This window comes from Petromyzon marinus, chromosome 6 (assembly GCF_048934315.1).
Source record: "Petromyzon marinus isolate PM22_M1 ecotype Great Lakes invasive population chromosome 6, UKy_Petmar_22M1.pri1.0, whole genome shotgun sequence".
NCBI classification, from domain to species: domain Eukaryota; kingdom Metazoa; phylum Chordata; class Hyperoartia; order Petromyzontiformes; family Petromyzontidae; genus Petromyzon; species Petromyzon marinus.
The window spans coordinates 8,654,112-8,942,469 of record NC_133672.1 but is presented as its reverse complement, the minus strand read 5'-3'; the positions used below and the strand labels follow the sequence as shown (position 1 = coordinate 8,942,469).

The 288,358-nt window shown below is 40.3% G+C and overlaps 1 protein-coding gene and 1 long non-coding RNA gene across 2 annotated transcripts; both read right to left on the bottom strand.

Moving 5' to 3' along the window:
- Positions 1–142,837: 142,837 nt before the first annotated feature.
- On the bottom strand, positions 142,838–171,747 carry LOC116939554 (leucine-rich repeat and fibronectin type-III domain-containing protein 5). Its single transcript, XM_032948094.2, has 3 exons — positions 171,014–171,747; positions 153,399–154,812; positions 142,838–145,156 (listed from the first exon to the last, which is right to left on the bottom strand). The coding sequence occupies exons 2-3, from the start codon at positions 154,790–154,792 to the stop codon at positions 144,271–144,273; spliced, it is 2,280 nt and encodes a 759-aa protein (XP_032803985.1). The 5' UTR covers positions 154,793–154,812; positions 171,014–171,747; the 3' UTR covers positions 142,838–144,270.
- Positions 171,748–186,153: 14,406 nt separating this feature from the next.
- On the bottom strand, positions 186,154–261,703 carry LOC116939555 (uncharacterized). The gene is made up of 6 exons (XR_012941088.1): positions 261,170–261,703; positions 259,540–259,724; positions 255,204–255,764; positions 253,018–253,088; positions 248,130–250,630; positions 186,154–192,728 (listed from the first exon to the last, which is right to left on the bottom strand). It is a non-coding gene; the product is annotated as an uncharacterized LOC116939555 (long non-coding RNA).
- Positions 261,704–288,358: the final 26,655 nt, after the last annotated feature.

The following is a 288,358-nucleotide window of genomic DNA, read 5'->3' as shown; positions in this document are numbered from 1 at the left end:
TTATTGGAATATCCTCTGCAGTGCCACAACATACATAATTTAGAAAGGTATAGAAATATAAGAACATATGAGAATAGGTTTTCCCCTTTTTTTCTGGCGTCCTCTGGTATAACACCGTTTTGAGACGAGGCTCTAAAGAAAGCTGTCTATGGTGTGGACCAATCAGTTTCAAAGACAATGCATATACTACCAGAGCATGTTTTTTGTTTGTATTCTGACCACAAGTATTGTAGTTAATGCAGACATGGTTCCTTGTAAATGGTTTCAGTTTGGTGTTTTAACATCTTGACAACCTATTCTCATATTTTGGTACTGGCAAAGGAGGTCCCATAATGTAAATACGAACATAGTAAACATAGTAAATACGATGTAAATGTCCTTCTTTCTATTATATGCACTTACGAAAATGTCACATATTGATCAGATTTACGCAAAAAGTGCTACAATTAATTATTTAGAATTTATGAGTGAAATATTGATTTGCAATAATGTAAAAAGGTAAAAGCGTAGCCCTGCAATGTCTTGCTCATGTCACTGTTGGCAGAAGGGCCTCCACGAGAGGGAGCTCTGAAGACCCCCTCTACTGGGTTTTTGGCCTACTCTTCCATGCTAGCCAGATATCTTGGAAGAGGTTAGAGTAATAATAATCTTGATTTGAAGCTTTCGTGACTGCAGGAATCCATACTCTTTGGTTCTTTCGGTAAAGTCACGTAGTAGGTATAAAATAAAATAAATCACGACGTTTTGATCGCAACACAAGCGGTCGTCCTCAGGCAGAAAATATATAATCCAGCAGTGGAACTGCTGAACCAGCGAGAGCTGTTACAACAAGAGGTTATATACGTGGCGATGGGCAAGCAAGCGGGGTCTGAGCTGGAAAGGAATTCCATCCACGGACGCAAGCACGTCAGTTGTGTTAATTGGGGAGATTAGGGAGAGAGGGATTAGGGAGGGATATTAGCATGATTGAGCTAATATATGCGGGCAAGAATATCATGCCCGCATATGCGCACAACAGCGGTGTTAATGAGAGATTAGCACCATGAGAGTGCAATCCAAAGGACGTGAACATGAGAGTGCAATCCAAAGGGCATGTGAGCATGAGAGGTGCAATCCAAAGGACATGTGAGCTCTGTATATAGCAAGTTATGCTGTCACATTTGAGTCAATTTATAAAATAATTTTGTCATTCTATCGCATCTTAAAATGGATGTACAATTGTTTCCTCACGCACTCATACATTTCATGTATATTTTCTGGTTAATCACAACACGGTCATGCCACTGCTGGGTGAAGACATTCCCAAGCTGACACCACCTCTCAGGATCCTGCGACATACAAGTCTCCTGGCACACACTGTACACTAATTTAATCACTCCACCTCCAAGATTACTTCTCTTCTCATTTCGCATGGCATGTAAGCAACAGTTGAGAACTATGTCATAAATTTTGATTTAAAGTTTTTGTGACTGCAGTAATTCATATTCTTAGCTCTTTCGGTAAAGTCACGTTGAAGGGAAACAATAAAATAATAAAATATATATGAAACAATACAAATTCTCACGACGCTTCGACCATAAAACAAACGGTCATCATCAGGTGTGAAAACCAACGTCGTGAGAATTTTTATTGTTTTTTTATATATTTTATTATTTTATTCTTTCCCTTCAAGGTGACTTTACCGAAAGAGCTAAGAATATAAATATGTCATAGTTTAATGTTAAGGTCCTTCAACCAATCCAAGGCGGCAGTAGACGCTGTATGGATTACAGCGATGCCGCCAGGGTGTGTATGGATAGCACACTCGACGGTGATGGAACAGACGAGTTCCATTGTCACGTAACTGTTAAATGTGAAACGTGTAAGGAACGCATTGAATCCATAATGTGATTCTAATAATTGACCTTTTTCAAAAGATCCGTGGTAATGTGATGCAAACGGGGAAATAATATAAAATCCTACAAACATAACTAGAACAACACATTGGACTCTTTCTGACTGAAGCTATTCTCGTTGTGATGGAATTTCTTGAGTGTTTATACCAGTCACTTCACGCAGATCATCTTGTCAGGTATAACATATTACTGAATGTAATCCGTGTATACCCTGTATGCATGGCCACAGACTGAATACAGGTTATTTAATATAAAACAAATTGAGTTCAGAACAGGCTCACCTTGGCACAGATGTATGACAAGCACGTAGTCTGCTGGCAATGAAGCTTTATCTTCTCCACACTAGCAACTAATATTGTATATTGCAGAGCTCTAAAGTTCAGAATATTTTTAATAATTTAGTTGCACACAATATATCGACGTCTGCTACTTTCTTTCAGTCGTTCAATTTTTTTCACAAAATGGCAGGAAATCATATCTCCTTTTGGAAAGTATACATACATATTTAAACATTCGTGATGGCAAACATGAATGAGTGGACATTGACATGGAAACCTACTTATTTCCTATTATGTTGGATAAACTCGAGATGTATTTTCCTGTACCACACTCTGAAGCCCTTTGATGGGTCTACTATGCCTTATTCAAACGTTAAATAAATAATACAGTGTTGCGGCCTATTATGAGAGTCTCTAAATAACACGCATTAGGGACACGTCAATACATTCTTTAGCATATTATGATGGGGGAGAAGCGGTGGTTCAGTTGTTCATGCATTGTGCTATGAACAGTGTTTCCCGAGTTCGATCCCACGCCATGGCTAATGTCAGTGATGTCTGGATCTTTCTTTGCCCCCACCCCTTTCACCAAATTGCACGTGACCAAGATAAGGTAGATCAAACGAACGTTCACCACTGCGATATGGCGGAGAGGCTTTCATGCAGCTGTGCATTGAAAATTGCTGAAAAATTACCGTTCAAATTAAATAATATCCCCTCTCTTGATATGTCTAACTTTGTACAATATAATTATACTACTTTTGAGAAGATGGCAAGCTACCCTTTTTGGATGTCCTAATTAAAAGGAGACCTGATGGTTCAATGAGCCACTCTGTCTACAGGAAAGCTACCCATACGGATGCTTACTTGAAACCGGATTCCCACCACCATCCATCCCAGAAGAACTCCCTCATCAAGACTCTATACCATAGAGCCCAATGCATTTCCGACCAGGAACACATTGCCAGTGAACTCAAGCATGTACACCAAGCTCTCAAGGCTAATGGTTACTCCAACTACACAATCTGCAAAGCCATCACTCCAGTCATGAAGAAGGACCCTCTTGAGGAGCCATTCAAAACCATCACCTTACCCTACATTGCGGGGGTCACAAAAAAGATTTCCAAAATCCTGAATAAACACAAGATCCAGGCCCGATTCAACACAGTACATAAATCCATGATCTGGTTCCGTCTGTAAAAGATGTGGTTCCAGACATACTGTACCCGGGCGTTTACAAACTAAGTTGCCTCTGTGGTAGCAGCTACATTGGAGAAACAAACGACATATCTTGGACCACATCCGTGAACATAAAGCAGACTTTAAACACGGTAGGACGAACTCCTCAGCCGTGGCAGATCACTGTTATAATTCAGTGGGCTCACATGACATTGACTTCTCCAAGACGGAGGTTCTCTGCAAGCCATCCAGCTACCATGAGAGATTTGTTCATGAGGCCATCCACATATACAAACACAGAGACAATTTCAACCGAGATGGATTCTGGCTTAGCAACCATTGGAAAGATGTTATAAACCATTTCGGTTCTTAATTGCATTTTACGGTGACCTTTAGACCGCAGTCCACTCGCTGGCTCTGCCCCTCAATACCTTTCACACCACGGTCAATGATATGGCTTATAACACGTAGTATAATAAATAGTATAACATTGTAATGTTTAACATAATTCATAAGGCAATATATAATATCGTAATTGTGTAGTGAATATAGAGCAGTGTGGTATACAGTAGGGTTGATAGAATAAGACATAGTGTAATATTACAAGTCTCATATTTTATAGTCTAAAGTATAGGGTAGTGTACAGTAACACATTGTATAATTCAAAGGTGGAATTTATCCATAGATATATTATACCATGTAGTTTATATTGGAAGGTATAATATTGTGTTGTATAGTAGTCCAGCTTATAGCATAGGACAGAGCAACTCACCGTTGCTTTATGTCACCCAGCACCCCGCCTCCTCCGTTGCGCTCTCATATTAACATGCTAATTAATATGTTAATTAATATGTTAATTCCTCCCACGCAGCTTAAAAGACGCCCCCCTTGCTTGGCAGTGTTCACTCGAGCGCTGTCTTCTAGACAGTCCTGTCTCTTCACCTGAAGAAGGCTACTTGTGTTGTGACCGAAACGTTCGTGAGAATTTTTTTTTTATGTTTTATTTTTATTTGTTATTATTTTATTCTCATTCTACGTGGCTTTACCGAAAGAACCAAGAAGTTGAATGTTATCTTTACTTAAACTTGAGTTTTTACACGGAGCAAATTGTACATGTGACAAAGAAAACACATCTTAATCTGTATTTTTGAATAATTATGATACCACAATAATGCCACTGCCTTTTATTTAACAATTTGGGGGGGGGGGGGGGATAAAATCACTGATTACATTAAGACAATTATTGAATTCTACCCGGGCTGGTGTATCCTGTGTAACGCCACAACATTCCCTTCACATGTGTATAATTACTCGGTTTACATTTTCATATGTGTATAATTAGCAATCACAAAGAAAGGCATGCGCGTGACAATTATTCATGAGTGAGTATTACTAGTGCATATCAGCACAAGTCTCAAACAATTTTCAGTACAGAATCACACCGAAGTGCACAGGAATCCTTTAATAAATAAAATGCAATACATGTTTACTTCACATAAGGTTCCTGCATTTTGGCTGTGCATTAGGAAAAAAACCCTTCAAAACCGTCCTTTTGAACTGCACATGGAGGCACTGCTAATGAGCTTAAACATAGATGTATAACACGAATGTTAATCAGTTTAACACGTAGGCGATCAATATCATACATAATAGAGGTTTTTGGGTTAGATCGCGTAAATATATAAATGTGTCATTAAAAGCCGCCACCACCCGACACAGCCAACTAGTAAGGGTTGTCACTTAAAGAGAACGTGGCAATTCGTCACTAGTGCAGCACATTGGTGTGTTGGAAAGCCAAGCCACAACATTTACAATCTGAGTACGACGTTAACTGCACGTGTGGTAAATGTTATGTTGGGCAAACAAGACGAATGATCAGCACGAGACTAAAAAACATCAGATAAATATTACATTCTCCCAAATACAACTGTCAGCAGGAGCAGAACACGCGTGCCAACAAGGACACTCAATTGATTTTGATAATATTGAAGTTCTGTGCAAAACTATCTCCTACTGGCCATGACTAATTTGAGAATCTATCGAAATTGAAAGAAATAAAAATAACTTTCACCGTTCGGATAGCTACTGCCTTAGTGCTGCGTGGAAGGGAATCATCAAATAATACATTATTTAAATGCATGCCTACAAACGGCAGCATACTTCAATAGGGATTACCGTTGGTACGGCTATTTTAATAGACACAATAGACCAGAAGGACAAGTTCAAAGGGCTCGCTTAATGCACATGCTTAATGTACGTTGCCTCAGTAACCCCCCCCCACCCCCACGTGGCGCAAGAGCACAGAGGCGTGGTCACCACATCTACGCCTCTATATAAGGAGCGAAACAGTTGGACTTCTCCACAAATCTGGCTCTCGCCTGATGAAGCTGGTTGTAATTCTGGCGAAACGTCATACTCAGATTGTAAATGTTGTGGCTTGGCTCACCAGTGTGCTGTACTAGTGACGAATTGGCATGTTCTGTTTTCGTGACAACCCTTACTAGTGGGTTGTGTCCGGTGGTGGCGGGTTATAACGACACATTTATATATTTGCACGATCTAACCAAAAAACCCTTTATTATGGACGAATGTTAATTTTCAGAGGGTCCATGTGCAACAGACTGCTCACTCCGTGGTGGAGTTGGCATCACCTATGCTGAGAAGGTAACAAATGAACAGCTGAGAACAAAAAAAAAACCTGCAGCCTACAAAGTGGCGAAAAATTTAAAATTAGCGACATGTAATGAAGCATTTAGCGAAGACGCTATTTTAATTTTCAAATAAAACACAAGGGCCGCAGGCCCAGCAGCTTCAAATAATTGCAACGTAATTTTCCATTTTATTTAATTTCTGAATGCATGAATGATGTTCACAAACAATGGAAATGAAATATTAATTAATTATACATTAAAGTAAATTGAATTGGAAACAGTAAAAAAGTGAAATTGACTTCAACTTATTTTTTGCCAGTGTATATACATCAGGAACAAAAATATTGTGGGTATGTCACATAAAATAAATCCCTGCCTTGGCAGGATGTAAAATTTGTTGTATTCATTTCTGTAATCACACAAAAAAAACTCTAAGTTTATTTAAATAGAGGTTGAATGTAAATAATGCAATCCACCACCAGCAGTATTTTCATTCGCAACATGATTTCATGAGCAAAAACGTTCGATACACACTTGAATTTCTAACACGTGTCAATACAACCACATCTGAAGATGCTACAACAAACAGTTGTGACTTGATCATCACGGGGGGGGGGGGGGGGGCATTCGGAAGAGAAGAGGGTTCTTCACTTTTTCTTCAAAGGGAAGGGATTAGAGGTTGTAGGGCACTGTAGGGCAGAGAGAGGGAGAGGGAAGATTACGGTTTGGTAAGATACATTGGTATAAGTCAGTGCATTCCACTGTTAACCTGGTGACATTAATTTTATTTCCAAACACTGCAAACTTCATTTGTAATAACTGAACTGGTTCTGGGCTTCCACTTTACCCAATCGCACCAACCAGCTTGGTGAAAGTGTGATCAAACAATCCCATGACTGACATGGAATGGGGAGGCCTTCATCCAGCAGTACATTGACCAAATAAGTTTTAAATATATATAATAAAATATGTGAATGAAGACCCCTACAGGTTAAGGATCAGGGTCTTGAACTTGACCAGGGGGAGTATCTCTTTAGTGCAGTAAGGGAGAATGCATTACAGGCAATAGGGGCAGCTACAGAGAGGGAGTGACCTCCCGTTTAGTGGCAGTTAGTTAGACATTTTGAAATGAGACGTTGGTAATTGGGAGGAGTAGAGCCAGACGAGATTGGAGGAGGTGGGGATGCATTATTTATTGAAAAAACACATTAAATGTTTTTTTTATATGTAGGACTATTTAAATGCTTGCCATTTCAGGACTGCCCTTGGGACGGGTCTTTATCTGCCTCTGTGAGTTTGAGTCCATGGATGAGGTGTAAAACGTAAAGCCTAAGCCCGTAGTTACTGTGGGACTGAGGCAGTGAAGGGACTGCATTACTGAGGTGATATGATCTCATTTACAAGTGGTTTTAAGATTGTCTTAAATTCTACATCATAACATGAGAGTGCATTTGTATGAATCAAGCAATATTCAAATTACAGTACAGGGGAAATGCTATGAAATGCCAGACACTACCTAATTAAAATGTAACCTTTAAATCAATTTCCAAAATACAGACCAGTTGAAATATGAGCAAAAATTAGAATAAATAAATAACACATTTACTTCCATAAAAAAACACTTGAATACAAATGTAGAAATTGCCATGATTGTGACAACAAAAATAAAAAAATCGTAAAATGTCGCCAATATTGGTTGAGACTAATTTTATTTGGAATGCATGCTCCCTCCAAGAATGAAGTGTATCCCTGTAACACTTTCTCAGTGTGAGGCAACAGGCCCTCAAGAGGCAATATGGCCACCCGCTGCCAGTGTGCGGAGACATCTCCAGCTCAGTTCACTTTGCCCCAGGGAGACCGTGACCTTGCAAACATACCCGAGACTCAGCACGAGATTTGCAACCACTGTAGTTTCATGTGAACTTTCTAGAGGTTTATAAACAAAACAAATCCAGAAGACATTATTAAATCAGACATTTGATCCTTTTATCTATTTCACTACAAATATAAATTCAAAGGTTAAAGGTTAAAACTCTAAATTATAAACAAACCATGCGCCACGCACACATACATGCAATACATACAAATGATTCATTGAGCCAATGGGTTATGGAACATTGGAAAGTACATGACTTAGTACTTGGTGGCAAAACCCTTGTTGGCAATCACAGAGGTCAGACGTTTCTTGTAGTTGGCCACCAGGTTTGCACACATCTCAGGAGGGATTTTGTCCCACTCCTCTTTGCAGATCTCCAAGTCATTAAGGTTTCGAGGCTGACGTTTGGCAACTCGAACCTTCAGCTCCCTCCACAGATTTTCTATGGGATTAAGGTCTGGAGACTGGCTAGGTCACTCCAGGACCTTAATGTGCTTCTTCTTGAGCCACTCCTTTGTTGCCTTGGCCATGTGTTTTGGGTCATTGTCATGCTGGAATACCCATCCACGACCCATTTTCAATGCCCTGGCTGAGGGAAGGAGGTTCTCACCCAAGATTTGACGGTACATGGCCCCGTCCATCGTCCCTTTGATGCGGTGAAATTGTCCTGTCCCCTTAGCAGAAAAACACCCCCAAAGCATACTGTTTCCATGTTTGACGGTGGGGATGGTGTTCTTGGGGTCATAGGCAGCATTCCTCGTCCTCCAAACACGGCGAGTTGAGTTCGTGCCAAAGAGCTCCATTTTGGTCTCATCTGACCACAACACTTTCACCCAGTTGTCCTCTGAATCATTCAGATGTTCATTGACAAACTTCAGACGGGCATGTAGATGTGCTTTCTTGAGCAGGGGGACCTTGCGGGCGCTGCAGGATTTCAGTCCTTCACGGCGTAGTGTGTGACCAATTGTTTTCTTGGTGACTATGGTCCCAGCTGCCTTGAGATCATTGACAAGATCCTCCCGTGTAATTCTGGGCTGATTCCTCACCGTTCTCATGATCATTGCAACTCCACGAGGTGAGATCTTGCATGGAGCCCCAGGCCGAGGGAGATTGACAGTTCTTTTGTGTTTCTTCCATTTGCGAATAATCACACCAACCGTTGTCACCTTCTCACCAAGCTGCTTGGCTATGGTCGTGTAGCCCATTCCAGCCTTGTGTAGGTCTACAATCTTGTCCCTGACATCCTTGTAGAGCTCTTTGGTCTTGGCCATGGTGGAGAGTTTGGAATCTGATTGATTGATTGTTTCTGTGGACAGGTGCCTTTTATACAGGTAACAAGCTGAGATTAGGAGCACTCCCTTTAAGAGTGTGCTCCTAATCTCAGCTCGTTACCTGTGTAAAATACACCTGGGAGCCAGAAATATTTCTGATTGAGAGGGGGTCAAATACTTATTTCCCTCATTAAAATGCAAATCAATTTATAACATTTTTGACATGCGTTTTTCTGGATTTTTTTGTTGTTATTCTGCCTCTCACTGTTCAAATAAACCTACCATTAAAATTATAGAACTGATCATTTCTTCGTCAGTGGGCAAACGTACAAACTCAGCAGGGGATCAAATACTTTTTTCCCTCACTGTATCTGATTATATTTTGTGGTAAACAATATGCTGTTACAAGTAAAGTATAGATTGAATATACTTTACGTTTTTTTGTTCATACATTGGGGAGAGTGGTGGAGCAGTAGTTAGCACCCTGCACTAGCAGTTTGATTTCCAGCCATGGCTAACATCAGTGGCGAGTGTGATGTCTGTACCAGTCCTGGATGCAAACGTACCTTTACTGACAAAGGACTGAAATGTATTACTATTATTTTAATTACATGTACAATGTTTTTTCTACAAAAACTGAAAAGCGTGGAAAAGAATGGTGAAAAGCAAGCTTGGAAATACAATAAAATTATTAAAACAAAAAAACAATCACGACGTTTCGATCACAACGCAAGCGATCTTCATCAGGTGTCAAGAAGAAATCACGGAGGTAAACACAACAAAAAGATGAGAGACGAGAATTCAACAAACCTGAAAAAACATTATGTGAAGCACATTCAGTCAGGCCAACAACACAGTTAGACACTTCCTGGCGGACCACGAATTTCAGAAGAGTGTTAAATTTCGTGTTCAACCTTTGGATTGCACATACCAGCATAGATAGAATGAAAAATACGAGGTATACGGTCAGTAGAAATACATATACAAGTCCACCAAGAGGTAAGGAGGGAGGAAAGACGGACAGGGAGGCAGATAGAGAGGGGGGGGGGGGATGAACAGAAGCTTAAATATTTAAGCTTAATATTTAAGCTTCTGCTTCTGTTCATCCCCCCCCCCCCTCTCTCTCTGCCTCCCTGTCCGTCTTTCCTCCCTCCTTACCTCTTGATGGACTTGTATATGTATTTCTACTGACCGTGTACCTCGTATTTTTCATTCTATGCTGGTATGTGCAATCCAAAGGTTGAACACGAAATTTAACACTCTTCTGAAATTCGTGGTCCGCCAGGAAGTGTCTGTGTTGTTGGCCTGACTGGATGTGCTTCACATAATGTTTTTTCAGGTTTGTTGAATTCTCGTCTCTCATCTTTTTGTTGTATTTACCTCCGTGATTTGTTCTTGACACCTGATGAAGATCGCTTGCGTTGTGATCGAAACGTCGTGATTGTTTTTGTTTTAATATAATTTTATTGTATTTCTACATACGTGACTTTACCGAAAAAACCAATGAGTAATTTTATGCAGTCATGAAAGCTTTAATACTTTATTAGCAAGCTTGGAATTACATTGAGAGAGAGAAAAAGAGGAACACTTGCATGAGCGAACGTTCGCAAGTTAATGATATCAATCAATCTGTTAAGAAAAGAAAAGCGGACTTTGACAAGCCACGTCAACAGAAGGGACGTTCTCCGGTGATGAAATTCGTTCTGTGGCAGGTGCTAGGTGAATTATTTACATCGCATGAGAGATGGTGAAAGCTTGGGGAAGCCTTCATCTGGTAGTGGATTGATCATGGCTGCTGATGATGGTACAACGTATATTAGTTACCAATAAGGTCACCATTACTACAGAATACAGTCCCATTGCACCTGGTTTCCACATTAACAATGCTCTGCCTAAAATATAAACGCAACAAAGGCTTCGTTTTAACAAACCCTTTGGTTTATTGTGCAATTGTACACATTTTGCTTTTGAACGTATATTTATAAGGTGTTGAATTATTTTTGTTTGTATACATGTAACATCTATATATAAAACAATAATTACATTTAAAATCCACTATGTCAGGCATTTAAAATATGTAATACTCAATGTTTCTCATACAAACGAGTCGCATCTTTTGCTAAATTCTGAGTTGATAATTTTATGAAGAACCTCACATAGTTTTACACTTCTACTTCTAATGGCCATGGTTTCACAATTACAGTATCCACGATACTGTTTTGCAATGATAATTCAATTCTAAATGTGTAATACAAATAAAAAAGGTAATTGACTAAATAATAATTATAGAATCATTATAATTTTGCTGAACTTAAATTACTTTCTTTGCAGACAACCCTATTGTAATACCTCATAAGATAATAACAGAATATTCTTTGCAATGTCCTTTACTGTCTACCACGTAATAATAATAATACATCTTCTTGGTTCTTTTGGTAAAGTCACGTAGAAGGGAAACAATAAAGATAATAAAAATAAAACATAATAAAATAAAATTCTCACGACGTTTCGGCCACAACACAAGTAGCCTTCCTCAGGTGAAGAAACAGAACAGTTATTATGTTTTATTTTTATTATTTTATTATTTCCCTTCTACATGACTTTACCGAAAGAATCAAGAAGATGAATCCCTGCAGTCACGAAAGCTTTAAATCGAAACAATACATATTAAAATTTTAAGCTGTTTGTCATTCCACTGCTGGATAAAGGCTTCCTCACTCTGTGTCTGTCATGGGGGTTGTTTGACTATATTTCACAATGCTGCTCAGTATGGGTTAGTGAAGAGGGGGCCCAGGAACGGTTCAGATATCCATCGCCATAGATGTCAGCTGTGACCAGAAATAAAAAAAACGCTCATGGCTCAGTGCACCAAACCACTATGCCACCAAATTCACTAAATCTATGACCAAAACATGACTAACTTTGACTTTTGAAAAATGTTAATGATGCTTTTCTTTAGATTTATATATTTTAATCGTTTGTATAATTAAGCCATTGTTGTTTTGTAAAGCTGCCATCTGTTCAGTATTTGATACAATGTGCTGTTTCATGGACTATTTTTTATTTATATGTAAAAACCGAACGGTTCGAGAACTCCCGAGCCACGTTTTTGATTACCCTAATGCCTAAGTCACACTGGTGTTTATTTCGTAATGCAGCATTAATGAAACTGGGAATGAACACGGCACTTCAGTAATATAAACAATGTCCATAGTGAGAGAGTGCAATAAATAATAGGCAGTGATAGTGATAGGAATACAATACAAACAATCCACAATAACACAATGCCTGGTTGTTTAACGCAATACATTATATGTATGGTATTATTTTTTATTTAATACATTTTAGAAATTGTGAAAGGTATCAGTATAAATTGGATTTATGTGAAAACATTACTCAGGTAGTAGTGCAGTGATTAGCACGCGATGTTATGAACCCGGCCACCCGAGTTAAATTCCCGATCACGACTAACATTGCGTGGCAAGTGACACGTCAATCAAGTAGCAGATTCAAATCACGAAAAAGATTCAACATTATAATAAGGGACAATGCACTGAAAGTGAAGGCAAAGTAAACAAACCAAAAGCGAACAAGCTATATCTGAACCATAAAACTTATTTTCGATAGAAGGAGAGATATGCAAAGGGCTGAAATGCGTAAAAATATGAATACAGATTAAATATGTAAAATATGTTATAGCTGTTGTTTTAAATGAATTTGCATTATATAGCTATGTACAGCATATAATGGTGAATTCTGAAAAAAATGGCTATTATACTTTTTTAAGGATTAATAATAATGTTATTTATAAAGCACCTTTTATCAGATATAAAAGCACTGTGCAAGACAGAGCAGCAGACACTCACGAGGCTCAAAGCAAACAAACATAACAGATAAATACTGAAATAGAATAAATGCTCAAAGCCATTTGACGAATTAGCTAAAAGTGTATATTTAAGTTTTGAGACGATTTTTTAATGTTTACGGAACCCAGTGATCCTGCTACCTCATGGAAGAGCATTGCAGAGTGTTGGGGCTACACGAGATTGACACAACGAATGAACACCGCTGGCAAGAGTGGGCAGTTAAGAAGCTGCATTATGCACAGCACCAGCAGAAACTCCAGCTGTGCAGCTGATGCATTCCTTTAAACAAGTGCCTGGCCTGTCTTACAGACTGTTCTTTGCATTACCATAGCAATCATAACCACATTTACTTGCTTACTCATCATAAATATTTATGAAGCTACTTGATCCCAACAGATTTGTATCAAGTGAACCCCAGTAGTTGAAAATTCTGCTGCAGCTAGACTCATTTTACTTTTTATCATTAGGGCCTGTTGCAAATGTCCCATAGTAAGCCTGCTGAAATATAAAATTCTGTACAAATTGCATGATAGAGCGAGTCATTTCTTTTTGCAGAGCTCAACGACTAATTTATGCGAAAATCGAGATGGTAAAAGCTGAATAATGGTGGGATTTTATAATACGGTGGATTTACAGTTTATATTTTACACAAATATAGATAACAAGCATTCATGAGGGTTTTATTGAGACCTTTATGACCATCTAAGATAATCATTGCAATCTGCCAAAGTAAGCTTTTCTGCATGTTTATTCTACTCAACAACACAGTAATTTAAATCAAGGTGGCTGTGTGTGAATGCCTATCCATTAGAAAAAAATATTCGAACCTTTTCAGTATCGCTCATATGAGTATAATCAGCATCATCATTATCTAATTTTTAGCCATCATCCGTATACTGTGGGATGAAGGTCTGCCCCAGGCCACCGTCATCTATCGCAGGCCTGCGATGCAACAATCCGTCCAGGAACTACACACGAGCTGATTTCATCGCTCCATCTTTGCGGTGGACATCCCCCCTCCCCTCCCCCCCGGGGGTATCCCCTGCTTTGCCATCCACTCCGTCATTGGTCTTGACCACTGAAGATCATCCTTTCTGGCGATGTGCCCTGGTGGTGTCTCTAACGTGGTGTCTCTAACGTGGTGTCTCTAGTGTGGTGTCTCTAACGTGGTGTCTCTAACGTGGTGTCTCTAGTGTGGTGTCTCTAGTGTGGTGTCTCTAACGTGGTGTCTCTAACGTGGTGTCTCTAGTGTGGTGTCTTTAACGTGGTGACTCTAGTGTGGTGTCTCTAACGTGGTGTCTCTAGTGTGGTGTCTCTAGTGTGGTGTCTCTAACGTGGTGTCTCTAGTGTGGTGTCTCTAACGTGGTGTCTCTAGTGTGGTGTCTCTAACGTGGTGTCTCTAGCGTGGTGTCTCTAGTGTGGTGTCTCTAGTGTGGTGTCTCTAACGTGGTGTCTCTAACGTGGTGTCTCTAACGTGGTGTCTCTAGTGTGGTGTCTCTAACGTGGTGTCTCTAGCGTGGTGTCTCTAACGTGGTGTCTCTAACGTGGTGTCTCTAGTGTGGTGTCTCTAGTGTGGTGTCTCTAACGTGGTGTCTCTAATGTGGTGTCTCTAACGTGGTGTCTCTAGTGTGGTGTCTCTAACGTGGTGTCTCTAACGTGCATATATGATCTGATCCATGTGTTCCTCTCCCCGTGTCTCAGTGGAATTCCAAAAACGTGCATCTCTTCATGCTTTGCTGTACAACTTTAAGATTGTCCAGTGCCCAACGTTTTGGAACCATAAATCATAGCAGGTAATATACAACCATTGAACCTTCTTCATGCACAATGTTGTCTTGCTTTTCTATATTGAGTTCAGTTTTCCAAAAGCACTCCAAACCCACTTGTCTCTGCCTCTTCATTTTATCATTTAGATCTTATTCGTGCTTCTTCAATACGTGCCCAAGGTGTACATACTCCGGTCTGCTCTCCAGCAGTACATCGCTTCAACAGATATCTTCAGTAATTGGGAAGACGCGTTGTACATCACTTTTATATTGCTCATGTGTATCTTGAGCCCCACTCTGCAGGCTTCTTTCAATAATTGTCCGTGTTTATTTCCATTGTTTGTTACATTTACTGGTTTATGAGCAAATCTGAGATGGTAAGATGTTTGTGCACTAATGCTCATTACTTTGTTTCTCCAATGCCCACTTTTTCCAAAACACATCCTCATGTTACAATTAATAACTTTAAAACAATCTAGGCCCGAAGGTAAACGATTTACACCATCTTAAAACATTTAAAGGCCAAAGCAGCAATTATATTCAAGGAATGTTACCACTTTAAATAATGTAATAACTATCAAACAACATTTTAGAGCATTTAAAGTGGGGGTAATGGTGAAAAAACAAAACAAAGAGCAAATTGCCTCAACAAGTACTGCATACACAGAACTCTGTAAAACTATTTGGAAACAGATGAAAACATAAATCAGATAACATACCACATAAATGATCTAAGATGTCATAGCAAGCAATGAAAACATGAAAGCAGCAAAATTAGTTTAATTATTGCTGGAAATTAACAAGGTAGTATCCAATAGGCAGAGCGGTTGAACCATAATGCATGCTGGAAATCAATATATATTTGGATTGTATATGCTAATACGTACAGCAGAAAAACCTGATTATATGAGGAATAAAACCATTCTTCTGATGACTTCATCATACAGTTGCATTTTCCTTTGCATTGATACATTGACACAATATAATTCTTGACTTAAAGCTTTCGTGACTGCAGGAATTCATATTATTTGGGTCTTTCGGTAAAGTCACGTAGATAGGTTCAAAGAAAATAACAATAATAATTTGTTATTTTTGTTATTTTCTTTGAACCTATCTACGTGAATTTACCGAAAGACCCAAAGAATATGACACAATATGAATACTAAAAGTCCATTTATTATACTTCACCAAAACCATAAAATTACTGTGATTGCATTAAGATGCGTTCTGCTCATAATTGTCACCACTAAGCTTTATAAATGTGTATACTAAATGTTTTGAAAGTTAATGTTCCATTCAGCTTACATATTAAGTGGCCAATGTTTGAACACTTTGTTTAACATATTCTTGGTTCTTTCGGTTTAACGTTGTACGATGGTGAAAAAAAATACGTAAAAAAGTGCTCGTTTCCATTACGACATTATTAAACATTACGAATATAACTTGGGTAGCTGGTCTCCATTTTGGTCGTCCAACGCGGCAGTTGAGACACTGAGACAAGTTTTAATGAATCCCTTCACCTGCCTCGGCCCACCAGGCGGTATGGATGGATACGTCACAGTTTGTTGATCGGTAGGTCACGTGTGGTGGGAGGAATTGTGGTTACTCCCCACCTCTCTTCCACGGTAGTTTTCCCGTACAGTTTTTTAAAACATTTGACAAAAATGGAATATCGCCATACGCACTACAAAATGGATGCAGCAAAAACATAAATTGCAGCACACTTTTAAAAAAATAAATCTACTTTCTGTAACCTAATAAAAATAGAGCACCAAAGAAAACAATCATCAGGAATATATCAACAATTTATTATTTAGGTCTAGGTTTATAGATTATAATATGGTAGAAATGTGTTCTGCCGAATTTACCTAGAATGCCACTGTCACGTGTTTTGTGGATATCCATTTTATTGGATTTAGCACGACAAGCAAATTAAATCTGTAAGTCAATTTGACAGCTTTGTATAACGTCTAACCATTTTATACAGCCATACAATAATTTCTGCACGCTCAAATAGCTACATTGTCTACCACAGAGATCTTCATTTTTTTTAGATCGTGTTGACCGTCCGATACATTTGATGTGAAGCACTGAGCACTGAATGAACGTGACATGACAAAATTGCACGGTAACTGAAAGTCCGATTTTGAATCTTGCGATATTCCGTTATTAGTTATTAATGTTCATTTCATCGAATGGATACATTCGAGATGTAAGGCCTCATTGGCATAGTGATGATCTTTGTGCCACTAAATAAGGATTGGTAACAATTTAATTGACCGATTCCAAGTTTAAGCTCAAGTGAACACGAGAAACTACGTAAAAAATCAATTACGACTTTAACTTTAAAGCAGTGCGTGACGTATCCACTTCTTCTGTCACATGTACATTCCATAACATCAATTCAACTAAAAAAATGTATATATAGCCGATTCATTCTTTGGGGTTAATTTGTGTAACAGCTGGAGTCCTGCAATGAGACAGCTACGATCATTATCAGTCCAAATCATGATTTGTAAATAGTTACAGTTTATAAAACAATATCAAAATGCTTCAAACATACAAATGAATGTAGATAAATGTGAAATGTATCTGAGTTGGAAGGGGATGCATTTTACTAGCTACTCACGGATTCGACGGATTGCAGGTGACAGGGTAAACCTGAAATCTCAATTTGGGTTAGTCAGTTTAACACCTAGTAGGCTTTCGCGACAAATATCATCCATAATACAGGTTTTTTTGGGTTACAGCGTGTAAATTTAAATGTGTCCGTTAAACCCGCCACCATCCGACACTGCCAATTAGTAAGGTTTGCCACGTAAAACAGAACATGCCAATTTGTTACTAGTACAACACACGGGTGTGTTGGATAGCAAAGCTACAACATTTACAATCTTTGTACGACATTTTGCTTGTAATTGCAACTAGCTTCATCAGGCGACAGCCAGATTTGTAGAGAAAACCTTCTATTTCGTTCCTTAAAATAGTTTATTTTACCTACGTGACTTTACCGAAAAAAACAAAGAGTAAGAGGGGTAGATGTGGTGACAACACGTGGTGGCGGGTTTAACGACATATTTAAGCGATCTAACCCAAAAAAACCTGTATTATGGAATCTCAATTTGGTTGGCTATTGAATGATACTTTAGAATCAACGACAGCCAAAACGACTACACATTTTTGGCATACACAAACGAGCAGGTTGTGACAAAATAAAAATTGCTCTAAGAGAAGTTTGACATGCTAGCTGACAGAAATCTTCAGAGGCCATAATAATTTTTGGGTTTGACAGGGTTAAACCAATCAGAGAGCCCTGATGTGCGGCTCAATTGTACAGCAACCATTTAACAAACCAATTGATGCTTGATGACAAGGGGAAGAAACCCGTTGAGAATGGAATACAGTACGCATAATTGTAGATTATGCTTGTGCCTTTCTATCATTTAGATTTGAATTAAACAGCAACATCTAGCTAAAGGGATAATATAAAAATAGAATAAACAATAAACGCTAACACAGTAAAGCATAATTTAAATACTGTATGCATTATTAGAAGTGCCAGTTTCGCAGAGCTTCCAGCTCATCAAAAGTTTGTGAGTTAAAATTGCAATCGGGGGCGAAGTTGACCCATTATCCTTCAGAGGTCAATTACCCACTGTCCACATAATAGGAATGTAGCTTTTCCACCACTGACTCAGGAAAAATGCTCGTTTGAGCTTTAAGTCACTCTAACCTTTAAAAAAAATCTCATGTTTTCATAATCAGTTTTAGGTAGGGAGTTACAGATGAGAAATAGGAATAATATTTCTTGATGAATGGAATCTGAATGAGCTCAGAATATGTTGAAAATGTGGAAGATTAACTTTAACAGAAGTAATTTTATCGTGGCTTCCAGAAAATTAACATGGCAGAGGGTCCACATGCTAGCATGAAACACTATTCAAATATAAGCTCATTAATCATTTTCAATTTCCATATCGAATATTTAAGTCTATATGATTACACACAGCAGTGGAAAAGTACAGTATGTTAATACATGTTGACTCAAAGCTAAACTGTGGTGTTTTAAATCCAAATATTTAATCACACAGTCCAACACATACATTATCCTCTCTCCAGCTGATCGTAAATTTCGCTTTTTTTCATGCTCACGAATGAAGCACTTATGTAGGAATAGCATGGTGAAGAGCCTCGATTTTAATATGCTTGCCTGCGCTACACGCAAAAGGGCTTTGCCGGTGTGCGGGAAAAAAAACTAAGGCAAAGATTGCGTTGCAGTTGTGAAATTTATACGGAATGCATACAATCCACAGAGCTTTTACTGCGAACTTCGGGGGGGGGGGGGCGGGGGGGAGGCTAAAACCTTAGTCAGGCAGAGGCATTTTGAGTAAATACAAACCGTCAGCTCATTGCATCATTGGCAATGTTTACTGTTTTTTCAGTGACAGCACTAAAATTCCGGATAGGCTGTGCGGCAATCAAGACAAAATAAGTGAAAACAGGAGTCGGGTGGGGGGGGGGGTTACACAAAGCTGGACCAGGGCCTTATCTTTCCTTGCGAATAATGACCTTAAATATAAATGAACCTGCTGCTCTTATAAATTGCACCTTTCGCGATAGCAATTCCAAAAATATAAATGTTCTGTAATGTTGTATTGTTCTTTAAACATAGATATACTGTCGTTCTAAAAGAAAAAAAAATCCATCGGATAAACTTTAACAAAAAATCCATTGGATACATTTTGATTTAAAGCTTTCGTGACTGCAGGGATTCATATTCATGGTTCTTTCGGTAAAGTCACGTAGAAGGGAAACAATTAAATAATACAATATTGCGTTATATTTGTATTATTTTATTGTTTCCCTTCTACGTGACTTTACCAAAATAAACAAGAATATAAAAACTATTTACAGAACTGTACTGTAGATGTATTCATATCGCTAAAATGTGTAATGTTTGTTTTTAAATGTGTGCATATACCATAAGAATTTATATCTAACAGCTTTTTGTGAGTCCACTATTGAATCAAGGATACCCACACTGCGTTCATGCAGTTTGTTTGACCAAACTTCATCATTTTCACCCACGTGACTTTACCCAATAGAACCAAAGAGTATGGATCCTAGCAGTCACGAGAGCTTTAAATCTAGAATTCATCACACTTGTCAGTGCTAGTTGGTGAAGGTGGTCCAGAACAGGTTTACACATTATTAACCACTGTCGTTAGTTATGATCGGGAATCAAACTTGGAATTATGGGTCACACAGCGTGTTGTACAAAACCACACCGCTCCACCCCATACTGTACTGTACGTGATTAAAATTGGTATTAGATTATGGGTATGTTGAATCGGGCCCAGTTACAGCTCTTCGTGGACGGAGAGGGCCTTCAAAGCTGTCGTGTGGACCACCATAACAGCGATATTCCACGAAGGAGTGTTAATGTGAATGGGGCTAAAGGGACAATTGATGGTGCAGGGCCAACTCTTGCTCCACATTAGTGCTGGCCCTGGGTGGAATATAATTTAACTTCATGGGAAGAAAAAATGTCACCAACATTTCGTTCAACAAAACTCTTGACTACAGTAGCCTATGCATACAGTGCTCCACGTATTGAGTAAATATTGGTATTAATAAAATATCATCAACATTTTGCTGTGAATGTAATGTAAATGAACGGCAAGTGCACAGCATGCAATGCAATCTTATTTATTGAATTTAACATGAAGATTGACTGAGGAAACAGCATCTGCTGTTCTTTCCATGTTTTCCATGTATCTATGTATGTTGAACTTCTTTCGCACCGTACGTAGCCAACCAACAATGAAAATACCATTGGGTTGGAGGCGCTTTAAATTTTCATTTTCCTTACTTTTTAAGTCTTAGAGAAGATACTTTTCAATCTGCCATCCCTGTGATTCCCCGAAGCCCCTGTTTCTGACTTTTTTTTTCAAAGCAAATCAGGCAGGCCACCTATTCAGGTGCTTAATGTATTTTTATTTCACAAATCCAGTGCATAAATTGTATATACCGTTACGCTCGCCAGCTATTTATACATATACTGTATGTTTGTTTTTTGGAGAGAATAAAAAAACGTCGCAATGTAAGTTAAAGAAAGGGCAAGATCACCTGCCAAATTAGTCGTGTTTGCAATTTAACAAATATCAAATGTCATGGTCAGGATTAAAGTCGTCATCAGCAGCATCGTCATCACTCAAATGAATTACCAATAATGCAATTACTATACTATAACGCACCTTTGGCCTTGAACAAATCTCAGTATACCACCATCAAAGCAGGTGAGAGGGTCAGAGAGCCATTACACGAATGTGTACAAACCACTTTAAAGTGATTGGAAAAAAAAGATCTTCAATGCAATTGCCAGGCTAAGTTGAAATTTGGACCGTTACTCTGGCACACAATGTTCCTTGTGCCCTTGCAAAACATGTGCTATGGTGTTTAGCATTCTCCATGCAGCAGATGGTGTAATAACTTGCATAAATTATAAGGTGGGATTCGAACTTTCTACTAATTAATTCTCGCTGTGCGCAAACATGATGACCTACAGAAGGTTATACCTATATTTTACTTTTTTACATCAAGATCAATCTCCAAAGTGCCCAAAACTAAAGTTGGCATGTCATTCAAAGCCATTTTACCCTCGAGAAAAAAAAATACTGTGAACGTGGGCTAAATTATATATATATTTTTAAGGTCAATAAAAAGTATAGTATTGAAATAAAATGACGTATGAAATTAAGACATTTTTATTGGCGTGTAACAGCATATCAACCCACATGTCTGGCAAAAAAGATTACTAATATACCAATTACCCAGACTTCTGCTTTACTACCCATGTTTTAACACGATATTGTAGATTGTTTGAGGCCTTTCATTTGATAAGACACTAATGGGGGCACGATTACAAATTCCTGGTGCATAATATAAAGGATTCCGTGAGGAGGAGAGTGAAAAATGCTGTCGGACTGTGGTAAATATACCAGACCTTGAGTAACAGTGCTGAATGTAAATCCTGGTCTTAGCAGCCACTGCAGGCATCAGTCATGTCAATGTAGGTGACAATGAGTTACCAAAAACCTTAAATGAGTTCTTAAGCGTATGCTTGCAATTTTCTTCAGTGTTTTTGCTATGAATATACAGTGTATATAATAAATAGCAGTGTACAGCCACCCACTTCAATGAGATGGAGTGCATGAGAGCATTTAGCACACTGGCAAAATATCACGTGGTGCAACCAACAGGTACACACGATTATTTATGGACGTCAAATTGTATGTTTATTATAACATCCCTAATAATAAGGTAATTGTATCAATCAATTGCAATCACCTCAAGTGTTGAGATCTCTTGAGGCTTCACGTGAGATTGTTCGGCATTATTAACTGTGGCAATGTTGCTTCAATGACTCTCTGGAATTGCCCATTCACCTCCTACAAACATTAATAACTATTCGTCACATGTGCAATAACCAAACCTACCCAACATTTGGTTCTTTATTTCAGTGGATGATAAGCACTTATTGAATCGCTCTCGTAATTACATCAAAGGCTCTGGGACATGTGGCCATATCTCACATTCCAGAGACTTTGTGAATGCAGCCACTGCTATAGAAATGCCTTTTAAAAATGCTTATAATGATTTAGAAACACCATAGTTTAAGACATTGGTCAATGCAAGTAATGAGGTTATGTTTGTGTGCAGCAGTATGCTCCCTCTTGCATGTGCAACCGATTGATGCTAGAAAGCATCTCACCCACTGCCAACAACATCCTGAACGTCGACCACGCTGGCTGCAATTGACGTGTAGTCTTCTTGAACCTCACAGCAGAATATGATGACGCGGTCTGACATGCTGGACTTCTACTGAAGCTGTCACCAGTCCTGCCGCGCTCAGAAGTGAACATCGTCGAAATCGCCGCTTCGGAGTGAACGTGAAAAACAAGGTGAGCTCCTTGGAGATGCGACAGCATGGACTGCCTCAGGAGGGGTGGGGGTGGGGGGGGGGGTCTGTTCTTGCCCCAACACTCTTCAACATTTACATCACCGAGCTGCTGACGACAAGGTCGAGACGATGACATCTGCATAGCAACCCTCGCCTGTCACTTCGGCAGCCTGGAAAACACCCTTAACAGTGACCAGGCCATGGAAGCGGATTTCTGCAGCAGACGGTGACTCCAGACAAGTACGAGCAAGATTGTTCGCGGTGTGTTTCATCTGCGCAATGCCAGAGCCACCTCCAGGCTCAAAGTGCGCCGGAATGGTCAGCTGTTAAAACATGACCCAGAGCCGGGGTTCCTTGGAGTGACGTTGGACAGGAGCCTGACGCCGCACCGTCCACACCTTGAAAAGACAGCTGGCAAGTTGTGCTCGCGGAACTGTTTACTAGCTCGGCTGGCTGGCTCCACGTGGGGCGATGGTACCCGCTCACGATGTACGGCGGGCCTCTCCCTGTGCTACTGCGCAGCAGAATGCTGTGCACCCGTATGGACTCGATCAGCTCACACCAAATTGGTGAGCAATCAGCTGAATGTCACCATGAGAACCATCTCCGGTGAAATCAGGACAACCCCACTACCAATACTTACTCTGTAACATCCCCCCCCCCCCCGCCAAAAATGTTCCGCCAAGGGGCCGTCCATAAATGACGTCACGCGATTTTTGACCCCCCCCCCCCGTCGTCACACGGCGGCACAAAAAGTCAGACCCCCCCTCAAATATGACGTCACAAAGCTCTACCCCCCCCCCCCAAAAAAAAAAACATGCTTCAAATCGCGTTAAACTATTGTCATTGTAGTGCGTATTTAATGTGGCGCTGCACTCTGATGTAGGAGAAAACATTAAAAAGTTGATGTGACGTCACATTTCTCACCCCCCCCCCCTCCCCATCGTCACAAATGTCTGACCCCCCCCCCACCCCAGCTAGGTGCGTGACGTCATTTATGGACGGCCCCAAACTGCAGTGGCCAAGATGTTAGACAGGCTACACCTTCAAGCCTCCACCCGCGCGTCTGAAGTCCCGACACCCAGTGTGGGTATGGCCACCGTCTTAAAAAACTCGAGTATGTGGGATACCCACACTGCCTGGGGTGAGGAATTGAGATGTGTGGATGTTGCTTCACAAGGAGCTTATCAGTGATCTGTCTGTTCAGATGCCTGGCTTGGACCTCACAAGGCGCCAGTGGGTTCAGTTGAACCTATCCCAGTGTGACCAGGGGATGTGTGCCGCTTTCGAATATCCAGGGGGCACACTACACAATAGCCCGGTGTGTGAATGCGGGAAGCGCGAGACCACGGCGCACATCGTATCAGGCTTTGAAGTGCGTCAGGTTTTTTGCCCTGCACGTGGTGGAGGAGGCTGTCACATGGCTCATTGGCTACGTGGGCTCACGTCCACTCACAAATAATATTGACAAGCGTGTGTATTAATTAATGTATTTATTTTTCGAGCCTATCTGGCGCTCTAACTGTATGACAGTCGTGTGTAAGAAACATTCACAAAATAAATACAACTCCAAAGCAACAAAATATGAATGTTCTACAGCACTTCCGGATAAACTTTAATTGTAAATAATTCGCAAAAACAGTCATATTCAGATTCCTATATCACCGCATGTAAAATTTGTAAGATTAATTATTCAGACTGACACATTCTCAGTAGTATTGTATCTCGCTTGCTTAATTTTCCAGCACTGAGAATGTCAGCCATTCACACTTGCCAGTGTAATTTTGGAAAAGTGTTCAGTCGAATACACAAGAATACTGTTGGGCAATCATCACACAAAACTACGCTCTTTTCAATTATATCAATGATCAAACCTAGAAGTTCCTACTGCATTTCATGTTATAACTAATCCGTGTTGTGAGCAAGCAGGTTTTTGCAAGTGACAGTTAACATATCTCTCTCAACACACGCATCAAAATTCATTCCAACAGTTTCCCGTGTTACAAAACAAACAATTGCATTAAAGCAAAGATTTGCTATACAGTACGCTACTCTGCCTGTTGAGACATGAAATACAATGAGAGTGGACACTTTTCTGGTCTCATGAGATCCTTGGGCAAAACAAGGTTTTAAAATAACTCCTCTTGGAGCGCCTAAATGAAACAAATTACACATTCTAGTCTATCCACAGCAATTGAGGTCAACATAGTTAATCCGAATTGAATTCTAAAATATATCAATCATTTAAATTGAGCCATAGAGCATAACTTTTAATGAAAAACCAGGAGAGCCATTTTGGCAGCATTGCAAAGTAAAGCGAAGTGGCCGATAGTAAAAAAACAGGCTCTAGTGATATATCATAACTCTACAATTGTCTTATAGATTGTGGTATATAAAAATCGAATGATCTGATAATAAAACATCTCAGGGGATTTATTCAGCATAGAGGATTGGCGGTATCCATAAGAGATCCAGACTATATATAGAGGTACACAAAACGCAAATGTTTGAAAATCGGTTAAGAAGAACAGAGAATGGAACATTGATATGTTTGACGCCAAGTGAAGGTGACGATTTCAAGGAACTTATTGTCTCATGACAACGTTCATATAGCGTGATAGGATTCATATTCTTGGTTCTTTCGGTAAAGTCACGTAGAAGGGAAATAATAAAATAATAGTAATAAAACATAATACAATAAAATTCTCACGACGTTTCGGCCGCAACGCAAGCAGCCGTCCTCAGGTGAAGAACAGAGCTGTCGGAAAGACAGCGTCCTAATGAACACTGCGAAGCTTGACAGCGTATTTTAAGCTGGGTGGGAGGAGGAGAGTGCCTTGACAAAGGAGTTTACATATCAACAGAGGAATTTAGCATATTGATGACACTTGAATTTGGAGCTTTCGTGACTGCAGGAATTCTTCTTTGTTTTTTTTTCGGTAAAGTCACGTAGAAATAACAAAATAACATAATAGTGTACGACGTTTCGATTTCAACACAAGCAATCATCATCAGGTACAGAAGAGCTAAATTTACGAGAGAGAGGAGACACATAACCACAGATATATATACAGACACAGATACAACAGGGGATACAGAGAGAGAGAGAGAGAAACGTGGGAGCACACGAAATCAAACAGGTTTTAGCAAGATTTGGAAACCATATAACGCAACACAGTCGGTCAAAACACAATTAACGCAAGGTCAGGTTGATTACGTTATTTCAAAGATTGCTAAACCAAAACCTTGACACAGAGATGATGCTTCACTGTGTGCCTGTCTCTCTCCATGTGCCTCTGTGCTAACTCGTTCTGCTTGGATGTCTATATATGTGTATGCGGTCTGTATATTTTTTAGATTTTAAATTTCACACTTAACTTACAATTTAGCAATCTTTGAAATAACGTAATCAACCTGACCTTGCGTTAATTGTGTTTTGACCGACCGTCTGTGTTGCGTTATATGGTTTCCAAATCTTGCTAAAACCTGTTTGATTTCGTGTGCTCCCACGTTTCTCTCTCTCTCTGTATCCCCTGTTGTATCTGTGTCTGTATATATCTCTGCGGTTATGTGTCTCCTCTCTCTCGTAAATTTAGCTCTTCTGTACCTGATGATGATTGCTTGTGTTGCAATCGAAACGTCGTACACTATCATGTTATTTTATTATTTCTACGTGACTTTACCGAAAAAAACAAAGAATATTGATGACAATGCAGATATGGGGTTAGTCACTCCTTGTAGAGTGTGTCGGCGGTGGGGGGGGTCGCAAAGTCATATTATGCTACTGTATTATGTAGGATTAGCAGTAATAAGGGGAGGGAAATTTTAATAATAACGAACTGCATATCAAGCTAGTGCATTATGTGGAGAACAAAAAAGAGTTTCTAAAGAACTGCAAATACCCTACTACCATACAATAAGCCGATGTGAAAAGAAACTAAATATAAATATGAACTACATCAATTTATTATTTTATTATTTCCCTTTTACGTGACTTTACCGAAAGAACCAAGAATAGGATAATCATAGAGTACACTGACTTGTGTGTACGTAATCGTTGATGTCAGATATTGTTTTACTAATTATATGCATGAAACAGTGAAGCTAATAGAGTGAATAAAACTGTAAAGACTTGACAGACAGAATGAGAAACAGTACAAACGAAACAAAAGATAATAAAATCATGACACTGAATCGTGGTGATTCGTGGAATATATTGTTAAGGGGCTACCAATACAATGGAGGAGTGTACAGTGAGGGAAAAAAGTATTTGATCCCCTGCTGATTTTGTTCATTTGCCCACTGACAAAGAAATGATCAGTTTTAATTTTAATGGTAGGTTTATTTGAACAGTGAGAGACGGCATAACAACAACAAAATTCAGAAAAACGCATGTCAAAAATGTTATAAATTGATTTGCATTTTAATGAGGGAAATAAGTATTTGACCCCCTCTCAATCAGAAAGATTTCTGGCTCCCAGGTGTCTTTTATACAGGTAACAGTAGTCTAGTTTATAACATAGTTGTAACGCAACACAGGACAGAGCAGCGCATTGTGGCTGTTTCTCCCCCCTCCTCCGTTCCGAGCATAGATGGACTCGTCCGTCTGAACAAAGCTCGTCGCTTTCCGTGGTACTAACATTGATAAGAAAAAACCGCCACCCCTTTTTTTCGACATAGAATTGTAATGTATAACGACTTATTGTTAGTAGCTCAGCTGTTGGAGAGTACATTGAGTTTATTGATAACATTGATGTAGTTTATATTTTAGTTTTTATCAGTTTAATATATGGTATTCATTATATAGTGTAGTGTATACCCAGTTACTTTATGTTAATAGCTCAACTTATTGAAGAATATATTGAGTACATTTATTATATTGATGTAGTTTATACTTAGTTTTTTCACATCGGTTTATTGTATGATAGTTGGGTAGTCGCAGTCCTTTAGCATCAATATACTAAATGCCTCTGTTGATATGTAAACTCTGACTTTAACATAGCTATTTCCGTGACCAGTTACATGCTAATCCCTCACATTAACATCATGCTGATCTCTCAGTTACATGCTAATTTCTGACTTTAACACCCTGCTAATCCAACACTTTAACATAGCTATTTCAATGCTAAATTCTCCTGTTGATAAGTAAACTCCTTTGTCAAGGCGCTCTGCTCCTCCCACCGAGCTTAAAAGACGCTGCGAAGCTTAGCAGCGTTTATTGAAGCGCTGTCGTCCCGACAGTTCTGTTCCTTCACCTGAAGAAGGCTACTTGTGTTGTGGCCGAAACGTCGTGAGAATTTTATTTTATTATGTTTTATTTTTATTATTTTATTTCCATTCTACGTGACTTTACCGAAAGAACCAAGAAGAAGGTGACAACAGTTGGTGCGATTATTCGCAAATGGAAGAAACACATAGCATATAATCACTAACACACATTACAACTAATTACTAATCTACAACTCATTACTAATCATAACCATTGACTGATTACTAATCGATTATATAATTACAATACCCCCCCTCCGCCTCTAATCACTGCACCTGATATGAGTTAAATGATGACGTCACCCTGCTGCTCTATTTAAGACCGGGAGCAAGCGAGGGCTTTACCATTCTGGCGAATTGCCCGATGATGCTGGATGTATTTACCAGCGAAACGTCGTTCTCAAACTGTAAATGTTGTGGATTCACTCTTCAACACAACGGTGGGCAAAAGTAGTGAATTATTTGTCTTTTGTCAACGTGACACTTTTTTTGCTGATTGGCCGTGTCAGGTGGTGGAGGGTTACGACACATTTATAAATAACGCGATCTAACCCAAAAACCTTTATTATGGAGAAAAGAACTGTCAATCTCCCTCGGCCTGGGGCTCCATGCAAGATCTCACCTCGTAAAGTTGCAATGATCATGAGAACGGTGAGGAATCAGCCCAGAACTACACGGGAGGATCTTGTCAATGATCTCAAGGCAGCTAGGACCATAGTCACCAAGAAAACAATTGGTAACACACTACGCCGTGAAGGAATGCAGCGCCCACAAGGTCCCCCTACTCAAGAAAGCACATATACATGCCCGTCTGAAGTTTGCCAATGAACATCTGAATGATTCAGAGACAACTGGGTGAAAGTGTTGTGGTCAGATGAGACCAAAATGGAGCTCTTTGGCATCAACTCAACTCGCTGTGTTTGGAGGAGGAGGAATGCTGCCTATGACCCCAAGAACACCATCCCCACCGTCAAACATGGAGGTGGAAACATTATGCTTTGGGGGTGTTTTTCTGCTAAGGGGACAGGACAATTTCACCGCATCAAAGGGACGATGGACGGGGCCATGTACCATCAAATATTGGGTGAGAACCTCCTTCCCTCAGCCAGGGCATTGAAAATGGGTCGTGGATGGGCATTCCAGCATGACAAATGACCCAAACACACGGCCAAGGCAACAAAGGAGTGGCTCAAGAAGAAGCACATTAAGGTCCTGGAGTGGCATAGCCAGTCTCCAGACCTTAATCCCATAGAAAATCTGTGGAGGGAGCTGAAGGTTCGAGTTGCCAAACGTCAGCCTCAAAACCTTAATGACTTGGAGAAGATCTGCAAAGAGGAGTGGGACAAAATCCCTCCTGAGATGTGTGCAAACCTGGTAGCCAACTACAAAAAAACGTCTGACCTCTGTGATTGCCAACAAGGGTTTTATTTTTCGATTTAAAGGCTACTTGTGTTGTGGCTGAAACGTCGTGAGAATCTTATTTGATTATGTTTTATTTTTATTATTTTATTTGCATTCTACGTGACTTTACCGAAAGAACCAAAAAGATGAACAAGGGTTTTGCCACCAAGTACTAAGTCATGTTTTGCAGAGGGGTCAAATACTTATTTCCCTCATTAAAATGCAAATCAATTTATAACATTTTTGACGTGCGTTTTTGTGAATTTTGTTGTTGTTATTCTGTCTTTCACTGTTCAAATAAACCTACCATTAAAATGATAGACTGATCATTTCTTTGTCAGTGGGTAAACGTACAAAATCAGCAGGGGATCAAATACTTTTTCCCTCACTGTAATGTATTATTCTGCTGTCAAATATAAATGGTAGTGCTATATAAATGGTAGTGCTATATAAATGTTAGTGCTATATAAATGGTAGTGCTATATAAATGGTAGTGCTATATAAATGGTAGTGCTATATAAATGGTAGTGCTATATAAATGGTAGTGCTATATAAATTGTAGTTCTATATATCTAGTGTTGATATACCTCTAGTTGAATAATTGCCGTTATATATTGATGCCATTTGGCATTAAGATGAGTGTTCTTGAGTCTATGTTAAATCTCAATCAGGCGTCAATTAATCTAATCACCACTGGCTAATAAAATAATTGATGCTTTGTCTGAAGTTAACTGTGGTTATAAAATGAGCTCCAGCCATAGAATGTCCATGAATGTCTTAACTTTACTATGAACACAAGTATGGATAAAATGTATATTTATATATATGCTGTGCTTTGAAATAGATCATTATGTGAATAAACAAAATGGAATTTCATTGCATGAATTATGCACTAATACAGTTTACCTGGTATCCTGTGAAACTCCTCGACGTAAGAGCAATTTGTAAATTATATCTACATTGTATAAGCCATTCTTCAAAACCACATAAACAAAACACATTTGAAACTACACAAACTTTCTGAAGATTTAAATTTGAGTATCAAAGATATTGCAAATATTAATACATTATTTCAAAGAACATCCTTAAAATCGTTTTAAGGTCGGAACTGTACAAGTTGATTGATATTTGTTTAAAGTATGTAATAAAATAACCCTGTAAAAGGTCAAGATTCATCAATCTAATTCCATATCCCTAAATTATTGATTTTTTTCAATGGTTAGTCTAATATTACAATTCCCTGGATCTATAGCAGCACCGTTTCTATTATTGTGTACAACAATATGTTCTGGAGCAAAATGCCATTGTCGAGGCCTGCTCACTATAAGAGGGCATCAAGAGAAAAAGTTTGCGTAGCTTTTCTATCCCTCCATTGAAGGAGCGCATACTACAGTGGTTTAATCTCTGGTCCATAGCTTGGCATGCATGGCCAGAATTGCACTACTGCGGCTTGTCTTTAATTCTACATTCATAAACAAAATGTTCATAGCAGCATGTTGATGTTCTGATGTGGTTGATGGTTACACCCAGGGCCGGATTAAGGCACGGGGAGCTTTAGGGGCCTCTGCCAGCTGGAGGGCCTCTAGAAATTAAGTGAAAAGTTATTTGATTTGTGAATGCTGAATTTCATTTGTTGTTAGCCTTGTAAAACTAAATTTTATTTTTCTTTAACTTTGTTTTCCTTTTGAAAATATGACTGGGGGCCTCACAGTACCTGTAGCCCAGGGGCCTACAAAATCTTAATCCGGCTCTGGTTACACCAGTGTCTTTGAGGAATGTCAGAGCCAAGATGTGCATTGTTTGGGTCTCGAATGAGATGTTTAGTCTGGATGTCTGCGTTATTTTACTCTGTTCACCAGCGTTCTGGCCGATCAGGAATTGAGTCGGTAGCGAGGTGACATTGTTTTTTACGTTTATTGTGGTAATTATGCAAGCCCGTTACAATGCGCCAGTAGTTTCAGGGCAGGTGGACAGAAAATCCACAGGGGGGAGGTCTTTCAGTGCTTCAGAACCATCCGTAGGTGGGGGGTGGAAGGCTCGACGCCTCAACATAGTCTTTCCAGCCATGATGGTTTTCCTGGCTATGATATTAAAGGCTTGGAGTAGGGCGTGTTGGTGTTTTGAAAGGGTATCTGGTTTTAGGCTCCACAAGGTAGTTTCAATTTATGGGGAGAGATTATCTCATTGAAAAAGGTGGATATCTTTTGGTATAGCTTGGCGATGTCTGGGCATGACCAGAAGGCATGTAGGTAGGATTTGTGGTGTGCCTGGAATGCATTTAGGACAGTCAGGGGGAGTCGACATGGACTTTTCTCTTCTTTTGTTTGTGATATAGGTGCCATGCATGAATTTGAACTATATGAGTCTAAGTGGTATTGACCTCGGACTGGATCTCGGGGCTTCCCAGATTTGAGGCCATTTCTACCGTGGGATCTCTTGGGAAAGCTTTTGTCTAAAGTTTCCTGGTCACTGGTGGTATAGCTGCAGCGATATCAATAGAGATCCTACCAACCACTTGGTTACGAAAACCAACAATATAATCACTGATTCGACATCTTTAATCAAACCAACCAAGCGTCTCTCTCTAAAACCCTCTACTGCTAGACCACCCAGATTGAATGGCTTACCAAAAATCCATAAAGAAGGTACACCGCCTCCATCCTATCGTCTCCACCATTGACTCACCCACCTACAAACTGGCCCAATTTCTGTCTGAGACCTTGCTTCCATTCACTGGCAAGACCACCTCAGTTGTACTTAATTCAGCTGATTTGGTTTCTCTGATTAAAGACATCTCACTATCTCCAGGTGATTTGCTTGTCAGTTTCGATGTGGTGTCTCTTTTCACCAAAGTTCCTGTGCCTGACACAATTGCAATCATTGAAAATATGGTCCAACAAGGACTGAATGCGGATGTACCAACCCTGGTGAGACACTGTCTGACCAACACTTACTTCACCAAAAAGATTTCCAAAATCATGAACAAACACAAGATCCAGGTTCGATTCAACACAGTACATAAAGTAAAATAACACAATAATATTCTCACGACGTTTCGGCGGCCTTCATCAGGTGAAGGGACGAGACTGTCTGGTAGGACAGACAGTCTCGTCCCTTCACCTGATGAAGGCCGCTTGTGTTGTGGCCGAAACGTCGTGAGAATATTATTGTGTTATTTTATTTTATCAATTTATTATTTTATTCTCATTCTACGTGACTTTACCGAAAGAACCAAAGAAGATGAATCATTGCAGTCACGAAAGCTTTAAATCGAAACAGTACATAAAATTCGTGATCTGATCCCATCTGTCAAGGATGTGATCCCTGACATGCAATACCCCGGTGTCTACAAACTAAGTTGTGTCTGTGGCAGTAGTTACATTGGGGAAACTAAACGACATGTCTCGGACCATGTTTGTGAACACAAGGCGGATCTGAAACACGGCAGGACCAATACCTCAGCCATGGCTGATCATTATTTTAATGCTGTGGGCTCACACGATATTGATTTTTCCAAGACGTAGGTACTCTGCAAACCCACTGGCTATCATAAAAGATTTGTTCATGAAGCCATCCAGATATATATAAACATAGACACAACTTCAACTGAGAAGATGAGTACAAATTGAGCAATAATTGGAAGGACGTGATTAACCAGATAAAGTCTTAACTTGCTATGATCTTTCCATCCTTTCTACCGATGTTAACTGACTCTCTGAGTTTCATTACTAGGTTGGATGTCTTTGTATTGACAGGCTGGGTGTCCACTGCCCCAACCTCTGTGGCTGGACCATCTCTAGCTCCACCCTCCTACCTTGATGCACCCTTCTCAGGACAGGATAATCTCTCACAATACAAAGGCCACTGCCTCAGCCTCCGTTGGTTGGACCATCTCTAGCTTCACCCTCCTACCTTGATGCACCCATCTCAGGGCTATCTAAGACCTTGTCTCAGCAGCTTTCTCTCTCTCTCTCACCTGAAGACGATTGCTTGTGTTGCGATCGAAACGTCGTGATCTATTATTTTTTTTATTTACGTGACTTGACCGAAAGACCCAAAGAGTACAAATTAGTAATCCTGTGCTACATTATCCGGGAGAAAAAAAACCTGCATTTTTATAGAAAGATTATATCAACAAAATGTGCATTTGTGTCTTCAAAGTGTGGCCAAATGCTTGTACTTTCACTGGAAATAGCGACAGGCAGTTATTGCCATTTTAGTTGAATGCGTCACAAATGGCTTTTATTAACTGCCCTTAAACATGCCAATTTCTAAAATAGAGTACTGTATCTGTGTTTTTACACTGTTGAAAAGCATTTACGACTATGGCATTGAACTTCCATGTGTCAGCTAGTATAGACCAGTGGTTTCTCGAAAGATTGGACTGAATTTTATATACAAGGTGAATAAAAAAAACCACAGAGAAATCACTTACAAATTGAAAATTAAGCGAAGCCTGATTAAATTATTTAATTAGAGAGTCGACAGTTTCTGCCCATTGGTATACCACAGTGAACTACATTTACTGCACGTATATTTCACTATATATCAATATTCTTGGCTCTTTCGGAAAAGTCACGTTGAAGGGAAACAATAAAATAATAAAATATATATATAAAACAATAAAATAGTGTTTCCCTTCAACGTGACTTTACCGAAAGAACCAAGAATATGAATTACTGCAGTCACGAAAGCTTTAAATCAAAATTTATATATCAATAGTCCATTTTATCATCCTTCATTGATAATACCACAATTGATATGAACTTCCAGCTACAAGTGCTTCAAAACAGTAAGATACATTTGTAATTCCATATAAAGCAATGAAATTAATTGTAAGACTGGTCATATATGTAGATTTTTAGCAATGTTTTTTTAAGTCAAGTAAATTCATAACATAGACACTATAAACTAAACTATCGGGTGTCTTAAATAACCCTAAATTATTCTGCCATTTATTTCAGTATCTGTATTGAAATATATATAGCGGGCATCTCAATTAAAACATAATTCCTGAAAGAAGCGGTCACCCGTTTCATTCAAACAACCGTTTAATGTCCTTAATATGACCAGGCAAGAACTCGTTGAGATTCATTATCCCACAATCAAAGAAGAATTACATAAGCATAGCTATTTTAGGGGTAACTTATAGTGTGTTTCAGCTTACTTGGCTCTATCAGTGTTGTTTACGATGTGACATTCGTATTATTCATGCAGAAAAATCTAAAGCGTTTTTTTTTTACAACTCGAACTAATTTTTAATTAATTAGTGCATAGTTACTTGTACAACCTTAACCGGCTGGAACTCCATTGATCTCAATGCTTTAGAACTTTACTTTTTCAAATCTCATGCCATCACACAGAATTCTGCTTCGTATTGCATGAGACACGTTTTTTTAATGATAATTATTTAAACACAATTCTCGTTGTGCTTTAGTCCCAAAATCCTCCGAGGGGTGATTCTCATAAATCAGCTCAAGGCTGAATATTTATTTCTCGCGTCAACAAATTAAATCAATCAATTATGCGCACATTGACACGAAGTGGCAACCATACATCATTGGTCACAATAAAGAGGACTTTAGAACTCGACTTTCATGACTCATAGTGCGATAAATCTGGTCAAGTAAAGAATCATGTGCACGATAATGCATTCACACATTAATTTACTGAAAAATAATAATCCACAGCCCCTTATCATTCCACTGCTGAATAAAGGCCTCCCTACACTGTCAGCCATGGGATTGGTTGGTCATACTTCCCCACCCAGGCCAGTGCATTTTGGTGAAGGGTGAGGTGGGTCATATGTTGATTTCACTCACCCGTGATGGTAGCCATGGGCAGGAATCAAACTCAGGTGCCCAAGTCTAAGCACAGTGTGTAAATTATTGCACCACCACTCCACCCTACACCAAAGTTAGTGTCCATCAGTGCTCTAATCCACCATATAAAATAATTAAATGTAATTATAGAGTGCATCATTCCAAAAGCGTGATTAATAGTTTTATACATTATATAGTATTCTAGGGAAATAATGAAGACAAGTAACATTTTCGTGTATTATTGGTTTATCAAAACAAATTACCAAGAATAAAATTGCTGTAGTGTGCAGCTTTTATTAAGAGCTAGTATGCATTAAAATTACTTTGTAATTGTGCCTGTTATTTGTGTACACTTACAAGGCTGCATGTATGAGACAGTATCCCCGCTGAAAAGTACAATTAGAAATGAAACCTAATTACTACCACCCATGATATACCATCTGGGCAGAAGCTACAGGGTTTTTTTTTTAAACTAAACAAATCCCAAGGCAACTCACCGTGATCATGCAGATGGCCCCATTTTCTCACATCATGCAATAATAATGATGATCACATTTACTGTGATTGACAATCAACTCCTTGATGTCGGCTCCCGCACATCGTCTCAATCATGGAGGTTGTTTGATCATTCTTCATCACGCTTGTCAGTGTGGGCTGGTGAAGGTGGGGCTCGTGACCAGTTCAAATATCACTTGCCACTGATGTTAGCCGTAGCCAGAAATTTTATTTATTTTGCCAGGTTCATGCAATAAAGAGCACTTACCGTGTTATTTATTCAAAGCAGTAAAATAGGCACACTATAATATTAAAACAGATTAAAGCCAATTATAGTGAATATATTCGTGTTTTATTTTACTTTGGGCCTTTTTGTACACCATTCACTTCTTACTATTTTTCCATGATGACCAATTTGATCCTGACTGCTTCTAAATTTGATCGTGACATATAACGAATCTAAATGGCTCTTATTAAAGCAATGCGTTACCTGCAATATAAAAGTGATTGACACGTCCATTTGTCTTGCCTCTGCCTCATTAATGATATCAACACAATGTTGACAGAGATACGTTCACTACAGGGATATTTTTGGAGCAGTCAGACGCTGTAACTGATGGAAAGATCAATAATCCATGATGATGTAAGACTGCAATATTATAACCTTGCAGGGCAATATTTTATACAAAATATTAATCAACTATATGTCCAGGATTATAGTTTCCTCATTCATCTATAAACAACCAAGTTCCATAAAACATTTAAAGTCTGTATGCAAAAAATATGCATGAAGGCAATAAATATGCGCACTAATGACATACCAATCATAAAGGGCAATTCTTTCGTCAGCAACCCTCCTCACCCACCACAATGGACTATTCCACTTCCCTACAACGCCCCATAAGCATAAGATTACATCCAGATAAGATGGACAGTGGTCATTCTGAAGGTAATCCAAAGTGAAAAACGTTTAAAGATATGATTTTGGACCTTCCCATTAACCCCGAATATGAATATTTAGTAATTAAATACACCTAATGGAGAGAGATGGGATATCTGCAGTCCCATTCAGAGATGAGTCATTGATAGATATAGGAAGGTACCATTATTGTTCATTTGGCAGAGAGTGAATGGAAGCCTGTTTTGATGAAATTTACACAGTTGTGGAGCATTGCATTGTGGAGGTTGGAAGGCATTGAGTCAGAAGAACTCGTCAGTAGTCATTAACACGTTGTTATTTTTTTCTCGCATGAATATTGTGATAACATCTTTAAACGAGGTTATTTCAATGAGTACTTTGTGAGACTTTTAATAACTCCGTAATATGTGAATTGTGATTTCATCAAAATTAAATGCAAGTGAATGGGGTGCGACGCTGATGGCAGATGTATCGTTTTATAAATGTTGACAACACCTTGCACAGCCGCACGTTAGAAGAGCAGTTATTTTTGTTTGTTTTTGCTTCGCTTCAAGTATAATGCTGCAACGTATTAACAACTGTATGAACCGTGCCAATATATTAAAAAAAAAATTGGTCACAAGGGTTGCAATCAGAATGTGCACGTATTTGTGATGACAGTAGAAGTAGGAGGCACCACGGTGGCAAGACGTTCACGACCTTGCCTGGAATGCAAGAGGTTGTGCGTTTAATCCCCACTCTGAAGCCTTTATATTTTAAGTTTGCATGTTCTCCCTGTGGTCGTGTGGATTTTTTTTCCTGCGTCCTCCGGTTTTTCCCTCCACATTTAGAAACATGCGGTTATAGTATTTGGATGCTATAAATGAATGCATGATAATTCATAATGAATAATATTGGTCGCGAAAGCCTACGTGTTAAACTGAATGCATGATAAGCCACTTCGTTGAGATAACATTTGTGTCCAGGTTGATTCTGAAACAGAGCTATATATCTTAATGGGCCTTACCTAGAAAAAATAGTTTGGTTGACTTTTTAGTTTAGATTATAGTTTAGTAGGCGAGTTGATGGTTCAACTCCCAAGAGGTGAATTTTGGATGACAGATAAGGACGGGTGTATGGATGAGCGTGCGGACATTTAATTTACGTGTATACCAAAAAATGTAGCACAGACACAGCTCTTCAAATAGAATACACCTCTGAAATTATGTCTGCAACTGCACATAGAAGCTGGTTCGCTCGTGGCTATGAAAGCAGTGGTGTGGTATGGCTCAAAGAGCAAGCAAATCAGATATGTGCTGCTGGCGTTTGGGAATTTAAGATTCACTGGGACAAGTGCATTCAGTATAGGCAGACTTTGTGAAGAAACAGTCTCTCGTGCTGATGCCAAGAAATGTTCTCTCAACGACGACATTTCTCTTGTAACTGTACTTATTAAAACTCACTCATATTATAGTGTTAATGTAATGTATGCAATTAATAAATGCATCAATTTAAGTTTTAATTTGTGTAGTTACAAAATGTTGAAAAAAACTATCTCTGTCACGCAAAATTAATGGAACATAAGGCAGCATTGCCTACACTATGCTGCATTTATGTTTTATGGCTGGGTACATTTGAAACGAATCAATATACTTCCTTAATTTCTGAAAATTTGCAGAGGCGCCATTAAACAACATAAGCTTCTTGGTTTTAATAGACGGATATAATTGATTAGCAGACACGAGCCATTACATTCTTAGTATGCAAGGCTAACAGTCCACATGACTAAATATTGGTAACAAAATACACAACTGTATTCAAATGTACATTGTATAAAATGTGACATACATTTTCTAAAAGTGTAAAAATTATATTCTTGGTTCTTTCGGTAAAGTCACGTAGAAGGGAAACAATAAAATAATAAAATCTTTTTTTATCCTTTTATTGTTTCCCATCTACGTGACTTTACCCAAAGAACCAAGAATATGAATCCATGCAGTCACGAAAGCTTTAAATCAAAAGTGTAAAAATTGTCATATAAATTATTTACATCCTTATCCACGACTGAATGAGACCTCTCTCTCTCTGCTGTGTTAGTCATGGGGGTTGTTTGACTATACTTCACCATGCTAGTCAGTATGGGTTGGGAGAGCGCAGGATCGGTTCGGGTATCGCTTGCTACTTATGTCGGTCGTGGGCAGTAAATGAACTCGGGTCACCGGACTTACAGTGCGGTGTACTAACCCCCGAATAGTAAACAGTAATTTCAGACAAATTTGGAGGAATGCCTTTTACAAAGCACCTTGATAATATAGAAAACTTAAAATGTACTCCATTTAAAACAAGCTAAACAAAATCTCTAATTCGTAAATTCCCATGCACTGGTCATGAAATTCTTCATCAGATACTGCTACTTGGCCGCACATTGCTTTTGGATCGATAGCAATAGTTTAATTGTTTGGTGTAAACGATAAATATCGACATTGATTTCTTTTCTCTTTTGCACCAGAATTTCATTATCAAACATACAAAAAATGTCTTCAACAGTCACCACTCAGCAAGTGTCAACAGCTCACAGTATTTATGAGTCAATTCTCTTGTGCAGGAATTGCAGTCATGAGAAGACTCCATAAACTCTGATTTATTTAGTATTATTATGGCTTGGATAATGTTATATTAATGTCAATGTAGGCAATGAAATACATCTGGTAAAAAAAAATCTAAAGTGTGTGTTAACTCTCTTTGCAAGTCAGTAATGTGACACTCAGTAGAGGCCTAAGCCCTTACAAAACGGTGATGATGAATTTTCCGCATGATTATGAACACTTTTCTTCTGCTGTAGCAGAAAAAGTATAGATTTTGCGAGAATAATAGGATGGGTTATAATCCCATGAATGTAATGTCTTATTACAGTATTGCATTTATCTTGACTTAAAGCTTTCGTGACAGCAGGAATTCATACTCTTTGGGTCACGTAGATATGGGAAAATAAAAAATATAATTAATTAGATTTTATATCTACGTGACTTTACCGAAAGACCCAAAGAGTAAGTATTGTATTTGTGATTTGAACGCATATACCTTTGCATAAAAATCAAAGTGATCACATTCAGCAGTGCTCTTCCACTACTGAGCGACCTGGGGTCAATGATGTGCACCTCTGGCGTGTTCTAGAACACAAACACTGCTGAATTCTCACAAAGTGATGGATGGCAGTGGTACCCACTTACTAATCCTGAATAAGTAATGGCTGGACTGAGTAGATCCTGACCAGCAACGCAACTCAGGCCCATGAGATAAGGATTAAGCGTTTCGCTCTGCTTATTGAGGTATCCAAATACAGTATGTGTATTTAGACACATGCACAAATTGAACCCACTCACAGCAATGTCTATTTGCTTTAAAGAATGCGCACTGACTGTTGCAAGATAGCATTCGAATTGTTTGTTTTATTAGGATGAGTGATACATTGAAATATGCATTTTTAATTTGGCTACAAGTTAATCAGGAGATGTTACCAGTGTGGAGCTTTGAGCGTTATCCCCTCAGATATGTTGGTTTTCTCTAGGTGCGATACTCCAGTGTCCTCGCAAATGAATCCAGTGAACAAAACTGAACACCAACATGAGAGGATCGCAATAAAACTGTACCTTCGTTCAGCACGGTTGACTACGTATGGTGTGAAAGAAGTTCAACATACATACGTACAAAGAAGATAGCGTGGGAGCCCGGGGAGAATATTCAATGTAGGATATAAAACAATATTATTAACCATATGATGTGGATATAAGCCAACCAGGCTGCAGCCATGCTACATGTCTTCTCAATATCCTCCTTTCCACCAACCCTGTCCCTTGGTCTATTTTTCCATCTATTTCCCCTCCCCAGCCCACTGTCTCCCTAGCCGTCGTTGATAAATGACTAGCTCAACTACCCGGCTTCGCCCGGGACTTGGGATTCACCACGCCCGGCCGCCTTTGGCTCCCCAGTGGCGATGTTCACACACAAAACACCAGTTACGCGTTTGAGGCTGAGTCGACCTAGGGGAGGCCCAGAATCGGTTGAAATAATCGTCACCGGTGGTGGCCGTGAGCGGGAATCCAACTCGGGACACGGGGTTCGTAGTGCAGCGCGCTAACCACTACACTACAATGCGTTACGCTTCCACACACACAGACAGACACACACAGACAGCGCGCTAACCACTACACTACAATGCGTTAGGCTTCCACATGCGCGAGTCACGTGACAGATTTGACGTCACAACTCACTTGCCGTGCAATAAAAATAAATCCATTATTGAGCTCCCCCGCCCCACAAAAAAAAATGTATTTTTATAATTTTTGCATGGTGTACAGTCTGGAAAATACCCACATGGCAAATTTCCAGTTTGTTGCATGTCGGGAAGTACGCTAAACATTTTGAACAGACACACATACTCACAACTTTGCCTTTTATATATATGGAGATTTACTTATTATGTTTTTACGTGACCCATACGCTACTTTAAAGTGTACTTACACGACCGTTACACAAGCATAGATTGGTTGTTTATTGTTTGTGCCATCACACTAATAAATGGAATTGGCCAAACATCACAATGCAGGAGCCTCCATACGACCACGCGAAGGATGTTCATTGCATGACAAGCTTCAACCCATGTTATGTGCGTTATGGTTGCAGTGGTCGTGTTGCTGCTGCCATTCAGCCCTCCTATTAAATAGTGAAATACGGCAAAATATAACAAGTAAGTTCTTATCGTGATATGAGCATGACGCTAATAATTTGTACTTGTTCTGACTTGACAAACAAACGTTAAGTGTAACTGTACAGACGACGAATTCACACAGTCAAGGGCAACCACAACCATTAAATTATATTCCGCACAAGGAGAAAAAAACCTAAGACAGAAATCTGTTTATATAATTATAACTCTATTTCGAGATGGTCACATACCAAACAAAGATTGGTTTATTTTATTTTCATGCAGTATTGTAACTGTAACAAACTTCTCATGCCCTCTATATAAACAACATTATTGAAACAACTGACGTGGGTGAAAAGGTTAACATTTTTCCTTTAATACATCTGTGACCAATTCAAACTACACTTCCTATGCCATTACTTTCGTGCTGTACTGTAATTACTATCTCATCTATAATGCATCCAGTACCTCTGCTGTCTACTGGAGATAGATTTTACCATTTTGGCCGCCTGCTCTACCAGAAGTTTTATCACTAGTGCAGTAATTTACCATTGTCACTTGTGCTGCATTGCATAATATTAAACCATGCAGGATTGGTTAAACTCTGCATTGCTACATTGCGATGCAGCGCATGCATTCCTTTTTATTAAAAAATGACTTGGGTAAATAAAAAAAAGCATTGAATACTTGATTTGAAGCTTTCGTGACTGCAGGAATCCATACTCTTTGGTTCTTTCGGTAAAGTCACGCAGGTAGAAATACTATTTTATTTGAATACTTGTATCCTTATATGTTTTCTCACTTTGGGGCATCAGTATCTCCTTTCCATAATTCAGTGCTAAAACCTATTAAGAACAATATTAAAAAACAGAATCAGTTGGAGGACATAGGCTATGTACAGAGTTCGATGACTTGGACATTTTTTTCTTCAGTAATATTTCATTATCATTGACTATCAATGTCAAAGTGGTAAGTTTTTATTCTTCAACTTACAATTTAAATCTTACAGACTTGTTTTGCGTAGTGATTAGTGAAGATTTCATGAACGCATTAATTGATTTCCCCTGAAAAAATATTTCAGTTAATGCCAATATTAGTCATACAATGAAAGACAGATTTTCAAACTATTAAGAATATATATTTTTGGAAAAAAAAATATTCCTGGCAAAAATAGATTCTTGTCATTTCAACTTTTTATATATTTACTTTTATTGAACCCATTACAACAATGATAACAGGTAACGTGATTTAAAAATTTAAGTGGCACATATCATCTCAATTATTCAGTGCAATTGTTGTAGACCAGTTTTGGGGAGATGTATGATATAATGGTGAGCACACTGGACTTGGAATCCAGAGGTCGCCGGTTCAAATTTACCTTTTGAAGCAGCGTTTGAAACAATGGTCCTATTTTGCAATATCTCCACACCCTGTGGGCGCAAAGCAGTGCAAATCAGTTCACCACAGTTATTAAATTGGGATGTTGTGTGTGCTGGGGTAAAGTGTAGGTATGCCCACCTCCTCCAACATGTCTGGTAAATGTGGAACATGAGACCAAATATCCTTGAAAAATTTGCTCTGGTGCAGCAAGCCATTTCAGGGCTGCACCTTTACTGTTTATTTATGTAAAAGGCCTGGTGTTTTATAGTTATGCTATCCAGATGGCAGCATGTAAGCATTGTTGGGTAAGGTAGCAAACAATCACCCAGGGTGCGCAATTTTTGGCCAGCTGGTCTAACAACAAGGGTCCTCGCCATTTAAATGAGTTCACTGACAGTCTGCCTTGACAACTCATTGCTAATATGCCTTGTACAAATACATATTGGCCCACTTTGGACAGCTGCTACTTTCACATGGGAACCAAGTAGTCTCCAGGTCCCATCAGTCATATCGCAGTTCAAGGGCTAATTTTGTTAAATACAACACTGCGACTAGTAGGGGTGGTGTACAGTTCAGGTTATTTTCAATTGAATGTGTGAATGTGTAGATTTAAAAAAACATCCACATGGATGCCGCTTGTTGCAGAGGATCACGGTTCGAGCCCCATGGCCACCATGCTCAATATGAATCAGAATCTTGATTTGAAGCTTTCATGACTGAAGGAATCCATACTCTTTAAAGGACGCTGGTGTTGCGCCCGAAACGTCGTGATTTATTTTATTTTATACCTACGTGACTTTACCGAAAGAACCAAAGAGTATGAATCAGAATAATTTATATTTATTTGTAAGGCTCATTTCATCCGAATAACCCAATGTAGATTAACAAAAAAAATCACACCCTCTATTTTATAGTGAATGTTATTTTTGAGTCACCTGGAAGACCGAAGGGAGAGGAGAGGAGAGCAACACTTTCTTGGTATTACCAATAAATGTTTGTTAACCACTAAGCGGTTTGTTTTAACACTAGGGGCGCTTATATTCTTGGTTCTTTCGGTAAAGTCACGTAGAAGGGAAACAATAAAATAATAAAAACATAAAACAATAAAATTATCACGACGTTTCGACTGCAACACAAGCAATCATCATCAGGTGTGAAAACCACAGCAAGAATTTTTTTTTACTGAAAGAACCAAGAATATGAATCCCTGCAGTCACGAAAGCTTTAAATCAAAACTAAGGGCGCTGTTTGATTAAAATACCAATTCAAATTAGCCAATTTTTTCCAAACATATTGAAGCTGTTAAGGCATGGTTTAAAAAGTATTTTCGGTCAAATATGCTATTGAAATTCAGAAATTAACGTAAAAACGGTAAAACTGTAATTTCCAACCACAAGAGGGTGCTGCGTTGCTGGAATTTCGCATTAAACTAATTTTTAATGACAAAAACGATGAAAACAAAATTCAACTTAAAACATGATTCTTCTCACAAAAAACACTGTGAAATATTACTAGACCCAGCTGTTTAAATCTTTTAAAACCCAGAAAACAGTAACAAGGTGAAGCATGGTCAAATAACCCGCACCATCGATGACAAACTGTGAAGGCCCCGATCTAGCAGTGGATTGAAAAAACTACAGTGCACATGTACAACCAGCAACCACCACTAAATTGGTTAAAACTGACTGAAACATAACCAAACTAACCTATCCAATTTATAAACCTTGAAACCCATGAGAAGTTACCAGCAACGTTTTTCTGCAACAAAATACAACAAATAACATAATTTGCATCAAAAAGGTGTTTTACAATGCGACAAGTGAATTCAAATGTGAAACATCATTAGGAAATATCACAGCTGAAAAAAAAAAACACTTGAGCAAACGTTAATAAACCATTCTCTCCCATTCTCATCTTCCCTCCCCCCATACTCTCTGCTTCAGCAGCCCAAGAGGTTTCCTGTCCAAACCCCAAACGCTCTGCTTAATTGGATGTCGCTTCTTCTCTGCTGCCCTCCGTGTCTGCATCTTCCTCTCCTCGATTGTGTGCACTGCAAAACCTCGTTTGCCTTTTCCAAGTCCAGGCTCAAGCCCTGCCTCTCATCTGGCTGTGGTCACCTGTTTCTCGCCGAGTTCAAAATAAAAAAATGTTCACCCGTGCAGCGACTTCATCACCAAAGCACGGGGTTACGTTGCTGTCAAGGAGATGTTAAAGACCCTGGGACAAAGTCACTGACAAATCCTGGCAAAAATCTGTATATAATTACTGTAACACCTACGAAAAAAATTGCATGGGCTCATTAGGTCTCAAAGCGAAGCAGGGTTGAGTCTTGTATAGTGCTTGGATGGTCGATCACTATGCATAACAGGTGTTGTAGGCTAGTTGGCTGTGACGGGTAGCAGAGGGCAGTATAGTAAAATCAAATGTGCATTAATTGCACTGTGTATCTATGCTTTCTGCCTTCACCAACCCGCACTGCTCAGCGTGGGGAAGTATGGTGAAACAACATCGATAACCGACAAGAATACCAGAATTCTTAACTGGTACAAATTATGAACTACCCAAACTAACAATAGGAGTTTACCTGATTATGTATTGCACCTACAGAAAATTATGTGTTGGCCTGATGGGACGAACGATTATATCAAACCTTTAAGTATGTATTAATGTTAAACTTATTTCGCACTGTACATAGCCAACCGTGCTAATCGGAGGTATGGGGTAAGGACAACAAACCAAACACAAAGAGTATCACTTTCTGCCACTCCCTGCTCCCTTGTGGATGCACAATGATAACATCTCACCAGCTATTTAAGGCCCAAGACTGGAGGACATTTTCACAATTGTGGCTACTGCCTGATGCTCCTGTTTGTAACTGTCAGCGAAACGGCAAATCTATTTAAACGTGAGATTGCTTTCCAACAGAGCAGTGTACTGAAGCAGTAATACATCGGCACATTTGTTTGTGGCAACGCTGCCCGTGTCGGGTGGAGGAGGCTTTATGAGAAACATTTTACTGGTAGGAACGAAGTTGTAAACTGAGTGTACCAGCCTGCAATAGATTAATGTCTCCGTCCATCCGTCCCCTTTCAATACTTTAACGAAGTGAAATCTCGTGCTGTTGGGTGTAAAATCAGCAATAGACAGCGCAGAGACTTGTCCTACCAGCCCACCCTGCAGGGACCTGTTATTTACGTGATTTAATGCAAAAAAATCGATTATTAATCATGATGTTCCATTCTTGCGTGTGGCAGCAATATGTTCAGGTGCTAGATGCTAATGTCAAGGTCTGCTGGCCACGACGAGAAGACTACAGGCGAGAGTTCGTGTCATTTTGCTGTTCCTCATCCTCCATAAAAGGGGTACAGACTACAGTGGTTTTACTCTCTGGTCCATAGTTTGGGTTACATGGCCACAATCGCACTACTCTGGATTGTCTTTAACTTTCCACCTATGAAGGAGATGTGCGCATCAGCCTTTTAAAGTTCTGATGTGGGCGATGATAACACCGGTGTCTTTGAGGAATGTCAAAGCCAGGAGATGCGATGTTTTGGGTTTCGACTTAGGTGTTTGTTCTGGACGTCCACGTTATTCCACTCTGTCCGCAAGTGTTCTTAGATAGCTGCTAATCCTAAACATCGATAAGAAACTGATAAAAATGTGAGAATAGGCCCAGATAAACGAATCTCGCCATGGGTTAGTGAATATTAACAGCCCTCCTTTGCGGTACAGGGAATTTCCCACAACTTACGTAAACCTCTCACCCCAGTTTGGGATTGAACCAAGACATCGATATTTGTATTTGAATCTGCTCAGAATAATCACTACAAATAGAGTGGTGTGGGTTTTCACTGAGGGGGGGTGGGCTCTAATTGGTCAATTCAAGCCCCACCACCAGCCACCATTGCTCATGAGTGATGGTCTTAGTGGAGTCACAGGTGACTGCACACAGATATTTTTTTTCTCAAGGCAATGTTTGCAATTGTCTATGCTCTAAAGTATCAATTATGAACTGTACTCTCTGGTTCTTTCGGTAAAGTGACGTAGATAGAAAAAAAATAAAAGAAACACGACATTTCAGTCGCAACACAAGCGTCCGTCATCAGGTGACGATCCTGATGACGGATGCTTGTGTTGAACTTATTTTGCACTGTGACTTTACCGAAAGAACCAGAGAGTATGGATTCCTGCAGTCACGAAAGCTTCAAATCAATTATGAACTGGTTCCTACACACACTGATCAACAACCTGCAGCATGAATGGTTTCCCACTTCATGTCAATCATGGGTTTTTTTTACAACACTTCACCACAATGGTCAGCCTGGATGGGTGAAGGGGTGGACACAGAACTAGTTCAGGTATCGCTTGCTATGCTACTGATGTTTAGCTGTGGCCAAGAATCAAACTTTAAGTCGCCGAGTTCATAGCACAGCATGCAAGCCACTGAATCACCACTCCCCCATACGTGTGCAGTGTAATAGCGCCAACTGGTGGACAGCAGCGGAAACTGTAGTAGGCAGACAGTACACACGCCGGTGAGGGTGTGTTGGCAAAGCGGAGGAACTAGGGCAAGGGTCACAGAGGACCCCATCTGGAGGCTCCTGGAACATGCTAGTGGGTTCGAGAAGGGAGGTGCGGTCAAGGCGGAGCATAAAAGGAGCCGAGAATGGGGAGCTCGAGGCTGCCGGTTCTGGGGGTAGACTCGTCTCGTCGTTGCTGTCGTCTCATCGCCGTCGTCGCTAAACGTCTCCGCTAGATATTGTGGTACGAAGGATAGTAGTTGGCTATCTCGGTCAGCGCCGTCAGTGTTAGATGGTTAGTGTTGTGTACAGGCTAGGCTAAGCTACTGTGGAGAGTGTGTGGACAAGACTCTCGAAGTTGCCTCCTATAAGCTCTGTCTCTGAATTGTTGACACTACACATGGATACATAGCCATCATTTTCTATACACTCAAATGTCAAAGCAATTAGAAATGCAGTTATGATGATCTGCAATGTTCACCAGTCCTTCGTGAATACAAAAATAAACAACACGTTGAAGTAGATTCCTGCAACAGCTGTGATGAAACAAGCTAAAGTAGAACTTTAAATGTTAGTACTGTATGTGTCTACGTGAATACATTTGTAATAAAACACTTCGACGACGAACGTTGACTGGCGTCTTTCTTTCTTTCTATCTTGGCTGTACAGCTCCGCGCTCCTTCCCGGGTGGTCACCACTCTCTCTCCCTCTCTCTTCTGCGCGGGCGCGTGTTGACTCCGTCCTGCGCACGGCTCTCTCACTCTCTCCGTTTCTGCGCACCGCTGGCTGGCGGCGCGCAAGGAGACGACCCTCGAGCCGCCACGTGGCCGCTGGCGTGCCGAGAGGACGAGACGCAGTCCTGCTTCCAGGCTTCCCACACTGACCCCGAGCCTCTTCCTGCTTCCCCTTATAGCCCTCTCACGCGGAGCCAGGCCCCGCCTCTAGCCACGCCCCCTCTAGAACCTTCCCGATAGTTCCCACGAGCACCCTTGAGCTCCGCCCATGAACTTTGGCCCAGATGAACCCACTTATCCTGATTGGCTTATGACTGATGCAGCGGAGCCTATCCAGCCGGTCGGCGTCCGTCGGTGTACTCTCTCATTACACATTTACACTACTCTAGTTTGATTATTTTAGTACATGTGCCAACTGGAACATGCTTTCATATCACCTCACCAAGAGACCACCTTGTTTTTTTACTGAAGGTGATAATTAAATAAGAGTTCAGGGATGTTCTTTGGATAAAATAAGATAAAATATGTAAAAAATTAAGTTCATTAGCAAAAAACAGGTCCCTGCAGGGTGGGCTGGTAGGACAAGTCTCTGTGCTGTCTATTGCTGATTTTACACCCAACAGCACGAGATTTCACTTCGTTAAAGTATTGAAAGGGGACAGACGGACGGACGGACACATTAATCTATTGCAGGCTGGTACACTCAGTTTGCAACTTCGTTCCTACCAGTAAAACCCCACTATTTTATCCTGTATTACTGAAATCAGTACTGCGAGATTGTTTTTGGTTTCAGAAATCATGTGGGATGTTAGACATATCCTGAAAGTACCTTGCAGAAAATGGCATAATGAATACATTTCCAAAAATGTGAGAAAGGAGAAAAAATATAACTTTACTTGAAAATAAGTGCTAATTATTGTGTCTTCACCATATCCATGTTGCATCTCCATTCTTTACTAAGGGCCAAATTAGGGATTCTTCCAAGGTACAGCAGTGTAAAATGTTGATATCACTACAACTGAAAGATTAGGGAAAATGCATGGATGCATGAAATACTATTCACATCTGTTGTGGAATATTTTGTATTTGATATTTAGAATTTGTTATTTTAGCATGAGTTTTATTAATGTGAAACGAAATACTCAGTAACTATATATAATTAAATACATTCTAACATGCTTTAGGAAATCATTAATAAATTATCAATATCACTTAGTAAGAGGATTGGGCTATATTAAAATATGGAAATGTTAATATATTTTACATCATTTTTATACAAATGTAAGAAACATTGCAAATATACACATTTGAGAATCACATTAATTATCATGAACATCGAATGCAAAAAAGGATCATGTAAAAAACACTGTATTTTCAAATGATGCAATTCAAAACACGTGAATCATTAAAGAATAATATATAAATCTGCCCATGTTATATTTGATGTATGTAAATATAACTAGCTATTGAAACAAAAGTGTTAATAAACTGAGTATTATTTGAAATAAAATTGTTAGAATATAGGCACCTGCAAACAACAATATAAATGTTCCACTTGAAAATAAAAATAAAAAGGATTTGTTTTCCAAACAGAGGAAATCCCCCAAATTCTCCAATTCTATGCAACGCTGCACTATGTTCTGACCTTTGCCACTGCAGGCAACCCACAGTAAATTATTTCAGCTGAGAAAATGGCACCAGTGGCCTGCTTTGCTATTCACACAGCTCAAATCAGTAACCATTTGATTGCCATGTTGAATGAATCCAAGACACTTGCTTACAAAGTGAATACATGTGCATCAAAATTAATAGCCCAACATTATAACGGACACAACTCTTATTCTTGGTTCTTTCGGTAAAGTCACGTAGAAGGGAACCAATAAAATAATAAAAATATAAAACAATAAAATTCTCACGACGTTTCGACTGCAACACAAGCAATCATCATCAGGTGTGAAAACCACAGCAAGAAAATTTGAAAAAAGTGGCGGTTTATTTAACATTAGCACCACGGAGAACGATTTGGCAGTAATTCAGATGGACGAGTCTATCTATGTTTGGAAAAGAGGAGGGGGGAGACGAAAATAATGGATGCGGTCTGAAAGCCAACGTAAGCGTGAACAATCAATTAAGACCCGAAATGGTTTATCGAATCCTTCCAATGATTGATAGGCCAGAATCCATCATCTCTCATGGTAGCCAGATGGCTTGCAAAGAACCTCTGTCTTGGAGAAGTCAATGTCATGTGCGCCTACTGAATTATAACAGTGATCTGCCACGGCCGAGGTGTTGGTCCTACCGTGTTTTAGGTCTGCTATGTGTTCACGGATGCGGTCCGAGACATGTCGTTTGGTTTCTCCAATGTAACTACTACCACAGAGGAAACTTAGTTTGTAGACGCCAGGGTACTGTATGTCCGGAATTACATCTTTTACTGACGGAACCAGATCACGGATTTTGCGTAATGTGTTGAATCGGACGTGGATCTTGTGTTTATTCAAGATTTTGGAGATCTTTTTTGTGATCCCCGCAATGTAGGGTAAAGTGATAGTTTTGAATGGCTCCTCAAGAGGGTCCTTCTTCATGATTGGAGTGATAGCTTTGCGGATTGTGTAGTCGGAGTAACCATTACCCTTAAGAGCTTGGTGTACGTGCTTGAGTTCACTGGCTATGTGTTCCTGGTCGGATTTACATTGGGCTCTATGGTGCAGAGTCTTGATGAGGGAATTCTTCTGGGATGGATGGTGGTGGGAATCCGGTTTCAGGTAAGCATCCATATGGGTAGCTTTCCTGTAGACAGAGTGGCTCATTGAACCATCAGGTCTCTTTTTTATTAGGACATTCAAAAAAAGGTAGCTTGCCATCTTTTTCGACTTCCATGGTAAATCTGATGGCTGGGTGTATGGAATTGATGTGGTCGAGGAATTGGTCTAGAGCAGGCCGGCCATGTGGCTAGATGACAAAAGTGTCATCCACGTACCTCTTCCATAAGGTTGGGCGCAGTGTGGCAGTCTGGATGGCGTCAGTCTCAAATTTCTCCATGAAAATGTTGGCTACAACCGGAGATAGGGGGGAGCCCATTGGGGTGCCCTCAGTTTGTTTGTAGAAAGTTCCATTCCAAGTGAAGTATGTATTGGTTAAGCAGTGTCTCACCAGGGGGGTACCTTAGTGTTTAGTCCTTGATGAACCAAGTCTTCAATGATTGCGATAGTGTCAGGTACAGGAACTTTGGTGAATAAGGAAACTACATCAAAACTGACAAGCAGGTCGTCTAGGGACAGGGAAATACCCTTGATTGTCGTTACCAGGTGAGTAGAATTTTGTACCGCAGAGGTGTTTTTTTCCAGTGAAAGGCCGCAGGATTTCAGACAGAAAACGAGCCAGTTTGTAGGTGGGGGAGTTGATAGTAGAGACGATGGGACGAAGGGGTGTATCTACTTTATGTATTTTTGGTAAGCCATATAATCTTGGTGGCCTGGCAGCAGAAGGTTTCAACAAGAACTGTTTGGCTTGATCAATTAATGCGGTTGAATCAGAAATGATTTTGTTGGTTTGTATGACGAGGCTGTTGGTGGGATATCTCTTTATTTTTGTATAGCTGCCATCGTTGAGAAATTCTTGAATTTTGTTGTTATATTCTATTTTATCCATGATGACAGTGGCATTGCCCTTGTCGGCTGAGAGGATGACAATGTTATCCCTCTTTTTTAATTTATATAATACAAAACGCTCATCTTTGCTGAGGTTGCTAGCTGGCATCTTAGCGTTTTTGAGGGTTGCAGCGATTTCAGATCTTGCTACGTCTGCAGCAATGTGACCCAGGCCCTTGAGAGCCACGTCTACTTAGGCAATGATATCATTAACTTTTTATTATTTTATTGTTTCCCTTCTACGTGACTTTACCGAAAGAACCAAGAATATGAATCCCTGCAGTCACGAAAGCTTTAAATCAAAAAGGACACAACTCTGTTGGAAAGATATACGTGATGGTCAGGCAAATTAAATATAGTGGGCTTTTTAACAGTATGAATAGATTCAATTATGTACATTTTTTTGAAAAGAGTAATCCTCATAATTACCCCTATTACATAATTGTCTCAAAGGCATGTGACTCACATAATCACGGAAATTAGGTATTGAAACTTACTATAAATACACGTGCTGCACTCCACTAGCTTCAGCGAACTGTAGGGATCGAGCTAAATTGTGTTAAATTTCTCATATGGATTTTCCAGAGATTCAAACACATTTTGCAATACACGGAGATGAGTGCAAAGGTGGTGAATTAGAATTGTAGACGAAACAAATCATCTGGCTGGTTAAAAGTTTTAAAGGTTGACAACAGTCCAGTCAACACCGACAAGGAGACAATCGTTGATGTAAATTGATTAAATATCTGATGTAGAGGTTTCTTAATCATTAATGAATGCTACATTTGCAAAGGATGACTGGGAGGGGTGAGTGTGGGAATTAAATGCATAACATGATTTGTTTTAGTGGGTAGGCATCTGGCGAGTTTTGTGGAAGGAAGATGGAGAGTTTGGGTCAGAGCATGTAGAGAGGTGGCTGTGGTGAATGGATATTTAACCTCGGTTGCTGTGCACAGGTCCAACGGCCCAAAATGCCCAATTGCCTACAACAAAGAGCACGACTGAAGGTGCATTAGACGAGGATTGAGTAAAGTTATGAGAATTTGAGAAAAGAGACAACGGCCGGAAATTGCAAAGTCAATCAGTGCGAGGGTAGAAGCAGAAAGAAGAGTTGTGACCTGCAGTACACAGTGATTGAACACGGCATCTATAATTACAAATACGGCTAGAAGACTGAGTTCTCAACGTAGATGGAGGAATCAATGAGTGAATGTGGTGGTGCAGAGTTGTGTGAGAACAGTGGGAAGATGAAGCTTCGAACACTCTTCCTTCAGATATGAGAAAGCCACTGGACTTATGCACTGTTAAAACTAGATTCAAACCTTATTTCTTTAGAACTGTCTGTAGTATCTAGTTTGTTGTCCTTCTCCCACACCTCGAATTAGCAGGGTTGGCTACGTACAGTGAGGAAGATGTTCAATCCTGAATGGATACAAGCTGTGGGGGTCATTGAAAGAGCTTTCACTCAGTATTAATAAGTATACAGCTCAAATGTATCCACTGTTGTGAACAATGTTTTGTAGGGTCTGTTGAGATTCAAATTTTACAATATTGTAATTTAATAGAGCCCATAGGCCAAAATGTTTACATGATACTGTTAAATGAATAAAACATGTCAGTTTATTTTTGCATGGTCTGCTACTGTAAGGCTTTCAATTCTGCAAAAAACTGTCGGTGGCAAGAAATATTTGAACTGGTGCCGGGTCTCCCACCATCACCAATCCACACTGACCAGCGATCGACGAACTGTGCTGTACTGCAGGCTGGACAGAGGCCGGGAGATTTAAGAAACTTGCCCCCCATTGAATGAGAATCAGAAGAGTTTCGATTTAAAGCTTTCGTGACTGCAGGGATTCATATTCTTGTTTCTTTCGGTAAAGTCCCTTCTACGTGACTTTACCGAAAGAACCAAGAATATGAATGGGAAGAGTATTTCCCGAGTAATGCCCATTGAGCTAAGCAGCTCCTTCTCAAGTGGTGACTTGGCCAGCAGACAGACATCAACTGGCGTCCTGTAGACTGCAAGATGCCTGCGCTAAACATCACACCACGGTAGCATCCCTCTGTCATATGTGGCAATAAGCATATCCAGATGGACTTCAGCTGCATGAGGTGCATTATATAACAGCCAAGACATTAATATGCATGTTGTAGTAGTGGCACTGTGGCAGGTATAATAACAAGCCTCTGACCAGAAATGTGCATAACTTATACATATCATTTAAAACATCGCTTTAGCTCAATCTATTTTGATAATCAGGCATCTCTCTATTGTTGCTCATTTAAATTAACCATGATGAAGTGAAATGTATCCGAGTAGGTGCTACCAAAGCACTGTGCCCTTTCGGTCACTTTCAATGATGATATAATTGAGTTATTTTCATTATTTGATTTTTAATTGCAGACTTTTTTTCGTTTGCATGACCTGTTATGAATGCATTACAATTGGGAAAAGTGTATCTATTGACCTCAGTGCAGTTGAATGCACAAACAGTTCTTATTTATTCCTTAATCTATACGTGAGCACATCTACATTCTTAAGTAAAGGAATTGTATGCAGCAGCATTCAGCAACGAACGGCCCTTTTAATGGCATCACAGTTCTCTGCAAAGCCAAGTACATTGTCTACTGATATAATTTATGCAGTCCTGCCAATTAAATACTTGGCACTGCTGAGCTTGGCTTGCTGATTAATACATGAACCAGTGGTTTTCTCGCTTTATTTGCCTCTATGAGGCATGTTAACCCATACATTCACGATTCGCAGCGTTAAAGTAATAGGGGCAAGGTTTCATGGTTTATAAAAGTATACATACAGCCCTTTGTCAATCCACTGCTGGATGAGGACCTCGTCATGCTGTGTGGGTTTGTGGGGGTTATTTGACCACACTGTCCCATGCTCGTCAATGCAAGTTAGTGAAGAAGGAAGAGGACTAGACCGGTTCATATATCACTTGTAACTAATGATAGCTGTGGCTGGGAATTAAACGTGGACAGCCAGGTTCATAGCATAGCACGTTAACCATTGCTCCACCCTGCGTGCAAAACTGAATCCTTATTATATTATCAAACAAGTACTCTTAAATATTTCAATACTGTACAATATATGAAATCCAAGCTGTGGGTGAATGGGTAGAGAAATGTGCTTGCTGGAGGACATGACAAACGGCCTGTGCTCCCCAGAGTTCTTGGGATAAACAGATCCTCTCACCCCTTGGACTCTGCGCTATTACTGTACTAGGACATAACCTGCAGGTGCCTTGGTGCGTGCATGAACAGTCCAATGTATACTTCCACACATATCTCTTGCTGCTGTTACATTTTATGGGAAACATCCTTGTAAAAGAAAAATGGGTCTCATGCACACACGGTTTAAAGGTTGCACACTTTTAAAGGCCTGTCATGAATCTCCCATGAATTAAATAAATGTGTATACACATGGAGAACAGAATTTTGCTGCCATCAAATGCATTTATTTGATAATTCAAAGTTTTCATGGCCAAATCAATGCAAAAGCCATATTTATAGAAATCACAATTATATATTTTTATTAAGCCAGTAAGCATGAACACATTAGCAGGCTTCATAGTTGTCCTTGGCAGTGGAATTAATTTTTGACCAAAACTGATACTATCAGTATAAAGTAAAAAAAAGTAGATTTCATGAACAAATCTTGAGACATATACAATAATGACAATAATTTATTCAGAAAAGCCTGACTGGGTAGTAAGGTTTTTTTTTCAGGAAAGGCTTTGAATTGCGATGTTTGGCCATATCACTCATAAGTGTTTGGCTTGATGCAAAACCAAATAATCTGGGGAAAACCCACCATACATACGAGGGGTAAACACTAAACATTGCCATATGCTGGCCACCTCACTCCTCTAATAGTTACCAATCTAAATACTAACCAGGCTCACCATTGCACATTTTTTTTAGATCAGATGCATTTTTTGGTAATTTTGGTCACAGACAGATAGTACTTAGTAAACTTGTATGTAAAGGTATTTTAACAATTAATTATATATACTTTTATTGTATTTTCTTAAAACTGAAGTATATAAGAAAATTAGTCTTGGGGACATATGCAATTGTATAACAGTGTCAACTAATCAATTATTATCCATGATCAGTAATAATACCACATTTTAAAAGTAGTCAACTGAAAACTTGAATTTATCCCTGCATATGTGTATAATTGCTTATCTTTTCATTACAAACAAACCTATATATCATATCATTGTCTGCTGCATGACTGTAACTGTCTCTAATTACACGTGATATTCTGCACAAAAAGAGATCCAAGGAAATTTAAGATTCCAGTTAACACACCCTCATAGTGTTACATAAAATCACCCTAAGGTTTATTAAATGCTTGCATAGCTTTTTACTACTGTACGGTAATGCCATCGGAATCTCGGCAGGAAACCAAGTGTTTGGCCATTAAGCTTTGCTACGCTGCTGTTGCTACAAATGGAGCAACCATCATTCTCGGACCTCCAGCATTAAAGCCTAAATATTTGATAAGGCCACCACCAGAGCCTGGATGCCACCATAGCTACCATTTACATGAAGCACGATATATATTTGAATGCTGGCGTCCAAATATATATTTTTAATTACTAGTAGAAAAAATGCATGTGCATATCAACAAAAAGATTCCGTTATGCTCTCCTCCGTTTAAAGTGGGTGTTGGAAATTGCAAGGAATTTGTAAGGAGACAATGTGATCTGCATGTTTTTTTTAATTAGGAGGTATGGCTTAACCCTGCCAATCATCAACATCAAGAACCATAATAAATCCACCGCTGAACTAATGACTCCCCTAGCCATCTTCATCTCCCACAATCCCACAACGCAACAGTCAATCCAGCATCTGCACATGGGCCAATCTCACCTCTTCATCTCCCAGGCCTTCGCGATATTTGCCATTCCTTAGCTTCCACTCCATTCATTTTCTTGACCATCGTCCATCATCCCTTACAGCCATGGCATGTCCTGCCCAAGCCCACTTGCTTTTCTTAATAGTTTGGATTATTTCATTAGCATGCATATGTTTCTTGATCCGTGTGTTCCTATTTCTACAATGAGGGAAAAAAGTATTTGATCCCTTGCTGATTTTGTACATTTGCCCACTGACAAAGAAATGATCAGTCTATAATTTTAATGGTAGGTTTATTTGAACAATGAGAGACAGAATAACAACAAAAAATCCAGAAAAACGCATGTCAAAAATGTTATAAATTGATTTGCATTTTAATGAGGGAAATAAGTATTTGACCCCCTCTCAATCAGAAATATTTCTGGCTCCCAGGTGTATTTTTATACAGGTAACGAGCTGAGATTAGGAGCACACTCTTAAAGGGAGTGTTCCTAATCTCAGCTTGTTACCTGTATAAAAGGCACCTGTCCACAGAAGCAATCAATCAGATTCCAAACTCTCCACCATGGCCAAGACCAAAGAGCTCTACAAGGATGTCAGGGACAAGATTGTAGACCTACACAAGGCTGGAATGGGCTACAAGACTATTGCCAAGCAGCTTGGTGAGAAGGTGACAACAGTTGGTGCGATTATTCGCAAATGGAAGAAACACAAAAGAACTGTCAATCTCCCTCGGCCTGGGGCTCCATGCAAGATCTCACCTCGTGGAGTTGCAATGATCATGAGAACGGTGAGGAATCAGCCCAGAACTACACGGGAGGATCTTGTCAATGATCTCAAGGCAGCTGGGACCACAGTCACCAAGAAAACAATTGGTAACACACTATGCCATGAAGGACTGAAATCCTGCAGTGCCTGCAAGGTCCCCCTGCTCAAGAAAGCACATATACATGCCCGTCTGAAGTTTGCCAATGAACATCTGAATTATTCAGAGGACAACTGGGTGAAAGTGTGGTGTCAGATGAGACCAAAATGGAGCTCTTTGGCATCAATTCAACTCGCCGTGTTTGGAGGAGGAGGAATGCTGCCTATGACCCCAAGAACACCATCCCCACCGGCAAACATGGAGGTGGAAACATTATGCTTTGGGAGTGTTTTTCTGCTAAGGGGACAGGACAACTTCACCGCATCAGAGGGACGATGGACGGGGCCATGTACCATCAAATCTTGGGTGAGAACCTCCTTCCCTCAGCCAGGGCATTGAAAATGGGTCGTGGATGGGTATTCCAGCATGACAATGACCCAAAACATACGGCCAAAGCAACAAAGGAGTGGCTCAAGAAGAAGCACATTAAGGTCCTGGAGTGGCCTAGCCAGTCTCCAGACCTTAATCCCATAGAAAATCTGTGGAGGGAGCTGAAGGTTCGAGTTGCCAAACGTCAGCCTCGAAACATTAATGACTTGGAGAAGATCTGCAAAGAGGAGTGGGACAAAATCCCTCCTGAAATGTGTGCACACCTGGTGGCCAACTACAAGAAACGTCTGACCTCTGTGATTGCCACCAAGGGTTTTGCCACCAAGTACTAAGTCATATTTTGCAGAGGGGTCAAATACTTATTTCCCTCATTAAAATGCAAATCAATTCATAAAATTTTTGACATACGTTTTCTGGATTTTTGTTGTTGTTATTTTGTCTCTCACTGTTCAAATAAACCTACCATTAAAATTATAGACTGATCATTTCTTTGTCAGTGGGCAAACGTACAAAATCAGCAAGGGATCAAATACTTGTTTCCCTCACTGTATCTATCAATGTTATTCCAAGCTTGTATCCATGGTTCTGTGTGCACTTTCAGCTGTTTAGCTTTTTGTATTGATTCAGAATCATAATTTGTATTTATCCTGGATAAATCCGATGAGCTAAAAAGCTCTTTTCCTCAAATGTCCAGTCGGGGTAGGTCAGAACATGACAACAAACAATACACAAAATGATAGGGGTGCAAAGTATAGGAAAGGTGAGCAAATAAAAATAAATACACACGTAAAATAGATCAAGTATATAAGTTCATACTCTTTGGTCTTAAGTTCAATCTCGATTTGAAGCTTTCGTGACTGCAGAAATCCATACTCTTTGGTTCTTTCGGTAAAGTCACGTAGGTAGAAAAATAATAATAGATCACGACGTTTCAATCTCAACACAAGCAATCGTCATCAGGTGGGACAACAGCAAGAAAAAAACGCTGAAGTAGGCGAAAGATCTGCCGTGGCACGAGGTTATATAGTAGGCCTCGGCAGTAGGGGGGGAGAGAGAAGTGGGGGGGGGGAAGGAGGCGGGGCAAAAATTGGACCCTGCAGCAGCACCCAGGTCACTGGAGTAAAGTGGGCCACCGCGGCAGCACTGGAGAGGTCGGCTGCAGGGGGGAGAGAGGGGGGGCAGGGCAGCACAGAGAGAGAAAGAGAGACACACAGAGAGTCGGAAATAACAGCTGACATGGGCAGGTAGGATGGAGACATCACAGTCAGTTAAGACTTCACCTGGTTAATAACGTCCTTCCAATGATTGCTCAGTTTGTACCCATCTTCTCGGTTGCAGTTGTGTCTGTGTTTATATATCTGGATGGCTTCATGAATAATAGCCGGTGGGTTTGCAGAGTAGCTTCGTCTTGGAAAAGTCAATTTCGTGTGAGCCCACTGCGTTAAAACAATGATCAGCAACGGCAGAGGTATTGGTCCTACCGTGTTTCAGATCTGCCTTGTAACTGCTGCCACTTTTTGCCCCCCCCCCCCTTCTCTTTCCCTCCCTGCAGCCGACCTGTGCAGTGCTGCCACGGTGGCCCACTTTACTCCAGTGACCTGGGTGCTGCTCCGGGGTCTACTGTAGGGTCCACTTTCTGCCCTTATCCCCCCCCCTTCTCTCTCCCCCCACTACTGCCGAGGCCTACTATATAACCTCGTGCCACGGCAGATCTCTCGCCTACTTCAGCAGTTTTTTTTATTGCTGTTGTTGTCCCACCTGATGACGATTGCTTGTGTTGAGATCGAAACGTCGTGATCTATTATTTTTCTACCTATGTGACTTTACCGAAAGAACCAAAGAGTATGTAAGTTCAAATTGCATTCCCAAGCTTGGGAAAGGCAGCAAAGCAATAGCAAACATAGCCCCAGATCACAACAAGAAAACACACAGTCCCTCAATCAAATTGCACGTTAAAATGTACTCTCAATACATGGATAAGGATGAAAAGTACAAATCACATTTGCAAATACAGTTGTGTCCAGCACGAATCTTCTGCTTCAGGACATTTTTTTTAAGATTTGCAATGTTAAGAGAGGAAACTAGGTTTTTCCAAAACGTCAGTGCTGCAACAGCAAAGGCATTGTCACCTATTCCTATTCTTGTTCATGATGCATATTCCATAGGAGTGTTAATTTTAACAACAACATTCATTTGCGTAAAAAATCCCAATGCTCATATTCTCCAAATATTTATAAATCATATGTCAATCCATACTTCACCACACTGCCACATCGGTTATGCAGGTTATTTAACAATACTTCACCAAAATGGTCAGTGAGGTTTAGTCTAGGACAAGTTCGGATATCACTTGCCATTGATATTATCCGTGGCTGGAAGTGAAAGTCAGATGGATGACTTCAGAGTGCAATGGCATGAACCGCTGTGCCAACCATTCCACCAAATATGCTATTTTAGATATGACAAAAACTATAGAAGTCAATCGCCATTTTGGGCAGGATTGGGGAGTGTGCAGACATGCTGTTCCTTGGATTCCGCCTAATGCGCTCTCTGGGGATTTGAGGGTTGACTTCAGTGATCTATGGGTCAAAGCGAGAGGACAGCAAGTGGTTGACCTTCATTGCAATCAATAGCGGTTTGAAGTGGCCGTATGAGGCCTCCTGGACAATCAAAGGTAAATGGTTTGTTCAATGACTTAAATGAAGTTTTCATCTTCTCAAAGTGTAATCCATATTATTGTAAGTGCAGTTGTGGGTCATATTTAGATAAATGGACAGTTACTGAACCTGAAACTTCCCTAAAAGCACACACGTGAAAAAGAACAGCTAAAGTGGCTTCCCTCTCCATCCAGCATGGGGCAGTACTCTTTCCCATTTGTAGCCCCGAGCCAGTGGTGGAAGTTCCTCACTCCCAAAGCAGGGCTGAGTCTTTCCATCAGACAGCCACTGTTGACTACCCCCCCCCCCCCCCCAGGGAGAGCTGAATTAAACCCCAACCAAGATGTGAACTTGGCAACATATTGATTGCGAGCTGCTCGCTCTACCACTGGTGATGATGATTGTGGGAATTAAGGCAAAGTATCAGCATTGTCTCTATACCCTAATTTAATCAATGTTTAACAATAAAAGATCATTTACAGTCATTTATCTATCCACTGCTAGAGAATGGGGTTTGACCATACCTAATCTCTCTGGTCAGTGCAGGTTGGTGGAGGGCAGGCCCCTGACTGTGTGTATCGGATCCAGTACATCCCCGACTGGGAATCGAACTCGCAACCTTCTGATCGCGAGTGCACCCTTCTTCTGCGCCACCCGGCGGGATACCATCAATTCCTGTTTGTGTTTTGCCCACACTAACGTTGTCACTACCAGAGCATGGTAATTATTTTGTTCCAACAGTACATGAGCAGTTATGGTCTAAAGGTTTACCATCACCCCATATAGCCTTATTATTTTTGGCTCGAGTCCTATTTTAAAATCAATGCCATTTCATAATTGCGAGGGTCATCACTTTAATTACCCATAATTTAGAATACAATGTATTGTGAAAATACTTTATACGAAGCTCCGTACGTAGGTGGCTGAATGGTCGAGTGGTCAGTGAGCACGCCACAAGGCCAGTTTACCTGCGGTTAGCTAATCAATTTCTCCAGGCGCTCAGTCATTTCTTCTGACAATTTTACGAAAGCATTTTGGTCTCGTATAAAGTGGATGTTAAAGATTTGGAAAAGGAGATAACCCAGAAATGTCCCACAAAAGATGTAGCAAAGATGACTAAATCCATTTAACTGTGTTTTGTTCCTTATCAGGCCTCCCTTGCAGTGAATCACAGGTTCGAACTTGGTATAATTAAAGTATAAAAATAAAATGCACAATAAAGTATTAAACTATTCCAAAAGTATCAGATATGCAAGCACATTATGAAGAAAAAAGTGAAAGATCAATGGATGTGTTAATAATGTATTTAACATTTAAGAAATTTATATATAATTGAATAGGCTTAAATGCTATGTGTTGCATATCCAAGTTGCCTTTTTGTGCACTTAAGTCAAAATGTAATTAAGTGTAATCAAAAGAACGTGTATCATTGAACATTTTTTTCTGGCCTCAGCCAATAGTACTATCGTGTACTTGGCCCTATGTTAAATTACATAGCCCATCAAAAGTAGGCCAACTGCTGTTTGAAACGTTTTTAATTACTAAAATGACAATCTCTGTTATTGGTTTTGTATACGATTAAAATACCCACTGCGTGTGTTGCGGGCCATTGCTATGAATAACGCAGTGTAATGAACATTTAAGTTCCTCATTGTATTTCATCTCAATGGACAATGTTGATTGTTTACTGCAGAAACCTGCTGCGTTGTAGAAGCTTCAGCATTATTTTATGGAACCTCGTGTTATTTGGCTTCACAGTTACGAAAAACCTCATTACTTCATGAAATCTGTCTGCAAAAAAGCTTAACGGCAAAACATATATCCGATATTTTTCCAGTGGGTTAATTAATTAATTTAAGCAATTTACCTTACCAGCAACACGTATGAATAGGATCGAAAGCACTATCTCCAAAAAACACTCCATCCTGCTCTTATTCGACACTTTAACAAAAAAAAATTGTATTCCAATATATCATCAATAATTGGCCTCGGGAAATACATATACATTCTCTTTGGTTCTTTCGGTAAAGTCACGTAGGTATAAAATAAGGAACATTGTTTTGTTTTACAGCAGTGTTCCCAAATATGTATTTTATTTTGTTTAGCAAAACATTTTGTACTTGACTTTTATTTTGCTCATATTTATTTGAAGTCAACTTTATCATCCCTCGTTGTGCAGTTCATTAACCATGTTCTGCAGTTATTTTTTATATTAGTTATTATAATGACTTTGTTACGAATTTAATTTAAGCTGGTTAACCCTTACTCCGTTCGTGTTCACGCCTTTATTTCTCCAATTCCGTTCCCTGAAAAAAACACATTTTTTTAAACTCGTGAATTAGCCTTCGTGAACCACGTAACTCTCGGTGGAACGCCTGATTGTTATTTACGACTTTGATCAAGAAAAAGCAACATATCAATCAGTTGCATATTTACTCACTACGAAACGGCACAGAGACGTTGACACTTACAAAGGAAATGGAACAAAATATTAAAAGTAGACAAAGAAGCGTGGAGATATGCACGCAAGGAATTCTCCTAATGCTACAGTATTTAAGAGAAGTGCATTGGGGTGGCACAAATAACAAGGGAGGATGGCCGACGGGCAAGACTTGTAATTTATAACAGCCAATAGTAATTTGCACAGGTGAGATGGATTGTGGCATCCTGGGACAATGTGGAACGGTTAAGGCCTTCATCCAGCAGTAGATTGATCATTGGCTGATGATGATGGTATCATGACTTTTATATCATCATCATCAGCATTTATGAATAGTTTCAGAATCAACAGTGAAACGAACTTACCTCACATCGCCCACAAAGGGTCTTATTGTTAAATAACAAATCTCAAATGATAGTACCTCCCCTCAACTGCAAATTACCAACACGAAATTGGAAGAGCATTTCACTACAAAAGGAAGATGCTAAACCAAATGAATTACATATCACTTGTTATCCATTCTCAAATGATTGTTCAATCTAATTATGATCATTTATTTTCAAGAGTTCATTGGTGATATCAGAATTACCATCTGCTTCTTTTATGTTTTTATATGTGTACCACATTTGTGTGTATGTCTATTTCAATTTATATAATACTTTGTATATTCATATCTATATATTTTTGTTCATATTTTTAAAATCCGGTGAATTTCATTATATAAAACCAAACTTTACCACGCAATAACAAATACAGTGCAATTTTTCTAATGTTATTCAACGTGAATTGTTTGCATAATTTGAAATGAATTCAACATTTCCACCACAGCCAACATTTCAATCACTGCCTGAATCAACCACCCATGGGAATAGTTGTTGGCAGGTGAGTAGATTCGCTAGAGAAGTCCTCCACATGTAAATCACTGGCTACAGTTGGGCTGATTGATGAATCGGTGCTGCCTGTTGGCTGACCTTGTCCAGAATTCCAATTGTATCTGGTAGTCTCACCAGAGGCATCGTGCAAGGCAAAATGAGAGCTACACCTTTGTTCAATACCCCTTGGGGTTGGTTTGCTTCGATTTACCTCGGCTTGCAGAATCACAGCTCTGCAGGTTGGGCCGTCCATATCAAATAGATTCCACATATTGTGCCTCAACAGCATGAGAACCAGCCCAAGCATTATGCAGCGTAGTTCCATAATTCATCCAAGATTTCACTGTTATGAAATAATGTCAGAAGTTGTCATATCACTAAGTGCTGTCAACAATATGATGATGGTTTCATGATGATGATGCCCATTTTTTTTATGAATCAGTTAATATAACTTTGGCACGAAGTTGAAAAAATATAGTAAAAGAAAACTGTTTTATTTCCCACTTTGCCTCAATTATAGTAAACTGTAATTATACATTTAAAGCACTTGGTAGAATTAAACGAGCATACATTAACACATAAATCATTTGACATGAATGTGTATTTGTTATTTAAGTTCGCTACTCTGATCACACTAAAATCATATTGAGTTGGTGTTGTGGAAGTGGTGTGGAAGATGTGGTAAAGCATATGGGCATGAATTATCTGCTTTTAATTCAGGAGGATTTTACTTCTAGTTCGTGCAAATAGTGGAGAGGCTGCTGATAAACGTGTTAACGCCTCATAAATTCCAACACTCAGCCAAGAAGATTCCCGAATGTGCACTTCACACATTCCATTAATCACCATAAACCATAGCAAAGTAATCTGTAATGCAGAAACCCAATATGCCCAAATTGCTGATATAAAACGAACCGTGATGCTCCACGCCATCTAAAATAATTGAGAAGCACACCACAGTCACCTTCAGGACAACTGCAAATTCTGTAAAAGGCGTCTCTCTGATATTCCTGATTAATTTTGTTCTCTCTTCATTGCAGTACCACTTCCTTACAATCAAAAATGAAACCTTCCACGGCTCATTTAAAAAAAAGGGTTAAATAAACATTAGCTGTGAACATTAGCTGTAAAGATTAACTGTAAATCCATAATATACCTTTTTTGGGTTAGATCGTGTAAATATAAATGTGTCGTTAAACCCGCCACCACCTGACACAGCCGATTAGTAAGGTTTGTCAAAGAAAAACGGAACATACATATTCGTTAATAATACAGTACACTGGTGTGTTGGAGAGAAAATCCACAACATTTACAATTTGATTACGTTTCACCAGTAATTACAACTAGCTTCATCAGGCAACAGCCAGATTTGTGGAGAAATCCTCGTTTCGTTCCTTATTTAACATGAGCTGTAACGTCTCTGCAAGGAAATACAGTACAGCGTTCGTGAACGACGTAGAGGATTTGATCACCATCATATACCGTCGAAGTACAGTGGAAGCTGGACAAAATCACACGACTTTGATTTGGGAAGAAGGCCAGATGTGCATTGTGCATTTCCACTGCGAGTGTAATATAAGTATGTGTTGCTCATTTCAGAACGGTGCTTATATACGGTATACTTATATCCAGCTTCCACTGTACTCTGTAATGTTTGTTCGATATTAATTTTTTCAATAAAGCAAACATTTAGATTGATGTATTTTGATGTTCACGATACAATCCATGGTATGTTACAAACGTTGGGAAATGTGGATTGTTTCATCTTACATAACTCTACCAATCTTACATAACTGTACCAATATAGTGATGGCTTGTGATCAGGGCAGGCTACCCAGTTGGAATATACGGCTACCCATGGTGGAGTAAAGGGCGGAGAGGGGACAAAACATTGGATTTCAGATCTCCTCCCTCTCACATTTATAGAGGGTGCCACTGGAAATGCCACTCATGGCCTTGGGTGCTTGTAAGCCTAGCGCCTATACAAGAAATGTGCCACTCGCCGTATTTGTGAAACATCTCCGAATTATGCGGCAACTTGCCGTTGCCCTCTGGGTGATTTGCCAATTAGAATGCCACTGAGCAGCCCCTGCGCTAACACAAGGCATGGCCATTAAATCCGTGCTTCCCACGTGACAAACTTACACAGTTCAGCAGCAAAATGCCACACACCTAAGCCATTCAAAATGTAAAGGTCGGCACCGCTGATCATAAGTGCAGGATTTTTTTTCTTTCATTTGGAGAGTTCCACGTTGTTCATGGGTGACATGAACTACGCACACGTATTCTCCTCATAACACTATCAATATGCCACACTGCATAATGTAATTTTACTGTGAAAGCAGCAGACTTGGGACAAATAATGCACTTGACCTGTTATCTCCGCGGCAAGCATATAACCTTAAGCGTTTCTTTAAATAACACAATGCTCCATCAAAAAGAAAAATCTAATTTTATTTATCACCACATGCTGCTTAACGCAGGCTGCGGGAGAGCCATCTACAGCTACAGGCAGCCAATTATTTGGAGGACTTACAGAGATGCTGATTGCACTGTCAGCCTTGTGCTGTTGCTTTGTTAAAACGTGCATCTCATCGATTATAATCTACACTAACAATCCTCAGTCTGCATTACAAAATAAGGGGACACAGCATTGAAAAAAGTAAAAAAAATGCCACGTTCGTGACGTTACACATTGCTGCTACCAATGCACGTGTCGTTCACCAAATATTAAACATTTCTTTAATATTTAGCGTTTGAACATGAACGTTCCATTTGTAACATCTACATGCCGGACTCATTGAACAATAGTTTTCGGGCGGGATCTACGTGAGGAGAATTGGTTAATGGTGTGGTCCTCTTGTGTAGTTTCAGCAAATCAGTTTCTACAGTTGGGTTGGAGAAGTGGTTTAAGTGGCTCTATTACTGCACTACGAACCCAGTCGGCTGAGTTTCATTCCCAGCCACAGTGAACGTCAGTGACGGGTGACATCGGAACTGGTCTAGACGACCAACGATCCTTTTACCAACTCACATTGGCCAGCTTGGTGAAGCATGACAAGCAGTCGGGAGGCCTTCAAACAGAAGTTGATTGGCAAAGAGATGTACATATATTGTAAAATTTCTATGGTCGTGAATGTGATTATATCCATCAGGTTTAAATTTCCATTGAGAATCCCTGTTGTAATAAACGTTTTAAGTGCACAATAACCCACACCATCCCTTGTGTATGGCTTCAAATTGTACTTGCTAAGCATTAAAGTAAATAAAAGACAGACGTCACGCAATTCATAACCTGAACCTCAAACTGCGGGACTTTGCAAATCATTATAAACTGAAACCAATTAAATGGTTACTTTGACACGTAGGCTTTCACGAGCAATACCATCCATAATACAGGTTTTTTTTGGGTTAGATAATCCCAAATACAGTTTTTTTTTGGGTTAGATCATCCATAATACAGATTTTTTGGTTAGATCATCCATAATACAGGTTTTTTTTGGGTTATAACCGGTGGTGGCGGGTTGTTGTGGCTTGGTTCTCCAACACACCGGTGTGCTGTACTAGTGACGAACTGGCATGTTCTGTTTACGTGGCAACCCTTACTAATTGGCTGTGTCGGGTGGTGGCGGGTTTCACTATACATTTATATATTTACGCGATCTAACCCACAAAACCTGCATTATGGAAATGGTTACTGTTAAATGAAAAAGTGAATGAATGTATTTTTTTGGCTGACAAACTAAATAATTCGTGACGAAGTTTTACTTTCAGAAATTGAAGCATTACACATTTAGTTTTTATTTTCTACGTAACACGAAAAGTTCTCGTGTTGGATAAACAAAATACATATTTAAAACAAATTCGACTTGTTTCTTTTTCACATAACTGTTATTTTCCAACTATTTTGTTGAAATGCATATTTTTGAAATGCGGTTCATCTGTGTGTGAATTTGATCACATTCTTAAACAATCAAAAGCAAAAATTGTACAGTGGATATTAATTTTTCTTTTCTACTATTCTCCTGGTTTTGTAAAATCATAGCCAAGGTGAAAATTTGCCTATATATTACGTGAGGTTTTTTGGGAGAATGTTGGGAGTCATGACAGTGATTTGCTACATCAATATACCCATATCTGTAGGTCTGCCAGACCTTGAGGAGCAAGGTTCAGGCTGTAACATGAATATCCCTGCGTCTCTTAAATCAGACCATGCACTTAAGTGTATATCCAGAGACCGAATCCACGCAGAATGCAGTTTGGCTTATGTTCGTTACATGAGGACTAATCTATAGAATCTGTGCATTCCTAAATTTGGAGGAAACTAATCTAGATGCATTCCTCAGTGTCGGTTTGTTGTGCTATACAACTCTCTGATGTGTTTTGGAAAACACATCAGAGATCAAGAGATTCATACTTCATAATCTTTTTTTGCTCACAGCTGTATGAGATTTATTTCTGGGAAAAGGAGATGTGAAATTCCAGGAGGATTAGCATGGCAAGGTGAAGAAAAGAGCTGAGAGACTCTTTCCCATCAATTATTTTAGGAAATGAGAGCAATTTCCTCTTCAAAATATAGTATGACAACTTTACATTCGATACATATTTAAGTGTTTCAGTGTTATGAACCTAGCAACCGAGCAAACCTGAGTTAAATTTCCTTCCATTGCTGCCATCAGCAGTGGGTGATTAATCAACTAGCTCTGGATAGAGCAAGCAGCTTGCATTCGGAAGAGTTGAGGTTGAGTCAGCCTATAATCCCTCTGGGGATGATAAAATAAATATTCACTTTGTGGAGAAGTTAACATTGATTGTCCTATTCTTGGTTCTTTCGCTAAAGTCACGTACAAGGGAAACAACAATCTCCAAGACAGAGGTTCTTTGCAAGCCATCTGGCTGCAATGAGAGATTCGTTCATGAGGCTATCCACATATACAAACACAGAGACAATTTCAACCGAGAATATGGATTCTGGCTTAGCAATCAAGGATTTGAGAAACCATTTCGGGTCTTAATTGATTGTTCACGCTTACAGTGGCTTTCAGACCGCATCAATTATTTTCGTCTCCCCCCTCCTCTTTTCCGAACATAGATGGACTCGTCCATCTGAATAACTGCCAAATCGCTCTCCGTGGTGCTAACGTTAAAAAAACCGCCACTTTTTTTCGAAATTTCTTGCTGTGGTTTTCACACCTGATGATGATTGCTTGTGTTGCAGTCGAAACGTCGCGAGAATTTTATTGTTTTATATTTTTACTATTTTATTGTTTTCCTTCTACGTGTTGTGACTTTACCGAAAGAACCAAGAATATGAATCCCTGCAGTCACGAAAGCTTTAAATCAAAATTGATTGTCCTATTGAGAGAATCACTCTGGCCATAGAAAGATTAAATTTCCACCACTGGCTCAGTGCTGCAAACAGGAGAGCGTCATCTCAATGCTCATTTGAGCAGGACCAAAATGGCTACTTTTAAATAAAGCCGCAAGACCTATTTATATAATTTATCTTTCTGATTGTATTCTGGTGTGTTTTCATTATTTCGGTGTTTTATTCATGTTTCCTTCTTTAACGTGTTATATTTATTTTACGTGTTTTTTACAGCCTTTTTTTCGTAAACATTTATTTTAACCTTAATTTGTATGCAGTGTCTTGAACTTTGTTGTATAAAAGGCACAGTATAAATAAAGACAATTGTAGTGTTACCATCACAATCATCATCACTATCATTATTATCACCATGACCATAATTTAGAAGGGGGGTTTTAACCTTCGGGGTGGGGTGGGGGGGGGGGGCTCAGCCCCCTTACCCATTTCTTTAGTGAGCTCATTAAATAAATCGAAACTGTGGAACTGGAGCTGAACAAATTTGTCCTTCGGTTTTTTACCAGGTACAGTGCTCATTACACACTAAAGTGTATTTCAGTACAACTCTCATCGGGTGTGTTGGCCACTCAAATTGCCCTGAATTACCCCAATGCACAAAGAAAGGCAGCAACACCAAGATTATTTGCTGCCGTAGGTATCTCTGGGCACTGTTCCCTAGGCGAATGAAAAAAAGTTTTACTTTCTCAAACTGCAATTTGTAGTTTTGGCACTCTCGTCGAGATTGCACAAGAGAAGTGGCTGACATTCCACCCCCTTCCAATCTGTGGCGTGAGCGGGTCTGCCCATGTCGCACCTGATCGACACAAAGCCAACTGCGGTGGACTGCCATCTCACGTTGGCTGCACAGTAGTTGAACATTAGTCAATCTCAGCGAAGTAATGCAAAAAAAAATCGATATTTCCAACGCATGCAATTACCCTGGTTAAAATATACGCAGGCTTTTTTTTACACGTTTTAATTTTCAAAGCAACCTGCTTTGATGACAAAAAAAATGTCTATTGCATGATATATTTTATGGTACATTGGATACAAATGTAACATGGTGGAAACATGTTCAGGACCTATATGCCAATGTCAAGGTCTGCTAACCATGAGAGGGCTTCAGGAGAGTTCGTGTAGTTTTGCTATTCCTCCTCTGCTGTTGAAGGACCGCAGACTACAGTGGTCTACTACATGGTGCATAACTTGGGTTGCATAGCCACAATCACACCATGGCTTGTCTTTAATGTTCTATTTATGAAGGAGGTGTGCACATCAGCCGTTTAATGTTCTGATGTGGTTGATGGTACACCAGTATATTCGAGGAATATCAAAGCCAAGAGGTGCGATGTTTGGATCTCGAATGAGGTGTTTATACTGGACATCAGCGTTGTTCCACTCTGTTCTCCGGCATTCTTCAGCATCTGGGTGAGATTCTAGACGGTGAAAGCGCGATCACAGAGAGGGGGATCGGGAATTGAGTTGGCAGCGAGGTACATCGAGGTGGAAATTTCCTCTTTCTATGGCCAGAGTGATTCTCTCAATAGGACAATCAATTTTGATTTAAAGCTTTCGTGACTGCAGGGATTCATATTCTTGGTTCTTTCGGTAAAGTCACCGCGTAGAAGGGAAACAATAAAATAATAAAAATATAAAACAATAAAATTCTCACGACGTTTCGACTGCAACACAAGCAATCATCATCAGGTGTGAAAACCACAGCAAGAAAATTTGAAAAAAAGTGGCGGGTTTTTTTTAACGTTAGCACCAAGGAGAGCGATTTGGCAGTTTGTTCAGATGGACGAGTCCATCTATGTTCGGAAGGTAAGTGGTCTTTAGAAAGTAAACGTGTTAACTCCTTTAGTTTGCAAGCAAGTAAGGTTCACCAAAATGCTCAAAGCTGACCCTGCTTATAACGCTCCAACATTGATTTTGAACCTGGTTCTGTCATCATCGTCATTATCATTAGCCCAGATCAATCCACAGCTCGATGAAGCCCTCCCCAGAGTCGTTGCTATCCCTGACAGCTCTGTGATATAACAATCCGCCTAGCACCAGCACACGAGCTGATTGGGTCAAGTGTTAGCTATGCAAATGACATTGGCAAAAACTCAAATGTACCGACTCAGCTGAGTGCACTTGGAATACACTTGGTTTGGTTGGCATGTTTAGATGTGCAGAACACAAACGGCCCATTTGGCCATGGTGAACATATTGCGGTGCACTGATTGTACAGACAACACTTGTTTCTCAGTAAACTGTATGCTTCGATTACATTGCCAATGCTCTCGTTTTGTGTAACGTATTGGCTAAAAAAAAAGGAGTTTGTCGCCAACATGTGTTTAACCACCATTGCGCTTGCTTCACAAGGGTCATTTACTTGTTGGCCAATGTTGCAAATGCATGTTTACCACCGCATTCCTCTTCCCATATATTAATTGTGTTTTACGTTGATTTATATGTTTGTCGCTCACTCTGCTACCCTATATTGCAAGGTGAATGCACTAGTTTGGGCCAGGCATACATTGTATTTTTCCTCACTGTATTTTTGTGGGATGCTCAGCAGAGCAGACAATTTCATTATAATGCCTCAGGCACAATGTATCCGTGAGAAGGGAAAAGAAGGTTTTACGTGGCAATGCTTTTGTACGTGGGTGGAGGGCTGAGGCTTCCACCGTAGAAGTGAGACTTCAATGCCACAGGGCCCAGAGCAGGAGGTAACCGGTCTGATAATTCCTACTGCTCCATCTTTGTTATATTAGAGTGGTGGTTCTCAAAGTGCGGGGTCCCCAGACCAGCAGTGGTCTGCGACGCTCCTCCAGGTGGTCCGCGGGGCTGTGATGTAAATGCGGCTTGATCCGGACAATAATGACAATGTTTATATCTTTTGTTTGAGACATTAATTCATATTTAACTTACGATATTTTATTTAAAATTAAGTTAGGTAAACTACCCTGATTAAAATAGCCTAACCCTAAGATCTAAATGCCACATATGCATCTAAAAATATATATTTGTTCCGATAATATGAATCACTTTGTATAACTTGCACAGGTCTGTCTCGCTTAACGAGAGAGATACGTTCCGCGAAAATTGCTCGGTACGCGAACACTCGTTTAAACGATCGTCGTTTTCCTATTGACTCCCATGTTAAAAGCTTAGTTACATTTCAGCCCCAAAATGTTCCACTCTTGAACTACTTTTTTACATGAGAAATACAAATGACTGTTTATATATTTTTAAATAAAGTAACGTAACACTTACCACACATGAAGAACCACAGTGCAAGATCTCCTGTATAAATTTCGATTTAAAGCTTTCGTGACTGCAGGGATTCATATTATTGGTTCTTTCGGTAAAGTCACGTAAAGACAGCGTCTTTCCGACAGCTATGTTCTTCACCTGAGGACGGCTGCTTGCGTTGTGGTCGAAACGTCGTGAGAATTGTATTATGTTTTATTTTTATTATTTCCCTTCTACGTGACTTTACCGAAAGAACCAAGACTATCTCCTTTGTAGCCTATGATACCCCCTCCTCTCTCGTCACTTAATCGCACTGCCTTGTCACGCTCTCTCCACGTCTCTCATACACCCACCCCCCACCCCCAAGACAAAGATCCCCTGTATAGCCTTAACAGACTGTTTGGCCAAGTGCTCTTAGCGAGCACCTATGAAGGCTTGTACAGTACACGAGGGGGTGGATGGCCAGCACCACGCCTGGCTGCCTTCGTCTCACACCACAGCAGGTACTCATTTGAGTCTGAATCGTCCTAGGGGGATCCACAGGACCTGTTCAGATAATCGTGAACTGTGTTAGCCGTGAGCAGGACTCTAACTCGGGTCGCCGGTGTTCATAACGCCACGTGATAACTGTTGTGCCACTGCTCCTCACACCCGCCACCCATCCAGATGGTGCCACCATGATGCCGCCACCAGCCACCCACCTCCTCCCCCGGACCCAACCAAAACACGGCACAACTGCTAAGCAAACAGCTGCGGGTCGTGGTGGACTTCCGTGTCGCTACGGCACGCATTTGATCGATCGGTCTCCACTCGTTCCGCGAAACATTTTGCTCATTTTGTAAACACATTGGGCTCAATTCGAATTGCTCGTGAGAGCGAATTCTCGTAAAAAGAACGCTCGTTGAGCGAGACACGCCTGTGTTTAGAGAGAGAAGCGAATGGGTTTTGTCACCAGGGGTAGGGGCTGGGTGGTCGGCGGAAATGTTTGCATCGGTTGAGTGGTCCGCGGGCCAAAAAAGTTTGAGAAACACTGCTCTCGAGCTATTGAGCACTACCTATTTAAATGAAGTATGACTAATGCAATACGTACAGCAATAAGTTCAAAACATTACAAGACAATAACACAGGACAGACACAATGTCAGAGTTGGTATGAATTCATGTTCTCGTTTGTTTCATACCACATTAATCAAGGTGGTAATTCCATTATTGCCCTTTTCCCAAGAAGAGATATGCAACACTGCAAAACTCTGTAATTTTCCCCAAGTTAAAAAAAAAACCTATTGAGGGACTCCCTAGAGCTCCTTCGAGTGAAGGCCCTTCTGCCAGCAGTATCACGTGCTAGCAATTGCAAGGCTACACCTTTACCTCATTCTCAATGACAACCATTGCACCGTAGTTTGCTGTGCACAGTCAATTACACAGGTACATTTAAAAAGCCATAGTCATAAAAACTAAAGTATACATATATTAAACTTGATTTGAAGCTTTGTATACATGTATTGTATGTTCAATTGTTGGCACTTTGTCATGGTATGGGTTGCATACAAAACAATCACAGGATATTTTTCTTATGAAGGATTTTCATAAAAAGGTTCGAAATAATTAATTAAGCTAATATATTTATACACTATAGATAGGGTGGCAGCAGTCATTGGCTAGTGCACAATGAACCCGGCAACCTAAAAGAGATTCCCAGCCATGGCGAGCAATACGTGGGTGAGTGACAAATGAACCGTGGCTTGGCCGACCCTGAAACCAATCTGTGCTGACCAATGTGGTCAGTTATGATCATCTAACAGTGGATTACATCATTTTTATTACAACATTGATGAACTAGCATAAATATAGACATATTCCTAACATCTTTAAGCAGTTTTTAAACATACCCTGCTTCATCCACACTCCATGACCGACAGGACACGGGGAGGCCTTCACCTATCATTGAACTGACAAATGCTGTAAATGATTGCTTGTATTAGTCTACAGAATACGTGGCATAATTTTTTTTAATCTGAATAACATCTTCAATATGCTTAATTGTTTGCTTGTAGAGTCCTAGAAAACTGACAAGGCTGTATGCAGGTGGTGTCTCTTGATACAGAATAATTTATATTTATTCTCTTCGTGACACGTGTTGCTAGAGTTTTGGCTGGAGCGAAATCCAATCAGGGTGTAACAATACCAAATTTTTAAAGCTACATGCACACACGCACCTGCTTATCACGACGCATTATAAAATAGCAACCGTGTGATTTTTTGTTATTACATTTTAAAGCAAACATTAAAATGCCATGATTAATTAAATATCGTGAATCTATGCCCTGAAATTGTAGGTTTTTACTACGACATTAGGGACTACTTTAACCGTATCTGCGGCACAGGGTTGAGCTCCTCAGTGGACTCAACTCTGTGGGGCTTAAAACCAAAAGGAGTAACACTATGTAACACGATTTTTGCTCCTAGGTTGTAAGTGTTATTTTCTAATTGCTTATAGCTCAAACGTATAGAAAATGGCTATTAGTCCCCACAAACTTTGCTTTTGTGACCAGGACTTTACGTGAAGGAATGACACAAATGCACACGTTTTCTAATTGAAAATAGGTAAATTTAAAAATATCACTGTCATGATCACAAAAGTAAAGTTTGTGGGGAATAATAGCCATTTTCTGTACTTTTGAGGCATAAGCAATTAGGAAATAACACTTACTACCCACGAACATTTTGTTTTGTTACAACAGTAATTATCAAAACACCAGCACGCTTTGCTCCAAACCTATAAAAATGGCAAGGTAAACCATTCTGGCCAACTTGAAAGGCCAAGAACCTCCCACTTCGGAACTGCGGCATAGAACTCTGCTCTCCCTGGCGGGAATGGGACATCTGAATCACAAGCTAAAATGGAAGGAGAGGGAACACGAGTCCATATGGTCTTGTGGAACCCAGCGTGAATAGCCGGTAATATGCGGCTGGGGAGAAAGGGAGATGGGATGGAGTATGACTACTACATCCACATGGTAACCGCTGCTCCTGGGAGACAACAAGAATGACAAACTTGGACAACGAGTTTAAGTTATTTTATGTTGGATTCTGTTTTCGTAACATTATTCCTCCCACCTCCACATTTTACCCCCCATCCCGTTATACAGGGGATCCCCAGTATAAGTCGGGGTTAGGGACTGGAAAGTTGCTACTTATAACGAAACGATGTATAACGGGGAATTTCCCACCATAAGAATAATAGGAAATGGGGGGGGGGGGCGATAGGGACGTTAAGAGCATAACATTTCCAATTTCTCCTATAATAAATTATGGAATATGGTAGGGATAGGGATTGTAACTTACGAGAAATGTTGTTTCTTACCTAGCAAACCAAAATACGAAGTGTACATGTAGAGTAACTAAACTGTACAATACATAATGTACATCTATTGGTAACTAATTATGAGATCAAAGACCTTTAAAAACATTTATACTTACCAAACACATTGTTGAAAATCATTTTTATGAAGATTTCCAAGCAGCTCTGCACACTTGTTATTACATTTTAAAGTAACGTATGTTACATTTTCAAGCAATGACTGAAATAAAATAAAAATCAGTGTAAAAAAGCACAGAATCTTAAACAGCATTCTTAAAAGATTTTACCTTAACCTATCATTTGTGTGATCTTACCTTCAGGAGTGGATGAGTTGTGCTTGATTGGCTTGATTGGAGAGAGAAAACACGATTGGGCTGAGAAGCAGCAGGCAGGATGCTGGGGATAAATGCCAAGACGGCGGCGCATGTGCGAAATACGAGTTGTACATTGCCTATACTGAGTTGAACCGAGTCGAAAACGACGTGATCGCCGGGACATTGTACATTGGGTTTCTCAAAAAGCCAGCGACGTGAGTGTGCGAAACAACGTATATAGTGGGGGCGCATATCGTGGACCCCCTGTACACACTGCTTCCGATCGTTACCCCTACCTCGGTAGGGCAGTTAGCGCGGATGCCCTCATTTGTTCCCTAATTTGGAGAGGGCATTACGCCTGGCTTGCTAACCGTTATCCGTTGTTTTTCTCTCCTTTTGAGACTCCCATCGTACTGTGGGTTCTTTAACGGTAACAAAAAATGCTTACAAAAAATATTGCGCATTTATTGCTGCCTGTGTTGCATTCTGGTAAACATACGAGAGTATGGCGCAGGTGGACAACAGCCAGTGGTCTACAATTCGGCAGATGGGTTTGTATCCATCAATGACAAGCACATGCCAAGCTACGGCATTAAGTTCCAAGTATCTTTTTCCATACAGGGCAAATGCCAGTTGGCAATTCATGTATACAAATGGGCCTTTTGCTAAGACAAAATAAATGTTATTGGCAAGAACCAGTATCTGGATAAAACATTATAAATGAATAGATGATATGACTTTCCACGTCTTAAAAATCTACAAATAATTTTATAAAGTCATACTGCTCCCTTTCAGTTCAGAAGCATTAATAAGGACATGGCTGGCTATGTTCAATAAAAAAAAGTTGCGTGATTTTTTTTATATTTACAAATGAAATATATCAAGCAGAAAAAAAATGTCAACGAAATGAAATATTTCAGTGGTGCTAGATGTAAACACTATCAGGAAATAACATGAGTAACTATAGGTCATTAAATTATATATGTAAATAATGCCAATTCCCTAGGATTTCTGAGAATCATGAGTGTAATTTACTAATTTGGTATATTTAGTATATGTGGAATTCTTATATGCAAAGCTATCACGAAGAAAGTTGTTTCACATACATAGTGTGCAGTAGATTAAAAGGGGTGGTGATTGCTACGTGTAATTCCTATTGAGTAATTGGCCTTCAAGCAGCAGTGGATAACACCTGGCTGATGATGTATAATCATACTGATTACATAACAGAGATAACACCCACCCACACAGATTCCTACTTGAAACCTGATTCCCACCACCACCCAGCTCAAAATAATTCTCTCATCAAAACTTTATACCATAGGGCTCATTGCATTTCGGACCAACACCACCTGACCAGTGAATTAAAACATGTACACCTGGCCCTCAAAAGGAATGGATACTCTGACCATACCATCCGCCAAGCTGTCTCTCCCTCCATACAGAAACAACCACTTGATACTCCGGTCAAAACCATCACACTACCATATATAGCAGGCGTCACTAAAAAGATTTCCAAAATTCTAAACAAACACAAGATCCAGGTCCGGTTCAATACAGTACACAAAATTCGTGATCTGATCCGTGAAGGATGTCATTCCTGACTTACAGTACCCCGGGGTTTACAAATTGAGTTGTACCTGCGGTGATTGCTATATCGGGGAGACGAAGCGACATGTCTCTGACCGAATTTCGCGAGCACAAATCAGATTTGAAACACGGCAGAACGAATTCTTCTGCAGTAGCTGATCACTGTTACAACGCTGTGGGTGATCACGATATAATTTTCTCTGATACCAAGGTTCTTTGCAAACCCACGGGTGTTTATCAGAGATTTGTTCACGAGGCAATTCAGATTTACAAACACAGACACAATTTCAACCGAGAAGATGGTTTCAAATTAAGCAACCACTGGAAAGATGTTCTAAATCGAACCAAACATTAGACTAATTTTCAATGGTACAGTATATTTTTTCAAGTAGTGGTACCCCAAACTTTCGTGCTTCCATTTTCTTCCCTTTCACACCTCCCCCCCTCGCCGACCTGCACATGTTCATCTTTCATCATGCTAAGTCCGCCAATTAAATGCTATTTTTTTAATGCTAATTCCTTTGTCAAGGCACATTGATTCCCCTCACACAGCTTAAAGGTCGCGGTCTGAGCTTAGCTGTGTTCACTCCAGCGCTGTCCTCGAGACAGTCTGGTCCCTTCACCTGAAGAAGGCCACTTGTGTTGTGGCCGAAACGTCGTGATTTTTGTTGTTTTATTTTTTACCTACGTGACTTTACCGAATAGAACCAAAGAGTATGGGTCCTTGCAGTCACGAGAGCTTCAAATCTAGAAAAGATTTATGAATGCAGAAGATCACAAGAGAGTTTTTGTTTTTGAAAAAATCAGAAGAGAGTTTTTTAAAGAAATGTCATACAGTATATGTAACCTTTGTCACTTAAAAGCATTAACTTCTAACAGATGCTTCCAGATGCGAAACAATAGATAGCAGATCAAAATTACCTCATTCCACCTCTGTTAAGAGCGTTTAAGCAACACACTGGAAAGTACTTTGAGTTACTGAATGTACTTCTTTTACAATGTATTTCCAGCAGTGTAAATAATTGAATAGTAAAACTGGAACTCTTTGTACGATTAAGCAGTAGACCTTTTTTTTTACTTGCCAATTATATTGACAAAAAAAATATTGCAGGCTTACATTATTAACATTGTTCACTGCAGGGGGAAAACATTCTGCCGGGTCGTTCACATACTCTTTTTGTCTTGCCGATTTACATTCAGCTGGCCACTGCGTCATAGCAGCTGTAGGAGTGTGTGTAGAGTTGTCGAAGTCAGTTCCATAATGTATACGGATGCCACGGTGTAATGAAGGGGTGTCAAACTCAGTCGGACAGCGGGCTGGTTTGGATTCAAATGCACCTACCGCGGGCCACACAGTTGGGCCTATGAAAACGAAAATCATAATAAGACGGTATTCATTCAGCGAACATGAGCGGTATAAAAACGGTAACCAGTGCTGCGGCTGCTTGCTTCCTGTTGACCGACACCTCTTTGTTTAGAACACTGCATCGAAGTTCGCAAGTAGACTGGGCCCTTTCTACCTTTTGACGTAAAACTTTCGTGACTGCAGGAATTCATATTCTTGGTTCTTTCGGTAAAGTCACGTAGATAGAACGTAAAAATAATCAAATATAAAATAATAAAAGCAAAAAAACCCACGACGTTTCGATCGCAACACAAGCGGTCTTCATCAGGCGGAGAGAAAAGAGGGGGCAAGCCTCCAAATGCAACTCCTTATAAGGGCTTCCAAAGTGAGTGGGCCGGGGGACGAGAGCTGGAAGGATTAAAGGAGGGCAGCGTGGCGCAAACAGCATGGGCGGGGCAGCCAATCAGCCAGTGGTAACGTAGGAGTAGACTGTGGGGGAGCTGGGACGAGAAGAGATGCACAGCGTAACTCAGCCAGTGCTAATGTAAGAGTAGACAGTGGGGGGAGGAAGGGGGTAGAGATCGGGGGAGAGATGGGGGGTAGAGATGGGAGGGGGGCATTGCACCTCGCTCCACACACACACACACTGCTGACGGTAGAGGTTGACAAGAAAATACAAATCAAGTCATGACCCAAAGTGGTTAATGACATCTTTCCAATGATTGCTGAGTTTAAAAACATCGTCTCGGTTGAAAGTGTGTCTGTGTCTGTATATATGGATGGCTTCGTGAACGAATATTTGTTGACAGCCAGTAGGCTTGCAAAGTACCATCGTCTTAGAGAAATCAATTTCATGTGACCCAGCCGCATTAAAGTAATGATCAGCCACGGCGGAAGTATTGGTCCTGCCGTGTTTCTAAACGAAATGACATGTCCAATACATGTCATTTAGTTTCCCTGAAACGACATGTCTCGGTCCGTGTTCGTGAACATAAGGCAGATCTGAAACACTACCGTCAGCAGTGTGGATGTGTGTAGCGAGGTGAAATGCCCCCCCCCCCATCTACCCCCCTCTCTCCCCCTCTCTCCTCCTCCCCCCCCCTCTCCCCATCTCTCCCCCCCCTCTCTCCCCCATCTCTACCCCCCCCCTCTCTCCCCCCATCTCTACCCCCCCTCTCTCCCCCATCTCTACCCCTCCTCTCTCCCCCATCTCTACCCCCCCTCTCTCCCCCCATCTCTACCCCCCCTCTCTCCCCCCATCTCTACCCCCTCTCTCCCCCCATCTCTACCCCCCCTTCTCTCCCCCCATCTCTACCCCCCCTCTCCCCCTCTCTACCCCCTCTCTCCCACTCTACCCCCCTCTCTCCCCCCATCTCTACCCCCTCTCTCCCCCCATCTCTACCCCCCTCTCTCCTCCCATCTCTACCCCCCCTCTCTCCCCCCATCTCTACCCCCCTCTCTCCCCCCATCTCTACCCCCCTCTCTCCCCCCATCTCTACCCCCTCTCTCCCCCCATCTCTACCCCCCCCTCTCTCCCCCATCTCTACACCCCTCTCTCCCCCATCTCTACCCCCTCTCTCCCCCCATCTCTACCCCCCTCTCTCCCCCCATCTCTACCCCCCCTCTCTCCCCCCATCTCTACCCCCCTCTCTCCCCCCATCTCTACCCCCCCTCTCCCATCTCTACCCCCCTCTCTCCCCCCATCTCTACCCCCCCTTTCTCCCCCTATCTTTAACCTCTCGTCTCTCTCCCCCTTTCTCCACCCCCTTCCACCTCCCATTGTGAGGAAGCAATTTTAAGGCAGCACCTTTGCCTTTCATTGCTTTTATGCAATATTTGGAGGAATTTAGCTCTGCTACAATTCATGTACTGTATTGCATTGTTAGTACACACCGCCACTGAACAATCTATACTTCATAAATTACGTCCTGAACTAAATTGGTAAAAGTTTTCTGTCCTCAAGATTATGAATTTAAATCCTGCTTTTTATTAACTGCGGGTATGTTCCTTGTGCAGCAACTTAATTTTTAGTTAAATCATATCAAGTTGAAGATAATGTATCGCTTAATTAGATACCAGTGTACAATTACATTTTCCTTTTTATATGGGATAACTAAATGCCTTATCATACCTTTTCTAACGAAGCCTATCATATCATGCATTGCTTATGAAAGACTGATGCACAATTCATTAATCATACGATAAATGCCTCGTCAACGAAGAATAATAAGTGATTTATCATTTGAGCCCGAAAATAACTGCTCGTTACCTTGCAACCCACCCCTAGCTGACGATTTGATCACGCCTGATGATCTGCAAGCTCAGCTCTAGAAAACTTTTCTTGAGGTTATGGTGTGATGCCTGAACCTGCCAGAGTTTGTGAGAATTATTCTGGGAATTTCAAAACAAATATATTCCAGATGGTCAACAGAAAAGAGATGCATGGGAGGCAAAAGTGGCATAACTCACCCAGAAAAAAAACAAGCTTGTCCTGGGAGCCATTCTTTCCAATACTCATAATTCAATGTACAATAGAACTTGAGATAACATGGCAACATCATTATGCAGGCATCAAACAACAGCCTTAAAAATAATCTATGGAGAGTCATCGACTTACGAACATAACTAGTTCCTGAGACCGTTCGTAAGTCGAGCCAATCATACGTCGGAATACGAGAATGTACCTATTTAAATGTCCATACGGTCAGTGTTATGAGAAGTGTTACGGTTCAACAAAAAAAGTAAGCATTGTTAAACTCATAAAAAAATAAACATTGTGGATTTTCATGTAATGCTGTAATAAACACTATAGTAAATAACACAAAATAAATTACGTAAATAAAAGCTTTATTTTCACATACCGTCGGTCCTGTTGCTGGCTTGCTTATCGCAATCAGTCACCACAATTGCGCACGCACACACCAACGACAATGATCCCCCGTGTAGCCTTCACAGACTGTTGGGGCAAGTGCTGTTCAGCGAGCAGCGCCAATGAAGGCCGGCACGGCACACGACGGGATGAGTGGGAAGCTCCAAGCCCGGCCACTTTTGACTGGCGCGCTAACCAGTGCACCACCGCTCCCCACACACGCGCACGCGGAGGCACGCAACAACAACCGCAATTCGCCACTCAGTGGCGGTGACATCACCACGGCGCGTGTGCCAGGCTGTATGCACGTTGAGGCCACCACGTGAAGTGTCGAACGCCCGCTGACTGGAGGTCACGGGACAGACCCAGCAGGTGCCACGGGTCGACTGACTGAGATGACTGGCCGATGCACCACCTGTGCCCCCTACTGTGCCAACTTGCTGTGTTTTAGCCGAACGGCGCTCCGCTCGTTGTTGTGAGCGTCGCTCCTCTGCCCTCCGTTGTTGTTGGAGGGCGACTACCTCCAACTGCCCAGTAGCGCCAGTAGCGTCCTTCACGAGCCTCCTCCACAGACTTTTGACTTTGAAACAACTTTTATTGCCACCAGCAGCAACAGCACTGGAGGCGATTTCGATATGAAATACACAAAGTCACCAGCAAAAAAATGAAAACAAACGCTACAAATCCACGCGCTGTGGCGCTCAAAGCACCGCGCACAACACGAAAGAAAAGTCACGTGGCTGTGGTGGTCATCGCGCACGCCACAGTGACGCTCGCACAGAGGGCGATCTTGACACCGCTGGTACCAGTCATCAGCAAGTCCACTCAGCTACACGTCCTCCTGTACCACATCACTCCATCTCTTCTCTAGCCCGTGCCGCGGCCCGTTTAACCCCCTCGATCCGGCCAAACAAAAGCTGTTTAGGCGTGCGGTGGCTGGGCATGCGGGCTACATGACCCAGCCATCGCAGCCTTGCGTGCCGGAGGAGTTCACCGATGGGACCTTGCCCAGATCTTTCACGCACGCACGCACACGCACACACTCGCTTTCACAAAGGTAACGACCCCTGTAAAGCCTTAACAGACTGTTCGGACAAGTGCTTTTAGCCGCCTTTGTCTCCCCAGTGGCGATGTTTACACACAACACCAGGTACTTATTTGAGGCTGAGTCGACCTAGGGAAGGCGCATGGCCAGTGCAGATAATCGTCACTGGTGCTGATCGTGAGCAGAAATCGAACTAGGGTCACCGGATTCGTAGCGCAACACATTAACTGCTAGACTAACGTTCTCACACACACAAAGACAGATTCCTCGTATAGCCTTTAACAGACTGTTGGGGCAAGTGCTGTTAGCGAGCACCTATGGAGACCGGCACAGCACACGAGGGGGTGGGTGACCAGCACCACGCCCGGCCGCTTTTGTCTCCCCAGTGGCGCCAGGTACTAATTTGAGGCTGAGTCGACCTAGGGGAGGCCCAAATAATTGTCACTGGTGATGGCCGTGAACGGGAATCGACTAACTTGCACACACACTTCCGCGCGTACACAAACACTCACTCCCAGCCTGAGGCTGACTCATAACATCTCTCTGAGGATGACGATAGTTCGACGCTTCAGTTTGCAAGTGCGAATTCGCGTTTTACGTCAATATAAACAAGATATATTTCATGGAAGTTGGCTCGGAAGTGTGGGTATTCGCAAGTCGGGTGTTGATAAGTCGAGAACTGCCCCATTAAAATTGTACTGCTCTTGTATGATAAATGAAGAGTATTAGAAAGCATGTTGAAGACACAGCCGCCATCAGCATTAAATATTTATACACAGGAGTACTGCGCCAAGCTCGTGTGCAACATTTACTCTTCTGCAGGAAAATTGCCTCTCTTTACATCCACACTGTATATGCCTTTATTTTCCCCATCTAGGTCATATAGTCGAAAGGCATTTGAGAACCCACACTCTTCTCTACCGGAGGAATTCTGTCAATGTAATGCAGTGGACCCATCATAATCTCTGGGTAGACAATGTTAGATATAAAATAAAACCTTCCCTTTGAGTTCCAGCTGCCTCTAAGACCATGGCAGCTATATGCTCTACGAGTTGCGAGATGTTTTCCTTGGCTTTTGTGGAATGCTCTAGTTTCCACCTTCACAACACCTTGTGCTGTACTCCGTTATCACTGCCACGTTTTTAATCCTACATAAAAATACTGCGATCATGTTTTTTTGGCATTTTTTTGTAATGTTTTATTCATGCTATTCACAACAGTAAAGAACGAAAGTTGAAATACAATGGACGATCAGTAATACAATTAAACTGAGCACTCATTGTAAGGACGTTATTAACCAGGTTAAATCATAACTGGCTGTGATGTTTCCGCACCCTCGTAGTGGAGATGGCCCTCCGATCTTACATTGACATGCTAATTTCCCACATTTACATCTCTAGCCCCGCCCACTTCGTTTATGACGCTTGGGCTACACCCATTTCAAACCTTTAAAACAGTCTGCCTCAGCAGCTTTCCTCTTTTCTCCTCCTGATGACGATCGCTTGTGTTGTGATCGAAACGTCGTAGTCTTTTGTTATTTTCTTTCAACATATCTACGTGACTTTACCGAAAGACCCAAATAATACACATAAATGCAATCAACTGTCATTCCCCAGGAGGCTCGTATTGATGTATGTGGTGGATGAGGGAAGTAGGATGGGAGACAATAGGATAAGAGGAGAGGAGGAAGGGGAGTCCGGATATATTCATATCATGGGGTGGAGGAGCAGGTCAATAGCTAATAGAACAGCAGCAGGAGCGTGTTTGCCACTTTATGCAGAGGTTCACGGTTCGAATGCAGCGGCCGCACTGGTTATTACCTCGGGTGTGCTAACTGTAAACAATATATGCTGCAGTATGCTTCAAAGTGGATGTTAAATATCCAATGACGTTATGCACAAGAACAGGCCATCGTGTGCCGGTGTCATGTTACAAATTTTCCAAAAAATGTAAATGACTCGCAAATTACTCAATTGAAATACACACAGCAATCATTGCCGTCTACTGTGAACATTTGGCAGAATCGTCCTGCAAAAGCATAGTGACACTTAGTGAGGGTTTCCTGGGTAAAAAAACAACTAGAGTACAGAAATAAAACATATCTTCATATACACCGCCGGTGTTGTTATGCCATTTTAAGCACATGAGTAAAATGGTCACGGTTGGATTGCTTTGTAGTCAATAGATGTCCTATTGAGCCAGCTTGTAGAGATTACTTCTTTGAAATCATCGCAGCATATGGTATAGGCATTACCAAAATAAAGAGGACAATTTCGAACACGATCCTTAACTAAATTGTACATAAAATGCATCTTTGAATTGAATCAAGCAGCCTTTTTTTTGCCGAGATAAGAAGATGCCATCAAACTGCCACGAGGCAATTAATTGGTAAACACACGAGTAGATTGGTTATTTACCCTTTTCTCCTCATAACAACGTTTAGTTGTCTGCAGAATGTATCACTTGCCTGCATGCCATCTCCCCTTTGTCTTTTAAGACAACCCTACCCAAGACATACTGAATATAAAATATACATTTTCACAACTTTTAAACATTTAACCGTAACCATCGATTCGGCCAGGTGGCTCAGCGGTAAAGCGAGCGGCTCGTGATTGCAAGGTTGTGGGTTGACTCACCCCATCATCTCTCCGAGGTTTATAAAAGGAGTACCACCTTGTGGGGAATTCAACAGTGGTTAACCGATGCTGGAGCACTGCGTCAATGCTCATTTGAACAGTGAATCACTTTGATTTGACTCAGAAATGTTGATTATGCAGAAAAGTATTGGCGAACAACTAAGTATTTAATGATAAACTAGGTACACATTGATTCATCAATTAAAATTGATTTGTAGCTGACAGCATACACTTAAAATAGTGTGAGATTAAAAGTATGCAAAATATGCAAATTATATTGAAAATAACAAAACTGTATAAACGAGGCAGAAATAAATAATTAAAATTGCAAACAACACAATATAAAGGTGACAAAAGCTACATTTTTTTAAATTGAATACTGAATCGAGACAATGTGTGAAATATTATCTTATTTTAATTTAGATAGCGCTTTGACCAAGGCGTTAAACAAATAATAAGCCATACTCTTTGGTTCTTTCGGTAAAATCACGTAGGTATAAAGTAAAATAAATTAAATCACGACGTTTCGGGCGCAACACAAGCGTCCGTCATCAGGTGGGACAACCACAGCAAGAAACAATTGCTGAAGTGGGCAAAAGGGCTGCTGTAACAAGAGGCCATATAGGTAAGAGAGGGGGGAGGAGCCAGGGAGGAGAGATAGAGAGGGGGGAGGAGCCAGGGAGGCTCGAGGGATTAAAGGGCGAGCCTCCCAGGCTCCTCCCCCCTCTCTTACCCATAAAGCCTCTTGTTACAGCAGCCATTTTGCCCACTTCAGCAATTTGTTTCTTGCTGTGGTTGTCCCACCTGATGACGGACGCTTGTGTTGCACCCGAAACGTCGTGATTTAATTTATTTTATACCTACTACGTGACTTTACCGAAAGAACCAAAGAGTATGGATCCCTGCAGTCACGAAAACTTCAAATCTGAATAATAAACTAGTTGTACAGCATAAGTGTGATTAGCGTGTTTGGCTACATCCAGTTCAACATACAGTCGACCCTTGATTATCCGTGCTAATGATGGGAAGGACAGCCGCAAAAGTGTCGAGAAATGGGTTTTCAAGGAGAGGAATGATGAGCGCAGCTTTGAAATACACAGGGAAGGCACCAGAGAAAAGGGAAGAATTGAAAGAGGGAAACGAGATAGCGGAGGATCAGAGGGAGGAAAATGGGGTATGAGGCTAGCAAGTCGGGTGGGCTTTAGAAATGAGAGTTCAGAAATAGATGTTGGAGCAAAGGATGAGAAAGTAGAGTCGGTTTGAGGTGCATGCGAGAAAAAAGATTCAAGGAATCATGGCGGAAGGGACAGAACATCGGGGAGATGGAACTGGAGAAGAGTGGTGGAGAAGATTGTCGAGAGTTGAACATAGTTGACGGGGATGTGGAGCGAGAGAGGAGATGAAGTCTAGAAAATAATATTGTTTTGCTTTTATTCAACTCAGATAAGAAGTGGCATAGGAGAGACTAATGTGAAGCCAGGTTGTCGGTTGAGGGAGACGCTTTCTGAAGCATTTCTGCTTTGCGCAAGAGGCGCCGCTTTGACTGCAGGAGGGGATCGATCCAGGGTTGAGGAGGCTTGCTTGAAAGAGACCGAGGGGTGAAGGGGAGCCAAGAAATTGAGGGAGGAAGAAAGTGCATTGGAGAGGGTAGAGGATGTTGAGTCGAGATGAAGGGAGCTGAAATCGGTTATAAGAAATGCTAGAGATTAAAGAACTTGTTGATCGGGGTTGGGGTTATGTGAATCATTAAAAGCTTACGGTGCTTTATTACCTAGTTCCATATCGCGAACAACTGCATCCTTCACCCGCTCTCCGGCGGACTGATCAGTATTAGTCGCGCAACTCCCTGAAGATATCGCGTTCCTCATAGACTTAAACTTGGACGCGTGATTTGCGCATACTTGCCATACGATAGAGATAGCAACCAAAATTCCTATAGTGTATTGAATGATGCCAAAAGGCCTTTTTGCGTCATCTGGTCGAGCACCAATTGGGTCGAGGCTCAAAAGAAAGCCGTCCCTTGGTGTGGACCAATCAGTTTCAAGGACAATGCATATATTATCATAGTATGTTTTTGACTGCAGGTATTGTGGTTATGCAGACGTGAATCTTTGTAAAAAGGTTTCAGTTTTGTTGCCAGAAAAAAAGGGAAAAAACCCTATTATTACATTTTCGTACTGGCAAAGGAGGTCTAATGATGATGATGAGAGAGGTTGAGGATTCTTGAGTGGAGAATGTAGTGAGGTGAAGAAAAGTGCTGTTAAAAATTGAGACAAACTGGAGAAATACTATATTCTTGATTCTTTCGGTAAAGTCACGTAGAAGGGAAACAATAAAATAATAAAAAATATAAAACAATAAAATTATCACGACGTTTCGACTGCAACGCAAGCAATCATCATCAGGTGTGAAAACCACAGCAAGAAATTTTGAAAGAAGTGGCGTTTTTTTTTTACGTTAGCACCACAGAGAGCGATTTGGCAGTTATTCAGATGGACGAGTCCATCTATGTTCGGAAAAGAGGAGGGGGGAGACGAAAATAATGGATGCGGTCTGAAAGCCACCCTAAGCATGAACAAGCAATTAAGACCCGAAATGGTTTATCAAATCCTTCCAATGATTGCTAAGCCAGAATCCATCTTCTCGGTTGAAATTGTCTCTGTGTTTGTATATGTGGATAGCCTCATGAACGAATCTCTCATGATAGCCAGATGGCTTGCAGAGAACCTCTGTCTTGGAGAAGTCAATGTCATGTGAGCCTACTGAATTATAACAATGATCTGCCACGGTCGAGGTGTTGGTCCTACCGTGTTTTAGGTCTGCTTTGTGTTCACGAATGCGGTCTGAGACATGTCGTTTGGTTTCTCCAATGTAACTAATACCACAGAGGCAACTTAGTTTGTAGACGCCAGAAGATGGATTCTGGCTTAGCAATCATTGGAAGGATTTGATTAACCAGTTCGGGTCTTAATTTATTGCTTATGCTTACAGTGGCTTTCAGACCGCATCCATTATTTTCGTCTCCCCCCTCCTCTTTTCCGAACATAGATGGACTCGGCCATCTGAATAACTGCCAAATCGCTCTCCGTGGTGCTAATGTTAAAAAACGCCACTTTTTTCAAAATTTCTTGCTATGGTTTTCACACCTGATGATGATTGCTTGTGTTGCAGTCAAAACGTCGTGAGAATTTTATTGTTTATATTTTCATTATTTTATTGTTTCCCTTCTACGTGACTTTACCGAAAGAACCAAGAATATGGAGAAATTCTATTAATATATTCAATAAGGGCATCTAGTACCACAAACATGTATCATAGATGTTATAGTCTGAGGCTAAAATGTGAATATAAAAGTCCTTAATGTGACCTAAACAGCATTGATGAGTAAAATAGCAATGATTGATAAATAACATAATTAAATATTACTTGTACTTGAAGAAATGTTTTGGAGCCACAGTTCAAATGAAACTATTTTCATGATTTAAAATCTCGTGGAAATTAAGTTAATGTCATAATATTTTGCAGCTTTGGTGGAATAAATCAAACTCAAAAGGAACTTTTTCAACGTACATTTTAGCTTTTACTAAAGCATGCCTACTCTGAAAGGTGACATTACATAACACATTTCAAGGGTAAATTCAAGAGGATTTACAGTCTCCAACTGCAATAATGCATATACATGTTTTGTTCTACATGCCAGTGAATTTTAAATTTGCAACAAAGTTGATCTTATTTGGGACGGAGAGGAAGTTATTACATTGCATGTGACAGCAGAGATTTACATCGCTGAGCAACCTCCAGAGATCTGACGTGTTACCAAGTCGTCTAGTGGCTATAACCTCGTCGGATCACTGCAGCTCTTTGTTATTCAAAAGTCAAACATTTTAAGCTCATTTTCAGAAAAATGTACAACAGATGGTGGCTCCACAGTATTGATTTCATCATGATAAATTTGGAGAAACATCAAAACAACACAGAAGACCCAGCATCTGCTTATTAGTATGCGAGAGCTCTGTGCATTAATGCCAATGATTAATCTCGGCATACTTCATGTCGCCAGGATGCTCCATGTGCATACTGCATGAAGAAACGTGGCCGCTGTGAAAAGCCCAGATTCCATCGAGCCAAGTGAAATGAGCTGATTCACACACCCCAGCGATCCCTGCTATTATATCGCATTGACGGGAATGGAAAAGGGAATGCGAGTTTCCACACAAATGCACCGACCACCACAAATCCAAGCGTGCCAAAGAAGAAATATCCCATTAGCTCATTGATTGTCTACGTTTTCTTAACAATGAGTTGGCTCCTACGCAATCTCCTCCTATTCTGGAACACCTACAATCACATTCGTTATTTGCAAACATGTTTCCAAAAGTGCAGTCGTTCATTGTAATCCTAGTTTAACTAAATTTTGATTTAAAGCTTTCGTGACTGCAGGGATTCATATTCTTGGTGCTTTCGGTAAAGTCACGTAGAAGGGAAACAATAAAATAATAAAAATAATAAAAATATAAAACAATAGTTTAACTAGTTGAGAAATGGCCTTTCTTTTCAGACGTTGAGCTTACTCATACTGCAATGCTCTATCAAGCTTGGCACAAGGTAGGTAACCACGGGCATTACTTCATTAAACATATCCTTTGGGTCTTTCGGTAAAGTCACATAGATAGGTTGAAAGAAAATAACAAAAAACTACTTAGTTTATTTCAACTTATCTACGTGACTTTACCGAAAGACCCAAAGAAAATTAATTCCTGCAGTCACGAAAGCTTTAAGTCAAAATTCATTAAACATTCTTTTTTTTATATGGGTGTCAAACTGGAAGCACTGTGGTGAGCATTTTAGAAATATTTTTAGACATTGTGGTCTCTAACACAAAGGTGCAGCCCTGCAATTGCTTTTTCACGGCACTCTAGAGGGTAATTTTGGCCTACTCTTTCACTCTAGCCAAACGTATTGGGAGACGTGGGAACACCCACACTTTATCTCACTATTTGCGACCTGGAAAAGGACTCACTGTGGTGTATCCATGTATACACTGTTGTGTGGACATAGGCTGTCTGTTGGTTCAACTACCTTTACTGAAACACTGAACCCGAGACCTCTGGATTGCAAGTCCAGTTTACTGAGCATCACACCATGGCAGCATCCCTCTAGAATAGTGCTTTGTAACAAGACATGGAGACACCACACACAGACATGCAAAGACACGGAGACACACACACAGGCATGCAGACACACAATGACACGCAGGGACACTGACAGAGACACAGCCACACTCACACAGTTGGGCACATTCTTGTGATGGACGTTGCCAGCACCACTTGAGCCCCTTGTTCTCGGTGAGATCAGTTTTTGAAGATCGTGAATTCTCTCTCGGCTACAATGCACACCCACCCACTCAGGCCCACAGTGGGTTTTGGGTTCGGTGTGGATGTGGAGATTGAGCAAGCTCGAAAGTGAGTGTCATGAAGTGAGAGAGGTTGTATCTGGATTTTTGAAGGTAATACATTAACCGACTGAGCTTTGGTTAAAAAAAAAGTGGTATCACAGTGTTGGTGCTGCATGTTTCATGAATTATGGTTATTGTATTCAGAAAGTTCTTGTGAACAACGCATACAAATGATGTTGTAATTTTAAGGTAAATTCCATTACAATTTAGTTCTCAAAAGAAAAAGCATAGACATTGTTTGAAATTGTAAACTTGGGGGATATAATGGGAAAATACAGGTATGAATTAATAATGACACCTTTAGTCAATGTGTTATTTTTAGAGTATACAAACATTTTGATTTAAAGCTTTCGTGACTGCAGCAATTCATATTCTTAGCTCTTTCGGTAAAGTCACGTTGAAGGGAAACAATAAAATATGATGACCCTTTGTGTTATGGTCGAAACGTCGTGAGAATTTTTTATTGTTTTATATATATTTTATTGTTTCCCTTCAACTTGACTTTACCGAAAGAGCTAAGAATATACAAAAATTGTTAACCTTATACTTATTACTTGTTTTACATTTCAGATAGAAAATTTGTACCATACCGCTATTCAATATGATACAGAATCTAAAACAGTTGTATTCCTAGTATACTGCTGTGTATGCCACAAATACAAATGTATTATATTCCGTGCCATATAGTGGTATACTGCTGTGTATAGCACTATTATCTGAGACAGTATTTCCAACATCTTTAAAATGTGACATGGTAAAAAAAAAACGTGAACAATATGCTTCCACAAATATGAGGCAGATGCTCCCCGCATTATCTCAGATACAGACATTAATGGAGAATGCATGAAAGTAAAATTGATAATGTGAAGATTTTTAAATTGGCTGATTGAACTTTTGGGTGAATGTTCATCTTCACACATTTACCGCGCCCCTTACTAAATGAAGCATGCTAACGCATCAGTCAATATTCTATGCAAGCGCAACATAGCATGACCATTTTAAACATATCTGTGATGAAACACAAATGCAGAGCATGAAAGAATCACTTTTTTCGACTTGATTGCTTCATGGCATGAAATTGTTTTTTTTTACTTCAGATAGAGTATACCTTCATGAATTAATGATTACCACTGGCACCATAACAATTTCTAAATGTATAAATCCCAACAGCCATTGTGGTTACTGAACTGTTAAAGTTGACAAAGTTTAAATCTTCAGGTCTGCCCCCAAAATTCATCAATATTTGTTGAAATATGTACAAGTGCTGGTCACCAAGTCAGTAATTTTCACGCATGCCATCAACAATTTATATTTTACAATGCGATTCACTAAGATATCTAAGTTAACATTTCAGGTACACTAACATTTTAGATGCTATCTTCCTCGCTCGGTACGCGAGAGTGCGTGGGTTCATCTCCAGACTCTGATGATGATTGTTGTAGATTTGGAATACGTGTGTTCTCTCTCTCCCCCGGTGGTCACGTGATTTTTCTCTGGGCCCTCCGGTTGTGTCCTTCACATTTAGAAACAACGTGCATTTAGATTATTTGGCTGCTCCTATAAATTCCCATTTCTTATTAACCACTTTTAATGAGCTATCATGTAGGACCAGGTCGCCTCTGAAAAATAGTTCAGTGGCCTTTACCTGGTAAAATAAAATAGTTCAGTTTAGGTAATTCATAAACAGGTTAAGGGTCAATGTTTAATAGTATATTGTTACACGTTAACAGTTTAGTTTGCTTATTTTAAGCATTCGAGGTCAAGGTCAAAAGGTTATCATGGCCAATACTGTACTGCTGATGCCACTGCACCATATCATTGTTCCCTTCTCCTAGATACCATAATTTGTTGTAGTCAAGGTCGGCTATTGCAGTATCCCACATGTGACCTTTGGTCTTCCCCCTCGTCGCTGACCTCTGGGTGCTCACTCCACTGCCTGCCTCAGTAAGCGGCCCTCCTCCATCCTACACGTGCCCTTTCCATCCATTACAATTGCATCTACAACACCGTCTTGACACATTCTATGCATTATAAAACTTCAAGTTGCTAACCCTACATTTTACAAAAGACAAAAATTGCTCACCTTGTAAAATGACATGAAGACCGAAAGTTTAGTTTCTGTGGGATATTATGTTCAGCATTAGACTAAAAGCATCATTTACAACGGCAAAACTGCTATCGTGCCGTGAATTAAATATATTTATTTTAACTTGACAAAAAACTATTGCAATTATAAAAGCGTAATTATGTAACATAAGTATCATCAACTTCGTCATGCAAACATGGTTAACAAATTTTAGCGGTAATTTGGCATTATGCTACGTGACCTACTATTGTGCAGCTGATTAAAGCAGCTCACATTAAACAACCCAAGGACTATATCTTAATTGGCATGTGTTAGTGTACCAAAAATACAGCCTAATTAGTGATCCATTGTTTTTACTTCTACATACGACGTGAAGAAGAGACGAATATGCTTAATAACTGCATGCAGCATGGTGACTGAAGTGCAAGATTTATGTCCCGTTGCGTAGTGCCAGAGGCTTCAATTTGCTCCTGAAAGAAATAATGGTGGGCTTTCCATTAGCGTGGAAGTTGGTTTTATTTAACAATTTTTTTTTTATGATTTAGTTGATGTTTTTATATATATTTACTTTTTTTATCTGAAGGTCGAAAGGATGTGCAGTGAGGATACTAGAATCATTGAGACCCAAACTCAAAATCTATTGCAATACAGGTTTATTCATAACTATGATGATATGTATGATGTTGGAAAACAAGATAATGTATTTAAAAGTAGAAATGTTAACATTGGACATTAAAGAGATAATTAATAAAAATTGCATCATACACATGCAAAAAAAAGATCAATGCAATAAACCTACATCAAACAAATTAACAATAACTTTGCCATATTTATCAATATAATTTACATTGGTAAAGAACACTTGATGATGCATGCCAACACCAGAAGAGATGATTGACTTGGCAGAGTTAAATGAAAAAAAAAATTCCCTCCTCACTTTGAGGCACCGACAAGGTTGAATGTGACCCAAGCGACTGACCGAAGGATAATTAGAATCCACGTGCCGTGAAAATGGCTGGGATTTGTAATTCCCTACCGACACCTCAGATGGCCAATGAACCATGGAGAGGAGCCACTTTTGAAGGCCGATGTGGATGACAGATACAAATGAGCATTATTTATTACAGACTTTTTTTGTTGAAGCTCTGGCTACAATACAAAGGCAGAGGAGACAAGAACCTACAGATACACATAAGTACTGGCAGAGTAATGTACGGTTTTAAATAGAATACCGTGTATATTTAATGATTGAGCCCTAATTTTCGAGCCATCTGTACTCTTGATTTTATGACATTAAAACCGTTTGGGTAAATGTATAACGCAGTAACATTTAAAACTAAGTTTTATATTACTTCTGTATGTAATTTACTGGAATTTACAGCCCTTTGTCAATCCACTGCTGTGGATAAAGGCCTCCTCACACTGGTTATCAAGGGGATTGATTGACCATACTTCAACACCCTGGTTAGTGTGTATTAGTGAAAAGAGACCCAGGATCAGTTCGGATATCACTCACGACTGATAGCTGTGGCCAGGAATCAAACTTACGTCACCAAGTTCGCAGCATAGTGTGCAAACCACTGTACGTTAATATTTGCCAAATACCAACTTTATATCAGGGTTTGGTGCAGAGTTTGTTTACAACGCAATAACCACGTAAGATAAGGTAAGAGTCCACAGGCCATGCACCATACTAATAGCGACATGCTACAAATACCAAGTGGAGTGGGTTTCTACGTATATAGTCGTTAATGTATAATGTTCAATTTCATGATGCATGAAAACAGCAAAATGGGACTCAATGATATAAAATGTTGATAGATCACTATCTCTTCCTATTACATTTGCCATTCATGCATTATCTGTGTACATAATGGTCAGATATGGATATATACTGATTACTGTTAATTCACCACTGCTAGATATATTCCATGAATATATTTAGTAAAACTATTTATATAGCTCAGATTATGGTATCATGTATTATGATAAAATATATACTGTCACATGCTTTAAATACAATTGTACAGAACAATTTTTCACATTTCATATATGATACTTACCAATGATTATTTACAGGTTTAATTTTTTTGTTAAATGTTTCGCGATCCATTGAAAGGATGTTAATAATTATTACCCTGAGACGAAGGTACATTATTAAGGCTATTTAAGTGCAGTAGGTGTACTGAGTTAACACACCTGACATGGCAGATATATGCAGATAATAATTTTTTAAGCTATTCCCTCACATTTGAATATCTAATTAGACCGTGATGATTTTATCTCATGGAAACAAGACAGAATCAATACAGTTGCAAATACATTGCAGGGGTGGACAATGATTAATTGCAGTGTCTCAGGAACACATATTTATATATTAATATAAAATCACAAGAGCCATTCCCTTCATTGCCATTGTCACGAATCTCCTTCCAAGATATATATCCACTCTTTACCCTTCCAGAGGCATCTAGGCACTTCCATGTAACACACTGCTGTCTGAGACCACACGGATATCAAATCTGACCTCGTTCTACTCGCACTTCCCAAAGACCTTTGGATGATGTGCATCAGCTGGAAGAATTCATTTTTAAAAATCTACCCGAATCAATGACATCAAAAAACAACTGCAGTACTTCTTTATTCAATGTTAGCTTTCTACAATATAATGTACAACGAGCCTGATTATTGTTGAAATTGCTGAATATGGTCATTATCATTTGAAGTTATATTTTTTGCATCGTTTAAATATATTTTTTTATGGTCGCCAGCATCATCACCATTGTAAAAAGTAGGTATTCATTCTTCCTGCACTGCATACCTACTTCAAAGTTCAGTCCATTGATGTTTCAAGACTCGCTCAAAAACACAATGTTACTGGTGGATTTTGACTTTCCAGGTCAAGAGGCAAAAGTTGAGTGTCTCTTAAATAATTGCCAGTGAGAAAGGGGTCACAACAATTAGGGATGCTCAGGGCAGTTATAATTCCTTTCATGAACGTCTCTTAATTTTTTAAAATAAAATCTAATGTAACAAAGGATAATTATCTGAAGATATTTTAATAGAATATGAGGTTATCATATAATCAGATAATACAAGTCACTTTAAAAGTGGAATGTTGCAAGGAGAGGGTCAAAATACATGCATTTTTTTCACAACAGAGGCCCACTGCATAACTACTTTTCAAAAATTAAGGATGGCCTATCACCTGAAGAAGGTGTTAATACATGCACCTGAATTTCACGTTTGTTTCTACTAGTGGCTGGTACTATAACCTGCCTTGAGAACTCAATATGCCAGACGTGGGTAGCATGACATGCATCACCACCATTGCACCAGGCATTCTTTCAGCTCGACATGTACACCCTAGACATTCACTGTGAAAAACCATCAATGTTGAAAGATACAGAAGAGTATATACACACACACATCACGTCCAGTTGGACATTTTTCAAAACAATCTGGCAGCTTGTATGACCTATGTTGCTAACTCCAATGACGTATGGTTTATCCTCGGGAAGCAGAGAGCAAGAAAATGTTAACACCAATACAATTCATTATTGATTTCTGGGTCAGATCGCATAATAAAAACTGTGTGTTATACACCCTCCTCCACCCAACACAGCCAATTAATAAAGTTGTCATGTGAACAGACACGCCAATTTATTACTGCTTCAGCACACGGCGTGTTGTTACACAGCAATGCACAACATTTAACAATTGTACCCATGCCATTTTTAAAGGTCGAACCCAATTGTGAAATTTTGTGGATCACTCTACAATGCACCGGTGTACTGAAGCAGTCATAAATCGGCATGTTTGTTCACATGACAGCTTCATTAATTGAATGTGGCAGGTGGAGAAGGGCATACAACACACTTTTTAATGATAAAGTTTGACCCAAAATTCAATTATGAGTCATTGTGTCCGTAAATAATTAAATATAAGGACATGTTTGTTACAGATAACTAAATTAAGGTTGCTTACATTATTGTTATTATACTCATGCAAAGCTTATTTACAAGGTGAACCTATTTGTGTTGGGAAAATCTAATATACTTGCGGATTTTACATTTCCATGGGACACGGTGATATTTTTTTATTAATTTACTTTTTGCAGGGATATCACATTTTTCTTATCATGATTTTCCATGTTGGTCTTGAAACATTAAGATACACCTTGCATGACCATGAAAAAAAACATTACCCATTTCGAAAGTGTAATGGTTTCTTTAATAATGGGGAGCAGATGGCAAACAAGACATGATTTCTTCTGTATTTTGGGTGCCACATGCTATGACATGAGTACAGTTAAAGCAGTGCTAGAGCAGCTACTGAACCATGAATCTAGAGGTGCTCATGTTTAAGCCTTTTTGTCCTAATGTTCTTACATTTAATACCTTTAATGGCTAGTAATTTGTATCTCGTCTTTTTAGGCATGTATAATACCACATACCACGAATAAGCATAATTGGCATCATTATAAAAATCGTGTTGTATTTTAAGGAACAATGCACTGTATTTACAAAATAATATTAACATATGTAGGATTTTGTGGAAAACCACAGTCTTCCGCAAACCCCGACTACTGGAGGAAGGGTAATTGAACCGTGTATTAAAAATTCTCGATAGGCTTTACTGCGTTATCATTTAAATGCAAGTGTGAGGTTTGGCTCGGGAAAACGTTACAGTTATCAGGCCTGATGTTTTGATGGGGGGAGAAGTGGTGCAGTATGTATGTTAAACTTATTTCGCATCGTACGTAGCAAACCGCACTATTTGAGGTGCGGCAGTTAGCGGTGCGCGATGCACCCAGCAACCTAAGTTTCGGTCGTTTCTTGTTGCAGGAAGGGGTGCAGGTCCAGCTCAGATATCATTCACCACCGACGTGGTTGGTAACAGTATGTAACCACAATTTTTGTTCCTGGGTAGTAAGTGTTATTTCGTAATTGCTTATGTCTAAAAAGTATATAAAATGGCCATTATTCCCCACAAACTTTGCTTTTGTGACCAGGACAGTGATGTTTCGAAATTTTACAATTTCAAATGAGAAAACGGGCGAATTTGTGTCTTTTCGTTCACATAAAGTCATAAAAAAACAACATATGAATAAAAATAAAACATGTATTTATACTAAAGTAATACAAAAATGACTGCAAAAGATTTAAAATGTAGTCTCTCATCATGTTCTCGTTATACTGTCCTTGGTAGCGGCGTTCAAAGTCCAGTATATCCTGGTGGAAGTGCTTGCCTTGCTCCTCCGAGTACGCTCCCATGTTCTCCTTGAATTTATCAAGATGAGCATCAAGGATATGGACTTTGAGGGACATCCTACATCACATTGTGCCGTAGTTCTTCACCAGAGTCTCAACCAGCTCCACATAGTTTGCGACTTGTGATTGCCCAGGAAGTCACGAACCACTGTGACAAAGCTATTCCAAGCCACTTTCTCCTTACTAGTGAGCTTCTTGGGGAATTCATTACACTCCAGGATCTTCTTTATCTGTGGTCCGACGAAGACACCGGTTTTGACCTTTGTCTCAGACAGCTTAGGGAAGAAGTCTTGAAGGTACGTAAAGGCTGCCGACTCCTTATCTACAGCACTGACAAATTGTTTCATAAGGCCCAATTTGATGTGCAGTAGTGGCATCAGCACCTTCCATAGAGAACTTCGGACCGCTGTGGCCAGTCCCGCCTGTGGTAGTGCGCCTTGGTGTCCCTGTTGTCCCAAAGGCAAAGACAGCAGGGAAACTTGGTAAAACCGCCTTGGAGATCCATCAGGAATGCCACCATTTTGAAGTCTCCGATGACCTCCCAGCCATACTCATCATACTTCAAGGCGCCAAGCAAGGTATTGATGCTGTTGTAATCCTCTTTGAGTTGGACCGAGTGAGCCAGGGGAAGAGACGGGTACTTGTTACCATTATGGAGCAGCACGGCTTTGAGGCTCCTGGATTAGCTGGCAATGAAGAGACGCCATTCATTGTGATTACAGGCAATTCCGATTGCCTCGAACAGACTGGTCACATTGTGGCAGAAGCAGAGCCCATCTTGACAGGTGAAGAAGCTGCAAAAAGGCTGGTGACGCTTCCTCTGACCTGCTACTTGCACACTGTCATCCAACAAGTTACACTGCTTGAGTCTCGACGTCAAAAGCTCGACATTGGACTTGGTGAGACCAAGATCTCTGATCAAGTCGTTGAGGTCTTTTTGGTTGGAGTAGTATCGGTTTCTCTCCTCAACTCCACCTCTGAAATTGTCATCTGGATCTACAACGTCTTTCTCGCTCTCTCACTTGCTGCTCTCTTCTAAAGACGGCTGCTCTCTCTCCGGAGGAGTGGGTACGGGGAGCTCATGGCAGTGTGGCACCGGGGCGATGGATGAAGGAAGGTCCGGATACGTGATAGCAGGTGCATTCATGCCAGTCCGATGTTTGGAAGGGTCCACCATGCAGAAGTAGCAGTTGCTTGAGTGGTCAGTGGGTTCCCGCCAAAATCTTGGGATAGCGAACTTCATGGCTCTCTTTTCCCCTCTGTACCATCCTACAACAATACATTTATTTCACCCATAACTAATGTGTAAGAGATTCTCCCAACATGTTTCACTACATGATATATTTTTTCAATAACATTGAAAATTATAATACATTTCAAAGTTGAAAACTTTTACAATTTACATTTTTTAAACAAATTTTATAACATTAAATTCCGAGCAACAATTGTACATCTTACCTTCCAGAGTTTTTTTGCATTGTTCGCAGGTGAAATGAGGTGCCCAGGGTTTATCTTGATCCCCGACAGGTATGCTGAAATATGTCTTGTAGGCCTCACACATTTTAGCAGATGCTTCCACAGTACTTTTTCACTATTGTCTTGATAAATTGGTCGCAGACATAGCAAAATGCGTCTACCAGATGCTTGCAGCCTCTTGATGCCATCCCAGAAAAATGCAGATATGTATCCACTTAGGCAGCTGGAACTACATTTAACTGGTGGGCTTAAGGCCCCTGTATTTATACTGCTATTTACATTACTGGAAAGTTCTAGAATGTTCTAGAAGTTACTCCAAGTTTACTCAGCATTGAATCTATATGTAATGTTCTGGAAAATAGGTAAATTTCTAAATATCATTGTCCTGGTCACAAAAGCAAAGTTTATGAGAAATAATAGCCATTTTATGTTCTTTTGAGGCATATGCTATTAGGAAATAACACTTACTACCCAGGAACAAAAAAAAATTGTTACACTGATCAGCCTGAGTGTGATTATAATCACACTCAGGCTGCTCAGTTCATAGCACAGTGTGCAAACCACAGCATCACAGTGAATTGGCAAACCTGGGAACTGAAGTAAGTCCACTGGTGGTGAGAGGGATGGGGTTAATGGACGACTAATAAATGTCTCGCCTTAATATCAGTAGCGGCAGCAGTGTCGTGTGCACTAATGGCCGTCCGTTCCGTGCCCATGTTCAGCCGCCACTCGAGATCTTCCATTCCCATCTTCACATTCCTCACTTCTGTGCTCTTTCTCATCGTGATTCTTTGCGTCCTGGGGGACACCTCATCTTTTTATTTTTTTACTCACCATCTTCAGCATCCTTCATGGACTCACCTTCTGCTCACTACTCCTCATCCCTCCCCCTCATCTCATTATTCCCCTCCAGGCACTCTCTGCTCCAGCAACAAAGACCTTCTGTTGAAGCCCGCTGTAAATCTTTGCTCAGTGAGCGGTAGTTCATTCTCCCATGCTATCCTGTTTGCAGCTCCCTTCCCCCAGACATCCGTGCTGTCGACCCACTGCCCCTGTTCAAGTCCAGATTAAACAGTGACTTTTTTCATCTGCTTATGACTTATTGCTTCTCTATTGAATCACACTTTATGTTCAACCTCTAAAGATGTGGCCTCATTCAGATGTTATAGAAATCGGATTTGCATTGTATTGATTCACAGCCACAGCTAACATCCGTGCAAATGATATCTGAACAAGTCCTGCCTCCCCTTGCTTCAATTAATTTATCCTCTCTGACCAGTGTGGTGAAATATGATGAAACAACCCCATGACCAACAGTAACAGAAGGCTTATATCCAGCAGTGGATTGACATGGCTTTAAAAATATTATTTGGTAGAACTTTGGGGTAGAAAATATATACTAGAATAACTTTACATATGGAAACAGTGAAATGGGTAAGAAGGTGTATCATAAATACATTGGTGGCATTGTCATACAAAACCCTACACCGGCCAGTATTGCCTTAACTCTGGCTGGATATGCCTGACATTGTAGGCAGCACTAAGGAGTAACATTTCTAGATTTAGAGTCCCTCATCTTGTTACCGTCATGTTACTTACATAGCTAAAACAGCAAAGGAATGTGAAAATAAAATGTACAACACATTAACATTTCGACAATAGCTGATGTACAAGAATGACTGCTTGGCTTTAAGAGCCTATTCAGTCAGCTACACAATTTTAAAGCATCAATGTTAAAAATATCTAGAACATTGGGTTTTTTTATGTTTTAAAATTGTGTTCCATTAGCTGAATGGATGAAAGTGTCATTTTTAACTAGAGCATTCAACACGCACGCTGCCTTCTATTTATTGTGTTCTATATGTCTTTTGAGGTCCAATATCACACGCGAAAATTAGGCCAAGGGAAGATGTTTGCCCACATGAATTATTTAACGCCTGCTGATATTTTGAACGCAAGCTGAGACACCTTCGCTTGGCCATAGGAGATTACATTTATCCTATGATGTAGCCAGGGTGCATTCGACCTTTGCCATTTTAAGAAAGAACTTTCATATGGGGAAGGGTTCATCGGCGGTACAAACTTAAATTGTAGTGCACCTCAAATGGTATTGATGACCATCACTCACATTTAACCATCGACAAACGATGTAACAAACAACGTGCAACTGAAATGCTTAATTGCAATACACGTATTGAACAAATATGACATCGGTTTGATCTTTCTGAGAATGTAATATGCTGAAAAAAATGCATTTCACAACCTAAAGAACACCACTTTAATCATTAGTTTAATTTTGTCAACTCACTCATGAACGTGTTTTATTATTAATTTGTTATAACATAGTAATGTAAGCTGTCGTATAGGGCATATAAATAGCTCCGAATGACATTGATGAATGTAAGGCTGCGAAGGAAAATGTACAGGGATACTCAATGGAGGCCTAATTTCCCACATGCTAGCCAATTAAAATGTTGTCAGCTCATGCACTGCATATTCTTTTAAAATACAAGTCGAATAGAGTATTTGTCACTGTCCAGACAATAGTTAGAGCATTTTTGTGTGTAAATTATCCAGACCAAGTTAAAAACAGGAAATAACATTTTATGTCACCAAAAGGGAATAATGCGATTTGAAAAAAAAAATTGGGTAAAATGGATAAAGCGACAGTGTATACTCTTTGGTTCTTACGGTAAAGTCACGTAGGTAGAAAAAAGTAATAATAGAGAGGAGAGGGAGTGAAGACGATTGCTTGTATGGCGATCGAAACGTCGTAATCTATTTTTTCTACCTACGTGACTTTACCGAAAGAACCAAAGAGTATGGATTCCTGCAGTCACGAATGCTTCAAATCTAGATTCGACAGTGCATGTGTAAGAAAACAGTCAGTGATTTCCGGCTCAACTGAACAATGAGGCAGCGCTCATCTCCTGTTTATAGTTCTTACCCAGTGGTGGAAATTCCACTTTTCAATGGTGAGAGCAAGTCTATGTATAGGACAAGTGGCCGTGCTTGTGTATGATGATATAAATGTCTTCCACAAGATGCTTGCAAAGTACTCGACCATGAAAAAAGTGTCAATGATGATAATTAATGCATGAAAATTCGATCAAAGCGTGGCATTTATCTTCATTGTCCATGAATTATGGCAATGGTAATATATGTGGGCACACGGGTGGGAGACAGTATCTTCTCATTGTTCGCCTTTTATTATGTTACCTTAAACACAATTAACACCATCATCTATCTGAAATAGACTTCGTTCATTCGAATCCAGACGTGATCAGTAGAGCTAAATGCTTAAAAAAATGCCCTTTCAAAGACCAGAAACCAATTGGACGAGGCATCTGAGTGAACCAACGAAACATTGAAGGACTTTCAAGACCTTGGTGTGATTTCCTGGCCAGACAAAAACATTGACGTTTTTGCCTTATCAGTAAAACTACACAAACTCTCTCCTGAAGATCTCTCGTGACTAGCAGACCTCAATATTGGCATCCTGGAAATATTACTTTCTATAAACATTAATACAATAACGGTCATATGGTAATTCTGGATCACGAAAAAAATGTGCCTTCATCTAGCAGTGGATAGATCAAGGCTATTGATGATACTGTTATTGTGATTCTGTGTGACTGAAAAAAAGCAGAAGACCTGATTATAAAAAGCAGTGTTAGAAGAATTCATTCAGCTGAAACCCACATCATAAACTATTATAATTTTTTAAAAAATCTCAGAACCCATGTGAGAAGTTACTTCTGGTAATGAAAAAATACAAAGATTCACCTTTGAAAATTAAATACTGATATATAATTTTAATGCCTTTTACTGCCTTTTTATTGACATTTTTTGTATGTCTATTTAATTGAGGACTTCGTATGCATGGGCAATGAGAAATAAGCCTAATCAATTGTAAATAAATTCATATTAAACAGTGCAGACACTCCAGCTCATGCTATTAAATTTGCAGTTAGTGACAGTACTAAGACACGCTATGATTTAAAGAAGTTGTTTAAAAAAGGTATTTATTTCGATTGCAATCAATTGGAAGATGATCATGCAGAAGCAGTTTTACCCCACATCTGAGCATTGTCTTGTGAATTGAAAGAAAAGTATGAAATGCAATTCGAGTTAAAAAGGCACATTTTGAATCGTTTAACTAAATTTAGAATTGCAATACAGGGAAATGTACAAGGAAATGTACAAGGAGAGAGCATTAAAACAAAACTATGTTCAAGGGCACCGTGAAGGAGATGGTTTTGGAATCAAGGGAAACTGTGCAAAGAGATCTAAAGAAGAATGTTTTCAATCAGTGCATATTACCCATTACATCAAATGAATCAGACACACGGTCATTGATAAATACAATTAAACCAAAGCTGAAGAGTATTCTTGGATGGATGCATGCACGGATAAATATACTGACAGACAGACAGAGGAGCAATGAATCAGAGAACAAACACAATTAAGTTAGAAACATCATATTCATCATATTGACTGTAAAAAAAAGTAAGTGGACTTGGGTCAATGGACCAGACCGGTGACAGAATAGCAGCCAAAGGCATTCCGGGACCATGTGAGATGGTGACAGCATTGGAAGGCATTCATCCTACAGCAGATTAACCATGGCTGCTGCTGATGATGATGACGACTATGACTTGAGGGAGATAACCAAGACAGATGCATAACCACATCGTACAAATGCCAGTGTTTGATGTGGTGTTCGAGAAGGATAGCGGTGAATTTATAGTGTCAAAAACAGACGGTGAGGTCATAGAAAGCAAGGTGAGAACTGTTTAGAGAGAGAGAGAGAGGCTCAAAAATAAACCGGATCTTACAGGGTCGTGGAGGACACCGGGAGAGGTGATTGTAAAGGTGAAGGACATGCCCTTTCTGGGAATCTATTGAACAAGAGAAGGTTGCAGTTCTGGCAGAAATTTGCAGGCGAGTTAGAGACGTGGGTAAATGTTTGTGGGAAGCTGCTTACAACAATAGTTGTGAGTGAGACGGTATCAGCGGTGGGGGGGGGGGGGGCGGGGGGGGGATGTGTTAACAGTGGAGGATGACTGCAGAAGCACGTAGCAAGAAACCAAAGCACTGATCCATATGATTGCAAAGAAATTCTGGTAATGAGGCTCTGTGTTCCAGGTGGGGATTATATGCTTCAGCACATGGATTCCTGACGGAATGCAAAATGACGAATGAGTTCTTATTAATGGCAATCTCGTTAAAGGAGCCATTCTTTCACCAAGTCTCTCAAGCGTGGCGGCAATAATCTGACTGTGGTGTCTCCACTACTCTCTGAAATAAGTATGCAGACGATCCCTAAGTCAATGTGCGCATTTTCTAAATGGCATTTTAGGCATATTTTGCATATTCATGGGGAATTGAATTTTGCCATATATATGTTTTGGTAATGTGTACGTGTCACACATGGACGTGGGATACTACCGTGGTTTAACAGGTAAGCAACGACAGACTTGCAAGTCGGACTTCGCCGGTTGAATCCGATCCACCAGCCTGGCAATTGAAACAAACGGAACCTCGCCCTGTCCAACAAGCAGCTTAAATGGACAACACCACAGTCGATCGGTAGGTCACATGTAGCGGCGTAAAGTAGGGCACTCTCACATCTCCCTATACGCCGGGCCAGTGTGGAAGAAGAGGTAAAATAGCCTTTATTCGGGCTCCCTAGAGCTCCCTCTAGTGGACGCCTTTTTCTGCAGTTCCCTGAGTAAGCAATTGCAAGGCTGCATCTTTAGCTTTACGTGAACATATTAATACATGTAAAATATATACATTTACAGAACTATCAATACTGTGTGATTATTTGAAAATAATATAAATAATCCTCAATAAATGCTTGATTACAATCTATATCTTTCGACTTTATTTTATCGTAATCCATGGTATAAGTATCTAAAAAATTGTGGCTTATGTTAATGTATTATACCAATGACTGATGAACACAACATTGTTATCGAACGATACTTCCTCTTCAATGGTGCGGAACACACGTAACAGTCGATCAATGTGTAGTGACAAAGAATTGGTCACTACGTAGCATAGCGCTGCTTGCTGACAGAGAAGGGGATTGCAGTTGCAGCGGCCCTGTCTGACAGCAGATCACGTGATAAACCAGAGAGAGAGGGATGTAGGGGAAAGGTCACAGAGGTGGCACGTGAGGGAAGCCCCGGAACCCACTAGTAGGTTCTAGAAAGGGGGCGTGGCTGGGGCAGAGCGAGGCCACGCTGGGAGGATAAGAGGGGACCCCGCTGTTGCCTGGAGTGGGATCCCCTCGTCGTGCTGCTGGAGTATTCGCTGCCGTCTTCGGCTTCGTCAGTCAGGCAGTCTGCCAGCTGTCCTGACTGAGAGCCGTAGTTACTCTGTGTGGACTGTGAAGGCTCTTAATAAATAGAGTGCCTCCTACTCTTAGTGTCTCTGAGTCAGTCACTACAAATGTATGAAATGTGTCTTTCACTTGATGTGGAATCCTTTGATGCAGATGTTTCTTTCGTAAATGAGAATTCACGAAAGAATATAATCAGTTTGCCAAAAGATAATTATTCTTATCTCTATGACACGACCTGTAAAGAAAGTATATAATTAAACTACACTTAATAAAAACTTTAATTACATATTAGATTTTTGCAATCATGTAGCAATTAAAGCATACGATAGATACAGTTAATGTTCTGAAATGTTAAAATTGTATAGTTTAAATCCTATAAAACAAATAGGCTGCTCAAGTGTAAGAGCACATTTTACATTACAGTACTGTGCTAAGACCAGCAACAAAAAGTTTTACGATTCCACAGGGAGTCGGAGATGAAAAGCAGCTGGCCTTGAAACACTACTGAAATATTAATGTGCGTTTCAGTCAAGCAATGCAATGTTCTATGAGAAACACTGGCTCTAGATCGCATTACAAAAATAAATGGGTGAGCTTTGCATATCATTAATGTACACTAATTTGCATTTAATATTATCATACTGCGATGATTGAGCCAGATCTATGAGAGGCGGTGTTTTTCTTTTTAAATAATGAAGTGTACAATTGCTTAAAATTCTTCCAACTTTAAGTATTATTAATACATTTAAAATAAAATATCAGAACATTAAATTAGCAAGGAAAATAATGTAAATAAATTCCAGTTTACTTTACTGTAATAAGTGTAAAAAACTTATTTTTTTGTAATAAAAATATGCTTTTTATTCGTTCACATATCTTTTAATAGGGATTTTTCAACTTAAGTAAAAATAAAGCCTCGAACTTCTGAGCATAAATTATTTATTTAACGGTAAATAAAACTACGTAAAGTACTTATCAAAACCAGTCACTTATTTAAATTAATGAACGTATATATTCTCACAATACAAAAGGAATCATGAATAACATACTAAAGATCAATATTAAATATACTGTATCATATTACTTTTAGTGTTGGTATTTGTGTAGCGTGGTACTCACACGGACACTCTTAACTGTCCACCTGTGTCACTGTATTTACCTTTCATCCAGTGTGGATGCTCCTCACTTTACACTAAACACACTCACACCCTTTGTTCTGAACTTCCCGACTTCCCCTTACTCACCTCCACGCAACCCAGCTATACTCTGCTATCTTCTCTCACTATCCTAACTCCCCTCACCTGTCCTGCTTCCCTCACACCTCCGCCCCGTCCCTGCCCCAGCAGGGGATCAGCCAACACTGCTGGGGAGGGCGAGGTGAGGAGGGTGAGGTCCCAGGTGTCTTATCCCCAACTCTTGTCTTATTCATCTCGGGATCACCAACCACGTGTAGCTCCGCACACTCCCTTATATATCCCTGTTCATTTGGAATCCTCACTTACCCTCTATTAAGCTACCGCCTCCACGGTGACTTCGGCATGCATTATCCCCCAATTATCGCCTCCATCTCCCGCCTCCCCGGCGCCTACCCCGTGCCCCAACGCCCACACCTGCTCATCCCCAAATGCACCCACTCAATCTATGCTTCTCCCCCTAATTGCTGCCACCTCTCCGGCACCTAATCCATGTCCCCATGCTTACACCTGCACGGCCTCAATTGCACTCTCTCCATCCATGCCTCACCCCCTAATTGCTGCCACGCCACATCACCCCTCACTAACCCCGCATGTTACGCCACTACATTACCCCCCCCCCCCCCCCGTGAATAAAAACCCAGCCGTCCCACCTGTCCTCACATACAACTTTAGAAACGCGCGAACCCGTAACACAGGTAACAACAAGAACCATGAATAAAAAACACAACAGTAGAACAATAATATCAATTTGCGTGGGTGTAACAGTGTAGTCTGTTCCGCCGAGGATAGCACGGTGCAGTGGTCCGTGGCGCCGTCGATCCCACATTTCTCAGCAGAAGGTAGCTCTCCAGGAGCGGGTTCCTGCGGCCGGCCCGTCCCCACGAACCGGGTCCAGCATGGCCGGAGGAGGAGAAGGGCCAGAACTGGACGAACGGTGTGCTGATGGTGGGTCATGTGGGAAGGTAACTGTCATAACTCTCGGGTTGAACATACCCCTCCGGGAGCGGGTTCCCGCGGCCGGACCGTCCCCGCGAATTACTCTTTAATGACGAATCGCGTATACGTGGCGGGTCCCGCGGCCCGGACTCAGGCAGTGGCCCAGTTGGCTTGTCCTGGGGCTACAGTCGTTGCGATCTTGTGGGCGGAAGAGGACATTACTCCCGATGCGTTTTCCCCTGGGGGGGGGGGGGGGGTGGGGGGTGTACAGCTCGTCCGACGCATCCAACACAGACATGACGCATCGAGACATAGCAGTACAAATCTTTTGAGGCGTAATGGGTCTACTAACCAATGACATCGCCCGACTTGAATGCGAACACACTGGGGTCGTCGAACATCTACGACCTCAATGGGACCCTGCCACAGGCAATGTAGCTTGGGCGACGTGCCCACGGGCAGTTGAGGGCAATGAAGCCATGCCCTGTCTCCTACCCGCCATGGGTCACGTGATGGTTGTGTACCTCGCAGCCGCTTGTTTGCCGCCTGTCGCTGGGCTGAATTATCTATGGCGGCATCTAGAGCCTCTCTCAGCCGGTTAAAGGTCACCTGCATGGGAACTGGCACAGTGGATGCCTTGCCCGGTTGATGCACGCCCAATTGTACCTGCATGTGGGGTTCTGGTTCCCTACCATACATTAAATAAAAAGGGTGAAAACCCCGCCGAGGCATGGGGGGCCAGCCTATAGGTGGCAAGGACATCCGGGATGTGAAAATCCCAATCGCACTGAGCCGAGTTTACCTGCTGACACAACATGGATGTCAAGGTCCGGTGCAATCACTCAACCATTCCGTCTGTTTGTGGGTGGTAGAGGGAAGTCTGAATTTTTTAAGTGCCCAGGAGTCACACACCTCCTTCAGTAGCTTGGATGAATCTTTTTTACCCTGGTCAGTGAGCAGATTTTCTGGGGCACCTTTATCAAGCACAATCCCCTGCAGAAAGTCCTCAGTTATGGACATAGCCAACGGGTAAGATACTCATCTCCGACCAGCAAATATTTGTTACCCCTCTGGGTAATGAGAAAAGGTCCCTAAATGTCGAATGCCACCAATTCATTCACACGAGACATCGTTATGGACTGCAGTGGCACTCTGTGCGGTTGTGCAGGTGACTTCTGATGCACACACTCTGGACAAGCCTTAACGAACAGATACACATCATTGTCCATCCCTGGCCAATAGAAATACATTTTTAAGGTTGAAAAGCGTTTTCTTTACACCCAAATGTATCAATTTTTTGTGCGCCGCGTGCATAAGTCTGCCTCGTAGGCTCGTGGGCACCACTAAACAAAAACATTGGAGCTCTACATCCCATCGTAGGAGGAGCCCCTCACTGAGCTGCAGAAAAGGGTGCCCCGTAGCACTCGGTTGTCAGGAGGCACAGCGTCGCAATTTCAGCAGGGAGGCATCCTCAACCTTGAGCCATCCCCACTCGCTGTGGTTCAGGCCTAATATGCGGTCGGCCGGTAGTGACCCCTGATGCACTGATGACATGGCCCAAATACTTCACTGAAGCTTGCAACAAATGTCATTTTTGTGGCTTAAATTTCAGGTTTGCATCATGCACTCGAGAGGAAACAGAGCGCAGCCGCTGCAAGTGCTCATCAAAAATGCAATGTAAGACAATGATGTCATCTAGATAAAGCACGATCCACATTGCAATCCAGATAGAACCAATTCCATGAGGCGCTGAAAAGTGGCCTGCGCAGAGTGAAGCCCCATCGGGAGACAATTGAAATGAAACAATCCCTGTGGTGTTCGGAACGCCGTTTTAGGTCTAGATTCTGCGTCCAAGGGCAGTTGCCAAAATCCTGACAGCAAATCGAGGGTTGAGAAGAACCGTGCACCAGACAGAGCATCCAAGGAATCGTCTATGCGAGGAAGCGGGTATGCATCTGCTACGGAAATTTTGTTGGGTTTATGGAAATCAACGCAAAATCGCAGAGCCGTCACGTTTTTTGACCAATACAATGGGTGCCCCCCAAGGGCTTGTGGAGGGAGTGCAATGTTTGCAGCCAACATCTAATCCAGAGCCTGATGAACACATTCCTTGGGGCTCATTCTGTGAGAATTTAATGGAATGGGAGGCGAGTTTCCCATATCAATATGGTGCTGCAACAGGGTGGTCCAGCCTATGTCGTATTTTCCATTGCTAAAAACGTCCCAGAATTCGTGCAAAAGTCGCCGAAGGCACACTCGCTGCTCTGTTGATACATCTCTGTTTTCCACACACAACCTCTGCATTTACGCAGGTTCGACATTACTAGCAGGTGAGACATTCTCCACAACCCCTCACATGCACGCCATTCGCTCCGTGCATTGAGCTGCCGTCGCATGTGCCAACACGGTGCCTGCCTGGATAACTACCGGTGTACGGCCCGCATTAACCACTTGGGGGAAGGGATCGCGGTTTGCCGGCACGACAGTCAGTGCCCCCACTAAGGAGGGTGTTCAAGATACCAACTCGCACTGACCAGCATGGTGAAGTATGGTCAACCTCTGCAACCCCCCGTCCCCCCCTCCATGGTATGGGGAGGCCTTGCGTGTGCAATCGGCAGAAAAGATACCCAGAGCACACAGAATACACATTTTTGACAGCTCACTTTCACTGGTAAGATCGCTCCCTACCTCCAAATGGCAGTGAGAGAATGATGAAGACCTCATAAAGGTTGGCACACAACAGTCCAGAATGTAAAGAGACACAGCGCCAAAGGTCATTTCACCGAGTAAAATAGGGAATAAAAGACATGAATCCTTTGAAAGTGCGTGCTTATTTATAAATAATGTATATTGTACCGAGCTCTACGAAGAGTGAACCTTACAAGATAAATAACACAATTCGACTATGACTTATCCACCTGTACCTGCACAAACTTGAGATGTCACAACTATTGATACTATATAAATCTAAACTCTATTGTATTACAAAAGTGATAAAAACAGTAAAAAAAAACCCTTCCCAAATGGTTATCCGGTAATTAAGTGAAATGTATTTCAGATGTACTCGGTTAAGGTCAAGGTGCAACCCTGAAATATGCTTGCTCATGTCACTGCTAGCAGAAGGGCCTCCACGAAATGAAGCTCAAAAGAGCCCCTGTAGAGGGTGGTTGGCCTACTCTTCCATGCAGGCCAGACGTCTGGTAGAGGTGGGTGTTCCCACACTTAACCCCGCCAAATGTGACCTAACGACACCGACTTAACTGTGGTGTGCCCATTCGAGCTGCTGGTGGACTGAGGTGGGGGAGATTTAAGAAACTTTTCCCATTATTTCAACTGCCATACCGGTGGATCAGGGAGACCATGAGAATGACTTGAAAGACGAGGATGCAGCCATTGCCACAATGCGGTTTTTATCCTTGGTAAATGCTATGGGTGCAATGACGCATCGATGCATTGATTAATATGAATTCGTAGGCTCATGATACATGCATGAAATTGCACGTGAAAAAAATCCACTTGGGTTCTCTGCATTCACTACGTAAAAATATCTACTTTTGATAAAGTTGCAAACCTTGTTACAGCTATTGTAAATACTACTTACACTTAAACTTATTCACTAATATCTAACAAATTGAGAATCTTATAGGTAACTTTGATGATCCGACCAATAAATGTACGACGCTGCATTAGAGACTGACACCACCAATACTTAGTTTCGATGTAGTTTCTCTGTTCACCAAAGTTCCTGTGCCTGATACCATTGCAATAAGTGAAGATTTGGTCCAACAAGAACTGAATGCTGATGTACCAGCCCTGGTGAGACACTGCCTCACCAATACATACTTCACTTGGAATGGAACATTCTACAAGCAAACTTATCTCCCGTTGTGGCCAACATTTTCATGAAAAAAATTGAGATGTACGCCATCCAGGCATCCCCTCTACACCCGTCCTTTTGGAAGAGGTACGTGGATGACACGTTTGTCATCTGGCCACATAGCCGACCGGCTCTGAAACAATTTCTCAACCACAGCAATTCCATTCACCCAGCAATAAAATTCACCATGGAGGTAGAAAAGGATGGTATGCTACCCTTCTTGGATGTCTTAATCAAAAGGAGACCAGATGGCTCAATGAGCCACTCTGTCTACAAGAAAGTAACCCATACTGACGCCTACCTTAAACCTGATTCACACCACCATCCATCCCAGAAGAATTCCCTCATCAAAACGCTACACCATAGAGCTCAATGTATCTCTGACCATAAACACCTGACCAGTGAACTCAAACACGTACACCGGGCTCTCAAGGCGAATGGATACTCTGACGACACAATACACAAAGCCATCAACCCAACCGTGAGGAAGGAGCCATCTGAAGATTCAATCACAACCGTCACCTTACCTGACATAACAGGGATAACCAAAAATATTTCCAAAATCTTGATCAAACGCAAGATCCAAGTCTGATTTAACACAGTGCACAAAATTCGTGACCTGATCCCATCTGTGAAGGACAAGATTCTTGACATGCAACATCCCGGCGTCTACAAACTAAGCTGTACCTGCGGCAGCAGTTACATTGGGGAAACCAAAACGACATGTCTCGGACCGTGTTAGTGAACACAAGGCAGATCTAAAACATGGCAGGACGAATACTTCTGCCGTAGCTGATCATTACTTTAATGTGGCTGGCTCACATGAAATTGATTTCTCTCGGACGATGGTACTTTGCAAGCCGACTGGCTATCAACAAAGATTCGTTCACCAAGCAATCCATATATACAAACACAAATTCAACCGAGATGACGGTTTTAAACCCAGCAATCATTGAAAAGATGTCATCAACCACTTTGGGTGATGATTTGAATTTGTGTTTCCTTGTCAACCTCAGCAGTGTGGATGGGTGTAGCGAGGTGCAATTCCACCCCCTCCCATCTCTACCCCCCCCCCCCCACCTATCTCGCGCAGCCCCCTTTCCTATCTCTGCCCCACCCCCTCTCTCTCCCCCTGCCTCTCGCGCAGCCCCCCCCCTTACCCCGCCCACTCACTCTGGAGCCCTTATAAGCAGCTACATTTGCAGGCTTGCCCCCACTTTTCTCTCCACCTGAAGAAGACCGCTTGTGTTGCGACCTAAACGTCGTGGGTTTTTGCTTTTAATTGAGATTTTTGTTTTCTATCTACATGACTTTACAGAAAGAACCTAAAATACCACCAATACTGTTACCTTGCGATGAGCCATGCTTACCAGCAGAGCCCCAGACACTTCAGAGAAGGTCATACCATGTATTGTCGTTGACGAAAAACTTCTTATGCCCTAGATATCGGATAACGCTTTTATTCTACGAATGCTGTCAATGTAGACACGACTGATAGCAATGCATTGGGTCACAAAAACGCAAAGACTTTGAGAGAAACTTCTTACAGGATCTGTGCCAATATCTCAAAGATTGCTTTGGTGCCCATGAGGGCTTGTTGAGAAGGACGACTGGAGAGAATAACTAAGTTGTCTGACGACTGGCCTTTGTAAGAAACCACCTCATTGCAGTTATTGCTTATGATTAGCCTGAAGTGGACTTTTGAAAAACTTAAAACTTCGGGTGTAAAGTAAATTAATTAAAACTGATGTATTTCGGTCTGGTATTGGTCTCAGGGTTTTAAAAAAAACCTATAAAGATCATATCTACGTAGTATATAATATATACCTGAAATAATTATAATGAGTTGGGCTATTGCCTCTTTATTTCACGATACAAACATTTTGTATAATTTTATTATTTCAGCATTAATTTAGAGTCAAGACTTTTCCATAGCTACGTTTGTTCAGATGATTATTGCTCACGTGATAATGCAGGCTTCAATTTTCTTCCAGAATTATTATTTTACACATTTATAAGGCCCATGCAGAATATCAATAGGAAACGGCATGGCATATGTCTTGTTAAACATTTTAAACACAAAGCTCCAATTAGTTATAAAAACAGGACTTGAGTGCTGTCATTTAACGTTTAATCTAATTGCATGTCCAAAGTTTATTTTTGAGGATTATATTTTGCCAACTATTGGATATCTAGAAAGCCTCTGAGGCTTTTAAGATGCTTTTTTCTAGTATCCTGTGTGGGGATTTTAAATTTTGATTTAAAGCTTTCGTGACTGCAGGGATTGATATTCCTGGTTCTTTCGGTAAAGTCACGTAGAAGGGAAACAATAAAATAATTTTAGAATTGTATTGTTTTATATTTTATTACTTTATTGTTTCTCTTCTACGTGACTGTGTGGGGATGTTTGGCTAAATGAGATGTTTGTCTTGTGGAAATTAAACAAAACAAATGCATGCTTGGAAGATAACACTCAAGGCTCAACATACAGATTAATTATTCCTTTGCTGTTTTTCCATCTCCCGGCCCACCTCACAACCAAAACCTAACATTGCCACCCAAATAATAACAAGGCTTAACTTCCAATGTTCGACAAGATCCGGGACATTCATGCTGATTTGATCATCAGTTAACCAATTCGACAAAATAACGAGGAATATAATTGCAATAAGATAGCAATAGGCCATGATGTTTTTGATAAGGCAGTTCAAAGTGTTGTCTCCAACATTTTATTTAACATTTTCTTCCCTTCTACGATACATCTTGTGAGTTAACGTGGCTCTTTAAAATGTCAAATTGATGCTAATCTCTCACATTAACATAGCCACCTCAGCGCGCTCGCTGTGGAGGCCGCTCACCGATCTTACATTGACATGCTAATTTTTACCTGGCAGCCCTTCGGTGGAAAATTCACCACCGCCACAGTCGCTGCCCACCACTTACATTAACATTGGCTGCTGACATTTGGGCTACGCATGTTCTACCACCATGGCAGGTATAGGGGTATTGATTACACAGGAACTTCCTGATATGGTGCTGAGTTTGGTCACGTGGCCGGAAAGTTACAATTTAGGTTTCTCTAAGCCATTAGACAGGGTGTCAGCCATTACACAGAGTACAAAATGGAGGCACAACTAGCATCTCAGTGAAGATGGTGCATCTGTTCATTATGGGACTATAAGAAGCATTGTCTGTAAGTTCGTGTATGTTCTTATAATACTGGGAATGCTGTTATAATGTTAGGATTGCCGTTATAATGTTGTAAATGCCTTTATAATGCTGTTAAATTGTTACAATAAATATGAGGCCTAGTTAAAAACGAAGCCTGCCACTTGCATTATTGTAAACGTTAGTTGAATTTGGATAAGTCGAGCCAGACTTGTACCCATGTAACTTTAATGCGATCTTGAGAGCAATGATGAAGTATCTTATCCACAGTTCAGTGTTATGTGCAATGCTGTACATTTAGGCTGCAGTATGGTGATAACACGAAGTGGCCTTATTTAACACTAGCTTATTCTCTTGTATAGATATTCAGTGCTAATGTATGTGCCTGGTCCATCCATGACCTATTGTTGAGTTTCAGGTTATCTAAGACAATGTTATGATGCTGCAGTATTCATTCATTGTATTGATATTCCAAGTATTAAGAGATGCTGTATTTTGTGCTGTGTTTTCCATCAGTTTGACCTCATTCAATTCATTAAATACGTTGGAGTCGGATGTTCACCCTGGCTCTGAAAGTTTATAGAATGCGAGGTTAACTACTCAAATAGTGGTGCAATGCAGTGCACAGCGAGGCCGAGACAGTAAAAAGAAACTGTTCTTGGAGCTCTCAACCAAATAAAAAGACTCTTCTTGGAGCGCTCTACCTAGTAAAAAGACACTCTTCTTGGAGCTCACTCTTCTTGGAGCTCTCAACCAACTAAAAAGACACTCTTCCTGGAGCTCTCAACCAGCCAGCTCCTCAGGCTTGGAGCTCTCAAGCAGCCAGTTCTGCAGTGAGTCTACATTAAACTTGTGTTGCAAGCATCGCAGCATGGAAAGCCACAGTTCAACAGCGAGAGATGCTGTGATTTAAGCAAAACAGGACCTCCCATCCTGCCTCAAGAGGACCAAGGGAGTTCAAGGCTCCAAATAGAGGTCAGGCTGACACAACGGGCCTTGGAAAGCTATGACACTGAGAAGCAAGACTTTGATGCCAGGATACAAAGAGCATGGGACCGGGTTGAAGCAGATCTATCTGAAGCTTAAAACGCCTTAGACACAGTGGCATTAATTCAGCGGGCCATACATCGAGTGAAGGTGAGCAGTTCAAGCTACAAGCTGCTGGCAAATAAATACATCTCCCTCCTGAAGAAGGTGAATACAGACGAGGGCATCGAGAGAGTGCGCATTCAAGAGCACTTCCTTGAACTGCTCAATGATAATGTGAAGGCAGTGATACAAGATTCAACGGACCATTTGGAGGGCTTAATAGAGACACGATCTCAGCACTCTGTCTCATCCAAGTCCACCACAAGATCTAAAGGCTCAGCACACTCACAGATAGCATCTACCAGTATGGCAGCAGCTCAGGCACATGCAACAGCAGAAACAGCAAACGCCTGCATCTCCTACATGGCTGAAGAGGAAGCCATGCTAATTGAAAGGTCCGCATACAAGAAGAAGCAAGCATAGCAACTTCTGCTGCATAGAAGAAAGCAGAGCAAGAGAGTATATTAGCAAGAGAGTACATTGGTTGCTACTGCTGCACGGAGGAGCGCAGAGCTTGAAGAGCAAAAGAGTATATTAGTGGCTACTGCCACATGGACGAAAATTCAGCTGGATGCTAAGTGAAACACCATACAACTGTAGTGTTCAATTTCACTCAGACAACTTCAGTCTTTCTTCAAACGCTGCTTTATTTACAATTCTCATTATGTCCTCCACATTCCACAATATCCAGGTCGCCACGGCTCGCTCGCCGTGCTTCACTCGACTCGCTCGCCACCTTTGTCTCTCCACTCCCCACGATTACTTCGCTTGCTTCGCACTCAGCGACTCCGCACTCAGCGACTCCGCGCTCAGCAACTCCGCACTCAGCAACTCCGCACACAGCATCTTCAGCTCCGCTATCACTACGCTCACTCCACTGCTGGCTATTCTCTTCAGCTCCGCTATCGCTATGCTCACTCCACTGCTGGCTGTTCTCTTCAGATCCGCTATCGCTATGCTCACTCCACTGCTGGCTATTCTCTTCTTCAGCTCCGCTATCGCTATGCTCACTCCACTGCTAACTACTTCGTCTTTGTTCAACTTCGCTATCGCCACGCTCACTCCACTGCTAACTACTTCGTCTTTGTTCAGCTTCGCTATCGCTACGCTCTCTCCTTCCAACTCTGTCTCTCAACTCTGTCTTCCAAACTCTGTCTCTCAACTCTGTCTCTCAACTCTGTCTTCCAAACTCTGTCTCTCAAACTCTCTCCAACTCTCCACACTTCAATTCCCCCTGTTGACTCCAAGCTCTCCCAACTCCACGTCTTGCCTCGTCCAGCTCCCAACTTCAACTCCCCGCTCTCTGTGTCTCCCCAATTTATCTCCATTCTCATTACCCCTAATTAATTGGCCCGCGTGCCTCCCCACGCTTCGTGTCCTCAAACACCTGTGTTTCTCCAGACATCTCGACGCCTCCTCGCCCTTGACAACAGCCCCAGCCAATCACCGCAGTTGCTGATCCTCTGGCTTAATTGGCCCAACCATTACCTCATCATCCCAGCCCTTGCACCTGGCTGCCCTAACATGACCCATACTGTTTTTGCCTTCGCTACAGGCTGACCCAAGATAAACCCGTACTGTCTGTGTGATCATGCAATCACGCCGCCTCCACCACGCACCTTCGTACTCCACTACACAACTAAAAAAAGAAGCAGCTAATGCAAAGACCCAGGCAGAGGTGCTCGAAGCAGCAGCCAATCTGGATAATGAAGAGAATTGGAGTGAGTTTGGCACTCAGATGCCTATGAAGGACTGTGATCAACTTACCAGAAAAAATATTTTGGACAGGTCTGAACAGTGCACCAATGCTCCTCCACCAGCAAAAGTTGGACTTTGAGGCATCGCCGCCTCCATGCCGAGTGAACATGAATGCTGTCCACGGGAATTGTGGAAATGTATATTCTGCCCTGGCAGTTAATCACCGTATCAGCATCACACATGTGGAGTCAGACAAGAATGCATCAAGTCAGACCCACATTCCAGACAGTCACGTAAAGGGATCAAACCAACGTGATCGAAACCTTTTCGGTCCACAATCCAACGCCATTACAAATTATGGCAAGCAAGGTAATACAGCCAATTATGGTACCTCAAAACCGCCAGGATGGACACACCCTGGATCAGCAGGCATAGGGGACTTTGCTAGGTACCTGGCTCACCGCGAACTAATCAACACAGGACTGGTAAAGTTTGATCTCCACTCTGAGAACTATCGAGCCTGGAGATCTACCTTCAGGAATGCAATCAGAAATGCAGACATCTCTGCAAGTGAAGAACTCGACCTGTTGGTGAAATAGTTAGGAAACGAATCTGCAGAGTATGCAAAGAGGATGCAGTCGGCAAACATGGACGACCCTGCCTCAAGCCTGCATGCGGTGTGGGAGAGGCTCGAAGAGTGCTATGGTAGCCCAGAAACCATTGAGAAGGCTCTCTTCAAGAAGTTGCAGAACTTTCCAAAAATCTCTGGTCGAGACAATAAAAGGTTACAAGAGCTTGGAGATCTTCTGATGGAGCTTGAATCAGCCCAGGCCGACCCCTACTTACCACGTCTCATGTTTCTGAATACCTACCATGGAGTGAACCCCATCTAAGGGACATTGCCATTCAACATGCAGGAGAAATGGAGAACAAAGGGTTAAGGTTACAAGTCAGAGCATCAGGTTGCATTCCCCCCATTCTCGTTTTTCTCAAAGTTTATCCGCAACCTGGCTAGGACCAGAAATTACCCGAGTTTCATGTTTAGCACCACGGGGATTTCCAGTCCAGATCGCCCAAAAATCGAAAGAGCAACGGCGAGACGAGGAACAGTGAGAGTGCCAATCTCCATACACAAGACTGAGGTCTCTCCTACGATATTCGTAAACTCTGTCCATGCAACCATCACAAAGAAGAAGATAGAAGATCCAGAAAAGCAATGCCCATTGCATGATGAACCTCACTCCCTCCAGAAATGCCATGAGTTCAGGAGGAAGCCACGGGAAGAGCGGAAGAATATGCTGAAAGAATTTGGAGTGTGCTTCAAATGCTGTGCTTCTACAAACCACATTGCAAGGAATTGCAAGGCGGATATCAAGCGCGAGGAATGTGGCAGTGACAACCACACAGCTGCTCTGCACACATTTTACTCCAAACCCAGTGGCACTAAGGCTTCCGATCCCGAAGCAGAGCACGGCGGGGAGCAAGGTGAGACCGCCGTACCCACTTCGTCAGTCACAACGAAATGCACAGAAATCTGTGGAGAAGGCTTCAAAGGAATATCTTGCTCAAAGATATGCCTCGTCCGAGTATATCCCAGAGGACATCCTGAAAAGGCAGTAAGGATGTATGCCATATTGGATGATCAGAGCAACAAGTCTTGGCAAGGTCAGAGTTCTTTGATCAGCTAAGCATATGTGGGAGTTCCTTTCCATACACGCTCAGAACATGCACAGGACTGATGGAGACAGTGGGAAGAAGAGCGAGTGGCCTCATGGTGGAAACAATGGATAGCACCATGAAGCTAGCCCTTCCTATGGTGATAGAGTGCAATGAGATACCGGACGACAGGAGCGAGATTCCCACGCCCGAAGTCGCACGTCACCACCCACACCTGAAGCCCATAGCAGAGTTTATCCCGCCATTGGATCACGGGGCACAGATTTTACTTCTGCTTGGCAGGGACATGCTAAGAGTCCACAAGGTTCGTGATCAATGCAATGGACATCACGACGCTCCCTATGCCCAGAGACTTGACCTAGGATGGGTCATTGTAGGTGATATCTGTCTCAATGGAATACACAAACCAGACTGCATTAGCACATTCAGAAAAAGTGTGCTCACGAATGGATGCATGTCGCTCTTGAAGCCGTGCTCCAACCACTTCACACTGAAAGAGAAGCTCGAAGAGAGAAGTCAAGGTTGTACCGTGCAGACTTACGAAGAAACCACCACGCTGACCACGACTTTGCTTGGACAGTCATCTCCCGTCGCACCAGAGGAGGGCTCGCAAACAGCAAACGTTGGGCAGTGCTGTTCACCTGTATGAGTACACGAGCAGTGCACATCAAAGTCATCGAGTCCATGGACTCTTCGAGCTTTATAAATGCACTCCGGAGATTCTTCGCCATCAGACGGCCGGTCAAGCAACTCCGTTCTGATTGTGGAACCAATTTCACTGGAGCTTAAGATCAATACGAAAAATGTCGAAGATGATTTTGTAGGGAAATACCGTAGTGACCAAGGCGGCACATGGATCTTCAATCCTCCTCACTCTTAGCATATGGGTGTAACCTGCGAACGCATGATCGGGATTGCTCGACGCATTATTGACTGCATGCTGTGTGATGTTGGGTCCACACGGCTCTCTCACGAGGTCTTGACCACTCTTATGGCCGAGGTCTCAGCTATAATTAACTCAATACCCCTGATCCCCGTCTCAATCGACCCGGAATCACCATTCATCTTGACTCCTGCTACACTTCTTACCCAGAAGACAGACGTGCCCAGAGCACATATCTAGGAGGTCAGCAATGCAGACCTCTACAGACGTCAGTGGAGACAAGTGCAGAGCTATGCCAACACGTTCTGGCATCGTTGGAAAAATGAGTACCTTGTGACACTTCAAGAGCGCAGCAAGTGGCGGTCGAGCAGACCAGACATCCAAGAAGGTGACCTCATCCTACTGAAGGACAACCAAGTCAAACGGAATGAGTGGCCAATGGTCCGCATCCTCAAGACGGTTCCCAGTGCCGATTGGAAAGTTCGAAAGGTTGAAGTAATGATAGCGAAGCAAGGTGTCACTAACTTTCGTCAGGCCTATAGCTGAGACCATACTACTTCTCTCTCGTAAATATATGGACAAATAAGTTGACCCATTGACGTTTGTTGGACATTTGTTTATGACATATGTAGGAAAATAAATGGTGGCATCTCCCAGATACCAGACAGGGAGTGTTCTGCCCCATGGCAGGTATGGGGGTGTTGATTACATAGGAACTTCCTGATATGGTGTTGTTTGGTCACGTTACCAGGGAGTTACGATTTAAGATTCTGTAAGCCATAAGGCAGGGTGTCAGACATTACACAGAGTACAAAATGGAGGCACAAATGTTCTTATAATACTGGGAATGCTGTTATAATGTTAGGATTGCCGTTATAATGCTGTAAATGCCTTTATAATGCTGTTAAATTGTTATGATGAATATGAGGCCTAGTTAACAACGAAGCCTGCCACTTGCATTATTGTGAACGTTACTTGAGGCTGGATAAGTCGAGCCAGACTTGTACCCATGTAACTTTAATACGATCTTGAGAGCAATGATGAAGAAGTATCTCATCCACAGTTCAGTGTTACGTGCATTGCTGTACATTTAGGCTGCAGTATGATGATAATACGAATTGGCCTTATTTAACACAGCTTATTCTCTTGTATAGCTATTCAGTGCTAATGTAGGTGCCTGGTCCATCCATGACCTATTGTTGAGTTTCATGTTATCTAAGACAATGTTATGATGCTGCAGTGTTCATTCATTGTATTGATATTCCCAGTATTAACAGATGCTGTATTTTGTGCTGTGTTTTCCATCAGTTTGACTTCATTAAATTCATTAAATACGTTGGAGTCGGATGTTCACCCTGGCTCTGAAAGTTTATAGAATGCGAGGTTAACTACTCAAATAGTGGTGCAACGCAGCGCACAGCGAGACTGAGACAACGCCCATTTCAAACCTTTATATACAGTTGTCTTTAGAAGCTAACCCCCCTTTTCCTGATGACGAACGCTTGTGTTGCAATCGAAACGTCGTAGTTTTTTTTGTTATTTCTTTGAACCTATCTATGTAACGTTCCCGAAGGACCCAAAGAATATGAATTCCTGCAGTCATGAAAGCTTTAAGTCAAGGTTTAGTGTTTAAGTAATAATCGTGTTGTGCATGGCTAGTAGCAGTGCCAGAACAACAAACAGCTATTAATATAACATAAGCAGTTTAAAGGTTACATCTTACAAGAATGAGACATTCCAATTGTCCTCTGTAATTTGTAATCCCCAACGTGTAATCTGTAATTTGCAATGTAGAGTACATGCAAGGCTCCGTAATCAATGTCGCAGATTCTCTGCAAACGTTTGACAGGATAAGACAAATGTGTGCTACTTATACGAGCATCTAAATCAAGGTATGCCATACTTTTGTATGACCAATACAGTGGCTGAAAAAGAAAAAATGCAATCTTTGGAGGTAAACTGAATGACAAATGTGCAAATTGAATATCAAACTGCCAAACGGGGTATTGAAAGAAATGCAACCACCAACTAATGCACATTCTTATGAAATGTTTTCTCTTTTGTTTTTGTTAACAGTAGAAAAATAGGTTCAAGACCGAATTAAGGGATGAGGTCGTTAATTAATGAGTGAATTGTGGTTTTCACACCTGATGATGATTGCTTGTGTTGCAGTCGAAACGTCGTGAGAATTTTATTGTTTTATATTTTCATTATTTTATTGTTTCCCTTCTATGTGACTTTACCGAAAGAACCAAGAATAGGTATAAAATTGTTGATTATACCACTTTTTAATGATGTGACAATAATATCACAGGTGCTGGTATGTGCTGCTCATGTGATATGATTGTGTCTTCATCAAGAGTGGGTGTCCTTGACATTTCCGATAAATTTTCCTTTTTCATCTTCAAAGTAGCCTCTGTTTAATGGCCACCACAAATCACTCACTTGGGTTAAACTCATCTTAGTAGATGAAACAATTTACAACTGAATAATGGATACAACACATGAAGATTTGCTAAATGGTTTAAAATTTAGAAACAGTGTCTGCTTGTTATAAATATGTACCTACACACTCTTTGGTTCTTTCAGTAAAGTCACGTAGGTAGAAAAATAAAATACAAATAACATATGACGACGTTTCGATCGCAACACAAGCGGTCGTACTCAGGCAGAAAAAATAATCCAGCAGTGGAAGTGCTGAACCAGGAAGAACACAGCGAGGGAGCTGTTACAACAACAAGAGGTTATATATGTTGCGAAGGGCAAGCAGGCGGGGTCTGAGCTGGAAAGGAAGAACACAGCGAGGGAGCTGTTACAACAACAAGAGGTTATATATGTGGCGAAGGGCAAGCAGGTGGGGTCTGAGCTGGAAAGGAATGCCATCCCCGCATGCAAGCACGTCAGTTGTGGTAATGGGGGTGATTAGGGAGAGAGAGATTAGGGAGAGAGATTAGCATGAAATGAGCTTCCGTCGCCGCATAGGAGTATCACACAACAGCAGTGTTAATGGAAGATTAGCACTATGTTGATGGGAGAGATGAGGCAGAGAGATTAGGGGGATTAGCAAGTTAATGTCATGTCTATGTGTAACTCTTAAGTGTGCTCTCTTTCATACGGATATGAATTGAGTAGCAACTATAAATCGATGTCTATATTTTAAATCCAGCTGCTGGGTTTGGAGGACAATGAGTGAACATCAAGTGTGCCCTCGGAGATCACTCGCAGTGGACATGAGTTCAGGATATGTTCCCATGAAGTATATTGTGTTTAGTTTGTTGTCTTTGTAATTAGTTTGTTGACCTCCCCCCACATCTCCAATTAACACGGTTGGCTACATACATTGCGTAAGAATTTCACACACATACTAGTCCTAAATAATCTTTGTAAATCAGAAAAAGGCCCATATTTGAAAATATGTATACATCTATGAATAAAGAATTCTAATTAAATTAAGCAATGCAACATTTTGGATAAAACATTTGATAATCATATCTCCATGTCACAGAAATCCATCCATATGTCACCTATAGCAACGTGAAATCTGATGATGTGTGCAGTAAGCACTAGGCTGTTGCCATTTAATTGCATTTGTGCCATAGCATCATGGCCACCACTGCTGTATGTTTAGAAGTGTTGTACAGCAGCACTAGGGTAGTGGTGCAGTGGTTACCGCACGACGCTACAAAACTGGTGACCTGAGTTTAATTCTCAACCACAACTCGAATTGACCAACATGGTGAAGTATGGTCAGTATACCCCTGTGGCTGGCATGACATGGGGAGGCCTTTATTCAGCAATGCATTGACAAACGGATGCATTTATTATTAAAATAGCAATATAGATATAATTTCCATTAACAAATAATTTTATTCCATGCCTTCTTACTGACAGGAATGTAACCCTGACAACAGCAAAAAAAGAGGTTAGCAAATGTCTGATAGTTTGAGGCAGGCAAAAGCAAGATAAGCAAAAGTGTTCAGGGAAACATTAAAGTATTAAAGTTAAATTTAGAATCGTGAAACTTCCAAACGGAGACATGCAGAAGTAATATTCCTTGGATTGTTCAGAAGACAAGTGACATAGTAGCAGTGTCAGCCACTGAAAGTATGTTCAAATGAGTTAACGGTCAGAGTCATGTGGTGCAATGTAAAAATTATTTATATTCTTGGTTCTTTCATTAAAGTCACGTAGAAGAGAAACAATAAAGTCACGTAGAAGGGAAACAATCAAATAATTAAAAAATATTATTTTATTGTTTCCCTTCTACGTGACTTTACAGAAAGAACAGGAATATGAATCTCTGCAGTCACGAAAGCTTTCAATCAAAAAATGAAAATTATTTGTTTACTAAACAATCAGTATTATATAATGAATAAATGCATAATGGAACAAAAATGGAAATGGTCAGTTTGACATGAAACCCATGGAAAATGTACAGTTATATTGCACCATCTGTCAACAGCGATCATTTTAAGTTGTCTCAAAACCAAGCAGGCTTCAAATCTGGTCATTATAGGTCGGTAAGAAAACTTTACATCAAGTGAGAGCTCATTGGAACAAATTGTCTTTTTTTAAGATGGCCTGCCAGATTAGTGTCATTCATTGGCCAAACAAAGTCTCAGTTCAATATAATTGACCATTAATCTGTCTCCTCCCCCAATGTTATTCCAATCGTGCAATTAACATTTTTTCTTGAGACTTAGAATCCATACAAAATATAACAGAGCAAGGTACCAACGAGAATGGCTGCAGAAGAGAGTTTTAATTGGACTTCTACAAGGCCGTTCTTCCAAGTGGCCCGTGTATCCATTACAAGTGGCCTGTGTATCCATTAAAAGCAGGTGTCATACTTTCCCATGACACACTGCTCTGAGATTGTTACATATCTGTCTAACCATTACGCTTAATTATCGTAGCTGTGATATAGTCACTGCTAGTTTTAAATCAGAAACAGAATATGTATATACTGGAGGAATCTGATGAGCTATGACGCTCTTTTTCACAGATGTCCAGTAGTGTTCACGGATGTCCAGCAGTGGACATCTGTGAATTTCCTCACTCCAGCTGTGAAGCCTGGCAGCTCCTCCACAATCTAGGTGCCTCCAAATCAAGAGCACAGACCACCAACAACCACAGTGAATGGCATGACTTCCCACATGCTGTCTCGTTTAGAGTCACTAATCGACAAGCTCACCAAAGAAGCTGTCCGGAAATAACTCACCATCACCATGTGTCAACTACCACCTTGTACAAGACATCTAACCAAGACCGTACACTGTCGCTGAAGTGGAAGTGGCCAAGCAGGCCCACAGAGTCAAACAAGGCAAAGGGATACGATGGCATGTGTCACGAGTTCCTAAAGAACCTCGGACTGTTTAGACAACAATGGCTTGCAAACCTCTTCACTGTCATAAACAAGACAGGCAAAATCCCGAAAGAATGGAAGCAAGCCAAATTCATTGCCATTCTGGAAGCCCTCCAGCTACAGGCCAATATTCTCTTTTCCTTCACCTCTGAGCTGATAGATCGTGCCATGCTTGCCAGACTTTCCCCCACGATCAACCCCCAAATGGCTCCTGAAGAAGCCGGATTTCAAACTGGCCTCACCTGCTGCTTTCACCACCCTCATCAAAACTGGCACAGCATTGAGTTTACCTCTCTGCTGCCTGTGTGGCGTCATAGGCTGCCACTGAAGTTAGCCAAAATCAGTCGATATTGTTCTGCTGTACACCTAATCTATGCGATGCCCAGATGCCATTCTTTCAGGATACAACTCACTGGTAAACACAACCGCCCGAGAATTATGAAGGCTCAGAACTAAGTGTCACCATTTAACATATATAAGTCACCTGCCATGTACATCATCTCGCAAGTTCATATATGCAGACGACATGGTTATCGCTGCACAGGGCATAAACCTTGAGAACATTGCTAATACAGTACTCTAACAAGTAATGACATTTTATTGGAGGAATATTTCCACCACTGGAGACTGAATACATTCTTCCAAAACCGCCAAGGGTTTTCCACCTGTTCTTTTGTGGTTGCCCAATGTGCTATGACCCCACTCCAAGATGTATAGGGGTTATCAGGGAAAGAGCCTGACCTTCAAGCCCCACATAAAAAGAGAATTGTGAAAATACCAAATCAAGAACTGTCCTGCTACAGATATTTGCAGAAATTACCAGGGGTGCCTCAGCTGTTGAACTGCGAATTGTCACCCTATCACTGATCTACTCAGTGGCAGATAATTGAGCTCCAACCCTAATCCTAGAGCTCGTACACAAGACTGCTAAATACACAATTAAATAATGCAATGTGCATCATAACCAGGACATGGAAACCAACACCAATATCCTGGCTCCCTGTTCTGGTGAACATCTGCCATAAAATATCCGCATGAAAACTTGCTAACGACAACCTACCCATCAACCATAACCTTTTCAATGTACCTTGCCACTGATTCAAGTCACTGTCCCCCATCTATCACTCTTCTAGAATCCCACCCAGATCCGGAAGAACACTGGCAAACGGAACAACGTGGACGTCCAGAATAAACACCAAATTCTCGACCCAAACATCATCGCACCTCCGGGCTTTGATGTTCCTCCACAAAGGCACCAGTGTAACCACCAGCCGCATCAGAGCATAAAAAGCAGGCCGATGCACACATCTCCTTGATAAATGGAAAAAAATATTGACATAAGACACAGTAGTACGATTGGGGCCATGCAACTCAAACTTGGACCACGTGGTAAACCACTGTAGTCTATGCTCCTTCAAAGGCAGAATAACAACACTACATGAACTCTGTACTGAAGCCCTCTCGCCATGGCTAGCAGACCTCGACACTTGAATTAAGCTCCTGGATATATTGTCATACACAAGAGTGGAACAGTCATTAAGTTCAGAGTTAAATTTAATTTGATGAGGGTATGTTTGTGTAGGGCCTTGGTAAGCGAGCTAAGACCACCAGCTCACCCTGTTTGGGAATCCTGTTTTATCACGGATAGCTGATAAACCTGCATTGGAATCGAGAATCTCTGGTGCGCCAGCTCATTTGTCATACCACTCAGCCATCTGGCCATCTTGAGTCTAATGAAATGTACTGTGAATCATTATTATTTCTCCAGTATTTTTTAATCTCACTCTTCAATTTTAACAAAGTGAATATAAAAAACCGCAAAGTGCACCATGAGGAGGGCCACATGGTGCACTTAGGTGTGTGTCATTCCGTGTCAAGGTTATGAGATGTATAGAGTGCGTGTGCAAACTAAATGTTGAATTATCTAAATGGTCCACAGAGGTGATATTCTGAAAATATCTGTATTCTCCATCATAGGCACTATGCAATTAATATGTGGTGGAGGGGGGAAAAGTAATTTCTCAATGCTTTTTTGGAAATTATCTTTAAGTAGACCTCGCTGTAACTGCAATCAAAGTCATGATAAAGTCAAAATCTTTGCTTTAATTTCTCCCAGTGGTGTTTAAAAAATAATTGATTATGGAAGCACTGGTACATGAAGAGGTAATTTTGTATAAGATATGCCTTGTATGAGATCTACATTGTACAGTATATTATGTATTCAAGGGCCAAGTCTATTAAAATGTATGCGATGAACACCAGAAATCTATTATTACGGGATATTGTTTCCTCTACTCTAATACACTTTAAAAATAAAGGTAAAAATTGTATCTTAATATTATTATTTGTGTATAGTAATTTTAGCAATCACTATGTTATTCTGCAGAGCAGTGACAACAATTATTGATGACAATGATATATCACAATGCCATATGTATAATTTTACAAACAATTCCACTACATTTAATTGAGAAAAGCATCAATTCTCATCTTTAATGCATTCCATTTTCCACTTTTCAGTGCAAGAAATTGTGTTCGTACGGCATATACGATAGCATTCATTTATAAATGTGCTACTATGAAAACTTTGCAAATAGAACGTAAATTAAGCCACTGGAAAATGTGACCAGTAGCTTTTCCTTGACATTTCTCACTGATAAGTTAAATAATATGTCACCACAGTTCTCAATATGCTTGGGGGTTGATGTTGCAGAATTGTGGCACGAGAGTGAGCCAGTGACCAGGCCTCTTCATCAGAGCCTGACGACAGCTTGAATTGGAAAACTAATTTTAATTTGATTTTACCAGGTAAAGCCTACTACGCTATTCGCTCTCTTTCAGAAGCGACCTGTCCACAAATGATAGCACAACGAAGTGGCTTATCATGTGGAAATGTATAGCAGCCGAATACTCTAAACGCATGTTTCTAAATGTGGAGAGAAAATCCACGTAACCACATGCACACTCCAAATAGGCAGCAGGCGTCAGGGTCGGGATTGAACCCACGACCTCCTGTATACCAGGTGAGGTAGTTAACATCTCGCCACAATGGCGCCATGAGAAGAGTCATAATTTACAAAATATCATATGAAAAACATGTATTACCATTAATTTTTTTACAAAGTGGCATTTCCATTTGTGGTAAAGTAATTATTCATGCTTTTAGAATATAAACAGTTACCTTATAACGTTATGAATGGTTGCATAAATGTGGGCTGACTGAGAAAACTCGACTGTCAACATTATGGAAGAATATATTTAATTCAGCATCTATCACCAGTGGGAAACGTATAAAGCATCGCTTAAAATAGTTATTTCGTGAACGCAATTCGTACAATTAACTGCCTCTGCATTGTTAAACGTTTTAGGCCAAATAACATTTTTAAAAAAAACCATGCTAAAATAACAATATCTACTTGTATAGGGCAATACTAATAAGGCTTTAAAAGGAAAACAATCATGAATAGTGTACATGTTATGTCCTATGCTTTGCAAACATACATACCAAAACCATTATTTACAAAGAAATACAATTAAATAAAATAACTACGACAGTCAGACTATGTCACGCGTGTTATAGCATCTGTGTCATTGTTGGCAGCAGGCAGAAGACCCAAGGTCATGTCAAGACAATGTGTATTTGATGACTGCATTGTTATTATTATTCATTCAAAGTGAAGATGACCATTGGCATCAGTTTTCATTTCTCCAGCAAGTGACTTCTTTGTGTGGACTATTTTGGGATATAAGCCTGACCGCAGTATAACGGTGCCCTGGGCCATTTATGCTATGAAAAAATACATGTTGCAGTTATTACTTATCCATTACCGTCGAGTTGGCATTGATTCCAGATGCTCGGGGCACCTGTTTTAACACGTGCAGCTCACTTATGTTAAAGCAGCAGCCAAAGCGGATGAAAAATGCTTCTTTAAATCTTTATCATAACCTATCCACGTATACCCTTTAATAACTTGAAATTAGTCACAATGTGACCATTCAAAATAAATTAGGTGAATCATTCGAGGTCTGTGTATAATTTGTATTTAATTTCTGGTGTGTGCACATCTGTACAATTCCTGGAACATTTACTGCTTAATAACGTGTGCAAGCATGACCTTTCATTTAATTGCTGATGCTTTTCTCTGGATTAATTATTATTATTTAACGAATATATTTGCAATATTTCTGAATGCAGTAATGTCTGCTTTACCTTGTTTATTGTTTTTCAGAATATGAATTTGTAAAAGAAAATTGACATATGTTCATGCTCTTTTTATATGCGCAAGTGGTATTTATAATGATTGCTTTTTATCATTAGGCACTTCAAGTGAAAAATTACCAATAGTTTATTTTCTCTTGCAAAGACTTAATTACGGCTGTAATGGAAATCGTGAGGGGGGGGGGGAATTTTAAACTAATTTTGTAAGCATTTATTCAATTTCAGGATAGGGGAAATATTATTTATTTTAAAACATGTTGAAAGACGAGCGCCTTGTATCTGAAAAAAACGCATGCACACAGAACGATATTGGAAATGGAAGTAATGTTAAACATAGTATGCAGCTTATTTGCATGATTCATTAATTAGGGTGGTATAATAATGCTATTGATTAACATTATAATGAGTTTCGTCAGTGGGTTGTTTGACTATACTTCACCATGTTGATTCATGCAGTATGGTGAAGCGGCAGCCCGAGACCAGTTCAGATATCACTTGCTATTGGCGTTAGCCGTGCGCAGGGACCAAACCCAGGATCACCCAGTTTCAGAGCGCAGTGCAGGGAACTACTGCTCCACCCCATCCACCTCTCTGACTCGGAAAAATAAACACCGACATAAATCTTCGTGGTACAAAAGAAAAGTCACCATGTACAAAGATGCGCGATACATTTTGTACATATTAAGGTTGCATGACATTTAGCCCTTGCTGATTTACATAGTTTTATTAAGCGAATGTCACATTGAATATACAGGTGTAAGAAAAACATTCGTTCTGAGTAAACTTTTGGTTTTCCTTCTCCACCACCTCTCCATATTCACAAGGATAACGCGTGATCTAATTTCAACATACACTGTAAAATGAGATTAAAAATTCTTCTGGGCTCTTCGTCAGATTATTTATAGGTAACTGCTTCACCATCCAGAGCCCATCAGTAGCGGGCCCTGAAAGCTCCAGAGGATCATGATCCATCTACCACTTCCCTCCCTGTCAGCGCCTTCAGATCGATATTGTAACATTGACGGAAGTGGAAAAAATATACTTTTATCTGCTTACGTTCAATGCAAATGGAGAACAGTGTTACATGTTCTCGTCTTGCACCAACATAGAATTTCGTAAAAAAATTTAGATTAACAATTACAGGTGAATATTATTCCGTATTTTTTGGCGAGTATTTAATGACAATTTTAGGAAAGGGGCAAAAAATATGCATTGACCACGTTTATTTTAATATTATGGGTTTATAATAATGTTAGTATCTTTATGTATTAATATCCATTGTTTAAATATTATAAAGCCCTTTTTTGGGTGAAAGGGGGTAACTTTCGATGCTATCGTAACGAATGAAGCCTTAACGACCGGTTTCGTGCAACCAATGACCGTCGTTAAGAGGGGTTCTACTGGAGTCATTTTGTCAATCCACACCTGGATGAGGGCCTCCCTATGTCAATGCGTGTTGTGGGTGAATATTTGACCGTAATTCCCCACACTGGGTGAGTGCGAGTTGGTGAAGGTGGGGCATTAATGCAACAATGGACTCTGTTGCATTGCCCGCTGCCTCTCACCACAAAGGCCTTCACAGCATCCAAGCACCATCTAGGCCCAACCAGAAATCTGACAAGATTAGGGACATTCAGCATTATTTAGTTATAGCCATTGGTGTATGTAATCTTCATTAATAAATTTAGAGTGATGGAAAAGTGCCACAGTGCTAGTAAGCTTTACAAGGATATCTACCAGGAAAGTCCTTCTATAAATATGTACCTGCTGCTGCATTGTGTATGCTCGGGAAATTAAATAGCATCCAAACCATGCTAGCAGTAGCCATCCACAACCTTAGATTCCACTCTTAAATAACATGCATTTAAAGCATATGGTCTGATAATAATGATAATTATTTTCCCAGAAAAGCCTCATTGAGTCCCACGACTATTTTTCAGGAGGGTCCTGCATTTATATTTTAGCCATTGTTACGCTAATCAGTGTTTGGCTTCATGAGGGTGTAAACTGGAGTCACACATACGAGAGGGTGACACTACACCGCACAGCTCCATGGCTGTCGCATCTGGCAAGATTCCGTGGTACCCATCCAAGTCGTAACCTGGCTCAATTCTGCTTAGCTCAAAAGATCCGACGAGATTGGCATACGCTTTGGTTCGCAACACAAGCAATCGTCATCAGGTGGGACAACCACAGCAAGAAAAACTGCTGCCGATCTCTCCAGTTTCTGCCCTGCCCCCCCCCCCCTCCTCTCTCCCCCCCTGCAGCCGACCTCTCCAGTGCTGCTGCGGGGTCCACTTTCTGCCCCCCCCCCCTTCTCTCTCCCCCCCTACTGCCGAGGCCTACTATATAACCTCGTGCCACGGCAGATCTCTCGCCTACTTCAGCGTTTTTTTTATTGCTGTTGTTGTCCCACCTGATGACGATTGCTTGTGTTGAGATCGAAACGTCGTGATCTATTATTTTTCTGCCCACGTGACTTTACCGAAAGAACCAAAGAGTATGGATTCCTGCAGTCACGAAAGCTTCTAATCGAGATTGGCATAGTGATCGTAATTTAGTCAACGACACAAACCCTAAACTACTGATGCCTATTAGATGCAGGACAGATCACACCAATACCATTTATTCCCAACGTATGTCAAGTTATAATAATGGCAAGTTGTAAGAAATTATAAGCATTATTATAATAATTATTATTTGGGTCCATTCTATTACTCTTTTTCTGCCTTTACAGCCAACGAAATAAAACATGTATTGGCAGGATGTCATATTTCGTTCAATATATTGTCCATGTCTTTGGGACCCTTTTTTCAACAAATTGTCCGCTTTGGATGAGGAATGCCCAGCAGCAAGGATAACGCCGATTAAAAAATTGGAGGTGATTGATGTTATAGAGATGATCGCCAAATAGTAGCGGTAGCTGCTCAGAGAACCACCACGACACCTTTAATCCTGCCAAGTGCCCAGTGCCAAGGCTGGCGTTACATCCAGACAAATTAGATAACAGTGGCGACATTGAATTCCAATCCCCTTGCCGTAGGGGGTCGGTCGGTTGAAAGTGTGATGCCCACTATGTGATAAATCTACCGGGTTTAATTCGTTACATCTTGAGCAATGTTGAAAGAGTGTGATTTGGCCAGGCTCTAGGACAGTGTCACAGTTGACGGCAAATCCGAGCGTTAGAAGTGATAATGAAACTTCACAATACAGGGCAACACATATATGTATGAACATATATTTCCTCTGTGTAACCCCGTCACTCCACATGAATCATGTTGACTTTACTTTCTGCTTTTAATAATTTAAATAATTAACTGTTATATAGACTTAAAAGATAATTGCAAAATAAAATTGAAAATTGCTTTGGCCCATTAATGTACTTCATTAATATGCACAAATGTATCTATTTTAGACATTGATGCAGTAAATATATTCATATTGCCAAAAGCGTTACCATTGCATACAGGACATTCATAAAATATGATTCCACGTACAGTGAGGGAAAAAAGTATTTGATCCCCTGCTGATTTTGTACGTTTGCCCACTGACAAAGAAATGATCAGTCTATAATTTTAATGGCATGTTTATTTGAACAGTGAGAGACAGAATAACAACAAAAAAATCCATAAAAACGCATGTCAAAAATTTTATAAATTCATTTGCATTTTAATGAGGGGAATAAGTATTTGACCCCCTCTCAATCAGAAAGATTTCTGGCTCCCAGGTGTCTTTTATACAGGTAAGGACCTGAGATTAGAAGCACACTCTTAAAGGGAGTGCCCCTAATCTCAGCTTGTTACCTGTATAAAAGACACCTGTCCACAGAAGCAATCAATCAATCGTATTACAAACTTTCCACCATGGCCAAGACCAAAGAGCTCTCCAAGGATGTCTGGGACAAGATTGTAGACCTACACAAGGCTGGAATGGGCTACAAGACGATTGCCAAGCAGCTTGGTGAGAAGGTGACAACAATTGGTGTGATTATTCGCAAATGGAAGAAACACAAAAGAACTGTCAATCTCCCTCGGCCTGGGGCTCCATGCAAGATCTCACCTCGTGGAGTTGCAATGATCATGAGAACGGTGAGGAATCAGCCCAGAACTACACGGGAGGATCTTGTCAATGATCTCAAGGCAGCTGGGACCATAGTCACCAAGAAAACAATTGGTGACACACTACGCCGTGAAGGACTGAAATCCTGCAGCGCCCGCAAGGTCCCCCTGCTCAAGGAAGCACATATACATGCCCGTCTGAAGTTTGCCAATGAACATCTGAATGATTCAGAGGACAACTGGGTGAAAGTGTTGTGGTCAGATGAGACCAAAATGGAGCTCTTTGGCATCAACCCAACTCGCCGTGTTTGGAGGAGGAGGAATGCTGCCTATGACCCCAAGAACACCATCCCCACCGTCAAACATGGAAGTGGAAACATTATGCTTTGGGGGTGTTTTTTTGCTAAGGGAACAGGACAACTTCACCGCATCAAAGGGACGATGGACGGGCCATGTACCATCAAATCTTGGGTGAGAACCTCCTTCCCTCAGCCAGGGCATTGAAAATGGGTCGTGGATGGGTATTCCAGCATGACAATAACCCAAAACACACGGCCAAGGCAACAAAGGAGTGTCTCAAGAAGAAGCACATTAAGGTCCTTTAGTGGCCACGCCAGTCTCCAGACCTTAATACCATAGAAAATCTGTGGAGCGAGCTGAAGGTTCGAGTTGCCAAACGTCAGCCTCGAAACCTTAATGACTTGGAGAAGATCTGCAAAGAGGAGTGGGACAAAATCCCTCCTGAGATGTGTGCAAACCTGGTGACCAACTACAAGAAACGTCTGACCTCTGTGATTGCCAACAAGGGTTTGCCACCAAGTAATAAGTCATGTTTTGCATGGGGGTCAAATACTTATTTCCCTCATTAAAATGCAAATCAATTTATAACATTTTTAACATGCGTTTTTCTGGATTTTGTTGTTGTTATTCTGTCTCTCACTGTTCAAATAAAACTACCATTAAAATTATAGACTGATCATTTCTTTATCAGTGGGCTAACGTACAAAATAAGCAGGGGATCAAATACTTTTTTCACTCACTGTATATACTGAATATGATACTTTTTGTGATTAAATGCGATGTGTTTTTTTATGGAAAGAAAATTTCATGGAATCATTGAGGCTTTTGGGAATTAAAAAACATCCATTTTGCTCAGGCTATATACATCCGATATCAGCGGTAATCAGAGGCTGCATTGGCAGCAGAGGTGACCTTGAATCTCAGACAATCACTGGCACTGCACATCCTTTTGCTGTACGTGCCGACAGGGCACACAAAAGCCCTGCTCGTCTACAAACAACCAAATACATCAATATCGCATGTGGTTTTTTTTTGTTAACGGCATCTTCATTATATATTTTTTTGGGTGGGTATATGATGTGTGCAAGAAAATCATGTGTTTAAAGCATTCTTAGTGCTCTGTAATATTAACCCAGTGACCCTAACATCAGCGGCAAGTGATATGAGAACCGATCCCACCCTTCCCCGACATCACCAACCCACACCAACCAGTGGTGAAGTATGCAAAAAAGACTAATCGACACAGTATGAGAGGCCTGCATCCATTCGCTGGAGTTGATTTACTCCGTGATGCGTGTTAACCCGTTTGCCATCAGGGAGTATAATGGCAGTCTCTACCACCTTCTACCTTCAACTTAGGCTTCACCTCTGTTTTACTGGAGTCCATCACGAGCTAGACTCGCACATGTTATTGGCTCAACTAGGCATACGAGGAGCATGAGAAATGGAAACTCCCACGCTCGTCAGGGCACATCAGTATTTTCGCTTTCAGGCTTCGGTACACGAAAAAAACATCATAACCTCGTCACGCAAAGATGAAGACTATTCATCTTGCCTGACTTCCCAGGCCTCCTGCTCACGTCTCTGGATATCGGCGTAAATTGTGACTGCCTGCTTTTTACTGATGTCGACTATTCATGAGCAAAAGCATTCATAATGAGCCAAAACATTGTTTACAGTTCTGTAAATGAATATGTAGGATAGGTGCGTTATGTGTACAGTGTATTCGAAATGGTGTGATTTTTAAACAAGGTTTATGGATCGTTAATATGCATGGAGGTGTAAATTACAATGTTGGGTGAAAATTACAGGAAAAATATTCTGACTATTTGTAAAATGTGCTCAGCCAAGTGGGAAATAAGAAAAAAATATCACAACACGACACATGAATGGCAACCAATCTGAATAGCACAGTGGCTTTAATAGCTTTAGTCCGAACAATGTGATTGGTTTACTATCAGATTACCTATCTACGTGCACTTCGTTATGGTTGTTTTAGTGATTAAAAAATGTCTTCCCTGTGAATCGTTCAACAAGGGGTTGCATTGGTGTGTACATTTCCAGGGAAAACGAAGTTGCCATTCTAGACCCATATATTCGGGAGAGTGTCATTGCCTATACCATCTGGCCGTTCAGCAGAATTAGTTCAAGCAAGAGCCTGACTCTGATGAGACTTTGAATGTTCGAACCAGTGCAGAGATTGCGCCTACTGTCTTGAATCGACGCTGTTGAGATGTTGCACTCCCAGAAAAGCTGTTGAGCCAATGGGTTGACAGGTATACTGTATGAAGGATATATATTGTCTGCCTATCTATTTGGTTATTTATATTCTTCACAACAATAGAAATTATTATTTTGTGTAATGTATAAAGCACAAAATCATAAACCTCACAGGAAAACATCATATCATAGCATATCACAAGCATTTTAGCACAAAATGTTTATCTATATTTTTAAGCACCCTGTAGTCGTCCTCTGCAATAATTCTGTTTTTAAATAATAATGATAATTTACATTTATAAAGTGCATTTCATCCATAGATACCAATGCTGTGCTCATGCACCACGAATGCCCCTTGTAAAATAGCTAGGAAACTGGCTAAACTGGATCATCTGTGCAACAAATAAAACAAACTTGAACTTCATTTCGGTTTAAAATCATAATACTTAAAAGCATTTGTCAATTTACTGCTGAACGCCTCCCCTGCAATGTCAGTCAGGGGCATTGTTTGAACATACTTCACCACAATGGTCAGTGCAGGTTGGTGAAGTTGGGAGAATCCCAGGACCAATTCCAGTATCATTCACCACTGATGCTAGCCCGTGGCCAGAAATTTAATTTGGGTCACTGAATTCCTATCAGAGTGCGCTAAACAACACTAACAACTGGACCAATAAAAAAAAATATAACTGTCAAGTCATCATGGAAACACTTGCACATACTACACTACAAGACTAGAAATGTCACGCAACTTAATTTTGCTAAAATTTAATATCTGACATTTTTTTTAAGAGAGCCTAATGGAGGTAACTTGATGATGAAAATTTGAATGTTGAAACTATTCTCTTAAATTGACATGTCCCTAAACAATGTTATGCCGAGTTTCCTCATGTACAAGTTGTCTAGGAAAATGTTCAATTTCACTGCCATAATCTACTTCAGTGAAATATAAATTTGCCAATTTAAATGAAAATCACCACTTATACCGAAGTGATACAATTCTGAAAGCACTTTTTATATTTATTACTGTATTCATATTAAATACTAAGCTGGCATGCCTATTTGTGCTATAAGTATATCCTTGCTTTGAGTTAAATTTATATTTTGCTTAAATGAAAGGATACCCATTTTTAGATGCGAATAGTACATATCCCTGTTAAACTGCTTGTTAAAAAGAAACCACCAATGTCAAGGAGCACCTGTGTAGATTATATATGGTCCAATTTGTGAATCAGACATTTTTTGTTTCAGATCTCAAACATTTTATCCATACCCCCCACACCCAGAAAACGTTTTTGAAATGAGGCTTTTAAAAAAAGCTGTCAGGAGCTTTGAAATTGTGCATGTTGTTAATGTTTCAGGTATGTCCTTTTATCATCCCAATGGAAACGATTTTGAAAACAAAAAAATATATTTTGTCAGGCCAAAGGATTTTGTTTGTTTTAATAGCATATTTACTGTCCAAGATAACAATCAAAACATTTGCAGAGAGGATATTAAATGTCCCTTATAACTGCCATTTATTCTTCGGTGTAATCAGTCAGTTTAAGATAATTACAGCATTCGTATTTAATTACTTTATATTGTTCTCATTATAAAAAGCTGTTCCTTTTATAAGCTGTAACCAGTTTAATAAACCATGATTTATAAAAAAAATATATATTAATGTATTAATCCATTATTCATTAAAACAATGTTTCATCATGAGAAATATTTATGTTTTAACTGTAATTGGAATTCAACACGTAGATATCTATTCATGCCAGTAACAAATAAAGATCATCAATGTTTACAGGATTCTAAAAGTCACCAGATAAAATAAAATTCCAGCTTACCAGAGTGATGCATCAAAAATTAATCCAAGATAATCGCCTCCACTTCTTCTCTCAATTAAAACACATGCACACAATTCCCCGAACTATGCAAGTCATTTACGAACAGAAGTTCCCAGTCTACAATGACGGATGCGTACGAACCATATATATTCACATAACCCAATTGCCATGCACTCTTAGAATCAAACGACAAAACACAACCCGATTACCATTAACCACAGTGCAGTGCCAGGATGCGTAGTTGGTTGAGCGAAGTCGTTGATGGCTTCTGTGGGGTAGATAGGAGAGATTATTTACGAGGTCAAAACGAAACAGACCATGCAGGAGATAAATGACAGTCCTAAAGTAGAGCAGCCATGAATCCACCACCACCTCACCCTGGTCTCCAAGCAGCCCCCTCTGCTGGCCTTCAAATCATATTCGGTTGTCACTATCCGTTGCTCCGCGCTCTTCTCATTGTTTGCGACAGATGAATTACATGCCGACATCACAACTACACAACGTTCATTTTTCCCGAATATGTCTACAACAACTGTATTTAAAGAAAAACTATAGCCCAACTTGTTAAAAAAACAGCCCTCTCAACCTGATAAAATTACCCAACATAGTAATATAAATTTACAATCGATGTCGCCTTGTAAGGTACTCTAAATTGCAGTGGTGGCACAAAATTCCAATTTCAGGAGACAAAGATTCAGTTTACTTTAGCAGGTCAATGTGTAAATATTTTCTCAAGCCAAATATCCAGGCCAATATTTACCTCATCAAGATGTCCATGTAAAGACATCTATGTGCTCTGCTGATTTTTTTGCAGCCCAACTCCAGCCATGTTAGTCCAATTGCTAAATTGATGGCGAACTGCATTTGTACTGCTAATTTACCCAAGGCTAAATTTACCCATCCATTATCAGGCAATTTACCTGCCACCAATTATCACCTGCTTGCATGAGCCCAGAGTAGATTAAATCTCAGTTCTACCCATCACACAATCAAATACTGCAAGGAGGAACCCCCAATAAACATTATCTTAAGTATTTTCGATATTCGGTACTTGCAATAATTGTCATTGTGAAAAGGTTGTGACAAAACACACATTCACATATATTTCGCTGGCTGTGGTAGGTGTGGTAAAAGGTTGAGCTCCAGTCCCACAATTGCTTGCTCACTTCATTGCTCGCAGAAAGGCCTTGACTAGATGTAGCTCTTGAGTCCCTCTTGGGGGTAATTTGGCATATTCTTCCATGCTGGACAGACATTATAAGAGGTGGGAGCACCCACACTTTACCTCACCACACGAGATCTGCCGATCTACGAACTTCGTACAATTTATAAAATCAAGGTAGGGTAGTTTTTTTTTTCAAAACTCGTGAAAGATGAATACGCCTCTTGATTTGTGATATATCTTGTGTACAGTAGAACTTAAAGAGTATGATTCATATTATTTTTTGTAATATTTTTTTGTATTACAGTTTACAATTATAACATTTCAATTAAAATAAACACATTTGTAATTGACGCCTTCATGGCAATGCCGTGAGGCACACCAGCAAGCAAAGACCTGCTGTAAAATACATCACATGAATCTCACAATTAAATCTGGGTCATAATTGTAATTAGCAGCTACATTCACATAGTAACAGGCTATTAAAAATATCCTGCAAGATTTCTGAGTTTGCGCATCCACATCAATTTGTAAGCGTACGTGCACAATCATACCAAAAACATCACATGCCTTTTTATAATTGATCAAGTGCTACAAACTAGAGGAATGGTAAACCGGAGCAACATAGACCCCTGCCTCTCGCCAATAGCTCGAATGAAACAATGTTTAAACGAGCTAAACCGCATTTTATATGCGATAATTTCGTGAAATGTCAGGCATGAAATTTGAACATATTATTCTAAAGGGCAGCCCGTTTTTTTGTAAATTAGCATTTGATAACCACCTTTGAATGCTTATAAGTTCTTAGAATGTTACCGTTTAACAGACTTACAGCAACACTTTTTACAACCAAGCTTCAGAGTATTGAACTGGTGCACACATGATGAGCAGATACATGTCATACTCAGGTTTTTCTTTGACATACATACTTTTTTTGAATGGCAGGTCTTCTTTGAGATAATCCAGCGATTCCACATTCCCATGGCAAAGACCAGTGCATCCACAGGTGTACCGCTGTTGATTCCCCAGAAAGATGTGCACATTGTATTGGATTGAAAGCTGACGGGGATAATCGTCAGAGTCCACCATCGACTATAATTTGATATCTCAACCTTCCGGTTGTGAGTCAAGCGATTTGACCAGAACAATAGGAAAGGTTATTTGTGGGCCGCAGGGGCTGCTGGGTTCTAAGCTTAAATCAACTTGATTACATAGAAGCGCCGTGTAATATCCGTGCTGCCCCATGGAACCAAAACCAATTTCAGGTACTTTCGTTTTCTAGAAGCACCTCCCAATGTGTATGAGAAAAAAAGTTAATTATTGCAGTCAGACTCTCTCTACCGAGGCTTCACTTGATGCATCAGCATTTTGAATAGCACAACACAAAGAATCGATATTTTCTGACAAAGGACTGAATTAGTTGGCAAAACCTCACACAATAGACCCTACAGCCAGAATCCTGGTTAAAGAACTGTCAGCCAAAACACTCGTTTTATTTTTGGTTTACCAATTAATAAAACGTGAATAAGTTTGATTTTTAAACAATCAGGGAATACTTAATAACAAAAATGAGATCAGCATGTCCTGTGAATGCATTTACTATTTGAACCAGCAGATATATTTAACACTACGCTTGAGTTCTGATTATAATTTTTTAAGAGCGCCTATAAATATTATCTGTGACGTGAAAGTGAAGCTCTTTCTTTGTTGTCATGAGGAGAAAACTATTACATGAGCAGGTAATTAAATCATTTCCAGAAAAATCAATTAATTACAACTTTTTTAAAAAATACATTGTGCATTTCCTCACAGCTATTAACACGAACCAAAACGTATTTATTTCCTCTCTGGTCATGTTTAAATGAGCTTTTGTTAACAATTTGTCACGTTTCTTTTTAAACGCAGCTTATACAATGCCATTTAATAAATCAATAAATAACACTTGCCTCTACAGTTCCTCCACATTTGCACTGTGCAATAACCCCCAGCATTCACTGATTATTTTATGCTTTCTTGGAAGAATGCTATTCTTGGACTTTAAAAAAAAACTCTCAAGTTACTCAAAGCCTATACCTGCTGCACAGAATCTTGCTGATGGGCCTGCGATGCAAGCTCTTCCTGAATCCGATTCATTGCAAGTGTGCGAAGTTTTTAGGAGCTCTACCAAGTCAATTTTAAATTACCAGACACAAAGACACCCTCGCTTATCAGCTGTTAACTAAATCTTAAAAAGACTTGTAAATCGCATGAGGTATGCCAAATCAATAGGCTGTTACATCCCCTAGTCCAGTGTCCTAGCTATATAATTAAATGGGAGGGAAAAGTCTGTATATATAAACAAATCTCAGGACAATACATCACAATGGAAAGCAAATACAAAATTGTTCAACTAAAATTATACTCTATACATGGAAAAAAATGTACGTAAATGTTCAGCCCTCAATATAATTGACAGCTGGATGAAGGCCTCCTTCCTCAAACGTTGTTTTGTTTTCGAGGATTGTTTGACCATACTTCACCACATTGCTCAGTGTGGGGTTGGTGAAGTGCTAGGCAAGTGGCTGCATGGAATCATCCATGTAATCAATAAAATAAACTTGATTTACGTTTTAAATTACTCGGAATATTTAAAAGCGTCTGTCAATCCACTGATGGAGGCCTCCCCCTGCAATTTCCGTCATGGGCGTTGTTTGAACATACTTCACCAAAATGGTCAATGCGGGTTGGTGAGGGGGGAGGGGAAGCCCAGGACCAGTTCAGATATCACTCGCCACTGATATTAGCCGTGGCTCGAAATCAAACGCGAGTCACGAGGTTCATAGCACAACATGTGAACCCAAGCAATATTTGCTTCTATGTAAGATATTACTAGAATATCCTCACGTCAACCATTTTAGGTTCTCAAATCCACAACCATATGGCAGTATCAATGCCATAATGACGATGTGTCACGTGATATTTTTTTTATCATAAAGATCACCTAAACCAATCATAGAAAAAAAGCACACACATAGCTCCTGGGGGAGTTTACTTACAAAGTGTTTATCTGCTTTATTATTAACATTCAATACCAGACACACAAACGAAATCAACAAATGTTTTTGTTATTTAAAAATAGTGCTGCAACCATTCATTGTAATTCATCAAATATGTTCTTTGCTTCCATCATTTAAAGGATAGTTTTATCCAAATATTCACACCACGGGTGATGTGCAGAGTAAGGAAGTACATACACGGAGTTCCGGATTCAATACCGAAAAAAGGTCAAATGTCAGCATCTGCCAGGCCGAAGGCAATTGGTCCAATAGGAGAAGACAGCTCCACTAATTTACAAATTGTATTTTCCCTTCTTTCAGTTAAGCAGCTCTTCATTGTTCAATCTTGTGCCATTGCAATGTATCGTAGAGACAGGTGTATACGTATGGTAGTAAAAATTGTTCTGCTTGTGCCTGTGATTGATTTCCTAAAAAGATCAGCTTCACAAAGGAGTCTATATATAAAAAAGCTGCCCAATTCAATAGTAGAACACCACAGTGATTCTGAGAACAACATTACTTATCCCCATTGTACCAAATGCACCTATATTGATATGACAACAACAATTTTGCTCCCCCATACATTGACGCATAGCTTAGACCAGTTGAATTCGTTTAACCTCCAAATCCAGATAAGTGTTTCATCAAACACAATTTGAATATTTGATGGCGAGATTATACAGCACTATTTTTAGTGAATGTGAATATTTTGGGGTTATATGCCCATTTTCTGAAGTATCTTGATCTGATGTAGGTTTCGTTAAAATGCACTACAAACGTGGTCACCGGAGATGTGCCAGCATGTAGTCACTGACTAGCTATCGGACACATTTACAATGGGAACCACCCAACCCCAATAGCAAACCACTGAACAAAACCAAATATGGATCAGGCCTCGAGCAAGCTGGAAAACTGGAAAATTTAATCACAAGCATGTAGGCGCCACCAGTTGAAAGTTTAATAAGGCTTGGCAGTAACTCCACCACTGTCTGAAGGGTGCCTTATCCGTCTACCATTGCTACAGTGCTGAATACAAAGCAGACAGATAATTAATGTTTAGAATTGTCTTTATTACAGATTAGTCAAAAATGAAAGTTAATGTGCAATATGCGTTCCATTTTGTTTGACCACTTTAATGGGATTTTTGTAATTAATGATCACATTTATATGTACACATCAAATGCAATCAATACGATGCATTGCTTTACACCAATAGTTCCGTACAATACGTAAAATTATTGTACAAAGATAAATTTCAATAGACAATGTTTACATGTGTTAAGTCTCTGACCATCAGAGCTTACAATAGATTTCTTTAAAAACACCTTTAAGAACATAATCGCTTGCAGGAAAACTCAGGACATCTAAGCTGTCACAAAGCATGTTGTGGGCATTTTTTCAGTTTCTGGCCTGACAGCCATCAGACGGAGCTTTCTGGCATCCATTCAGGCTGATCCTGTGCATTTTTGATAGAATCCAGCTCCTGAAATAGCAAAACCAGGCCATTGATGGAGATGCTTCTCTTCGGTCGAGTGCCCGGTTTCCCAGTGTGAGCGAACATGCCGATATCCAGAGACAAGCTACGTTTAGGTCCAGAAATTGCCGGAGTGCGGGCCAGTTTGTTTAGAGCAATCTCTGGCCAGCCATGCAAGAGCAGCGCCTGCTTTGTCTGAAGAACAAGGCTGGCGTGCTTAGAGTGGCTCACGTTGTCCGGCTTGTCGCGCTGAACGTTTCCCAGCGGATCTCGCTTGGGTCTGCACTTCGTGCGTCGCCTGCGCTTGTGGGCGGCCGGCTCGTCGACATTGCACTGCGGGGCTGGCGCATTAGAATCCTGTCCCTCAGGGGCAGGCTGACATGAGGCAGATGACTGGCTTCGTGTGGAGTCACTGCTTGAAGGCTGCCCTTCCTCCTGCACCATAAGCTTGCAGCTGAACTGGTGCTGCTGCCCTCCCTGGAAACCCTGAATCTCTCGGGTGGGCGCATACACGCTGCGTACCTCGGGGATCTTTCCGGCAGATGGATTGGCACACACCTTGTAGCGTATCATGAGGATAATGATAAACACGAGCAAGGAGGCCACGATGATACCACCGATGACGATTATCATGGTTCCCCCGATGAACTGGCTGGGCATGGAGGAGCACTGGATGTACTCTTCTTCAGTGATGAAGTCGATGCAGCCCAAAAGCCTGGTTGCTGTCAAAGATGTACTGACGTCATCGTATATAGCCATGACGCAGACATCATACATGGCACCGGAAAGCAAGTTGTTGAGCACAAAGGACTTACTTGAAGATGGCAGCATTCTAAAAGACAAAAGCATAATGCAATGGCATTTTATGACAGTTGTAGTATTTTTCTGGCAATCATTTTTTTACCTTAGTATTTGAGAACATCGCGAGACAACCATGAAATCAGCATCAAACTTCGCAACATCATGGACATACATGAATTAAAATGTAAAATTCAACAAAGTGCAAAATGTCAACAATGATAAAATGGATCCATTTTGGCATAAAATGTTGTTAAATTAGAAATGGTACAGATGGTTTAATTGTAATTCCATGTTTATATTGCCACATTTCTTGTTGTGTTTTACGATCTAGTGCCAATTGCTGATTTTGCAAAATACAAAAATAATGAATAGCAGGTCTGAAATATTAATGATTTCTGGGACAAGCAAAAGGCGCTCCTGCAATCTGGCACAAATGGATTGTGCAAGGCTGGAGGCCATGTTCAGGAAATGTTCCAGTGTTTTATATTTCACCCTGCAGTTTCTAGTGAATTTATACAAATAAAATAATCCCCACTTATGTAACATAATCCGCAATAATACAGTAATAATAATGTTTTAAAATAAAGCCAGTGGCCACTGAATATTTAAACGATACTGCAACCCGACCTCCACCGAAGTGCACAATCTGTCTGGCGCACAGCACATAACGCAATTAAGCTCACATTAGGCCTGAAATTGTGATACTTAAACCTACACATTCCAGGAAATACTACATCCGGGAATGAATTGCTAATGATAAGGGTGTGTGTGTGTGTGCAACTAGCATTCTTTATTACTGCAATGACAATATTTTTAGCTAATTCAGCCAATAACCAGATGTATTTCTGCCATCACTTGATTGGCACTTTACAGGATAAGGACCATTAGGGCATCCTGCAATTTGAGCACAACCTAGAAAGGGGCCATGGCGGCTGGGAGAATTGCATCTCTCATACCTTAAACATTTTATCATGACAAGAAAATCCATCTTCAAAGTATAAATAATAGACTAACTAAATAATGTTGTTTCAAAAGGGTCAAAGAACACAATTATATCAACGAGCAAAACTATTTGCGAAACAATGTACAATGCTCCTGTTGTACTTGTAAACAAATGTATGTTTTTCAAAGTGCATGAAAATATCAACATCAGAAGTAGGATGATTCACTGCTGTGGCGATGTGATGACTTGTCATGCTTCACAATCACAATTCGCTTCAAGAATGTATTATTTTCTTACCAATGCGGTAAATTATGGCATCTCTAATCAGTGCCATGGAGAATTTCACCAATTACATACAAAGCTTATGAGTTGCATTCCATCAATCCTTACACCATTCGTTAGACATATTAGTTGAAGTAATTAATTGATTATTCAATACATAGTTCCATCCCGACCAAATTATTATTGTTTATCACTTAATTACAATATTAGGCCTAATAATGTTGTTTTTTATTCATGAGTACTGTGGCACCGTTGTCAACCTAAACTTTGTACAGTATGATCCACACGAGGCTGAGATTGAGTAACATTTAATCACAATTGTCAGAAACAAGATAATGGTGGCAATAAATACATCTTTCAGGAGTTTTGGCAAGATAAATAACCTCCAGCAGAGAAGATTCAGCTCTGAAGATAAAATGAGTTTAATCGCATGGATTTGCATTTTTGTCACACAGATGGTATGAAGGGTAAACAGTATTTTTGCAGAATATGAAACCAAAAATAAATTCCGAAATTACTAACCAACCCGTCTTCTACCTGGCTGACGTAAAATGTGCATTCGTTTATATATAATACATAAACACAACCGTTAATGGCAGTGTTCTATGAAATACCACGTGAAAATCATCTAGGATATATTCCACTATTTACTATTGCCGAGGCTAATTAAAAAGACATTTTAAAATATAAACATGACAGCTATTGTTTTTGATTGAAAACATGTTTCTCTGAGATTTCACTCATTCACGTTTCCTTTCCTACTCATAAGTGTTTTTTGATATAAAAGTAAAGTCCTTATAATAGTTGAACAAGACCGTGGTAAATTTTGATTTAAAGCTTTCGTGACTGCAGGGATTCATATTCTTGGTTCTTTCGGTAAAGTCACGTAGAAGGAAACAATAAAATAATAAAAATATAAAACAATAAAATTATCACGACATTTCGACTGCAACACAAGCAATCATCATCAGGTGTGAAAACCACAGCAAGAAAATTTGAAAAAAGTGGCGGTTTTTTTTACGTTAGCACCACGGAGAGCGATTTGGCAGTTATTCAGATGGACGAGTCCATCTACGTTCGGAAAAGAGGAGGGGGGAGACGAAAATAATGGATGCGGTCTGAAAGCCACCGTAAGCGTGAACAATCAATTAAGACCAGAAATGGTTCATCAAATCCTTCCAATGATTGCTAAGCCAGAATCCATCTTCTCGGTTGAAATTGTCTCTGTGTTTGTATATGTGGATAGCCTCATGAACGAATCTCTCATGGTAGCCAGATGGCTTGCAAAGAACCTCTGTCTTGGAGAAGTCAATGTCATGTGAGCCTACTGAATTATAACAGTGATCTGCCACGGCCGAGGTGTTGGTCCTACCGTGTTTTAGGTCTGCTTTGTGTTCACGAATGCGGGCCGAGACATGTCGTTTGGTTTCTCCAATGTAACTACCTCCACAGAGGCAACTTAGTTTGTAGACGCCAGGGTACTGTATGTCCAGAATCACATCTTTTACAGACGGAACGAGATCACGGATTTTATGTAATGTGTTGAATCGGACCTGGATCTTGTGTTTATTCAAGATTTTGGAGATCTTTTTTGTGATCCCCGCAATGTAGGGAAAAGTGATGGTTTTGGAAGGCTCCTCAAGAGGGTCCTTCTTCATGGTTGGAGTGATAGCTTTGCGGATTATATAAGGCCGTGGTAATTACACTGCACTATACAGAGATCAGTAATGCGTCTTTACCCCCCGCACCCACCCCCCGCTTTTTTACAAAGATCACCTAAAACATTTTGAGTGAATACTGCAGGTGGTTCAGATTTTTGCGAGTTATTGTTTTGCCGGCTAGATGGGTCAGCAGAAGAGCCAGGGGCTCAATAATTGGAAGCATTATCAGTTGAAATCCTGGTTGAGGGCTGTCTCAGCCCATCATCATCCCTTCGGGGTCAATACAATTTCTAAATGGATATTCTAAATGGGGGGGGAGGGGGGGGGATGTAAAAAGTTGTTATCCTATGGATGGACTCACAAACCCCCGCGATAGGAATGTGGAATTTCCATCACTCTATCCAGAAGGTAAGCCCTGCATCGACGCTCATTTGAGCAGGACATCACCGCTCATTTGAGCAGGACATCACGATTGTTAAACACATTTTAATTACTTTACACGTATTTAATTATCCACTCCCGTAAATATAAAAGTGGGGCATAACAGTTTACACAATTACAAAATGCAAATCCGTATATGTCGGAGACAATAAATGTGCCTAGTCAGGAAGATGCATCCACACCTACATGACGCACAGCATTAGCATACCAATGGACCAAAGTTCCATTTGCTGGAACTTGTCATTGCAGTAAATCATCATTTGGGAAGAGACATATTATAAATATTGTTCCTGAAATGAATGCACAGTATTCCGCAGGTCATTGTCTATAGATTCCTTGTCTGTGTGATATCCTACATTGTAATTGTAATGTTACACGCATAACAGCACAACTGTAATGTCACTTGGATGCTCGTGTTGAAAAACAATATTTATGCACGATAAAAAGGATTTCCTTTCTAATTAGAACCATCTTGTTTTACATTATAAAGGAATTATTGTACGGCATTACCGTTGGGTAACCTTATTAAGAGATAATGCAAAATAATTATGCAGGATTTCCTTACTTTAATGGTGTCGTTCTATATTACCATATATAAATTAGTGCATAACACTAAAGTTAATGCATGTCACAGTATTCAACAGTTTGGTATCATGCAATAATATAACTTTCTTTATTGTCTTAAATTTGAAATAAAGATATAAAAAATGTACTCAACTTGTGACATTCAAAAATCATGTTATAATTACTCCATACTTATAGTCGAACGAACACTGCCGATAAAAAAATATATAAATTATTAATAAAGATCACATGAGCTAGATTGAGTTAGAATGTCTACAAATTGAACAATTCATTTGACGACAATGTTAAATGTATAATGCCTATGACATTCTTGAACGTACAATTTGAAGTGTGCAAGCCCAAAAGGAAATAAATGAACGTATCCATTATATTATAAAGTATGTTTCTGCACTGTTCATAGTGTTTGAAAGGAATAAGAGACGGAGGTTGAATAATGTTTGTGTTACATTGAATTATAACATCCTCTTTACCACGTAAAAAATACTACGAAAACTCCTCTTTTTAACAGAGTAGTTTAAAGTAGAGTAGTTTTACCATTTATTTCCCCCAACGTTATCCCAATTGTGCTATTGGCATCATGTCATGAGATCAAGTATCAAACTGGATTTCCCAAAGGGCAGTGTGTGTCTTTCTGCTAAATAACGGCCCACAGCAGCTCACATCACCGAGCTACCTGTGACATTCCATCCAATTGACAGGCGGTCCACACAGTAGATGGCAGCACGTTCCTGACCCACTCCGCATTTGAGTAGCAGTGTTCATCGCATGACGGTGAAACTAATATTTCATACTCTCAGCTGGAATGTAGCCAAGTTAAGTGCAGAACCAAAATCCTGTGATGGGAGTTTTATTTATTCAGTCATTGGTGACTGGGCTAAAACCATTAACTCACGACACTTAAGAACTTGCTTTATTAGTGACAGGTGGCTGGAACCTGTATTTGAGGCAAAGGTCTCAGGAGTGCCAACTCGATTTAAAGCTTTCGTGACTGCAGGGATTCATATTCTTGGTTCTTTCGGTAAAGTCACGTAGAAGGGAAATAATAAAATAATGAAAATAAAACATAATAAAATAAAATTCTCACGACGTTTCGGCCACAACGCAAGCAGCCATCCTCAGGTGAAGAACAGAGCTGTCGGAAAGACAGCGTCCTAACTCGGCTCTGACCTTTGAACCACGTGAACGATGCCTTAAAATGACTCCTTAAAATAGATGTAATCCCATTCCAAATGGCATTAAATCCAGTATAATTCAACAATTGTTGCTTAATTAATATTTAAAAACTTTTAGAAACAAATGTGAATTTCAATTTCTCTAAAAAAATGACTTTTCGGGTCAAAGCTATGTAAGAGTTATTTGTTTCAACTAAATATGTTATTAAATATCTTACTTCTTAAAATCGGAGAACAAGGTCATGCGTTTTAACTTGGTCTCGCACGCCCTGCACATAAGATCTCCCATACTACACATTAATAGTGTAATGCCCTTGATAGAGATATAATACGACTGGTCGGCCTTATTCATTGTTTAAATTGTAACGAGCCACCACTTGTTCCATGTCACACGAGCAAAGTGGATGGATACGAAGCCTTGAGCAAATCCAAGTTGCTCTGACCAACCCTGTCTGTATACCACCCATCACCACCTGTCTTACCAAGTGGCATTTCCCAACTTATTGACTAAAAAAGGACAAACATGGACTACACACTCATGAGCACTTGCACCTTTAGCACTGCTGTATTGCATAATGCAACATTATTCGTACTCACTAGGAATTAGGTTACGGACTATAGCTATGAAGTGCAGCTATGGGGTGGAGTAGCTATGGAGTATGCAGATGGTGCAACTGCATCGGGGCCCAGGCGCCAGGCCACGGAGATGGGGGGGAGGTTGGACAAGAGACTCCCCTTAATTGTATTTATTGTGCCAGGACCCATGCCAACCATGCTAGGCCACTGACTGGAGTGACCTCATTTGAATGGGTTAGTTATATGAAGAAATACAACATATTTGTACTCAAAATAACAATAACATGCATTCATGAGAAATACTTGACTGTAAAAAAATGATGTGTTTTAATGTTGGCACCATATTGCCTCTAACAAAAGCCTTCTAGATCACTTGGTGCTACGTCACACGATCGACATCTTGACTTGCCGCCTATGTGCCAAAGGCAAAAGGGGATAACCCTCAGGAGGTCCTTTCAGTGCAAATGGCCTAATCAGCAGCTCTATAGTAACGAAATATGGAGTCATGCCAGGTTTTTTTTCCCTTTGCAGTTTATTCGCATAGCCTGCTTCATACGCCTGTTATATGGCAGAATAAAAACGTAACATCTAGCTGTATTAGTCTTGTGGCCAATTCTTCAGAAAATACAGCAGTAAACCATGCTATATGGTTTTCTGTCAGTCCATTGATTGCAATGGATAACACCAAACCACAAAATGATTGCTACAATATATAACAGAATGCTATGGCAACCTGTCAAAAAAACTTATTTCCCAATGTAGTATATTGCAGTACATATTCCGTAGTGGTTCTGAAAAAAATGCAGTGAACTGTTTTTCTGGCAGCAATGCCATTTGTGATGGGACACATAGACGTCCAGCTAAATAATCCTGTGAAGGTGCGGGCAGTAAGTTATTAAATGTATATAATACATCATGTGGAGGCAGAAATTAGGCCAAATTTGTTTAAATTAATAACATGTTCAACCTCAATTATATGATTGTATAAAATGGTGATCAATGCATGAAGCCACATTTCCCATCAAAATCTAGTTGTGGTGTTTTCCCTTTGCAGCACTTACTAAACTGCACATACATCAGCTGTATGGTAAAACAATCATGTTGGACTCGTGAAAAATTACACATTACGACATGCTTTAAAGCATCTGGGATTAAAAGTGGCCCAGTGCATGAGCTAATGCCCTGCTCAGTGCTGTGATAAGGAATTTAAGTGGATGCATGAGATAAAAACCAGTGTGAGAATAAAATAAATTATGGATAAAAAAACGTTTGAAATATGGATTTTTTTAAAGTACAACCAGTTATGAGTTATATGCAGAAGTAATTCAATAATATTCAGACGATTAAATGGAATATTGTAATATAGCATTCCAACTGCTGACTGAAAAGAGCTTCGGTGATACAAAGAGAATAGTTGTTTCAATTGCATAATTTAAATGCCCAGTGAGCATTTCCCCTTGGTGGCCCATTTACATTCATGAAGATGGCGAAATGAAAGTACACTGATTTTAAAACCGATACTCGTTCCCAAAAAAAGACCCCCTTGAAACGTTAATTTGTACTCTTTTCCACCAACATACCAGCCATTAGGATTCACTTGAACTTGCAAAGATATCGGGAGAGAAATAGGTGAGGAGGAATGACGAATCATCGTTTTCTGCCACATTTCCAATCGATAAAAGATTCCAAAATATCTGGACAAGATATTTTCTAAATATTCACAACAAAATCACATTGGTAGTTGATTTGTGTTGTGAATTAACATATTAATGGTATATATGAGCATTCTTTGTGACCATTTCTGCAGCAACAAACCGTTAGCCAGTCAATTTCATGTGTAGTAATTTTTTTTTTTTACACGTAGGCATTCACAACCAATATTATTCATAATAAAGGTTTTTGGGTTTGATCGAGGACGTGTAATGTGTCGTAACCCTACAATCAGTAAGGGATGTCACGTAAACAAAACGCGCCAAAAAGTTACTTCAGCCCACCAGTGTGTTGGGGAGTAAATCCACAATTTGAGTACAAATTGTTAATGTTGTGGATTGGCGCGATCTGTTTATGTGACAAATCCCTTACTGATTGGCTGTGTCGGGTGGTGGAGGGTTATGACACATTTATACTTACGCGATCTAACCCAAAAGCCTTTATTATGAACCTATTTTTTGCTGGTTAATTTACTCAAGCTATCCTAAAATGAACACAATGTTGCCAAAATATATATATATTTGCAATTCATCACATCGCAGGATGAGATATGGTAGTGACTTTTGGAATCCTTATTCCAGCAGTAGACTGCCCATGGCTGTTAATGATGATCATTTAATAACCTTTAGTTCTTTAACTTGTTATGCTGTATTATATTATTTATTGTGATATATGTCATCAGTCTTTTTACATGCAGTAATTGCAAGATTTCAATGTTTTGACTTGTTTTAAAGTGAACCTGAGAACCTGCATTAAAGCAAGCAATGTACCAATATATTAATTTATTTAACATAACCACCATGCTCAAGAGTTAACTTGTGCTTATTTGTGTGATGCATCTCATGTAACAATGAAAAATGTGGCAATGGACTGATCTCATACAAAATAATAGAAGATTCATACCTGTACATCAAGGTATCATCAGATGAGCTGTTGTACTGTATTTGGTACATCCGTACACTGGGAAGCATTTTGCTGGCAGACCATTTGATCACAGCGGAGTTGGATGTGACATCCAATGCTGCCACTCTCCGATTCTGAAAACCCTTTGTGTCAGAGGCATTATTTGCCGCATTAGCCGCAGGCTTAGTGGAGCCAGTGATATCAGAAGAGCCTGGATCTGGCTCAGGATGAACATTGTGAGTAATATTGCTCAGGTGAGGAAGGTGAATTATGCTAAGCTCCACAAAGGTTGTGGATTCACCAGCAGGATTCGACGCGATACACGTGAAGGTTCCATCATCCTTCGTAGTTGTAACTAGAATCTCCAGGGTGCCATTGTCATGGACGACTGTTCTGGTGGTGTTGGAGATAACCTTTTCATCAGGTGAGATCCAGTGGACCCAGGGATCTGGGTCACCAATAGCCTTGCACTTTAGCGTCGCTCTCTGGCCTTCCAATACTAGAAGGCGATGAGTGTGGCGAGTTATCAGCGGCGGCTCACAAACAAACTCCTCTTCTGGGATGGACCAAAAGTACTTGCCTACCAGGGCCTGCGGAGAAGCACAGGTCTCCAGGTCATCCTCTCGTGTCAATCGGCGCAGCCACAGCAGCTCGCAGTTGCAGTGCAGCGGATTACCTCCGAAGTTGAGAACCAGCGGAGGTGTGTGATGAATGCCCTTATTCGCAAACAGCTGCAGGCGAGTAAAAAGTGGATCTGGAGGAAGCTTTTGAAGCTTATTTGATGTCATATCCAATCTGGCGAGCTTGTGAAGATGTGAAAATGTGCCGGCTTCAATATAATCAATCATATTGTGATCAAGGCTCAGTGTGTGCAGCGATGTCATTTTTTGAATAGCTTCCCAGGGAACTTTCTCTAAGTTGTTGTAGGCCAAATCGAGGTCTTCCAGGGACATCAGAAAATCATCGAAGGCTCCAACGGATATGTCACTAAGCTGGTTGTTGCTTATAATCAGGTGCCTGAGGTTGGAAAGGCCTTTAAAGCTTTTGTTTCCAATGTGGGTCAAACGGTTGTAGTCAAAGTGCAAGAAGGTTAAACTGCTCAGGTCTGCAAATGCATAAGGGGCTATTTGGCTGATAGTGTTTCGGGAGAGAGTCAAATCCACCATGAGAGTCATGTTGCCAAAGTCTTGCCTCCGCACGCTCGTGATGAAGTTGTCCCCCAGGCGCAGCTCAACCGTCCGTCTGTCGATATTGTGCGGGACAAAGAGGAGCCCAATTTTAGCACAAACAGTGCTCAGAGACGGTGACAGGTTCTGGCAGATGCAATGCGTCGGGCATCCGAGGGACGCGGTCACCAGCCCAATAACCAAGAAACAGAGCTGGGCAGTTTCCATTGTTTATCAGGTGAGAAAATCTGTGTGAACACAATGAAAAACACAGAGTTAATAAATGTGCATTAGTCACGTACATATAATCGGAAATATTTGATTCCACAAAACGATATAGTTAAAAAAATAAAATCTGACAACATATCTTAAAACCTCTAAATGTCCATTAATGTACAGTAGATCGTAATAATATCAGCTATGTTCTTGGAGCGAACAGTGGTTAGCACACTTCACTATGAACCCATCAATCCGAGTTTGATCATTATTGGACGTGGCTCACATGAGTGGCAAGTGATATCAGTACTGGTCCAGCCTCTCTCCACCCCTAATCAGTCCCCAACCCCCACCCCCCCATGACCTAGAAGGCATACGTATGGAGGCTTTCACCCAGCAGTGGGTTGACAAAGGGGCTGTAATGTGCATGCCCTGAGTTAAGCATGAACGCCAACTCTGTGATTTTTCTCCAATCAAATCTCTTGTGTTCTCGTGAATCTTGTTTTTAAATGTCAGTTACAACAAATATGTATGACAGGTCCTACATATTCCAGATCGGCTCTTGTGAATTTCCAAAAGTGGATGCAGAAACTGAATGTCTAAAGAGCAGCGTTAACAGGTCAACTGGCACACAGGATCTATACAAGGTGCCACAGCAGATATAGTTCCAGCAATAACTCACTTATCAGAGATCTCTGGCATTGTATTTCAGTTAATGAATGTCGTACAAGACGATAAGGACAGCTGCTGTTATCTCCTTGCTGGTACACAGAGACAAAGTCAGGTCATCTGATTGGGGAGTTGTAATAATGGATGCCGTTAGGTGAGGCCCTTTCTTATGAATTTCCAAAAATAATTGCCACAATCAGTATATTGATATAAAAAATATTCTTCAAATAACCTTTAAGAACATTTAGTCTTTTAGTTGCATTCATATGCTATCCCAAAACAACAAAAGGCTTTGCCTTTTTTTATGGACTCAATAGCATATGCATGTAAGAATATAGATCTTTTCTGATCCTAGACTTAAACCACATTATTATTGGCAGATAAGAAGTAACACTAATATAGGTTCATTAGACAGAGCAGAAATTGGTACCATACGAGTCAGGGTCAAAGAGAGAGAGAGATCGGGAGAGGATGAGACGGCACTCATATACGACTGAGAGGAACTCGGTTGACATTTTTTCTGGGCCTCTGAAAATCTTTCCATGGCCATGACGTGCGTTGGCAAATTGTCAGTTGAACCAGTTTGTGTCTGATAACATTTGTTCAAAAGAGTAAATTACCAGCATTTTGAATTGTGATTTTTGTTGTTAATAAAGTATTAAAGCTTTCGTGACTGCATAAAATTACTCATTGGTTTTTTCGGTAAAGTCACGTATGTAGAAATACAATAAAATTATATTAAAACAAAAAACAATCACGACGTTTCGATCACAACGCAAGCGATCTTCATCAGATGTCAAGAACAAATCACGGAGGTAAATACAACAAAAAGATGAGAAACGAGAATTCAACAAACCTGAAAAAACATTATGTGAAGCACATCCAGTCAGGCCAACAACACAGTTAGACACTTCCTGGCAGACCACGAATTTCAGAAGAGTGTTAAATTTCGTGTTCAACCTTTGGATTGCACATACCAGCATAGATAGAATGAAAAATACGAGGTACACGGTCAGTAGAAATACATATACAAGTCCACCAAGAGTATTTCTACTGACCGTGTACCTCGTATTTTTCATTCTATCGATGCTGGTATGTGCAATCCAAAGGTTGAACACGAAATTTAACACTCTTCTGAAATTCGTGGTCCACCAGGAAGTGTCTAACTGTGTTGTTGGCCTGACTGGATGTGCTTCACATAATGTTTTTTCAGGTTTGTTGAATTCTCGTCTCTCATCTTTTTGTTGTATTTACCTCCGTGATTTGTTCTTGACACTTGATGAAGATCGCTTGCGTTGTGATCGAAACGTCGTGATTGTTTTTTTGTTTTAATATAATTTTATTGTATTTCTACATACGTGACTTTACCGAAAAAAACAATGAGTATTTTTTGTTGTTGTTGTGAACAAATTACTTTTTTGCTACCTCAGGTGGTAGAAACACAAATATTTGGTCAGGGACAATGAGCTATTTGGGTTACAACCCGCTTTGGGATTGGGTAACTGGTTGTTAAATAGTAAAACAATAATAATGTCTCAGTGTCTGGAGATTTTGTTTTTATTTCACACGTCTCAGCTGGTGATTGGTATTGTGATGCGTGTTACAATTAATGGCAATCGTTGACAATCATTAATTGTCTTAATTGTGTTTTATAATGAAACATCAAATAAGTACAATAATAATTATCTTTTGATTTAAAGCTTTCGTGACTGCAGGGATTCATATTCTTGGTTCTTTCGGTAAAAGTCACGTAGAAGGGAAACAATAAAATAATAAAAAATAATGTCTCAGTGTAATGAAAAAATATATTGTTTTATATTTTTTTATTATTTTATTGTTTCCCTTCTACGTGACTTTACCGAAAGAACCAAGAATAATAAATATCTTGTTGAAATAAAAGTAGTTAGTTGTCCATATGTCGCAGCTCAGCTTAGCTTACCAAGACAAACAAATGCACGAAAACCAACAAAGTATTTTTTTGGTTTTAACTACGAAAAAAATGTGGTGTATACGTCATAGTTTTTACTTGCTATATGAATCCAGTAGGCAAGTGACTTAAACACTCATGGACAGGCATCATGGGCACAATGTATTCAAATAACACATTTATAATTGGTCTGCCTATTACTACTATGAATGAGCCAATAATGTCTGTTTGTGTGTAACGCGTGTGACGTCACTCCACATGCCCCCCCCCATCATTAATAGTCATGAGCGGGTGGATTTTTACACTCACGGAAAAGGTCGAGCGGAAATACATTTTTTTCTCGCAAATTCGCCTTAAGTTTGACGTGTTTTTTTTTTTAAGTGAATCTAATAAATAATTCTACGCAGCAACAAAGTGGACTTGGTGTCTTTGTTTCTTCAGCACTTGAGGCAAAAGGTAAGTCTAATTTATACTTCTACATTATGGTAAAATAGACATTTCTCGGTGATTATCCAAATATTGTATAGAATTCCAATTGATTTCATGCCCAGCGAACGAAAGCAGAAGAGAATAAAGTATCAGAGCAGTGGATTTGAAAAAATTGAAGGTCAGTTATATATACAGTGCTACAGTGAACTGCAGTGAAGTGTTGGATGACATACTTTCGTGCATGATTCACTGCCATTAAATTTACACAGGATACAATTAGATTTTTTCGTAAATAATACAGCTTCCGTCCTAGGACGGGCAAACAAACTAGAAATTAATAATGGACATTTTGTAATATAGTTTTAATTTGAATAAATCACACACCAACATTGAATTAATAGGTGATGACAGAACAATTTGAGTTCAAATAACAATACCTAATTTAGCTTTATCAACTTGTTCTCCTTTAGCTTTACGATATTAAAACATATCATAATTTAATTGCATTGTCACGTATATATCAGCAATCTCTTACCTAAAAAGTAGATGCATTATCTGCAGTGGTTATTTATACATCATGTACGAGTATAGTATTTATTTTTTATTTAATACCATTTTATCTAGGATGCAAAATGTAAAGAAAATATAATGTTCTTCATGTGCTTGTGTTATTCATAGTCAGACATACAATAGTGTCGGGTGATATGTTGTGCAGTCATTGGTGACTTGGCTGAGACCATCTACTTGCTGTTTTAATACCAGAAAGGATAAAAACCTATTCTTATTTTTCATACTTTGATCCTGGCAAAAAGGTGCCATAGATGTAACTGCTCAACCCGAGCTCTAAATGCCCTGATACGTGCATTGGTTTTGTACAGTTCGCCTTGTGGCATTCTCTGGTCTGACATTGTAGCCTTGTCTCACCAAAGAAGGCTGGTGTAGGCCAATCAATTTCAAAGACAATGCATATATTAACAGAGCATGTTTATCTGACGTTCTTCCACAAGCTGTGCAGACTTTATTCCTTGCAAAAGGTACCTATTGTTGTTTGAACATCTCACCACCTTGTAAAAAGGTGTCAGTCTTGTTACCAGAAAAAAGGGTAAAAACCCTATTATATTTTGCTAGTGGCAAAGGAGGCCTCATGATCTTACCACTTGTTTTATTGCCAAAAAGGGTAAAACCTATTCTTATTTTTCATACTGTAGGACCCTGTTTAATGCAGCTGCCTGGATGCAAACTCAGGCATCAGCGATGCTAGCTCAACATATGCAAACTCGTATTATCATCGCATCGATAATTCCTATTGTCCACACTAAAGCAGGAGATTCCTTACTCTCTGGTTTTTTCGGTAAAGTCACGTAGGTATAAAATAAAATAAATCACGACGTTTCGATTGCAACACAAGCAATGATCATCAGGTGGGAAAACCACAGCAATATTTTTTGTTGCTGAAGTGGGATAGAGATGCCGTGGTAAGAGGTTTTATATATAGGTAAGAGAGGGGGGAGGGGCAAGGGAGGGGGGTAGGGGGAGGGGAGTGTTGCGTGGACGCTCGGGGAGGGACGTGAAGCTGGACGGGGGGGAAGTGGGCGGGGCTGGAAGTGGGCGGGGCTGGAAGTGGGCAGGGCTGGAAGTGGGCGGGGCTGAGAGAGCTGCGGATGCGTGGGGGGGGGGTGCAACAACAACGCCACTGCAGCAACAATGTCAATGCAGCAACAATGCCAATGAAGCCAACAATGCCAATGCAGCAGCAATGCCAAACGCTGGGGATGCAATTTACTCCGCAAAATAGACCAGTGCCCGGCAAATATGATGGAACAACCATAAACAGTTAAGGTTTTACCTGGTTAATAACATCCTTCCAATGATTGCCTCAATTTGTATCCATCTTCTCGGTTGAAATTATGTCTATGTTTATATATCTGGATGGCTTCATGAACAAACCTTTGATAGTAGCCCGAAGGTTTGCAGAGTACCTTGGTCTCGGAAAACTGTTTATGGTTGTTCCATCATATTTGCCGGCACTAGTCTATTTTGCGGAGTTAATTGCATCCCCAGCATTTGTCATTGCTGCTGCATTGTCATTGTTGGCTTCATTGGCATTTTTTATAATGTATGCTGTCTGAAAGCCACTGTAAGCGTGAACAATCAATTAAGACCTGAAATGGTTTATCAAATCTTTCCAATGATTGCTAAGATAGAATCCATCTTCTCGGTTGAAATTGTCTCTGTGCTTGTATATGTGGATAGCCTCATGAACGAATCTCTCATGGAAGCCAGATGGCTTACAAAGAACCTCTGTCTTGGAAAAGTCAATGGCATGTGAGCCTACTGAATTAGAACAATGATCTGCCACGGCCGAGGTGTTGGTCCTACCGTGTTTAAAGTCTGCTTTGTGTTCACGAATGCGGTCCGAGACATGGCGTTTGGTTTCTCCAATGTAACTACTACCACAGAGGCAACTTAGTTTGTAGACACCAGGGTATTGTATGTCCGGAATCACATCTTTTACAGACGGAACCAGATCACGGATTTTATGTAATGTGTTGAAACGGACCTGGATCTTGTGTTTATTCAAGATTTTGGAGATCTTTTTTGTGATCCCAGCAATGTAGGGTAAAGTGATGGTTTTGAAAGGCTCCTCAAGAGGGTTCTTCTTCATGGTTTGAGTGATAGCTTTGAGGATTGTATAGTCGGAGTAACCATTAGCCCTAAGAGCTTGGTGTACGTGCTCGAGTTCACTGCTTATGTGTTCCTGGTCGGATATGCATTGGGCTCTATGATACAGAGTCTTGATGAGAGAATTCTTCTGTGATGGATGGTGGTGGGAATCCGGTTTCAGGTAAGCATCCGTATGGGTATCTTTCTTGTAGACAGGAAAGCTACCCATACGATGTGACTCCCGTTATCGACACAAAGATGTGATTCCGGACATACAATACCCTGGTGTCTACAAACTAAGTTGCCTCTGTGGTAGTAGTTACATTGGAGAAACCAAACGCCATGTCTCGGACCGCATTCGTGAACACAAAGCAGACCTTAAACACGGTAGGACCAACACCTCGGCCGTGGCAGATCATTGTTCTAATTCAGTAGGCTCACATGCCATTGACTTTTCCAAGACAGAGGTTCTTTGTAAGCCATCTGGCTTCCATGAGAGATTCGTTCATGAGGCTATCCACATATACAAGCACAGAGACAATTTCAACCGAGAAGATGGATTCTATCTTAGCAGTCATTGGAAAGATTTGATAAACCATTTCAGTTCTAAATTGATTGTTCACGCTTACAGTGGCTTTCAGACAGCATACATTATAAAACATTTCGTCTCCCCCCTCCTCTTTTCAGAATATAGATGGACTAGTCCTGGGTAAACTGCCAAATCGCTGCGCGTGGCGCTAACGTTTTTATAAATAAATAAATGCGCCGTTTAAAAATACATTTATGCGAACCAACACACCTGAAGACGACCGTTTGAGTTAAGGTCGAAACGTCGTGAGAATTTTTTATTGTTTTATATATATTTTATTATTTTGTTGTTTCTCTTCAACGTGACTTTACCGAAAAAACTAAGAATATGAATTACTGCAGTCACGAAAGCTTTAAATCAAAATTTCATTGGCATTGTTGTTGCACCCCCCCGCCCGCGCATCGGCAGCTCCCAGCCCCGCCCACTTCCAGCCCCGCCCACTTCCAGCCCCGCCCACTTCCAGCCCCGCCCACTTCCAGCCCCGCCCACTTCCAGCCCCGCCCACTTCCCCCGTCCAGCTTCACGTCCCTCTCCGAGCGTCCACGCAACGCTCCCCTCCCCCTACCCCCCTCCCTTGCCCCTCCCCCCTCTCTTACCTATATATATAACCTCTTACCACGGCATCTCCCTCCCACTTCAGCAAACAAAAATTCTTGCTGTGGTTTTCCCACTTTGATGATGATTGCTTGTGTTGCAATCGAAACGTCGTGATTTTTATTTTATTTTATACCTACATGACTTTACCGAAAGAACCAGAGAGTATGGATTCCTGCAGTCACGAAAGCTTCAAATCAGGAGATTCCTCTTATCCATTCTCCAGGAAGTGACTCCCGTTATCGACACAAAGATCAGGGGTCACCGGTGGTGGCAGTACATTAATCCTACAATCTGCACTAAAGTGCCCCTAAGAGGACTCGATCAGTGCATGAAATACACAGATTGCAGGGCAGATCTACAATGTTACATTTGGCATGACATAAAAAATGTGGCAGGAATGTTGTTAATGGTTTATGATTATGATGGTTCTTCTATTGATTATTGATGGTGGTGGGGTGATGGTCGTGATGAGGACAGGAAGTAAAATGACGTATGACATCATAATCACGCTGTCACTGAAACGTGATGATGTCGCCACTGCACTAAATTAACGATATTAACGTCAATACATGAACAGGAAGGCAACATCTTGAAGTGATCACAATCGGTGCTATATTCACACTATGATCCACACTCAAGCACAGATAACAGGAATTACCCAGCAGTGGGGGTAAGTTCACAAAATTGCCTGCATTGAACCATGCTTGTTTGCATGAATGGGAGGAGCTATTTATGCAGATGAACCGTGGGGTAAAATAATCTTCCCACAATGCCTTACTGCATTCCGATGTATTTGCTCAACATTAAATTGGGAGATAACATGTCTTGAGAAAATCATGTCATGTATGAGTGGTCACGTTTTTATTATACAATCGTAACAGTAACAGCATGGCATGTTTACATGTTCAAATGTGACAAGATACCTCTATCTGTAAGATAAGCATGATTTTCATTTAATGCCAAACCTACAGATATGCGTATATCAGAATATTTCAGACTGTAAGAATCTGATGAGCTACGAATATTTTTTCACAGATGTCCAGAAGGGGCAGGGATCAAAATCATTTAAAAGTAAATAATGAGTTTGAAGTTTCCTAAAGCACTCATACCGAGTCTCGTCCACATATTTACTTCACTATTTTGATCCCAATCAGCCTTCAATAACTGTCCTATGTATACATACTCCGGCGTGTTTTACACTTTGGTTCCTGTGACAAATATCTTCAAATTTGGAAAAATGAACTTTGTAATAGAAATCAAGATGCCAGTGTCAAAGGAACATTTTTAATCAGAGTGTATTACCTGTTAAGAACACATGGATCTAAAACATTTACATCGACAAAGAAAATGGAACATCTGAAAAGTGTGCAAAGAAGAATAGAAAGGTGCACAGTTAGAATTAGAGGCACAAGGAGAAAGACGTGGATTAGAGATATCACTTTTAAGAGAAGTATGTGGGCATGGGCAAGGGGCAATGGCTGGTCATTGAAGTGGAGTTGGGGCGCCACGGTCGTGAAATGTTAATTACCTCGCCTGGAATACAGGAGGTCGTGGGTTCGACTCCGACTGTGATGCCTGTATATTTGGAGTTTGCATGCTCTCCCTTTGGTCGCGTGGATTTTTCTCCAGGTCCTTCGGTTTTTCCCTCCACATTTCGAAAAACGTGTTCAAAGTGTTTGGCTGCTTTAAATTTCCACATGATAAGCCACATCGTTGAGCAGCTATCATGTGTGACCATCTCGTTACTGACAAAGAGCTACATAGCTCAGTGGGCCTTACCTGATCAAATAAAAATAGAGTAGTTTCAGTTTAGCTTAAAGCTAATGCCAGAGTGGCAGCCAAATGGAGGTAACATGCCTGATAGGATGCCCAGTGTTGACACAGAGTTCTGGTGCAGGTTCTAGAAGGACTCGCCTTTGCCCATCCAAGGACCGGTGTATTGCAGTAAATCTGAAACTTGCAAGCGAAAAGCAGACTGCGACGTGATATTCATTGCATTAATGCGTGTGCAATTTGTAAGGGTGCAGTGACACAGACCTATTTCATTTAAAGGTTATAATCCCTTGTTCATCGTGATGTCCATTTTACTTTGATGTCTCAACAGCGTCACGGAGATCGCGTGACGTGAGGGTTCTGCCTTTGTAGTGAGGGTTGTAAGTTGACGCCGAGGAGGGGGGAGGAGGCGCCTCGCCCCCCCCATGTGGAGTGACGTCAGCCGCTAATTATTATGAATGGAGGGGGGGGGGGTCCATGTGTAGGACGTAACCTGTTCATGATTATTAATGAGGGGGGCTGTTCGATGTGGAGTGACGTCACGAGCGATGCACACAGACATTCTTGGCTCATTATAGTAGGTAATAATAATGGGGGGGTGTCCATTTGGAGGACGTCACCTGCTCATGATTGTTAATGAGGGGAGCTGTTCGATGTGGAGTAACGTCACTTGCTCATGATTATTAGTGGGGGGGGGGGAGTAAAGTGACGTCATCCGCTCATGATTATTAATGAGGTGTGGGGGAGTGTCCATTTGGAGGATGTCACCTGCTCATGAATATTAATGAAGGGGGCTGGTCGACGTGGAGTGACGTCACGAGCGTTAAGGACATTCCTGGGTAATTATAGTAGGTATTGTCACATTGTGAGGCACTGAGAAGATGATAACGGCTTGGGAAGGCCTTCATCCAGTAGTGGAATGACCATGGTTGATAATATTGAGGGAGAAAAAACACTTGTAGTTACTACTTTCTACATTTTAAAATGCTAAAATAATACCAACTATACAAGGTATTCATTAGGTTTCATTCAGCCGATAGACGTGCTCTAGACTACTGTATTTAATTTACATATTGTATTTAACATGCACGTTAAAAATGTATTATACAGTGACAGATGCATACAATATAATTATCGCTATGATTTGTATGTATATAGCATCTAAATTCAACTATCTCAAGATGTTGCAAAGAACATGGGTGTCCTGGGGAAAGAATGCTTATTTAATTACGAGAGAAAGAGTCGCTCATAGGCAGAGGAAAATAATGGTTTTGAGCCTTGACTTAAACAAAGGCAAGGAGTCGACAACACGGATGGCTGGGGGAAGGGCGTTCCAGATAAGCAGGGCAGCAGAGGTGATCGAGCAAACTCCCTCCGATGAGCGTTAACATTGATAACAGCAGTAATGAACCAAAATAATGGTAGATATATTCTCTGTTGCCCGACTGCATTCCTTTAGGACTTGTTGCCAGATGGATGCATCGTTTCACACTCATGCAAAGATAACAACATGACAGGCCTCTAAGATTGTTATTGGTACCTAGCAGTGTTGGCGTAATCAAACATTGTGGGGAGAGACCCAGAGACGCGGTGGTGCTAGCCGATTGTGCTCCCCCCCACTCCCCTTTTTAATTTATAAAATCCCAGTGATATGACAGGAGAGATGTTGACAGGACATATGCAGGGTGGCGCAAAAGACAAGACACATGGGGTTATTTTGTTTATTTTTAAAAAAATTGCCAAGTTCAATTACTTTCTACGTATACTAAAGAAGGCAGCTGTAATTTAAACAAAAAAGAGTCCTGAATTCATTTCAAAATAAAATTGTATGCACGCATTAATGTTAATGAAAGTCAGTTTGAATTGTAAAAAAAAATAACCCTGTGATTTGTTGAAGTAAATATAGATAAAATATCGACGCGTTTCCTGACTTTTGGGCCACCCTGTAGATTCAGTGAGGCAAAATAAATGTAGACAAAAATATAGATGAGATAAGAGGAGAGATAGACATGAGAGTATATAGCATCAATATGCTTATTGTTAATTAGCATATTACGTTTATTAGGATTTGAATTTGAGATCATATTTTTGGACACTTATTTCTCTCATAAATCTTGAACCCCTTGATCTACTTGGGGCCCTGGGCTTTTGCTTTACTTTCTTGGGCCTCATGCTGTCCACTGCTCATGGTTATATGGAAAGGGCCACTTGCAAAACTTCATAAACTTAATTCAGTACTTACCATACATTATTTAACCAGTTTGTGATATGTATTATTATTCACAAAGCATGGTTTCCCCTTACATGGTCCCCACACCATTCCAAAGAACATTTTCTTTCACTGTCACTGGTATTTTCAAAGGGGTTGTTTTCAATGACAAGTGAATTTTTCACGACAAAAATCAATCTTTTAGAAGTGGAACTGCTACTATATTGATCTGTTATATTAAATCCCATGTTTGTTTACAAGACAAACCAGACAATTGGTTTTATTGGTTTCATTACGTGAGGTAAAAATATTTGTTTAGTCGGTTTGTTTTTCCCTTTCATCATTTGCATAAGAACATTGTTCTTTCCCATGCACTTATGCAATGAAATATCTACTTCAAACTATCCAACTCAGGTCAGTATTGACTTCAAACATCAGCTCCATATTACATTGCAATGCCATTTTAAAAGGTAATGGTCGAGCCCTGCAATGTATTGTTCGTGCCACCACTAGTGGAAGGGCCTCGTCTAGAGGGAGCTCTAAAGATCCCCTCTAGTTGGGAAAGGTTGTGAAATAACACATTGACATTTATTTCGCTGCCTGTGGTAGGTGTGGTACAAGGTACAGATGCAGCACTGCAATTGCTTGCTCACTCCTTGCTGGCAGAAGGGCCTCCATTTAGGAGGTGCTCGGATAACGAATCAATCCTGCGACCTCTGGATTGCAACTCAAGTGTGCTATTACCACGGCAGCATCCATAATGTTGTTTAAGTCCTTGTGATTTAAAATATTTACTAATGTATATTTTTAGTCCTCTATATACGTATGTACTTGTTAATTTAACTTGCCACTGAATGTGAAGCACTCGGATCACTGTGAAAAAACTGTTCTTCCACATCACCAGAATGAATGCAGCCATTTGTATCTTTAACACCCACAAATCACACTTCACAATGCATTGCATTTACAAGTCTACAAATAAAACACGTGTAATTCACATGAAAGCAGCTGTGTTTATGTAGCCAGCTGGAATGTGTTATTGCGTGGTATGAAAACTAATTTTTATTCTCAAACTGTTTTAGCCACCGTTCCTCCATACAAATGTGATCCTTGGTGTAAAGTTGCATATGAAAAATATATAAATCATGCAGATTTGCTGTTTAATAACAATATTACCAAATTTTTAATGGAAGGAGAAATATTGACTCAAAAAATTACTGCACACTCCTTAGCATACCATTATCTTGTATAGTATTGTTTATATAAAAAAACTGCACTCATATAATTCCAGGGATGTTCAATACTTATTTGCTGAATGCCTTCAACCTGGTAAATCCTTAAAGCAGTTATTCCTTATTTACATAATACATTGTGAGGAGGCAAAAAAAAAGTTGACAATTATTTGAAACTTTGTTTTGCTATGGTGTTAATATCGGAGGCATTGGCCTGATGGCAATTACTTTTATTTACTAAAGCCTTTGGAGAAATGGCTGTCCTCGTGGGTCTCCAGTATGAACCGTCCTCGTCAACCATCTATACAATTTCACAATCAGGCAAACTTTCAAATGCACTAAATCCATATCGCTTGTCATTCACAAGTCTTCATCTTATCCTGAGCCATTAGTCCCATTGCTGATCGTGTTGTATTTTTCCATTTGGTTATTTTATGTACCTCTTCTCTATCCTTACAGACTCGGACTTGCATATAGAGACTCACTTACCTACACTTACATGATATAGACCTACATAGAGACCCATAAGCTTATAAATATATGTAGTAATAAAATTACAAAAAAAATCCCACGCCAATTTCCACTTATTATATCAAGCTAAAAGCTATTTATAAATCAACGATTAATATTTTCTGCAAAAATATTACTTCAATTAAATAATCCTGCCCCTGTCGACCCAGTGGTATAATTGGGTTAGTCGTGCAGTGGGGGTCATGTGTGGTGCGGTAAAGTGTGGGTACTGTCACCTCCTCAAGCCATCTGGCCATGGTGGAAGAGGACAAAATACCCTTTAGGGGGGCTCTCTAGAGCACCCTCTAGTGGAGACCCTTCCACCAGTGGTGGCGTAAGCACGCAAGTGAAGGACTGCACATTTACCTATAAGGAGAATGTGAAGCTTTGTTCCAATGTGGGAAGAAATATGCATAATTAAGCTACAAAGGTACACGCATTGACAATAATGTGAGACCGTCCTTCGGATATTTGGAAAGAAAAAACAAGGCTTCACCCATGAATCATGGCAGGAGAGGCCGAGTATCCACCATATTCTGTTGATGTTGGGAAGCGGGAGTGAGGGGGAGAAAGGCAATGCATCTTTTACGCTTGTCCACCCATCACACACAAAGCCCCTGTAAGATTGAGCAGTCTAGCTGACAAACGACCAGCCTTGTTTTCTTTTCTTGTTTTGTCTCTTTCTTTTTAGCGCACTTGAAGGTCCCTGTGCTGATAAATAGCTACTGTCATGAGCCTTAACAAAGACGTGACCCCCCAGAGTGCCAGTTAAGAAGAAGAGCAAGATACTGTACACCGACGCATCATCGATGAAGTAACACCACGGGCTGTGGTCGTAACTGTCGAGCCAGACACAGTCGACTACATATTCAAGAGCTGCTGCATCCTACTTAGGGTGCTGTGGTGTATTGATTTGCGTGGGTCGCCTCCAGAGTAATGTGAAATGAAATGTATACGGTCATCCTGTAACTGACAACGTGATCTTACAGCTTGTTATCAAAAATGATTGAAAAACGTGAACGTCTGAAGAAATCTAAAGGGTGACGTATACACTCTTGTCTTATGCGCATATACGCATTACATTTTGACTGAGCTTAATTTCTGCTGTCAGTGTATGAGTGAAAACAATTACCCCCAACATTCTACAATCTCTCTATAGTGCCTTCATCAATGTAAATTAGAGTTGAAATTGACCACATGTGATTGCAACATTTTAATGAAATGGATTTATAGATTTCTTACTAATTGCTATAATTATGGCTGATAACTGAACAAACACTATCAACAGTTTAAACGTCAGAAAAACTGGTCACATATGTCAACATCTGCAGACCTTTATCAACCCACTGCTGGATGAAGGCCTCCCCCGGTGCATTGCAGTCATGGTTGTTTGATCATTCTTCACTATGCTAGTCAGTGCGGGTTGATGAAGACAGATTCTCAAGACCGGTTCATAATATCACTCGTCACCGGTGTTAGCCATTAGTCCATGGCCAAGAGGATAAATCGGTACCGTATAAAGATATTCTTTGGTTCTTTCGGTAAAGTCACGTAATTAGAAAAATAATAATCAAATAAGGTGAATTTTTAAAAAAGAAACAACAAAAACACTAATGTAGACTGTACCCTGGTTCTTAACCTCGGTTAATGTACTGGCAGTCTATAATGTAGACTGTAGCCTGGCTCGTAACCTCGATGAATGTACTGGCAGTCTATAATGTAGACTGTAGCCTGTTTGTTAAGCTGGTGGGCGTATTGGCAGTCTATGACGTATAAAAGGTAGCAAAACGTGAGTAGCAACGATTTATATATGTGGCCAATACGAGTGAATTATTTGATAACCCACGCATTTCAAATGGTTATCGTATAATTCACTGTTGTTGGCCACATAAAGGAATTGGAACGGCTAAAGTTTACGCCACCTTAGGGCTCAAGGGGCATCGACAATTGATATATCTTGGCTGGTCTGATGGACTACATGGCTGGGAATTAAACTTCGGTTGTCAGGTTGATAGCAATGTGCTAACTACTGTGCCACCACTCTAAATGTAGATGCCAGCATTATATGCATAGCTAAAATACCTTGGTTGTTTATAAAATATTTTTTTTTGCCATGAAAGTAAAGCATAAACCAAAGCTCGAGTATGATACGTTATTTCATAGGAGGACGAATGATGTACGAGGGAGAGAAGGGGTTTTGGAAGCAGCGAGGACATAGACAGATTATATTCAAGAGATGACCCAAAATCTTCCTTGGTGCTCAGCATATGATTGTTTATACACTTATCTGGCACGTATGCAATGGGTTACAAGGATATGCACATTGTGTGGAATATTATCGAATTACATTTTATTGAAATTGTTGTATGCATTATGATGAGTATGTTGCGTGGTGGAATATGGAATTTTAGTGGATCCAGGTACAGTATCTAGAATTCCTGAAAGTGTAAATACAATCATTTGTAGCCAATTAAGTATGGATCAACGCACTTTACCAAGCTAATTGTCTTCCTCATCCTAAACCATCATGGGAAGGTCACTATAAATAGTGTTAACAATAAAAAGGATTATCAGCTTATATTCAATTGGCAAATTAACTATCTTAAACAACCAAAAGCTATATTGTATTCACTTAAACTTATGAACATGAAATCTTAGGATTTATAACTCCAGGCACAAAGGCTAAAACCATTCATTACCAACACAATTTAAGGGGTAAATGTGCTATTTTTGACAAACATTGATGAACGGATTATGCATAAGTTTAATCAATAAGTGGCCGTTTTGAGTTGTGGGGTAATTTGTGACAATTTTTTTTTTATAATTTAAATCAGAATCATGTTTAACCACATGCAAGCAACACCACGATATGTAAATTTCTGTTTATTGATATTTAATGTGATAATGGTCTGCAGATTTGTATTCGGGCGATATATTAACCCCTGCTCATGTGGTCTTCGTAAGCGCTTAAACACAATGATCTCATTTGGAGATACATTTTTTTGTTTATTTGAAAACACAACTGTGTTGACAGAAACATCCCTGGAAAAAAAAAACATCCATTTGCAATTAATTTCTCGGAGGACTACGGCACGGCCGTATGTTGCGATCAGAGAATCTTGCTTTTCCCAAAAGGGCTTTATCGGTCTATGCCTTGCATTTGCAATTGAAGCAAAGTGTACCAGCCATTTTCAGGATTATCATTCATAGTTGCATGTATTGACCTATTTGACATTGAATACGTAAATAGAAGCCTTTGTAAAATATGCAGCCATCTTTATATTTATTTTAGAATTAAAAACATTTTCCATGACCAATAATTAGGCCATATTTCCCAAACATATCCACACGTGACAATATATTTTTTTTACAATTTATGCGGGTACTTTAAGAAAACCGAAACATTTCCATGCTCCACCACAAAACAAAACACAAACTGAAAGCAAACATTTTTTTGTTCCAGTGAATATTTACATTCGCAAAACACACACGATCATCTCGACAAAAAAGGAATGTACATACGTGAACATTATTTTCCATGGGAAAAATGCATTTTGGGCATTGAAATTGTGCCAGTTACAATGATGCTGCTGCTGCATTGGCGGCGAAGATGCAGACAAGAGACATTATTTACCTGTGTAGAGGAACATTGAGGCTGGGTTGAGAGCAGCGAGCTGGCCACGGCACAGGCGGCGGTGCGGGTGTTTGGGTCCTTCACGCACGAGAATTTCCCATCGGTTCGCTCGCCACTCCGCGGTGTTCGCCGAGCGCAGCGAGCGACGAGCGTGGCGCGACAGCCCCAGCGGCTAGCAGCAGCAGAGAATCCGACGGCAGCGCTAGGACCACTACTACCACAGTCAGCACAAAGTCTGCGACAACAGGGGGTAGAGGGAGAGTGACACGGAGGGATGTTTTTGCCTTCTTCACGCGAGGGGCTTCTCAAACCTCCTTCACTCGGCGGCGGCTGCTGGCTCCTGCCGCTGTCCACAGTGCCACCAGTGCCACCAGCGTCGCCGCAGTCTTCAGCATTTCCCCAATTTCGTTCTCAGCTTTTACCTTCGAGGCGCAAATTGTTTAACCGCATCGGCGTGTCCCCACATGTTGGTGCTTACGCTTGTGCGAGAGCGCGCGCACACACACACACAAAACAAAACTGTGAGAAGTCGGGGGGGGGGGGGGTGGAGATGGTAAGAGAGGTGAGTGTAAAGAGAAAGGAATAGGAAGGGGGTTGGGAGGAGTGGAGGGGGGGGTTTGCTGCTGTTTTTCTCCCGTCGCCACAACAGCTACGGCAAACCTCGGCGAGCGGAGAGACGGCAGGGCGATCGAGAAAGGGGGTGGGGGGGGGGTGTGAGAGAGCGCAAATCTGCGCAGCGATCGCCGCCTCGCCCCCTCTCTCGCCTCGCCTCGCCCTGCCCGCCCCAGATACGGCGGCGGCCAATGGGGGTGGGGTGGGGGGCCCCGGTGCTTCAGCTCCACGGCCTCGCTACGGCGCGGCGCAGCGGCCCCCGTGCGGTGGCTGCGTTGCAACTGTAAAAGGCGTCGTCTTCAACGGGCGCAGAGCGCTTTGCAGGAAGAATGCAGCAGAGCCACGAGTCCGTTGTTTTTTTTTATATTCCAAACGCAAGCGCGCACGCCGGACACAAGATGCCACCAACCGGGCCAACGACGAACCCTCTCCTCCTCCTCCAGCTCCACGCGACCGCATGCTCATTCAGCCAATGGGAAAGCTGTAAGAGGCCATGCAACGTTGCAACTAATTAAATGATGACGTCACCCTGCTGCTCTATTTAAGACCGGGAGCAAGTGGAGAGGGCCTTTACCATTCTGGTGAATTGCCCGATGATGCTGGATGTAATTACCAGCGAAACGTCGTACTCAAACTGTAAATGTTGTGGATTCACTCTTCAACACACCGGTGGGCTAAAGTAGTGAACGATTTGTCTTTTGTCAACGTGACAATTTTTTGCTGATTGGCCGTGTCGGGTGGTGGAGGGTTACGACACATTTATAAATAACGCGAACTAACCCAAAAAACCTTTATTATGAATAATTAGCCCTCTCCGGTTGTGTTTGATAGGAGATCCTGCCCGTGATTAGGATTACAGGCACAAACGATGATCGATACCGCTTCTGTCAAGATATGTTTCCAAATTAATACTTGCCTAATCCCAGAACTGTACACTAAATTATGTTGTGAAGAACAAGCGTGGATGCAGATTTACTATTCCTTCAGAATGGCAATGGGCTTAATGAGTAGCACAACGTTTAATCATCCTAAATGTCTTATAATAACACAGCTCACACCAATTACATTTTGATTTCAGGCAAAATGGCTTCATGTGTTTGGAATATTATAATACAGTGTAAAGCATTCGGCTTAAGCGTTAAAAGGTTTAAAAATATATATATAATTTCTTGCCAATACAAATTTTATGGAGGTTTTAGAACAATAACGTATATTTTGTAGATACTTTACAATCAGTGAGCAAAGAAATGAGGCTCTCCATGAGTCAATCAAATTCACAGGCAATTTGCTACATTACAGCTTTTAAAATAAATACACTTTAAGTATGCAAACACTGCCCTCTAGGTTACCATGGAAGACAATATCTAAATTAAACCCTTTATCACACATAAAGCATCTGCAACCTATTTAACATGTGAATAAAAATGGTTTTGAATATTTCCACATTTCGGGCCACATATTGGCCATATCTGAATGAGATACATGGAAGGAACTCTAAGTGCACTGCAGTTTACATGAACAACTTGGCGTGCATTTGCAACGGAACCATGAGTGGCTGCATTATTCAACAAATTACTAAAGTAATTAGTTTTGTGCATCGCTGAATAAACATTCTTTGCTGGACAACCAGTAAGCATGACAACCCCATCATCCTCAGGAGCTCAACGCCCCCACACACACACAGAATAACTCTGGTGTCGGGCTAAGATAAGAGAAAGCCAATGTAGTTTTCTGTTGGGGTTCAGCCTGGAAATTTGTATCCAGTCTGCTCTGTAGTACCTTTGTTCCAGTCATTAAAGGAACAATTTATGCTGCACACTTCGCGGGTATAGAATAGTTGGGGGGGGGAAAAAACACAAAATGAATATCACTTAAATGCATACACGGGAAATTGGTTTCACAATTCTATATATTTCAATCTACACATATATATGTATAAGGCATATCATCACATTCGAATCTTCCAAAATATGTAACAAACACGCTCTAAGTCAATATAGTACCGCTTGTTAAAGATAAGGACAAATATATTATTTAGTAGAATAATGCGTCTACACAATTATTCAATGGTTGTTCTCATATGTACAAATTTGTGCAGCCGACGTACTCATTACTGGCTAGAAAAGAAGGGAAATAAGATTACTCAAAACATACATTGCATCAAACATGACCAATTAACAACACAGCTGATATAAAAATACAATCTTTGTAAAGCATTTAGAATGCATTGCACAAAATATTTAAGGGAGTGTGTTGGTAGTGCCACACAAGAACAATTCAAAAATACTCACCTCTGTTCTTTATCTGTTGTACTTTATCTGTTGCATATTCATAATGTAATTAAGTCAAAAAGATCTGTTTGAAAAGATTATTTTTGGTTGCCATTCGTTATTCCATACCAAACATTGTTGCGTAACATTTTTAGTAACGCCCGGTATCCTAATGAAGCAAATATGAACCATAAAACAATATGATACATTGTGACATCATTAAACAGACATTGAGTAGTAAAGGCTGGAAAATGTGCAGCTTTGGATTTGTTTTCTCACGTCACTTAGAGGGAGCTCTCTATAGACCCCTCAAGATGGTATTTGCCATATTTTTTCACACTGGTCAGACGTCTTGGAAGAGGAGAAAGTACCCACACTTTACCCCACTACACACGACCTGCCGATTGACTAACTCACTCTACATTTAATTTATTCAGAATACGTTTAATGTTAAGATGCACATATTACAAAGCTTTACAGACATTCAAAACCCTGAAAACTATGTATGTACTGTATCTTGCATCCACCATAGTAGGAATAACCAAAACATATGAATATTCTATATGCATCTACTGAAAGTAAAACAAGCAACATCAGAACATAAACCCTAATAAAAATGTACATAAACATTTTTTTTTCATTTCACAACATTTTTCACGCTCACAAAATGCATACGTCACCCTGCATGTGGCCAAATGTAATTGTGTCCCGTGAGGGCTTGCTATATGATGCCATCTTGCCATCGCTGTATAACCGTTTTTTTTGCGCAGTGGTTTCTAGAATTCTAAAAGTGTACTCAACGCACTGGAACAAACTTGTGCCTGAGGGTAGTGACGTGACTCATGGGGGGGGGGGGGGGCTAACGTTTATGTGAGCTGAGCCAGCTTCTCTGAAATGCACAGTTCAAGTCCAGGGAAATAATAAAAAAAGTTTTGCTGAGCAATAGAGAGAATATTTTTTTAATATTACATTTGTCCAATATGTGAACTTTCTACGGCCTCGCGAAAATAAAGCTAAAACTGTATAAGACAGTACACTATCTCCTTGCACACAAAGTGTCTACCAGGGACAGGTAATAGAAATCTACTGAATATACATCAAGAGGGATCCAGCTGTGTTTTCCTGGAGTCCTTCTGTGCTCGGAATTGTTGCTGTGATGGCAATGTGGAATGAAAGAGAGGTCTGATCTGTAATGGATTCTTGTTGGTAGATTAGAACATTACAGGGGAGAAAATATATATTAAACTATAGCTTATGATGAGAGTTTTCATTTTGTGAAATTGATATTTAATAAATATGCTTATGCTATACTGTATGGCAATGTACATTAATATATTATTTCTTTTTTTTTAAATGGCAACACTCTTTTTTTAAACATGTTAAACAATACTTACATTAATCAATCACTGTAATACCATCTTAAGCATCATGGTTATCAATTTGATTGCAGAGTTTTTCTAAAATACAATTGTTAAAGTCTACTTAATATGCCGGATATATTTTAATGGGAGTAACAATGGTGGAGTTAATAATTATGTTTTTTTTGTAAAAGTGCAATTTCAATCCATCAATCTTTATTGAATGTGCCAATATCGGCCTCATTAAAGTAGGATTCAGTGCACATTATTTCAAACCAGTAACACTGTCTTTTCTCAATTTTATTTCAAATGTGCTTTCAACAACATGATACAAATTATCCATTTGCAAAAGCAGATATCACACAACTGCTTCTGAGATCCCCAAAAATGTTATTTTTTTTTTATCCAGAGGTATGTTTAATTTCTTTCACACCGTACGTAGCCAACCGTGCTAATCAGAGGTCCAGGGGAAGGAGAACAAACTAAACACAAAAAGCAATTCTAAAGAAATTGGTTTTCATTTTGATTTAAAGCTTTCGTGACTGCAGGGATTCATATTCTTGGTTCTTTCGGTAAAGTCACGTAGAAGGGAAACAATAAAATAATAAAAATATAAAACAATAAAATTATCACGACGTTTCGACTGCAACACAAGCAATCATCATCAGGTGTGAAAACCACAGCAAGAAAATTTGAAAAAAGTGGCGGTTTTTTTTTTACGTTAGCACCACGGAGAGCGATTTGGCAGTTATTCAGATGGACGAGTCCATCTACGTTCGGAAAAAAAGGAGGGGGGAGACGAAAATAATGGATGCGGTCTGAAAGCCACCGTAAGCGTGAACAATCAATTAAGACCCGAAATGGTTTATCAAATCCTTCCAATGATTGCTAAGCCAGAATCCATCTTCTCGGTTGAAATTGTCTCTGTGTTTGTATATGTGGATAGCCTCATGAACGAATCTCTCATGGTAGCCAGATGGCTTGCAAAGAACCTCTGTCTTGGAGAAGTCAATGTCATGTGAACCTACTGAATTATAACAGTGATCTGCCACGGCCGACGTGTTGGTCCTACCGTGTTTTAGGTCTGCTTTGTGTTCACGAATGCGGTCTGAGACATGTCGTTTGGTTTCTCCAATGTAACTACTGCCACAGAGGCAACTTAGTTTGTAGACCCCAGGGTACTGTATGTCCCTTCTACGTGACTTTACCGAAAGAACCAAGAATATAAATTAGTTTTCAATTTAGATTTAAAAGTGCATAGCTCCGGTGGCTTCCTAATATCAGAAGGAAGAACGTTCCAGACGGCCGCGGAAGCGTATCAGAAAGTGTGTGAAGTAGTGACCGTCTTTGCTCGGTGGTTATCCAAAAGCCGCTGCGAGGATGACCAGAGTTTGTGACGGTTGATGCTCATTAACGATATCATCAAGGTATTGCGGTTGATTTGTGGAAAGCACTCTGTGTGTAATCGGTGCAACCTTATAATGCATACGGCAACCGGAAGCCGATGCAGCTCAGCGAGCACATATTCCTCTTATGATTATCCAGACGCAAGGGGTGTACTTTGCCACACATCCTTGTGGAGACGGACACGTGTCACGAGGCAGTCTGATTTGATAATGTATTGTTATTCTCAGAGCTGGAATTTTCGGCAAATTAAGTTAAACATATTTCTTTCGGTAAAGTCTTGACTAAAAGCTTTCGTGACTGCAGGAATTCATAGTCTTTGGGTCTTTCGGTAAAAGTGACGTAGATAGGTTCAAAGAAACTAACAAAGTAACAAAAAAACATCGACGTTTCGATCGCAACACAAGTGGTCGTCATCAAGAAAAGGAGGGGGGGGGGGCGATCGAAACGTCGCAGTCTTTTGTTATTTTGTTAGTTTCTTTGAACCTATCTACGTGACTTTACCGAAAGACCCAAAGAATATATTTTAATCAGACTATTGATTACGACTGAGAGCGACAACTCACTACATTTGAGAACCCAGTTGAGTGTCGGTGGCCAAAACCTGGATTCTAGTGCAGGGTCTCAGCAGTGCCAGCTCCAGTACTCCGACCACCGAGCCACTCGGCCACTTCCAATTAGAATTCAAACTAACGTTGGGGAGCATTATATTTTATAATAGTATTCAGATAAACTATGCCACAATTCCGGCCACGAAAGAAGATAAAGAGAGCGGCACAGCATGAGTGCCGCCTACGAGGGTTGTAAAATGTTAAAAGATACGTTTCACCAGATCGTACTACCTTCCCAAGCTGGAGAAAATAATAACATTTCGCCATATGGCAGCACCCACGAGCACAAAAAGAGACATTAAGAACATAATGGATTATAGATTCGTTTGAATATTTTCATGAAAAAGCAGCAGTGGTCAACACAAGTGGTATCAATAACACGGCTCTTTAATCCTCGCGAGCACAGCGAGCAGGGATGCGCGTGCCCGAGCGGTAATCGTTATTGGTAGAGCGGCCACTGTGATTATTGAAGCGTTCATAAATCTCTGGGATGAGCAGATGGTTTCTTGGAGGATGACGCAGAGGATGGCCGCCGAGCCAGACCACACGGGGTTAAAATTGTGGCATGCCGCACACTCCAGCAGTCCTCGTGGCTCGCGGAGACCGGGGTGGGGGTTGGGCGAACAATGGGACTACATTGAGCAAAGGGGCCCCCCTGCAGCCATTCCCTGCGGAAGACTTGGCAATCAATGTGGAAATTTGAACCTGTTAACACATCTGCTGACGAGCGGTGTAACTGGCAGCAAGAAGAAGAAAAAAAACCAGCAAGGAGGCACATAAATAAAACAGCAGCACCCACAGCAAAAGGGACAAGTGTCACAAAATCAAGATTTATGGGGAGGAGAAAAAGAGGGTAGGAGTTAAAGAAAGGACATCTCAGGCCTGGACTGCAACATACTTGCTGCCGGAACATTGAAGGTCATTTGTAACAAAATCCGTTCCTATCGCAGCATCACAGCCATATAAGCTGCAATCATTTTAGATGTATCTTATTTTGAGATGTGCGCATGTGTCGTGTGCTTAGCAGAAATATGTATGTATTTACGATGTGCATCCCCGCAAGCAAGATATTTACAAATACTGTACTGCGTTGGCTTACTATTGCTAAAATCTATATCCTCAAATAATTACACGGCTGGAGAATGTCACCATTATATATACACCTTTGCAATAACTTGAGCCTCTTATTGAGTCACGTTTTCATTAAAACCAGAGAGAGTTTTCATCTCTAACATTTTGTGTGGTGACTGGAATCCTAATGGTTGTTTTTCAGGGGGTTTCTCCCATAATTCACCTTTCCGTAGACTTTGAATAGACAGCTTAAGCATGAAAGGTTTCCTTAACATGCTTTTGAACATCACAGTTGCTGATAAAATATATTTATAGAGCAAAATAGAAATAGGTGTTTTGTGGTATAAAATGTGGCTGTGAGGAGATCAAAAGCCATTCAGAGCATTTGGTACACCATGCAGGACAACACAGGAACATCATCAATCTAAAGCAGGGTTATGGTCCAAAAGTTGCTTTTGAAAAGTTAAGCAAACAAAACTTACTTAGAAATCTCCACAAATTATGTTTAGCAAACATTTAAACACATTCATAATATACGGACAGAAATACTTTGGGGTAATTTTAACAATGTGAGGTCGTTATGACAATTTCAATCCCTTGCTGTTGGTTAATTTATGGCTTTTTAATATTATAGCTGCCTAGGTGGGGTTGTGGTTAGAGTGCTTGACTGACAAAGCAACGTGGCATTGTTTCAACATTCAGTCAAAGGTCAACTCAGTCAATTGTGCCTCCAGTGTCGGGGAAGGTCAACAGCGGTTGTCCTCGGGAACGATTGGCCCCTGCCAAAGAAGTATGTGTGCTTTATATCTATAGATATAGTGAGAAGCCTGATTCAATGAATAAATGAGCATGAGAAAATTTAAAGGCAGCTCAGCATCCACTGAGAATGCAAGAAAACATTTGAGGGAACATTTACTTTTTGGAAAATATATTCCGCCTCTTGAGAGCTAGAAAGTTCTTGTTACTCATTTGCATTATGCAGTCAGACGGCATGAATAAGCTGGGACTTTAGTGTGTTTGTATCTATTGGACGTTTACCATATATTGAGCCAGAAGCTAAAAATACATATCTTAAATTTATTGTAAATAAGCTCTGAGCTCCACGGATATGCTGTGCTTGGGGGAAATAAAGATCTATTTTTCCAACAGATTCCTGATCATTACCAAGATATCCAGATTAAATATTCACTCTCCTATAAATAATGCAAACAGCATTTGCCGAAATTGAAGGCGATTTTCTAATAGCCATCTAATCAATCTAAAAAAACACGCAAGAATCTGTCAATTTTTCAGCTCACTTTGATAAATCCACATCTACCATTGATGACTCGGGAGTGCCTTGATATAACCGATAACAGATGATTGCATACATCATAATACTGTATTCCTCAAGTTATATACTGAAACTTTTAAAAATAAATAATTATCTATTTTTAAATAATGGTGATAACATAATGAACCTTTTGAAAAACCATTAGAGGTAATAAATTCGTTTAAAACGAAGCGCTACAAGACTCCTAAATTGCTTTACATTGTGGTGTCTGAGATCCAGAAAGTATGCTGCTGTGAACACTTTTTTTTAAAGCTCTTATACATTATCACGAAATACGTTCATTTCTGAAGTGTTATCTCACAAAGCCACATTAGCTGTGCAAGACCTACACGGCTGCGACTTCGCTCATAAAACCCATGAAAGATGGTTCTCGAACAACATTTTAGCACCCAGTTGTCAGCCGACCTAGCAGAGCAGAAATAATACCTGTCAAAAAACGTGAGAATATGTAAAGCCAAATACTTGGAAGAAATCAGTTTGCAAATTGTTTGCGTATTCTTTATGGGCCAAAGCTCTCCAGTTTTCCACCACGCCATCTTTTTTGTCTTCAGGTCTCAGGCTGTCAATGTGCGCGTGCATCCTTTGTAGCCTCGAAGTCCCTTGCATATTCTCGTAATGCTGATCAAATTTGACATGGTTCTATTTCTGTACTTTCAAGGCAGAAAGTGCATATGTTATATTTAACAATGGCACGAATAAAATTCAACTAAAATATAAACTTGCTTAATGCTCTGTTTACACAATAGTTTTTTTATTAATACCAAATAAGCATTGCCATTAATACAGGTGTAACCTGATATAGAATGATCTGATATGGGCTGATGTAAGAGTTAAAGACTTTATGTAAAAAGTAATACGGTATTTTTGTTCGAAGTTATGATTGTGTCAACGTGGATTAAAATGCTTTATATTCCATCATTGGACATTGGCAAGGCAAGACGTATAATAACAAATGATTGCACACACAAAGTAGACTGGAGTGGCAGGTAGACAATTTATCAGCATAAGCAAAGTATTGTGCTCCATTTTAAACTTTAATTTTATATGACAAAACTGACATTTGGAAATGCATTTGCAGATAAAAAAAATTCATGTGCTATTAACACGGTAATTTTATATGAAACTGCATCTCAAAGGGGTGGAGGGTGGATGTGAGGCAGAGGGTGTGGCAGGTCTAAGATACAGAGGGAAGAGGGGTGTGATACCAGAACATGTTTTATATGAAATCTTTTAATACATTGCATTTGAGATATAAACACAATTTGTTTGTTTATTCTGCAGCAATATCAATAATAATGACAACAATATAGAGATACAGCCATTTGTCAATGCTTTGTATGGATGCTGAACTTCTTTTGCACCATACATAGCCAACCGTGCTAATCGGAGGTGCGGGGGAAGGACAACAAACTAAACCCAAAAAGCAGTTCTAAAGAAATACGTTTTCAATCGAGGTTTCAAAGTGCATAGCTTCAGTGGCTGCCTAATAACGTTGCAGACAGCAGCATAACTACATCTGAAAGCGTGCTATGCAGTAACTGTCTTTGTTCGATGATTATCCAAAAGCCACTGCTGAAAATGCCCGGAGTTTGTGTGATGGTTTATGCTGCTTTACGAGATCAGCAAGGTATTGTGGTTCATTTGTAGTGAGCACTTTGCGTGTAATAAGTGCAACCTTGTAATGTATTCAGTCGGCAACTGGATGCCAATGCAGTTCAGCGAGCTCTGGGAGGACATTTTGCAGTACTCGTCTAAAACATAACTTCCTGAATGAGGGCCTCCCCATGGAATGTGAGTTGTGGGTATTGTTTAGCCATACTTCATCATGCTGTTGATTGGTGAATGGGGGAACCCAGGACCAGTTCAAAATTTACTTGCCACTGATGATGTTAGTCATGGCTGGCAATCAAACTTGGGTCAGTGGGCGCTGCGGTGGCGAGATGTTAACTACCTCACCTGGTACAGTGAGGGAAAAAAGCATTTGATCCCCTGCTGATTTTGTACGTTTGCCCACTAACAAAGAAATGATCAGTCTATAATTGTAATGGTAGGTTCATTTGAACAGTGAGAGACAGAATAACAACAAAAAAATCCAGAAAAACGCATGTCAAAAATGTTATAAAGTGATTTGCATTTTAATGAGTGAAATAAGTATTTGACCCCTCTGCAAAACATGACTTAGTACTTGGTGGCAAAACCTTGTTGGCAATCACAGAGGTCAGACTTTCTTGTAGTTGGCCACCAGGTTTGCACACATCTCAGGAGGGATTTTGTCCCACTCCTCTTTGCAGATCTTCTCCAAGTCATTAAGGTTTCGAGGCTGACGTTTGGCAACTCGAACCTTCAGCTCCCTCCACAGATTTTCTATGGGATTAAGGTCTGGAGACTGGCTAGGCCACTCCAGGACCTTAATGTGCTTCTTCTTGAGCCACTCCTTTGTTTACTTGGCCGTGTGTTTTGGGTCATTGTCATGCTGGAATACCCATCCACGACCCATTTTCAATGCCCTGGCTGAGGGAAGGAGGTTCTCACCCAAGATTTGACGGTACATGGCCCCGTCCATCATCCCTTTGATGCGGTGAAGTTGTCCTGTCCCCTTAGCAGAAAAACACCCCCAAAGCATAATGTTTCCACCTCCATGTTTGACGGTGGGGATGGTGTTCTTGGGGTCATAGGCAGCATTCCTCCTCCTCCAAACACGGCGAGGTGAGTTGATGCCAAAGAGCTCCATTTTGGTCTCATCTGACCACAACACTTTCACCCAGTTGTCCTCTGAATCATTCAGATGTTCATTGGTAAACTTCAGACGGGCATGTATATGTGCTTTCTTGAGCAGGGGGACCTTGCGGGCGCTGCAGGATTTCAGTCCTTCACGGCATAGTTTGTTACCAATTGTTTTCTTGGTGACTATGGTCCCAGCGGCCTTGAGATCATTGACAAGATCCTCCCGTGTAGTTCTGGGCTGCTTCCTCACCGTTCTCATGATCATTGCAACTCCACGAGGTGAGATCTTGCATGGAGCCCCAGGCCGAGGGAGATTGACAGTTCTTTTGTGTTTCTTCCATTTGCGAATAATCGCACCAACTGCTGTCACCTTCTCACCAAGCTGCTTGGCAATGGTCTTGTAGCCCATTCCAGCCTTGTGTAGGTCTACAATCTTGTCCCTGACATCTTTGGAGAGCTCTTTGGTCTTGATCATGGTGGAGAGTTTGGAATCTGATTGATTGATTGCTTCTGTGGACAGGTGCCTGTTATACAGGTAACACGCAAGAGATTAGGAGCACTCCCTTTAAGAATGTGCTCCTAATCTCAGCTCGTTACCTGCATAAAAGACACCTGGGAGCCAGAAATCTTTCTGATTGAGAGGGGGTCAAATACTTATTTCCCTCATTAAAATGCAAATCAAGTTATAACATTTTTGACATGCCTTTTTCTGGATTATTTTGTTGTTATTCTGTCTCTCACTGTTCAAATAAACCTACCATTAAAATTATAGACTGATCATTTCTTTGTCAGTGGGCAAACGTACAAAATCAGCAGGGGATCAAATACTTTCTTACCTCACTGTAAACAGGAGGTCGTGGGTTCAATCCCGACCTTGACCCCTGTATATTTGGAGAATTACATGTTTTCCCCATGGTCGCGTGGATTTTTATCCAGGTCCTTCGGTTTTTCCCTCCGCATTTAGAAACATACGTTTAGAATATGTGGCTGCTATACATGTCCACACGATAAGCCACTTCGTTGAGGTATCATTTGTGGCCAGGTCGCTTATGAAAAGAGCTTTATAGCTCAGTGGGCCTTACCTGGTAAATAAAAATGATAATAGTTTAGTTCATAGCGCATTGCACAAACCACTTCCACCACTCCCCGCTCCTGATATTATCTACAATGAGAAAACCAAATCAAAGTGAGAAAATACTTACAAAAAAGTTTTCATTTCCTTACCGCAATACCCTTCATGTTGCAAAATTGTGACTACTTGTATTTGGGGTTAATTGCTTGGCTCTTGGCTAATAATTAACGTGTTAAAATGTACTCGTGTGGCACACACATTAAAAAAAAACAGCCCTGATTAAGGTAAACCTAATTATATGAAGTAATTAATATCTTGCCACCTGGACAGCAACGAGGCTATCAAGTCGGCTGGGTTGCAGGGTTTCGATTGAGCCTGAATTAGTTCACACAGCGCTCAGGAGGTCTGTGCGTGCCACACGTTGATCAGCGTGGTGGGTCTTGTACATAAACACTGCCAGCTGCCAGACCTGACTCCTCACCACAGTTGGTCAAGAATCCTCACACATTAGGCACTGCTATATGAAGTAAAAATCCATCATCATCAGGAGGGGGGAGGGGAAGGGGGAGGAGGAATCACCTCCTCTTTACAGTCCTAAGGTTGTGGTGGTAGTGGTAGTATGGCTAGGGCGAGTCTCAACATAGCTTCCCCACAAAGTGGTACTCAATTTATCGAATCCGGACGGATGATGGGCTGAGTCAACCCCTAACCAGGATTTGAACTTGCAATCTTCCGATTCCTAGCCACTTGCTCCATCACTAAACTATCTGGCTGGATCCATATAGAACATATATATTTATGACTTGTTGGCAGTATCGTTTTTCACGTGTTTATCAGATCTATAATAAAGTTTTGAAATTCAATGTGTTACCTAATCTATGCGGGCGCATTCCAATTTTCCACTCAAATTGAAATGGGGAGGTTTTTTTCCCTCTCTCTCTCACAAATATCTGATTTCATTCAAAACTAGCAATGCACCCTTGATAACAAATGTAATTCATGATGGCTCTAAATGTAGCACCGTATTGCTCAATCAATTACCAGACCATTGTACTCAACACCCTTGTTAATTTTAGTATTGAGTACTTCCATGCTGAAGGATATTTCTGTCAGGCAATATGTAAAGGGAAGAGGGGAAGAGGAAGGAAATTCTGAGACAATGTGAGCAGCTGGACCGGGCTGTACATGAGAGAGACACTGAAGTTCGCAAAATATAGAAAACATCTGTCATGAGCATCAACCCTTGGTTATGAGGGTGACACTATTTAGACTTGCACATACTGCAATCTGTTTGTCTGACCATTTCATGCACTGATATCATCATCAATGATCAGGGTGGGCAAAAAGAACCCGTGAGCGATATGGTGACGAGAGGCCTTGTTCATTAGGCTGTAAAAACGAAATATGGTGCACACGGCACATGCATGTGCATTATACGCAGAGCAGAGTATATGCAGCATTAATCCCATTGTAAAGTTCATGTAATATTTTTTTGTTAACATTATTACATTTCAAGGCTCTTGAAATTGCATTGCACAATGTTATCTGTCTGACATACACGATCGTAAAATACTACACTTTTTTTACAGCCAGGAACTCGTACACATGTTGTCTGGTCGTTTTTACACTCAGATGACCTCAATTAGGGGCCGGCAAATAAACCATGCAGCCAGTTCCCCACTCACTGTCACAACTCCAAGGCCACGTCTAGATTTAACCATTTATTTATTTAATAATTCGCCTGTTTTTATATAGCGGCACCACATTTACTTTCATTGAAATAGAATTTATGAATGCAATATTAGCTGAAAATTGGTTTTCACCGGTTATAATTCAAGGTAAAAAGAAGATTCAAAACGTTCCATCACAACTATTGCACAACCGTTACCAAATTCGTATGCCACTTCTGCATACATCCTTACTTCAAGACATTGGAATGCCACAAGAAGGCATAACAGTCAGGGGAAATGCATTCTGTTATAGAATACATTTCACTGTAAATATTAAAGCTTATTATTAATGCTGTGCATGTGCCTGCTTATGAAATTTACGATGGCTCAAAGTCGTTTTTGACAGATTTACGCACCTCCTCCTACCCTTGTGTATTCTGGGTACCCTGGATTTTCCCGGTGATGCGTTTGTGTGATTTTTTTTCATCATTTATTGTTTGCCTGACCTTCACTTTTCCCCTCTGCCAGGCCCTAATCTTAACCCATTGTCACGTGCATTGTCCCACCGCCGTAAGTCACGTGTCAATTTTTTGATCGCCTATTCTCTGCAATTGGGAATTGAAAGAAAAACACAAAGAGACAGCGAGGCACTCTCTCTCTCTCCTTATACTGCACAGTATGCAAAATAAAGAAAAGTTACTTTTTAACTTATTCACGTTTGGAATGAAATAATACGATGATTAAAATAAACAACACCTGTAAATCATTCAAAAGTAAATGTCAAAGATGACTACTAAACATGTTTAACTTTCCCACGGTCTTGTAACAATCTTTAAATGTCCAAACAGCTCTTATGCTCAAAATTGTAATGGCAACAGCATACCATATTACACGCGATTTGTCTGAACAAACTGTAATTGTGTTCTACCAATATTGATTATTGATCACAAAATATATAATAATAGCTATAATAATGAGTGCAATGCTCTTTGTTTTTTTTCGGTAAAGTCACGTAGGTAAAATAAAAATACAGCGAACTTTGCTGTGTCTGTTCCACCTGAAGACGGAAGCTTGTGTTGCCTCCGAAACGTCGTGATTTAATTTAGTTGTTTTCTTTTATTTCATTTTTTTTTATTTTACCTACGTGACTTTACCGAAAAAAAACAAAGAGTATGAATCCTTGCAGTCACGAATGCTTCAAATCTACAATTAATGAGTGCAATGTCCGTTATAAATTTATTGGACCCAAATTAATGTATGAAATGCACACCAATTTCAGAAATAATTAATATGCGGTTATTACTATAATTTTAATGTGGAGGGATTCATTAATTATTTAATTACTTGGTTGACTTATGTGTGTGTTTATCGTAAGGTACTTACAGACATAATTCCTGTATATAGCTCAAAGAGTTAAGACTACTGACTGCAGTTTTATGATACATGGATGTGCTGGTTACCAGCTTGTAAGGGAACTTTTACTAGCTGAAACTTGTATCTTTTTTACTGGCCAGTGTATTTAAGTGCCTAATTTTTAGCTATAAAAGTTGTGTTACGTGTTGCCCATCATGTAATTAACACTGGGTTTCAATGACCCTTGTGATTTATAACACTCTTGCATAAATGCATGGCCAAGGGTGAATTCCTAGTACTTAACTTTGAAGAAAATGATATGGATTGTGCAATCCACTGATATTTGACTGAGAGCCGAATCAATTACAAGCAAGTTAATCAAATTATAACATAACGAGTATAACACTCAGCACATGGCTCCGTACTTGGTGTCGCAACGGATTTTACCAATAAAAGTTACACCATTAATTTATTGCATTGAGTTTACTCTTATTGACTTATTAAAATGCGATTGCAGTATTGTTTCCTCAATAAATGTCAAAATGCTTACAACAGCATTGCACGTACATTTAAATAACAGAAGTAGGCACTGCTGTGAAACCACGATGCATAATGTAGGGTGTTAACATTTGACACATTTCTTTCCTGAAAGTACGTGTTATGTTCGCGACTGCATGAAAATGCTATTGAAAATGTGTATCTGTTATGGTAGTCCACTATATCATCCAACTGCTCTGTTTCGAGGGACAGAGCAGTGGTTTTCAGTTTCAGTTTATTTATTTTGGTATAGCCCTGTGAGCCATTCGGCTCTTGAATCAGGTGCAACCACAACAAACAAAAAATTAAAACACGAACAAGAAAAACATCTTAAAGTGACTATGTGACTGTGCAAACAGAAAATCCATGAAAAAAACAGCAACATATTTCTGAAAAAAGCACCGAACACCAATGCTGTGTGCAAAAAATCCCCAGTGGGATGCAAGTCAAACAACAACAACCACAAGAAAACTTAGATTAAGGCCATCAGTCTAACTCCGGTGCATCAGGTCGTGCGATGGGCTATGAACCCGGATACTTGAGTTCACTTCCCTGCCGAAGCTAACCCATCGGTTAACCATGGCTAACATTGTCAGTTTGCAATAGCTCTGTATCTCTGCCCCTCTTCACCCACCAACCTGTACCCAAACAGCATGAGGTGGCCCTTAACCAGCAGTGGAGTATAGGAACAGCAGTGGAGTGTTACAGTGGCTCTCCGTGCAGCCTGTTGTCGCCAATTAGGTCTTCTGCTTACTGTCTGCAGAAGACAAGCACAAGACAAGGATTGTTAAAGGATCTCTCTGAAAGGTGGAAGGAAGGGCAAGATGACAAATTGTTTTGATCGCTTCCAATCGAACACGGGTCATAATGAAAACAGAGGAAAACAACATTAATTCCCTCGGCAAGGCCTGCTAAGTCAGGCTGAGGGGTCAATGTAGTGCATGGAAAAGGTTTTTTTAATCACTGCTGTCCTACCGCTCCTACTTTTACATGGAGAGAAGTTTGTGTATTCACCCCTTGGACATCTAATCCATTTCCATTAAAAACTAAATTTAAATAATATAATTTAACTAAAAAAACACATCTCTTGCCACTGATATTTTGACAGCTTACACAATTTTGATTAATGTTTTTAAACAGCACTCTTTTCAATGATAGTCCATTGAATGCAAAGTAGGTATGTGTTTATTTGCTGTATTGTTTTATAATGTTTCAACAATTGTACAGCCAGATGATGCAGCACCGATTTTATTTGAAATGACTCAAGGGTGAATTTGTAATATACATTGAAATCAAATATTTTTTGCGGGGAAATTGATATTTGTGTACACTGTATTTTGAAACAGTGTTATGCTCTAATCAAGAACGTATAACCAATAAACATGTGTGTTTACATTATGCCTAACTAAACACGGATGGCCAAGATGAATTACAAGGGACAAAACACTTCCTGACATAATATCCACGGAGAAGATACAGCAAAGGATTCAGGTAATGTGCAGGAACTGGATGGATTATTATTTCGCAGAATCATGAGAGATGGCGGTGGATTGGGGAGCCTTCATCCAGCAGTAGATTGACCATGGCTCACGTTGATGATGATGATGAAGGAGGACGAAACAAAACGAAACTGAAGCCTGAATAAACACAAGTGCCCTTTGGTATGCCTTAAGCATACACGCTTAGCCATTTGAGTCCAGCACTGGAAATTGTCTGAACCCTTCATTGCTTAAACTCTTGGGAAATGTATTATTGCAGCGCCTATTTGTCAGCACACATAAACATTGACCTCACCTGAATGACCTCAGGAAGAACCTGTAATAATAAAGCCTGCAATTATGGCCTAAAGTCATTTGCACTCGGAGACTATATGAAATAGTATAATGCATATAGAGTATATTACTTTCAGTAAATACTGCAAGTTTTACAAGGTACTTTTAATTTGAAAAAAAAAATGTTCTTTTCACCTGCAAATACCACGGTGTCACTGAGCACTCTGAAGGTGGAATATCACGTGCGCTTAATTTTCTGAAAAAGGATTAAGTGTAATAAGTGTACAGTGTACTTCATCATCATCCATGATTGAGTCACTGCTGGATGAAGACCTCCGCACAATGCAGTCATCCCTCATGAAACTGCGATGCCAGAATGCATCTCACTCCTGTTTATCTGTGCAGTAGTTATCCTTTCTGGCATTTGGATGCCATTCGTATGTGCATTGGCCATCATTCTTATCAAGTCAATATGATGTCTCCAATTTGCATTTGTTTTCATCCTTGAGTTACTCTTCCTGTCTCCTTGAGTATCTATTCCTGTAGCTTTTGTTCCATTTTCGTTTTTAATGCCCAATCCTATACCATCGCATGTAACATGCTACTTATTGAAAAGTTTCCTCTTTAGGGCAGAGCTTTTGTATATTCGTTAATTTAAATTACAAATATGATGAAATACATGTTCGTATAATTTACATACCGAGCACAATTACACGTATGTAATTATAAAAACATTTAATGTTGTTGCAAAAGGAAGTGCTCATCCTGACTCGCATTTACACTGTGCGGTGTTAGAAACAAACAAGCTTTAAAATCCAACAACAAAGTCATAATTTTGTCACAATTGGTCCCTCATTGAGACTGCAAGAAACATTACCCGTCATGAATAAATATCTAATAAAATCTGACTCATACTGGGTGAGAACTCACGACTACGTTTAAAGACATGTTCATGGTTATGTTTTATATTTTAAAATTTTTAACCATCCCTAAGAGCTCAAACTCAAGAACTCAAGACTAAAGGCTTGAATTATGCACAGAAGCAAATTGCTTTCCTGTCCTTTGCATAAGTTTAAGAAAATGGGCAGAATTTTGTTTATAAACGTGGCTACTTTTCCACTGAATATGAACAGAAACTACCTTTTCAATAACCAACTAGTTAACCCCTTTAACGTAAGGTACTATACCAAATGATGACATAAGAGCAGGTCGATGGCACTTATGCCCCACATTTAAGGCCAAGGACACGTTAATAAAAGCTACACATTGCACATAATGTCCCCATAATTTTCAAATTTTACTTAAATGGATAAAACACAGTGGAGCTAAACGCAACTGTGAGTGCGTGTGTGGGTTTCTTAAGAGAGGGAGGACAAATTCCCCATTGTGCCTCACTGCTGCTATACATCTTAATTGGTTGTGCGTAGTGCTGTCGTGGATAATTACATTGCCAGACAAGCTTAAAAAGTTACACAAGCGAACCACATACGGTCATAATTGTTTAAAAATGTGTGCAGTATATTTATTTAGACAATGTAAATGTGTAGATGCATTGTGACATTGTTGCATTAAAACGAGTCTGTGGATTCTTTAGACCGGATGGTGGAGGTGAATGCCTCTCGTATGAACAAAAAAACAAATCTACCATGTTGCATAGTTTAGTAGTCATTATTTTAATTGTTATAAATTGTCTGGAAGGTGGAAAGCAATTGGCAACCTCTATTTCTTTTTTCCACAGTTTGGACTCCGAAGTGAATCCTGACTTTACTGTTGCTTCAAACACTTGTTTTTTTATCAAATCATGAGAAAATAACCGAGAGTATACTATCCTGCTGAGAGCAGAAATTGTAAAAGTGATAAAATGTGGCTCTCATCTGAAGTGAGGCCTTCCGAATACGGGATGCAGTTAAAAACTGTCAACATTAGTAGCAGCCGCCATTACATATCTACTGCTGGATTAAGGCTTCCAACAAGCGATTTTTGAAAGTCGACTGAGAATAATGCTATAAAATGAAATAAAAAGACATGGATAACAGCAGGTTGCAGTGCTTTTGAAAAACAAAAGTTAAAGCTTAAGACATATTGCCACTTATTTTGCAGCCTTGTGACCTGGACACTAAATAGTATATGCGTGTGTGTGGTGGGGGGGGTATATAAATAAAATTCTCATAACTGTCATCATTAACACTGCATTACCACAATACAAAAATAAATTAAATGTACGAGTATATCTCTCAGAAGTACAGTAGCTATTTTAAACATGGCACCCGCAATTTCACGGAAGACTTGGCTCTACTTACATACCAAACAGCTGCGTGTATCTTTATTTGGAGTAATGAGCTGCATGAACTTGTGCTACTCTCGATGAGAGAAGATCTGGACAGGTTCGCCAAACCAAGTAAATATCACTGTTGCATTATCCATAAACATTTAAGTAATACTCATCACATATTTACTAATGGCAATATTATTTTTTAGACTTCTAGGAAATATAATAAATGTTACATGCATGATGATAATAAGTATCCATTGTATTCTTGGTTCTTTCGGTAAAGCCACGTAGAAGGGAAACAATAAAATAAAATAAAAATATAAAACAATAAAATTCTCACGACGTTTCGACTGCAACACAAGCAATCATCATCAGGTGTGAAACCATTGCTTGCCTTTTTAAGTGTTAATCAATTGAAATTATATGAAAATATTTACCTGCTATGATATTCCCCCTTACCTCCCATACGAAACTTGAGATGTCCTTAAAGTTACGTGAAAATTAAGAACAGTGCCGGGAAAAGTTTCCAAAGGGACAATAAGGCAATCGTGAGAATAATTACAACCGATCTCACAAATTAAATTCCCGGGTGCCTCGTAATTCATGTGGCCAGATCTGGTTACAATGGTGTGGGATTTACAATGTTCTCTCAAGTTTACGTGCAACACATTCCAATTAACAAGTTCCATTCTTGCTTTTTGGTACGTCAGCACTTGTGACATTGGCACTGTGTCGATTGAAAGTGCGTACACCCAGCGAACATTTCTCTCTGCTTTTTCACATATTGAATACTGGCAGGCACCATGTACTGTGCATCGCTTTTTCTTTACAATAGTATGATATTTTTTTTAAATAGTCATTGTTTACTGCCCTGAATACACAAAGCATTGTGAGATGGGGTGGAAAATAGAGAAAACTAAAAGAGTAGCACTCAATAAATCTATGGCAATGTTGGGTGGTAGTGGTTCCAATTTGGGAAATAAAACGCAAGGCTGAAAGAGTAATCGCATTGAGGAATGTGTGCCCCAATTCCCTTTCCAAAAATATGGTATCGCAATTGGATTTCACCTTATTCTAAATAAAGGAACTTATTGATTTTAGCGAATCCCCATACAATGAATTAGGCTTCAATGCTCAATCCATTCCGATCTCTTAGAATTTCGTGAAAATGGAATAAACATTATGATGACCAAACAAAATGCTAAATTCATTATTTCAGCTAACACTGAACTATTTCAGCTAACACTGAACTATTTTTATCCAGTGGTTGTAAAAGCAAGTTTTGAATTTCATTACATATATTTTTTGTAAGTAATTTTAAAGCAGGTTGTAGCTTCGCCATGATGCATGAAAACTATTACAGCACAGAAAATACAAGAGAAACAGCGACAACATAAAATTCCTCCCAGCGCATTTTCCTCATTTTATTTCCCTACGACACGTAATTTATTTACGTAATTATTTTATATTGAGCTACTTGTTAGCCTAATAGGAACATAACTGACCCGCCATCCCACCCGTGCAATTTTATGAACTCCCACGATATATAGTCATGGTTTCATTTAAATACCTTATTGATTAGCTCTCCGATGTGTTTTCTGATTGTGTTGTTCGGCGCGATGTCCGATGTTTCACTCCCAGCACTTAATTCAGTTGCTGAAGGAAATAGCACAAAGTCAAATGAAATGCCAGGCATCATGCCAAACAGCACACGGCACAGCTAGAAAACACAGCAGCACAGCCACAAAAGCTATGTCGTAGTATTTATTGATTTATTTTCGTCAATTTATATACAATTTTATCTATAGTGTCTGTCTTAGCGGTTCTGTTTTGTGTGTCTCCTGTGCTATCCGTATCGTTTTCTCATCTGATCTTTCTTGTCTGGACTCCTAGTCTGATTTGTACCGGTCCTATTTGTACTATCCATCTGTTTTGTACAGTCACAATTGTTATATCTCATTCATTCAGCTCATTAGCCGAAAGGGAACACTTGCACGAAATTTGCACGAAACAAATATAACAGATTAAAACACATGTATATTCTTGGTTCTTTCGGTAAAGTCACGTAGAAGGGAAACAATAAAACAATAAAACGTGACTTTACCGAAAGAACCAAGAATATGAATCCCTGTAAGTCACGAAAGCTTTAAATCAAAATTTAAAACACATGTGTTTAGGTGTACGTATCCAGCTCCATAGCGTGACCTTGTTTGAAGAGGGGCATACAAAAATCCCAGGGGATGGGCACAACAGCGTCAATGTTAAACAAACATATATGTATATTCTTAGCTCTTTCGGTAAAGTCACGTTGAAGGGAAACAATAAAATAATAAAATATATATAAAACAATAAAAATTCTCACGACGTTTTCACATCTGATGATGACCGTTTGTGTTATGGTCGAAACGTCGTGAGAATTTTTATTGTTTTATATATATTTTATTATTTTATTGTTTCCCTTCAACGTGACATTACCGAAAGAGCTAAGAATATGAATTACTGCAGTCACGAAAGCTTTAAATCAAAACATATATGTAATTTAAATTATAAGGTCTGCTTTTGTCTACCGTGAATTCTGCTCTAGCTCTCACCAGCTATATATATGGGGAAAGTCTGTGAGACAAATTGCTTAATTGTACTCATATTTGTATTCTCCAGCCCCTTCTAACTATTACAGACAGTCTATTAATAAATTGAAGCTTTAAAATGTAAGGAATGTGGCTGAGCCGTCAGCAGTGAGGGTGTAAGAATTGACTAATAAAAGAGATTTGCTTTATCTTTAACCACTTTTATGAGTGTCATCCCACCCTATGTGCCGATTAAAGTTGTTTACATGGATATCCTTCATATCCAGTATTAGAATGATCTACGATTAGTCCCATAGACTGTTAGGGAAAGTGCTATCACAGGGCACATCTATTTGATTTACCGTGGCACACCTCCGCAGGGATGCCGTAACGTCAAACCAACTGGGAAAAATCCGAGGAAGTGTACATCTACCGTTAAACCAAGACCTGCTCAACCCTCCACGAACCTGTTTGAGATCCCAGAAACCAATCTGGGAACACACGAGACAATTGGATGAAGCGGGGTCAACTAAAGACCGCTGGCGAACACTGTGGAGTTTTATAATATAGTTTTTTCTTGGGTTAGATCACGTAGATAAAAAACAGTGAATGTTGTGGATTTTCTCTCCAACATCACCGCTGTGCTCTACTAGTAACGAATTGGCAAGTTCTGTTTACGTGACAAACCTTACTAGTTGGCTGTCGGGTGGTGGCGGGTTTAACGACACATTTATATATTTACGCGCTCTAACCCCAAAAATTTATATTATGGATGATATTGGTCGCGAAAGCCTGCGTGTTAAACTAACTCATCGACGATCCCACCATTTCTCCGCATGGCTTTGATCCATCAACCGCTTCAGAACAACAACTGGTCACTGGTCACTGCACACACCTCTTCCACAAGTGGAGACTTAAAGACAACGCACAGTGTGACTGCAGCCACCTGAACCAGACAATTGACCATATCACGAACAACTGCATCCTACACCTGCTCTCCGGCGGACTGAGCAGTATTAGTCGCACTACTCCCGAAGCTATCGCATGGCTCACAGACTTAAACTTGGACGTGTGATTTTTCACATACTTTCCATACGCTAGAAGTTGAAGAAGACTGTGCCACATGACGGAGGTGGAGGAGCCACGATTTGTCCTGAAAGGATACTATTTTCTAATTTCCAGATTAAATGATCAGGAGGCAGCCAGGCCAGGTTCACATACTTACTGCCACTTGTAATTTTGTATGGCCACAAATTTAACCTGGTTCAGTGGGACAGACAACTTATGCTACCATATGGCACGCACGCACACACGTGGGCACACAAGGTCAGTTAACCATTTACAACCGTATGATGTAAAAAAAATACGTGATCTGTAAAAAATAGCAGACTTCACTAAGCGTAGTTTATATTTATAGACAATTTTATCACAGCTTATCCTTTGATCCCTGTGTTTTCCTTTTCCAAATGCACCATTCATATTTTTTTTGCAGAATAGATAAATGCATCTCTACTAAAAAGTGAAAGTAATTACAAGTGTCTATTGTGCATAGTTTGATTTTTTTGAAGTGTGTTTAATTTTCGGGAAACACAGCATTCTCCACAATGAAAACTAAAATCAAATCATTGGAGTTGTATTTTATATCAGTGAGAACCACAGCAACAGATATTTAGTCCGTTCATTTGGTTAATGAGTGAAAAAGCAATTCAGCTACACAATCATATCAGCCAACAGCTTTGAGAAGAGTCCTCTGTGGTATAACCACTGTCCCCTATGATCTGTGCACCAACACAGCACATTATAAATGTTGATTTAAAGCTTTTGTGACTGCAGGGATTCATATTCTTGGTTCTTTTGGTAAAGTCACGTAGAAAGGAAACAATAAAATAATAAAAATATAAAACAATAAAATGCTCACGACGTTTCGACTGCAACACAAGCAATCATCATCAGGTGTGAAAACCACAACAAGAAAATTCGAAAAAAGTGGCAGTTATTTTTAACGTTAGCACCACGGAGAGAGCTTTGAAAGTTTGTTCAGATGGACGAGTCCATCTATGTTCGGAAAAGAGGAGGGGGGAGACGAGAAATAATGCATGCGGTCTGAAAGCCACCTTAAGCGTGATCAATCAATTAAGACCTGAAATGGTTTATTAAATCCTTCCAATGATTGCTAAGCCATAATCCATCTTCTCGGTTGTAATTTTCTCTGTTTTTATATGTGGATAGCCTCATGAACAAATCTCTCATGGTAGCCAGATGGCTTGCAAAGAACTTCTGTCTTGGAGAAGTCAATGTCATGTGAACCTACTGAATTGTAACAGTGATCTGCCACGGCCAAAGTGTTGGTCCTACCGTGATTTAGGTCTGCTTTGTGTTCACGAATGCGGTCCGAGACATGTCGTTTGGTTTCTCCAATGTAACTGCTACCACAGAGGCAACTTAGTTTGTAGATGCCAGGGTACTGTATGTCCAGAATCACACCTTTTACAGACGGAACCAGATCACGGATTTTATGTAATGTGTTGAATCGGACCTGGATCTTGAGTTTATTCAAGATTTTGGAGATCTTATTGTGATCCCCGCAATGTAGGGAAAAGTGATGGTTTTGAAAGGCTCCTCAAGAGGGTCCTTCTTCATGGTTTGAGTGAGAGCTTTGAGGATTATATAAGGCCGTGGTAATTACACTGCACTATACAGAGATCAGTAATGGAGGTTTTAGGTAATAGTTATAACGTCTTTACCCCCCGCCCCCACCCCCCGCTTTTTTACAAAGATCACCTAAAACATTTGGAGTGAATACTGCAGGTGGTTCAGATTTTTGCGAGTTATTGTTTTGCCGGCTAGATGGGTCAGCAGAAGAGCCAGGGGCTCAACAATTGGAAGCATTATCAGTTGAAATCCTGGTTGAGGGCTGTCTCAGCCCATCACCATCCCTTCGGGGTCAATACAATTTCTAAATGGATATTCTGGGGGGGGGGGGGGGATGTAAAAAGTTGTTATCCTATGGATGGACTAACCACCCCCGCGATAGGAATGTGGAATTTCCATTACTCTATCCAGGAGGTAAGCCCTGCATCGACGCTCATTTGAGCACGACATCACCGCGTGATGTTTTGAATTATATAAATTAAAAAAGAGGGATGACATTGTCATCCTCTCAGCCGACAAGGGAAATGCCACTGTCATCATGGATAAAATAGAATATAACATCAAAATTCAAGAATTTCTCAACGATGGCAGCTATACAAAAAAAAAGAGATCCCACCAACAGCCTCGTCATAAAAACCAACAAAATCATTTCTGATTCAACTGCATTAATTGATCAAACCAAACAATTCTCGTTGAAACCTTCTGCTGCCAGGCCACCAAGATTATACATAAAGTAGATACACCCCTTCGTCCCATCGTCTCTACTACAAACTAGCTCGTTTTCTGTCTGAAATCCTGCGGCCTTTCACTGGAAAAACCACCTCTGCGGCACAAAATTCTACTCACCTGGTATCGACAATCAAGGGTATTTCCCTATCCCCAGACGACCTGCTTGTCAGTTTTGATGTAGTTTCCTTATTCACCAAAGTTCCTGTACCTGACACCATCACAATCATTGAAGACTTGGTTCATCAAGGACTAAACACTGAGGTACCCCACTGGTAAGACACTGCTTAACCAATACGTACTTCACTTGGAATGGAACGTTCTACAAACAAACTGAGGGCACCCAAATGGGCTCCCCCCTATCTCCAGTTGTAGCCAACATTTTCATGGAGAAATTTGAGACTGACGCCGTCCAGACTGCCACTCTGCGCCCAACCTTATGGAAGAGGTACGTGGATGACATTTTTGTCATCTGGCCACATGGCCGGCCTGCTCTAGACCAATTCTTCGACCACATCAATTCCATACACCCAGCCATCAGATTTACCATGGAAGTCGAAAAAGATGGCAAGCTACCTTTTTTGGATGTTCTAATAAAAAAGAGACCTGATGGTTCAATGAGCCACTCTGTCTACAGGAAAGCTACCCATACGGATGCTTACCTGAAACCGGATTCCCACCACCATCCATCCCAGAAGAATTCCCTCATCAAGACTCTGCACCATAGAGCCCAATGCATATCCGACCAGGAACACATAGCCAGTGAACTCTAGCACGTACACCAAGCTCTTAAGGCTAATGGTTATTCCGACTACACAATCCGCAAAGCTATCATTCCAACCATGAAGAAGGACCCTCTTGAGGAGCCTTTCAAAACCATCACTTTACCCTACATTGCGGGGATCACAAAAAATATCTCCAAAATCTTGAATAAACACAAAATCCAGGTCAGATTCAACGCATTACATAAATTCCGTGATCTGGTTCCGTCTGTAATAGATGTGATTCCAGACATACAGTACCCTGGCGTCTACAAACTAAGTTACCTCTGTGGTAGTAGTTACATTGGAGAAACCAAACGACATGTCTCGGACCGCATTCATGAACACAATGCAGACCTGAAACACGGTAGGACCAACACCTAGGCCGTGGCAGATCACTGTTATAATTCAGTAGGTTCACATGACATTGACTTCTCCAAGACAGAGGTTCTTTGCAAGCCATCTGGCTACTATGAGAGATTTGTTCATGAGGCTATCCACATATACAAACACAGAGAAAATTACAACCGAGAAGATGGATTCTGGCTTAGCAATCATTGGAAGGATTTGATAAACCATTCGGGTCTTAATTGATTAATCGCGTATTCTTCGCTCTTTCGGTAAAGTCACGTTGAAGGGAAACAATAAAATAATAATATATAAAACAATATATTTTATTACTTTATTGTTTCCCTTCAACGTGACTTTACCGAAAGAGCTATGAATATGAATTACTGCAGTCACGAAAGCTTTAAATCAAAATTAGATTGATCACGCTTAAGGTGGCTTTCAGACCGCATGCATTATTTTTCATCTCCCCCCTCCTCTTTTCCGAACATAGATGGACTCGTCCATCTGAACAAACTGCCAAATCGCTCTCCGTGGTACTAACGTTAAAAAACCACCACTTTTTTCAAAATTTCTTGTTGTGGTTTTCACACCTGATGATGATTGCTTGTGTTGCAGTCGAAACGTCGTGAGAATTTTATTGTTTTATATTTTTATTATTTTATTATTTCCCTTCTACGTGACTTTACCGAAATAACCAATAATAATATAAATGTTAATTAGAATCTATTGCCATCTTACAATTTGGCTTATCAAACGGGAGGAGATTATTTACCAGCATCAATCTATCCAAATAAAACTATCAACTATTTAGGCAAATATGACACTTTAACACGTAGGCTTTCGCGACCAATATTATTCATAATAAAGGTTTTTGGGTTAGATCGCGTTTATTTATAAATGTGTCGTAACCCTTGCTTGATGATGCTGGATGTATTGGTAAATACATCCAGTGATGCTGGATGTATTGGTAAATACATCCAGCATCATCAAGCAATTCGCCAGAATTGCTTGATGATGCTGGATGTATTTACCAGCGAAACGTCGTACTCAAACTGTAAATGTGGATTAACTCTTCAACACACCGGTGGGCTGAAGTAGTGAATTATTTGTCTTTTGTCAACGTGACACTTTTTTGCCGATTGGCCGTGTCGGGTGGTGGAGGGTTACGACACATTTATAAATAAACGCGATCTAACCCAAAAACCTTTATTATGAAAAATATGACACTGACACCGCAATCCACTTCTATTTGACCTTTAATGTTAATTGTTTAATAATATCCCTGGCTGGGTGAGTAACTATCCTGTTATCCTCTAAAGCATTTTCATTATAAATTATTTAATTGGCTTTAAAAGTCAATTTCAGCTGCTTGGTTATAAAATGAACCAGTACTCAGGAATAAATACACTTGTCTTTCTTATCATCTTTCCACATGTGTTTATTCACTTGGCATAGGAGAAGGTAAGGGGAATTTTCAGAACACATATGAGGGACCGATATCCTGGCCCATCTATCGGCCTACTGCTATTGGATTTAAATCTAAGGTTCGCTAGTCTCATCCCCAATTTTGTTCCCCTGACAATATTGTGAACACCCAGTACCGAACAGATTGCAGTCAGTTCCTTCGCTGATTTATAACTTGTATTCTCAAATTTCAGTGATAGAAAACAAGTTCAGTTACTAATAATAATAATTTAAAAAACTACTTAAAATCTGTGGCCTGTGCTCATAACATTTAGGTAATCCAAAACACAATTAGTTTGTAATTAGATTGATGAGGGGCATGTATATGGGTATTTTTCATACTCTTACAAAACAGATGCATAAAGAGCACGTGCTTGCCCACATGTGAATGGTATGCCACATTTCACAGCATCCATAAGAAAACGTAAAATGAGTTTTGCTGTGCCAGCCAAAAACACTTGCAATAAAGCCTCTGATGTATACATTAAATGTGATGGTAGCCACAGCCATCGATTTCATCCTCTTGTAAATATAGTGAGGAAAAATATAAACAAACAAAATAACCTTACAACATTTATCGATAATATTGCCTTTACGCAAGATAATATTCAACAATGTGACATTTCAGTTCACGTCCCTTCTTCGGAGCAGAAGTTATTAACAGTTGTGGTTAATTTTTTTTAGGTTTCTACTTGTTCAGCACTGCCAATGCAGGCCCGCGAATATTTGTTTGATTTTAATTATTCTGTAAATTTTAATTGAGTATTAAAATCACATGTATAAGCACAGCATAACTGGATGGTAAGGATAGCCAGTGTTTGTGCCCTTGTTGCAAATGCTTATCATCTCAACAAATCCACCCCATGTCGGTGTGCATAGGATTTGTACACGTGGATATAAGTCACTGGGAGTATAGTCTGTTTATCGGAAGCATGTGTGAAATCCCACCAGGGCATGTCCTACAGCACAGCTGTCATCAAATGGGCCATGTTGGAATTACACCATCATGCAAAATAGCATTGCTTTACAAAGAAGAAAAGTATTGCTCTTCGACCATAGTGTCCCTTTTGTATGTGTTGTGTCGGTTGTTTTTCTATCAAAATGCAGCATTCCATATGCGGTTCCCATACCAAGTATTCACACACATCGCTCAGAGTATGGAAACAGATAGTTACAATGGCGTTTTCTTCAGCATATCCAAAACAGACACCACCACTCTCGCTGCAGATTGATGTCCATTGAAATGTTTAGTTGTGAGAACTGCGTGTAATTCAAATGCATTCTAAAAGTATTTTCAATCTGCTGTGCAATGATAATCCAACATCTTGTCACAGGTTACAATGTTTGACAGAAACCCAATTTTCTCCTAAATCATACCACAAAAACTGCAGCCCACTGGACACTTGTTAGAGGAGATTTTTTTTTACCCTAACCACCAAATTCTTCTGAGGCCCATTTATTTAACAATGTCAAGTGTCAATCAATGCTTTTGTCTTAGATCCACAAACATTTTTTTAAATGAAAATAGTGTGCTCCAACATTGCGGTTTTCGATTAACTCCATCTCCTTCATACAACAGAGTGTTCTTCGAAAAATATGAAATAAAAAAATACAACAAATATTGAGTACACATTATAATAAGAATGTGTATATATGGGGCAAATATTAAAGGTCGATCAGGAATCAAATGAGCGAGAGTAGGGTTGAGTTTCATTGGAAATCATAAAAACTAACATACCAATTTACTTACGGAGTAAAGTTTTGAATCAAAGAGTATTACCTGCTATGGCATGGATCAATAATATGGACATTGATTACAACAAATATTTACATATTTTGGAAAGTACACAAAAAGCATGGAGTGATGTGCGCAGGGAATTGCACAAATCAGTATACGGCAAAGTGGGCGTAAGAGGTCAAGGCTGATGGATGAGACTGGCGACGGAATAGCAGCTGTGGGAAGACATTGCTCCCGTGAAGAGAACCACGGCGAAGATGGAGCGTGTGTGCGGGGGCGAGATAGGTTGTGGGGACCGTGGAAAGTGATGACATGGGGAGGGAGGCCTTCATCCAACAGTGGATAAAACATCACTAAGTTTGAGTTCATTTGCTTCTGGTTATTGTTTCCAATTATTGTATTGCCATTTTGTATTCTGCTTTATTATAGTATGTTGTTGGTCGTTATGGTTGAATGTTTAACATTTACATTCACCTTTAATGTTACCTCAAATCAGCCTTGAACAGTGAAAAAACAAAATACCTCTCACTGGATGCTCAGCTGGTAAAATATACGTCGATCAAAACATCAATACATTCAAATTGAAGAAGTGTATGACCACGTGGCATATCTATGTACAACAATCATTGCTCAATTTCCAAATAATTGTTAAATCGTATAAAGGGTATTGTACAAACTAGTGTCAGACTTACTTTTTCATTTGTCCATTTGACTAGGAAATAATTTATACAGCGATAAGTGCGTGGCCAGCCGACACCCCAGAAGTGCATCACGCTGAACGGCTCTACTGCTTAGCAGTCCATGGTGAAAATTATATAATAAAGATCCTATTATACCAGGTGAAAACCAATTAAGATGACAACACTTTTTTGCGATGGTGGTCTGGGTCAACAAGGGACAATGGTTAAATAAATGGCAAGTTGCGGAGTCGTTTTATGAAGTGGTAATTAAGTATAAATATATTGCTTTTATTACAAAAGTTGGCGTTTCTCGCTGTTTTACATAAATATCGGTAGACCGATGAACAAAGCGTGACGCAGATTGCATGTGAAAGGGGTAGCAGCATTGTTAGAGGCATCCAGGTCATGTGGTGCAATCCCGAGGCCCGCTGGTCTCCCAGGGCAACGATGGGCAAGTTTCTGAACCCACCACAGCCCGAATCTGTTCACCCAGTAGTACAAATTGGTTCACCACAGTCAGTCAAGCAGCAGTTTACATCTGGTGGGGTAAAGTGTGGGTACGCCAACCTCTTTCTCAAATAACTCTGGTCAGGATCGAAGAGGAGGTCAAACACCCTCGAGTGAGACCCTTCTACAAGCAGTGGCGTGAATTTACAGGGCTCCACTTATCTATTTGCCTTTTAGAAGGTCCGGTGTGTGGCGAGAGAGGAGAGTGACATCATGCTGGTATCCTGAATCTGGCCAGCAGGAAAAAAGCCACATGATGCAGTGCAGGGGTTATAGGTTGTGAAGACAAGGGCTCCACCTTTCATTGATGGGTTGATACATGCGTTCCCGTTTGCGTTTAAATTGGGACCTTGATTGTACTAAGAAAAATTGTCTCTATAGATCACAAAGTGTGCTCACCTTTGGCAATGGGGTATACGTGTTTGAGACCAATTAACAAAAAACTCAACACATTCGTCAATAACACTGTGGCCTTAAAAGGAAACGTATATGTAGCAGGTGATGTTTCGGGCAATGGCACATTTTTCATAGCACATAGAGATGCGAGAGAGATCGAGTGAACAAGAGCCAGAGACAGCACTTGTTTACACCATGGGGCCTGATGAGAAATTAAAATAAAATTCTGCTGAACAATTTTTAAATTTGCATGTTCATTATTAAATCTGTCTCTCTGACTTATCTATTTATGTGCTATGAAGAAGGGACATTGCCTACACATCGCCTTTCACATTTTCCTTTTTAGGACAGAGCATTACTGACAGACGTGTGAGTTCTTGTTAATTGTGCCTGGTACACCACTGTCAACATATCTTTGTCAAATATGTTCAATTTAGAGACAAACTCGTTTGACATTGTCCTTGCTGATTTAAAAATATATATAAACCACTTCTCAGTTTTAGTAAAGTTAGCATGCCAAGGGACAAAGGACTCATAACTGGATACCGCGGTGGCGAGATGTAAACTACCTCGCCTGGTATGAAGGAGGTTGCGGGTTCGATCCTGATTCTGCTCCTGACCCTGACACCTGTATATTTGGAGTTTGCGTGTCTCTCTCCCCGTGGGCGTGTAGATTTTTCTCCGGGTCCTCCGGTTTTCCCTCCACATTAATAAACGTGCATTTAAAGCATTTGGCTGCTATAAATTACCAAGTGATACGCCATTTCTTTGAGCTATCATTTGTGGCCAAGTCGCTTCTGAAAAAGAGCTATATAGCTCAGTGGGCCTTACCTGGCAAAATAAAAATACAAATAGTTTATGAGTTTAAACTTTACAGGTAATGCCTGCAATGACTTAAATGAGATTAGACAGCAATTTTAAAGCATTGATGAGCTATCTTCCCAATTGAAAATTAACATAATCCTTCAATGCTTTCCATTTAAGTTGACTCATCCATTAAAGAGACAGAAGTAGACTTGAATTGGAGCACACTAATGACCACAGGTTACATGATGAAGTCAGTATAATATGACAATAAATCAAGAAACTTTAGTTTTACTGTTCTTTACAAGGAAAACAAAGAAACTGTATCATGTACAGAATGTGAACTGGTAGCACATTAGTGTTTGCGATGTGGACTTGTAAACTATTTAAACATGTGGCTCTTTGTAAGAAGACGTTTCAAAAATTTCAGCATAGCAATGTTGAATTCTAATGCGGGGGCGTTTGGCTGCGTGTATCAACATGTATTCCAGATCGATGGTGTCTCAGGGACGCGTGAATGTGACTCTCATTGTCTCCACCAAGGCTGCTGGATATTAATGCCTTTAATGTCTATGTAGCAAAGCTGTTTCCAAATCAAAGGTTCAATCTTACGGTTTCCATTTAGCTAATGTAAAATATTGCTATAATCCATCACGCGTGGATAAAACAGTGGAGCTCCACATGTGCAGCTGGCATGTGTTAATGGATTTTCACTGTAAGAAAAGTGAGTAATTTTTATTGGCTCTATTCACACAATGACTTTTCAATTTCCTTTATATATATGTTTAATAAACATATAAAGTATATGGATATTTGTCCCGATGACAACATACATATTAGAAGTAATGTGCATATTATACATGCAGGACAATTGATTTTACATGCATCCATTTTGGTTATTGCTGTTTTAGTTTGTAATTTCTCAAAATATTTAACATTTATTGTGTTATTTTGTACTGTTGCAAAAAACTGTTAAAACATATACTATAAAAGTATAATTTTAGTTGACATTAAGCAGGCGTTCATGACTAATATTATGATTCATAACAGATTTTTGGATCAGATCGCGTACGTAAAATGTGTGTTGTACACCCTCCTCCACCTGATAAAGCCAATTAATAAAGTTGTCACGTGAACAAATGTGCCAATTAATTACTACTTCAGCGCCACCTGTGTGTTGGATGTTGTGAATTAAATATTGTGAATTGCTCTCCAAACACCGGTTTGCTGAAGCAGTAAAAAGGTATCACGTTTGTTAATGTGACAACTTTATAAATTTACTGTGCCAGGTGGAGGAGGGTGTACGGCACATATAGTAAATCATCGATTTTCTGACGCCTTCGGAGGAGGGGGGGGGGGGGGAACGCCGAATTATCAAAAATGCCGGATAATCACATCATTATTTAAAACAGCTTATTTTTGCACATTCTTGAATGACATGTTTTATGTGTTGTTAAATGGGGTTTTTTTGTGTTTAAAATCTCTTTACTATGTGAAAGTGGCATAATTAAAGATAAATATAGACAAAAACAAATATCCTCCTTAAAAAGTTACTGTATTTACTGCACCGTATTTAGCACTACAATCTTGAAGACTCTGCATGGTGTGATGTATATACGTGCAGTATTTTCATTGTTCAAGTTGTCGTATGTAGTGTACAATGTACTTTACATCATATTTAACACAGAAATCAAGCGTAGCTACTGTTTTTTTGTCACGCACACAGTGCCGAACGCCAGACTGGGTTACAGCCTTTCGAGCGATTTTGCCGGTTTCGCCGGATGGGACCTCTGAATAATGTTGGAAGCAGTCGGATAATCGGGTACCGGATAATATATATAATTGATGATCAACTGTATTTTATTTTAGTGATATGACTCAAAAATCAATTATGAATTACATTTTTCATGATCCTTGTACATTTTTACGATGGGTCAAAAAATCTGCCACTTTGTGATAACGTGTGTATAATATAGAATTGAAGCTTTCGTGACTGCATAAATTACTATACTCATTGGTTTTTTTCGGTAAAGTCACGTATGCAGTGCCGTTGTTGAAAATAGAAACAGAAATATCCATTGTATAATGGAAGGTAATATATAAAGCAAAATATCACCACACCTGTGTGCCGAAATTTCAAACGTTATGGCCCCGATCACACAGGATACATTTTAGACAGATGGCAGAGCGAAATGCTATACCTTTCATTGAAAACATTTAACACGAAGTATACATGTGCAGCCTCTGCTTCAGAGATGCTTGAAAGGTTAAAGCTATTGAATGCTGGGGCTTTGTGATGGATCCTTCAGGCAGGTTTGTGTGGTGACATTACAGCTAGCATTTAACTTTAGGCTCAAACCTCATATGTGCATCTTCATGATTTTATGAATGAGCATTATGATCGTCCCCAATTACCAGGTAAAAATATGCAACGTGTACATTTGTATGCGCCCAACAATGGTAAACTGTGTAATTTAACAGTTCGGTTTATTGTAATTTTTTATATTTCATTGAGTATTGGTCTCCTGTCAGGATTGTGATGGGCTGCCCTTTCACCAAGAGGAAATCCCACCTTATAATGGAAAATGTTCCTTAGTTCCCCCATAATAATACAATTCTGGCATTCTGTTTATGTGGCAAGTTGCCATCTTTTCACAAGATGTTTTTTTTTCTGATGCAGGCATATAGCCAGCCGTGGGTGGCAACATCCAAATCTGAACTCTGGATACCATCACTGCTGGCTCAGCGCCAATCACGATTATTATAGCCCCTTTGTCAACTATTAAACTATCTTTTATTTTACCAGGTAAGGTTCACTGAGCTATATAGCTCCTTTTCAGAAGCGACCTGGCCATAAATGATAACTCATCCAAGTGGCTTATCACGTGGAAATTTATAGCAGCCAAATACTCGAAATGCATGTTTCTAAAAGTGTGAGAGAGAAACTGGAGGACCCGGAGAAAAATCTATGTGACCACGGGGAGAGGGACAGGCAAACTCCAAATATACAGGAATCAGGGTTGGGATAAAATCCACGACCTCCTGTATACCAGGGGAGCTAGCTAACATCTATTACTGGATGAAGGCCTTCCCATGCTTTGCCGATCGTGAATATTTTTTACCATATTTCACCACAAGGCATTGACCAGCACGTTCAGGTGCAGTCAACCATATTATAGGTTTTTTGGGGGTTAAATCACGTAGATATAATGTGTCGTATATGTATAAAAGGTACAGTCAAACAAACCCCGTGGGCTTGTATGCCTTCGTTTTGTTTGCTCATAATTCGCTACGATGATTAGTGCGGTGAAAGGGTGACTACAGATTTCACTTACCACTGATGGCTAGGTCAGGGTGGCTAGGTTCAATGCACAGTGTGTGAACCACTGCACCACGGCTCCACCCGATGTGAGTATTAGCTTTTAGGAATTCAACCACCTCGCAATCTAATTTAATTTTCGTTTTGTAACCCATACTGTATTATACATATTTTAAGAAGGGTAACGGCTGAGCAGTGGTGTTTACCAAATAAGGCGATACACTGAAGCCTTTTCATACATTTCTCCTGCACACACAAAGGGGTCAAAATGCATCCAAAATTCATAGGGGTCAGCTGGAGCCCTCATATTTGGGCTTTAGTAGCTCGTTGAAAAATGTACGACTGCAAAATGTCAATAATATGGCATCAATAATATGGTGCTTAAAATTGACGTGTTTAAAATATAATGGCCAGGCAAATGTACATCACCAATCAAGGGGGTCGACAGCAGATATTAGGATCTCAAGCACATGGGACCATTCAATTTTCAATCTTGATTCATATGCGTCTGTTGCACATGTGGTGTAGGAGGTTTTTTTCACGTGTTTTGAAGTAAATTACGCCGGACTGAATGTGGCTTCATGATAATGTTTACAGCGATTGTGAATGCACTACAGAAGGCCTCCTTTAGCTGAGTTGGTCATGGGATTGGCTTGACCATACTTCACCACAATGGTCAGTGCAAGTTGGTCGTAGGTGGGGCTGGACGAGAAGGACCGGTTCAGATAACAACTTTCCACCAAAGTTGTTTTTGCCAATAATCGGGAATTGAACACAAGTGACCAGGTTCATAGCTCAGTGAACAAACTGCAGATAAACTACTACCAATAAATAGCTGTATTAAAATAATGAATATATATAAAATGGAGGCAAACTTTTAATTGGATAATATGAGGTGGCATATAAAAAAAATATTTGATAAAAATAAACCAACGATTTTGGTGTGTACCCAAAACCTGAACATTGTGTAACCTCAGAACGGACAAATTCAATGCGCGTTTCCATGCTAATCTTCCGGCATGCGCTCTACAATGCTTCCATTACGGACAGTACCTTCATGTCCCATCCATTGCCCACAGTTGCTGCATTTTAACCAAACAAATATTGCACACGATTGACCAGAGCACACTGAGTCCACATTCTCGTATAGGGAATCCTTCGAAGCCTTTAGAGGCTTGGTAATTCATGTAATGATAAGTTAAAACAAGATGATCGGTTACAACTGCATCAGCATAAAGAAACAAGCAATTCAACAATTTCTTAACAGACTTTTCCAGCCACACTCTATATTGAGGCAGAATTTGGGGGATCAATTGTGATGGGCCCTTTTATGGGGAGTACTCCTATCTCTTCCATCACGTCTGGCCATCATTAAAGAGTACATTAAACTCCCTTTAAAAAAGGATAGGTGCCCCTATTTGCAGACGTGCAAATGCTGTGCACAGGGCTGACCTTTACTCCGAATGGACAAATGTCACACGAATAACTTGTATGGCTGTACAATATTATACATTTTGTTTCAATCATTACCATACCTATCAATAATGTACCCATGTTTAATTTAGATGAAATTCTATGCCACTTGTAAAGGCAGCAATGCGTGATCGAAGCAAAATTCAAATTTTTGGATTTACCTCCAAACTCTATGTAATGGCTATCCTGCATCCTCTTTTCAGTAACAACCTATATCACTGTAATACATTTGCCACTTGGGTGTCCTATAAAATTCGTATTAACAAACACATCTGCGAGTGGAAAGTAATTTTTTTTGTGAGGACGACAACCGTCATTTATTTGCTATCAGATACTAGCTCCACCCAATAATGATTTAACCTTTATGGATTTGGACGATATGCACACATGCAATCATATGCACACACACACAAAAAACGCTCTGGTATCTTCTTGCAGGGCCAAGGTTACCAATTCTTCTCAATCTAATTCTTGCACCAAATAGCATTTCTACCAACGCAAACATCACCACGAAGCCTGCGGGCACTGCCATGGGCAACAAATTCCGATAACGAGATATGTTGGCCTAGGCGCCAAATCACCCATGGCATCCACATCCATAACCCTTAGCCACCCAGGGTTTGTGAAGGGTTACAGCACAGGCTGACAGCACAATGCTCAGAGAAACATTTTTGTTAAAACCAGCGAGTTGCTGCAATGAAAGGGGTCTTGACCATGCTTTCTGAACTGATAGGGTGCAACCAGGCTTCTTAGTGACTGCTGGAATACAAAGTCTTTTAAAGGACACGCTTAGGACCCATGGTTCACAGGCTCTGCTCGGCCATTTAAAATGGAAGATGAGACTCAGATCTAGATTCAAGGCTGACACGACCTATGGGTCACAAAATGCAATCTCTTTGGTGGGCAAGGCTGAAAAAGAGACATTGTAATGTTGCCAGGTATAAAATGCCCCTTTTTGGTAGAGTTCTCATGCCTGGTATGGTGCTGAGTGTAGAGTGCGTGTGTTTTGCTCTGATAAACGTGTCATATGGTATGTGCAGTCCATAAAATACACGGGGAGGATTTTTTGGCCAACTAAGCAATCTGCAGATATCTTGTTACAATTCAAACAAGATACTGTATGGCCATAAATCGAGTTATGGTCAAAGTGTGTCTGTTCAAAAAATTGTCTCTACCTGATGTATAAAAAAGCACACACTATGTGTAAATATAGATTACAGAATATTAATAATGTACTAGAAAATGAAAACCACAGTGCATGGTATATCTGGTCGAGTACATTTCTGCTGAAAAAATGCATTTAAGATTTGTATGGGCAATCATTAAGAACGTAGCACCATATAACCAATTTCACACTATAAATAGCTCTCCATTGCCCTTTGTCACTCCACTGCCGGTGGAGGGCCCTCCATACAACTTGCAGGTTATTTGACCATTCTTCACCATGCTGGTCTGGTCGGTGTGGGTTAGCGAAGGACGGAGAGCATGGGTGCAGTTGCATATAAGTACAGTACAATAATTAATTTTGCCCCACGTTAACATGCACCAAAGTTACGTTTCCATAAATGGAGACCTATGTTCATGTCTCTCTGTGTTCTGATAATATAAGCTGGAAGGATGTCTGAAAATCGCTGGCATGATCTCAGCAGTCTTTAATTTTTTGGATAGTAATTAACTGGAAAACATAATTATTCCAACATCATCAGCATTAACATTCAAGCATGAGGTTATCTCTGCTGTGAGGTTATCTCTGCTCAAGATATATATTCGTAACTGAAGAAAAAGTGCACGTTAACAATTAATACAATAACTTCTCATGACCGTGGTCAAAAATGAATAAATTTAAAAGAGGAGTTGAATATGTTTTTCATTTTCCTGAATTATTAAAAATGGATTTTTTTTTACCAATTATTGACTCAGGCCGAGCATGATTCACCACCATCTGTGATAGAGTTATACTGCACTAGAATAATGCTTGCCTTGCTCTCTGCTGTTGAAAAAAAGACATGTTATTGTTCTTATAATTATTTCATGATATCTTTGCAAAAGAGAAATATTCAGGTATCATAAAAGTATTGAGTAATGACAACAAAATGTATAAATTCCGTGACCTCCAATACAGGTACTGGGTGTTGGATTGAACATGATTGCTGCTGATAATGATGATGAAAAATAATGATGCACATTAATAGGAGATTGTTGAAATGTCCATTATAAATAAGGATATTTAACTGTTGTTTCGTTTCAATCCAACAAAATAAGTACAATGTTTTATGCAGATATCAGGGAATATTGCTTGATAAAACCAAGAAACACATCTAAAAAATATATAATTTACAGTAATAAATTAATTGTCTAAGTGATATATATATATATCAATTCATATATTTTATTCATATAGCATTGGTTAGTACAACATATATTAAAATATTACAAAGGAACAGAGAAAAACATAAAAGGAGTCAGACAATTTTAAGTGGAAGCAAAATGTAACTTCACTGTTTTCTGCAATGGCCGTTAAATTGAGGTCATATTTAATGAAGACGAAAACAAATTCCACCAAAGGGTTTCACACTGCAGCATTTTGTTAATCAACAGGATTTTAAAGAGATTTTGCCCAATGGTTGGAAGTGAACCAGGTGACATTGAAAAGGAAAAACTTACATCAACATCCATCACATTATCTACATGGCCGGTGTGCGGCCACTGTGGATATTGTTGGTGTATTATTGTGAGCCTTAAAAACAGGCCGGGTGGCTCAGCAGTAGAATGAGCGGCTCGCAGTCGAAATTCTGTGAGTTGAAATACTGTTTGGGGGATTGACATTTATCTGAGGTTAATCAAATTACTACCGCTTTGTGAGCAAGTCAACAGTGGTTTCCCTATGGGCAGACTCACCCCACCATGGGAATGTAGAAGTTCCACCACTGGATGAAAACGTGAGATAACACTTCCTCAATGCTTATTTGAGCAGGAAATCAGTTTCACTAAAAGTCAAAATTAATCGTTTAATCGCTCCATTATTATATCTATTATTTTATTCTTAATAATAGTCCAATATGCTTTTTTTCCTCACACACACTACTGGGTAGCTCGATTGTATACTCTCGCCTTGAGTGAAATGTACTCCTTGAGCAAAATAAATACAAATTAAAACTCACAATAAACATGAAGCAGGTGCTAAAATTGACAACTCTGCGAGATAGCTGTTTGAAGAATTACTCTCACGCAAGCCATTTTTCATTTGGCAATTCAGAGATAACCACTTCTGTTTCTTTCATGATTTTGACACGTACATTACATGATGCTAGGTGTCCTGCACACGCCTGTGACATTATAATTTGTGTTGTCAAAATACTGAATACTCTGGTAGCACCGTGACTAGCACAGTGTGGATGTAAATGAATGGAAAATGCAATGAATGTTAACACGTTTTGACTAAGTGTATTGAAGTTTGAGCATACATTGTAACAAAAGACATCAATCACGAATGCAATGCATGGAGAGTTCGATTACAGAGCTGGATTTTTATGCAAATATGGCAGCATATAATCCTTTATGCCCCAAAAAAAGCATTCAAGAAAGGAGAGGCCTGGTAGTTGTTTTAATAATTGGGAGCAATTCTACAAATTTGCCTATTACACTGTCAGTACATTGGTCTGGCCTTGTGAGCAATGCCATGTGATACATAATGTCTTCAGAAATTAATATAAGATGTGCACGTGTTAGATGATGCAATGGAGCATGACGTTCCGAAATAATTTCACACGTAATTAATATTAGGCTTATTTGAATATAAGTGAATGAACATTTTATTTATAAAAATAGAACTTGCATTCCTTCAGAAAAAAATATTTGTTTACAAAAAGCCAGAGTAATGTTTCCCTATTTACCATCGGTAGCCAAGGTGGTTTGTTCGTGGAACATAAACATGTTTTACTCATGAACACTTATTACATATTTTTCAAACAGTAACCTCTCCAAACACGTTTATGTATTTTATAACGAGCTTTACAAATAAAACAATAATTTGCATCCCCTTCATTTGCAGAAATTTGTTGGATGAAGGCCAAAAGCCTCTCTCTTGCCATGTCAGTCATGGGGGTTTACTTGACTATACTTCACCACCATAGTCAATTGCGGCTTGATATAGGATGGGTGAGGAAGGCCATAACTGGTTTAGCTATCGCCTATCACTCACCGCTGATGCTATCCATGGCCGGGAATGAAACTCAGGTTGGAGTGGTTAGCGTAATGTGTCAACCTCTGCCGCTACACTCCTTCAATGAATAAATGTAGATCGTTAAAATACGCCCTACATTATGTTTGAGCCATTGTTTAAGTTCTCATAGTCAAATGTATGTGGCCATGCAACCCAAATTATGGACCATTTAGTAAACCACTATTGTCTACGCTTCTGATTTGGAGGAGGAATAGCAACACTACACAAACGCTCTCCTGAAGCCCTCTGATCGTGGCGAGCAGCGGACCTTGGCATTGGCATTTAGCTCCTCAGCATATTAGCACACGTAAGAATAGAATGTACGTTAACATATTTTGTCTAATCTCTGTTTAGATTAAAAAAAATTGTCAGGCTAAGATCTCTAAATTAAAAACTCATTTCTTCTTACTGTATTTTGTGTTAAGGTTGTTGTCCTTTCCCCGCACCTCTGATTATCACAGGTGGAAACGTAGAATGCGACAGAAGTTCAACATACATACATCATTTTTATACTACCAGCCTCATCATGACATGGTGATTTGGTGATTTGGCCAGCAGGATTCACTAATTGCTCACCGATTTCACACAAAAAAAACACAATAATGCAAGGGAAAAAAACCCCGCCACAGATATAAATCCTTCAAATCGCTCATTTTAATTAGGATACAGTAAAAGGTCAACTCCCATAAGTTCAGGCACTCCTCTCATTTCGTAATGCTAACAGCCGGTAATTCTCAACACAGCATAATGCAGCATTGGCTCTTATTTATTGTATACATGTATTTATACTCTTTGATTCGTTCGAGATCACGACGTTTCGATCGCAACACAAGCAGCCGTCCTCACCGGAGGACCTGTGGCGATCGAAACGTCGTGATCTATTATTATTTTTCTACCCACGTGACTTTACCGAAAGAACCAAAGAGTATGGATTCCTGCAGTCACGAAAGCTTCAAATCAAGATTACATGTATTTAGTTAGCCCTTTTTACAGATAGCTGATGTTTGTAATCTATCCGATTTGACAAACATCAAAAGTAGTAATCCTAAGAAATCTGACACCAGTTTCTACAAAATACATTTCTGCAATTCAAAAGAAGCCTATATCTAAAATGTGTGACTCAACGCAACCCAAATTAAAAAAGTAGAATCATAGTATTGCAATTCCTAACTCATGCCACTGCTAGCAGAAGGGCCCCCACTTTAGGCAGATTTAGAGGGCCCCTGGAGTGGTTATTTTGGCCTACTCTACCATGTTGGCCAAACATCTTGGAAAATGTTAGAATGCCAACATATTATCCCATCACACGTGACCTGTCAGTCGACTGTTGCGTTGTGGTGGTATACAATTATAAGCCAGTGGCAGGAAAATACCACCAGGTTACATATACACACCGATATACACATATACACATATAACGATAACAGCAACCTTCATTTGCCACCGAGTGGCTGTGACACCACCATGGCGCCTGTGCCATGCGAGGTGCACTCTGAGGCTACTTGAAGCGGTTCCCAATGTGTGGGTCCTCAAGGCCGCGGGAAGTGGTCCCCATAAGTTTCGCAGAAACCACCATTGAGAGGGCAGTCGCTTCAATTTGGAGAAGAAAAAAAAACATGGGCTTAGGTAGTCTGTGAAAATGGTGTGAGTTGACATTGGGTTTAGAAGATTTTGGGGAACCACTGCTCTTCATAATGGCTTCATATGTCACTCAAGCAGCTCCCACATCTCAGCCGCTCATGGCCACTACATTTCATCACCATTATAACGTTCTTGAATGGAATCAATAGGGAAAAGGTTATTCCCCCCCCCCCAAGCCCTATTTAGACTTGTTTTTGTGTGATACCTGCATTGGCCATGATGCACAAGCACAAACAATAACAGAAAAACTCAGCACGTGTGTCAAAAGCACTCCTCTCAAAGGGAAAATATGACATGTGACATGTCAGGTACCTTCCCCTTATTCATAACAAAAGCCAGTTCCGCCGTTCTGAAAACAAGATATTGACATGCAGATACGGCTATGTTAAAGCCAAGATCAATTAATAAAACACTTTTACAAAAATTGGCATGCTTTAATTTGTAAAAACAAGAAGGTGCTCTAATCTTGTTTTATATGTGCAAAAAAGGTTTTGCAATAGCGTTTCTGTCAGTAGCTTAACGAGCATCGGGACAGGGTACGCCTGCCGCACCCTCCACCCCTGGTGACCAAAGCTATGAGTGGGGGCTTCTTGACAACCAACCATGAGATGTGTTTTCAACAACAGTGTAAAAGAACAAAAAATATATTTAGCAAAAACGGAGCCCCCCTACAGCATTAAATGTTCGAGACCGTGAGTGTAAAGATGTGTTTAACACGTCAGCTTTTAGGGAAAGAGATTAAACATGTTAAAGAAGCACTAAGACTGAATGGCTACAATAATGCTCAAATTAACAGAGCATTGAATACCAAATCAAGATCGAACAACAATACTGCTGAAAGTGATCAGATTATCAAAACAATTAAAATACCATATATCTCCGGAGTTACTGACAAATTAGCCCGTGTTTTGCAAAAGCAAAACATTAAAGTGAGATTTGGTACGGTACACAAAATAAAATAAAAACTAGTGTCTTGTACTAAAGATGAATTACCGAAGGTATCAACAGAAGGTGTTTATCGGATTAATTGCTTATGTGGTAAGTGTTATATTGGACAGACGGGACGTAACATTAGCGTAAGACTAAAATAACACCAAAGGAACATTAAATTCTCCCAAACACAGCTGTCAGCAGTGGCAGAGCATGATTGCCAACAAGGACATTCAATTGATTTTGATAACGTTGAAGTGTTATGCAGAACTAATTATGACTGGCCAAGATTAGTTAGAGAATCAATTTAAATTGAGAAGAATTCAAATAATTTTAATCACTGTGATAGCTATAGAATCAGCGCAGCCGGGAAGCGTCTTATTAAGTAATACACAACACATATTGCAATTCCTTACAGGTGAGTCACATGCATACACCCCCACCTCCGCCCCTGATCTCGAATCCTGATGGAGTTCAACAATGATGACGTCATCCTGCACTATTTAAGACCGGAAGCAGGTGGAATGGCTTCACTATTCTGGCAAATCGCCCGAAGATGCCAGATGTAATTACCAGCGAAACGTCGTACTCAAATTCTAAATGTTGTGGATTCACTCTTCAAACACACCGGTGGGCTAATTGGCGTTTTGTTAACGCGACACATTTTTTACTGATTGGCCGTGTTGGGTGGTGGAGGGTTGCGACACGTTTATAAATAACGCGATCTAACCCAAAAACCTTTATGATTAATGTGATTAGGCAAGAGGTGCCACGATAAATAGCCTAGGTGCGACCGTGCGAGACAAATCAAAGATTGGGATCCCACCTGAACCGATTGCTGCACCCCCTGAGCTGATAATGTAGTTGCCCAATTTTGTTTCATGTTCATTTCATCCCCAAAAATAACAAAGAGATTTTTATTCTTAGTTTTTTCGGTAAAGTCACGTTGAAGAGAAACAACAAAATAACAAAATATATATAAAACAATAAAAAATTCTCACGACGTTTCGACCATAACTCAAACGGTCATCATCACACCTGATGATGACCGTTTGTTATTTTGTTGTTTCTCTTCAACGTGACTTTACCGAAAAAACTAAGAATATGAATTACTGCAGTCACGAAAGCTTTAAATCAAAAGAGATTTTTGTTTCGGTTTCGTGAAATGCGGAGGTGCAATTTTTGCAACCGTCGAAGCAATCTTCATATGTCCACCATTTGTCCCACACGCACAACGAATGCCCTCACAGGTGGAGGGACCTGGTACCCTACAGGCAGAGCAACACTCAAGCTTGCCACGGCACATTGTGTCTGATGGTCACAGCCCTGGAAGTGCCACGAACTTTTGTTTGGGGGATACAACAGACGACTATAAAGGGCGTGCTAACTCTACGGATTCAGCCTGCGTAAAGAAATGTGCCCTCTCAAACATCAATCAGCATGCACGGTTCCATTGTTAATGCCTTTAACCGTGCACGCTAATAAAATATGGCGTCAACGCACTTTTTTTTGTTCCTACCGATGGCAACTCGTTGAATAATGACAGCTTTAACACTAACGCTGTTTCAATGATACAATCGAAAGCACGTAAAGCAATATTTCACCAAAAGAAATCCACCGTCAAGAAGAAGCAATTTATTTTTTTCCAGAGTTCTTTATTTTTTGAAGTAAGAATTCACTACCACTCACCGGTATGGATCATATTGCTACGCTGTCGCTTCATAAATCTATTGATGCCCATCACAATGACGGGTGTCTCAGGGAGCACGTGCTTCTTTATGCAGTGTTATGGCAGTAAAAAAAAGTATACGTTGCCGACATAATACTCTAATATGCATAACGAATCTGGCACCCGAGTAATGGAGTTGCGTCTCTATTATACAGTAAATAGTGATATACTAGCCTTTTGCCCGTCCACGGACCGGTGTATTGCAGTAAATCTGAAACTTGCAAGCGAAAAGCTGACCGCGACGTGATATTCATTGCATCCATTCGTGTGCAATTTGTAAGGGCGCGGTGACACATTTCATTTTAAGGTTATAATCCCTTGTTCATCATGACGTCCTTTTTACTTCTATGTCTCAATAACGTTACGAAGATCACGTGACGTGAGGGTTCTGCCTTTGTAGTGAGGGTTGTAAGTTGACGCCGAGGAGGGGGGAGGAGGCGCCTCGCCCCCCATGTGGAGTGACGTCACCCGCTAATTATTATTAATGTGGGTGGGGGGGTGTCCATTTGGAGGACGTCACCTGTTCATGATTATCAATGTGGGGGGCTGTTCGATGTTGAGTGACATCACCTGCTCATGATTATTAATGAGGGGGGGGGGTCTCCATGCAGAGTGACATCACCTGCTCATGATTATTAGTGAAGGGGGCTGGTCGACGTGGAGTGACGTCACGCACGCGACACACAGACATTCTTGGTTCATTATAGTAGTAAATGTGTTACTCTAACTTTAACGCTGCCTTTTGGTCCACTACAATACAGCACTGCACTTGAAGCGTGCTAGCAGCGACCCAGACATCGACGCCACTGGAGAAGAAAGGGTACAATAGCAGCCACCTCGCCCAGCTGATTCGACCTTGCTAATGAAAAGATTGAACAATTAGTATCGCAGGTACGCATTCCTATTATTTAAACTGGAATAAGTGATGTATTCATTGATAATTTTCAACGGTCATGCTCTAGCTAAATGCTGGATGAAAGCCTATCAGAGCCATCGCCATCCCTCAATGTATCGCATAACATCCAACAATCCACTTGCATAACTCCCACACAGGTACTCTTGTACGTGTTCCCTCTATCACTTTCCACTCCAGTTTTAGTCTTGACCAGCAGTCGTCCTTCTAACGATGTGTCCTACCAAAGCCCACTTATTTCCTTAAGTCGTTGGGATGTTTCTAACTTGCATGTGTTTCTAAACCACTTTTAAATCTAGATTGAAAGCTAATTTCTTTATACAGTAAAACCTTGGATTGCGAGCATAATTCATTCCGGAAACGTGTTTGTAATCCAAAGCACTCGTATATCAAAGCACTCGTATATCAGTTGTGATCACGTGACGCTCGGCAGACAAAGCGTATACGTACTACTCGTATTGCAAGACCTCGCTCGTTTATCAAATTAACATTAATTAAAAAAAAAATTGCTTGTCTTGCAAAACACTCGCAGACCAAGTTACTCGCAATCCAAGGCTTTACTGTAAATCTGGTTTGTGTTGAGTGTGTTGTCCTTTCCCCGCACCTCTGATTAGCACGGTTGGCTATGTACAGCGCGAAAGAAGTTCAACATACGTACAAATGTTCTCCTGTTACTCTCTTTCTCAGTGGAGATAGTTCCAATCATGCACCTCCCATTGCTTCTTTACACACTCTTTAGCTGTCTTCTATTTTTGTTGTTAATATCCATGTTCTTGATCCATGGCCTAGCAGCTACAGTAATGTACACTAATTTAAAATGAGAGCACCTTGGAGTAAGAGTACATATTTATTTTGGCTAGAGCAATAAATATTGTGTACTTGTTTTAAGTAAAACTAGGGTAAATCCTCTGGCAATTGTGTACATGTCTCCCCACATTTTTCACATATAATGCATGCAAATTATTTTGGAAATACATTAACAATCAAATGAAATAAAAAGGCATTTGTGAAAAGAAATTAACTGTTATCGTACACCAAATGGCTTAATTTATGAATGGGGTTGTAGGTCAGTGGCTAGTTATTATCTTGTAATTGAAGTACTTTCTGACATCAACTAAACACCGTGTCACTGTGTTAGTTTGACCGTGGTTACTCAATTATATCAAACACGTTTTTCCTTTACAGCCTGATTCCTTTCACATTAGAAGCAAAGCGAAATACTGGCTCAGAGCTAAAAAATATTTGACCAATTTTATCCATTAATTGCTGATGAAAACAGCCCCATGCCATGTCGGGCATGTGTGTTTCTTGGCCATACTTCACCACACAGGTGAGCACGAGTTCGTGAAGTGGGGAAGCCTAGAACCGATTCAGATATCACTCGCTACTGACATTAGGCCCTGATAAACAAGACGTAACAAAGAGACATTGAGAGCTGCATGATTGGGATACATTTTAGAGACAAAAAGAGGAACACATGGATTAAAAAACACGCGTATGTATGTATGTGTAGTGAGTCATTCAGATACACTATTTAGGAGGCAACAACGTTTACTCTACACTTTACGCAACACCGTTACACACGGGACTAAATACACCTATTCTCGCTCTTGTTACGCATCGGACCACAATACACCTATTTCTCTTGCATACGGGACAACTATCATCGGGTCAGAGCAGCTAACGTGCTGCCTGACCCACGGTGTCGAAGACGGGGATGAAGACGTAGACGCAGCACTTGGGTTCCACTTCACCTGCAGACAGCCCGGATCTGTGATCGGGGCTTCCTTTTTATCTCTCTCGGCGCGTCCTGGCTCCACCCTCGGCCAGAATATTCCCGACGGTTCCTGGCTACACCGCACCTGTTCCCTCTCTGGCTCCGCCCTTAACCACGCCTCTTTCGGGAACTCTCCAGGCGTTCTCAGCTACTCCCCCCGTGCCCCCTCGTTCACCTGTGGCCCACATTACTCACCCCATCACGTGCTTAACCCGGTGCCGGGGTGACTCGTCCTCACATGGCCCCTACCACCAGCCGCCCCCCCCCCACCACACTCTCCCAGTGGCCCGCTCTGTGGTGATTCCCTGCGGCGCTGGTGGAGGCTGCAATCCCCTGCTCTGTCGGTAGGAATCGTCAGGCTTCCTCCTGGTCGCACCCAGTACCATGCCCCTAGTGGCCCACTGAGTGGTACTGCACGGTGTGTTAGCCTCTGCGCCTGTTTCAACGGCACTTGACGCTACGCGGCCGTAGTGATCCATTTAACATCACTACATGTTTCACTTCTTTCGCACCGTACGTAGCCAATCGCGCTAATCGGAGGTGCATAGATTCACGATGGAATTTTGATTGATAATAAAAAGCGGGCCTGGGCAGGACGCGTCACTAGAAGGGATAATGGTCAGTGGTGGAGGAAAATGACGGAGTGGCAGCCAAACAATGGAATGCGTCCCTTGGGAGAAGATGCCATGGAGATGGAGCGATGAATGCAGCTCGTTTGCGGGTGTTGGATGGATTATTACATAGCAGAACCGTGAGAAATGGCTGCAGCTTTGGGAGGTCTTCATCCAGAAGTGGATTGACCCTGACTGCTGATAAATGGATCTAATTGGAATGTAAGATTATGGCGTTTTATAGTTACTGTACTACCTATTAAAGAAATTGTTCCACAATGCACTGTGTATACGAAGTGATAATAAATATGCAATTTGATATTTTACTAACTTATATTTCTTTGCAGCACCAGTATATTAATACGTTAATGTGTGCACCAGCAATGTGTTGCGCATATCTTAATACTCGACTCAAATATTTCCCCGTAATTAATCCGTCACTATAGTGAACGAAACGGCACCTGACATCTCTCCACAAGCCTTTTGTCGTGCATCATTTAAGCCTTTGTCAGCACCTAGGCATTAACATCAGGAAAGCATTGGGTTCATTTTCAGGTTGCTTTTACAGGCGAAAGCAATTGATACAGTAGACAATCCACGTCCAAATGCACGCAATTACTCACACGCACACTTATCTACATACTCACGTATTCATTAAAGACACACTGGACTTGCCATTTCGATAAGTGCCACGTCTCGTATGACAAATTGTTTTACAAATCCTACCCCTTGATTCTCCTGAAAATAGGTGCAAGAAAGTACAGTAGTGTATCATTGCCAACGTTGTCCGGATACTTGGTGTAAGATGCCAGGCTCAATTAATATTGCTCTGTCTTTTACACATTCACTGCCACCGTGTGCAACACAGAACATCGAAAAAACTACACATATGTGTTTGTTGCCTGTTAGGCTCTTGCAGTCTGCAATGTTTCAATGTCCTTTGTTAGCCAATGCTCAATCATGAATTTGCTTTCATGTCTGAATCTCCAACGGCAATTGAATGCACCTCTAAATGAATGGTAAAAAGACATCAAAACAAAACATTAACCAACATATCAAGACAGATGTCTGAAAGCAATCCAGAATGAGTTGATCTGCGCTGTCCCCACGGTTATTTTTATGTGTAAACTGCAATTCCTGGACAGGGCTTGTTAATTTTCACTTATAATTGCCAGGGGCATTTTAATTATGGGTACTTAAATGTGCTAACTATCACGATGCTGGCAATGTAATATGAAGAAATACTCCCTTCCCATTAATTGTATGCCACATACAAATGGGAATGCAAAAACATCAAAAAATATTCCACGGCAGAAAGCAATCATGTGACCTGATGAAATATTTTAAGAGGTCACAATAATAGAACAGGATCAGGACTTGTACGATGTAAATCGTATTATTGAAATGCGTTCTCATTTCGCGTAAATTGCATATTTATTTTCAATCAATCAGATGCCCGCCAACTGCTGCGCCCCATCGTCACTCAGTCTTCCAAATGTAGGTAAGCTAGTTTCTGGAAATCACGGATGCTTTTTTCTCAAATCATATTTCAGTGAGAATGGTACAGCCAACACATTGGACACACACAGTAAGTAATGATTTGTCAAGTTTGTTACACGATGCAAGTTTACCAATATACTCTTTAATGCTTCACTTTCCCAAAACGGGAATGCTAAGGAGTTGTGTGCTACATTCTAATAATTCACCAAGTATATATATCAGTATAATAATTATCATTCCTAATAATGTTGTTAATAAAGCGCAAATTATGCAAAACTACATCTCAAACCACTGCATAGTTTGTAACACGAAATATATTTAATACAAAGGTGAGCAGGAAGGCTGCTAGAACTTGCAATTTCCCAAGCTCGGTGGTCCTTTATTAGAATAGGTGGCCAACTCAATGAATGAGTGTTTATACATGTGGGAAAGAATTGGCGTACCTGGAAAAACCCCGCAAGTGCCAAGGGGTCAACACTAACTAGTACAAAATATGCCAACACACACTTAATCTACACACGTGTACATTACTCACATGGTAGTTATGCAGACAGGCACAGTTAAAACACACGCTTGGGCAAGGAGGTGCTTGTAAACAATGGGATAAAAGTTATTATGGCGATCATTCTGTGTCATAGCCCAGCAGTAGAGCCTGCACCGCTTGTTGCAGAAATTTCCAGTTCTGGAAAGGAAGGTCGCCCTCCTTAATGCGGTGGGCGATTTAACCATAAAATTCGCGCTGTTTGCATTGCGGTGGACGTTAAAGAGCCCACAACGTCCTTCAAAGTAGAGTAGGACATTGTGTGCCAGGCGTCATAGTCCAAATTTGCCCAATTTTTTTTAAGTTACTCGCAAATTACTTAAATGGGAAATACATGGAAATTGTTGCCTTGACTTTTAAATCTTTGCAGAACTCTCCTTTAAAGAGAGTAAGGCTTGCCTGTTTAAATAAGCATTCCAATTATTTATACTATTCTTGTTCTTTTTCCACCACTGGGTGTCTATGGGTCACGCTCCTGTTACTAGCTCTTACATGAAAAAAAGCACTTAAATATTATCTGGGTACCAACTGAAACCATCAATTTTCTTTACAACTAAATCCCATCAAATGTATTATTCATGGTGACTATTAAACCCATAGTGAATCAGTTACGTGTTTTTAGTACTGCATATGAAAAATACGTAAAATTTATATAATTCCCTAAACTTGTCCATTAACTACAAATCAGTTCCCTGTTCATTATAATATCACTGGCCTTAGGTCTGAACTAAATTATTTCAAGTCCTGTACATTACTAATAGTATTACATTATGAGCATTCAAACAACATTTAGAACCAGATTGCTGTAAAGTATAGTATGATTTGGAGGTTCAGTGGTTGGAATTCTGCACTATGAACCTGGTGACCTAACTTAAATTCCCTGCCACGGCAACACCAGTAGTGAGCAATATCTGAGCCAGTTTCTGGGCCCTCCTTCAACAACCTGGCCAACAACAAAATGTGATGACCAATATGACATAAGGAGGTTTTCTTCCAATATTGGAATGACAAAGGGTCTATTAAATAGTATACTGTACTTAAATTATAATTAAAACGTTTAAACAATGCACGCTAAAAACGTTATCAAATTTGATATTTCATTTATTTATTTCACAATTTCATTTTGAACCGGCACATGATAAGATGAGAAATGATAATGGGATCTTGGATAAGAATGCTTTCCATATTTTCGTGAAATCTAAGCATTTCTGGTAATTATGACATTTTGATTATGGCGCAATTAAATGATAGCATTTTTATCGGCATAGCCTTGTGATTGCTCCAAAGATGAGAATCCTTGTATATTCTGATTGTCTGAAACCATCAGAAAAGGTAGGAATGTTGTAATCTTCGAGTAATGTTATATGCATGTAATAATTAAATTCTAAGGTTAAAGCATTCAATGTAAGGAATTCTGATTGTCAAGATAATTTGTAACATTAATTGGCCTTTGTGAAATATTAACTGAAAAACACTCGTGTGATAATCTTCGCCAAGAGAACTGCGCACAGAAGTCAATGTCATCAGGCACATACTACGACTTCAGATTGTGGCCGCAGTATTTACTTTTATACATACAGCGTAATTAAAAAAAATCATAATTTTATGGAAATTATACTTACAAAGTCAAATAGTTGCCTTGTCCCAAATGAACATGGTGCTGTCCGCACCTATTGGTTTAACATATTTTATAGCCAGTGGTGGAAATTCCTATTTCCAATAACTTGAAAAGTCACTTCAAAGACTAAGAGCTGCCAACTTCACTCAATGTGGTACTCATTAAAATCCCTGGAGAGATGGTGGGCTTAATTGACCCCCCAACACGTGATTTTAACTCACACCCTTATGATTGAAATTGGTGTTCTGTAAGCGCACCGTCACCAATGCAAGTATCTTACATAATTTGTATTGTACCCCCAGAGAAAGCGACAGTTAAACATGTTTCTTGTAGGCCAGATAGCAGCAGAACAAGGGGAAATACTTAATGGACTGATTACAAATAAACAGATACCAGATGACATTCCTACATTTCGCTACAAATTATGATCAGTACATGCTTTCATAATACAGTACAGTATGATTTTTTTTTATTCTTGTGTAAAAAAAAATCCCGGTGCTTTAGAGTTACCTTTAAAAATTGTCCCTGGTTGAAAAGATTGATACAACAATCAGCATTTCAGCTGAATCGTGCCTCATCATAGCTGATTGAAATTTATATTTTAAAAATGTGGACAGCCAGCTCACGAGCGATCTCTCAATGATTAAATTCAGTTTGTTTTTTCCAATATGTACTTTGTTTCCCAATCAATGATAGGTGGCTATAAAGGAGATATTATTCCCACGAGCATCATCTCCCTGCCCTGGTAAACATTCATAGGGTGGCTGTACCAAGATTGACTTATACTATTACTGCCGCCATGACCTATCCACTGCTGGATGAAGGCCACCCACCACAACAATACCATCTCTCACGATGAAAAAGGAAAACAAAACTGATTTGAAGAATAATAAACGCATTAGCCTCCGATCACTCGTGTATAAATTGTTCACAAACACCTTAGAGAACGGATAATGAACATTTCAGAGGTTGACAAGTACACGAAGAAGCTGGATTCAGTAAGGGTTTTTCTACTCTTGATGACAATTGTGCTATGCATCAGCCTCTATAAAAAAAATGTAATGAACATAAAACACCATTATGCTTGGCTTTTATAGACTATGAAAATCCGTTTGATTCAGTGGAAAGCTGATGCAGTCATTCACTGCTCTACCTGAAAATATTTGCTGTGTTGTTGTTGTTGTAACCTGAGAGTTCAATAATATGAAAGGTAAGTGCACATACTGGTTTTGTCCAGGAATGCGATTTGCCAGAATTCGGGCGATTTTCCAGAATCCTGGCAATTGGGTGCTTTGCCAGAATTCGAGGATGGCAGAATTCTAGCAAATCGACAAATGATACTGAATGTAATTAGCAGCGAAACGTCGTATTCAAATTGTAATTGTTGTGGATTTACTTTTCCAACACACCGGTGGGCTGAAGTAACTAATTGGTGCGTTGTTTATGTGACAAACCTCACTGGCTGTGTCGGGTGGTGGAGGGTTACGACACATTTATACTTACGCGATCGAACCCAAAAACCTTTATTATGAATAATATTGGTCGCGAAAGCCTATGTGTTAAACTTAATAATAATATTAATTTCAACTTGTAACATGCCCTACAGTACCTGCTCACTCTCATACTTTTATATAAGCGCACAACTTTATCTATCTGTGATGAACGCTGCACTTTCCGTCGTTTTCATGCAGGGGACGCTGCAAACGACGGAGGTGCAGGGACAGACGTTCGATAACGTTGGAATCGATCTGCAGACGGCGGGTTTCTCGCACGGTCAGCTCTATGTCGCCTTATCTCGATCCCAAACAGGTGAAAGTCCGCATCAAACCGAACCCCCAGCAAGGCCATCTACTTAATGACGAGAGAAAATTCACACGAAATGTCGTTTTCAATTAAGTCTTCCAGATGTAAAATTATATAAGGTTTCAATTGAAGAAATAAAACTATCTAATTCAAAACATAATACAATTCAAAGATGTTTCATTTTTAAACTTGTAAACGGAGCATCGGGTGCTTGCGTGAATGCGTCGTTCGTGTGCAATTTTTTTGGTGACTTTCCTGGCCGAAGGCCGTAAATGGTTGTGAGGGGCGCCACAGGCACCCCCGAACAACCCCGAGTAGAGAGAGAATTACTTAGAGATGTGAAGAACCACAGACAAGCAAGAACGTGATCACACGAAGACCCGGGGCCAATCATTGTCCAAGTTCTGCAGTCCTCTAAATATGAAGGTGTTATCAGCCATATTCTTGTTTTTTTTCCGGTAAAGTCACGTAGATAGAAAACAAACCAAAAAAAATAATTTAAATAAAATAAATTGCAACTAATGAAAGCAAAAAAAACCCACGATGTTTTGATTGCAACACAAGCGGTCTTCATCAGTGGGAGAGAAAAGAGGGGGCAAGCCTCCAAATGTAACTCCTTATAAGGGCTTCCAAAGTGAGTGGGCGAGGGAAAGAGCTGCGCAAGCAACGCGCTAATGCAGGAGCAAAACAAAGGGGGAGTTGGGAGGAGGTGAGCTTGTACGGGGGGAGTTGGGAGGAGGTGAGCTTGTACGGGGGGAGTTGGGAGGAGGTGAGCTTGTACGGGGGGAGTTGGGAGGAGGTGAGCTTGTGCAACGCAGGCTCACCTCCTCCCAACTCCCCCTTTAGTTTTGCTCCTGCATTAGCGTGTTGCTTGCGCAGCTCTCGTCCCCCGCCCACTCACTTTGGAAGCCCTAATAAGGAGTTACATTTGGAGGCTTGCCCCCTCTTTTCTCTCCGCCTGATGAAGACCGCTTGTGTTGCGATCAAAACGTCGTGGGTTTTTTGCTTTAATTATTTTCAATTATTTTTTTATTTTATTTTTATTTTCCTATATTTTTTATTGTGGGCTTTTTTGCTTTTATAGTTAAACATATATTTTTTTAAATGTTTAATTTTACTTATTTATTTTTTTCTATCTACGTGACTTTACCGAAAGAACCAAGAATATGAATCCCTGCAGTCACGAAAGTTTAAAGTCAAAATGTGTTATCAGCCAATTAATGAGTGGTTACATGTGGGAGGAAACCAGAGCACTCGGAGGAGAAACCCCACGCATATTAGGGGGGGGGGGCGACGACGCTCTATACCATACAGACGGAACGAACCAGGAAATGACAACTCAACGGTCCACGGGAATGGAGTTTTGCAACAATTGTGCGATCCACCTACCCTCTCCTCCGAAGTGCTGGATTACAGGCGTGCGGCACGACCGTCCGGCTAGTTCACATAGCGGAACTCCAGAATTCACAATATTTACTTTAATTATTTTTTTCCCACATTTTATCAAATGGGAAGGTTGAAGATGATGACATGTTTTTACATTACCCCCTCAATAATCCACTCTGACCCCACCCTGAATCAGCGGGCCTCCTCCTTGCCACTGTGACGGTGGCCCTAATTACCCCAATGCAATCCAAGATGCCCCCTCATGGTGCTGTGTTGAATTTGGCCTCTGTTACCATTTAGACACAGCTATTTGAAAAGAGCGCATCTGTTGATATCAATGTGTAACATAGCATAACAATACTGGCTTTTACAATGTAATATTTTCTAAATATAAAAAGACAAGATTTGGACTGTTTTCATTTTCTGGAGATTAAATTGTTATGCTTAATTTATTTACTATACCAATTCACATTCTGTTGATGCGTTAAACAGCTGTTTTGGCATTAAAGCAAAATTGCATTTAAAATACAGCATATACATTATACAAAATGTACACTTACAATGCACTGAAATGGTATGCACACCATCTGCTTTTATTTCTAGTAATACAGTGCAAAGAATCACAATGCAAACAAGTAGATGTGGCTCATATGTGGAGCCCTGAAAAAAAAATTATTGCTTCATTAGGTTTTTCATGTGTTCAACTCTCTCCAACTAATGTTGAAATAATTCGTTCACGAGCTCTGTGTCGATCTGTTTGTCTGCCTGTAACGGGAAAGCATATTGTAAACATTATTTGATATGAACAACATTTTTGTCTAAATCTTGACTTAAAGCTTTCGTGACTGCAGGAATTCATACTAGTTGGGTCTTTTGGTAAAGTCACGTAGATAGAAAAATAATTTTAAAAATCACGACGTTTCGATCGCAACACAAGCAATCGTCCTCAGGTGAAAAAATATAGCAAGAGAGCTGCTGAAGCAGCAGGGTGCTATATAGGCCTGAGATGGGTGCGGCCCAAGGGCAAGTGGGCGGGGCTAGAGAAGGAAGATCGAGGGCACCCCAACGCTGTTGGGGTGCCCATTGCGTTGTGAGAGATTAGCATGTCAACGTAGCCACCACCACATTGAGGCCTGAGATGGGTGCGGCCCAAGGGCAAGTGGGCGGGGCTAGAGAAGGAAGACCGAGGGCACCCCAACGCTGTTGGGCTGCCCATTGTGTTGTGAGAGGTTAGCATGTCAACGTAGCTACAGCCTTCTCTAACCCCGCCCACTTACCCTGGGGCCGCACCCATCTCAGGCCTATATAACACCCTGCTTGAGCTATATTTTTTCACCTGAGGACGATTGCTTGTGTTGCGATCGAAACGTGATTTTTTTTATAATTGTTCTATCTGCGTGACTTTACGGAAAGACCCAAAGAGTATCTTTGTATAAAGTTGTGTTGCTTTAAGGAACGTACTCTATAGAAATGCAGCCAAATCGATCAAAGCTGTCACGGTGTAATCGTTATAGTGCACTGGACGGTTCGTTTACATCTCGTGGTGCAACAGTGAGAAACAATGGGGCAAGTTTATGAAATCCCTGCTGCCTCTCTCCACTAAGTAGCACAAATAGCTACACCAGTTCAGAGTCTATTATTAAGCAGGTCACGTATGGTGGACTAAAATGGTGGACTCTTCCAGGATATCTGGTCAGCGTGGAAGAGTAGACCAAATACCCCCTAGAGCTCCCTCTAGTGGAAGCTCCTCTACCGTCAGTGGCATGAGCAAGCAAATACAGGCTGCACCTTTACCTTGTAATTGAGAAACGAGAACAAATGTACCAGGCGGTGACTCAGACCGCCGTGCGGTTTGTACGTTCGAAAGTGCTGATCAGTGCATTCTTTACTGAAATTTAAATGGAATCGATAAACCGTTTCCTAAACATCCGAAGCGATCATTGAGTCTGAAAACAGTTACTAATACCGGTGATAGTTTCATGGCCCTTTTCGTTGTGTCTCGCCTTGGTGCAGCTTTCTCCAGTCCAATATCCTAATTGTAATATTTGCAGATATTGTGTATCGACTATACAGCATTTATTATCGTGCATGTATCATAAACATAACAATTATCATTCATTAATAAATAGATGCATTGTTACGTGCCTGATAACTGACCATTAGAGATGTTGTCGTTTTAAATTAATGCATTAAGCTACAAGATGCTGTTGGCTCTTGGCCGGAATGAACAGGAGAGCATTTTACAGCCCACATTTTGGCAACGCATTGCCTCAGACTGCTGGAGTGACTCAGGGTTTTCTGAGGTCCCCAGTGGGAGCCGCTGATGGAGACCTCAGCTACACATATACACACTGCACGGTGCACACACGGTATATTGCTACCAATTCAGCAATGCTCGTAAATTACAAGCTACAGTAACTGTAAATAAATTGCTTATAATAAATCAATGCCCGTTGTATCGCTCGGGTGGGGGGGGGGGGGCCTCAGCTGTGTGGACCCCCACAGAAAGCCGATGGTGAAGCCCACCCCAGGCAGACAGCTGGAGAGAGGTTGTGAGCGTTGCTGCACACTGATAATTCTCCGATGTGGTGGGGTTTTTTTTTCCGCTGAACTCTCGATCTTGTTCGACATGGTGTCCGATGTTTTGCTCCGTGCGTGCTGGAAGCTTCTTTGTGTTCCCAAACAACGTACGAGCGGTACAACACGAAAACGTATTTAGAGAGCTGCTATACAGCACAAGAGCCAAAAGCAATGCATCAGGAGATGCACTGATACAAACGCCACCGTGCTGGAAACACGTGCTTTAAAGCACGCATATGAAATCGCGCATCTAGTTGATGGAGGTCGAGTGGTGGAGCAGTGGTTAGCACACTTCGTTATGAACCAGACAACCCTAGTTCTGACTCCAAGCCACGGCTAACATCGGAATGGGTCCTTAGACTCTGCCTTCAGCAAGCCACACTCACCAGCATGGTGAAGTATGGTCAAACAATCCCCCTAACCGACAAGGCATGGGGAAGGTAGTGCATTGACAAAAGGGCTGTTTATGATATGCATAATTACGGCAACTACTGCTGCGCACTTAGAAAAGTGATGGCAGCATTCATGGCTGTTATTTTACATATCATTTGCCTGACTGTTACATCCCACGCACTTCAAGCAGCTTTAAATCATTGTCCCTGAGATATTACGCTCGGTGTTCAAACGTTTCACCTGCCAAGACGAAGAGCTCTCGCAAAGTGCAAAATTGTGAGTACATGGAAGCAAAGTAACATATCTGCTGAGTTACTTAGACCATTAATTTAAATGAAATATGAATGGTGCATGCTGGCCTATCTTAAAACATCAATGTGCATTAATAAATTAGTTGTAACGTACCCCCCCCCCCCTCCTTTTAACAAAATAATTCGTTTGATTTATTAGCGCAGTTTATCAAGACAAGCAGTATTGTCATTCTTTTTTAAATGTGTTATGCAGAAATTTGCTCAATTGCACTGACCAGCATGGCGAAGTATGGTTGAATACCACTGGGCCATGAGGAATGGCGATAGTGTGAGAAGGCATTCATCCAGCAGTGGGTTGACAAAGGGCTGTAAATTATTATTATCATCAGGCTTGTGCTGGTTGCATTGGGGAGTTTCACTTTCAATGTTGATGAGATTCTTGACTTAAAGCTTTGGTGACTGCAGGAATTCATATTCTTTGAGTCTTTCGGTAAAGTCACGTAGATAGGTTCAAAGAAAATAGCAAAAAATAACAAAAAACTACGACGTTTCGATCGCAACACAAGCGTTCGTCATCAGGAAGAGGGGGTTAGCTTCTAAAGGTAAACTGGAAATAAAGGTATATTCATATTCGTAGCTCTTTCGGTAAAGTCACGTTGAAGGGAAACAATAAAATAATAAAATATATATGAAACAATAAAAAAAATTCTCACGACGTTTCGACCATAACACAAACGGTCATCATCAGGTGTGAAAACCAACGGCAAGAAACATTTGAAAGAAGTGGCGGTTTGTATTTATTTATTTATAAACGGTGTTTGTATTTATTTATAAAAAAAAAACGTTAGCACCACGGGCAGCGATTTGGCAGTTTGTTTAGAAGGACGAGTCCATCTATGTTCTGAAAAGAGGAGGGGGGAGACGAAAAATGAATGTATGCTGTCTGAAAGCCACTGTAAGCGTGAACAATCAATTAAGACCTGAAATGGTTTATCAAATCCTTCCAATGATTGCTAAGCCAGAATCCATCTTCTTGGTTGAAATTGTCTCTGTGCTTGTATATGTGGATAGCCTCATGAACGAATCTCTCATGGTAGCCAGATGGCTTACAAAGAACCTCTGTCTTAGAGAAGTCAATGTCATGTGAGCCTACTGAATTATAACAATGATCTGCCACGGCCGAGGTGTTGGTCCTCCCGTGTTTAAGGTCTGCTTTGTGTTCACGAATGCGGTCCGAGACATGGCGTTTGGTTTCTCCAATGTAACTACTACCACAGAGGCAACTTAGTATGTAGACACCAGGGTACTGTATGTCCGGAATCACATCTTTTACAGACGGAACCAGATCACGGATTTTATGTAATGTGTTGAAACGGACCTGGATCTTGTCGCCAAAATGTCAGCAGCCAATGTTAATGTACGTGGTGGGCAGCGACGGTGCTGGGTTGCCCACCAATCAAAGGGCTGCCCAGTAAACATTTGCATGATAATGTAAGATCGTTGAGCGGCCTCCACGGCAGGCACCCTGAGGTTGCTATGTTAATGTGAGAGATTAGCATGTTAATGTGAGAGATTAGCATGGTAATGTGAGAGATTAGCATGCTAATGTGAGAGATTAGCATGTTAATGGGAGATCGCAAAGCAATAAAACCTCCAGCTCGGTGAGCGAGGTGGCTGTGTTAGTGTGATACATTTTACCTGTTAATGTAAAATCAGAGAGCCAAAAATAACAACTAACATCCGAAGGTGGTAGGATGGAAACATCACAGCCAGTTATGACTTAAACTGGTTGATAACGTCCTTCCAATGATTGCTCAGTTTATACCCATCTTCTCGATTGAAATTGTGTCTGTGTCGATGTATGGATGGCTTCATGAACGTATCTTTGTTGATAGCCAGTGGGTTTGCAAAGTACCTTCGTCTTAGAGAAATAAATTTCATGTGAGCCCACAGCATTAAAACAATGATCAGCCACGGCCGAGGTATTGGTCCTATCGAAACGTCGTAGTGTTTTTGTAATGTTTTGTTATTTTCTTTGAACCTGTCTACGTGACTTTACCGAAAGTCCCAAAGAATATGTTGATGAGATTCTTAAAGGCTAATGCCATTATTGAGATCATCACGCAGATTCAATTAAGCAACGCCAGAGACACGAAAGAATAATCCCAACATGGATATTAAGCATGTACCATAACACAGCGGGCAAATAATGCAGGTTCAAAATCAGTCGTGGCTATTGTCCTCAGCATTGGCTGCTTCCATCCCTGAGCCTTTGCTTGTTGCAGCAGAATGTATTTTCAGGATGCTCACAGCACTCTAATGAGCACCACCACACGAGAGTGCATTGCACACGACTTATACACGCAGATGCACACACGAGCGGAAGATGTGCGCAATAACGTAAACAGTGCCCTAACCATAGAAAGAAAATCATCATCATCAGTCATGCTCAAACCAGCGCTGAATGAAGCCCTCCCAAAACCGCTGCCATTTGTCACAATTTTGCCACAATTTTGCCATGGAATACGGTTTTACTGTTTAAAATGCATTCGATTCCTTGTTTGCGTAATATTTTATTGTAAGTCTTAGAGAGTGGCAGCCAAGGGATACAAGGCAACCGAGAGTCCATTCACCGGAGAGATGGAGTGATAAAATCAACTTGTGTGCAGGTACTAGATGGATGGATTATTACATCGCAGGGTCATGAGTGATGAGAGCAGCTTTGGGGGGGACCTTCATCCAGCAGTGGATTGATCCTGGCTGATTGTGATGATAGGTTTAGGGAATATGCTCTGTGCGTATGTCTACCTATCTCTTCGCCAAATCTCACAAGCGTCCTAGTCATTTTTTGTACTGTGACTAGCATTTTCACTGTTACACGAGGGCACGGATGGATTTGGGGCTGTGGGGGCGGGAAGATGGAGCTCGGTGGTTTCTAAGGAAGCCTGTGCAGACAGCCAAGAGAAATTAGGGGAGGGTTGTGCGACTTCCAAGGGAGACAATTTCAGGATGGTGCGAAGAGACGGGAGTGGGATGTGAGGAGCTGGAAGAGACAATTAGAAACACGGTGTTTATAACGGATCGAAAGCATTTGCCCCTCTCGTACCTGATTAGTTCGAGAATGAGGAAGAGGGAATGAATAAACTACATACATTTATAATAAATATATATATATCGGATTAATAAGTGACCATAATGTTATAGTTTAGTTGGATCTTACACTTTTATCAAAATTCAGAAACAACACAATCTTTGCGAGAAAGAAACTGATTTGCTGATATATTACATAATTGGTTGAATTACAATGATGGCGTACAAGTCCTCACAAATAAACCATTGCCTCTTATGAGGAGCTGTTTACACTGCAAGTGTACCATCATGTCCGCATGTCATCGGTGTCCTAGACGTTATCGATGTGCTCTGCACACCGCCAATCTCGAACAAGCCTGGCTAAGCTACATGTCATTATAAGACATTCTAACCACCCAGTTATGCTGCATTAGTTATATGTCCATGTCTCTGCTCTCCCCATTTCTCAAACACCATACACTCCCCCCACTGTGCTCACCTCCACAAAGCGTTCAGAATCCAATAAACCTAAACCTTCTCCTACCCACACCCAATCACCCAACCATAAGTACACGCGTCCCTTTTACTGCTGCGTCTCTCTCTCTCTCTCAGCTCTCCCCTGTCAGTACCGCCTCCCCGTGCCTCATCACGCAACAACCCACCTCGCCGCCTCTGCTAACGCATCCATCCCCGATGCCCCGCCTGTTGCCTCCTTTAATTGGACATTTTGCAACGTAAAGCAGAAAGTTTTGCAGGCACCGCTGACAATAAGCTTGCGTCAAAAAACATCAATAATCATTCGACTGCATTTGGTAGCCACCAATAAACACTGTAGCCGTGCTGAATATCGCAAGGCGCAATCAAAATTGATAACTCAGCACGGAATTACGTCGTCAAACAATCGCTTAACACTGAAGTGTCACTACACTGGCCTTAATGCCGTAATTACAACCCAGTTCCAAAGTGCTATGCATTGCATGTACACGTGAAATAAAATCATATTATGCAACGTTAGCTGAACACGCCTACATTTAAATCAGCCAAAAATGTATCATTATCGCGCGATAATGTGTAATGTTTACAACGTTTAATAAAGCCTCGTTGCCTGAGTGGTGTGAAACCTTGTTACGCTTCACCCACAACCGCCCGTTCACTTTTGACCTCATCAAATCGATTTTTTTTATCCTAGGCCAAAGGTTAGAAGTCTTACATAGCTCATAATCAATACCTTCCCTTAAGGTCAGAATTAAAATTATTATTATTGTTGTTTGGCCAGGATAGCTTCGCCGAGTCTCAAGCCTCTTTTGCAGGAGGTTTCTTTATTTGCAGAAAGTGGGAAACGCTGCCGTGCGGAATCCCAATCGAGTGTTTAGCAGCTCCTTGTTTCAGCGTTGGGATGTTTGGCCAAAACGAGTCAATGTTTTTTTTTGTTGTTTTTGTTTTACCTATGGGAGGAAAGTGGCGATCCCAGAGTAAACCCAGCGTAGCGGGTTCCGCACAACAACAATGAAACATTAATAACGTTCGGAGACGATGAGTAGGTAACTCTGCGTTGTGTCCCGTCCTCTGGACAAGTGTGCGACTTCCACAAACAGCTGAGGACCAGGGGGTTTGGTGAAAGGGCGAAACTTTATGTCAGAGTGTTCCTCACAAGGGCGATTGCGTATCTGCAATAAGTGATCAGAAACATCCCTCCACGTCCCAACACAGCAGCACAATTCCTCAGTGCGGAGTCAGCCAAAATCTACTGTGCAGGTGGCGCTCAGGGTCCAAACCCTGATCACCGTTGCTTTTTCTTAAATAATAATAGCAGCAATAATAAACTGCCTGAAGAAGGCCACTTGTGTTGTGGCCGAAACGTCGTGAGAATTTCATTGTGTTATTTTATTTTATTCATTTATTATTTTATTCTCATTCTACGTGACTTTACCGAAAGAACCAATGAAAATAAACTACCCGTAGCTATTTGCAGAGCGCACAAACTATACGTGTAATTAATTACAGGTGCTGTAGATGAACAACAGCACTCAAGTAAGTGCTGAAAGCGGAAGGTGTGGCACGCACAACATTGTACGAAAAACATTTATTTACGCCATAAGTGTGTATTAACGTTTGGTAATTACAGTAACGCTATTTATGAGGGGAAACGTGAGGTAAATATAAAAGCATTACATCTCAAGAATAGTTCATTCATACTTGTGTAATACAGTGCATTCAGACAATGTACATCTGGTTGCGTAATAATGCTCTCTGGATTGTTATAAATGAAACCTTCCTAACTATTAAAAAATATACAGATAAGAGAGCGGTGTCCTTGGATGCATCAACTTTATACAGCAACAATACGTGCCTTATACAAACAAGCGGTGTATGAGCACGACCATCGCCTAGGGTTAGTGGTGGTAAGGGGGTTTGGGCAGTTAAAGCATTTTAATGCTTGGGTCAGAACCTTCAGTTAAATTCCCACATAAAAGGGAAATGCTTCTTAACCTGAAATGTGGACTATGTCCTTTACTTAAGGACCAAATTGGAGTTGAATATTCTACCGCTACCTCACCATACACACTGCTCGAAGAAAACATTCTAAGTCCCTCTAAACATTCTAAGCAAATATCCATGGGTTTTAATACATTCGTGATTAAAACTGTAAAGAACAATAAGACAAAATAAACAAAAAGGTGTTTTACATTAACAAATATTGAATGTAATCTTCTGTCCTTTGGAGAAAAAAAATGCTCATACTCCAAAGAAAACCCCATCTGCGTTGGTAATCATATAATATATACAACTGTGTATATCTTCAAATATTGCATTCACATGTTCTGCTGCTTTCATAATGCCTTTCTAAATATGTTAAATATAATCAGGAAACATTCTTTATTCTTATACTTTGAGGATATTTCTGTGTTTTTATTTGAAAATATGCCTCAGGCCACTCTGTGAGATTGCACACAGTGTATGTTGTTTACAAGAAAGCAGAGCTATCAGGGCAGTAAGTGGTCAATGTGGCCATGACACAGGTACACCATGACCTGGCTTTGCCAAGGGAGGCCACGAGATATTTGATACCCACAAATAAACTGATGATACAGCAAACCTTACGTTTTTTCAAAAGGATGCGTAAAGCTCAGATGTAACACCCACAATTCAGTGCGTGCAGACTCATTGAGAATGCTAGAATTGACAAGCTTTCAAATTCACTTAAAGCAGAGGAGTCCTAAGGTATCAAGTTCCAGGACACTCATTGATGAAACATGCTTTAGGGAGGAATAACGAATTAAAAAATTCTAAAGAATCAAATTATTACAAGGTAAATTAATTATCTTCATAATGTACTTTAAAGAACACCTATTTTTTTTGGTATTTGGTGTATAAACCATTCTAAAACAAGCACGTTTAAATAAATAATCCACAATTTAACAACATGTTTTTATTTATTATTGCCAATTTGTGGAATGTATACCTGCATATGTTATTGCCATAATATGGTAATATAGAGATGGGTGCGCATCTTAGTTTAATGTCTTATCCCATTCATCACATTCATATGTTGGCATATTTTCTGGCCTGCAGGATTGCATCAATTTGGCTCAGATGCCCCATCACAACTGGTTAAACGTGACTAATGATGAAACGACTAAAAGGAAAATGGTGAAAAATGAGTATTGGCACACAGGAATGTTTTACATTGTTAGCCCCGAGCAAATGTAAATGTGGAATCAATTGTATAGCACCCAATTGTTCTAGGCAAAAGCAGGTCTGTTAAATCTTCAACAGCACATGAGGTAATGTTAACTGAAATGTAAAGTAAAATATACATTTTCTGAAATGTGATTTCTGCCTAAATGGTGAAACTCCTCTTTCTTTCAAATAGTGGTGTATGCATTGGATAGTGTTATCTGCATTTATCCATATTAGTATGCACGCCACGCAGTTACCTGTGGATAAATGCGGATAATAGGACTACATTTTTCTGCCACTTTTTTCATAACTTTTTTCATAACTTTTATCAGCAGAGATATGCAGACAGACAAGATGGCTTTAGCACTTCCACAAGACCGCTTCTGGGTGACCCATCCACAATTGAACACCGATATAACAGGATGAAGCTACCTCCACTTCCATGTGATTCATCTTATTATCCATGGAGAATGGGAAAAGGAAGAATCAATGTATGGCTAACGGGAATTTCCACAGATCAATTACTGGTACAGATATCATGAGATCTTAGATAAGATGAGTTTTGCTGCATAGAGTATACATTTTAATCATGCCCACATGCACCCCGATGTTTGTGAATGCACAATAGTGTAGTAGCTGAATTTCTGCTTAAAAGGTAGATATCCATTCACTGAGTTGTCAGAATAAAACTGTATTAATGTATTATTTTGTTTAATCAGAAGTGTTAAGCTACAACACATTTCATTGTGGCCCTGCTTGAAAGATTGTCTCATCAATGTACTTTTATTCGCCGAATGCAGTCTAGATGCCTGCGACACAAAATGAACACATAAACCCACGTTCTGACCATGCGTGCTCGACCAAATGTGTCGAGCATTTATTCTCTAAAACTTTCGCCACACAGGCACACACTACTGTCGGGCATCTTCAGTGGCATCGTCATCTTCAACTCCATCGTCAGCTTCTGAAGATCCCAGCAGTAGTGTGTGGCGAAAGCATGAGAAATAAATGCTCAACACATTGCCGAACCCTCCAGGTCACACTTGAATCACGAGTGGCTGAGCACAGAGATATGCACAGTTGATGTTGCAATGGCTGGAGCAGGTCAGTGAGTCGGATACCTATCGAGGCTTGTGACGAGGCCTACAGAGTAGGTGTGTAACAGTACATCGATTAATACTCATTATTCAGCTCAGGATGCATACAGCAAACCTCGTAAGATACCATGCTTTCAGTTCATATGTGTTTTACAAAATGGGTTCACGTGACTCATCCCCCCACTCTCCCGACGAGAGGCTGATATGTTTACAACCATGACAAAAAATATCGATATTTGAACTGAATTGCGGGCCAGAATTGTGACAATTAGTGAATTTGTCAGTGTGAATTGTTGCACTGAAGCCATAGAGAGGATGCTTATCTGCCTCTGCTATTGAAACAGCAAAATATAGGCCTAGTCTCTCAATGTGAGCATCATTATTATGACATATATTGCAGTATTAAAAAGTATATAAACTCAGACTCAAAGAGATTCGCAAGGAATTATAATACATTTAGAACTACAATAACAAAAGACAAATATGCGTAATTTGTCAGAGTACATAGCATACGAATCATATAAAAATTTGAGCAGCCATTTCAATGTAGTCTTTTCACGGATTCAGGAACATAACGTGAGTAGCCAATAATTCCACCGCACTCCTCACAACATTTTCTATGTTCAAGGAAAGTGGAATTGTGAAAGAGGCATCCTAAGTGCAACCTGGACGGTTTTAAAAGGAAACTTGCGCAACAACAAAAAACCCCACATCTCATGCCAAACATACATAATTATACATGTGTTTTGAGGATTTTTGGAATTGTTTATGGGCTATGAATCTGAAAATACGGTAGTTAGTTTCTCGCAAAAAACATAAAGTCGTATCTTCCTAAAACATTTTCAAATGCAAAAAATATTGATCATCTTTATTCCTGGTTGCCGTACAATATGAGATTGTCAGAAGTGGACTGAAAATGCAAAATCCATCTCTCACCATTGTGCTGGTTTTTGATGTCACAAATTGCTTTGTGATAATCGCGTAAATATATAATGGCATTTTAATGAGCAGTTTTCAGGATACGGCAGTACTTGTGTTTTATCTTCCTTTAAAAGTTATGCTGTTGGCTTCAAAATAATTACAGGATTATGCCTGAACAATGGAGCAGAGCAGTGGTGTCCGTATTTTGTTTATTTGTCAAGTGAAATATATTTCTTTCGTATACAGTGAGGGAAAAGAGTATTTGATCCCCTGCTGATTTTGTGCGTTTGCCCACTGACAAAGAAATGATCAGTCTATAATTTTAATGGTAGGTTTATTTGAACAGTGAGAGACAGAATAACAACAACAAAAAATCCAGAAAAACGCATGTCAAAAATGTTATAATGTGATTTGCATTTTAATGAGGGAAATAAGTATTTGACCCCTCTGCAAAACATGACTTAGTACTTGGTGGCAAAACCCTTGTTGGTAATCACAGAGGTCAGACGTTTCTTGTAGTTGGCCACCAGGTTTGCACACATCTCAGGAGGGATTTTGTCCCACTCCTCTTTGCAGATCTTCTCCAAGTCATTAAGGTTTCGAGGCTGATGTTTGGCAAGTCGAACCTTCTGCTCCCCCCACAGATTTTCTATGGATTAAGGTCTGGAGACTGGCTAAGCCACTCCAGGACATTAATGTGCTTCTTCTTGAGCCACCTTTGTTGCCTTGGCAGTGTGTTTTGGGTCATTGTCATGCTGGAATACCCATCCACGACCCATTTTCAATACCCCGGTTGAGGGAAGGAGGTTCTCACCCAAGATTTAACGGTACATGGCCCCGTCCATCGTCCCTTTGATGCGGTGAATTTGCCCTGTCCCCTTAGCAGAAAAACACCCCCAAAGCATAATGTTTCCACCTCCATGTTTGACGGTGGGGATGGTGTTCTTGGGGTCATAGGCAGCATTCCTCCTCCTCCAAACACGGCGAGTTGAGTTGATGCCAAAGAGCTCCATTTTGGTCTCATCTGACCACAACACTTTCACCCAGTTGTCCTCTAAATCATTCAGATGTTCATTGGCAAACTTCAGATGGGCATGTATATGTGCTTTCTTGAGCAGGGGGACCTTGCGGGCGCTGCAGGATTTCAGTCCTTCACGGCGTAGTGTGTTACCAATTGTTTTCTTGTTGACTATGGTCCCAGCTGCCTTGAGATTATTGACAAGATCCTCCCGTGTAGTTCTGGGCTGATTCCTCACCGTTCTCATGATCATTGCAACTCCACGAGGTGAGATCTTGCATGGAGCCCCAGACCGAGGAAGATTGACAGTTATTTTGTGTTTCTTCCATTTGCGAATAATCGCACCAACTGTTGTCACCTGCTCACCAAGCTGCTGGGCAATGGTCTTGTAGCCCATTCCAGCCTTGTGTAGGTCTACAATCTTGTCCCTGACATCCTTGGAGAGCTCTTTGGTCTTGGCCACGGTGGAGAGTTTGGAATCTGATTGATTGCTTCTGTTGACAGGTGTCTTTTATACAGGTAACACGTTGAGATTAGGAGCACTCCCTTTAAGAGTGTGCTCCTAATCTCAGCTCATTACCTGTATAAAAGACACCTGGGAGCCAGAAATCTTTCTGATTGAGAGGGGGTCAAATACTTATTTCCCTCATTAAAACACAAATCAATTGATAACATTTTTGACATGCGTTTTTCTGGATTTTTGTTGTTGTTATTCTGTCTCTCACTGTTCAAATACACCTACCATTAAAACTATAGACTGATCATTTCTTTGTCAGTGGGCAAACGTACAAAATCAGCAGGGGATCAAATACTTTTTTCCCTCATTGTATATTATGAGGCAAACATTTTAACTGCAATTTCTGGTACAACGATGGTGTACCTTTATCGGCACTGTACTGTGGCTGTTGTCATTGAAGTGAAATGGAGCAAATATAATTATTGAAATTATTCATTTTTCTGTGTATGTACCAAAGTCATATGTGGCAATTGTTTTAACTGCAGCCAAACTATTTAAACGATGGGCATTGGAAATAAATGGTTATTTGTAAATTAAGGGTATGCCACCAACATGCAGGGTATATATATGTAACTCCAATAATATTAGATCATTTTAACAAATGGCTGCAACATCCGGGAAGTTAAAATGATAAAATGTGCACTTACCTCAAGTTTTATTACAAACAATCTAAACATTCATCTCTACGCAGGCATTAAAATCCATGTATTTTGAAGTCACATTTTAAGATAAAATATTAAACGCTGTTTTCTTTGAAATTGTATGACCTGTTTTTCACGCACATTTCCACTTTTCGCTATCCGTGGTCAATAACTCCAGGAAAAATTAGAGCAAGTGAAAATGTTCCAGTTGTTCCATCGTTCATTTCGATGTGGATACATTACTGGCCTGGAGGTTCTGTGCACACTTCAGCATTCCGGCCACGCAGCAGAGCTGGGGCCCGCGAACACAAACAGCTCCCAGCCGTATCGTTATCTCGGATGACTTATACGCGTGCGCCGTGCTCTCACCTCTCTCCTTGGCAGCAATTTGCAGCGCTGGTGCTGCATGTGCATTTAGTAATTTACAATCATAGCAAATAAAGGTGCGATGCAATAGTCTGCAACCATTTTTACATTGACAGAGCCAAAAATGGCAGTTTATTGATTTTTTTTGGAGCTACAGGATTCTTCTGTGTTGCTGCACACTGACATTTTATATATTATTATGGTAAATACCCTGAACGTAATTGTACTGTTGTTAAGCGTCTAATATTTTTTCGTGTAGAATCTACTCAATTAAAAGAATAAAATAATTGCAGGTGTTGATCAGCAATAATTTATGTAGAGTAGTAGAGAAATTCACCTAAATTATTGTAATTAAATGAAATACTGTACGTGCAATTTGCCAAGCACTTGTAATATTAGTATGCACGCCAACAGCTAACTTTGTCACTGTGCTGTAAAGATTTAAGTGATCCAATACGCTCGTAATCACAAGTGCATATCTGTTGTATATGGATTGCCGGCAATTTTTGTTTCTCAATAGCAAAACGACATCTGGCATTCAATACTATTTGCTCTATATTTTAATTAATCAAGTCACGATTGTGGTAATACTTTAACTAAAACTAATAACACGTCCTGGCAGGGTGTTTATATCACAAATGCAAAACCTGCTTAGACATTATTTTAGCTGCAACAAAATTATTCTGGAATAATAATAATACGTGGAATTAAACAATGAGCAGAAGCTTCGGCATAAGTTTCAACTGTGGAATGTGTAACTCAACATAAGTCTAAAGTCAAAGTGGTTTCTTGCTCAAAATCAGGATGGTTCAGTGCTCATCTCCACTTTACAGTCACGAGCCAGTTAAGGAAAGTCTACATTTCTATGACAGGGACAATTATATCCACAGCATACTTTATGTTAACCTTCTCACAAATTGGTACTTGTATGCACCCCAGAGGGATGAAGGTGTAAGTGAACCCCCTATTCGGGATTTAAACTCACAATCTTCCAATTGCAGGCTGCACGCTCTTCCTCTTCGACATCTTGATGGAAATGTTTAAAATACCAGGGACCATTTGTTCATATCAGAAGGGATTCTTACGTTGATGTTGTTGCTCACTGCAATGCAAGTGGCAATGCTAACATTGCACAAAGAAACATTGCAATGTGGTATTTTGTCACTTGTTTCTAAGCATTTCTTCCAAAGAAAACGCTTTGTGTTTTGCAACTAAACAAAGTAAAAATAAAACTCTAATCAATCAACAATGTACAAATTGTACAAGCGCCAGATGGGGGAAACTATTAGTGATATGATTATTGGTATTATTATTGTGGTCCTTGTTCTCCGTAATTCCTTTTAAAGTGGTGTGTGGCTGGGCTTTATTGCAAAAGATGGTCTAAACCTTTTCCATTTCCCCGATATCGTGTGAATAATCTTAAACCATCCAAGATTAACCTTAATTCCCGACATTTTTATAGTTTAAAAAAATCCCCAAAACACACGACGTATACATGCCAACACCGAAAGCTCTTCAATAAATCCCTGCAGTGACTTTTATATGAAACATTGTAAAAAGAGGATACAACTGTCCCCCAATGCTAATTCTGCCACGTTGCCATTACGTTTCTATAATAGGCATACATCTTCCTGTAAATGGCCAAGGATGTGTGCATTATAATCTCATTACGTTTGCAAAACAAGTAGTGTGCTAAAAAATTAATGCACACCAGCTAATTAAATCTATTCATCCTTTAATTAATTGATTCTCGGTTGATATTGGAGATGTTGTGCTTTGAGTCACACATGTATGCGTGTTGCCAAGTCGTTTTGTTAAACAAGGCCGGACATGCAACTACAAGAGGTAAATTAATTGGCCTTTCCTCCGTTTCCATTAGGCACGAATCGATGCATAGACATAGTCAATTAACTAATATTATTCTGCTCGCAATGCACACATCAAATCCTTCACGTGAGAATTGATTACCTTCAATCTATGCAAATCTTATACAAATTATATACTGATTTTGCATGTGGACTAGCAATGAACAAAACTGTACAACAAAGACAAAACATTTGAAACTAGACAATTGGGATTATAAAAACTGGATTAAAACAAAATTAATTCTTGAAACAAATCACGGCCCTGAATATTGATAATTCGTTGAATCTTTGGGGGAGGAGGTATATCTTTTTAGATGCTTCATTCGCATTAATGTATAAAGTCACACAGACTACACCTCATATTTTACAAAGCCAGCGTGTTCTGAAGCATGCGCTTGGGCATGGTAGCAAAATCTAAGCTAATATTTCAACCTTACTCCGCAGAAACTTCAGGGGGATGGTTTTGATAACTGGAGCAGACGCACTGATAGGCTACACTTGTCTGAGCCAGGAATCAGATGCTTCAGTCCGAGTACTTGCCAAGATGTAATTGACATATCACTGCCTGCTAGCACTTCTGTGCTCGAACAAGTCTAGCAGCATTCAGCTTCAATGATTTTCTTCTTAAAGGTCTGAAAAAAAAATTTGCCCGGTCTACACTGCATGGAGTAAATGCTGTTTTGCTTTTGTTAATATTTTCCAGAGAATGGTTATTTATAAATTCATCATCGTGGAACATTTATCAATAGGGATGCACAAGTATACCGAATAATTTCTGGTAATGTATGGCCAAAACCTCTATTTTCATGATCATCACCATCAGCTACGGTCCACCCACGGCGAGAGACTTCACAATCCATCACGATCTCGCCATGAAAAAATGCACCTGGCTAAAATCATGAGAATAAAAATGCACATTTTTCGCTTACTAACTTGTGAGAATGATTGACAGCCGAGATTAATGCCTGCGAGTTAAGTGGCTGTGGAACATGACTTGAGAAGCAGAGGAAACTGGTGGAGTGGGGGGAAGAAAATCTTCTACTCGTGGGGTATTATGGGTCGGCAGGGCTCCTCCTTGCCAAGTCATGTTCCTGCTCATGGCACAGTTATCTCAACCTCGAAAGCACCTCCAGCTTCCCCTCTTTCCAGCAAAATCATGACCTCTTCATCTCATCATTTGTAATCACTTATGTTCCTTATAGTCACGTTAACATGTGCCACCCGAACAATTCTATGATTTTTTTCACGATTTGTGGACAGGTGTTGGAGTCACAGCAATCGAAAAATCGATGTGACTTTACCGAAAGAACCAAAGAGTAATCGAAACATCGTTTACATATTTTACACTGTGGCGAACGTAGCATCTCCAGTGGCCACAGGAATCACGTTAACCCAATACACACAACGTCCACACATAGAAAAGGATATATTCTCAAACGCTCAATTCGATACGATAATCGTGCATGCAAAAATGGATTTTAATCAATGATAGCATGCATTGTTACATTCCTTCTCCTAATGTCATTGCTTTTGTCACTCACTCGTCATTAACGATCAGATTAACCAATAGTAGTATCACCGTCTCCTCTCCACGAGTTGGAGAGCCACTTGCGAAGTCACTCTCTGCTCAGCGACTTTCCAGAATATTGGCTCACTAAACTCCGCAGTCATGTGGGACAATCGTCTGTCATACGCAACTCCCGAGTGGTAAACTATATTCAATATTTGTCCATCGTTTTAAGCGTGGATCCACAAATACATCATTTTTCACTGTGCTTCAGAGCCATTGACAATGGTATTTTTTATCTCTACTTGAATTCTCCAGCATAAAAAAGGAATGATAGCAACAACAATAAAATCTATTCAAGAACCCAAGACGCAGACATCAACGAGGGAAACACAGGTCACGAGCCTGCAATGAACCCAGAGGAATATACCCTCATATGAAAGACCGATTGGAGGCACTTGGGCTCACTGCTCTACCACAGTAGGGGGCCGTCCATAAATGACGTCACGCACTTAGGAGGGGGGTCAGACATTTGTGACGATGTGTGACGGGGGAGGGGGAGGGGGGTGAGAAATGTGACGTCACATCAAAATGCGCAACTTTAAATAAATATAGACAACACGTTCTACTTAATTAAATCGACTTTTTAATAAATGTTTTCTCCTACAACAGCAGAGTACAGTGCCACATTAAATACGCACTACAATGACAATAGTTTTAAGCGATTTTAATCATGTTTTATTTTTAAAATGGAAATATGGTTTTGGGGGGAGGGGGGGCAGAGCTTTGTGACGTCATATTTGAGGGGGGGGTGTGACTTTTTGTGACGCCGTGTGACGAGGGGGGGGGCGGTCAAAAATCGTCCAAAATCTCGTGACGTCATTCATGGACGGCCCCTAGGGGCAAGGATCGGGAGTAGCATAGATATAGCAAGTTTTAAAGGGGGAAATTACATTTTTATAACAGGAATTTTTTAAAGAAAAGGTGAAATACTTTTTCGCTGTTAGAAGGTTACTCCATAGACCATTAGTATGGAGAAAAAACGAAGAGGGAAGGAATGGAATCAATATAGTTGAGGTCTTCATGCCTGACGAAAATAAATCCATGCAGGTCAGCAAGCCATGACCAGAGGGATTAATAACGTATGAAATAAGAAGACAATGCAGGTGGGGGCTGACGACAGAGAAACGTCAGTATAAAAACAGTTGTATACAATTTTTAAGTTTGATTTAAGTTAATACTTTACCATTTCATCTTACTTTTTTCACACCTTTGAAGTGTTCTTGGGGTCTTTCGGTAAAGTCACGTAAATAGAAAAAATATAGCAATGTCAGTGTAACGACGTTTCGATCGCAACACAAGCAATCGTCATCAGGATCAGGGCTAGGCCGGCGCTGAACAAGATCCGTTTAAACCCTCCCCGTAGAGGCGGTTAAATCTTGACTTAAAGCTTTCGTGACTGCAGTCTATAATGTAGACTTATTCTTTGTTTCTTTCGGTAAATAAATAAAAAAATGGAACAATAAAAAGCAAAAACCACGACGTTTCGATCACAACACAAGCCATCGTCTTCAGGAGGAAAGAGACTGCCAGTACGATCACCGATATTAAGAACCAGGCTACAGTCTACATTATAGACTGCCAGTACACTCACCAAACTTAATAACCAGGCTACAGTCTACATTATAGACTGCCAGTACACTCACCAAACTTAATAACCAGGCTACAGTCTATATTATAAACTGCAAGTACACTCACCCAGCTAAATAACCATTGCTACAATCTACATTATAGACTGCCAGTACACTCACCAAACTTAATAACCAGGCTACAGTCTACATTATAGACTGCCAGTACACTCACCAAACTTAATAACCAGGCTACAGTCTACATTATAGACTGCCAGTACACTCACCAAACTTAATAACCAGGCTACAGTCTATATTATAAACTGCAAGTACACTCACCCAGCTAAATAACCATTGCTACAATCTACATTATAGACTGCCAGTACACTCACCAAACTTAATAACCAGGCTACAGTCTACATTATAGACTGGCAGTACACTCACCAAACTTAATAACCAGGCTACAAAAAAACGATGACGTTTCGATCGCAACACAAGCAATCGTCCTCTTTTTTCTCCTGATGACGATTGCTTGTGTTGCGATCAAAACGTTGTAGTTTTTTGTAAAAAAAAAACGTGTTCTACGTGACTTTACCGAAAGACCCAAAGAATATGAATTCCTGCAGTCACGAAAGCTTTAAGTCAAGATTTAAGCTACAGTCTACATTAGTGGTTTTTGCTTTTTATTATTTTTATTTCATATTTATTTTTTTATTCACTTTACTGTTATTATTATTTTTTAATCTAAGTGACTTTACCGAAAAAAAAACAAAGAATATGTAAGGGGCTAATTTGTCACTATAACGTTGCACCATACAAACTCCAAAGAGGCCACCTTCGGGACACAATTGTTTTAGAGCTGTTCGTTTTATTTCAATCATCACTCAATGTAAGCAGAGTCGACTTAATAATAATAATAGTTTACATTTCTTAGGAGCATTTCATCCGTAGATCCCATTGTGCCATTGACCTCGTTGTACCCCTCTGAAGAGTACGCTATGTACAAGTCATTTAGACGAATCCTTTTTACTTCCCACCGCAAGTTATATTTGCGAGGTAGCTGAAAGGTGGTTGTGCATCAAGTGGGTTCATGAACTCTCGTGAGAGAAGATTTGAGAGCTATCCTCTCGTATCCATAGTGGGATTTCTCTCCGTACTCCCACACAACACTACTTTAAATAGCGTTGACGAAACGTTACACATTGCAGGACCCTTGTTAAAAAAAAGACCTGAGACTCAAAGTTGCCCTGAATAAATAAATAATACTTGTAGTATTCACTAAAGTTAAAGGCTTGAACGAGATTGTTTAATTTGATCTTTAACATGGCTAACACTTTCAGTTTTTAAATAAGCCAATAACCATTAAAATCGTACCAAGTCACTTACTGAAATACAGAACAAAATAACTACTTACCTGAATATTGTGGTCAATAATCTTTTTTACCGTGTGACTAATTTAAATGCTTGAATAGGAGGTGCCTGTTGCTAACTGGCTTGGTGATATCTCTTGAGGCAGATGGAGGTTGTGGCAGTAATTGTGATCGTCCACAACAACTCATTCTGAGGGGAGTCACATTCCTCAAATACCACGTCTTCAGCGGAATTTATCGATGCAATAGAAATGCCGGGTCGGGGAACGTAGATAATGTTAAAAACAAGCCAGTATGTTTTCCTTTTCTTCTGGCCATGGAAATAGGCTCAACAAATACCGCAATTCCAAGAGATAAATCTCACTCAAGGTCACTCATTCCATATAATGTATCAGTACATTTCAAAACTTTGTACGAATTTAGATTACTATTGCAATTCTGAGCGCTCATTTTTTTTGTTATATATATTGTCAATTAGGCAATACAATGCTATACTAAATAGATTACATGTTTAAAACATATTTGTGTTTACACAGCTTCGAATGTACATGCTCACATTGAAAAATGCACCACATTCCAGTATTCCTATTAAGTAACAAAGCCTCTTTACTTCAAGGGAAACACTTAATTTCATATATTGTCAAGCATCAGTTGAATAAATAATAGAGAAGCATCTAAAATGTGAAATTCTATGGAGGGTCCAGTGGTATAAGCTAAATTCACAATATATTGCTGTGCTCCCAAGATATCCTAATCGGATACATGCACTGCAATGTGATCTACATAATCTCTGCGAAAGCTCAAAACAAATCGAATTAATATTGTTTTGCTGTTTAGACTCGCAAGATGCAATAATTAATGCAAAAAAAACACATGGTTGTAATAATAATAACAATTTCCAATCCTGTGTCAAGCTATTGCCTTATGAGGGTCTCTAGATGCCATGTTGGGCAAGGCGATTGCTTGCACAAAGCCTATACAGGCTTGGTGAGGGGTAGGCTAAGGACTGATTCAGATACGGCTCAATATGTTAATTATGACTGGATGGAAGTCTGGTCACCAGATTCAGAGTGCAAAATGTTCACCACTGAACTACAACATTATATTTCACGCAAATATAATTTCACAATTTACACTGCAGTATTTCACACGGTCGTGCTTTCAGAATAACAACAAATTGTTTGTTTGTAACAAATAATGCCCTATTGGAAATCAATATTGACAATTCAAGCATTAATAGATATAAACAGCAAAGTGTTGGCACCTTGATTAGCCTGCTATGATATGAACCTTGTGAATCGAGTGTTAACATGAGTGGGTAGTGATTCCTGTACCAGTCTTGTCCACCTGTCCCCATCTTCACCAAACTACACTGCCGAGCATGGGGAAGTATGGTCGAATAACTGCCATGGCCTTCCTACTCTACCAGTCATGGCGGTTGTTTTACCGTAATTCACTATGCTTATCAAACATCTGCCATGACCGACAGAGTTGGAAGGCCTTCACCTAGCAGTGGATTGACAACTGGCTGTAAATGATAAAAAAAATATTATTTTTAGAAATTACAGGACAAAATTCGGAACATAACGCCAGAAATATGAAACTGAAACATATTTTTGATAACAGGCATATAATTCATATCACCATTGATCAGACCGCGGTTGTTTTAATGTGTTCTGGCAGTTTTAAGCCAGAATGTTTGCATTCAATCGTATCTCGTGCAATTTTCTCCAATGCCTCTACATGACCATTCTTGTCAATTTATTTTCTCAATGTGTTTTATATTATATGTAACAAAAATAAGTGCAGTTCACCTTCTTTACTTAGACGTATAATTTAAAATTGTTTAAAAAAAGGAACATATTTGTATATATGTTAAACTTCTTTTACACTGTATGTTAGCCAACCGTGCTAATCACATGTGTGGGGAAGGACAACAAACATATTTGTCCATAACACTGCCTTAAATGCTAAATATGTAATCGGTGCCGTTTTGGGCAATGGCCCTTATTAATTGTACACAATAAACTGTCAAAAAATAATGTAAAAAAATAATGTACAAATTTAGTCGAGATGTGTTAATTTAAAAATGTTTTGAAAATACAGTATTCTGTATATGTAACATGTCTTGATGTAACCTCGGTCACCCTAGGCAATATTTCATGTGTCTCAATGAGTTAAATTTCATCTCCTGGTTAAATAAAGAACAGTGACCGAATGACCGTTGTGACACTTTACATTTGAAATTACGTAATTAGAGTTCGGGGGATTTATTTTTTACAAAACAGAGGCTAACCGAAGGCCCTGCCATGAGTTGACCTATAAGAAGAGCAGTACAGTGTCAGTCATTTAAAAATTCCAGTTAGACATGCAGCGAGTAATTTTATATTCATGAATGCAAGGCCCTTTTTAAAAAGTAATGTGCATACGTAGTATCTTGGTGAAATATCTGCCTTGGCTGCTTGATAAGAATAAGTGACTTGGCCAGCTCTGTCTTCCTGATGAGGTCACAAGACCACACTTACTCAACCTTCCCTGCACAAGCCTACGAGGGAAAAAAATAGATATGTTTCTAAGCATCCGTTTTTACCGATACAAGCACATGCAACTGTATTCAGATTTGTTTTCTCGTAAAAACATGCACATTGTACATTAAGAACGTGAGTAGTAATAAATGTGCAAATGTAATGGACTAGAAAGTTTGTAAGGATTGTGCTGTTTTGAGTTGTTGAATACAGCATTTTTAAGTTTGACAATTTTGATAAACCAGAAATTACAATAGACACTGACAAGAACATGTGTGTAGTATACAGAAACCAAAGTCACAGAAAATTACACCAGCATGAATATTCTTTAGTCTTGTATTATAAGTACTCTTCAATGTTCAAGCCAATGAAATAAAGTTGCAATAGCGATGCATTTTGTGCATAATGTAATATTTCATAGTATATATGTTTTTTAAATAATCATACATAACAAATTAAATAGTTGTGACCAAATGATGTTATAATCAAATAATGATCTCATTGTGTATTTACATCCCTTTAAATAATGCTGCACAGTGTAGCACCACATTTCAAAACCATATATTTTAACAGCTTACAAGAACAATTGTAACGTATCACGAAATCATTTACACAGATGTAATCTTTCACGCTGTAGCAATCCTCACATTTTAAAAGCATTGCAATTTCGTTCTTGTATTTTCCAGACCAACGTAGATGTGCATTGCCTTCCTAAAATACTTCATAGCCTTAAAAGCTCCCGAATGTTCTCATTTGTTATCCATTCAACCCGCAACCCTCCTCTCCACAACCTCATGCCTCCTCCCCCTACACACGCACATATCTTGCTGTACATCTACCTTGTGCTCAAGAAGGGTGCACAAGCTTCCTTGCACTCATTGCCATTCATCATTGTCTGAAGTCCACCACGTTATGGATGGCTACTTAGTTACATGTTCAGCTTCTGGTTTACAATGTTCCTTTTGCAAAAGCATAGAGGCCCCAATGAAGGATAAATCTCCAAGAAACATTTTTTTTAAATAAAAAATGTCTTTCTTCATGACAACTCAACTTGAAATCAGAGTAAAATTCATGAAAGCCACCTTCAAATTGAATGATAATTCTATGCGGTTTTAATGTTTCCCATTACCATTCACTGACCGATTGGTGGTGAGACAGATTTGCACATTAAGCACAATTTTCAGTGCCAATTTAAATCTTCTGAATGGCTAAACTGACAAGCGTTTGTGAAACTGCTGGCACCTTGTCCACACAGTCCATTGCTAAATCACGGGTTCAGCATAAAAATGGCTCTTTTGATCTCGTGCTCCTTTTTTTTCTCATCGTACACCATTTCAATCAGTGCCTGGCTCTTGGTGCAAGCTGAATGCCAAAGCATGGCTGAGTTTGATAGTGATTCGTAGGCCTTACTGTAGCCCTGCAACCTGGGGAAATAATTAGTGCAGCGTAAAGATACTGAGCCATCGTGATGCACCCCGCCATGGAACAATGAGGTGTCCACAGCAAATAACGATATATATTAATAGGGCAGACACCTATATAAGAGTGGCATGAGAGTCGGCTGAACGGGATGTTGGTTTATTCGGAGTTTTGCCATTCGACGGACAGCATGATTCCACTGTTAGGAGTCTGCTATTTTTCTGCAAACTACATTACCCATGCTGCAAAATGAAATGAATCCACATAGGCAGCAAGTTGGCTGGTCCATAATTGGTCGCGAAAGCCTACGTGTTAACGTGAAGTTGGCTGGTGTTTTAAATATTCTCTAAATTTAAACCTTATGACGAAGTTTAAAATAACAAATGCTCGGGGGACGACAGTAGCTGAGCTCACATCATTTAAGAGAACAGCTGCTTCGAAGCAAGTATAGGCATCTACATCTGTGTCGTCATAATCTCTTATATACAATTACATGTGAGTTTTTTTACAGAAACTCCAGTTTCTTTACTCGTGAAAAAAACTTTATTCTAAACGAGACCTTTCTGAGTATCTTAATGTCCTTTGGAGATTTCCTGGCTGTTAAAATAAAACATCAACTGTAGAAAGAAAGAGCTGACTTTTGGTAGCATCAGGTGATGGCGAGACCGAGAAGTGATGCCATGTGAGAGTTGAGGAGGTAACCTCCTCTCAGCATGGACAATCTGGTGCGGGGTATAGGCCTCAACACTTATCTTGCATTTCTCTCGCAATGCATCCTGGCTCCTGAATCCAGATTAGCATTAAAGGCCATCAGAATAGCGGGAGGAAAATAAGAATACAGTAACTTCCTTTAGCGTTGATCATATTTAGAGACACAGCTTATATTTTTTAAACAAAAGGCACCCTCGTGAAAGAGAATGATAAGACCTGTGGTGCACAGAACAATACCGAGCTGGCATACTTCAATGTTTGTTTAATCGTCTCTTACCTTTCCTGCAAGGCTTTTCCGAAATTAGTTTTGCAAAAAAAAAATGGTGATTATGGGATCAAGACCTGTTTCTGCAAAGGCAAAACACAAAGGAACGCAAACCAATACGTTTAAGAATCATTGTCCAGTCCACCGTAGAAACGTCGTAAATTGTTGGTCAAGAACCAGAATAACATGCTCCAGGGAATGTTGCGAGCACTGGCTGCAAGTTTTATCCTTATTGGAAACTTGGGATCATTCGAAAAATAAATATGTAAGGCACATTATATAATTGGGGATTATTTGTTTTAAGTGTATACGCTACTAACACAATGCTTGTGAGTAGTACATACTTGCATAGCCATTATTAGTTTTGGTGCTACCAGCAACTCCATACTGATTGTGGTTTACGCCAAAGCAAGGATTGCCTTTGTTCATCTCACAAGAAATAATAATCAATGTCTATTAAATGCTCACACCCTCATGTTTTCAATCTCCATTAACTTTTTGAGATGTTTGCTTTAAAAAAAATCATCCAATGAACAATAGCACTGCATTTACGTACCAGGTTTGAAGTCAACGGCATATGAAAGAGAGCCTGTGACTGCAAACATGGTGCGGTGCATAATGCATGAAATCTTTATTTACTGTGCAGCGTCACTTAACTTAATGTGGGGCGGAGAGGGGGGGGGGGATTTACAAAACGGAAACTCAGACATAAAAACTGCACAGCAAGCAGCGTTGCTAACTGCAGCCTGGTTTTTTTTTGTGATGAGCAGCCAATATTGTACACTGCTGCACCAGTGCACAGAGTCTGCAACGACGCATCACGCCATTACAGGAGCACAAGACTGGCAATTAGGCGCCACCAGCGATGCTCGTTGGAGAATAATTTGCAGCCGGGGTCTAATGGCATGTACAATTATCGCACACAATTTCATAGAGGCCGGGCAAAAAGAAGAGGAGATTAAATTGCTAAGAGTTGCATGTAATGCTTTCCAGGTCATCGATTTTCGTTATATTAAAAAAAAAATTGTCACGATCGATAGAAGATAATAGAAAGACACGTGTCATAAGAAAGAATACACTGGGGAATCAAACGGTTACTGATTTTGTAATAAATGATCACTTTGTCCATAACCAAATACAATATTGTTTCTTTTTTAATATAATACCAACGTGAGTATGCTGTAATTCAAGCACTTCATATCAATATGCATATAATACATTTGAATGGATTATGTCAAACAGATTTAGATACAACTTTTGGACAATGACATAAGTTTAATCCTTACATGAGTAGCGTGAAATCTTGATCATTTATGGCACTGCCTTTCCCCGAGATTAACATATGTTGACAGATCACAAAATTTAAGGTCATAATTAAGTTAAGATAATTCAAAAGTAAATATTTTTCAGAAATCTGACCTTTGTGCAGCACTAACCAACAATTTAATAAACATGGCTTAGGGGATGAAAACCACATCCACCGTTAAACAAAAAATAACTTTTGAAGGGCATACCTTTAAAATTTAAAATATTTGGATGCAAAATGAAAATCAGAAGCCAAATAAGGGACACAATGAACGATTGAGAGCGAATAGGAGATGGAGTCATGGAATTAAGCATAATTTGTCGACTAAGATGTATTGTAGCCACCACACACAACCCCGAGGTGGACACATCGGCAATGAGATTTCCTGATTGAACAGTCGATTGAGAATAAATGACCAGGGTGATGGAAGGAGGGAGCGACGGGGTGTTGCGATGTCAGACAGCATTTTGTTTACTTATTAACACGGACCTAAATATTGATGGGCTCTTTGAAGCATGATGGTATAATGGGATTCTAAAAGGGACCTTGTCCGAAAAACAGTGATCTGCATGGATCAGTAACTTCGCTACTGGAGCTAATTATACACAAATAGGTTCGGAAGTAAATTTCTTACAGCCATCTAAGGGTCTGGATTCAATGGGCATAAGAGTTTTAATATTTTCAATGTGGCTAACTACATAATTATCAATTGCTGATTAACGCGTTTACTATAGAGGTCCTGCCAATGAGTTATTTAATTACAAATAAAACTTGTAATTTCATGAATTAGGGGGCTTATTCTTTTAAAATTTCAATCAAGCATAATTTTAAAAATGAAGTGCGATTCAGCCGCCGGGTGTAGGCAAGCTAATAAGGGTAAACAACTTCATACCTCCACACATGCTTCCGATGCCAAAACATTTCGCCAGACCAACAGTAAATCTGGTATCGTCAAATGAGTTCCTCACTTTCTTCAAGCACCCAGCTTCAAACACCGACACCTCTTGCCTTGAGGCGGGAGAGCGTCGCAGCAGCAGTTTGCTCGCTGTGCGCTGAGCCCGGTGACTCGAGTTCAATTCCCCGCCGTGCTAACTTCCGCAGCGAGCGATAGCTGAATTGGTCATGGGCCAACAATACACCTGCTCGCACTAGCCAGCATCGTGAAGTATGGTTAAAAAAAAAAACAGACCTCATGAATGACGTGACATGGAGAGGCCTTCACCCAGCTGTAGATTGAAAACTGTATAATTGTACTGTATATGTATAATGCTACATTTTACACGTTTCCTTTTCACATTAATCTAAACATATTATGTTGTGGGTTTTTTTTTATATTTGCCATTGTATCAAGATTTACCAAGATGTTGTTCCATCTATGAATTTTAAACCATTCGTCTACACTTTTGAAGTGTCGGTCCCTCATGACAGATGGACAGCAAGACCCATGTGTGACCTGGGGAGGAAAAAAAAAGTGAACAACAAATCATTAATATTTATCTATGCCAGACCATATTGTTGTGAAAGCTGTCACTTTTGGTCGATTAATTCTTTGACGTCTTTCCTGGCGAGGCAGTCCCCTTTTCTGACTGTCAGAATGTCTGTCAAAAACATCCCCTTCGACGAGCCTAGAAGAACAGGATGATAAAAAGAAGATGGTTTACAGTACTTAAATGTGCTGCATTAAAATTCTACCATAGAATTCCTCTGTGGATTCATCACGACCACAGGCTTTAAAGTTGTCTGCACAACCATTTGTTGTTATTCCTCCTTGGATAAAATACATCACAACGTAAGAGGGCCTTAATGCAAACATTATTTACGATGGAACAGCAGAGCTGAATCAGAGGCAACACTATCTCCTCCAAATTTGCGGCTCAACGATGTCAACTCCCAGCTCTGACACTTGGCTGTTTGTGGTTGGCGATTACAAGGCATTGCTGCACTTGAAAGTTAAATTATGGCAAACTGAATAGACAGTCTTCATATCGACTCGACTAGTGTTTTCCATTATGAAATCATCAAATTGTCATCTTCATCAGACATGATCAAGCCACTGCTGGATGAAGGCCACCCTAGGCCTTCGCCATGTCTCAGGATCCTGCAATGCAATAATAATTAACCGCAGCTCCTGCCCACCAGATTTTTACTTCACTATCCCTTCAGTCGATGTCCTCTCAGACGCATTTCGTCACTTAGCTGCCACCTCCGTCATTTGCGATGGAAAGTACCTGCTTTATGCCTAATGAAAACACTTCATATATATGTATATAATGTATGATAAAGGTTATAAAAGTTTCGGCCTGGCATTTTGGTTCAACCAATTGCAAGTATATAGAGTAAAGAAGCTAGGCAACATTTTATAAATTCATCACGTGAACTCGTGACATGTTTTCATCATTAGGGATCGGCAACTCCCTGGCAGATGCTACTTTCGCAAGACCCGCATGTAAGACAGGTAACAAACATTACACATTTGGCTGCCGATCAATGAACTACAAGTGTCTGTACATCTGGCCGGTTGCTCTAAACTTGGTGTTATTATCCACTGTTAAAAAAAAACTTCTCCCTTTGATTTACATCAAATATATATATACAACAGCTCTTGAGATGTGCTTGCAGTACACACATCACACAACTCAAGTAAACATTGTTTTATTTTATTTTACCAGGCAAGGCCCACTGTGCTATTTTGCTTGTTTTCAGAAGCGACCTGGCCACAAATAACGCCTCAACGAAGTGGCTTATCACGTGGAAATGTATAGCAGCCAAATACTCTAAACGCATGTTTCTAATGTGGAGGGAAAACCCGGATGATTCGGAGAAAAATCCACGCGACTACGGGGAGAACATTCAAACTCCAAATATGCAGGCATCTGAGTCGGGATCAAATCCACGACCTCCAGCATACCAGGTGAGGTGGTCACCACGGTGGCGAGCCCAGATGAGCTGCTCACTCTACCACTGAGCCACCTGGCTGTCCACTTGATTGTACAACTGAGTTTTGTTTGATTCAATTGACTAAAAAGTAACGTTGAGTGATTTAAACTGAAACACATGTACCCTGCAGATGTAAATTATATAAAACAATGGCTAAGCGACACCGAGTAAAATGAATGCACAAATATAATCCACCGATGAATATGCGCTCTTTTTATTTATTTTTACCGGTCAGTAATTTTTAGTGTGAAAAATGAGTGTGAAAAATCAAACAACAAACACCCACCGCATCCATGTACTGTATCAGAGACAAGACAACCAATCAAACGGCTCAATTGCTTGCACAATGTCCTGTATTCCAACATCGATGCAGGTGTGGGCAGGTGGAACAGGTGATCGAGACAGTGCACATTAAATCTTTTGACAGTCACAAAAAAAAACATTCTTTGACACTGTCTTGATTCAATCCTGAGTTTAACTAAAACTGAATTATAAAATGTACCCATTTTAAAAATGGTGTCTTGTTCATGGACATGCTGTCAATCACTAAATTACATATATCTAATGTGAGGAGTTGCACACTCTTCGTTACAATAATTCAACATCATACAAATCAAACACATAGATGACCGTTCATCTGTAGGTTGTGTCAAGTTTATTTTTTCTCATTTCACCAGAATGACTACAATATATATTTAATTCAGCATTGGCAAGAACAGGAAATGTCCATTGCCACATTGGTGGTATTTTAAATGCAATTTCCTGAAACTCTGGGGATACCATATGTTTTGACCACGAGGAAGTGAAATGACAAAGCTGCCACATGTAATTGTGCAAGAGCAAAGAGCAAACCATGTGTAGCTGTAAAACACCAGGACCACAATTTCATCCTTTCACCCCGCAGTGTTATTTTCAGTTCATTACTGCTGACTGCACACAATGATTGTAAAAAATAACCCGATACAATTTTCACAATGATTTTATACGTGGATCTGAGACTCAGTCGTTTTATATTGTATAAATGTCACAAACGAGTATTAAAATGCCTTCCTCCGTTCGTATGAATTATAATTGAATGAGTTGAATGCATTCACCAAAAGTGAAAGTCGCTGAGACTGTATGTGTCCCTGGCCCAAACAGAATTATTCTACCACAGCTGATATAAAATGACAAAATTAATGCCTGGCTCAGCAACCCTGAAATAAATGCAATCGTGGGCAGTGGCCAAGGTCTGGAGAAAACATTTCCTTTGCTTGGCCACTAAGTATTTATATTTTCCTCTAGATTTCCATTATTCTCTCCTTTGATCTCAAAACGATGGTTAGATTTTTCACAAAGGGCTTTACCGGGCCTCCATGTTAAACGAGGAAAGCAAAAAATTGACGTTAAAATTACCAACTTCATGTACCCCTGCAAGACGGCATGACTTACCAAACATCTTGATTTCTACTGAATAATTGCATTTTCTTATGCTATATATCATCACGTCACGTAACAATACATAACGAGACTGATGTTTGACGGTTTAAAAGCCTATTTTTTCTCTGGTGGTGAGTCACAGCGTCCATTACTTTTGTAATCTGGAACCAACAAAACAGTCAAGATGGCCCCATTGTATAATGTGGACTCACAAGTGCTTGTCTTTAAGAGCACATAGGTGTGTGCGAGTGTTTTTTTCTAATTACCCTTATACTTTACGAGCAGGGTGCACTAATTGGAACCAAGATAACTTTTATCAAAACGCTGCAATGTGCTCGCATATTTTAGCGGTTGGCAATAGCATTCCCGTACGTGCAATCTATTAGATGGTTACATAAATTACGGTTGATGTTCTGCTTTTATTTTTAGAATGACATAAAGCGATTGTATACTCTCCATTTGTAATCGAGCCCTTGGCGTTACCTTGACAAAATAATTCCCATTACATTCCAATTGCAATAAAATATTTAGCCGATTAAAGTACTCCATACCGATTCAAGTATAAACCTCACCGTTATTGTTAGTGCAGAGTAACCCTAATAAAACCTTGAATTTCTTTAGGAAAATACATTATTTCCTTTCATCACATCCTTTTAATGAACCAAAGTAATTAACGCAATAATCAAATCGGGTTTTTTTTTACCAATACATTTGAATACAAATCAGGCAAAAACATATTCAGTACTTTGACAATCCTCTGCTGGATGAGGGCTCCCCCATGCCATGTGCATCTTGAGGATTATCTGATTATACTTTGTATGTATATATGTTCAACCTTTTGTCGCACCGTACATAGCCAAGCGTGCTAATACCTCGTTGGTCAGTACGAGTTGAAGATGTGCCACATCGACGTGGGAGCACAGAAATACAGACCAATGGATTTTCCCACACTGCCGTCAACCTCGTAGCCCCGCACAGCAGCCTCCATCGCCTGTCATCAACGGCGGCTACCCATTCAAGCACCTCCCAGGCTCAACCCCCGCTTCGCTTTCAAGACCTGTTGAAATTGGACACATTCCAGGTGAATTGACCGGAGGCAGATTGGTAAGTAACACTATATCAATTATACTGACAATAGAGTTTTAAATTAAGCTTTGACGAAGAAAATCGAATGGAAAATGCAAGCAGCCCTGCCCGATATGATGAAATTCATATTTTGGAGAAAAAAATAAGTACACAACTATTGTGACTTATTGTTATATAGTGCCAAAATGTTGCACCACACACCTCCAATTATTGCTATATCTTATTGTAGTGTACTAATTCACAGACACTAGTAGGATGTACTCTCTCTTGTATTCCAGCCTTCACAGCCTTAGGGGAATAACTTTATACCGGGTCGGGACAGCCAAAATGCTGCCAGACCCACAGCTTGAAGAGGGCGAAGATCACGACAACGACGGCACAACGAATTCCACTCCACATCGCAACCACCCCGACTGTGAGTCGGAGCTCACCTTATACCCTGCTCAGCGCAGCCAGGCTCCGCCCTCGGCCTCGCACCCCTATGGATCCCCCAGAGGGCTCCATGCCTTGCCCACAGGTCCAACTGATAGAACGGGCTGTTGCCCCTAATTCTATTGTCTAACAATCTCCCAGCTGCACGCGCTATAGTGACTCATTCAATGTAACTACATTATTGTAAATGTGCCTCGCAACGTTATCACATTATTTTTCATAATTCATATTTCCTTACGTTTTTAAAATTGTAATTATTTGAATTGTACTCTCACTGACAAAGCTTTGACCCAAGGGAGATTATTGCTGTTAACTATGCATACGCTAAAATGTCGGCCTAAATTTCCCTGTAGAACTAACTCAAAGAATAACCTCAATGCATATTTTGGAAAATTATTGGACTGATTCAAAAACATTTTTATCGCTATACTTAATCTATTTAATTTAAGACCTTATTGGAAAATGAAACTAAATCAGTGTGCAAGTACATATAATATTCCCATTGAAATTTAGATTGAAGAGGAGAATTGTTGAATTAAAAAGAACCCCAAAGTAAACTCTGAGCGGTGTGCCCCTTGCAATCACATTTTCCGACTCCAATATAAAACATGCCTCACGGATACCTTCCAACATTAAAATGTAATAAAAAATCATAAAATATCACTTCTCAAAGTGTTGTTTAAAATATGTTATATTGTGCATGTTTTTGTGTGTCTTGTGCTGGATATCTTTCTGATCCATTGTCAAGTTTCACCACGTGTTGTTCAGCATGTCCGACTTTTCGCTCCTCGTGCTGGGAGCTTCTTCAGGAACTAAATCCGGTTCAATCCACTGCTGAATGAATTCAGTTCGTCAAGAAGAAGCTGCTATTAATGTTAGACTTCATGCTTACAAATACGCAGTGCAACCCAAAAAACATCAACGCTATAATCTACAATATCGCCTAGATGTTTAGGCCACATCCCCCCCCCCCCCCCACCTCACCTGGTACGCAAGAGTTCGTGGGTTTGATCCCGACTCTGATGCCTGTATATTTGGAGTTTGCGTGTTCTCCCCGTGGTCGCGTGGATTTTTATCCAAGTCCTCCGGTATTTCCCTCCACATTAGAAACATGCGTTTAGAGTATTTGGCTGCTATAAATTTCCACGTGATAAGCCACTTCGTTGAGGTGTAATTTGTGGCCAGGTCACTTCTGAAAAAAGATAAATAGCTCAGTGGGCCCTCCCTGGTAAAATGAAAAAAATGAATGTTTACTTGAGTTGTGTGTTGATGTGTGTGATTTAAAAAAAATCGTGATATACAGCACCTTGAGTACATAACATTAAAAGGCGCTTTATGAATGTAATTTGTTATTATTTTTGTATGCCCATTTTTGCCACTCCACTGTTGGGTGTGGGTCTTCTCATGCCTTGCTGGTGGTGGGGGTTATTTGATCATACTTCACCACGCTGGCCACTGTAGGTTGGTGAAGCTAAGGATCACCTAGGAGGTATGGAAGATTTCGTGCAAAAATGGACTTTGCTGGACTTCCGTCTGCTGGTCCCAATGCAGGCCCACAGCCTAGAGCAAGCTGCTCTACCCATGCTCAACCTCGCTCATTTTCCAAGATCTCATAGATCTGGCGCATGGATGTTTCCCAATTGTAAGTGAGAGCTCCCAGTTTTGTTGGATAGTGCCGTCCCAAGAACGGCATCTGCTTTACATGGGAGGTGCAAATTTTGTGCTGTGCGCTCACAATTTTAACCCCAGAAATATCCATATAGTTCAAGATACGGGGAGGAGGGGGCGGGAAAATGTGCCTTGCTTTTTGAGAACCAAGACTAAAATCACGAGGATATTGATAACAGTTATTGTAACAATGTATACCTCTTTGTCAATCCACTGCTGGATAAAGACCTCCACACGCCATGTCAGTCATGGGGATTGTTTGACCATACTTCACTACACTGGCCAGTCTGTTTTAATGAATGCGGGAACCCAGGACCGGTTCCGATATCACTCACAACTGATGTTAGCAGTGGCCGGCAATCAGACTCGGTTCACCAAAGTGCAATCCACTGTGTCACCGCTTCCCCCAGGTGAGTGACAATAGCCAAATAACAGGAATGTATTCTCTTAGCATCACCAAGTAACGGGGGCAGGGAGTAAAGCAACAAGTTCCACACACATGAGGCAGTTAAAGCCTTTTGTGTGGGCATTAATGATAATAATCATGCATGCCCACACATTATAATGGCAATCAGTAAAAACATAATGAACAGTATTTATCTGCTGATGAGTGCCAGAATCAGGGGATCAGTAGCACAGAAATACGTTGACAAAGGGCTTATATTATTTATTATTATTAAATATCTTTGCGAGCTTATAGCCCGTAACTTCTGGCACCAATCAGTTGAGTGCTATGTCTGAATGGGTGCGAAAGCTATTGCATCATCTTTGTCCTAATTGTCATTCAGTGGACATTTTAATCACTCGTGGGCGTATTTCTCTTATGATGAGACATGCATTTTTGTCTCAGAGTAGTCTTTTACAGTTGTGTCATAATGGCATGTCACATTCTAAGTTTTGGAATAAAAATACACTTTCTTCTTTGCATTTGATGTTACGTTGTCATGCTTACATTCCTCTACAGTAATTTCGATATAATTTAGTGTGAAATGATTAACCACTTGAGAGTTTGAATCAAACAGTTTCACTGACAGGTTACAAATGTGACATCTGTACGCAAGACTTTACATATATCTGAAGTGCTTTTTGGAATTAATTTGAACATGTCAGAGCACAGCTCCGAAAGCAGTTGTTAATTTCTATGGAAAAGCCCTTTTTAAAAAAGCGTTTCATCGCTTGTATTGTAATGCTTCTACAACCCTTGACAGTTACACTGTATATTATTTACAAATCAGCATTAAAGGCAAGGGGAACTGCCATTATTACAACGCAGGAGAGCAAGACATGCTTTGGCTTGGAAAGGTACTTAGTCCTTCAAAGGATTGACCACGACTGATGATGGTGATGAAACGATAATGATAAAGGAGCCATCATGGCTATTGCTGCCAGTGATGCAGTCGTATGTCTCCACAGAGAGATCTCACAGTTGGACATCGAACCTCTAAGATCTGAGTTATGCTGGCCAAGAAATGACCCAGCACTGGTCATGGAATTGCAGCCCAGTTTCGACAACGCTTCAATGAGGCGTGAAACTCCACGGCCTAGGCACATCCACCCAACCCCCCTCTCTCTCTCTCCTACTGTCTCTCGTGGCCAGGGGGGCAGATGTCAGGAAGTATTTTTCCTTTTATTCCAGGGTGATCCATTTATACATACCCCACTAATTGCTAATGACCCTCTTACTCTCTTCTCAACAGGTGATTGGATAGTAAAAGTGATGGTATTTTTTTCTTACAGAGGAGTGTTCAAATATTTAATGAGTGTATTGGGATTGGTGGGAGACATGTGTTCTATAAATATATATTCCACACTGAAAATGATCCCTAATATTTTAGTGGGGTATCTATAAATAGACAATTCGATACGACTATTTTGCAACTACCAATGTAGATGTTGAATATGTTGGACCATTTAAAGTGAAATATATTTCATTGCGTTTTGAATACGAACGTGGCTGAGAATTTAGCCCCAGAGCGTGACACCACGACACACGCATCTCATTTACGCATTGCGATGTCGTGACTGGTTCAGGGGTTGACCCAGATCTGAGTGCCCTGAGAACGATTGTTTAAGGGCGCTTTTTCCATTTTAATTATTATAGTTATTAAGTGTGTGTATGGTTCGGTTTGAGAAGGGATTTCGGGGCATTTGGAAACCCAGTTCTGGGACTCCATGGGATTGGTGTGGCCAGGGCAGGCTTTCCGTGGGGACGAGGGCTCTCTGACCCAGCCACGCACTGTGCTAACACACATTGCCTCCTCCTCCCCCCACTGGTTGTGGAAATGAAGCATTAAAGCATTCTACAGTTGGGCAATATCAAGGATTGGAAATGCCACCCAAAAACAATTGTTAACGGTCACAGTGACTGCTCGCACTCGCTTCCTTTCTAAGGACTCTCACACCCGCAGACCGTGAAGCAAGTGTCAACAACAGCGGCTACAACAATACCACTACGTGCTGTTGCAGCTCAAAATAACGGGCCACCAAGTCAAGCCTCAGAGGCAGTCAAATGTCCTCATCATGGGCATCCATTAACAACAATCCACCATCATCAGCAGCCATGGTCAATCCACTGCAGAGGAAAGGTCTAATACCCAATCCGCTGGAACCACCTCCAGCAACACCAGGCGTGGAGAAAACTAATCTACAATATTTTTTGGCGTATATGTTTTTTTAAATATATACCTTAAAAATCGTATTGGAAGAAATAAACTCGCATTACGTCAAGGAAGGAGCTTGCAATGACTTTCCGCAGGGGCACCGCAAACACGGAAAAGTAGAGAGCATCACGCATTCTCGATGCGGGGGAAGCAACTCAGAAATAGGCTCAGCATAATACATCTACAGACTTCGGTAACCTTAGGGTGGAAATATGGATCAAAGCACATCCATTACTGGATCAGACAGTTAACAAGGTTTGTTCAACATTTTCATCCCGCCAGAGCCAACCATCTTGTCGGCAGCTCCTTCGTTTTACATTGATCTGTGTTGCCAACGAAAGCAGCAGCTGCATGACAATTCAGACGCAGTAGCGGAGACACCCGTAATGACTCGATAATAAGTATTGACCGTGCGCATTGGATAACCCTATTAAGATGTTTTTTTTTGTAAAAACAATATTTTGCGAATGAATCGCGATTATTTACATCATTAGACCTCCTTTGCCAGTACCAAAATGTCATAAAAGGGTTTTCCCCTTTTTTCTGGCAACAAAACTGAAACCTTTTTTTACAAGGATTCATGTCTGCATTAACCACAATACCTGCAGTCAAAATGCAAACAAAAAACATACTATGATAATATATGCATTGTCCTTGAAACTGATTGGTCCACAACAAGGGACGGCTTTCTTTTGAGCCTCGACCCAATTGGTACTCGACCAGATGACGCCTTTTGGTGCTCGACCAGATGACGCCTTTTGGCGTCATCTGGTCGAGCACCAATTGGGTCGAGGCTCAAAAAAAAGCTGTCCCTTGGTGTGGACCAATCAGTTTCATGGAAATACACACCTATTTTGTAAACTATTACAAAGCAGTACAGCAAGAAGGTTTCATATCAATCTGTTTATAAACAGGTACAATGTAAACGTGGAACCCTGAAAATTTTTTATCATGTTATTGTGGTTATTTGGCCTACTCTTCCACGCTGGCTAGACATCTTGGAGGTGGGAGTAGCCACCCTTTACCCCAGCAGACGTGACCTACCTATCGAAACTATCTTCTATAATACAAGTACAAGTATGAATTGTAACACGAATGTATTATGGTTGTTACAATATAGTAACCAATATTAACAGTAAGGAAATGTATTCTTGTGTATGGCAATAAGTTCAGGAGTTAAATTCCAATGTCAAGGTCTCCTTGCCATGAGAGGGCTGAAGGAGAGATATGTAGTTTTCCTATTCCTTCTCTATTAAATGAACGCAGACTACAGTGCTTTACGATATGGTCCATAGTCTGGGTTGTGTGGCCACAGTCGCACTGTGGCTTGTTTTAAGTTTTACATTTATGAAAGAGATGTGTGTATCGGCCTGCTGATGCTCTGATTCGGTTGATGGTTAAACCGATGTCTTCGAGGCGGACAAATGCCAAAGCCAGGAGGTGCGATGATGCTTGGGTCTAGAACGAGGTGTTTATTCTGGACGTTCCGATCTGTTCTGCTCTGTTTGCCAGCGTTCTTCCAGATCTGGGAGAGAATTTAGGATGGTGACAGCCGCGCCATGCCAAAAGGAGGATCGGAACTCAGTCAAGTCGACTGCGAGATGCATTGTTGTGGTCTTTGTCGATGAGTGGGAGACGGTATTAGCGCCCTCGCCGTGGCCCAGCTGTTATGTATTTCCGTGTCATATTAAAGACAATACTGTCATCAAGGCAAAAGAGACGTCATTGATATTATTCCAGATAAGATAAGTAACGTAATAACACGATCACATAATCGTGATATAAGCACTTCTTTTTTATGTTACACGGTGAATGCCTTCATGTTTAAGCGTTTATAACTGTGTAAAAATATACCAGTGTTAGCACTTACCGAACAGCAAAGCCGAGATGAACTGCAGTATATCCGCTGACAATTTCCAGAAGGAAAGTTGCCCTTTGAAAAAAAAATATTCCTCCGAATATAATTTTGAATGCCAGATCGAGTTTTTAAAACAAAAATTAGTGAGGGGAAGGAGAAACTTTAAAATTGACTTCTACAATCCTTTGCATAATGTACAGAGCTTTGTAAGAACAGATACTGCCTGCACCTGGATATAGAGAATAATGTGAATCCGTGCATGCAAAGTTATTACCAGATACTGCGTTCATAAAATATGGTCTGTTTTTTTTATACGTTTGCTAAGATCTGCCATGCCAAGTGTTTACTAACTACGTTGAACCAGACTGAATTCTAGATTTGAAGCTTTCGTGACTGCAAGGATTCATACTCTTTGGTTCTATTCGGTAAAGTCACGTAGGTAAAACAAATTAAAATAGATTGAAATAAAATGAAATAAACAATTAAAACACGACGTTTCGGAGGCAAAGTAAGCGGCGATATTGCTGTGACTGGTCCCACCTGAAGACGGAAGCTTGCTTTGCCTCCGAAACGTCGTGTTTTAATTGTTTCTTTAATTTTATTTCAATTTATTTTAATTTGTTTTACCCAGACTGAATTGTTTGGGCATTTATATGGGCAGCATCCTGCAGAGGTTCGTGCTTAACCTTCAACAAATAAACGTCAACCTTGATGGTGTTTGTAAAGGCGAGTAGAGTTCATAAGAAGTCACAAACACCTCATGACAGTACCGACGCAGATTGATCCCTGGCTTCAATTTTTGCAAAGCTTCTGAGCCATCACCCCTAAACCGCATTGGCGAAAGCCTTGGCAGCAGAAGATGCGGACACGATGATGCACAAATGGAAAATTATAAAGTCCGGCGTGCGACTGTGGTCACCCAGAATAGACCACAAACACGAAGGAGGAGGAATAATTACAGCAATGCGCCACCCTGTTACCCCTGACGCAATTATCCGGCTCAACCACCTCAGTGTAAATGTGTGTCGAGGAGTCGTATGGAGACGTGACGTCATACGCGCTGTGAGGTGCGATGGCGTCATGTCACCTGGGGGTACTTAAGGGGGGGCACCCGTGACGAAAGGGGAGTCGTTGTGGGAGCCCGGGATGGAGAGGTTGTGAAGAGATAGCCAGGGGGTTAAGGCTGGGAGAAGTCTGCAAGAGCCAGCTAGGGTTAGGTGGGGCGCTGCTCTCCTCGGTCGGGCGCTGTTGGTTAAAGCCCCCGTCCCGACTCGAGTGAGAGATAGCCAGAGATAGCCGGGCCAGCAGCAGATAGAGCCCGAGGTCCACCGTGAATGACCCAGTGAAGGGGCACCTACCTCTGGTGCAGTTGTTGTTCCCTTGTGTTAATAAACCGGCGCAAGCCCTTACCTGCAAACCTGCCTCCGAGTCGTCATTCACCACTCAACAAATGTATTGCTGTTCCTCCGCACCAGCGTCAGCCACGAGGAGGAGGGAGGAGGAGAAAGAGATAGCGTTTGTCAATGAATTGGCCTCCCGACACCATGTCAGTAATGGGGTTGTGTTACCATACTTCATTACTCTGGTCACAGCGAGTTGGTAAAATGGAGAGGCCCAGGACTGATTCAGATATCGCTCACCGCTGATGTTAGCCATGCCTGAGAATCAACTCAAAAGTCACCGATTTCATAATGCAGTGTGCTAACCACTTCTCGAGCACCGCACCTATTTCAGATTGAGCGTATTTATATTAGCCTTGGAAGGGATGTTATTTATTAAATACTCTATGAGGCTATGTAATTTTAATGTCAGTCTCAAGAATTTTCATTCCCGTACTTTGCAGCGTAAAATATTACTTTTTCTTGAAACATAAAGTAGATGCTTTGTTATGGCCCGTGGCAGTTCATCACCGGAATCTCACAATGTCCCGACAACAACCGAGTGACCCACTGTTGGTGACAATTTAATCAATAAACACCAAGCACATGCCACCAAAAATGTCATTCAGCTGTTAGCATGACAGTCTGCACAATACCATATTTAAAATAAAATCTCATGTATTAAATACGTAATAGTTTTTTTTATATATATTGACATGCTTATCACTACATACATAACAAGCAACACTGTCCTTCGTTTGTTTACAATACATGCCACGAGCTATTCTCAAACATACATGTACAGCCCACTTCTCAATCCACTGCTGCATAAGGAGGGACCACTTCACTCAGTGCTGGTCATGAGAGTTATTTAACCATACTTCACCACACCGGTTAGTGCGGGTTTGTGAAGGTAGGCCAGGGGTTGAGCCTGAACGAGCACCGTGTGAAATATTTCAGAAGAAATGTTTTTTATATATATTGACATGCTTCACTGTAAGTGAAATGTCAGCACTGCATTATATTTCCAGTTTAACACAAGCTTTCGCGACAAATATTATCCATACTGGAGGTTATATTTAAATATGTATTAAAATATACATAATATGTTTCAATATATGATATATATTTACGCGGGCTAACCCAAAAACCTCTATTATGGATAATATTGGTCGTGAAAGCCTACGTGTTAAACTGACTTCATCATATTGTTTGCATTGTCACAAACTCTAAGTTTTGTTTTTTGCAGCGTTAGTTTGCAGACAGATAACAATAGGGGTCAACAGTTCCATGAATGTTTGTGATTCAGGGTCACTTTTCTAATCGAGAATCAATCCCTTTTACCTGACCTTAAATATTCTGTCATCACCCCTTGACATTCCCCTTCCTTTTCCTGTCTCCCTCTGTCCTTGCATCTTTCCCCCTCTCCTATCTCTTGCTTTTCTGCTGTTCCCTAAATCATAACTAGGGGCCTTCTATTCTTAGTCACGTTTATGGTGGTCGTTTAGATACCGTGTAACCAGTCCTACACTGTCCTGCACCTGATCTTGTTGCTGAAAATACTAATAAATAAACCGATTTCATTCCATTTATATATAAGTGAATGTAGCAGCCTCTAGTGACTGCAAAAGTGACGTGACCCAATTACAATTAACATACAAATCAAGGCATCAATTATTACACGTGATTTATTGCACGTATCATGAACTTTAGAGTCAATATTCCTTGATACTTTAATTACACGGTGTAACAAAAAAATTGTTCCTGGGTAGTAAGTGTTATTTCTAATTGCTTATGCCTCAAAAGTACAGAAAATGGCTATTATTCCCCACAAACTTTGCTTTTGTGACCAGGATAGTAATATTTAAAAATGTACCTATTTTCAATGAGAAAAGTGTGCATTTGTGTCATTCCTTCACATAAAGTCCTGGTCACAAAAGCAAAGTTTGTGGGGAATAATAGCCATTTTCTGTACTTTTTAGGCATAAGCAATTAAAAAATAACACTACCCAGGAACAAAAATCGTGTTACATAGTGAATCATTCCTTCCACCTCTAGCTAACATGTTTAACCACCAAGTTTTTAGTAGCTTAATTGTCATTGCAAAAGCTGTATGCATAGTATATACAGTACTTATTTAAATTTCAAATTTTAGCAATTAATACTCCACAATTTGTATATACAACATTTTTTAAAATATGTAATTTGCCACTTAGGCTAATTAAGCTTCGATAGTTTAATATCCATAATTTTTGCCTTTTAAAGACGCCATAAATGTACAGTACTTGTGTTTTTTATGACCATCACTATATAAAAAAAATGCGTCTCTCATTCAAATTATATTACAGAGAGTTATTATCATTCAACACCAAATTGACCCAATATGTATTCAACAGCATGTAATCCTCCGGCTCAATAATTGTTGAATTCAACAATGCCGTTGTTTTACATTAATGCAATATCATGCTGAGTAACGCGGCTGTGATGCCACAAATGCGCGAGATTTACACCGCTGTGTTCTAATCAACGGAACTATGGTGCAATGCATCGCTTGGTGGTCCTTATGCACGGTGAGTGAACCGCATATGCATGGAAATTGGCAATTAATTGTCAGCAGTCATTGGTCAGTGCCAAATTCCATCAAGACGGCCATTCCCATTGCGTTATTACAAGAGAAGCAGGTGACGGAGGCAAAAAAATGGTCAAATTGTCTCTCCTAGCATGCTAAAGCATTTGATTAATTTATGGAAGACTAATTTCAGAAACGAAATGCCAGACTGTCTCTTTGATAAATGTCAGGAAAGAAGAGGAATATTGATGATATTCAAACAAGGTATTGCTATGCATAAGAACATCAGGAATTCAGAGATGAAAGTTGTGAACTCGCCAGATTGCTATTCCACAGCAGCCCTCGCTTGGACAGACGACAGCGTGTTTGTTAAAATGCAAGGCACAAATTGGAAAAGCGAGGTGCGTCGCTGTGAAGTTAACACTATCTCAAGAGTAGCGGCTCTGTCTAAATACTAAATGATAATATAATCAATTGATGCATTAATCAGACTACATAATTACGCAAGATGTAAAGCGCCCTCTTAATGTTAGCTTATTGATGCAAAAGCACGATATTCGTCGCTATTTTAATATTCGACACTTTTAATACCACAATGTTTTTTTTAATGTAATACGGTAAAAAAAAATCATGGGATGCTATTATGCCTCTTTTTTAAAGTGACTTCACATTAGAATGTCACAGACTGTCACATCAGCAGCCACTAATGGGCAGAAACGTTAAAATTAATATAGCCAATTATCTGTCAGTTGCTTAGGCAAACTATGTATACGCATTCCCCTTACGCGCTGAGTCACTGCCGTGCGTTTACACACAAGCCAAGCAAAGTGCATACGTGAGTCAAGGAGCAGTGCATTGCCTCTGTGGGCTCGGTGGTCCCACCATGGGTTATGCAGGCGCACTCTTCCCAGAGAATAATAAGACAACACACGTCATTACTGGCTTCCAAACGAGCAAGCATTGCCTGCTATCGATCGTTTACATTCGAATATTTGTTTTTATAAGCACCACATTCCAGGCCAGTAAACAGTGCATCGATTAAGGAATTAATGGTGATTATAATGCTTACCATTACTGCATCAAATGTCACATGTAGGAATTTACAATTGTTAAATTATGATCATTAAAAACCCTTTACAAAACCACTGCTTGGTGAAGGCCTCCCCACAGTGTCAGTCACGGGAGGTTCATTTACCATACTTCACCACGCTGGTCAGTGTGGATTGTTGAAGGTAGGGGGAGGTCTTCAGTTATCACTCGCCGCTGATGATGTCGTTCGTAGCCAGAAATGTAACTCAAGTCGCATGGGGTTCAGTGCACAACGCACGAACCGCTGCTTCAATGATTCCCCCCCGAAAATGAATTAAATGTACGCGAGTGGACCAAACAAAAGAAAGGATGCAAAATAAATTAGAAAATATACAAACGAAACGGAAAAATAAGACAAAAAACAGCGATGTTTTCATTTTTTGTAATGTAACGAATTAGCATATTCCATTTATGCAACGAACCTTGCTAACTGGATGTGTCGGGTGGTGGCGGGTTTACGCGATCTAATCCAAAAAAAACCTCAATTATGGAAAAACAGATCTTTATATATTTGCAGAAATTGTTAATTGCTTTTGCTTGGCGAATGGTCATAATTATTATTGTATTTTTGTGAACATAGTTTAGTATCAAACCTGCAAGCGTGTGAAATTCTTTGCGAAACCTTGTTGCGTCTGATGGTAGATTTGGCGACTGGTACCGCATGAAAGGATTTGGCTGATGCTATCCATTTCATTAAAAAAAACATGAATTGTGATTGTGTTTTCGTCAAGGTCTGCTCTTGCCGAGCATAAGAATCCCAAATAAAAACTGATCTTCCTCTCTTGCATTTTCCATCGTAAACTTTTGCAAGCAAATCGATTTGCTTTGTATAGACATATACGCTTCCCAGAGCTGTAATTTACATTTAAATGTAAACCAAAACAAGGGTGTATTAATATCTTATAACCTACTACCTGATCGTTTGTTCAGTACTTTATCTACATAAAAGCATCCACAGACTGCATTAGGCATTTGAAGTGGTGACTTTTAAGTGTTAAATCTCTTAATCATCTGTTCAGTCACAATTGTCTACATACTACCCTTTATCACACATCATAGACAAATTTTACGTCTCAAAATTATAGTTCTCGTATTAAATAACAAGACACCAATACCTAAAGCCAATAGCATACGAATCTGAGAAGATCCTATTTTAATATACATATGCATGAATATATATGGAAATTAAATAAATCCCTTACGAATTCGAAATCAATTCTTAACAAATAAAAAAAACGTACAGATTTTATAGGAAATCTAATCATAACTATTCTCAGGCACAATAGCATGGACGAGTTTATGAAAAATAACACAATATTTTAAGTTAAAGCATCATTTTAATTCAAATGTTATTGTTTCCGGTTCATAAATATCCACACAATCGTGTTAAAATTCCACATTTGTGAAATGTGCACATTTGCGAAAATGTCCTGCATAGTGATCATCAACACATCTACACCGGTCCCATATGCACATAAATGCACGTAGACGCACAAACAGTCTACCGAGGAATCATTCACGGCAACCCCCACGTGGAATGATGTTGCTGTGGTAACGCGGTGTCACCAGCGTGTACATAAGTGATATTCATGGCTATGTGCAAAACAATATATAACAATGAGTTGGCTAAACATCCCAAAGACGCACGTTGCTAACAATGGGTCTTGAGAATAAGTAAGCATTTTCTAGATAAATGAAGAACCTGTATTATTATTATTCCATGGTTAAAGTGAATTACAATAAAATGTGAATGCTGTATAGCCTCTTCACGTGCTCAGACATATATATATAATTATGTATTCTATGCTTCCATGGTAATTATGGTTAGCACACTGGATAGTTAGCAAACAAATATCACCGGTTCGATTTCATCTGCCGGAGCGGAAATTGAAACAATGGCCAAGTTTCTTAAATTTCCACCCCCACCTCCGTCGACCCGGCAAGGTTGTGTATGGTGGGGTAAAGTGCAGGTAATCTCCACCTCTTCCAAGAAAAACTGGCCAATATGAAAGAGTAGGCCAAAAATACCCACGAGAGGGGGTTCTCCAGAACCTCCTCGAGTGGAGGAAATTCTACCAGCAGTCGTGTGATAAATAAATTGTAGGGCTGCGTATTTACCTGTATGCTCGTGCCTTACTGAATGCAAAAATATAGGATCTGCTTTATTAAATTGATTTGCATTTGTGAAGGGGAACAGGGAAATCAGCATGCAGACTGAGTTACGGATATTGAATTAATTAGTTGCATCAATAGTCAGCCGTGCAGCAGAGACTCAGGAAATGAGCCATAAAGACAGACATTTGACTTTCAACACTCTTGTTGTGAAAATGTTCTCTAAGTCAAATGGCAAGACTATGCAATAAACAATGTTATATTCTTGGTTCTTTCGGTAAAGTCACGTAGAAGGGAAACAATAAAATAAAAATATAAAACAATAAAATTATCACGACGTTTCGACTGCAACACAAGCAATCATAATCAGGTGTGAAAACCACAGCAAGAACATTTTTGAAAAAAGTGGCGGTTTTTTTTCTTGCTGTGGTTTTCACACCTGATGATGATTGCTTGTGTTGCAGTCGAAACGTCGTGAGAATTTTATTGTTTTATATATATATATTTTTTACCTTCTACGTGACTTTACCGAAAGAACCAAGAATATGAATCCCTGCAGTCACGAAAGCTTTAAATCAAAATAAACAATGTTTTAAAAAATAAAATTAGACACTTTTGTGGGTAAGATCTCATTGCATTTGGCTACATTTACATCACCAGATAGAAATAACCCTTGACTGACTTTTCATGAACAGCAATAATTGCTTTGGCGATTTGCAATCACGTTGAATCGCGTTGTTTTGTTCAGAATGACGCTAAAAGTTTCACTCCTTCTTGCCTGCACTGCGTATTGTTCAGCATGATGTCTGACATTGCTGACCCGCGCTTACTGGACATCTGTAAAAAAGAAAAACAGCTTCATAGCTCATTGGATTCCTCCAGTCTAAATACAGATTCTGATTTCTGGCAGCTTCTTCTTCACGAACTGAATTCATTCAGCAGTGGATTGAACTGAATTCAGTTCCTGAAGGAGCCCCCAGTACCTGGAGTGAAGCATCGGACATCGTGCCAAATAACATGCGATACAACCCGAAAACGCAACGGAGAGCTGTACAGCAGCACCATCGCCAGAACCTACGCAGTAGATCATCATAAAAGGTCGGTCAGATCTTGATATTAGCTGAACAATTATATCTGGCTGAAGTTGACAAATATGTATTGTGAATATCCTGTATTTCAAATTTAACGATGGATGATGTTGATGATGATGATGATGATAATTGCTGTATTACGAGTACACCTTGGCTATGTACGGTGCAAAATCAGTTCAACATACATATATACAGGTTCAAATATGCATCGAATCATTGATTAATATTGAGCATTTGAGCTCACGATATATATCAAATCACATGTGGAGGCATTTATGTTTTCTATGTTTTACCTGTTTATTAAATGGGTTCACTTGACCCATGCAGCCACTCGTGGCTGCCAGATTCTGCACAAACTTAAAAAAAGATCGATCCTTGAAACGGGGCCTTTAATCATGACTAGGGTGCAATATGAGGAAGGCGGGGGTGGGTTATTGGGTTTACCCCGCTACTTTGGATAAAATATTTATAAATTAGAAAAGCCAAGTTTGAGCCTGGTTTATATTCAAATGGCAGAAGGCCTGGGAATGGCTGGTGTTGAAGTTGGCTGCAGTATGGCCGGGAGGTCTAAGTACAATAATGGATATTTGAATTTCTCTTCGGGGAGATTTGAGTGTCACCCCCTCCGAAGCGAATCTTGAACCACAACCCTGACACGTGACAATTCATCAAATCACCCGGAGGGAGGGGGGCAGGGAGCGGGGTGAATCATTGTACCCACGATGACGACGATACCTATGACAACATTTGCAATAATCATCTAACATTGCAAGATTAAAGATAGTACAGCACTTTCAAATTGCACTCTGCCTCGGAGTGTGAAAAAACAAGACTCAGTTGCTTAATTGAGATCATGTGCGTGCCATTCCGTCACTCTGTGCATTTAGCTGGCTGCGCACACGTGTGCTCGCTGTGACTTATCGTTCCCAAGCCGGCCTTGCCAGATGGCCATGAACAGCCCACCTTTGCTGTAAAATTTAAATCGTGCGTCAATATTCACGTAGAATATTAAGGATTTTCCTATAATTCTGTCAGATGTTTGTAAAATATAAAATATGTTTGTTCATATGATAACTCATCAATGACACTTTGCAAACACCATTTCATCAGCAGCAAAAACAGCAGCACCCATGATCAATCCACTGCTGGGTGAAGGCCTCCCCATGCCGTCGCCATCTTCCACATTTCTGTGATTCAACAATCCACATAACGACTGCGCAAAAAAACATGATAAGCCACCAGTTAATATAATCAAATAACAATGGCTGCCTGTAACAATGCAGTGAGTATGACAGGTTTTAGATACGTGCTCTTTTGACTGTTTAATTTCATTTGGAAAATCTTTTCATTCCACAGGTTATCTTACAGGTTACCGCAATAATAATTGTATTCTCAAATATATCAAATCGTGTATTTTATGTTTTTCATCGTGAAATAAACATCTCTATACCTTATATTATTGGTTCTTTATACCTTATCAATTGTATACAAAAAAATTTGCCTAAAAGCTGAATTTCATTTTATTGCATCTCTAACCGAGATTACTCTGCCATCCCAAACTCCCTGGTAGAAAAGTGAATGCGCAGAATGGTGCCAACTCTGCCTAATTGACTGATATAACGATAACACTTATAACTCAGCCAATCTTCTGCCCATCTGGATCATCGTAAAAAAACGTAAGCCCCCTCCTGTGCGAAATGAAAATATATGTAATCAAATATGTACAAGTACCAAAAGCGACGAGTGCATCGTGCTCACACTTGCTCTGTGCAGCTGCACGGTGTGTCGTGGGCATGACGCATTCCTTTCAATTTGCAAACAAAACACTTGGCAAATACTAATGTTGTATCGTTGGGCTCTCGTTTCGCTGTAATATTTGAGCATTGTGTTAATTGAATGAACCATAAATCAAATGAGCTCGTGTGGCGGTGCTCGGTCCATTGTTACATCACAAGATTATGAAGGATGGTGACAACTTGGGGGGGAGGCTTTCATCTAGCAGTGGATTTATCATGGTGGATGATGATGATGAACAATAAATAAGAGGGAAACTCTTAAGACGTAAAATATATTTGTCGAAACACTCGTCCAGATGAGTAGGGGAGCAATCATTGCTGGTATACATTATTCCTCTGCAGACATTTATATGTATTCACTAAACTTCTGCCAAACTTTATGAAAATGGTTATTCTCAGCCCAGTTTTTTTCCATTATTGTTAATAACCGTATGACACAAACGTTTGCGTCAATAAATAGTACTGCAATTACACACCTGAAGACCAAAAAGGTACATAAAATCACCAAGCAGTAAATACCATAGCAAACATCTAAACTGCTACAGAATTGAAGTTGCAGTACTAGTTTAGGGTTATAATTCCCACTCGGAGAATATACGCAGGAGAATGACGATAAAGAGCTTGTTAAATGTTACAACTTTAATGTGAAAGCATATGCCTGTTAAACTGTGTACATGAGCCATTCTTTCTGCAATTCATTAACCGACCATTGAGACGAAATACATTTTTCAACGTGTAATAACTTTCCCAGGAATACAGCTGTCAATGAAATTGCACAATATCATGAAGATGCTATCGAAATAAAAAAAAAACAAATGTAATGTCATAATTATACACAGATTACATATTCTTATCACACATATGATACACATATATGATAAATGGGGACGGACGGTGCTGCAGTGGTTAGGGCACTATGCTATAAACCTAGTCACCTGAGTTTGATTCCTGGCCACAGCTGATATCAGTGGTGAATTATATCAGAATTAATACTGGATTCCCCCCGCCACGCCCACCCCAAATCCTTCACCAACCTGCATCGACCAGCATTGTGGAGTATGTCGAACCAAACAACCGATGCCAACTCGAATGATTACATCACAGCCCGGTGACATTACGGCCGGTGATGAAAAGCATCACTCCACATGAGCTCATGGTTATATTTAAAGTTACAATAACACATTTAATTTGACATGATTGGTTTATAATAAATTGTCACTTCATAACATTGGTCGCGGATGCCTTCGTGCTAAAATTACAGCTTATTGTCGATCCACTTCTAGATAAAGGCCTGGCCCATGCCGAAACCAGCATGGTTTGTTGGACCATACTCCACCATGCTGGTCAATGTCGTTTGATGAGAAGTTGGTGGGACCCAAGACTGATTCAGACATCACTCGCCTCTGGTGTTAGCAACAGCCGAGAATCAAATGCAAGCCGCTGGGTTTATACCACAGTGCGCGAGCTCCACCTCCATCAATAATATCATTATTCTTCTATTGGTCTCGTAGGGCATTGTATGGCCAAGGCCATTTTTTGTTTTGAAAAACAAAATCTCCTCTGCCATCCAATTGCTCAGTCTTGCACTCAAGGCTTTGCCCGTCATTGCATTGCATAAGATCATCCATTTCCATTAAGATTTGTGTCAATAATAAATAATTCAGAAGGATTTGGAACCACCTGCTGCAAGAGTTTCAAGATTGCTTTTTTTATTTTCAGCGCAACCGTTTTCTTTACATGTATATAATTGTCTCTCTATATAGAAAACAGTGGTGTACAGATTGTTTAGTTATTATATTCTTAGCTCTTTCGGTAAAGTCACGTTGAAGGGAAACAATAAAATAATAAAATATATATAAAACAAAAAAAATTCTCACGACGTTTCGACCATAACACAAACGGTCGTCATCAGGTGTGTCGGTTTGCTTCCCTTCAACGTGACTTTACCGAAAGAGCTAAGAAAATAAATTACTGCAGTCACGAAAGCTTTAAACCAAAATTTAGATTGTTTAGTTATTTTATTTAATGAAAGCCAATTGTAACAATATAATGGTATAAATTAGAGCCCTATGTCAAACCACTGCTGGATGAGGACCTCCCCATATAATGGCATTTATTTGTTTAACTGTACTTCGCCATGCTGGTCATGTGCAATGATAAAGAGGGCACCCAGGATCATTTAGGGTGTCATTTGCCACTGATGATAGTCGTGGCTGGGAAGCACTTAATTTGTCAGGTTAAAAATGCAGTGCACTATAGTCACCGCTTAAATGAATATGAACATTTTTGGTAATATTCTCATTGAAGTCATATTTACGTGTTAAATGTCAAATTATAATCTAGCTGTTATTTTTTTCCTGTTTTATGATCATTGTTGTATTTAAATGTTGGGTGATGACTAAGAGAGGCATCTTGCGTGCTAAAATGTGTAAAAAATCAAACGTATCTGTATTGTTTGTAATCTTGTACAATTTATTACGTTTATTTTACCTAATTTGTTCTCCCATTTCATTATGCATACCACTGAGATAATGTGTCTAATTTTAAAGAAGAGTACATGCTCTTCATCATATTTGCATTTAACCGCATATGAAATCACTAAAGTATGTTCAATAATGTAGGGAATGTGTTTATGTTAGAGACAACAATATTTGGTTGTGACAGGTAATTCCAAATATAATGATAACTCCTGCTAATTAATGCATATTAAACACCTCACGAAGGCAGATGGCTTTTAATTTAAAGTTAAATTGTTGTAGCATGGAGCTGCGGCACGGTGGGCTAGTGCCACAGGTATCGCCAGTGGCGCATTACAGTATATCCGAATAGGGCCTGCCACCCCACCCACCTAACTGTCAACCCGCACTGACCAGCGTGATGAAGTATGGTCGAACACGCTCCATGACTGACACAGCGTGGCGAGAGGCCTTCAACCAGCAGTGGACTTTAGAGTGTGAATGAATGCCTTGCGATACAGTGTTAGAACTTGTGTTGTCGCCAATGTCACATCTACCAACAAGATTTGTGAAATGAGATGAGATGTGAAATCGAAATATAGAATCACTGGACCCATAATCTCCACAGAATTCGACTTGCCAACAAAAAAAAACACGAATACCCGATACAGATTATTGACTGCTTAAAAAGAAGCATTATAGTGCTGGCAGTGTAGTCCCATTTTTTCATTCATTTCATATGTTTAAAATGAATTCAGTGCCCCCCCAACCCCCACATGCTGCACAGCGCGATGTGTTGAGTGCAAACGTTAGATTTTTCAGGTGAGCCGCCGACGTGGGTCTTTGTACAATTGGGAGTTAACGTCATCACCGACTGTATTTTTCACTGTTGAGCTGGCCCACTTCTGAATTTCCAGTCGAGCACCCTGGGTTGCTTGGGACTAATCAATCACGACTCAGTGCTGCTGATCACATTACACACCCACATGCATGGCCACACAATACAAGCCAATGGCCCATACAGGGTCAATGAAAAAGGTCCCTAACTCAATAACGGTAAAAGACGAGTCAATCAGCACCACTATATTATTACCGACTTCTCCAACCTCATCTCCTCCGTCTCCGTGCCCAAAACATCCTTTGCATTAAATTGCATGTTCACTTGCACGTGAAACCTTGAACATTCTGGCATTGTCTACCAACATGTTTGCATTTACCATCAAATATTTATTTCCATTTTTTTTGCGCATCATCTTCATGGATTCGTCATCAACCATGATCTATCCACTGCTGGATGAATCCCTTGCCGTGTAATGTTTACCTCCCGCGGTCTTGTCATACAACAATCAATCCAACAAACATGCACGAGCTGATTTCATGGCGCCCTCTCTGCGGAGCATGTCTTCTTGTGTGTATTCCCTCCTTTATCTGCCGCTGCCTTGGTTAGTCTGGGCCTTTCCAGCGACGTGCCCTGCCCATGTCCACTGCATTCTCTTACGCATCAATATAATGTCTCTAATTTACTTATATTCTCTAATGCGCGTGTTCTTGTCTCATAGTGTGATTCCAAGCATGCACCTCTCCATGCTTTTGTGTGCACTTTGTAGGTACTGTTCTATTATATAGGCAATGTCCATGTTTATATTGAATATGCCATAGCATGTGATGCGAATGGATTCCTTACTTTCTTCTTTAGATATGTTGCTTTTCATTATTCGCAGATTTTCAAAAGGACTCCAACCAACTGGCATGCTTATATCAGCTAAAATATCAGCTAAAATACAACCATGGAAGTGTCGTATAGGCACACAGATCACGGGGCAATGAATAGATAATCTCCTATTATAGTGGACAAAAATGCGGAATTTTACAAATATCAAAGCAGTGTTTGGCTCTGGTTTCCACAAATTATGCTGAACATTTCTTTACTGTTTTGGATATTTTTGGTCTTCATTGTCACTGCTTGTTAAACACGTGTTATCCTATTTAAATTCTGACATTAATATGATAAATCATGTTATATTGCTTGACCATGAGAGATGGAAACAGCTTAGGAAGACCTTCAGCAAGCAGTGGATTGATCACAGCTGATGATGATGATGTATTGTAAATAAATTTTGAAAGTTTAAAGTCCTGATCTATTGATTTTCTGTAACTTATTTTTTACTATTAATTCAATTTGAACATACATTTTATAATGTAAAACAATGCCTTTTATTTTAAAACGTGCGAACATATTTTCTGTGAAATGCGATTATATATCTTTTATCATTTTCAATCTTAGTGATACTCAATTTCAGCATCGTAAATGTCATCACCTTGAGAATAAATCAATAATGAGAATACTTTGTGTTGGCAATGTTTTATTATAAAACTATCTATATTTAAAGTAAGTTTCTGAAAGTCCACTCACCATTTCCTTTCGCACTTTGGTAGCAGGTGCACATCAGATATTAATTGGCAAAAGGCAATGCACACTTGCACAGCTTTTTGATACATTTTCTTATACCTACATGCACATGCTGTGTATACTTTTTTTGCGTATCTCACATTCGAATGAAAAAGTGTTATGTTCACATGTGAAGTGCTCTGTGACGATTTGTACTGTGAAGGGTGTGATATTAAATAAAGTTTGATTGATTCATTGATTAACCCAAAAATCCGATATTATGGATGATTAATTGATACTGTAATAAAGTAACTGCAATGCCCTTTCCTTGGCACAGTGGCACTGCAAATAAGTTGTGGATGCATGCGACCTCAGTGGATTAGACTTAATTAAAATATATATTTGCAATATTGTGTTAAACCTACATTACTTACGAAAAGATAATAATTTTAGCACAACATGTTGCTGCAATAATTGGACACATTGAATTCGAATCCTATCAGGTTCGTGGAGAAATATATAATGGAATGCATATACCTCAATTTCACTGATGTGTGTACTATATTTGTCCTTGTCTTTGGACAGACGAAATTCATTTGCATCGTTTAAAAGCAGCTTTAATCCCAAGTGTTATCCCGGCCTGCAGGTTATCAGTTAGTCTCAGCGTAAAACAACCTTATGCTCGTGGCTATCGGCATTATACAAAACCTAACACCAGTGCAGCGCCACAAAGTAATTGAGTCGTAATTTTAGCCTCCGCTGTCTCTGTACTCGATGATAGCTACTATAAGAGGTACTTTAGCTCTTCTTGGTTATTAAAGACAAAAAAGCAACCCGATTTCTTTTTTACAACACCCAGTACAAATATAGCACATGCTCTAAATTTACATGCCTTTGAAACCTATATATTTTTTTTTACACTTCGAGATGAACATGTTTGGGGAATGTTGTGAAGTTTTACTGAAAAACACTGATTCGTGATTATTATTAATTTAAACATTGAAAATGCATGCGGATAAAAGTTACAGTCGTCATGCATTTGTTTGACCTGATTAAAAACAATTATGCTGAGCACTTTGTATAGCAATTTGGGACGTCACTGCTGTATGAGGGCATCCCCACACCGTGAGGGCCGCACGGGTTATCTGACCCTTATTCAGCATGCTAGTCAGCGTGGGACGGTGAAGCTAAACACGATGCAAGCTGAAAATGCTGTAATTTGCCACGATAATTACCGGACATCGTGGATTAAAGTGAAATCCGTGTCCCACAGTCCCTCGGTTCACAGTTTTTAATCCGCTGCACAAAAACTACTATTCACCGAAATAACTGTTAACCGAATGCACTTTATTAGTTGAAAAATAAGCTTTTAAAAAAGCACTGAGTCTGCAAGAAAGCTGTTTCCACTGCCAAAACAGAAAACATAATGTAAACAAAGCCAGTCGATTTAACGACAAATATATATTTACACGATCTAACCCAAACAACCTGTATTATGGATAAAGCCATTCGAGGTCTAAACGCTCATGAACGGGTGTCGCTAATTGGCTGAAGGCATGGCTCAGCCCCACTTATGAGCGCTCGGATGGACCGAAATTGGCGCCCCCGTGGATAATGTAAACATACCGTTAGTCAGAATGCTAGCGTTCGTCGAAATCATGGGGGTCCTGTGGGTAGGCGAAACGTTAACCGAAAAAGCGTTCACCGATGTATCAGATTTACACCTTTTACAGAGATCATTATCTAGGCCATTGTTCTTTCAGAAAAGGCGATGCCAATAAAAAGATTATCTTTAATTGAATGCATTTTTTTTAATCATTATAGAGAATGGGTAGACGCAAAAAATCTAAATATGGCAATTCATGCATTTTACATGATGAAATAATGTTGCAGTTGCTATCGTGACCATGCCCAAAGTAGTAGCTTTCCTGAACCTCTGAGTGACCTTACAGCCTCTGCTCTTACCCTGTGGAATTAATTTTACGAGGTGTTTTTTTCCTTACATTTGAAATATGTTTGTCGGCACAGAATTTGCACTCCTGTGTCACATAACTGTGGACAGTCGCATGGTAAATGGCATTGCTGCAGAATTAGATCAATGCCTAGGCACAGTTATATATCCAGCTGGTTCAACTAACTGCATAGGAGTTTTGGCACCATTCTGGGAAGCATGTTACAGAGTAAATTCCTTATCTATTTAAAAAAAAACGTCGTCACACACACGCACATCTCATTTGTTAGCGTTGGCTTCCACTTCGCCGAATCGTATGATAGAGTGGCAACTACTGAGAACAGATAAGGGGTCAAAACCTGGCTGTTTCCCTCGAGCAGCCATCCGTCACGAGCTCGCTTTTACTTTGTTGGTATTCACATGCAGCCTGTTGTCTGTTTGACTGGCCAGACAAAAAAAGACACGAACAAGGGTTAGATCATACATCATGATTGAGCCATTGACTAAGGCACCGGGAAGATCGTTGATGTGCGGCAATTGACCAAGAACGGACCCCTCTGAGGAGTTCCATAACAAATTGGTAGCGCTTCAGATATGTTGGTCGGTACACCATTAACCCCAGTGGCAGCACTGGAGGGAACGGGTTCACGGAGCTCGGGGGGAGAATTGAGAGGAATGGGGAGGCGTGAGTATGTGGGCGAATGGGTTGGATCGCTGTCTCCTAAGGTGCGGGGCCACTGATGTCAGTCGCGCCCCTGCAATTCCCAATCAGATGTCTCCTAAATTAACCTCTGTGGGGCAGTCCATGTGGAAATTTAAATTTGGTTTGAAGGTGCGGTGCATTCTACGTAGGTAATAGCTGGAAAATAAAGCAGGCAGCAGATGTTGAGAAAGCAGACACGTAATTAAATAACAACATGTTTATAAAAAAAAAGTCTAGGAATGTTTAACAAACTTTTAGGGGAGAGGCAAGTGGTATTCTTATTGCAGGCATTAACCATAGATGAGAGGTTACATTATTGAATACCTGGACTAGCTAGCAACATTTTGAACTATTAATACTGTATTTCTATGTAACAACTATATATGTCTTATTTGTTCTAACCACCTTAAACATTTGAGATGGTTCCTTAATTTCTTAACATACATGCCCATAGCATGTACGTTTATCAATTTATATTTACTTATTATTTATTCTTAAAGTTCCAAACTTAATTCTCATCTGAGCTTATTTTTCCACTGCTACAGCCACTTCCGTACAATCACATTTAACAATAACTCGTTTTGTATGTATGTTGAACTTCTTTCGCATCGTACATAACCAACCATGCTAATCGGAGGTGTGGATTGCTGTCCATATCCTCACGAAAGCTGGAGGTCTCACGTGACCATGAACAACACTGACAATACAGGAGACACGCAGAGAAAGGTAGGACGTGGCTTTGCTAAGTTCGCTGCACAAGCCATATATTTCAAGGGAATCTGTGATCACATATTCCATGGCACAATTGGCAAGCAGATGCTCCAGCACCGTGCCTACGTGAGAATGAACAAAGCCACGGATGTGGCCACTGCGGACCTCCGACTATGACGTGTGTGATATGTACCTCCCTTAGGGACATTATTGTGAACACGGCGACCTATGAGAACCTTAACAAATAGGTTTTGTGATTTCCCTTTGCCAGCTTCATAAATAAATCTGAAGCAGACTACAATCGCAGACGACCGTCACTTCGGCGAAGCAGACACTGTAAACTTAACATCGACAGGTCATAATTGTATTCTGCATTTTGATGAGTGGCAGGCAAAATATTATAGAGTAGCATCCTGGAAAGTGATAAACCGTTTAACCACAACTCCCTACCACGTAAATTAATTTGTACTGATATCAGATGGAAAAATATTATGTACTACGACCGAACTTAAACTGCTGATACAATAAACACATGAACACAATAATTGCTGGATGAAACAACACCAATGCCATTTTACCCATGTATACCAAAAAATGTTGATAATTTGATATTTTTGTATTGAGGTCATGAAGTAAATGAATATGCCAAAGCCACGCAGCTGCTTACTGATGTGTGAAGCATTGTGAATGTTTAAATGTGCACTGTTTGTGAGCAATGCCTAAGAATATGTGCTCATATATGCATTGTGTAAACAATAACTTAATAAACCTGCTATATACAATTACAGTACATATGATTTTAAGGCACAACATTTAAATACACGACCGTCATTCGTTAGTCATCAACATCAGCCATTGCCTATCCAATGCTGGATGAAGGCATCTCCACGCTATGTCACGCAAGTTCCAGTTTCAGCTTAATTGTATTAGGTATAGCCCTGTGATCCATGCGGCTCTTGACTCAGGTGCAACCGCAACAAACAAAAACATGAACAAAGAACATCTTCAAGTGACTACGCGCAACAGAAAAATCCAGGAAAAAACAGCAAAGTCTTCCAAAAAAAACCACCGTATATCAACGCTGTGTGCAAAAATCCCAGTGGGATGCAAGTCAAACAATAATAACCATGAGACAATTTAGATTAAAGTTAGTAGGCTAACTCTGTACTTCAACATAAAAAACATGGCTAAACCATACGTTTTCGAAATCACCAAAATAAAGCTATAAAAAAACAATGTAACAGTGATCATAAGAACTGTGATTCAAATTGAACAATAACGATGTACATAAATTGTACGACCAAACTTTGCAGCCATAGCTGGCAGCATGAGTCACTCCATAACTGCAGGAGTATCAGCAGAAGTATCAAACATTTTCAATGAACCTTTAAAGATCAGCACACTATAATCAAAACTCAAGATCATACATTGCAGCGGTCATCCGGAGCGATGCATTTGATTTCAGGCCACTCTGCATAGCAGTGGCAGTTAGGGGTGTACAGCTCCTAAAGAGCAGTTTTGAGTGAAGATCTCACAGGTAGTGATCCAAGTTGCAGTTTTTTGGCGATAGCATTCCAGACGCTGGGGGAACAAAAGCAGAGGCCCTTCCTCCAGTATTTGTACGGCAATAAGGAATGTGAAGCTGGTAAATGAGCGAAGACCTTCGGTCACATTTGTTATTCGAAATAGTGAGGAGATCAAGCAGGTAGTCTGTTGATTTTTTTTATAAGTACATTGTGAAAAAATAAGATCTGATGCACAATCCGTCGATAATTAAGAGATGTTAAGTTTGACCCAATGTAGACATTGCTGTGGTGGGTCCTATATGAGCATTTCAATGCAAATCTTAAGGCCAAGTGATAAATTGACTCAAGCTTCTTCAGTACAGTACTGGGGGCTGATTTATATATGATGTCACAGTAATCAAGTAGAATAAGTATGGTAGCTTTAATCAATTCAAAACGGAACATTGGGGGGAAGCAATGCTTGTGTCGATACAGAAAACCAATTTTTATTTTTTGTCTTTTTACCAATATAATCAATGTGATCTTGAAAATTACATTTTGAATCAAAGATGACCCCAAGATACTTATAGATCTTGACTTGCTCTATTTGATCATTATTCAAGGAATGTAATTGGGGAAAAATAACTTCCTGCTTTAGTCCTGGTGAGAAGCATAGCACCTTGGTTTTGGAGGTATTCAGGACTAGTTTAAGAGCAACTAGCTGATGCCTTAGTTTGTTGAAATCACCCTGGAGCTTAGCAATCACGTCATCTGGAGAGTGGCCAGCAGTAATCAGTATCGTGTCATCTGCAAACAGATTTACCCTGGAATGATCCAGGTCAGTGCCCAAGTCATTGACATGAAGAGAGAACAAGAGGGGGCCGAGGATGGAACCCTGTGGAACCCCTTTTGTTTTCTTAACACTGACCTCCAACCATCTATGAATACAGTTTGGGTGCGAGAAGAGAGGTAATTTTTTAACCATTCCACTGCGTGTTTGGAGAAACGGAGGCAACTTACTTTACTAAGCAGGGTGTTGTGGTCGACTGTATCAAAGGCTTTGGACAAGTCAAGAAAAAGACTGGCACAGTACTGCTTATTATCAAGGCTACTGTAAATGTGATTTAGAGAGTATAATGCAGCAGATGTGGTGTTGTATTTTTTTCGGAACCCAGATTGGTTTCGATGTAAGAGATTGTTGTCAGACAGGAAACTGCTAATTTGGTTGTTCAATAATTTTTCTAAAATTTATATCAACGGGGACAAAATTGAGATATGTCGGTAGTTATTTGGATCATCTTTAGGGCCCCCTTTGTGAAGTGGACGGACAAAGGAATGTTTCCATTCTAGAGGTACTGATGCTTCTTTGAAACAGTTTGAAAATATGGGCTATAGGATTGTATATTAGGTGACCAACAGTTAGCAGAGCAAAGACGGGAATACTATACGCTCCGGGCAGAGGAGAACCCTTTGAATCAGAATCAGAAAGGGTTTTATTCGCCATGAAAGTTCGCACAGACAAGGAATTTACTTTGGTAGGAAGGTGCATACATTCAACATATAGGAATCTTAAATATTAAATAAGTGATATATAAGTCTAACTATACTAAAGGTACAAAGTCTAACTAACACTAAGGGGCTAAAGTATGTAAAATTTTGAATAAATATTGTGTATAAAGTAGCTATAAGGTACAATCTAAAAATACAAAAAATACAAATAGGGTAACATAGTGTAAATATGGCAAGGTGTCATTTTGTAGATAAAATATTAAAGTCAGTGTAAGCCCTTGGCCTTGTTGAAGAGGCCAGCAGCGGATGGGAAGAAACTGTTTTTGTGGCGTGAGGTGTTGGTCCTGATGGACCGCAGCCTTCTTCCGGAGGGGAGTAGCTGGAACAGAGAGTGTCCAGGGTGGGAGGAATCGACCACAATCTTCCTCGCTCGCCTCATGGTCCTCGAGGTGTGCAGGTCCTCGAGGGTTGGTAGATTGTAGGCAATAACCTTCTCAGCAGTGTGGATGATACGCTGCAGTCTGCTCTTGTCCTTGGCAGTCGCAGCAGCGTACCAGACGGTTATGGAGGAGGTGAGGATGGATTCAATGATTGCTGTATAGAAGTGCACCATCATTGTCTTTGGCAGGTTGAATTTCTTCAGCTGCCGTATAAAGTACATCCTCTGTTGAGCTCTCTTGGTGAGGGAGCTGATATTCAGTTCCCACTTGAAGTAGGACAGTTGGTT

What these genes read in the sequence shown, in the direction of transcription:
- LOC116939554 (XM_032948094.2), bottom strand. Translation starts at nt 154,792, where the DNA reads ATGGAAACTGCCCAGCTCTGTTTCTTGGTTATTGGGCTGGTGACCGCG. An exon ending in GATGATACCTTGATGTACAG is followed by an intron (nt 145,157 to 153,398) that starts GTATGAATCTTC and finishes TTTGTCTTTTAG; the next exon opens with AATGCTGCCATCTTCAAGTA.